The 288,358-nt window shown below is 48.1% G+C and overlaps 2 protein-coding genes, 1 long non-coding RNA gene and 1 pseudogene across 15 annotated transcripts; 3 read left to right on the top strand and 1 right to left on the bottom strand.

Annotated features, from left to right (window-relative positions):
* The first annotated feature begins 491 nt into the window (after nt 1-491).
* On the top strand, nt 492-66,018 carry LOC140384746 (glutamine-dependent NAD(+) synthetase-like). Of its 10 annotated transcripts, none has more exons than XM_072466726.1 (22): nt 4,171-4,225; nt 5,635-5,751; nt 6,318-6,456; nt 8,565-8,618; nt 9,394-9,698; nt 12,162-12,251; nt 14,232-14,283; nt 16,804-16,892; nt 22,449-22,566; nt 24,409-24,540; nt 24,719-24,793; nt 26,766-26,890; nt 27,912-27,960; nt 31,341-31,443; nt 32,828-32,996; nt 35,596-35,731; nt 37,296-37,402; nt 39,459-39,590; nt 39,722-39,791; nt 57,592-57,720; nt 58,313-58,489; nt 60,724-66,018. In XM_072466726.1, exons 5-22 carry the CDS (start codon nt 9,589-9,591, stop codon nt 60,784-60,786), a joined length of 1,926 nt encoding a protein of 641 aa, XP_072322827.1. In that variant the 5' UTR covers nt 4,171-4,225; nt 5,635-5,751; nt 6,318-6,456; nt 8,565-8,618; nt 9,394-9,588; the 3' UTR covers nt 60,787-66,018. The 10 variants fall into 10 exon arrangements, 9 of the variants coding, with proteins under 9 accessions (XP_072322824.1, XP_072322826.1, XP_072322825.1 ...); XM_072466728.1 differs by having other exon boundaries at nt 6,318-6,377; XM_072466723.1 differs by lacking the exons at nt 6,318-6,456; nt 9,394-9,698 and adding an exon at nt 496-786 and having other exon boundaries at nt 4,165-4,225.
* Nucleotides 66,019-70,325: 4,307 nt separating this feature from the next.
* On the top strand, nt 70,326-123,270 carry tpcn2 (two pore segment channel 2). Of its 3 annotated transcripts, none has more exons than XM_072466732.1 (25): nt 70,326-70,741; nt 71,152-71,201; nt 74,481-74,557; nt 76,721-76,898; nt 78,379-78,495; nt 80,431-80,537; nt 81,109-81,181; nt 87,160-87,259; nt 98,301-98,366; nt 99,144-99,208; nt 102,617-102,720; nt 103,371-103,455; nt 104,249-104,335; nt 104,981-105,100; nt 106,297-106,356; nt 106,477-106,605; nt 107,667-107,716; nt 109,345-109,444; nt 110,145-110,216; nt 112,882-112,964; nt 114,376-114,469; nt 115,118-115,200; nt 119,143-119,224; nt 119,742-119,830; nt 122,524-123,270. In XM_072466732.1, the coding sequence occupies exons 1-25, from the start codon at nt 70,603-70,605 to the stop codon at nt 122,609-122,611; spliced, it is 2,298 nt and encodes a 765-aa protein (XP_072322833.1). In that variant the 5' UTR covers nt 70,326-70,602; the 3' UTR covers nt 122,612-123,270. The 3 variants fall into 3 exon arrangements, with proteins under 3 accessions (XP_072322833.1, XP_072322835.1, XP_072322836.1); XM_072466734.1 differs by having other exon boundaries at nt 103,374-103,455; XM_072466735.1 differs by lacking the exon at nt 119,742-119,830.
* LOC140384749 (uncharacterized) lies at nt 113,554-128,281 on the bottom strand. 2 transcript variants are annotated; one of them, XR_011933133.1, is made up of 3 exons: nt 127,949-128,281; nt 123,349-123,520; nt 113,554-114,087 (listed from the first exon to the last, which is right to left on the bottom strand). It is a non-coding gene; the product is annotated as an uncharacterized lncRNA (long non-coding RNA). The 2 variants fall into 2 exon arrangements; XR_011933134.1 differs by lacking the exon at nt 113,554-114,087 and adding an exon at nt 118,216-118,444.
* Nucleotides 128,282-278,610: 150,329 nt separating this feature from the next.
* On the top strand, nt 278,611-278,717 carry LOC140385002 (U2 spliceosomal RNA; annotated as a pseudogene).
* Nucleotides 278,718-288,358: the final 9,641 nt, after the last annotated feature.

Raw genomic sequence — 288,358 nt, forward strand, 5'->3', positions numbered from 1 at the left:
CACTGCCCGAGAGGGCGGCAACCCTCGCCATTGAAGAAGCATTTGGACCAGCACTGGAAACGCCATGGCACACAAGGCTGCCGACCAAGCACTGGAAAATGGGATTGGAAAAGTCTTTGTCGCGGGGCTGGTTTCCCCCTACCTACCAATGTTCCGAGCGGAGAATGCAGCCGGGGGGAGCCGGGCTCCCGGCGCCTTGCCACCTCCCGCCCGGGAGGGTGACGGTTGGGGAGGCCAGGGCACGCGGCGGGCCACATCCGGGCCTCCGGACTGGCGCGCGGGAAGGAGGGAGAGGCCGCCCGACAACCGGCGCCATGGCCGCCCGAGGGCTGGGGGTGGGGACAAAGCGGTGGCAATCTGTGTTTCCGCGCGTCAATGAACTTCCTGGGAGATAAAACACACCATCCGCAAAAAGATAACATCAAACCCCCCCCCCCCCCTCCTCCGTAAAACCCTGAGACGGGCGCCATCTTCCGGCCCTGCCGACGGGGATGCGCGGCAAGCCGCCATCGAGGCCGGGCTTCGGCAGCAGGTTGTCCGCTCCCGCCCTGCTGCAGCAGAGAGAGTGACCCGGAAGGGGAGCGGTGGTGTCGGCTCTGCGGCAGCCGGGAGAGCTCACGGTGTCCGCCCTCCATCTCCCTGTCTTGTCTGAGTGAGACCAGCGCACAGCCGCCCTCCTCCTGCTCTCCGCACCCATGCTGGCCGCCCGCAAAGTCACCCTGGCCGCCTGCGCTCTCAATCAATGGGCGCTGGATTTTGAGGGCAACCTCCAGAGAATCCTGAAAAGTAAGTCTGGACCCACGGGTGAACGAATTAAAACCCCTTGTAGCCAGCCTGTCGTTAGCTAGCACACACAGTAAACCAGGAGCATCCTTGTCACTATCCTTGGAAATCATTTAGTTTCTGTTTTTGGCTAAAGGTTTTAATTCTGCCCCCCCCCCCCCCCCCAGGAGTGTGCATTTTGCCCAATTCCAGCAATGCCCGATCTCGCAGGATTGGTTAAATTTCTCTTCAAGTTGGTTCTGTCACACAGCAAGTTCCAGTGGCACCTCATAAGTGACTTGGGGGGTATTTGGACCTTCAGCAGCAACCCCCCCCCCCCCCCCTGTTCCAATCCCCCACACAGCAATTTGTACTTGAGCAATTTTTTATTTTAATCCTGTTTTAATTTCTCTGCAGCCATTTCCCTGGACGATCCTAAACTGCACTCAATTGTTTTAAAAATTCATTCTTGGGGATGAGAGCATTGTGTCCGATCCCAATATCCTGCCCACGATTGCCCCTTTGAGAAGGTGGTGGTGAGCCTCGATCTTGGACCGCTGCAGCCCCTAGTGTTGTTCAGGAGGGAGTTCCAGGATTTTGGCCCAAAGATGAAAGTGATGAGAACAGGCAGGGCATTTGCCATACCAGACTTCTGCACAGAGGTGTGTTATTCAGTGTCTTGCTGATCACCCACTGCATTTTCGGTCCTGGTAGCAGCCTACGTTGGTGATTTTCCTGTCTGTGCCTTTTTTCCACATTCTTACAGCTAACTATCATTCTTGGAATTATCCATGTTTCATAGATTTTATTTCATAGATTTTACAGTGCAGAAGGAGGCCATTCGGCCCATCGAGTCTGCACCAGCTCTTGGAAAGAGCACCCTACCCAAGGTCCACACCTCCACCCTATCCCCAGTAACCCCACCCAACACTAAGGGCAATTTTGGACACTAAGGGCAATTTATCATGGCCAATCCACCGAACTTGCACATCTTTGGACTGCAGTTTGGCACGCAGTCGTCCACACATTTGCTGATGAAGTCTGTGACGGTGGTGGCATACTCATTTAAGTTGGTCGCTGAGTTCTTAAATATGGACCAGTCCACTGTCTCTAAGCAGTCACGTACGTAAGAGCTCTTCTGTCTCCTCGGACCAGCACTGCACAACCTTCTTAGCTGGATTCTCCCGCTTGAGTTTCTGCTTGTATGCTGGGAGAAGGAGCGTCTACCGTTCCATCCCCCGACCACACTTTGGGAAATCAGACCATAAGACGGTGCTCCTTATCATTATCTCCTGCACATTATCTTAGGTTGTGGGGGTGAGACTCACGCAGACACAGGGAGAATGTGTAAACTCCACACGGAAAGTGACCCGGAGCCGGGATCAAGAATGAGAACCCAAATTTGTTATGGGATTCCGGATGAGAACCCAACTTTTTACTTTGGAAAATTATGAGGAAATGTTACTGCGCCACAGGAGTGATTACACTGACCAGCGGACAGAGCGATAACACTGACCAGCAGACAGAGCGTTGACACTGACCAGCACACCTCTTTTATGGGTAAAAAGAACTTTAAACACATTGGCAACAAGGAAATAGCTTACATTTAACAGTTATAACATCTTACTTGCTTTCTAACCCTGCCTCTTATATAGAAATACCAGTCATGGATAAAAACAGCAACATGGGTTTCAACTTGCTTATATTGGTACAAAGCCTTTTAGAGAGAAAGTCCTTTCAGCGAAAACTGAACCCTGTCTGCCCTGCTTGGTATTCCAGAAGCAACTGACCAACCTGGCCCCTCCCATTAACTATGCCACCTGCAAGCCAAAATCCCACCGAATGTGTTAAGAGCTGTTTAGACTAAAGGGTTAAGTATTTGACTAGTGAAACCCTAGTTATATTTGCAAAAGATGACCGTAGACCTTTAGTTATGGGAAAGAAAATGTGCATCCACGTGCTTGATCTTGGACTGAAAACTTAATAAAGTGGCATATTTGCAGCATTGCAAAATCATACACTTGGCTAGTGATTGGCATGTCTGAGGAAAAGAGGTAGGAATAACATAATACAAGTGTAGTTTTTGTGGCACTGACTGAGGCCTGGCAAGACAGTGATAGGTTTTAAGACAGTTCTGTTTATTTGAGTGACATCTTTGAAAATGACCATGCTTTAGTCACCTGGATTGGTCAGACCACCTGAAAGTGGGATTGTAGCTAAGGTTAAAAAAGTCAAATATTGCCCACCTGGAAGAGAAGAAAGGAAGACTAGAAATACAAACAGAAAATGCTGGAAAAACTCAGCAGGTATCACAGCATCTCTGGAGAGAGGAACAGAGTGAAGAAGAGTCTTATTGGACTCAAACTGTTAACTGTGTTTCTCTCCCCACAGATGCTTCCAGACCTGCTGAGTTTATCCAGCGTTTTCTGCTTTTTTCAGATTTCCAGCTGCCGCAGTATTTTGCTTTGAGTATATTTATATTGTGCTGTTCATATCCTCAACCACTCGAAAGCACATAAAGCCAATTAATAATTCAGAAGTGCAATCATTATTGTAATATTGTGAAAAGCAGACAATTTGTACATTGCAAGATCCCACAAATAGGAATGAGACCGAACAGGAATGACCATATGATCTGTTATCATGATGTTGGTTGAAGGATAAACATTGTCCAAGGCATTGGGGATAATTCCTTTCTCTTCCTAGGAATAGTGCTGCAGGATCTCTTGTGCTGCACTGCGCTAATGCATTTGAAATCTTGCTTGCTAATCAATACATATTTTAGGTAGGGCAATGCAGGAGAGTTGAAAGTACGCTAATTTAAGCATCGTATGTGAAACTCTAAACTTAAAAGATAATTCCCAATCTAACTTTCTGATACTTGGTTCATGACCGTGCTTAAGCTCTCCACTCCCCCTTCAGCAGGGGAGGCTGAAGAAATGACTTTGACAATCAGATCATTACCAAGGATAAATTTGTTAATTGGTACAGGGAGGGGTAACTGCCTGTGTTTCCGAGAAATCGGAGGAAGTATGAAACGATTGAAAAAAAAGTTGATTAGCTTCCAGAATCATGCAATATTTTAAATTATAGCTGTTAATCTGTGTGATTTTAATTGTCCAATTCTCTTTCTGGATTCTGTGTTGCGCTTTGAACTGATGATGTGGTCAAGACTGCAGGATTGTGAAGGTCAACTCAAGGTTCATAGCCTTGTGGCAAAGCCAGAGTTCACCATTGCTGTGTTACATAGTCAAATTATTCGGTGCTGTTTTCTCAAAAGTCCATCTCTGTCATCTCTCTTTCGCATCATGGTTGTGATTGGTAAAAAGTCAAAGGTTTAATCAAGCTATGAACATGTTCTTCATGTATTCTTTTGTTTTAAATGTTTTTCAAAATATACAGGTATTGAAATAGCAAAATCAAAAGGGGCAAGATACAGACTTGGACCTGAACTGGAAATCTGGTAAGTAAAGTATAGAAAAATTATTTTTATTCAAAAGAAAAAGTTTAAATAGCTCCTTTCACAACTTCAGGTGATCCCAAAGTATTTTTACAACCAATGATGAACTTTTGCCGTAAAAACAGAAGGTGCTGGAAAACCTCAGCAGGCTTGACAGCATCTGAGGAGAGAGAAACAGAGTTAACATTTTGAGTTTAATACAACTTTTCTTCAGAACCTTTTGGCACCCAAAAGTAGCACTTTTAAAAGTGTGGTCACTGGTGTGATTTAGAAAAGTCACAGCAAAGTCCCCAAAAACAGCAATGTGACAATGACTCTGGAGTTATATACGGAGGGGTGGCTAGTTTGATGAACAAAGATATTAATAGGAATAAAATCATTTTGATTTGCTTGTTTTGCTACAAGTTCAATATGGAAATTCAAAAATTATATTTTGAAAAGTACTTGTTCAGGTAGTATGTGAATCACTCTGCCTGCTTGAACAGCAAGCCACGTCAGCTGGTGATCCTTTAATTGGCTCTGTCTCCCACAGCAGAAACTTAATTTGAAATACTTTGGAGATTCCAGGTGGCTCAGTAGTTAAAGACACAGTGGAGCTGAGCCTGGCTAGAAAGTGTCCGTCCATGTTCAATCGCCTGATTGCTGTGCTACTGGAACTGTGACAAGATCGCAGAGAAGAAAAGGAAGACAGGATTCCAACCTCTGGCTACTATCCGTAAACCCCTGAACATGCTAGATAGGCTGTCATCAAGAATTACTGCAGTCCATGTCCAGTGTCTTTGACAAGGGGCTTATCGTTTTCTTCTTGACAATGTTCGCTCATAGTCTTTGGTGATGAGTTGTGAAAAAGGCTCAAACCTGAAAGGAGCAAAAATTAATTCAACAGATTTAAGGGGATGTAGTCTTTTGTTTGCTTCACGCTTTGTTTCAACACACCTCATTGCATTCATGCACGTGATGGGCGGTGCAGTGTTTGGCACTGCTGCCTCACAGTGCCAGGGACCTAGGTTCAATTCCGGGTGACTGAAGTTTGAACCTTCTCCTTGCGTCTGCGTTGGTTTCCTCCGGGTGCTCTGGTTTCCTCCCACAGTCCAAAGATGCGTAGGTTAGATGGATTGGCCATGATTAATGCATGGGATTTTGGGGATGGGGAGGGGGGGGGTAGGTCGGTGCTCTTTCGGGAGTCGGTGCAGACTCGATGGGCTGAATGGTCTCCTTCTGCACTGTAGGGATCCTATGGATGATGGCATTACAGGGGAATAATAACTATAACTGTTACAATTCTTCTCTCCTCAGTGCTGAAAATTTTGAGTCATAGATCGACTTTCAAGAGAACTATTTGATGTATCCATTTGACAATTCTTGTATTTCCCTTTCAGAAAAGTTATTTTGTGCCCTTTTTTCCCCCTCAGTGGGTATGGCTGTGGTGATCACTATTTGGAATCTGATACCATTCTTCACTCGTTTCAAATGCTGGCAGAACTCTTGGTCTCTCCGGTCACTGAAGACATAATGTGTGATGTAGGAATGTGAGTGCATTTGAGTCGAAATGTTGATTAAGCAATCAAATTAAAATTGTCTCATTACCATTAAAACTGGGATTTTAGATTTATGAGGGGTGAAATAATCTGCATTTTAATGTTTAATGGCGCTCAGTAATACTGTTTATATTCTAACACAGTCACTGACCTATTTAAAAGTTAATGCATGAATTAAAGAAAAGGCAGAGTGGAATATTGTATTGAGAAGCATATTGTGTTCATATCAGAATAGTGCCAGTAGCCAGAGTTAGTGGGGAAAAGATTACAGAGGAGTTGGACAAGGGAATGATCATGATTGACATAATCGAGGAATCTTGGATGACTTCAGAAACTAGCTTGCTGCAATTAATTATTTTCAATACATCTGAATGCTCTCTCCATGGTAAAATTACTTAAGCCCCGATGATTGTAGAGCAACAAAAGAATTACGCCAGTGATTATAAGGTGGCAACCTGATTGCTAGGTGCAAGTAATATCATGCACTGAGAAGTGATGTTGATGCTGTTTGAATTATTGTTTTGGTTCCTCTTGTCTGCAGCATCTTGCATCTGTAGGACCGTCAACTTATAAAAGGCCCATGGATGCTTTTCAAAGTGGGATGAAGAGATTATAGAGTGAGTGGCAATGCTGAGTTTATGGTCGTGACTGAAGCTTTAGTCCCAGAGATCGGTTTTCAAGAGGCTGTCAATAATGGTAAGGGCCATTGATAGACAGAAAGAATAGTGGGAGAATGGAAGGGTATGGATTAGAACATGGGACTGGAGGGGTTTATAATGGTAGATATGGATGGCTTAATAATCAATGGGTTGAAGCACAGGGTGAAAATGGGTGAGACTTGAGGTAATGGGCGATGAGTGCTGGCAAAGTTGAGCCTGATGGTAGCAAAAAAGTGTGAATGAAAGTAGTGTAAGTTTCAGCCGTAGTTCCCGTACCAACCTCCCAGAACAGGCGCCGAAATGTGGCGACTAGGGACTTTTCACAGTAACTTCATTGAAGCCTACTTGTGACAATAAGCAATTATTATTATGAGGTGGGTAGATGAAAGCAGGTATGTGTGGTAATGCAGACTTAGAACTTGAATTCAGCAGTGAACAGGACACCTGAGATTGCAGAGTGTGAAATAACTGGTCTTAGCAGTGTTCAGTCATAGAGCCATACAGCATGGAAACAGGCCCTTCGGCATATTCCACGAAAAAGAACAATTGCTCACTATGCCGAGCGCTGACAGTGAGATGAGATGTTGGTGTGCTACTCAACACTGGGAGAAATATGGGTTTCTGTAGGGATGGGGTAACCCTTTCGTAGCTAGTGCAGAGAGCCAGTTGGTCAATAAGGTGGATAATTAGTCAGTTAAATTGAAGACTCGCACTCCAGAATTGTTATCCTCAGGGTTTGGAGTTAAGCAGTCTAATCTGCCTCTATTATCATAGAATTTACAGTGCAGAAGGAGGCCATTCGGCCCATCGAGTCTGCACCGGCTCTTGGAAAGAGCACCCTACCCAAGGTCAACACCGGCACCCTATCCCCACAACCCAGTAACCCCACCCAACACTAAGGGCAATTTTGGACACTAAGGGCAATTTATCATGGCCAATCCACTTAACCTGCACATCTTTGAACTGTGGGAGGAAACCGGAGCACCCGGAGGAAACCCACGCACACACGGGGAGGATGTGCAGACTCCGCACAGACAGTGACCCAAGCTGGAATCAAACCTGGGACCCTGGAGCTGTGAAGCAATTGTGCTATCCACAATGCTACCGTGCTGCCCCCTATTAGTACCATACCTGTAAAGTAAACCTTCAATGGTTTATGTAAAAATTGATTTTTGTTTTCCTACTCCGAATTTGTAGACTGCTAAATTTACTTTTCTAATTCTGTTTTAGTAGTGATAATAAATAGTTAAATGATTTCATTCATTATTTTACTGAAAACAATATTACAGCTAATAGAGTATCAGTGGTATGACGTTAAAGACAAGCTTCTGGATTGGGGAATCTGGGTGGAATCTTCCGATATTGTTGGTTTCAATAGAAAGCTGGCATGTAGCTCCCCAGCTGCACAGCCAAGTTTTCTGTCTAGGTTCCCTTGCACCCTGAGCAGAGTGAATCATGGTTTACGCTGTCATGCTGGTGGGGCGGGACCTGTTGGAGCTGGCAACGGCAGGTTAACAGAGACTGGGGCACCAGCAACGCCAGATCCACAGAGGCCAGGGGGCCATCTCAAAAGGGTGCCCCGATCTGCATTTAAAAGAAACGCCAAACCCCACCGAACCCCTCCACGGACACGGGGGAACCCCTGACCAGCACCGCACAATCTCTGGGCATGTCCTTCTGAGAACGAGGCCGCGCCGCCGAGATTCTGGTTCCTGCGGCCCCGTCGGGTTTTCTGCTGGCGTTGCCACTTCCACCTGTGACGAACACTGGCTGTAAACCCCCACCTCCATCTTTTGTTAGCAAATTATTATTTAAAAAAAATAAATACATTTAGAGTCCCCAATTATTTTTTCCAATTAAGGGCAATTTAGCGTGACCAATCCGCCTATCCTACACATCTCTGGGTTGTGGGGGTGAAACTCACGCAGACACGGGGAGAACGTGCAAACTCCACACGGACAGTGACCCAGGGCCGGGATTTGAACCCAGGTCCTCAGCGCCCTAGGCAGCAATGCTAATCACTGTGCCACCGTGCTGCCCTTTGTTCGCAAATTATATAAGATTGAGAAGTAATTGGAGACTAGTTGAATAAACTCAGATTCGTTGTAATTGGTTTTAATCCTCCGTCTTTTTCATACAATGCAGTCCAGTTATACACAAAAATGCCCTCTACAACTGTCGGGTGATTTTCCTCAACAAGTAAGTTTTTTTCTTTTCTGTGCTTTCCAAATCAGGCACTACTGTTAATCTATTAATGTTTTTGATGAGAATTTTACTTAAGTTCTGTTTTCAAGTAAAAATATTGTAGCAATTTATACTTTTCAAAAAAAAAATCTTGTTGCACTTTTCTGTGTTTGCATGATATCATACACTTTAAAGTTATTCATGAAGACTCGCCTTCTCAACCTGAGGTGTGGTGATCCTCAGGTTAAATCACCACCAATCAGCTCTCCCCCTAAAAGGGAAAGCAGCCTGTGATCATCTGGGACTATGGCGACTTTACTGTACCTTAATAGTTTAAGGCCATGTCACAATTGGGGGTGACTGATCAAGGTATCGTGATAAATTGCTGGACGAGTAATCCAGAGGCCCATGCTCATGCTCCCAGAATATAGGTTCAAATACCACCCACTACTCTCTGTGTAACGGTGGAATATAAATTAATAATGAAATCAATTAATTAGTAAATCTGGAATTGAAAGCTAGTCCCAGTAATGGTGGGCATAAAACTATCACTGATTATTGAAAGAACCCATCTGGTTTCCTAATGTCCTTTAGGGAAATACCTGGTTTGGCCTACATGTGTCTCCAGATCTACAGCATGTGGTTGACTCTCTTGCTCTCTGTTACGGCCCAACAAGCCACTCCGTTCAAGAGTGATTTGGGATGGACTACAAATGCTGATCTTAAAACGACAACACATCTCATGAAAGACTAAAGAAGTGACACTAATGTTAGTATTCGTCTTTCATAGAATCCCTACAGTGCAGAAGGAGGCCATTCGGCCCGTCGACTCTGCAAAAACCCTCTGAAAGGGCACCATAGACAGGCCCAATCCCCCACCCTATCCCCGTAATCCCACTGAGGGAAATTTAGCTTAGCCAATCCGCCTAATCTGACATCTTTGGACTGAGAGGAAACTGGAGCACCCGGAGAAACCCACGCAGACATGGGAAGAATGTGCAAACTTCACACAGGCAGTCACCCAAAGTTGGAATCGAACCCAGGTCCCTGGTGCTGTGAGGCAGCAGTGCTAACCATCATCAAAGGAACTTTGTTGTGAGTAGCATGTGCAACAATATATACATTTAATAATTATTTAGGATAACAAGAAAAGTATTTTTTTAGCAGGCCAGAAAACTGGTCATAGTAATTAAAGGCGCCATAAACCCAGATGACCATTGGCTACTTTTTACTTTTGAGGGGGAGAGCTGACTGGTGGTGATTTAACCCTGAGGGGGAGAGCTGCCTGGTGGTGATTTAACCAGAGGATCACCATACCTCAGGCGAGGGGCAAGATTGAGAAGGCGGGGATAATCCTGGATAACCTTGGCCATTACTGGCAAGGAGCTCATACTGTTGGCCTCGCTCTGCATCACGAACCAGCTGCCCAGCCAACTCTGCTAAAGGGCCCCCAAAGCTGGTCATGTGTGCATCAACATTTTATGTTTTTATCTGGGACGACTGTGCTAGAAAACAAATGTAATCACAACCACATGAAGTTTGTTTGAATTTAGGATTTGTTTTGTGCTGTAAACCCTAGAGATGCAATGACACTGTCCAAACTGTTTGTACTTTATAAACACATCAGAGAAATCTGAGAGGGGCTGACTCGTGTCACTGCCGTATGATTGTGGCAAAGAAGGCAGCCATTTGTCCCATCAAGTCAGGAGAATGGTTCCAGGGATGAGGAACTTCAATTATGAAGATGGATTTGAAAAGTTGTGACTATTTTCCGTGAAGCGAAGGCTGAAGGGAGATATGATAAGAGGTGTTCAAAATCATGAGGGCTCTGGACAGACTGGATCGGGCAAAACTGTTCCCAGTCATGAAAGGATTGAGAATCAGAGGGCACAGATTTGAAGTGATTGGAAAAAGAGGTTTAAAGAACAAGCCTGCGCCGACAATGCTGCCCTTCGAAACTACAATCTTCTACATTTCCGGAATCCATATCCCTCTATTCCCATCCTCATGTATTTGTCAAGATGCCCCTTAAACGTCACTATCGTCCCTGCTTCCACCACCTCCTCCAGCAGCGCGTTCGAGGCACCCACTACTCTCTGTGTAAAATACTTGCCTCGTACATCTCCTCCAAACCTTGCCCCTTGCACCTTAAACCTATGCCCCTTAGTAATTGACCCGTCTCCCCTGGGAAAAAGTCTCTGACTATCCACTCTGTCTATGCCCCTCATAATTTTGTAGACCTCTATCAGGTCGCCCCTTAACCTCCTTCGTTCCAGAGAGAACAAACCAAGTTTATTCAACCTCTCCTCGTAGCTAATGCCCTCCATACCAGGCAACATCCTGGTAAATCTCTTCTGCACCCACTCTAAAGCCTCCACATCCTTCTGGTAGTGTGGCGACCAGAATTGAACACTATACTCCAAGTGTGGCCTAACTTGCGTTCTATACAGCTGCAACATGACTTGCCAGTTTTTATACTCTTTGCCCGATCAATGAAGGCAAGCATGCCGTATGTGTTCTTGACTACCTTCTCCACCTGTGTTGCCCCTTTCAGTGACCTGTGGACCTGTACACCTAGATCTCTCTGACTGTCTTTAGGGTTCTACCATTCACTGTATATTCCCTACCTGTATTAGACCTTCCAAAATGCATTACCTCACATTTGTCCGGATTAAACTCCATCTGCCACCTCTCCGCCCAAGTCTCCAAACGATCCAAATCCTGCTGTATCCTCTGACAGTCCTCATCGCTATCCGCAATTCCACTAACATTTGTGTCGTCCGCAAACTTACTAATCAGGAAAGCAAGTGGCTGGGGCCTGAAGTGTGCTGCCTGAGTGGGTGATAGAGGCAGGTTCAATCGGGGCTTTCTAAAGAGAATTAGACTGTTATCTGAAAAGGAGGAATGTGCAGGGTCATGGGGAGAAGGCAGGGGAATGGAACTTGGTGAATTGCTCATTTCAAGAGCCGGTGCAGACACAATGGGCTGAATGGCATCTTTCTGTGCAGCAACCTGCTTGTAATTCTGTGGGTGCATGCCGGCTCTCTGTAGTGAGTCCCATTCTCCCGCTCTATCCCTGAGCCCCAGAAATCTATTTCCTTCAAATACCCATCCAGTTTTCTTTCGAAATCACTCATTCCTCTCAGCGTCCTCCACCCTCAAAGGCAGCGATTTCCAGGTCATTACTATACACTACATAAAATAGTTTGTCCTCACATCACCATGCTATCTCCCAAATAAACAAAACTGTGTCCCCTCGTCCGTGTACCATCAGCTAATGGAAAAGAGTCTTTCTTTGTTTACTATGTATAAACCTGTCAAAATCATGTACACTTCTATTAAATGTCCTCTCCTTCAGTCTTACTGTTCTTGTCTTTCATGGTGAATCAAAATGTCATCTATATATTGAGTATAATACGAAACAAAATATTTCAGATATTCAACTGCATTGAGCACTAATGACTATTACCCATATCTCCTTAGTTTTTCTTTGTGTTTTTATTTCTGAAAGAAGATTGAGAATAATTCTGTGCACTTATCTAAAAAATTCTGTTTCAGGAAGATTTTGTTAATTCGACCAAAGATTTCCATGGCCAATAGTGGCAACTACAGAGAATTACGCTGGTTCATGCCATGGGATAAACTGAGGTAAGTCAACAGTTTTACTTGCATACTCTTGGTATTTGTGCCTGCAGATTAAACATTCACTTGGTTCTGAACGTCGGTAGCGTGTGAGCTCACCTTTAATTTTTTCTGTACATTTGTCTGGGCTGAGAGCTCGTACCCTACTAGATGCCTGGGCTCTCAGCCAAGAATACATAATGAAGGTTGGCCAAGAGCCCAGAAATCTATTAGCCTATTGAAACACTTGAGCAGGGAAAACATTGCTTGATTGACAGCTCTGGGATCTTGTAGAAGCCAGGTATTTTGAATACAACTAGTATAGGTAAAAGATAGCTGTTTAAGCATAAATGTTGAGCCCCAGTTTTAAATACCCATTTATACAGCATAATTCACTTTTACTGAAGTCCGTTGTTCTGGCAAATGCATATTTTCAGAGACAGTGTGACATCAAAACAGCACAGTTGCAAGATAATTTGACACTGCTTGTGCTAATTGTCAAGGCCAAGGGCTGAATCACCATTGTTCAGAATGCAGATAACAGCTAGGTCAGAAAAGCTGATGTTGCACATTGAAGATGGACGGCTTGCTAACAAATCAAATGTGTTTGAGTCTAACCCAAACCAATTAGGATTATATTGGGGTGTGATTAAATGACTTAAGACAGATATGAAAGTGTATAATTGAAAAGTTTCCGCCCGCCATTTTAGTGTTGTCTTTGGGGATGTTGTGCTGTGTTGTCTTTTGGTGTTGTCTGTCCTTAATTTCTGTCTTAATTTGTGTTTTTGCCTTTGATTATAGTCTCCATTTTAGAGATGTCTTTTGGGGGTTCTGTCAGTCTAACAGTCTGTGTCAGTGATGTTAGTCCACTTTTGACTTTGAGTTTGAGTTTAGCTGAAGATTAGCTTTCTCTCTCTCTTCATGTTTCATTGCCAGACTTTGACCTTTTAAAAGTTACTTTCGAGCTGTCTGCCTAAGCAAAGAAAGATAATGTCTGTAATTCTCTGAAAGCTTCGAATTGTCTACGAATTGCCTTTTAAATGACTTTCAAATTGTAATCAAGCGACTACAAATAAAACAATTATTTTTTGCCACCCGAGAAGTTTATACTGCAAATTTCTGCTGAGTTCCAGTATTCGCAAAGTGCTACTGATAACCGAATAGCAGAGATGATATAAATTCCTTCAACTATACACAGTTGAATAATACAAGGAATCGAACAACTTGGCAAAGTCTACAAATAGTACAAATCTTACAACTTGTCGTATTGCACCAGGACTTGATTCATCAACTAAGCTTCCCCCAAACTTGGCGTAGTTCGACAGGTTAAGATCCCATAAATTATAGATTCCTTCAGATCTCTGATCTATGTTGTCAATTGCACAATGTTTATTTATACAAGATTAAGAGATTTTAAATACTGTCGTTTCAGCTATTGATGTTTTTATTGGCCTGTGGTAAAAATGAGACTTTTGTGTAGAAAGTAGAATGTTATTGATTACTTTTTAAAAACTTTTTTTTTTACACATTCTATTGATTCAAATTTGTAACTTTAAAAGGACAGCCACTTTTAAAAAAATTTAAGGTATCCAATTCTTATTTTTTCGAATTGAGGGGCAATTGTAGCATGGCTAATCCACCTACCCTGCACATCTTTGGGTTCTGGGGGTGAGGCCCACGCAGACATGGGGAGAATGTGCAAACTCCACACGGACAGTGACCTGGGGCCGGGATTGAACCGGGCTCCTCGGCACCATGAGACAGCAGTGCTAACCACTGCGCCTCCGTGCTGCCAACAACCACTTTTGCCTCAGAATAATGTATTTTTGTCTGGCACAATGTTCCCATCCCACTTAACCAGCACATTGACAATCAGGAGCAGTGGCTTAGGAGATTCCCTAGTGTTAATAATCTTTCGAATGGTTAAGAGTTTCTCATAGTCATGTATATCTCTGTTTATAATAATTTAAGTAAATCACAATTGTTTTGTGTTTTCACTTTGCCTAGGATAGTAGAAGAGTATTCCCTCCCAGATATAATACAAAGGGTGACTGGACAGGTGAGCTGAGTAACCATGTGTTTCCACTGCTGCTACTTTTTCAGGAATCAACAATGGGCTGAATTGTGTTCCAAATTCCAATGAATTTGTGATTTTCATTAATGACTTGGATGAGGGAGTTGAAGGGTGGGTCAGTAAATTTGCAGACGATACGAAGATTGGTGGAGTTGTGGATAGTAAGGAGGGCTGTTGTCGGCTGCAAAGAGACATAGATAGGATGCCGAGCTGGGCTGAGAAGTGGCAGGTGGAGTTTAACCCTGAAAAGTGTGAGGTTGTCCATTTTGGAAGGACAAATATGAATGCGGAATACAGGGTTAACGGTAGAGTTCTTGGCAATGTGGAGGAGCAGAGAGATCTTGGGGTCTATGTTCATACATCTTTGAAAGTTGCCACTCACGTGGATAGAGCTGTGAAGAAGGCCTATGGTGTGCTCGCGTTCATTAACAGAGGGATTGAATTTAAGAGCCGTAAGGTGATGATGCAGCTGTACAAAACTTTGGTAAGGCCACATTTGGAGTACTGTGTACAGTTCTGGTCGCCTCATTTTAGGAAGGATGTGGAAGCTTTGGAAAAGGTGCAAAGGAGATTTACCAGGATGTTGCCTGGAATGGAGAGTAGGTCTTACGAGGAAAGGTTGAGGGTGCTAGGCCTTTTCTCATTAGAACGGAGAAGGATGAGGGGCGACTTGATAGAGGTTTATAAGATGATCAGGGGAATAGATAGAGTAGACAGTCAGAGACTTTTTCCCCGGGTGGAACAAACCATTACAAGGGGACATAAATTTAAGGTGAAAGGTGGAAGATATAGGAGGGATATCAGAGGTAGGTTCTTTACCCAGAGAGTAGTGGGGGCATGGAATGCACTGCCTGTGGAAGTAGTTGAGTCGGAAACATTAGGGACCTTCAAGCAGCTATTGGATAGGTACATGGATTACAGTAAAATGATATAGTGTACATTTATTTGTTCTCAAGGGCAGCACGGTAGCATTGTGGATAGCACAATTGCTTCACAGCTCCAGGGTCCCAGGTTCGATTCCGGCTTGGGTCACTGTCTGTGCGGAGTCTGCACGTCCTCCCCGTGTCTGCGTGGGTTTCCTCCGGGTGCTCCGGTTTCCTCCCACAGTCCAAAGATGTGCGGGTTAGGTGAATTGGCCAATGATAAATTGCCCTTAATGTCCAAATTGCCCTTGGTGTTGGGTGGAGGTGTGGACTTTGGGTAGGGTGCTCTTTCCAAGAGCCGGTGCAGACTCAAAGGGCCGAATGGCCTCCTTCTGCACTGTAAATTCAATGATAATCTATGATTAATCTAGGACAAAGGTTCGGCACAACATCGTGGGCCGAAGGGCCTGTTCTGTGCTGTATTTTCTATGTTCTATGCCAGCCGTTTGTTACACTTTGTTAAACTTTCTCTGAGTTTTTGAACCGGAAATTGCCATCAGCCATTTATAGAAAAGGTGCAGTTTCCTGTGCAAAGCATCTAAGATTTATTTAAGCAGTCAAGAAACTGAATGCCAATAACCAATCAGTTTAAAGAATTGACAGCAATCAGTGCTGAGTCTGAGCTGGGAAATATCGTTACAATAGCAATTTCTAGATTTTTAAGTGTAACTGCGCCTGTGCATGCACCAAAATCCAGGCAGCGATTTTGGGTCTGTCTTAATATGTTTTTCTTCATTTGTTCCTGGGTTGTGGGCGGTGCTGGCTGCACCAGCATTTATTATCTCATCCCTGAGGGCATTTAAGAATCAACCATATTACTGAGGGTCTGGTGTCACATGTAGGCCAGACCAGGTAAAAACGACAGATTTCCTTCCCTAAAGGACATTAGTGAATCAGATGGGTTTTTACGACAATCGACAATAATTTCATGGTCACCTTTTAGAATTTTAATTCCAGATTTTCTTTTTATTGAATTCAAATTTCACAATCTGTTATGGTGGGATTCAAACCCGTGTCCCCAGAGGATGGCTCTTGGTCTTCGGATTATTAGTCGAGTGACAAGACTACTACATTACTGTCTCTCCTTTGGGAAGGAATTTGAAGTTTGTTAATCCGGGGGCCAGCCAGCATTAAGCAGAGTCGCCGTTTTAACTGAATCTTTTTTATTTGCAGCTGCAGGAAATTGAAGGCTTCTGTTTAGAATTTGCTGCTGTTTCTATTTGCTTTGTTTGCTTAAAAGTAAGTTAATAATCGATGCATCAGTGCAGTCCTCCCTCAGCATTGTGCTATCAAAATGTACAACAACACCATAAATTATGGATGCGTACAATTGCTTCATGAAATGTATGGCCAGGAGTCTCCTGTGAGCTTCCCCTAGCTGGCCATAGTAATTTGGCAGGAAGTGTGTGTCAAACTGATACAAAACAGGGTGCCGGTGAATGCCCTGTAACAGAGCAGGGGCAGCTCCGTGGAATTCTCACCCATAAAAGAATGTACTACTTTTTAACAATTCAATGAAAGAAAACCATAAAAAGAAAATGCAAGTGGAAGAGAATAATGCAGTGCATGGTTTTTCTTTCAGGACACTGTCCCATTTGGTGAAGCTCTCATAGAAACGAAAGACACCTGTCTTGGAAGTGAAATCTGTGAGGAACTCTGGGTTCCTAACTGGTACAAACTTTAATCATATTTCTTTCAGCAGCTCCAGGGATTCTGTATTATTTGGGCTGTTAACGATATCAAATATAATTTGAAATGACACATTGAAAGCATTATTTCCATTTTATCTGGTCTTGTTCCTATCCTCATTCTGTTATGTTTTATATTTTATCTCTGCAATATCATCAGTATGATCTCTCTTTCCTGGTTATTAAATATTCTCTCTTTTGTAGCCTCTCTGAACTGTTGTCTGCATTCACCAGATTTGCTTGCTTTCTTATCTCTCCACCAAGCTGGTTTCCATGTTGAGTGCATTGCTCGAAATCCACCTGTGTTTGACTGCAGCATGTTTTGAAATCTGATTGCTCAACGGTGCAGAGATGGATGAATAAAAGTTCCATCTGTTTGGCTCATTGTTTTGATCACCTAAACTTGTTCATTTGTTATAGTAGCTGACTTGAAGTGAAAAGAAGAAGATTACAGTGGCCTATTTAAGAGCGTAACAAATAGGACCAAGGGTAGATCATAAAGTATGTTGAGGCTGCTCTGACATTTAATGCAATTGTGGTTGATCTTCGGCATAACTCTGCTTTTCTGCCTGTACCCATAACCCTTGATTCGCCGGTAAACCAAAATCTGCCTATCTCAGCCTTCAGTATATTCAATGATGGAGCATGCACAACCCTCTGGGGTGGAACGGTAGCACAATGGTTAGCACTGTTGCTTCACAGCGGCAGGGTCCCAGGTTCGAATCCCGGCTTGGGCCACTGTCTGTGCGGAATCTGCACATTCTCCCTGTGTCTGCGTGGGTTTCCTCCGGGTGCTCCGGTTTCCTCACACAAGTCCCGAAAGACGTGCTGTTAGGTGAATTGGACATTCTGAATTCTCCCTCCATGTACCCAAAAGGGCGCTGGAATGTGGCGACTAGGGGCATTTCACAGTAACTTCATTGCAGTGTTAATGTAAGCCTACTTGTGACACTAATAAAGATTATTATTATTAGAGAATTCCAAAGATTCTCAACCCTTTGAGTGAAGAGATTTCTCCTCATCTCAGTCCTAAAATAGTGGTCCATTATCATGAGACTTTGCTCCGGTGTTCTAGATTCTCTAGTCTGGCCATATTGCTTCCTGGTGCATATTGCTGAAAAGAGAGACCTGTTGAACAAAGCTTTTTGCCTTGCACTCATCTGGACAAATGCAAGAATGTCAAATTTCAAACAATCACTACAATTTATATTATAGGAGAAAAGGGTGCTGATTGGTTGGCAAGTCGACCCTGATTGGCTGAAGTATTGCCATGGAGAAAGCAACAGGGAACTCTAAGCTTCCAATTCCAGGGTAATTCAAAAAAGCACAAGATTTGGACATGCTCCTTTCTGTTTGCAGAGAATGGATCCCCAACTATAAATGTATGCCACTTCCAGGAAGGGTAAATGTTATGAACTTGACTGATTGTCTCAAGTTGGTTGTTGATGTAGGTATTAAGATTTGGTCAAAGAAGTAGCTTTTAAGTAGTGGCTTTGAGGAAGAGAGAGAGGTGAAGAGGTCTGAGGCCGAGGCAGCTGAAATTGGCAATGCACAAGAGACCAGAATTAGGTGGAGTATAGATACGTTGAGGATTGTGGGGCTAGAAGTGATTATAAGAGATAATGATGGCGAGGTTATAGAGCGATTTGAAAACAAGACGTTGCTTACCTGGGAGCCAGTGTAGGTCAGTAGGTACAGGAGTAACGGGTAAGTGGGAGTTGGTGTGAGTAATATTACAGCAGCAGAGTTTTGGATGACCTCAAGCTTATGGCAAGTAGAATGTGGGAGGTCATCCAGAAGTACATTAGGATAGTCAAGCCTGGAGGTAACAAAGGCATGAATGAGCATTTCAGTGGCAGAAGAGCCGAGACAGAGCGAAGCTGGATGATGTTACGGAGGAGGAAAAAAAATAGCATTGAAATAGTTAAACAATAATAACAGAGGCCATTACCCATTGTGCTGAAATGAATGACCTTCAGGGTTCAAGGATATTCAGTTGTATACTGATAAACATTCTGGTTTAACATAATATCTAATCTGACATTTTTTTTGCAGTGTATCTCCATTGTAACTATTTCTAAAATATCAGCGGGTTGTAAAAATTCAGATTAATTTAATAACATTTTATAACCATTTTTTAAAGTATGTTATGTAAACAGTAAATTCTGATGACATTGTAGGAAACTTGCTTAGAGGAGGTCTACATCCTACCCCAAATCTTCTGGTCTCTGGATTGTTGGAGACCGGATATCTGACTGGAGATGCGCTCCAGGTTCCTGTGAAAGTCCTGATGCGCAACTATGTGGGAATTGTCAAGGAACATTCAAGCGCTGATGGACAATTCCCCTGCTCCCTGAGACCCTCGGTAAAAGTGGTGGCACTTTCTGCCTCACTGTGCCAGGGACCCAGCTTTGATTCTGGCCTTGAGTGACTGTCTGTGTGGAGTTTATACGTTCACCCCGTGTCTGCGTCAGTTTTCTCTAGGTGCTCTGGTTTTCTCCCACAGTCACAAAGATGTGCAAGGGTAGTGGGCCTAGGTAGGGTGCTCTTTCGGGGGGTCGGTGCAGACTCGATCGGCTAAATGGTCTCCTTCGCACTGCAGGGTTTCTATGAATAGTAAGTCTCTTACTTCTGAGTTAGAGTTCGAGACTTGGGAGAGTTGCGATATTCTTACCAGAATAGTTGCCTGGGAAATGTTGGACAGAAAAAAATCTAGCCTAACTCCAAAACTGACACTCCAACCATTCACTCAACTACCCCCTGACCACATCACCATCATCCTACCTTCTGGCCTCACTCACTTACACATTTACCCACCTACCCATTCACCCATCAATCCACTTATCCTTCACTAACATTCAAACTAGACATTTGAACTTGCCATCCGGCAGCTCATGTCATATAAAGAGTGCATGTGATTTCTTCTCCTGGACTCTGCTGCGCTTCGATGGCGTTCCTCGATGGATGCTGTGCTCTGCATTTCTGGTAAAGCCGTGTTCGGAAGACCTGTCAAGGAATGCGGATCAGCAATTTTAACCAATTGCTTGTTATTTGGCTGGAGATGGGATTCCACTCCTCAGGGATAGGATGTCCTGCCTCTGAGAGCTACTGGTTAATCAGATGTTGGCACCCCTCCAGCACTTTGGATGTGCGACGCTGTGTCATTTAGGGATGTTTGGGAGTTTCACCAGATATCAAGCCCCGATGAGGAGAGTTAGAGGGAAGGCTATGAGAGGCCATGGAGGGAGGGTAAGCTGTGGAAGGGGTAAAACCTGGAGTGGGTGGTGCCCTCCCAATAAACCCAGGGGGACTTCCCCAACAATTACTGGCCTGTGCCAGGAAACCTGCCAGGCTGGACACTTGGCATGGACCATTCCCACCTCCTGTTAAATCCCAGCAGGATAAGACCCTCTGTCTACTTGACCTTTAACTTCTGCATTTATCCCTGACCCAATTCTAGAGCCAGCCCATTGTCTGGGGTGTGGTGTAGGTGGATACAGAGTTTGGAGTAGATCCAAAAGGAAACAAAACAGCTACTGACGCTGAATTAGTTTGACTGTTTTGAGATTTTTAAATGGGCTCTTGATGGTAAGTCTCCGCCCATAAAAATTGTTTCTTTGTCTAATTTTATTTATGTTATTATTTGAAATATTGTCAACCCAATAACATTTTTTTTTTCTTTTGCATTTTAGACATTTCATTTTTATTCTCTTTAAATCACTGAAGGGTGCTTGGCATTTACAGGTCTATAGGGTCAGGTGCTGCGAGAAAACCCTTCTCTCTGCTTTATCCTTCACTCCCTGATTTGACCAGGGACCTTTAGCATCAAGACTTGGGCTCATAAGACAAGGCAGTAATAATTCCAAAAGTAGTTCAGGAAGAACCTCTTTACTCAGGGAATGATTGGAATGTGGATTTGGCAGCCCCATGGACCATAAGACCATAAGACATAGGAGCAGAATTAGGCCACTCGGCCCATCGAGTCTGCTCCGCCATTCAATCATGGCTGATATTTTCTCATCCCCATTCTCTTTGCCTTCTCCCCATAACCCCATATCCCCTTATTAATCAAGAACCTATCTATCTCTTTCTTAAAGACATTCAGTGATTTGGAGAAGCTGAGGCAAATAACATGGATGTATTTAATGGAAGGAAATCAGATTAAGTACTTGAAGGTGAATGGAATAGAAAGTTTTGCTGATGGGGTTAGATGAAGTAGGGAGGGAGGCGGCTTGGGTGAAACATGGACACCAGTATAGGTTATTTGGGTTGAATGGCCTGTTTCTGTGCTGTAAATCCTGTGCGACAAGTATTGTGATGCCGTGGGTAGTGTCCCTGCCTCTGAACCAGAAGCTCTGGGTTCGAGACTGCAACATGGCATGCAAAGTGCATGATGCCACAGCAACTCTGAATCCTTGGGGAGCTTGGGCAGCCGGTGTAGATCAGGTTGATGACAGCAGCATGGGGTTCGATCCCCATTCTGGCGGGTGTGGATTTGGGACCTGTCTCCTTGCCCTACCCATGGTGAAGATAACAGCATTGTGGGTGGGACCTGTCTTTGGGCAGTGAACTGAAAGAGAAGAAATTCTGTGCAATCCTACGTAAAGACCCATTGAGTAACATGTAAGTGCTAACTGAGAATTCCTCACCTTGATTTCTCTGGAACAAGATGCCTTTTATGGACTCAGTGATTATCTTTGATTATTGTTTTGATGTCAGTAATATGTATATCATCAACTTTACCAAAGCTGAGGTGATGGTAATATATATCAATATAGGGTATTAGTAGGTTGAGGTAGAAATGTGTTTGACTAGTTATTACTGGTTCAATATCAAATGAAGCATCTTTCAATACTGGCATGACAGTGGCACAGTGGTATTGTCACTGAACTAGTAATACAGTGATAACAATATAATTTTCTGGGGACCTAGGTTCAAATTCCAGCATGGCAGATGGTGAAATTTGAAATCTATAAAACTCTGCAATTAAAAGTCTTAAGAAGTGGGCGACACAGTGGTTAGCACTGCTGCCTCACGGTGCCGGGGACCCGGGATCGATTCCGGCCCCGGGTCACTGTCCGTGTGGAGTTTCTACATTCTCCCCGTGTCTGCGTGGGTCTCGCCCTCACAACCTAAAGATGTGCATGGTTGGTGGACTGGCCACGTTAAATTGCCTCTTAATTAGAATTTGTTTTTTCATTCTTATCAATTGTCCTAAGAACAAAATCCATCTGGTTCATTAATGTCCTTTTGGGAAGAAATGGTCTGGCCTACGTGTAACTCCTGATCCACAACAATGCGGTTGTCTCTTAAATGGCCAAGCAAGCCAATTAGTGATGGGCAATAAACACTGGCTTAACCAACGATGCCCACATACAATGAATAAAACAAAAAGTACTGATAAGGTGAACCCTTTACTAAATCCTGGGAGTAGAATATGTGTGAGTAATAATATTTGCCATCTGAGAGTGTGGGCGGCTCAGCAATGAACTTGGTTAATATATGTTCCAAAAGACTTCTCTTGTTCCTTCCTTCTCAGTCCCCACATTGCCATGGCGATGGAAGGGGTGGAGATATTTACTAATTCGTCGGCGAGCCACCATGTTCTTCGGAAAAATTACTTCAGGGTTGATCTTATAAAGGCAGCGACTGCAAAGGTACGTTGTGTTTAACTGGCAGGGTCTCCAAATCAAAGTGAATTGCGAGGCTTGCCTCACCAACCGAGGAAGGAAATGTTTGAAAGAATGAACTTGGTTTGCTGTTCACTTTGATTCTTCGATTGTAAACTTGCTTCTTCAGTTGCTGGCCAGATAGCTCGTCAGGGGGTCATCAGGATAGCTGGATTGGCCACACTAAATTGCTCTTTAATAGGGGAAAAAAGAATTCTATGGGCTGGCAATGGAGTTCTCAGCCGAATTCTCTTGTACGCCTGGAGGTGGTGATAGAGATGATGGGAAAGGTTATATAACAAAACAGACATACTGCCATCTGCTGCAAGATTGATGTCAGCCAGTGGCATTGTTGAAGCTTAATGGCTACAAAACTCATTCATCGGCTAGCACCATGGACTGCTTCCCTCCAAGTGTTGCAGCTCCATCAGTTGCACTTTTTTTCCTTGGGTTTTAAGGAAGCCCTTTTCCACATTTATAATTAGCCACTCTGATGTGAGCCTGATATCTGTATGAGACACTGTGACAGCACAACTGTTGTGTTGAGAGTTGTGGTGCAGGCTCACACTTCCAGTTCCCCATAAAGCCAGCATCTTATTGCATCTATTTGGAGAGCAGGAGCCAAGCACATCCCTGCATAGTGAGGAAAACTGTCTGTGGAGTCATCGTGGGCTTCCCTTGGTGCACTTGTTGTTCACTATCTGTGTACCTTAGCCCCTGAATGTTGATTTCTTGGTGTTCTAGTCATAGTAAGAAGACAACACTGGCAACTGAAATAAGAATTGTGCATTCTCGAAGGGCGAAGACTTGAAAAGTGGTTTCAGTTGCTAATCTTGCAATGCTTTTAAAAGAAAAACAGTAAAACATTGCAGATTATGGGCACAAACAGTGGACAAAAACAGTCCCTCGTTTGATGCATTGAGCAGAATGTTACTCGGCTACTGCAGAGCTTCGAAAGATCACGCTGTGCAATGGCATTTTGCTGTTTTTCCTGCTGAGGCCGCACCTACAACATTTCCAGCACTGATGAGCTCAGTTCGCCAATCCAGGAAGAGTGCTTGAGGATTAGGGCCAGATTTTAAAGGCCCCCCCCACCCTCAGCTACCTCACCATGGCCTCCGGATCCCCCACACTGCATCCAACTTACCTCCTAAGCTCCCCTCTCCCTACCTCTTCTGAGCAGGGTACTCTGGACTTAACCCCTGGCATGGGCACCCTGGCAGTGCCCATGCCAGCCTGGCAGTGAGGCTGGCAGGGCCTGAGTGCCAATGGGAGTGCTGGGGCGACCCCAACCAGAGGTTGAACACCCAGGGTCTTTAGTGGCCTGGGAGAACCCCCAGGTGCCATGTGGCCCAGTCCATATTTGTGTGGACCAGTGCCACACGGGGCTCTGGCAAGGCTGTTGGGTCTCGGACTCTGGGAGAATCCAGCGCAGACATATTTAAATGAGCCCAATGGCGAAGGGGAGATCCAGATCGTGACGTCTCGCGGGATTCCGTTGAATCTCACGAGACGTTTTGAGCATCGCGAATCTCGCGTGAGGCCTCTCGCGGGATTCAACAGCCTCGTCCCGCCACCAGGTCGGGTGCGACGATGCCCGTAAATCGCACCCTATAAATACATGTAAATTATCACCGGAAATTTATCGAAGCTCACAAAATAATTCCAAGATCTGTATTTAAGAGTTTTTATGCTTTTGTATGCCCTGTGCTGAGGCAAAAAGTAACTAACCTTTTCCCACCAGGCCCATCCTTCAAAGTGTGTTATTATGCAAAGCTTTAGCTCGGTCATTGGCTGTCTCTTCAATTTTTTTTTCTTTCACCTCCCCAGAATGGTGGTATTTATCTCCTTGCCAACCAGAAGGGCTGTGATGGTGACCGCCTGTATTATGATGGCTGCGCTATGATTGCTGTCAATGGACACCTTGTGGCACAAGGATCCCAGTTTTCATTGGACGATGTGGTAGGACATGAATAATGTCGGACCTTCTGAGATGGGCTCACTTTGCTTGTTGTCTGCAGACTGTTGCACATTTTTTAAGTTTAAAAAAAGATATAAGTTGCCCTGTGCAGAGATGCTCAAAACTTTTGAAGGGATAGCTGGGATCCATCCTTGATTTTTTTTCCCCCCTTTTTTTTAGGAAGTCATAACTACCACTCAGGATTTAGAAGATGTAAGAAGCTACAGCTCAAACAGGATATCTGCAAGATTAATGGTTTGTTCATGAGCTTTCCCATACATTGAAATTGCAGTTTCTTTGTCATTATCCATTAAAGAACATGGTCACTCGTGTTTCTACTTTAGTGTAAGGCATGAACTATATTTGTTCCAATGGTTTATACACAAGCCATTGAAGTAATGACCATCTTTAACTCAAATTTTAACTATTTTGTTATGCTGATAAAGCTGAGGGATATTCTTGCTTAATGAATAGAACACTCTTCCATTATTAACAAATCTATCAGAAACAAACAATCACAGGTCATATAAAATAGTCAGATGCAGATTAATGTTTTGATGGAAACGGGATACTGTAGCAAGGCTGCACACCTGAATTATTACCCTGTCTTTTATTTTTTCATTTAAGGTAATTGACAATAGTTTTATAATAATCTTTATTATTGCCACAAGTAGGCTTACATTAACACTGTAATGAAGTTACTGTGAAAAGCCCCTAGGCGCCACACTCCGGCGCCTGCTCGGGTACACTGAGGGAGAATTCAAAATGTCCAATTCACCTATCAAGCATGTCTTTCGGGACTTGTGGGAGGAAACCAGAGCATCTGGAGGAAACCCAGGGATACACGGTGAGAACGTGCATCTGCACAGGCAGTGACCTAAGCGGGAATCGAACCTGAGACCCTGGCGCTGTGAAGCAAAAGTGCTAACCACTATGCTACCGTGCCGCCCATAATTTAAGGTACTTGCCAAACAGAAGGGAGGCGAGAACTTTATTTATGCCAATGGATTGTTGTGAGCTGGAAGCACTACCCTATCTGAAAGGGTGGTGGAAGCAGAGCCAGTGATAACTTTCAAAAAGGACTTGGATTAAAACTTGAAAAGGAACAAGTTGCAAGTCTACAAGGAAAGAGCAGGACGTGGGTCTAAATAGAGAGCTCTCTCAAAAAAGCCCATGATGGACAGAACAACCCCCTTTCTGCACTGTATGATTCCATCATCACCTTTACACACGCCGACTAACCTGCTGAGCACGTCCATCTGCATCTGTTTAATTCGAGGCTTCTAATACTTGCAGTTTGTTCTTTACTCTGCAAATAAAGTTTTCTCCACTCTGTTCCAGCAATATAACTTATCCCCAAACTCCCCAGGCCATTCCTTGCTCAGCTAGTTTGTATTTTTCCCCCTCACACCTAGGAGCTCTGGCTGAGATTCTCAGTTTGGTTTCAAATGCATATCAAATTTCCTGCTGCGGGTCTGAACTACCCAACCTCAATCCGCATCACATCTGCTGAGCTGCTGGTTTGGAGGATCCAAATCCAGGATACGGAAGTGAAAGGGAAGGCTGGAGACCTGCTGCACTATTCAGCAACAATAACTTGCATTTGTATGTAGCAAAACATCCCAAAGCATTTCACAAGGGAATTGTAAAGTAAAATATGACACTAAGCTACAAAAGGAGGTATTCAAGCAGATGTTCAAAGAGGTAGGCCACAAGGAACATCTTAAAGCAGGAGAGCGAAGTAGAAATGTGGATGTATTTAGACAGAAATTCCAGAGTTTGGGGCCGAGGCAACCAATTTAAATTAACAGCTTGCATTTTAGAACCCAGAAGAGATTCAAACAATAGTATTTCAAAATTACTTTTCAAAAAATTTCGAAAAAGTATTCCTATAATAACATTATTCCATTTCTGATTGCAACCCTGTGAACTTCTTTCAAGCAATTCATATCAAGGAAAGCTGATGAAGCTCCTAAACCCATCGAACTGAACAAGTTCATTGTGAATGTTCCTCATCAGTCTTGCTACATTATTCTCTTTCTGGGAAGGGTGAAAACTTGTTGTTTTTTTTTGGTTGAAAGTTTTTCTTGGTAAGCTAATTACCAACTCTGATCACATGACTCACTGACTCTTCCAAAAAAGTGCCATGATTGTCATTTGCTTGTTCACTTGTTCGTGCTTTCAAATGTCAGGATTAAATCTGTTCTGCAAATGATGTCCCAAACAGCCACATGAAGCAGAGCCGTATCATCGGGTGAAAGTCGACTTTGCACTTTGTTCAGTTGATGATATATATCTGCCCTCTATCGAACCCATTCAGATCCGATGCCATACACCAGAGGAAGAAATCAGGTAGGTTAGAACCTTCAAACCGTTGGATAGTTCACCCACAGATGGCATTTTAACCAGTTTAAGCCAGCGCACCTAATGTGTTCCTCAGTAAAAGCATCCTGGGTTCAGCTATGGAGAAAAGAGCAGAGGACCAGGACCAATTGGATAGCTCTTTCGAATAGCCGGCCGAGGTAGACGGGCTGAATGGCCTTTTTATGTGCTGTAGGAATCCAGGGCACAATTTTCCCCTCCGACATTGGCGCGCCGATGTCCAGTTCAAATGTGTGTCAGACCCTGAATCGGGGCGGGGGGGGGGGAATATTCACCTGGGTGTGATTCAGCTGCAGGTGCTGAGAAACACCCAACTAAACACGCCCAAAATTAAATTTTTCCCATTAAATTGCACACATAATATAACAATATTCTACAACACTCACCAAACGGAGTAACTTCTGCATTTACTCTCAAATCCTTTTATCATGATAAACATTTCCATTAGATCACCACTTGCACGTTCTAAATCAAAGGAATGAAACCCAAGTTTGCAAAACCTATCCTTCCAATTTAATCTTTTAAGCTCTGGTATAATTCTGGTGAACCGTGCTATACACCCTTCTGTGGGCAATATATCCTTCATAAGGCTTAGAGTCCAAAGTGAATATTATTTCAGATGGAGTTTGATTAAGTCTGTTACTGTAATTTTTGTTTTGTTAGCTCCATGTTCTTATGATGCTGTATTATAAAATGCAACATAAGGTCAATTTGTTAGATCCACTGTTGGTTGAGGACCATATAATTCAGCATCTCTCTGCTTTTAAACATCATCATATAGGCTGACTTCTCCAGTCTGGGCCTGTCTGATTTTTCATTGATTATTCATGAGTAAGTATGTAGATAAGGAGACCAGAATCTCACACAGTATCCCAGAAAGATCAAAACCAGTCGGCAGAACCGCATTTTAAGCCGATATGGAAGATAATGTATTGCTGGGAAATTGTCTGAGCTGCTATTGCTCATTGTCTCCTCTTCATGTTTTATTTAGCCTCGGACCTGCTTGTTGGTTGTGGGATTATCTGCGACGTAGTTCCCAGGTAAGTCAGTGAGGTGTACCGTCACATGAACAGAAGCAAACAATGATTTATTCTTTCCATACATAATTTACAGGGCGTTTTCTTCAAATGTCGGTTCTGTCAAGTGGAACGTTTTCATTTACTGAAGTCCCTTGAGTCATTCCCTTGTCACATCCCGTGCGTCAAGGCATGATAACTTATTGTTATCTAATGCATGAACTGGGAGACAGCTCATGAGGATAACAAATTCAACTGGTAATTTAATTCGACAGCCCGATACGGCGTACATGCACGCAATGCGCTGTGTCTGCAGTTATCCACATGACAAGTCTCATCACGTCACTCTGATTTTTTAATGGGGGGGGAGGAGAGAAAATAATTATTTGAGCTGATGCAAGAAACTACTTTGCTGAGTAGATGCACAACTGTAATATTCAAACTTGTGCTGACATTTATCACCTAGCAGCATTTTTAATACTTTCCTTTGAAGGCACTTATTTAAAAAAAAAAGAAGAAATGTTGCACCCTCTATTCCCAAAGGCCTACAAGACATCCCAAAGTACTTTTCAGCCAATTAAGTACATTTTGACCTTTAGTCACAATTACTGTGTCAGAAACGTGGCAGTCATTTTGTACCTAGCAAACTTCCACATGCAGCCCTTGGTAAAGACCAGTAAATCTGTGTTAGTGATATTGGTTGAGAGACAATCATTGGCCAGGACTCCCCTCTTCTTCAGTGTCATTTAATGGGATCTTCTGCATTCACCTAAGAGGGCAGACAGGACCTTGGTTTAAAGTTTCATCAGAAAGACAGCAGCTCCAACAATGCAGCACTCCCTCTGTGTTGTACCGGAGTACCTTCCTAGATTATATACTCAAGTCCCTTGAATGGGGCCTGAATCCATAGCTTTCTCGCTCGAGGTGAGAAGGCTATCTGTGGATTCACGGCTGCCAGTGTAGGTATATTAGTTTCATGTGTATTAAAGAAATGGTCTGCTGTCGTAAACCAATGGTCATTTGTCATTTGCAAAAGGTTTTGCTTTTTAACTTTAAACGGAGGAATATATAGGTGGTCCTGTGAAGGCTGGGGGACATGTTAATTTTGATTGCTGTTTTTAAAAAATTTCTTCCTCCTATAACCAATTACTCCTTGTGGATTCAGACGGGCCATTTCCCTCTGGGCCTGAACTGTTGTTTCTACTAAGCTGACAACTAGGAGATGTGCAGGAGCGACCTAGCATGATTCAACCTTCCATAGATCCCTGATGTTTCAGCTGAGACAGGGGGATGAAGAATTTGAGCTAATGTCCTTTTACCCTGTGTTACTGTGTGATAGAATACCAATTTGTGGTGCCACAGCACCACCTGTAGTGAGGTATGTTTCACTGTACCCAATTGTTTTTATTTAGTTCTCGGAAATGTCTTTGTATGCATGTGTGGGTGTGTAATATATTGCCATGAATGCATTTCAGTCTTTTTGTTATTGCCTTCCATTGGTGAATAGCGTAGAACGGAAGAAAGGATTTGCAGGTTGATTGACAACCTGACGTAAATGCTGTTCCCATGGCCCTAGACATTTTTATACCAGTCTTCTAGGATTAGAGGATTTTATGGACCCTTACGTCTTGACTGACAGTTGGGAGGATATCACCCACCATTTAATATCCCACTTGGGGTCAACTCTGAATCCAAACTGGACCTCCGGTCTCCACCAACCCTACACCTTGTATCTAAGACGGGATTTCTACAACCAAGCTAACCAAATTTTGGCCTGACTCTGCCAATGCTGGGAGCAATGCAGATAAAGGATTTTGAGGCAGCTTGTTCAATCTTGTTTTAATTGACCCGCAATAGGTCTGCCAGTGGGGATGAACTGTTGATATCAGGTGGTCATGTTGGCTTGTTTGTCCTTTTTTCCTATTCCATGGGTGTGCCGCTGTGCCAAGGGAGGAGGCACCGTGTGCCGAGGGAGTTTGTGAGCGCACATTCCAAGCTGCTTCACGTATCTCCAGATTCAGGTTGATGCTGAACGCAATCACATATGTCCCAAATGTGCTTGAACAACCCTTAGTCGCTCCATTAAGGCTTGATCATTGCAGCACATCTCCAGTTTACCAGAGTTTTGGGTCAAACTAGAAAGTTCTGAAATTGTCTGGACAATCATGGTCCTTTTGGTCTCGCAGACAGTGGCCAGAATGGCTGAATGCAAGGACACATGTCCTTCTGGCCATCGCTTCTCAACAGTCAGCTGGGATGGAAGGATCAAAGTTATGGAGCTTGTGTTGGGTGCTTTATCATAGATTATCATAGAATTTACAGTAGAGAAGGAGGCCATTCGGCCCATCGAGTCTGCATGAGCTCTTGGAAAGAGCACCCTATCCAAGGTCAACACCTCCACCCTATCCCCATAACCCAGCAACCCCGCCCAACACTCAGGGCAATTTTGGACACTAGGGGCAATTGATCATGGCCAATCCACCTAACCTGCACATCTTTGGACTGTGGGAGGAAACCGGAGCACCCGGAGGAAACCCACGCACACACGGGGAGGATGTGCAGACTCCGCACAGACAGTGACCCAAGCCGGAATCGAACCTGGGACCCTGGAGCTGTGAACCAATTGTGCTATCCACAATGCCACCGTGCTGCCCATGTCACGTATGATCTTTGTTGGTCTCAGGTGGGTTTTGTTGCAGATGATGGTGTTGAGATCCTTATCTCTGTGCCTTCCCCCATTCTTCCCCTCTTTATTCAGTCGGGTGGTTCATCAAGAATCCATATGTAACAGTTAATAGGACACACCTAAAAATTGTTCTGCTACAGTCATCCACCAGTTTGGGCACAGCAGCCAAGACATTCTGGGGTTAATCTGTAACTTGTTTTTCCTGCTTTCTGCATAATGCAGACACCGAAAGAAGAGATCTGTGCCACCCATCTCATAGCTGAGATGACCCTGGTCTCCAGTAGGATTCAGTCATCCGATGTGAAAATATACAACTGAGATCCTTGCCTTTTCTCCACATTGTCTATTCAATTGCATTTTCGGAACAAAAATCACATCTTCCCCCTTTTGGTTGGATTTAGCAGGGGGCCGTTTCTGCGTGCTGTTGCTGATGGTCTGGCTGGAAATCGAGAACCTTGTTTTGCTAAAGGTTGCAAGAGTTTGACAAACAGCCAGTTCCAACAGAGTCAGAAACGTCTGACCAGGTGACCCTTCATAATCCAAACTAATTTATCACAATAGAATCAGTTCCCTTTTTTATCTTTACACTTTGTGGTTATTTAGGAGTGAAGTGCAATGTGTGGGAGTGAAGGGCATGTGTTATTTTACCTTCCGAGTTGAACAGGTTCTCGCTTTTTCCTTCCTGTTCTGTAATCCATTGTTTATTTTGTGTCTGTAGGTTGGTTTTCTTCTTCCTCTAAGTGGAGGCATTGATAGCTCAGCCACAGCCTGTATTGTCTATTCCATGTGTCGGCTGGTGTGTCTTGCAGCAAGTAATGGAAGTAAGTAGTTATACAGTTCTATTTCTTCCTATACCTGATCACCCCACCTCACTGTTTAGTGAGTATAAGCTTTCACATTGAATGAGCCACTGTAATGATTGGCATGGAAGTGGTGCTGTGATATGGCACATTATATTGAAGTATGGCATGTTGCATTGTGGAGTGGCAGGATGGTAGTTCAGTGTATTTCTGAGCAGTGGGTTTCATGCCAAGTTAATTCCCGTTAATGCCAACTTCACACTGATATCAAGTAAACGTAACATGGCTCCTTGCACAGAGAGAGGAGGAAATTTCCCTTGAGTTGCCTAAGCTGTTCTCAACACCTCTGGCTAGCTGGGCACAGATTAGTATTGACAGAGGCTTACTACGTAACGCAGGGTTGCGGAATAGTGTGTGAAATGAGATATTAAATAATCGGAGACCATGGGCGGGATTCTCCACTCACGCGCCGAAGTGGCCGCGCCGTCGTGAACATCGTCGAGGTTCACGACGACGCGAAGCGGTCCCGACCCCGACCGATTCAGGCCCTGACAATGGGCCAGGATCGAGGCCGCGTCACCTACACGCGCCAGGCCTTGTCGCCCGCGTAAAAGCGGCGCCGCATAGATGACGCGGCCGGCGCCACATAATGGGCGTCATCCACGCATGCGCAGGTTGGCCGGCGCCAAACCGCGCATGCGTGGTTGCCGTCCTCTCTAAGTCCGCCCCGCAAGAAGATGTCTGACGGATCTTGCAGGGCCGCGGAAGGAAGGAGGTCCTCCTTCAGAGAGGACGGCCCGCCGATCGGTGGGCACCGATCGCGGGCCACCCCACATCTGAGGTACCCCCGGTGCAGGATCCCCCTCGCCCACCCGCAGGCCGCCCCCCCGAGTGTTCACGCACCGCTCAAGACTGCAGCGACCAGGTGTGGACGGCGCCGGGGTAACCCTGCCCTTTTGGCCTGGCCGCTCGGCCCATCCGGGCCTCAGAATAGCGGGGGTGCCGGAGAATCGCCACTTTCGGTGTCACCGGCGATTCTCCGGCCTGCGGCCCGCAAAACTCGACCGGGCCGTTGCCGCCGATTGGGAGAATCGCGGGAGGGCGTCGGACCGGCGTCCCGGGAAATTTTGGCGGCCCAGGCGATTCTCCCAACCGGCGTGAGAGTGGAGAATCGTGCCCCAATGTTCTTTTTAAAAAAAATCTTCACGTCTATGTCCAATACATTACATTTACCAAAAAGTAGACAAGTTAGATTCTTGCACTCTAAAGTTTGTCTTAAGTTAGTTGTAAGTTAATTAGAAAATTTTCAACCCTTTTGAAAATATTTCAACAGTTTCCTGAAATTGCAAACTACTAACCGTCTTCCGTGTTGAATTTTTGCTAAATATCCATTACGTCTGTTCAGATCAGCAGGTGATAGAAGATGCCCAGAGGATAGTGAGTGATCCTCATTACATTCCCAAAGATCCACGGGAATTTTGTCGACGCATCTTTATCACTTGCTACATGGCTAGTGAGAACTCCTCAAGAGACACTTGCAATCGTGCCAAAGAACTGGCGGAACAAATAGGAAGGTGAGAATTTAGTGGGAGCAGAGAATACGTAGGTTTAATGTGTTTTAAGCATTGGTTCAGCCGTCTCTCCAGAACTTTAAAATTTATACAGTGATTTCCAAGACTATAAAGCAAATCAGTATTCACCTTGAAGCAGTAGATACTGAGATCATCTCATAGTTCATGCAATTAAAGATTTGTTTTGAAGAGAAAATATCAATTCCATTTTAATTCGTACAACTCTTTTCCCATTAGCTGTTCAAAAGTTTCTTCATATGTGATTTTCTAGACACATTGCCCCGATCGTTGAATTATTAAATAGCATTCTTTTGAAAAGAAGTACTGTGGCTCAAGATTGCTTACGTCTTGTATTTTTAAAAAATAAATTTAGAGTACCCAATTATTTTTTTTAAATAAAGGGGCAGTTTAACGTGACCAGTCCACCTACCCTGCACATCTTTGGGTTGTGGGGGTGAGACCCATGCAAACACTGAGGGAATGTGCAAACTCCACACGAACGGTGACCCAGGGCCTGGATCAAACCCGGGTCCTCAGCGCCATGAGGCAGCAGTGCTAACCACGGCGCCATCGTGCCACCCCTGCTTGCGTCTTGTAATCAGTACATTGACTATTTTTCCTCATGTCAAGTCGCAGTTGGGTTAACAGGAAGTATAATCCAACAGGAAGTTATTACTTTCATTATAGTCTATTTTTCCCAATTAATTGCTGTGGATCCTTCTTTGCCTATTTAGTTTCATTTATTTTGAGTTGACCATATGTTTTTAATGTAGAACCCTGAGTACATCCTGGACGTAACTCTGTTCTCATCTATAACAAGCTGCCATGTTTCCAGAAGAGCTTTTTCATCCTCAGCGTTTTGGGTAAATTATAGATTTTGTTTTTTTAGCAACACAACACTCCTGCTCCTCACGGCGCCAAGGGCTCGGGTTCGATCCTGGCCCCAGGTCACTGTCCGTGTGGAGTTTGCACATTCTCCCCATGTATGCGTGGGTTTCGCCCCCACAACCCAAAGATGTGCAGGGTAAGTGGATTGGCCATGCTAAATTGCCTCGCTTATGCACACTGACCCCTGGCCACCCCTAGACCCCAGACCCTTGCTGGGAACATTAGGAAGACCGTTCTCAGGTAGCCCATGTTGCCTCCCATGCTGTCATTGAGTGCTGCATTGGACAGCTGAAAATGAGGTTCCGATGCCTGGACCGCTCTTGTGGTGCAGTGCAGTTCACACACACCCTCCAGAGGGACTCCTGCTTTGTGGTGGTCTGCTGTGCCCTCCATAACCTGGCATACCAGCGGGGTGACGTGCTGGAGGAGGACGCGGGACATGCAGGCCTCGTTGGAGGAGGTGGACCAGGAGCGAATGGTGGAAGAGCCTGGAGGGGAGCTGCAGGAGGAGTCGGAGGATAGAGGACAGGTGGCCCTCATCCACAGGCATGCCCGGAGGACCATGGAGGCCTTCATCCTCGCCCACTTCTCATAGGACAAGGCTTTGTCAGCTTACCCCCCCGTTCCAACCTCCAAGGGTCTGTGTAACATCACCCCAGGGTGATGGACCTATCGGCACTGTCAGTGGTCAATATACAAGGCAGTAGAGTGATGATCACTCACTGCGAGGTAATCTCTAGTGTTCCTCAGTTTATGCCAAAGTCTGACTCCTGCCTTTCTACTGACAGCACACTCACACCCTCGAAACATGGTCTGCATCGGGTGGGGGGTTAAACTTGGAGCACTGTGCCTGGGTGTGGGGGAAGCGGCGGGCAATAGGGGATGGCTGTGCTAGCAGGCCCGCTGTGAAGATTTACACGACAGAGGCATCACATGTATCAAGTGTAACATGATTTAATAGTGCACATTTGACATTTCACTTGCCCCCCCGTGCCCACTCTGTGATCCTCAATCTTCTTGATTTTTCGTGGTCTACTGTGAAGTCTAGGTGTGATCCCAGGATGCACATCAGACGTGGAGGCAGCCTGCTGCATTCCGTGGCTTGTGGCCTTTGAGGCCCTCGGCGGAGGTCCTCCGGAGGACCTGGAGCCGGAAGGCCCGGGCTGACTTACCGGTGTCACTGGCTTTGCCGTGCCACCCTGTTCTGCCCGCTGCCGTTGTTAGGAGGGGGAATTGGAGGAACTGGAGACCCTGGTGACAAGCAGCGGGTTGGCCCCCAGTGTTTTCTCCTTCCTGACGGTTTCTGTGGGGCGCTGGGGGTCTCCATGGGATGGTGAGGCAGCTGGAGTGAGCTCAAGGGGCCTCTGTGTTATCTGGCCCCACCGGTCCACAGGGTGCCCAAATAGAACCCAGCCCATGCCTGATGGCTCACTCCTGAGTAGGTAGGGGTGGCTATTTGTTCCTGTGTCGTGTTAGCTTTGCAGAACGCAAGTGGCACTCACACCAGAAAATCATCGCGGGGAGAAAGTATGACATGGCCTAGGTAAGTGAGCACAAACTGTTCTGACCATTGGATTAAAAAATATCAAGGAAAAAGTTATTTACAACTTGTTAAAAGTGACTGAAATTGATACAATTTTGAGAGAGACTACTGTAGATTACTGATGAGCGTTGTGTTACAGGCACCCTCAATGTTTTTCCTTTTTTTTCTCAGTTACCACATAAACTTGAACATTGATGCGGCAGTGAAGGCTGTGATTGGAATTTTCAGTTTGGTAACTGGCAAGTCTCCACAGTTCTCTGTGCATGGAGGCTGCAGAAGAGAGAACCTGGCTTTACAAAATGTCCAGGTACAAAACCTGCATGCTTCATGTTGAAATTTGCATGAGATCTGAAGGAGAGTCATTTGGACTCCACAGATGCTGCCGGACCTGCTGGGCTTTCCAGCATTTTCTGTTCTTATTTCTGATGGCAGGCCATTGACCTGAAATGTTAACTCTTTTATTTTCCCCCACACATGTTGCTGAGCATTTACAACCTTTTCTGTTTTTATTTCATTTTTCCAGTAACTGCATCCTTTTGCTTTATAATATGTGGGATTATGGAAATATGGTTTAAATAGAAGTTGCGTCCCTCCCCAAATATTGTTTGACTTGCACTGCATGTGTACACAATTGAAATGTCCAGCTCGTGAACCACCTGAGTTAATGAATACCCAGCACTGTTAATTCAGCTCTTGTAATGCTGGCCTCACTAATCTCCCCAAGCTCATTCCCAGATGCGGACGTCACACTCAAAATTCAAATCGGCCTATTTTGGAAATTGGCAATAGGTGGAATGGAGGACATCCAAATTATCATGGGATACTTCCCAGGCAATACTGGCAGAAACTGTGGGCTTCAGTGACATCACTAACATGACTATAGTTCACGGCAACTAATACCACACTTGCCACATTGTGGTGTGGTTTTGGAGCAGATGGTTGAATTTAATTTGTTTCATTATTTCCCTTTTTTGATGCCAGTATGTATAAGCTCTCAGACTGTCAAACTCGATGGGTGGGATTCTCCAGCCTCCCAGTCGCGGGTTTCTCAGCGGCGGGTGGTGACACGCCGTCCGCTGGCAGCGAGATTCTCTGCTCCCGCCGGTGTCCATGGTAAACCCACGGGCGGGGATAGGCTGTTGGCAGGACAGGAAAGCTCTGGCCTAGATTGCGGAGTGCTCACATGAAAGTTTACTTGCTGATCAGTCAGCTGTTAAGAGCTATTTACTCACTGGCGTGGCTGGTGTACTTTGCTGGCATAGTGTATTGCATGACTGACTGGCAAATCAATGTGTTTGACAGTTCTATAGGTTTGAGGGTGTTCACTACAATCTCAAGAAGGGAGCTGTATTGTTGCTAAGCTGTTTGCTGCCTTGTAATTGAGAGAAGTTGGGCTTTATATTAAATCACACACAGGATTGTTACGGTGCAGAAGGAGGCCATTCGGCCCAACGGTTCTGCACTGACTCCCCAAATGAGCATGAAAATCGCTTATTGTCACAAAGAGGCTTCAAATGAAGTTACTGTGAAAAGCCCCTAGTCGCCACATTCTGGCGCCTGTTCGGGGAGGCTGGTACGGGAAATGAACCGTGCTGTTGGCCTGCCTTGGTCTGCTTTAAAAGCCAGCGATTTAGCCCAGTGTGCTAAACCAGCCCCTAAATCATGACTTAGTGCCATTCTCCTTCCTTTCCCCGTACTCCTGCACATTGTTTCTATTCAAACAATCATCTTGAATGCCTCAGTTGAACAAAATGGTGCTCCTTGTTCCTAAATGTGGGCTTAGTTTTAAGAGCTGTGCTCTTTGGTAAGAATGTTTTGTGAATGATGCTCCAGATGCTGCAATTGTCCGCTCTCATGTTTGTCTTCCCAAGGCAAGAATCCGCATGGTCGTTGCTTATCTCTTTGCTCAGTTGTGTTTATGGACTTCTGGAAAACCTGGTGGGTCATTGGTTCTTGGATCAGCCAATGTAGATGAGAGGTGAGCATAATTTGTCCATTTGGGAAAGTCCTATTTTTAATTGCAATCTTTGATTCCGTTGATGGAGCTGACTTTCTTGGGATTCATACTTTTTAAAAAGACCAGTTCCACACTATTTCTTATTGAAATTACATGTGAAATTAGACAATTTCTTGATCAAGACTTGCATTTATATAGCGCCCATAACACTGTAAAACACATGTAAGCATATCACAGAAGCATTATCAAATTAAGTTTGACACCAAGCCACATAAGGAGGTATCGGGAAGATGACCAGAAGCTTTGTTAAAGAGGTGGGTTTTAAGGAGCATCTCAAACAGGTGGGAAGTGAGGCAGAGAACGTGATGGGGGTGATTGCAGAACTTGTAGTCTGAAGTGGCTGAAGGCATGGATGGCTGCCAGTGGTGAGTGGCTAAAGTCAGGGATGCGTGAGGGGTCTGAATTAAAGGGACCTGAGGTCGCTGTAGGCCTGGAAGATGCTAGAGATCTAAAGAGGCCATGGAAGCCATGTGAATCAGTGACCACAAGGGTGAAGGGTGAATGTGATATGGTATGAGTTAGGATAGGAGCAGCAGAGTTCTGAACCACCCTGATTCAGAGAGGGGGGGGTGCTCATCAGTCAGGAGATGCGCTGTGTGCATCGGGACCACAGCACCCACTACTGAGTTCTGGGACTGCTGGAGCTCCTGGCCAATTAGATTGGCTGGCAGTTCTCAAGGGTGGTCCTTGTGCAGTCTCTGTGCCACCTCTGTGAAATTCAGCCCTGAATTGCAGAGCTCTTGGTGACCAGGGAGAAGGATGGAAGTGATGGTCAGATAGAAAGGACAGCCAGAACAGGGAGAAAAACAAGGGAGAGCTACCAGCTGTTCTCCACACAGTAACTGGGTACAAACAAAACTGAGTCCTGTCGGATCTAAATCCAAGGTGCTTCCCCTGACTTCACGATGACACGCCAGCATTCTCTGCCGTCTTTAGCAATCTGTGATCTTTTAGATTTTTGACCTTCACCTTTTGACATTTTGAAAGTTACCTTCAGACAAACAAAATAATTTAAACCGAGGTCATTTCTGGCAAATCGGAACCTGAGAAATAGGAACAGGAGCAGGCCATTCGGCCCCTCATACTTGCTCCACTGGGCTGATTTTCTACCCAACCTCATTTTTCCACACTATCCTTGATGCCAACAATATCTAGAAATCTATTTATCTCTGCTTTCAACATACTCAATGACTGGGCCTCCACAATTCTCTCTGGGGTAGAGAATTCCCAAGATTCATCATTCTTTTGAATCCCTGGTCACAGTGAGGATCACCCAGTCTGCAATCCCGGCATCTCCGTCTCAAACAGCCCACCTCTTATTGTGCGAGCGTGCCCCCTAGTTCTAGAATCCCCAGCCAGAGGAGACGTCCTTCCTCCATCTCCCCTGCAGAGTCCTGGAAGAGTTGTGTTTCATTGAGATCACCCCACGTTCTTCTAAACTCTAAACAGCAGATGTGAACAAAAGTAGTTACTTAAACACTGGGATGATTAATAAAAACAAATTGAACGTTAGGAAATGAAAAGTGACAGATTACTCAGCTCATTATTTTTGTGTTTAGAAGTCAAGATAACTGCAGCAGCGTAATATGTATTGGAGAATTGTATTGGGATAATTTATGGGACAGATGTTAATGCACATTTGTGGTCATGGGTGTGTGTGCCAAAGCTGTTGGAATTAATTGCTGCATCAGCTCTGCGTGCAACAGATTTCCTTCGCTGTCAGACCACATGCTGATGAACCTTCCTTCCTGCAACAAAACATTTCCTCTCTGCATTTGGAGAAAGAGTGTTTGGCTTTCTGGGCCACTGTGGAAACAAGCTTTTGTGTGATGAGTGTTCAACTAAAACAGGCATGGAAATTGAGAACTTTTTGGCTCAGAAACTTTCCTCTCAGTTCACAAAAGGGTGTGTGGTGGGTCAGAGCCCTTAAGCAATTCAAATGGCCGATGAAGAAATCACCCTGACCTTGGCATTGGCTTGGAGACAGATCTAACCCAAGAAACCTGATTTGTTTCAGCCTTCGAGGATACATGACCAAATATGATTGCTCTAGCGCAGATATCAATCCAATCGGTGGCATCAGTAAGACCGATTTGAGGAACTTTATACAGTACTGTATTGAAAACTTCCAGCTCACGGCACTCCGGAGGTAAGTTTGTATTGCAAGAGTATTGTTTCACTTACATTCAGAATTTAGTTTAGGGCCGCCTCAGGCCCAAGATGGTGAAAAAATACTTTGATTCTTACACTGTCAATTAATATTGTGTTGCTCTGTTGTAGCATTATGTCTGCTCCACCTACTGCTGAGCTGGAGCCGCTTTTAGAAGGACAGATTTCTCAAACTGATGAGGTACTTGATGCTAATTTTTATTGGATAACTTCTAACTTGTTGAATAATTTGCTGTTGATTTGATAATTGCTGGAGAAATGAAAGGGAACATGAATGTCCAGACCAGAAGAGTGTAAATGGTTCAGGAACTATGGGATTGCGGAATAATGTATCATCGCAGGAAGGCACTTGGCCCATTGCACCATTCTGGCTATCTAATTAGTTCCATTTCCACCTCTTTCCCCATTGTAGTCCTCCAGGAGACACAAAGATGAAGGTTTAAACAGTTATTTTAAACGCAAAACTAATGCCACACAATATAAATGTCCCAACGGCGCACGAAGAGGAAGAGTTCACCCTCCCTAGGGCATCTGCCCACGTCACCTCCTCGATCTCCTCCCCCAACTCCTCCTCCCACTTACCTTTCAGCTCCTCCACCGAGGCCTCCTCTTCCTCCTGCATCACCTGGTATGTTGTCGAGATCATCCCCTCTCCAACCCACACCCCCGGGAGCACCCTGTCCTGTACCGTGCATGGCGGCAGCAGCGGGAATTCCACCACCTGCCGCCTGGTAAACGCCCTTACCTGTAGATACCTAAAGGCGTTTCCCAGGGGGAGCCCGTACTTCTCCTCCAGCTCACCCAGGCTCGCGAACTTCCCATCCACAAACAGGTCTTATCCCTGCACTGTGCCACCCGAAAACCCTCCATCTATTCTCCCTGGGACAAACCGGTGGTTCTCCCATATCGGGGTCCACACCGAGGCCCCCACTTCCCCCCTGTGCCGCCTCCATTGACCCCAAATTTTGAGGCCCCCACTTCCCCCCTGTGCCAGCGCCTCCAGACTCGTACCCTCACAAGACGTCGTCTCCAGCCTCGTCCATGCCGCCCCCTCCCCCTCCATCACCCACTTGCGCACCATCGCCACATTGGCGGCTCAGTAGTAGCCGCAGAGGTTGGGCAGCGCAAGCCCCCCCCCCCATTCCTACTCCGCTCCAGGAACACTCTTCTCACCCTCGGAGTCCCTCCCGCCCACACAAACCCCGTTATGCTCCAGTTGACCCGCCTAAAGAAGGCCTTCGGGATAAGAATGGGGAGGCACTGGAACAGGAACAAAAACCTTGAGAGCACCGTCATCTTGACTGACTGCACCCTACCCGCCAGGGACTGTAGCAACGCGTCCCACTCTTGAACTCCTCCTCCATTTGCTCCACGAGCCTCGTGAAATTAAGTCTATGCAGGGCCCCCCAGCTCCTGGCCACCTGGACCCCCAAATACCTGAAGCTCCTCTCCGCCCTTTTTAGTGGGAGCTCGCCAATCCCCCTCTCCTGGTCCCCTGGGTGAACCACAACCAACTCGCTCTTCCCCATATTGAGCTTGTACCCTGAGAAATCCAGAACTCCCTGAGGATCCTCATTCCCTCCGGCATTCCCCCACCGGGTCAGCCACATATAGCAGCAAGTCGTCCGCATAGAGCGACACCCAATGCTCCTCCCCACCCCACACCAGCACCCTCCAGTTTCTCGACTCCTTCAGTGACATAGCCAGGGGTTCAATCGCCAGTGCGAAGAGCAGGGAGGACAGGGGACACCCCTGCCTCGTCCCTCGGTGCAACCGAAAGTACTCAAACCTCCTCTTGTTCGTGGTCACACTCGCCATCGGGACTTCGTACACCAACCTAACCCACCTGACGAACCCCTCCCCAAACCCGAACCTCTTCAGCACCTCCCACAAGTACCCCCACTCTACCCTATCGGAGGCCTTCTCAGCGTCCACTATCTCCGCCTCCCCCTCCCTCGCCGGCATCATAATAACATTCAGGAGCCTCCGCACATTCGCGTTCAACTGCCTCCCCTTCACGAACCCCGTCTGGTCACCGTGGATGACCTGCGGCACCCAATCCTCAATTCTTGTGGCTAAGACCTTCGCCAGTACCTTGAACATAGAACATGACTTCCGGTTGCGGCGATGTCCAGCTAAGCCGCACGTTTCGACGGCTCCAGCTCAAACGGACCTTCGGGCTCTTTTAAGAGCCCCAACGGGGAATTTTTTCAGGACGAAACCCGGTGTGGGGTGAGTTAGCAGGGAGTCCCCCCCCAACGCAAGAGAAAAATATCGGCGGCGGTGGCTACATCGCGAAGAATCCTCGAGGAAAGGGACAGGAGGAAAAAAGAAGCAAGATGGCGGCGGAGAAAGCCCAGGTGACATGGGGGCCCGATGAAGACGAATTTTTAAGACGGTGTGTGGAGCTACTTAAGAAGGAGGTGCTGACCCCGATGCTACAGGCAATTGAGGGGCTTAAGGAGGCACAAAAGACCCAGGAGACGGAGCTCCGCGTGGTGGAGCAGAAGGTGACGGATAATGAAGACGAGATCCTGGGCCTGGCGGTCAAAACACAGACGCACGAGGCGCTCCACAAAAAGTGCATTGAAAGGATTGAGGCCCTAGAAAATAGAGCACGAAGGAAGAACCTTCGGATCCTGGGTCTCCCCGAGGGTGTGGAAGGAGTGGACTGCGGGGCTTACGTGAGCACGATGCTAAGCTCGCTGATGGGAGCTGAGGCCCCTTCGGGCCCCTTGGAAGTGGAAGGGGCTCACTGGGTCCCTGCGAGGAGACCAAAGGCGGGAGAACCACCTAGGGCGACAATCGTGCGATTTCATCGCTTCAATGATAGAGAAGTGGTTCTGAGATGGGCCAAAAAGGTACGGAGTAGTAGATGGGAGAATGCGGTGGTACGGGTGTACCAGGATTGGAGTGCGGAGGTGGCGAGAAGGAGGGCGAGTTTTAATCGAGCCAAGGAGGTGCTACACAAGAAGAAGGTGAAGTTCGGGCTGCTGCAGCCGGCGCAACTATGGGTCACGTACCAGGAGAGACATCACTACTTCGAAACGGCGGAAGAAGCATGGACCTTTATTAAAGACGAGAAACTGGATCGGAACTGAGGGACTGATCTTAGAGGGGAAATGACACTGTCGATGTATATAGGGATGTAAATTGGGAAGGGGGGGACACTATGAAATGTGGGTGTCGGTGAGGGGAAAGAAGAGACATAGGCGGGGGATGAGGAATGGGAGTGGGGCGGTAGAGGGAGCTGCGCCACAAGGGGCGGGACAACTACAGAGAATATGGGGCCTACTGTCTAATTCCCGCGCCAGAAAGGTGATGGCGGGAAGATAGGCGCAAGGTGGATGGGAGTTCCCCACACGGGGGGGTCAAGGGGTGAGCGGGAGAAGCCGGGGTCAGTTGAAGTCAGCTGACTTTCGGAAGTAATATGGGGGGAGCAATCACGCTAGATGGGGATCTAGCCGGTGGGGGGGGGGGGGGGGGGGGGGGGATAACTGGGTTGCTGCTGCAGAAATCAAAGAGGAACTGGTTAAAGAAAGGGTGGTCGGGGCTGGAATGTGCCACCTGGGGAACGGGTGGGAGCGCGGAACCGGGATGTGGGACTGGCCTAGAGAGGGTGATGGCTAGTCGACAGGGGAAGGGGGCAGGTAGCCCCCCAGTGCGGCTGATCACGTGGAACGTGAGAGGCCTAAATGGACCGATTAAAAGGGCCCGAGTGTTCACGCACTTGAAAGGACTGAGGGCAGACGTGGCTATGCTTCAGGAGACGCACCTGAAGGTGGCGGACCAAATTAGGTTAAGGAAAGGATGGGTGGGACAGGTGTTCCATTCAGGGCTGGATGCAAAGAATAGAGGGGTCGCCATACTGGTGGGGAAACGGGTATCATTCGAAGCTAGGAGCATTGTAGCAGATAGTGGAGGCAGATATGTGATGGTGAGTGGCAGATTGGAGGGAACGGAGGTCGCGTTGGTTAACGTATATGCCCCGAATTGGGATGACGCAGGATTCATGAAGCGGATGCTGGGACGTATTCCGGACCTGGAGGTAGGAAACTTGATAATGGGGGGAGACTTCAACACCGTGCTGGACCCAGGGTTAGATAGATCTAGATCTAGGACCGGAAGAAGGCCGGCAGCGGCCAACGTGCTCAAGGGGTTTATGGACCAAATGGGGGGAGTGGATCCATGGCGATTTGTTAGACCGAAGACCAAGGAGTTCTCCTTCTTCTCCCATGTTCACAAGGTGTTCTCCCGGATAGATTTTTTTGTTTTGGGAAGGTCGTTGATCTCGAGGGTGGGAGAAACTGAGTACTCAGCCATAGCTGTCTCAGATCTTGCCCCACATTGGGTGGACCTGGAACTAGGAGAGGAGAGGGAGCAGCGTGCACTCTGGCGATTAGATGTGGGATTGTTGGCGGATGAGGGAGTCTGTGGAAGGGTGCGGGGATGTATCGAGAAATACCTGGAGGCCAATGACGACGGGGAGGTCCGAGTGGGAGTAGTATGGGAAGCACTAAAGGCGGTGGTCAGAGGAGAGCTGATCTCCATCAGGGCCCACAAAGGGAAAACAGAGGCCAAGGAAAGGGAAAGATTACTGGGGGAGATTTTAAGGGTGGATAAAGAATATGCGGAGGCCCCGGAGGAGGGACTATACAGGGAGAAACGACGACTCCTGACGGAGTTCGACCTTCTGACCACTAGGAGGGCGGAGGTGCAGTGGAGGAAGGCGCAGGGGATGAGATATGAATATGGGGAAAAGGCTAGTCGCCTGTTGGCCCATCAGCTGCGAAAGAGGACAGCAGCGAGGGAGATAGGGGGAATTAGAGATGAAAAGGGAGCTACGGTGCGGAGGGCAGGGAAGATAAACGAGGTGTTTAAGACCTTTTACGAAAGACTTTATAGGTCCCAACCCCCGGAGGGAAAAAAGGAGATGCGGCAGTTTTTGGACCAATTAAGGTTCCCGAGGGTGGAGGAGCAGGAGGTGGAAGGCCTGGGGGCACCAATTGGGGTGGACGAGGTTACCAAGGGGCTGGGGAACATGCAGGCAGGGAAGGCCCCGGGACCGGATGGGTTCCCGGTGGAATTTTATAGAAAATATGTGGACTTGCTGGCCCCGCTGTTGGTGGGGACTTTTAACGAGGCCAGGGAAGGGGGGACTCTACCCCCGACAATGTCGGAGGCGACGATATCGCTAATTTTGAAGCGGGATAAAGATCCGCTGCAGTGCGGGTCCTATCGGCCTATTTCACTATTAAATGTGGACGCCAAATTGCTAGCAAAGGTGCTGGCAACGAGGATAGAGGACTGTGTCCCGGGGGTGGTGCACGAGGACCAGACAGGATTCGTAAAGGGGAGACAACTAAATGTCAACGTGCGACGGCTGTTAGGGGTGATAATGATGCCCCCAGCAGAGGGGGAGGCAGAGATAGTGGCGGCAATGGATGCAGAGAAGGCATTTGATAGGGTGGAGTGGGAGTATCTATGGGAGGTGCTGAGGAGGTTCGGGGACGGATTTGTTAGCTGGGTCAAATTCCTCTATGGGGCCCCAACGGCAAGTGTGATCACGGGCCGGCAAAGATCGGAGTATTTCCGACTATATAGGGGAACAAGACAGGGATGCCCGCTATCTCCATTACTGTTCGCGTTGGCAATTAAACCACTGGCCATGGCGCTGAGAGACTCCAGAAAATGGAGAGGGGTGATTAGAGGGGGAGAGGAACACCGAGTGTCACTCTACGCGGATGACCTACTGCTGTATGTGACGGACCCAGTGGGGGGGATGACAGAGGTCATGCAGATATTGAGGGAGTTCGGAGATTTCTCGGGACATAAGCTCAATATGGGAAAGAATGAACCTTTTGTGATACACCCTGGGGACCAGAGTAGAGGGATAGATGGCCTGCCTTTAAGGAGAGTGGAAAGAAACTTTCGATACCTGGGGATTCAAATAGCCAGGAGCTGGGGAACCTTGCATTGACTTAATCTGACACGACTGGTGGAACAAATGGAAGAGGACTTCAAGAGGTGGGACATGCAGCCGCTGTCACTGGCGGGCAGAGTGCAGGCAATTAAGATGATGGTCCTCCCGAGGTTCCTATTTGTGTTCCAGTGTCTCCCTATACTGAACACTAAGGCCTTCTTTAAAAAAATAGACCGGAGCATCACGAGCTTCGTGTGGGCAGGGAAAGCTCCGAGGGTAAGGAGGGGGTTCTCACAATGTAGTAGAGACAGAGGGGGACTGGCGCTACCGAATTTGGGCGACTACTACTGGGCCGCCAATGTGGCGATGATCCGTAAATGGATACAGTACGAAGTCTTACAACACCAGGTTAAAGTCCAACAGGTTTGTTTCGATGTCACTAGCTTTCGGAGCGCTGCTCCTTCCTCAGGTGAATGTAGAGGTCTGTTCCAGAAACACATATATAGACAAATTCAAAGATGCCAAACAATGCTAGGAATGTGAGCATTAGCAGGTGATTAAATCTTTACAGATCCAGAGATGGGGTCACCCCAGGTTAAAGAGGTGTGAATTGTATCAAGCCAGGACAGTTGGTAGGATTTCGCAGGCCGGATGGTGGGGGATGAATGTAATGCGACATGAATCCCAGGTCCCGGTTGAGGCCGCACTCATGTGTGCGGAACTTGGCTATAAGTTTCTGCTCGGCGATTCTGCATTGTCGCGGGTCCTGAAGGCCGCCTTGGAGAACGCTTACCCGGAGATCAGAGGCTGAATGCCCTTGACTGCTGAAGTGTTCCCCGACTGGAAGGGAACATTCCTGCCTGGTGATTGTTGCGCGATGTCCGTTCATTCGTTGTCGCAGCGTCTGCATGGTCTCGCCAATGTACCACGCTTCGGGACATCCTTTCCTGCAGCGTATGAGGTAGACAACGTTGGCCGAGTCGCACGAGTATGTACCGTGTACCTGGTGGGTGGTGTTCTCACGTGTAATAGTGGTATCCATGTCGATGATCTGGCATGTCTTGCAGAGATTGCCATGACAGGGTTGTGTGGTGTCGTGGTCACTGTTCTGAAGACTGGGTAGTTTGCTGCAAACAATGGTTCGTTTGAGGTTGCGCGGTTGTTTGAAGGCAAGTAGTGGGGGGGGAAAGTTTCATTTTATGTTATTTGGTTAGTTTACCATGTTAGTTAGTTACTCATTATTAGATTGTAGTTATCATGTTACTTGTACTGTTAACTTTTCTTTTTGTTTGATGTGTAAGGGGAAAAAACTGTGTATGAAAAACTTTAATAAAATATATATTTTTTAAAAAGAACATAGAACATACAAAATACAGCACAGAACAGGCCCTTCGGCCCACGATGTTGTGCCGAACCTTTGTCCTAGATTAATCATAGATTATCATTGAATTTACTTGGCATCTACATTTAACAACGTAATCGGCCTGTGAGACATACACTGCAGGGGATCCTTGTCCCGCTTCAGGATCAAGGAGATCAGTGCCCGGGACCTCCCTTGCCTCATTGAAGGTCCTAACCAGCAACGGGCCCAACAGGTCCACATATCTCTTGTAAAATTCGACCGGGAAACCGTCCGGCCCCGGTGCCTTCCCCGCCTGCATGCTCCCTATTCCTTTGGCCAGTTCCTCTAGCCCAATCGGGGCCCCTAATCCCGCCACCAGTCCCTCCTCCACCTCAGTTGGTCCAGAAAGCGGCCCATCACTCCCTCCTCCAGTGGGGGCTCGGACCGATACCGTTCCTCATAAAAGTCCCTGAAGACCCCATTGATGCCAACCCACTCCGCACCACACTCCCTCCCCTATCCTTAACTCCCCCGATCTCTCTAGCTGCGTCCTGCTTCCGAAGCTGATGCGCCAGCATCCGGCTTGCCTTTTCCCCATATTCATAAACCGCCCCTGGGCCTTCCTCCACAGCACCTCTGCCTTCCTGGTGGTCAACAGGTCGAATTCGGCCTGGAGGCTACGCCTCTCCCTCAACAGTCCATCCTCCGGCACTTCCGCATACCTCCTGTCTACCCTCACCATCTCCCCCACCAGCCTCTCCCTCTGCTCTCTCTCCTCTCCTTGTGGGCCCTAATGGAGATCAGCTCTCCCCGAACCACCGCCTTTAGCGCCTCCCACACCATCCCCACTCGGACCTCCCCGTTATCGTTGGCCTCCAGGTATCTCTCTATGTTTCCTCGGACCCGCTCACTCACCTCCTCATCCGCCAACAGCCCCACCTCCAGGCGCCACAACGGGCGCTGGTCCCTCTCCTCCCCCAGCTCTAGGTCTACCCAATGCGGGGCGTGATCCGAAATGGCTATCGCCGAGTACTCGGTATCCTCTACTCTCGCTATCAGCGCCCTGCTCATAACAAAAAAGTCGATCCGGGAATAGGCCTTATGAACGTGCGAGAAGAATGAAAGTTCCCTAGCCTCCGACCTTGCAAATCTCCAAGGGTCCACCCCTCCCATCTGGTCCATAAACCCCCTCAACACTTTAGCCGGCGACAGCCTCCTACCCGTCCTAGACCTGGAGCGATCCAGTGCCGGATCCAACACCGTGTTAAAGTGTCCCCCCCCCCCCCCCCCCCATTATCAGGCCCCGCCACTTCCAAGTCCGGGATCCGACCCAACATGCGCCGCATAAAACCTGCATCGTCCCAGTTCGGGGTGTACACGTTGACCAGCACCACCCTCACCCCTTGCAGCTTACCACTTACCATTACATACCTGCCGCCATTGTCTGTCACAATGCTCGACGCCTCGAACGACACCCTCTTTCCCACCAAGATCGCCACCCCCCCGATTTTTGGCGTCCAGCCCCGAATGAAACACCTGGCCTACCCACCCCTTCCTCAATCGTACCTGGTCTGCTACCTTCAGGTGTGTCTCCTGGAGCATGGCCACATCCGCCTGCAGCCCCTTCAGGTGCGCGAACACCCGGGCCCGCTTAACCGGCCCGTTCAGTCGCCTTGCGTTCCAGGTTATCAGCCGGACCGTTCCCCACGGCGGCAGACCCCCCGCCCCAACCCCCTCTACTCGCTTCAGCTCCCCCTTGACCATACCAGCAGCAACCCGGTCTCTCTCTTCCCCCCCCCGGGCTAGGACCCCTCCTAGCTGCATTGCTCCCCCCATTGCACTCCCGCAAGTTAGCTGACTCCTGCTGACCCCGGCCACTCCCGCCCCTCCTTTGAATCCTCCCATTGTGGGACTTCCCCTCCCCCTCCATTACCCACCCGCATATTCTCCGCCTCCCCCTTCCATGCCAAGCGCGGGAAAAAAACCCGCGCTTCCCCGCCCCCTCCAGTCTTCAGCATGGGAAAAACCCGCGCTTCCCCGCCCCGGCCCCACCTCCTCCAGCCTTCAGCGCGGGAAAAAGCCCGCGCTATCCACCTGCCGGCCCGCCTCCTCTGACGCAGCTCCTTTTACACGCCCAGTCCCCTCACCCCCGACTCGGGCCTCCCCCTCCCCCGCGGGGCCCCATCCCCCCCCTCCCGGCCATCCACTCCCTACTCTGTTTCCTTGCCCCCCCCTCTAAGAGCCCACCCGACAGACCCAACCAAAACAGTGCCCAACCCACCCTAACCACCCACACTGAATCAAAAATAAACAAGAACAAAGAACCCCCCCTCAAAATGTAACACAACAACAACAATCCCCGACCATCCCCACACCCGACCCCCCCCCCCCCCCCCGACCTTCAGTTTGTGTCCAGCTTCTTGGCCTGAACAAAGGCCCACGCCTCCTCTGGGGACTCAAAATAATAGTGCTGGTCCTTGTAGGTAACCCACAGATGCGCCGGCTGCAGCATGCCAAACTTCACCCCTCTTCTTGTGCAGCACCGCCTTCGCCTGGTTGTACCCAGCCCTCCTTCGCCACCTCCACGCTCCAGTCCTGATATATTTGAACCTCCGCGTTCTCCAGCCTGCTGCTTCTCTCTTTCTTGGCCCACCTGAGTACGCACTCCCGATCAGCGAACCAATGAAACCGCATCAGCACCGCCCGCGGCGGCTCGTTAGCCTTGGGCCTCCTCGCCACAACTCTATGGGCACCTTCCAGCTCTAGGGACACCTGGAAGGACCCCGCTCCCATCAGCGAGTTTAACATGGTGACCACATAGGCCCCCACGTCCGACCCCTCCGGGAGGCCCAGGATCTGCAGATTCTTCCGCCTCGACCGATTCTCCATCTCCTCGAACCGTTCCTGCCATTTCTTGTGGAGCGCCTCGTGCGCCTCCACCTTTACCGCTAGGCCCAAGATCTCGTCCTCGTTATCTGTGATATTTTGTTGGACCTCGCGGATCGCAACCCCCTGGGCCGTCTGGGTCTCCAGCAGCTTATCAATAGAAGCCTTCATTGGCTCCAGCAGGTCCGCTTTGAGCTCCCTGAAGCAACGCTGGATAACCTCCTGCTGCTCCTGCGCCACTGCATCCACGCTGCCTGGTCCCCGCCCGCCGCCATCTCGCTCTTCTTCCCTCGCACTTTCTTTGGCTTCACCACCACTTTTGTAGTCACCCCCGCTCCTGGTCCAAGCCATACACTGTCAGGGGAATGTTGCAGTCTTCCCACACCGGGAAATGTCGAAAAAATACCGTTTGGGGGCCATGAAAAGAGCCCAAAAGTCCGTTCCAAGCGGGAGCTGCCGAACGTGCAGCTTAGCTCCGCATAGCCGCAACCGGAAGTCCCGGGAGACTTTGTTGACAGTTAATTTATACTTTCCGTAACGGCGGAACGACTTGTCGGGCTTTAATACCAGAATTACTGGCACAACCCATTCCGTAAATTGTACCAGGCTAATAGTGCAAAGGCTAATAATGCCAGCCGCCCAAGTTCGGCATCTACCTTGGTGAGCAAGGCATCGGGGGACTGGTCGAGCTCTGAAGTACTTGGGTAGGGCCTCCAGATCCACTTGGATTTTTTGCCCTTGCTCCTTTGATTTAGCTGAGGCATCCCTGAAATACCGCAGGATATTTCCTGATGACTTTGTATCTGCCATGGGTTCACATTTTGAAAATTTTCTGCCAGTCAAATTGGATTTTTTGCCAGTCTCTGCCCAGAATATTGGATCCTGGTCCTTGTATGATTATTAGGGGGAGTCTGACCATTTGTTGCCCATGGGTGACTGGGTCATGATGATTCGTAGAGGCTCCCTCTTGCACGTCGTCAGCACATGAAGGTCTGTTCTCGAGACTGCAGCTCCTGTGCCCACTTCCATTTCCATGGGATGGCCGTTTACCTGGAGTTTAACTTTGATTGGAGCAACTTTGGGTGATGCAGTTCAGCTGCATCAGTTTGTGCTCTTTGGGCTGGTGGCTTTCCAAGGCCTGGGCCTGAGGTGGCTTTGGCATCCGACCTGAGCAGCATGCGCACTAACAGTCTTGTCTTGGTGTGTACTTCGGCCGCAGATACAGTACTCTTGCGACTGTTCCCCAAAGTTCTCTGGGGAAGCTTCCCTTACATTTCTGGGGTTTCGCGGCCATCGACACATATCCTTGCATGCCTTGGCTGAGTGGTGGACAGGTGGTGGGTGGTCTGCCCAGGTGCTTTCTATGGGGAGCCCGGTTTTCCTATATGGGGGTCATCCAATGTTGAGCACACTGCAGTCCATTGAAGTTCCTAGGTCCTTTTCTCGGCATTTTCCAGGGATAGCACCAGTTCTATGGTTCTCTTACGGTCCAGGGTGTAGGTTCTACAGCAGTTTTCTCTGTGTCGCAACATTGTTTGTGCCGCACAACAGTCGGCCCCGTAGCCTTTTCGGCAGGGGTGACCCATATTCAGTGTTTTGCCAGTTTCCTGAGTCTGGTCAGGAATTCCATTATGAAAATGAAAATCGCTTATTGTCACAAGTAGGCTTCAAATGAAGTTACTGTGAAAAAACCCCTAGTCGCCACATTCCGGCGCCTGTTCGGGGAGGCTGGTACGAGAATTGAACCGTGCTGCTGGCCTGCCTTGGTCTGCTTTAAAAGCCAGCTATTTAGCCCTGTGCTAAACCAGCCCCTTATGGGTTAGAACGTCTGATCCCCGTATGTGGGGACCAGTGCTGAACGGTGCTCACCTGAGGTCTCCAAATTACCCGTTCTTCAGGAATTCAATCGGTTGTATTAAACCTTGAGCACTGTAGAATTACCGATGGTCTTGGGTCGTAGTGCTTGCCAGTAATTCTACCAGTTCATTAAAGGTTTTTGAGTTCGGAGCTGCCGGGTAAGTCAAATCCTTAATGGTGCTGGACATCGGGGATCCACAAGCAGTCAAAAGGATTACCTTCTGTCAGTCGTCATCCTCTATGCCATTCACACAAAAGAAATAGCGCATCCTTTCGGTATACTGGGGCCAATCCCTCCTCACCCGCATCATATGACTCGGGTTTCCCAAATAGTGGCATTTCCAGGTTCTTTTCATACTTTTTTGTAGGCACAGCTGTCCAGAATCCCGTTCTCGCTCCTCGTCGCCAGGGTAGTAATCCAGGATACACGGAGATGAAGGTTTAAACAGATTTATTCTAAACTCCAAAGTAAAGCCACACCCTCGGTGCACTACAGCAAGTGTCCCCACCCAGAGCTAACAGAATTCCCGGAATGGCACTTAAAGGGTTTGGTCTCCGCCCATTACCATGGGAACCCGTACTCCCCAAGGAGATCGCTGAGTGATTCCTCATGGTCCTGCTGAGGGTTATCACACCCAGAACCCTCCAAATCGTTCCCTTTCACAAAATTGCCTAATTCCCTTTCAGAAGTCACAATTGAGTCCACTTCCACCAGCCTTTCAGTCAGTGCATTCCTTGCTGCGGAATCTTTTTTTCATGATTTTGAGTCCGATTATTTTGCCAATTCCTTAAATCTGTCATGGTTACAGGCCCTTCCTTCACTGGACACAGCTTTCCCTTATTTACTCGACCAAAACACTTCATGTGCACATTTCTATCCCTTAACCTTCTCTACTGGAAAGGGAACCATCCCAGTTTCTCTAGTCTCAACACACGGTTGTGCCATTCTGGTAAATCTCTGCACCCTCTCCAAGGCCTTGGCATTCCTCCCAAAGTATGGTTGCCAGAATTGGATTCCAAACTCCAGCTGGGGAAGCCAGAGTTTTACAAAGGTTCAGCATAACTTCTTTGTTATTGTACTCTGCATTTATTTATATAGCCAAGAATCTTGTAGAGCTATTTAACAGTTTTCTCATCTTGTCATACCACATTCAAAGGGCATGTGTGTATACCCTAGATTTTAAATTAGTCAACAATGTTACTGTGTACCTGAGAGACGGAATAAAATGCCTATTGTAGTTCTCAGCAGCAGGTGGTTGTATCCATTGCAGTTGTCATTTATTTATCTGTCTGTCTGTCTCTCTCTTCCCTTCGCTCTCTCTCTCTCTCTCCCCCCCCTCTCTCTCTTCCACTCTCCCACTCTTCCCCCCCCCTCTCTCCCTCTCTCTGTCTTACCCTCTCAACCTCTCTCTCTCTCTCTCTCTTCCCCTCCCTCTCTCTCTCTCTCTCTCTCTCTCTCTCTTCCCCTCTCTCCCTCTCCCTCCCTCCCCCTCTTCCCCCCTCTCTCTCTCTCTCCTCCCCTCTCTCTCTTTCTCTCTTCCCCTCTCTCTTTTCCCCTCTCTCCCTCTCCCTCCCTCCCTCTCTATTCCCCTCTCTCTTCCCCTCTTCTCTCTCTCTTCCCCCCTCTCTCTCCCCCCTCTCTCTTCCCCCTCTCTCTTCCCCCTCTCTCTTCCCCCTCTCTCTTCCCCCTCTCTCTTCCCCCTCTCTCTTCCCCCTCTCTCTTCCCCCCTCTCTCTTCCCCCCTCTCTCTTCCCCCCTCTCTCTTCCCCCCTCTCTCTTCCCCCCTCTCTCTTCCCCCCCTCTCTCTTCCCCCTCTCTTTCCCCCTCTCACTTCCCCTCCCTCTTTCTTCCCCTCCCTCACTCTTCCCCTCCCTCACTCTTCCCCTCCCTCACTCTTCCCCTCCCTCACTCTTCCCCTCCCTCACTCTTCCCCTCCCTCGCTCTTCCCCTCCCTCGCTCTCTCTCTCTTTCCCTCCCCCCTCTCTCCTCCCCTCTCTCTCTTCCCCTCTCTTTCTCTTCCCCTCTCCCACTCTTCCCCCCTCTCTCTCTTTCTCTTCCCCTCTCCCCCTCTCCCCCTCTCTCTCTTCCCCTCTCTCCCCCTCTCTCTCTTCCCCTCTCTCCCTCTCTCTCTTTCCCTCCCCTCTCTCTTCCTCTCTCTCTTCCCCTCCCTCTCTCTCTCTTCCCATCTCCCTCTCTTCCCCACCCTCTCCCTCTCTCTCACTCTCTTCCCTCTCTCGCTTCCCCTCTCTCTTCCCCCCTTTCTCTCTTCCCCTCTCTCTCTTCCCCTCTCTCTCTTCCCCTCTCTCTCTTCCCCTCTCTCTCTTCCCTCTCTCTCTTCCCCCTCTCTCTCCTCCCCTTTCTCTCTTCCCCCTCTCTTCCCCTCCCTCTCTCTCTCTCTCTTCCCCCCTCTTCCCCCCTCTCTCTCTTCCCCTCCCTCTTCTCCTCTCTCTCTTCGCCTCTCTCTCCCCTCCCTCGCTCGTCCCCTCCCTCGCTCTTCCCCTCCCTCGCTCTTCCCCTCCCTCGCTCTTCCCCTCCCTCGCTCTTCCCCTCCCTCGCTCTTCCCCTCCCTCGCTCTTCCCCTCCCTCGCTCTTCCCCTCCCTCGCTCTTCCCCTCCCTCGCTCTTCCCCTCCCTCGCTCTTCCCCTCCCTCGCTCTTCCCCTCCCTCGCTCTTCCCCTCCCTCGCTCTTCCCCTCCCTCGCTCTTCCCCTCCCTCGCTCTTCCCCTCCCTCGCTCTTCCCCTCCCTCGCTCTTCCCCCCCCTCGCTCTTCCCCCTCCCTCGCTCTTCCCCCTCCCTCGCTCTTCTCCCTCCCTCGCTCTTCTCCCTCCCTCGCTCTTTCCCTCCCTCGCTCTTTCCCTCCCTCGCTCTTTCCCTCCCTCGCTCTTTCCCTCCCTCGCTCTTTCCCTCCCTCGCTCTTTCCCTCCCTCGCTCTTTCCCTCCCTCGCTCTTTCCCTCCCTCGCTCTTTCCCTCCCTCGCTCTTTCCCTCCCTCGCTCTTCCCCTCCCTCGCTCTTCCCCTCCCTCGCTCTTCCCCTCCCTCGCTCTTCCCCTCCCTCGCTCTTCCCCCTCCCTCGCTCTTTCCCTCCCTCGCTCTTTCCCTCCCTCGCTCTTTCCCTCCCTCGCTCTTTCCCTCCCTCGCTCTTTCCCTCCCTCGCTCTTTCCCTCCCTCGCTCTTTCCCTCCCTCGCTCTTTCCCTCCCTCGCTCTTTCCCTCCCTCGCTCTTTCCCTCCCTCGCTCTTTCCCTCCCTCGCTCTTTCCCTCCCTCGCCCTTTCCCTCCCTCGCCCTTCCCCTCCCTCGCCCTTCCCCTCCCTCGCCCTTCCCCTCCCTCGCCCTTCCCCTCCCTCGCCCTTCCCCTCCCTCGCCCTTCCCCTCCCTCGCCCTTCCCCTCCCTCGCCCTTCCCCTCCCTCGCCCTTCCCCTCCCTCGCCCTTCCCCTCCCTCGCCCTTCCCCTCCCTCGCCCTTCCCCTCCCTCGCCCTTCCCCTCCCTCGCCCTTCCCCTCCCTCGCCCTTCCCCTCCCTCGCCCTTCCCCTCCCTCGCCCTTCCCCTCCCTCGCCCTTCCCCTCCCTCGCCCTTCCCCTCCCTCGCCCTTCCCCTCCCTCGCCCTTCCCCTCCCTCGCCCTTCCCCTCCCTCGCCCTTCCCCTCCCTCGCCCTTCCCTTCCCCTCCCTCGCCCTTCCCTTCCCCTCCCTCGCCCTTCCCTTCCCCTCCCTCGCCCTTCCCTTCCCCTCCCTCGCCCTTCCCTTCCCCTCCCTCGCCCTTCCCTTCCCCTCCCTCGCCCTTCCCTTCCCCTCCCTCGCCCTTCCCTTCCCCTCCCTCGCCCTTCCCCTCCCTCGCCCTTCCCCTCCCTCGCCCTTCCCCTCCCTCGCCCTTCCCTCGCTCTTCCTCTCTCTCTCTCCCCCTCTCTCTCCTCCGCTCTCCCTCTCCCCCCCTCTCTCTCTTCCCCCTCTCTCTCTCTTCCCCTCTCTCTCTTCCCACTCTCTCTTCCCCGATCTCTCTTACCCTTCTCTGTCTCCCCCCTCTCTCTCTCTCTTCCCATCTCCCTCTCTTCCCCACCCTCTCCCTCTCTCTCACTCTCTTCCTCCCTCTCTCTTCCCCTCTCTCTCTTCCCCTCTCTCTCTTCGCCTCTCTCTCTCCCCCCTCGCTCTTCCCCTCCCTCGCTCTTCCCCTCCCTCGCTCTTCCCCTCCCTCGCTCTTCCCCTCCCTCGCTCGTCCCCTCCCTCGCTCGTCCCCTCCCTCGCTCTTCCCCTCCCTCGCTCTTCCCCTCCCTCGCTCTTCCCCTCCCTCGCTCTTCCCCTCCCTCGCTCTTCCCCTCCCTCGCTCTTCCCCTCCCTCGCTCGTCCCCCTCCCTCGCTCTTCCCCTCCCTCGCTCTTCCCCTCCCTCGCTCTTCCCCTCCCTCCCTCTTCCCCTCCCTCCCTCTTCCCCTCCCTCCCTCCCTCTTCCCCTCCCTCCCTCTCTCTTCCCCTCCCTCCCTCTTCCCCTCCCTCGCTCTTCCCCGCCCTCCCCTCTTCCCCTCCCTCCCTCTTCCCCTCCCTCCCTCTCTTCGGCTCTGTCTCTTCTCCCTCTCTCTCTCTTCCCCCCTCACTCTCTTCCCCCCTCTCTCTCTCTCTTCCCCTCTCTCTGTCTCGCTCTCTCCCTCCCCCTCTCTCTCCCCCTCCCCCTCTCTCCCCCTCCCCTCTCTCTCCCCCTCCCCTCTCTCTCCCCCTCCCCCTCTCTCCCCCTCCCCTCTCCCTCTTCCCCCCCTCCCTCTTCCCCCCCCCTCCCTCTTCCCTCCCCCCCTCCCTCTTCCCCCAATCTCTCTCTTTCCCCCCTCTCTCTCTTCCCCCCCCTCTCTCTCTCTTCCCACTCTCTCTCTTCCGACTCTCTCTGCCCCTCTCTCTCTCTTCCCCTCTCTCTCTCTTCCCCTCTCCCTCTCTTCCCATCTCCCTCTCTTCCCCTCCCTCTCTCTCTCTTGCTCTCTCCCCTCTCTCTCCCCCTCTCCCTCTCTCTCCTCCCCTCTCTCTCTTCTCCCCTCTCTCTCTCCCTGCCCCCTCTCTCTTCCCCCTCTCTTTCTCTATATATATCTATATACATATTTTCATTACCAAACGGTCTGAAGCACATAGACACAATATTAAAAACAAGAACATCTGACAATACATACATAGGAATCTCGTGGTTTCTAACCAGTCTAAAAGCACTTTCAGCATTCACAACAAATCAGGAATAGCATTCCAAGTATCAAGAATTCTATGGGGAAAATGTATTTTTATGAATGTCAACATGCAAACCAAATTTCTGTGGTTTATACTGATGACCACGCAAAATACTGTAATTGCAAGAAAATAACTTTTCGACCTTGGATGTACTCTGGTCATGTATCAATTTATAAACTTCAACTAAATCAAAAATCAATCTTCTTTAAGGATTGTAATCCAAGAATTCTTAAACCCTCCTCATAAGGTATTCCCTTCCATTTTCCTGGCAATACGTCTTTGCACTGTCTCTGTAAGCTGTACATCTCTCTGAAGGTGTGGATTCCACACTGGAAGCATCCTCCAGTTGTGAGCATACCAGCTGGTTGTAGAGTTCAAGATAAACACTAAAACTGTGAATCAAAAAGTATGCCTTCCATGCTTGTAAAGCACTTTAAAAGTCATGCAAGACTTTACAATCTGAATTTACAATCCTTGACCAGTTGGATTCCACTTCTACATAATGCAAATGCTTCATTGCAATTTTTAGGGGCGGCACGGTGGCACAGTGGTTAGCACTGCTGCCTCATGGCACCGAGGACCCGGGGTCAATCCTGGCCCTGGGTCACTGTCCATGTGGAGCTTGCATATTCTCCATGTGTCTTCATGGGTCTCATGCCCACGACCCAAAGATGTGCAGGGTTGGTGGATTGAGCATGCTAAATTTCCCCTTAATTGGAAAAAACAAATTGGGTACATTAAATTTAATATCAAATTAATTGCAACTTTTATTTCTGCGCAGGCCGACATGGGGATGACCTACTCGGAACTGTCTGTCTATGGGAAACTCAGGAAGATTGCAAAGTGTGGCCCTTACAGCATGTTCTGCAAACTAATCTACATGTGGAAAAGTATCTGTACTCCCAGGCAGGTAATATAACAGCAGCTGTGCAAGCATTTTGTTACAAGTAGTAGGCACTCAGAAAATGTGTTAAAACATGAAGTGTTTTCGATTTAGATCGAACTGGAGTGTGCGTGTCTATTCATTTTCAGTCTAACCTGTATAAGTGAAAAGCTGTGTATTTTATTTCAAATATATATATGGGTGGGAATTCTCTGGCCATTGCGATTCTCTTTTCCCGCGGCATGGGGAGGGTTCAATGGGAAATCCCATTGACAAGCGGTAGGAAGACTGAATCCCGCTGCCTGCGAATGGCACTGCCGAGAACCACGCGGCTGGGGGACCGGAGTATCCAGCACCATGATATATAGAATTAAATTGGAATCTTCATATCTAGGATTTTGCTTAAATTGGCTTGCTTTGGACTACTACATAATTAAAACAAATCTGTATTGTTTATATCCAAAGTGGTTCAGCCAGCACAGGGTTTAATAGAACATGAGAAAATGTAAAACGGTTTCTCGTAGAGTAGGAATCTGTCCTCAACACATTATTGAACTAAACTGAAACTTGAAAGGGCATTTAAGAGCGTGGTGAGCTTGCATTTCTGATTTGTTTCAAGGTGGCTGAGAAAGTAAAGTATTTCTTCCGGATGTATTCGATTAACCGGCACAAGATGACTACGTTGACTCCTGCCTACCATGCAGAAAACTACAGTCCTGACGACAATCGGTTTGATCTTCGACCATTCCTGTATAATACTGCATGGTCTTGGCAGTTCAAGTGTATCGATAACCAGGTAAGGCTTTGGGACCCAGTAGGCCGGCACACCCCTTGGATAATTCAACTTATTTGCTTCAGCCCTTGAACTATTAGACATTGGCGCTGGATAATTCCTCTATAACGTGTGTGAAGATTTGCTCTTTGAGTGTTACCAGCTAGGATTCTTGCAGAGATAATCTTCGAAAAGTAAGTTTCAAAGTAATGTATAGCAGCATTGAAAATGCATTGAGAAGAATCCCCTCGTTTAGAATACCAGTAAGGGATTCTGTCCTTAGATGTTGGTGAAGAAAGACTGGGAACAATGAACATAATTGTTGGGGGTAGCACATGCATATGAATCAGACCTTTATTCCTCTTTTTCTTCATGGGATAGGGATGCACGGTTTACCAGGAATGGGGACTCATAGTGAGAGGTTTGCTGCTGCAATTTTGCAATAATTGTAGGCTTGTGTGCTGGTGGCCATATGCACTCAGTGAACCAACACCGGTTAACTCTTCCATTTTTATTCTCCTCTTTCTGGCAATATTTAAGGTCTTATTTTTGAGCCAGGGTTAGGGTATTCAACAAACTGGGAAGCCCAGGACCAAGTCAAAAAATTAGACCTTTCAGGAGGGAAATTAGGGAACAATTCTACACACAATGGTTGACAGAAGCTTGGAACTCTCTTCAGCAAATGGTAATTGATGCTGGATCAATTATAAATGTTGCACCCGAGACTGATTGATCAGGTTTTTGTTCATCAAAAATATTGAGGGATATGGGGCAAGGGCGAGTACGTGGAGTTAGATCCAGGTCAGCTATGATCTCGATTGAATAGCAGAACACACTCAAGGAGCTGAATGACCTGTTCTGGTGTCTATGTCCCTTTTTTCCGACATAACATGTTCTCAGCTTTACCTTGTTACAAAATGAAATGCCATAAAAACAGCACTGTAGGCAAAAGTAGCGAGAAAAAAAAGTTATAAATTAGCTAATGAAAGAATTCTGTATAGGAAAAGCTCAGTGAATTGATGGAGCTTAGATTACTCGGTGTTCGTAGGATGCCATTACAGAACCTCAGGGTGCTGAGGTCCAGATTTTGCTTCTAACATACATGATATCCCGATCCTGTCTGTGTGGCAAGGGGAGATAGCACATTGCAGGCCACAGTGGTGTAAGAAATTGGTGTTTTGTCACCTTGGCCCACAGCTCACCTTTAATGCTGAAAGCATACTCCTTCAAATTTCAAAACATTGTTCTGTACAAGTTTCACCCCAAATCTTGCCATCCAAGTGTAACCGTTGCATTATTATTGTCTCAGTATACGTTTTTAAATAAAAATATTTCTTTATTCGCCTCCTTTTTCGCATTTTCTCCCAAATTTACACCCACCAACAATAAACAATAATCAGTAACAAATTATGTCAATCCCCATATCGATAACAACGATCCCATCCTCCCACCAAACCCAAAACATTTGCCCACATGTTCATATAAACAACTGACAAAAAGGAATCAGGAATCACCCATGGCCACCATTAACACCCATCGCCCCAACCCTCCCACCCACCCGCCCCAACTAATGTTTGATGTTATCCAGTTCTTGAAAGTGCATAATGAATAATGCCCATGAATTGTAGAACCCCTCCATCCTTCCCCTCAGTTCAAACGTAACCTTCTCAAGAGTCAAGAATTCCAACAGGTCCCCCGCCACACCAGGGCACAGGGTGGAGAGGCTGCCCTCCAACCCATCAGGGTCCGCCTTCGGGTGATCAACGAGGCGAAGGCTACGACATCTGCCTCCCCACCCGTCTCAGTGTACATTATCCACAATAGAAATATGACCATGAATATTTATTGCTGATCTTTGGATGACCTTTGCAATGCAACTATGTTTTCATATTTTCTTTTGCCTTTGTTATAGCACTGATTTAGTATTTACGTCTGGCAGATTATCTGATCCTCAAGCCTCACCACAAACCATTTATTCAAGTGTTAACCACTTGCATCCCAAGTATAATAGGCATGCTAACCACTTGTTCAAAAGGTGGCTAGATGTATCTCTGGTGTACTGCTTAATAATTCCTAAAGAAAATTCTTCTGTCCTGTCACCTTGCTTCCCCATATGCTGTGGTTCATTACAAATGTGCAATCTTGCCAGCTGACATGTCTCTTGAGCATTTCAAGCTATATTTTTATAAATGTAAAGTGCCTTTACCTATCAGTTATGAAAGTTCTTCACATCTCATTTCAATTTTCCCCCCTTCAAGGTCTCAAAGCTCGAAAGCAGCCAAGAAAATCGTGTTGATGGTGTTTGCAACGAGCTTGATTGAATGCCACTACCTCAGTGTTGAGCAGAGCTGCCAGCAATGAATATACACCATTATGTGCCGACAGATTTGAACTATATTAACTTGTCATTGAAACTGTACAGCAACAAAAACCGGATGGTCTGTTGAAAATCAGTTTCTTTACTGTGCAGCAATAATCATTTTCAAAGACAGTTACTGCAACAACTGTAACATATATAAACAGCACCTTAAACCCAGTAAAACCTGCCGAGGTGTTTTACAGGAGTGTTTGAAACAGAAATTCACACTAAACTAAAAAAGGAGGCAATAGGACAGGCCAACAAATGTCTGGTTTAAGAGATGGGTTTTAAGCAGAGATTAAAAGGAGAGATAGAAAGGCGAAGACTTATCTTCACAGCTATTCAGCAAATGAGAGTTGTCCAAGGTTAAATCTAAAAACACTATAAAGAATGTAAATCCAGTGATATCATCAATGGGGTAGGATTGTTGCCAAATACAATTTAATTTGTGTTCAGTGCTGTGACGAGTACAGTAGAATAATGTTGCTTTTCAAGTTATTGGTTTCATTGCCATCAGACTTCACAATCTATATTGCCTTACCCAAGAACTCTACCGTCATTCTCAATTTATATACAGACTTTCTGAAGGGTCCATGCACAAATAACATCAGAGGTGAGGGTAAAATGGCATACAATCAAGTGCATGTGACACTCGTAGTCATCAATGTTGGCCTGGGACTCCTCAGGGACCAATGGCTGTTGATGTCACCTTTTTCCATGCTCGTACTGAATCAATGTTCCTCCATGTTGAATTGCATGTTGAAGAAGCACTGAGGGTAAGAAGGGGACAGAATACACTCTGGGTGCATCAGTGCATCAATGTCCATCAGTTGCCCAATGAAGAGTGTGGAAGGCATGTCATGAGCAGCATTAAGCATATCTAAAAATGAGGAGTCGACCTGGTGAAGCTACAGCACAGGGCTAGTTGTGTGCCGACCAACATAAGCAGCAGGTGACAAAGCTAAGTGATTTTACAACCAACAGATGAGATTTCAGCTCTTTAGTCCTCCTTCAGTCCAGTCCAGTCGTGAATGGTGATGGACAGTTAACCAACTCACTGGAGCAGAAGGCTTCACAAATACCTCCATTCCTCAATGATAGAGGAACCCAGCACATCTTCAACAATCTTCAGCCAACAGTGCCAAGTGGATGATCCATCTCGCCGGCCTCCTCTGGAGTTCTCAGCATCACAGATGCCAGTCTTCAACCAATTTGATTCACAAGAAATGGCTGAAGGCACGGGATACTGCAACGGCTGTGGGCCCTGACAGTATTCCGGCAATAGTGCTGAAGACTTGTGCTCCAGAACTAGCCGTGCCCCTAGCCAAACTGTTTAGTACAGCTACAACACTGGCATCTACCCAGCAATGTGGAAAATTGTCCAGGTGCGTTCTGTACACAAAAAGCAGGGCAGATCCAACCTAGTGCAAATCCAAACCAGCCAATCAGTCTACTCTCAAATCATCAGTAAAGTGATGGAAGGGGTCATCAACAGTGCTATCAAGTGTCACTTGCTTAAGCAATAACCTGCTCATGGATTTGGGTTTGGCTCCTGATCTCAATAGAGACAAAAGAGCTGAATTCCAGAGGTGAGGTGAGAGTAACCGCCTTGACACCAAGGCAGCATTGGTTGATTTGATTTATTGTCATGTGTACTGAGGTACAATGAAAAGTATTGTTCTGCGTACAGTCCAGATCATTCCATACATGACAAAACATTGGACATATAAATAGAGGATCTGTGGGAGAGAGCTCGCAGAGGGTCGCCACGCTCTGGTGCCCTGTTGAGTCTATTTTGTTTGCATTTGACCGATGGTGGCATCAAGGAGCCCCAGCAAATAGTCAATGGAAATCAGGGGAAATTTCTGGTGGTTGGAGTTATACCTGGCATAAAGGAAGATGGTTGTGGTTGTTGGAGTCAATCATTTCAGCTCCAAGGCATCACTGCATGTGTTACTCAGGGTTTCCATATGCCCAACCTTCATCAATGGGGATATTTGCTAATTTCACAATGTTCAGCATCATTTGCGACTCCTCAAATACTGAAGCAGTCCATGTCCAAATGCAACAACACCTGAACAATATCCAGGCTTGGCCTGACAAGTGGCAAGTAACATTTGCTCCACACAAGTTCTAGGCAATTACCATCTCCAACAAGGGAGAATCTAACCATCGCCCCATGACATTTGCATTACCATCGCTGAATCCCCCACTATCAACATCCTGGTTGTTGCCATTGACCAGAAACTGAACTGTACAACATACTGCGGCTAGTTGAGCAGTTCAGAGGCTAACAATATTGGGTCTATTAAAGCAGGTCAGAGGCTAGGAATCCTGTGGCTAGCATCTCATCTCCAGAGTCCCCAAAACCTGACAACCACTACAAGGTACAAATCCGGACTGTGATTGAATATTTTCCACTTGCCTGGATGAGTGCAACTCCAATGACACTCAAGAAACATGATGTCATCCAGGACAAAGTAGCCGCTTGATTGGCATCCTATCCACAAACATTCAATCCGTTCACCGCCACCCCCCAATGATAGCGGTGTGTGCCATCTACAAGATGCAGGGCAGGAATTTACCAAGGTTTCTTAGCACCTTCCAAACTCATGACCGCTACGATCTAGAAGGACGAGCAGAAGAGAATGGGAATACCACAACCTGGAAGTTCTCCAAGCCACTCACCATCCTCACTTTGGAAGTATCTCTATTCCAGTGGCACAGTCAAAATCCTGAAGCTCCCAGCCCTATCAGCACGGTGGGTGTACCTACACCATGTGATTGCAGCGGTTCAAGAAGTTAGCTCACCACCACCTTCTCCAAGGCAATTGGGGAATAGGTAATAAATGCTAGCAAACCCAGATATTATGAATGTATCATAGTCAAGAATAGTGAAGAAATGTCAAGAGAAGTTTAGTTATATCACAACTGACTGAACTGGCTAAGTCTTGAGGGTCATAGTTGCTAGACTGGCCTTGTGGCAGTTTAGAGAATCAACATGGTGGATTATCCTACTTATAATAATAATATAATAATAATTGCTTATTGTCACAAGTAGGCTTCAATGAAGTTACTGTGAAAAGCCCCTAGTCGCCACATTCTGGTGCCTGTTCGGGGAGGCCGGTACGGGAATTAAACCCGCGCTGCTGGCCTTGTTCTGCATTATAAGCCAGCTGTTTAGCCCTCGTTCTCTGCTATCTCACAGTTGCAGATGCACCTGTCTGTGTTATTAGGATTGACCTTGTACAAGCAAGTCCCATTCTTGCACTGAAGCTTCCCTTCATGGTGTCATGTGGCCCAAGCACCATGATACAAGCAGTAGATTAAATGGCAGCTCAAAACTGGGCATCCGTGAGGTGCTGGGAATAATGGGCAGTGGCAGAAATGCATCCAACCACAATCTGTAACTTTCAGACTGGATGGATCTCTCACTCCTCCATTGTCTTTGAGCCAGATGACAAACCTTAATTCAGGCAAGAGTGTAGAAGAGCTGTTAATGCTGAAAACTTGTGTTCTAGAATTAATACCGCCTTGTTCCAAGTGTTTCAATGGAGCTACAACACCTGGCATGTACCCAGCAACAATTTTCACCCGTCGGTGCCCTGATTATGTTGAATCTTTGCTGGAATTTAGTTCAGATTTAGATGCTCAGACCTTCCTCACAACCTCCCAGCCATTAGTTGTTGTTTGTGTTGCAAGTCTAAATACTAAATGCAGACTGCTGGTGGAGCAGATTGGACCCCGATCAACATTCACACAAGGGAATGCTTGTGCCATCTCTCTGAAAGATCTGCCAGTAAGCCCCAATGCCCATCTCTTTCCCGGTAACCCCGTTAACATTTAGATAGAGTTCCACTTGTAAAGTTTGCTATGAACAATAAAACTTTGGCTGTCGGATGGGTTAAACATTGGCCTTGTATTGACCTTTTCTGACCTCTGGACAACCCTGGTAATTTATAGTCCGTGCTGTACATTTGCAATGTAGTCACTTTTGTAAAGTAAGAAAAGTAACAGTTAATAAGCTCTCATAAATGGGAATGTGATAATGACCAGCTGTTGGTTGAGAAATAAAGATGGTCCAATATACAAGGAAACCCTCCCATGCTCTTCATCCAAATAGAGTCATGGAATATTTTAGGTTGATCTGAAAGGGCAGCTGGGGCCTAACGTGGTGTATTAAATGGCCTCCTCCAATGACAAAACGCTTCCTCAATAATGTACTAAATCATTTGGGATTTTGTGCTCCCAATCCCTGGAGTGGGATTTGAACCCAAATCTTTTAATTCAGAGAGGAGAGTACTACCATCTGAAATTGATAACACATTAAACTAGGCACAAGGAGATCAATTATGGCACCAGTACACCTAGTATCATAAGACTGTTTCAAAGAAGAGCAGGAAGCTTCTGTTGTCGTTGCTAGGTAGGGCTCAATCCGTCATCCAACATCATTTAATGCAGATCACCTGGTCATCACCACGTTGTTATTTGTGGAATCTTGCTGTATTCAAAATAGCATGTCATGGATTGAACCTGGGAAGATGCAAAACTCACTCTGAGTCACGAGATTGTGGTGGTGAATTTTAATCGGCGTGTGAAGGACTTTGTTTTGTTATTTACAAGAAACATCATTATGCCATAATTTGAATCTCCATTGGCTGGAAATCACAGCAGTATTTCCATGTAGCAGAAATTGTTAATTTGTTTATTTACAGGCTCCAAAAAGTGTTTTTCTTCATTTGAAACTTTACAAGTGTACCTCTAGTTGAAGGTGAAGTGTTTACAGAGCTATAGGGAAAGATCAAGGTACTGGGGCTAATTGGTAGCTCTTTCTAATGGCGGAATGGCCTCCATCTGTGCTGTATGACTCTGTGATTCAGTCTTTAATACAAATAGGAAGATGTGCCCTATGTTCTATGTTTGAAGGACCAAACAATAAACAAGCAATCTTCACTGTGAAAATCAGATGTAATATTTCAGTTGAAAATTGTGTAAAAGGGAAACTGATTAACGCCTCAGCTACTCACTCAGGATGGGAAACCCAAAGATAATTATGTTTAAATTCAGCAGTATTGCTTAGATTCACCGCTGTGTAAGTGTTCCATTCCTATACAGAATGTCATCTGAGGCACACTGCAATGTAAACTGTTTAAGCAGCAGCAATAAATTGAGTTTTGGTGGTGAAATCATTAAATCTGATTTTGTTAAATTGAATACTCATCTCACACGTTTAGGTGCAATAACACAACTTCTCATTCAGAAGAATAAACACATCTCCAATAATTAAGAGGAGTTTGCTTTTCGTTTGAACCGATCTGCTTCATTCCCCCCCCCCCCCCCCCCCCCCCGAGTACATTGTGAAAATAAAGGTTTAGCGTGTCTTACACTAATGAAAAAAAGGTTGAATGCGACAAAAGCAATTTTGAGCACCCCACTTAAGCCCAAGCCTCCACCCTATCCCTGGAACCCAGTAACCCCACCCAACCTTTTTTGGACACTTAAGGGCAATTTATCATGGCCAATCCACCTAACATACACATCTTTGGACTGCGAGGAAACCGGAGCACCCGGAGGAAACCCATGCAGACACGGGGAGAACGTGCGGACTCTGCACAGTGACCCAAGCCGAGAATCAAACCTGGGACCCTAGCGCTGTGAAGCACCCCATTTGGTAATACACTTGATACCCATTTGGTAATACAAGTAATACACTTGTTCCAAAAGAGGGAGGGGGAGAGAGAGCCCAGTTTTCAGTTTGTTTCCTCTGCTGAGAAACGGCCGAGCAATCTCACGACAGTGGGTGTAGCCTGGCCTGTGTTATCTCACTAGTTGAGTATTTCCAAGGGGTTATGGGTGGGTCTGTCCAGCAGCTACTGTTTCAATATCCAGCACTTTGCATTTTAATGTCTCTTCCTTAGACGGTGAGTTTCGATGGATCTCTGAATAATAGAAAATGTCTTTCTCTTCACACTCTCTTGGGGGTGACATGTTCATTTTCACCTTTACCTTAGAAGATGGCCTTGCATTTTTAGGTTGTTTGTTCTGTCTCCTTTCAAATTGCAGCCTTTCCAGTCAGTTGAAAATTTAAATTATATTTTCAAAAATAAACGGGCATAGCCTCGTGACAGATGTAAGCAGGCACTTGCATAAATGAGAGTCTTTCATCAACAACAAAAGTATTACTTAAAAGGCAAGAAGATATGGAACTGTTGGAAATACACAATTGCCCTGAGCAATCTTCAAGAGAAAAAATATTAGCAGTCCACTTTGGGTTCAGGTCCCTTCTCATACCCAACACAATGACCTGGATTCACCCTTTAATAATAATAATCTTTATTAGTGTCACAAGTAGGCTTACATTACATTGCAATGAAGTTACTGTGAAAAGCCCCTCGTCGTCTCATTCCGGAGCCTTTTCGGGTACACTGAGGGATAATCCATAATGCCCAAATTTCCTAACAACACGTCTTTCAGGACTTGTGGGACGAAACTGGAGCACCCGGAGGAAATCCACGTTGACACAGGGAGAACGTGAAGACTCCGCACAGGCAGTGACCTAAGCCGGGAATCGAACCTGGGACCCTGGCGCTGTGAAGCAACAGTGCTAACCACTGTGCTATCGTGCCGCCCTCTTACAAGTACTGATGGCTGTCCTGGGCAGTTTCAGGATATTTCATTTTTAATTTAGCTTTCCAACGTTTGGTGTTTCTTTTTCTTTATGGGAACAGGTCTTAAAATCTTAGTTTGGAAAACAAGAACTCCCCTGACTCCCAACTCTGACTTATTTTTGAGCCCAAGGTTTTTTGTACTGGAATGACAACCTGGGATAGTGCGCATCAATTCCAGCCCCACTTGAACCTGGAGTTGCAACACAGGCAAAATGAGATTTTATTTAAAATACCCGAGGTCCTTGGTTGATCCCAATAAACTGCAGACACCAGGTTTGTAAGTTAATCACAAGTAACCTTTTATAATGTGTAGTATTGTAATTAGACAGAAAATGTAACTGACTATAATACCTCTTTCCCAACACTCCCTTCCTAACTCCCCCCATTCTCTCTACACAGACAGTCAACACCGAGGAAAAAGGTGAAGAAAATATTAATAAAACAAAAAGGATAAAGATCTTTGCACCGGGATGATTTCCGATTAGTGTCTTTCTGAAGTTCCCCTTTAATTTTAATACTTCTTCCCTCTAGGCTTGAGATGGTTTCCTCCGGCAAGGTTGTCTCGTTTCACTGCAGACTCAGCAATTTCACATTCTCAGCAAAGGATGTGCCAAACACTCACTGCTTTCAGAATAATAAAACAATTCCTTCAGTTCAGCAAACAGGAGAGAGCATTCCTTTCACTTCCAAGATCGAAACACTTGGGCCCAGTTCTCTCAGCACCCCGCAGGAACCAATCACTGACCGTGGTCAAGCAGAACACTCCTTGGCCAACCCACCGGTTGCCATCAGCCAATCGAACCAACGCCTTCCAATCATGGGTCCTAAGATCCTCTCGGTGCTGAAGAGTCTGGCTATCAACCAAACCTAGGAACACGTCCTGACAAGCCGGCTGCTTCAACCGTGAATCTTCTGCTTAAAGGCACATCCTGATTATGAGTCCACAGACCAAAATAATAAAATCACAGAAGAAACAGGAACAAGGAAATAAACAGGAAGAACTCTTCCAGTTCCCAACATGATGACCTGGATTTACAAAAATTGATGGCTGTCCTATGCAGTTTCAGGACATTCAATTTTTAATTTAACTTTCTAGTGTTTGGAGCTTCTTTTTCTTTGTGAGAACAGATGTTAAATCTCATGGTTTGGGAGAAAAGAGCAGCAATTTAATGGGGAAAAAGTCCCCTCTTTGGCACGTTTAATGGGGTGTTTGGGTGCCAAGACGACCCTGCTATCAAACAGGACTTTTATTTTGGGCTTCTGCGATGAACGCCCGGCCGAGACCTCACTTCTTGTCATTTCCTGCACTGATGAGCGCAGCCATTTTTAAATGGCGCCCAAATCTCTCAACACCCCAGTGTGGCCTCTGGACCCTTCCCCCCAAAATGCCCCAACTTACTTGTTCGGGGGTCCTCGGGACCCCCCCACCTCATAAGAACTAGGCACCCTGGTCCCGATCATTGAATGGACACCCTGGCAATGTAGGGTGACTGTGTCAAGGTCCAGACTGGCAATGCCTGGGTGACAGTGAGAGTGCCAGGGTATCACCCTGACCAGAGCCCTCCGATGGCCTGGGAGCCCCTCCAGGTGCCGTTGTACCTGGTCCACGTTTGTGTAGAGCACTGCTAAACGGCACCATGGTGAAGTCTCCCAGGCATGGGTGTTCAATCCCAGGCCTTGGCGGAGTCCGGTGTAGACCTATTAGCACAGTGGACAGGGGCTGGTTTAGCACAGTGGACTGAACAGCTGGCTTGTAATGCAGAACAAAGCCAGCAGCGCAGGTTCAATTCCCATACCAGCCTCCCTGAACAGGCGCCGGAATGTGACGACTAGGGCTTTTCACAGTAACTTCATTTGAAGCCTACTTGTGACAATAAACGATGATTATTATCATTATTATTTAAGTGAGGCTAACTGATTACTTAAATATGCAAATCTGGATCCTGCCCAGTAAGGGTGGGATGTCTCACGGCGTCTTGCGAGATCTCATTTAGACCCTGCAAGGCGTCCCAAGCATCACAAATCTCACGAGAGACCTCATGAGATTTAATGACCTTGCCACGTCCTGAGTCAGGCGCGACAAGGCCGTTTGATCGGGTCCAAGAGCTCTCCTGACTGCAACTATGAATTATTTTTAAGCCCAAATTTCATCCAAGGTGTCACCAAATGGCTCTCTTGACAATGCCTAAAACAAGAACAGGTTTTAAAAGACGTACAGTCTCAAAGTGAAATGCTACCAGACCCGCTGAGTTTTTCTAGCATTTCCTGCTATTTAAAAATGTGCAAGTTAGGTGGATTGGCCATGACCAATGTGCGGGGGTTACGGTGATAGGGCGGGGTGTGAGTAAGCCCAAGTAGAGTGTTGTTTCGGAAGGTCAGCACAGACTCGATAGGCTGAATGGCCTCCTTCTGCACTGTTGTGATCCAATGGCTGAGTTTGGCTGGCCAACAAATGGGACGTTAAACTGGATTCGGAGATCTCTGCTGATCAGTAATTAAGACACTGGGTTTGATTTGCTAAAGTTTCCTTTGTAAATTCTGGGATGTAATTGTTGTGACCCCTTTAAAAGAGGCGGACAGGTCTGGCTGACCGGGTGTGGGGGCTGCTGGCAATGTCCTGCTAATTAACATTTCCCAGGTGAGCACTTACCTGCAGCCAGATGAGGGAGGTTGCACCTGCCCTGGGCCGCCGCTTGGGGGCGCACGGGCCCGCTGGGAGTTGTAGTCCAGCCGCGCGGAGCGGCCCCTAGTGGAGCCAGGGCGGCACCTCAGCAAATAACTACAACTCCCGGCGTGCCCGCGGCCCACACGCATGCGCTCTGGCGCCGGGGTTAAAGCGCTGGCAGCTGAGAAGTTTGGCGTTAACTTTTCTCGAGTCTTAGTGCCGGAAATTGGAGGGAAGCGCAGGAGGGAGAGATTGTTGGGGAAAAGTTAGCCAGCTTGTTTTCCTTTTGTAAACTCGGAGCCAGGGGGAAAGTGCAATTAGTTTCTGAATGAAGGAAAGTTTGTTGTGAGTTGAGTTGAATTGAGTTTGAGTTGAGTGACTGAACTCCTCCCGGCAGTGTCTCTCCCCCCCCCCCCCCCCCCCCAACAGGACTGACGGAGCTGCCATGGAGACTGAGCCGCTCCTCGGGCGCCGCAGCTCCTCCTGGCAGAAGCTGGCAGCGGAGGAGAGTCGCAGGTCGGATTCATCGGGGCCCCGGAGCAGCAGCAGCCGCAACAGCAGCAGCAGCAGTAGCAGCCAGCTAGGTACAGGGAGGAAAGGGTTAACACCCAGCAACTGGCAGGGAGGGACCGAGGGGAGGGGGATTGGAGGGAGTGAGGGGGGAGATAAGGTTTTTGGGAGGGAAGGGAATGAGGGGGGACTAGTTATTTGGGATTGAATAAATGAATGGAGGGAGGGAAGGGGAGGGGAGGCAAGGTATTTGGTTGGGAGGGGAGGGGAGGGTTGGGAGAGGGGGGGGGGGGGGGTGCAAGGTATTTGGTTGGGTGGGGAGGGGGAAGTGAGGGGACCAGGTATTTGGGTGCAGTCATTCATTCGTTCATTTTTCAAAATTGTTTACCAGATTTCTGCAACTCAGAAAAGTTAATATTAGTAATGTGAAATGCAGATCAATTTCCAGTCTGGCAAGTGAGCTTATATGTTTTTAAATTGACAGATGACTTGTACATTCAGCAAGCTGCTGTGTTTATTGAAGATGCGATCAAGGTATGTTTTCACTTCTTAAAAGAAGCACTAGTGATAATTTATCAAAATTCACTAGACTCTGGGGTGGTCCCAGAGGATTGGAAAGTAGCAAATGTGGCACCACTGTTTAAAAAAGGAGGTCGGCAGAAAGCGGGTAATTATAGGCCGGTAAGCTTAACTTCGGTTGTAGGGAAAATGCTGGAATCTATCATTAAGGAGGAAATAGCGGGGCACCTGGAGGGAAATTGTCCCATTGGGCAGATGCAGCATGGGTTCACAAAGGGTAGGTCGTGTCTGACTAATTTGGTAGAATTTTTTGAGGATGTTACCAGTGCAGTAGATAACAGTGAGCCAATGGATGTGGTATATCTGGATTTCGAGAAAGCTTTTGACAAGGTGCCACACAAGGTTGCTGCATAAAGTAAAGATGCATGGCATTGAGGGTAAAGTGGTAGCATAGGTAGAGGATTGGTTAACTAACAGAAAGCAGAGAGTGGGGATAAATGGGTGTTTCACTGGTTGGCAACCTGTAACTAGTGGGGTCCCTCAAGGATCAGTGTTGGGCCTGCAGTTGTTCACAATTTACATAGACGATTTGGAGTTGGGGACCAAGTGCAATGTGTCAAAGTTTGCAGACGACACTAAGATGAGTGGTAAAGCAAAAAGTGCAGAGGATACCGGAAGTCTGCAGAAGGATTTGGATATGTTAGGTGAATGGGCTAGGGTCTGGCAGATGGAATTCAATGTTGCCAAGTGTGAGGCTATCCATTTTGGGAGGAATAACAGCAGAATGGATTATTATTTAAACGGTAAGATGTTAAAACATGCTGCTGTGCAGAGGGACCTGGGTGTGCTGGTGCACAAGTCGCAAAAAGTTGGTGTGCAGGTGCAACAGGTGATTAAGAAGGCTAATCGAATTTTGTCTTTCATTGCTAGAGGGATGGAGTTCAAGACTAGGGAGGTTATGCTGCAATTGTATAAGGTGTTGGTGAGGCCACATCTGGAGTATTGTGTTCAGTTTTGGTCTCCTTACCTGAGAAAGGACATATTGGCACTGGAGGGAGTGCAGAGGAGATTCACTAGGTTGATCCCAGAGTTGAGGGGGTTGGATTACAAGGAGAGGTTGAGTAGACTGGGACTGTACTCATTGGAGTTTAGAAGGATGCGGGGGGATCTTATTGAAACATATAAAATTATGAAGGGAATAGATAGGATAGATGCGGGCAGGTTGTTTTCACTGGTCGGGGAAAGCGGAACTAGGGGGCATAGCCTCAAAATAAGGGGAAGTAGATTTAGGACTGAGTGTAGGAGGAACCTCTTCACCCAAAGGGTTGTGAATCTCTGGAATTCCTTGCCTAGTGAAGCAGTTGAGGCTCCTTCTTAAAACGTTTTTAAGAAAAAGATAGATGCCTTTCTAAAGAATAAAGGGATTCGGGGATATGGTGTACGGGCCGGAGAGTGGAGCTGAGTCCACAAAGATCGGCCACAATCTCATTAAATGGCGGAGCAGGCTCGAGGGGCCAGATGGCCTACTCCTGTTCCTAGTTCTTATGTTCTTATGTTCTAAATAATTGCATGTTTCACACTGCAAATTAATAGTTTGACAAAAAAGCCCTTCTGGCTTTTCTTAACCATTTATGAAATTGTCAGAGGCAAATTAAAAGAAAGTTGAATGGTTATTTAGTTAAAATAGGTACTGACTGCATTTTGCCTATAATCATGCTTGTGCCAACCCTGTCATTGACTTAAAGTTAAATCCTCTTGTTGCAGTTTCAGGATGTTGTCATTTGTTGACCACAAATGTTTATTCAAGTAATTAATCATTTACTGGGTATGTTTTTTATCAAAAGGAAAATATGGAGTCCAATGATGTGCAGGTTAGGTGGATTGGCCATGATAAATTGCCCTTTGTGTCCAAAAAGGTTAGGTGGGGTTAATGGGTTATAGGGAAAGAGTGGCGGCGTGGGCTTAAGTAGGGTGCTCTTTCCTCGGGCTGGTGCAGACTCGATGGGCCGAATGGCTTCCTTCTGCACTGTAGATTCTATGATTCAATCCACCTACCCTGCACATCTTTGGGTTGTGTGTTGGGTTGGGTTGCTGGAATCTGTGCGTCACATGTTGGAGCAAATGGCTTTTGTGCTGTAATCTCAGCACTATTATTTATGGTAGCTTAAATCTGTAATCCTGTTTCTTACTGCTGCCTATTATAATCTTTATTAGTGTCACAAGTAGGCTTACATTAACACTGCAATGAGGTTACTGTGAAACGTCCCTAGTCGCCACACTCTGGTACCTGTTCGGGTACACAGAGGGAGAATTCTGAATGTCCAATTCACCAAACAACACGTCTTTTGCGATATGTGGGAGGAAACCGGAGCACCCGGAGGAATCCCATGCAGGCATGGGGAGAACGTGCAGACCACGCACAGACAGTGACCCAAGCCGGGAATCGAACCTGGGACCTGATGCGAACATCAATTCACTCGAGACAAGAGTAGATGTAAACCGTGGCTTTAATCAACTTCGAACAGTGCCTGCCTGCGACTGATCCAATACCGAGAACCGCCTACAGATCGAGTGCTCTTTATAACTCCCTTCAAGGGGCGGAGCCCATACAGGCCCCAACATGTTCCCTTATGGATAATGCCATACAATGGCCCATAGGAGGAGCCCACAAGGGCAACAGCGTAGCACAGATACAGATACAAGGGCAACAGCACAGATACAAATACAATGGTGGATTATTGGCATAATACATTCACCACAGGACCCTGGCGCTGTGAAGCAACAGTGCTAACCACTGTGCTACCATGCTGCCCATTTTGCACCCATTCTAACTCCTTGGCTGCTTTTTGCCTCTGTCCTGCCCACCTTAAGTGCCTAGTGTGAACCTGTTTAGTGCACTTGTGGTAGCAACTTACAACACAGATATTTAAGCTGATTTCCAAATAAGGAGTGGTGCTGATTGCTGATCATGCATCGTAACACTGCAATAGGCACTTTTGCATAACCTCCGCCTTTACCGCCCTAAACATTTAGTCATTTGTTTTGTGACCTCCTTCCCATGTGATTACATTGGTATTCTTCTGTCCCATTAGTTTTGAGATATGAATTCTTCCATTCTGACTAACATTTCTCAACCTTTTTTTTAAAATGAATGAATTGTTTTTTTAAAAATGACATGACGTGAATTATTCAAGTACCTCTTGATTTGTTTCAATAAGCCAACCTGAATTCTGCAGCCGCAGTCACTGAATTTGTTCTCTGTCTGACCTGGCCTTTTTTTCATCTCACTTGCAGTATCGTACCATAAATCATAGAGTAGATTCCCGGTCCCTACGACTTTATCGATGGTACTACTCCGCGGCTTGTCAATGGTAAGACCAGTATTGTAGAGATTTTTTTTCTCCCAACACTTTGACAAGACCGGATGCTTTTTGTATAGCGAACTTGATGTGGTTTTATCTTTGTGATGACCTGTTGGATAGGACAGATTGTGTCTTAGTTTTTAACTTTTTAAGGTGTCTGCCTTGGATAGATGAAGAGAATAGAACATAGAACAGTACAGCACAGAACAGGCCCTTTGGCCCTCGATGTTGTGCTGAGCCTTGCCTCTTTGGAGTGGAGGAGGATGAGAGGCGACTTTATGGGTTTATAAGATAATGAGGGGGATAGATAGTGGACGTTCAGAGACTATTTCCTCGGGTGGATGTAGCTGTTACAAGGGGGCATAACTATAAGATTCAGGGTGGGAGATATAGGAGGGATGTCCGAGGTAGGTTCTTTACTCCGAGAGTGGTTAGGGTGTGGAATGGACTGCCTGCTGTGATGGTGGAGTCGGACACTTTAGGAACTTTCAAGCGGTTATTGGATCGGCACATGGAGCACAGCAGAATGACAGGGAGTGGGATAGCTAGATCTTGGTTTCGGACAATGCTCATGATGCAGCTTTGATAGTCAGAAGGTGTTTGCTAAGGTGCCTGCCTTCATGGGTACAAAGGGAAATAGAGCTGCATGAGGCAATAAGTTATTTGGACAAATAAGCAAATAGTTGGGACAAATGTGTCGCACGCATTGGAGGAAAAAAGTTAGAAGGGATGGATTTCAGGGAACAATGCTGGGCCCACTTCTGCAGTACAAATAGGTCATTTAGCACAATCTGATTCTGGGCTAGTATATAAATGCAAAAAGTAATTTGGAAAGCTAATAGAATGCTATTGTTTATCGTGAGGGGAATGGATTACAAGAGTACAGAGGTTATGCTCAGTTGTGCAGGTAATTGGTGAGACCACCTCTGGAGTATTGTGTAGTATTGGTCTCCTTATTTAAAGAAATCTGTAAATGCTTTAACTGCCACACAGAAGGTTTACTAGACATACCAGGAGTGGGCAAGTTGGCTTATGAGGAGAGGTTGGGTTTGTATTCGCTAGACATTAGAAGGGTAAGAGGTGACTTGATTAAAACCTTGAGGGGTACTGACCGGGTGAATGTGGAGTGGGTGGAGAATCTAGACTGCGGAGGGGGAGGTCACTGTTTAAAAATTAAGGGTCACTAAGACGGAGATGAGGAGAAGGTTTTTGAGTATCGTGGATCTCTAGAACTCTCTTCCTCAAAAGGCAGTGGAAGCTGAATCTTTGAATATTTTTAAGGCGGAGCTGGATAAATTCTTGATTAACGAGAGGGTGAAAGGATATGTGGGATATGCAGGAATGTGGGGTTGAGGTTAGCCAGATTAACCATGACTTTATTGAATGGGGGAGCAGACTTGTGGGGGCGAGTGGCCTGCTCTTGCTCCTAATTCGTATGTTTGTATCTCTGACTGCTGGTAACATAAAAGTAATCGTTTAGCAGGTAAAGACCTTTGAAGATGCAGAGATTATTGGAAGTGGGCCAAGGTTGTCGAGGGTGTGTCGATGGGTTTTTCCCATTGCTCTTCATGAGCACGTTGCAACAGGTTAAATTGCTGCTGTGTCTCCCTATGGATTTTTACTTTTGCGCCATTGTTCAATTCTGGTCGCCACACTACCAGAAGGATGTGGAGGCTTTAGAGAGGGTGCAGAAGAGATTTACCAGAATGTGCCTGGTATGGAGGGCATTAGCTATGAGGAGAGGTTGAATAAACTCTGTTTGTTCTCACTGGAACGACGGAGGTTGAGGGGCGACCTGATAGAGGTCTACAAAATTATGAGGGGCATAGATAGAGTGGATAGTCAGAGGCTTTTCCCCAGGGTAGAGGGGTCAATTATTAGAGGGCATAGGTTTAAGGTGTGAGGGGCAAGGTTTAGAGTAGATGTATGAGGCACAGAGGGTAGTGGGTGCCTGGAACTCGCTGCAGGAGGAGGTGGTGGAAGCAGGGACCATAGTGACGTTTCAGGGGCATCTTGACAAATACATAAATAGGATGGGAATAGAGGGATCCGGATCCCGGAAGTGAAGAAGATTGTAGTTTAGTCGGGCAGCATGGTCGGCACGGGCTTGGAGGGCCGAAGGGCCTGTTCCTGTGCTGTACTTTTCTTCTTTGTTCTTGTTTGTTTTCTCAGGGTTTTGAACACTGCTATTTTGGTGATTTTGGCCTTGGCCTTTTTTGAGAAACCTTCATCTTTGAGTGTTACATCTGACCTCCGATTCCGCCAAGTACTTTGGGAGCCTCCCTGTGGACTGACTGAAGGCATTGAAGCAATTTGTCTTCTCTTATTCATTGTAGATGTAGTGGTAAAGGTAAGTGTTTTTAAAATTAACCATTGCCCAAAGTTTCTTACTGAATTTGGAAATATCACAGTCTATAGGTTCTGTTCTCTTGATTTTTTTTTTAGTTAAATATTCAAATTTTAAAAATTCTAGATTGGATTTAAATTTGAACTTTATTTTTCTTGAACTGGAAGGATGCTGTTGGTATTTGGTGCTTCTAACCAATATCTAAATATGCACAGTGGTTAGCACTGCCGCCTCGCAGTGCCAGGGACCCGAGTTCAATTCTGGTCTTGGGGTGACTGTGTGCAGTTTGCACATTCTCCCCCTGTCTGCGTGTGTTTCCTCCGGGTGCTCCCACAGTCCAAAGATGTGTAAACTAGGTGAATTTTCCATGATCAATGTGTGGGGTTACGGGGGCAGGGGAGTGGGCCAAGGTAGAGTGCTCTTTTGGGATGGGGGTGGGTCATTGTAGACCCAATGGGCTGAATGGCTTCCTTCTGCACCATCTAGATTCTATGGAACTTTGACAGATAACACAGGACTTGTGATTGAAGCTTCGACTCAGTCGTGGCAACGAGCATTGTATTCTTAACCTAAAACATTTTTAGTGGTGAATGTTGCAGTCTTTTCTGCGCACGAGGGCTGTAACGGCATCTGAAGTTCTGGGAGACCGTTTGCACCCTCCCTTAAAATTTCCAATTTTCCTGTTTCAGGGACACATTCTCTCCACATCCACCCTGTCAAGACCCCTTAAAATTTTCAAGGTTTCAATCAAGTCGCCTCTTGCACTCCACTCCAGTGGATACAAGCTGAGCCAGTCCAACACTTGAGGTACTTTTTGAAAAGACTTTAGGATCTATGCCTCCACCACCAACTCGGGCAGCGAATTCCTGACTCTCACTACCCTCTGCATAAAAAGGTTCTTCCTCATGTCCCCTCTACACTGTCTGCCTCTTATTTTGAATCCATATCCCCTGGTTCTAGAATTCTCCACCAAGGGAAACAATTTTAATCCAGTGATAATGTCCATTGTTCGTACTTGTGTTGATTTTTCACTTGGCATCAGATCCAATGTTATGCTACACGTATTTGGCACCAAATAGGCTTGTTGGCAGTAACTTGGTTGTGGATGTTTTTGAGTTTGTCACTTTAACTGCTTCATCTGAAGCTCTACGATAACAAACATGGTGGGAAAATCCAATATTGCTGAAAAGAGACGCATGTCTGCCAATCTCGACAAATTGACCATCACCCTCTTTCCCCTGGAGCGTATATTGTGATGGTTTAAATTTGGGATTTTGCATTTGTTCTGATGAGTGCAAGACAAAAACTTCAACACGCCTGGCTTTTTTCCCCAGCAATTTTGCAAGTGTGAAAATTCTTGTTCTATAACTTAATTATTTTTTGTGGTTCTCTGGAATACTCTCGTGCGGATATGTTGACTAGCTCTTCTTACTTTGAAGTGAGCTGATTGTTATTTTTGATTCCTCAACTCTATTTTATACAGAGCTATTTATTAGGATGGGAAGAATTCCAAAAGTCAAAATGGCTGATTGCCTACACTCTTGTACTTGCTGCTTCCACTGTGGATTGGATTGTGTCTCTATCCTTATTTTGTGAGGAGGTAAGACATGCCTTGAAAGAAATCGGTTACTTTTTTTTATAGCTCAAACAGCTTGGTAAGGCTCGTACCTGATGGTGCAGATACTGTTCCAGCTGCCGAATCTGAATCCTCGTTGTTTATGTCCGTATATTTCAACAATACAGTAAAATCATTGCAATGTCACATTATTGCAGACTTTGACTGTTCTTGCAGTTTTGGGAGTGGGTTTTGTGATGCACTGGAGTTGTTGCGCTTGATGCAACTACCATCAGATAAGCAAATGTTGGAAGATTGTGTTGTAAGATATTGCGTGTTGCTCAGTGCCTTATGAAGCGGTTCTGTGTCTAGTTTAACATTAGTCTTTATTAACTAAACATCATATAAGGTCTAAGCTTGGAACTGTCGCCATGCTTGACTCTGCACACGTCTCTGTCTGGTACATACTACCATCTAGACTCTGGTCGTTTACATCACATTGTGGGCAGTACTGTCCCCAATCCCACATTAACTCTTTCTATGGCAGACCCTTATACTACAGATAGCACTCTTTAACTGAACCTGTGACAAACTCTACATTCTTTTTGTAATAGGCTTCCTGAGCTGATTGTTCTTCACTTCCCATCTCACGGTCAGTTTGCTGTACTGCCCCACTGACTTAATGTCCAGTCGCTACGGAAGCATGGGATTCAGGGAGATTTAGCAGTTTGGATCAGAAATCGGCTAGCTGGAAAAAGACAAAGGGTGGTGGTTGATGGGAAATGTTCAGCCTGGAGTCCAGTTACTAGTGGTGTACCACAAGGATCTGTTTTGGGGCCACTGCTGTTTGTCATTTTTATAAATGACCTGGAGGAGGGCGTAGAAGGATGGGTGAGTAAATTTGCAGATGACACTAAAGTCGGTGGAGTTGTGGACAGTGCGGAAGGATGTTACAAGTTACAGAGGGACATAGATAAGCTGCAGCGCTGGGCTGAGAGGTGGCAAATGGAGTTTAATGCAGAAAAGTGAGAGGTGATTCATTTTGGAAGGAATAACAGGAAGACAGAGTACTGGGCTAATGGTAAGATTCTTGGCAGTGTGGATGAGCAGAGAGATCTCGATGTCCATGTACATAGATCCCTGAAAGTTGCCACTCAGGTTGAGAGGGTTGTTAAGAAGGCGTACGGTGTGTTAGCTTTTATTGGTAGAGGGATTGAGTTTCGGAGCCATGAGGTCATGTTGCATCTGTACAAGGCTCTGGTGCGGCCGCATTTGGAGTATCGCGTGCAATTCTGGTCGCTGCATTATAGGAAGGATGTGGAAGCATTGGAAAGGGTGCAGAGGAGATTTACCAGAATGTTGCCTGGTATGGAGGGAAGATCTTATGAGGGAAGGCTGAGGGACTTGAGGCTGTTTTCGTTAGAGAGAAGAAGGTTAAGAGGTGACTTAATTGAGGCATACAAGATGATCAGAGGATTGGATAGGGTGGACAGTGAGAGCCTTTTTCCTCGGATGGTGATGTCTAGCACGAGGGGACGTAGCTTTAAATTGAGGGGAGATAGATATAGGACAGATGTCAGAGGTAGGTTCTTTACTCAGAGAGTAGTAAGGGTGTGGAATGCCCTGCCTGCAACAGTAGTGGACTCACCAACACTAAGGGTATTCAAATGGCCATTGGATAGACATATGGACGATAAGGGAATAGTGTAAATGGGCTTTAGTGGTTTCACAGGTCGGCGCAACATCGAGGGCTGAAGGGCCTGTACTGCACTGTAATGTTCTATGCTCTATATCTTCTTTCCCCCCCCCCCCGCAATTGATTTCAGCTGGGTTTGCGTCTTAAATAATTTTATTTGAGATGTACTTCTGTAGCTCTTCGAGACCCATTTGTAACCTGTTAGGCAGCATACAGTCGTGTCTATTATCAAGATATAAAGTCGACTCCGGTGTGCTGATTATATTTCTTCCGTTTTATTGAAGAGAATACGTGTTAGAAGAATTCTGCGCCCGTTCTTCCTACTCCAAAACTCCTCACTGATGAAAAAGGCATTTAAATGCCTCCGACAAACAATACCACAAATCACAAGGTAAAACCTTGAGCAACTTGCAAGCATTTCCTTGCGATTCCAATAACAAAAATGAAAGATTATGCACTTGAAACATTTTGTACTCCAGTAAAAGTTTCTGTAATGATGCTCATCTCTGCAAACTTGGCAAAATGTCACTTCTTTTTTTTTTTTTAGATGATAGTTGGTTTGCAGTGTTCGTTATAGACAATCACTTCTCATGCTATGAAAGGTTATTATTGCAGTTTCAGGATTGTATTGAATTATCTGCTGTCCGTTCCTGAACTTGTACTAAAGTGTGAAACTAAGCACTTAAAATATTTTTTCGCGGACAGTGCCGAAAATGCAGGATTTTTGGGCGAGCGATCAGTGACTAATGTTTGTGTCATTTGCAGTTGAAAGCATTTGTGTTACTACTACACAAATATATCGAACATTTGCCCTGGGAAATGCATAACAGTCCGTAAAAACTACCAGGGTTGGTTAGAAAATGGACGCATTGCGGAATATGATTGCCATAATTTTATGCTGTTCTATTGGGGGGATAAAGATTAAAACTACATTGCATTTTTTTGCTTTCTTTTTAAAATAGTGTTATGCTGCTTTTAGCCTTGCACCTGTTGTTGTTCACTATGATCGCCATGTTGCTGTTCACTCGAGTCCAGGTAGGCTACTTTCATGATGAAGTTACTGTGATTTATTGTGTGCCAAAGATTAGAAAAACTTTTAAAAATTGATGCGAGTAAGGATTTTTTTCTTTCAGTTCTCAAGATTCCGCTTCACGAGCCATTTTATCACATGCCTCATTGTAACTTTGAATTTTATGGGGTGCCTACTGTACTCCACCTTTTTAGTTTTCCTCTTATTCTTGGTCCTCCAACTACATCAACTTACTCGACTAAAACTAGTGTGCTCTACCCTTGGGTCCTGGCCCATTCAGCCTCTTGCAGCCGAAGTTTTCGTCTTGTCCCAACACTTAAATCATTTTTATTTTCTGCCTCCTGTTCCCAGGTAGCGCAAGTCTTTCTTCAGTAATTATACCACATTTAAGTACTGGAGAACAGCATTTATAAAAAAAAAAAAAAAACGAATTAATTGATGGAATGCGGGTGTTGCTGGGCTGGGCCAGTGTTTATTGTCCCATCGCTAATCGCCCTTGCTCGGCTATTTCGGAGGGCGTTTAAGAGTCGCTGACATTGCTGTGGACCTAGTGTTTAAAAAAGGAAGGCCAGAACAAGCAAGGATGGCAGATTTCCTTCCTTGAAGACATTAGTGAATCCAGATGTGTTTTTACGACGATTGACAATGGTTCTGTGGTCAGGGTGCAGATTTTTATTGAATTCTAATTTCACCATCTTGCTACCAGCTTGGTGAGCTACAAATCGAGGTCCCTGGGGCATTAGAGTGGATCTCTGGATTGGTCGGCCAGTGCCAATACCAATAAGATGCGAAGACATGAAAGGGCGAAAGCTATAATCAGAGAATTATAGAATTTACAGTGCAGTAGGAGGCCATTCGGCCCATCGGGTCTGCACCGACCCTTTGGAAAGAGCACCCTACATAAGCCCACCCCTCCACCCTATCCTCGTAACCCTAACCCAGTGGAAGGAACCGGAGCACCCGGAGGAAACCCACGCAGACACGGGGAGAATGTGCAGACTACACACAGTGGCCCAAACCGGGAATCGAACCTGGGACCCTGGAGCTGTGAAGCAACAGTGCCGCCCACGACCAGAGTTTTGTACCTTCAAATTATTGGGTGGGGCTGTGGCATTTGGTGCACTTGTCTCCAACCTCCACTCCATTCAGAATACTCGAGAGGGGAAATCATTTCTGTGGATAATAAGACCATAAGACATAGGAGCGGAAGTAAGGCCATTCGGCCCATCGAGTCCACTCCACCATTCAATCATGGCTGATTTCAACTCCATTTACCTGCTCTCTCTCCATAGCCCTTAATTCCTTGAGAAATCAAGAATTTATCAACTTCTGTCTTAAAGACACTCAACGTCCCGGCCTCCACCGCCCTCTGTGCCAATGAATTCCACAGACCCACCACTCTCTGGCTGAAGAAAGTTCTCCTCATCTCTGTTCTAAAGTGACTCCCTTTTGTTCTAAGGCTGTGCCCCTGGGTCCTAGTCTCCCCTGCTAATGGAAACAACTTCCCTACGTCCACCCTATCTAAGCCATTCATTATCTTGTAAGTTTCTATTAGATCTCCCCTCAACCTCCTAAATTCCAATGAATATAATCCCAGGATCCTCAAACGTTCATCGTATGTTAGTCCTACCATTCCTGGGATCATCCGTGTGAATCTCCGCTGGACCCGCTCCAGAGCCAGTATGTCCTTCCTGAAGTGTGGGGCCCAAAATTGCTCACAGTATTCTAAATGGGGCCTAACTAATGCTTTATAAAGCTTCAGAAGTACATCCCTGCTTTTATATTCCAAGCCTCTTGAGATGAATGACAACATTGCATTTGCTTTCTTAATTACGGACTCAATCTGCAAGTTTACCTTTAGAGAATCCTGGACTAGGACTCCCAAGTCCCTTTGCACTTCAGCATTATGAATTTTGTCACCGTTTAGAAAATAGTCCATGCCTCTATTCTTTTTTCCAAAGTGCAAGACCTCGCACTTGCCCACGTTGAATTTCATCAGCCATTTCTTGGACCACTCTCCTAAACTGTCTAAATCTTTCTGCAGCCTCCCCACCTCCTCCATACTACCTGCCCCTCCACCTATCTTTGTATCATCGGCAAACTTAGCCAGAATGCCCCCAGTCCCGTCATCTAGATCGTTAATATATAAAGAGAACAGCTGTGGCCCCAACACTGAACCCTGCGGGACACCACTCGTCACCGGTTGCCATTCCGAAAAAGAACCTTTTTTATCCCAACTCCTCTGCCTTCTGCCTGACAGCCAATCGTCAATCCATGTTAGTACCTTGCCTCGAATACCATGGGCCCTTATTTTACTCAGCAGTCTCCTGTGAGGCACCTTATCAAAGGCCTTTTGGAAGTCAAGATAGATAACATCCATTGGCTTTCCTTGGTCTAACCTATTTGTTATCTCTTCAAACAACTCTAACAGGTTTGTGAGGCACGACCGCCCCTTACTAAATCCATGCTGACTTGTCCTAATCCGACCCTGCACTTCCAAGAATTTAGAAATCTCATCCTTAACAATGGATTCTAGAATCTTGCCAACAACCGAGGTTAGGCTAATTGGCCTATAATTTTCCATCTTTTTCCTTGTTCCCTTCTTGAACATGGGGGTTACAACAGCGATTTTCCAATCCTCTGGGACTTTCCCTGACTCCAGTGACTTTTGAAAGATCATAACTAACGCCTCCACTATTTCTTCACTATTTCTTCAGCTATCTCCTTTTAGAACTGTAGGATGTAGCCCATCTGGGCCCGGAGATTTATCAATTTTTAGACCTCTTAGTTTCTCTAGCACTTTCTCCTTTGTGATGGCTACCATATTCAACTCTGCCCCATGACTCTCCGGAATTGTTGGGATATTACTCATGTCTTCTACTGTGAAGACTGACAAAGTACTTATTCAGTTCCTCAGCTATTTCCTTGTCTCCCATCACAAAATTACCATTTTGGAGCGGCCCAATGTTAACTTTTGCCTCCCGTTTGTTTTTCATGTATTTAAAGAAACTTTTACTATCATTCCTAATGTTACTGGCTAGCCTACCTTCATATTTGATTCTCTCTTTCCTTATTTCTCTCTTTGTTATCCTCTGTTTGTTTTTGTAGCCTTCCCAATCTTCTGACTTCCCACTACTCTTTGCCACATTATAGGCTTTCTCTTTTGCTTTGATGCATTCCCTAACTTCCTTTGTCAGCCATGGCTGCCTAATCCCCCCTCTGATAACCTTTCTTTTCTTTGGGATGAACCTCTGTACTGTGTCCTCAATTACTCCCAGAAACTCCTGCCATTGCTGTTCTACTGTCTTTCCCACTATGCTCTGCTCCCAGTCGATTTTCGTCAGTTCCTCCCTCATGCCCCTGTAGTTACCTTTATTTAACTGTAACACCTTTACATCTGATTCTACCTTCTTTCTTTCAAATTGGAGATTGAATTCTACCATATGATCACTGCCTCCTAAGTGCTCCCTTACTTTAAGATCTTTAATCAAGCCTGGCTCATTACATAACACTAAGTCCAGAATGGCCTGTTCACTCGTGGGCTCCATCACAAGCTGTTCCAAAAAGCCCTCCTGTAAACATTCAATGAATTCCCTTTCCTTGGGTCCACTGGCAGCATTATTTACCCAGTCCACCTGCATATTGAAGTCCCCCATGATCACTGTGACCTTGCCTTTCTGACATGCACTTTCTATTTCGTGGTGCATTTTGTGCCCCCGGTCCTGACCACTGTTAGGAGGCCTGTACATAACTCCCATTATGATTTTTTTGCCTTTGTGGTTCCTCAACTCTACCCACACAGACTCCACATCATCTGACCCTATGTCGTTTAGTGCTATTGATTTAATTTCATTCCTAATTAACAAGGCAACACCGCCCCCTCTGCCCACCTCTGTCTTTTCGATAGGTTGTGAATCCGTGGATGTTTAAATGCCAGTCCTGAACCCCCTGCAACCATGTCTCTGTGATGCCTACCACATCATACCTGCCAGTCACAATCTGGGCCACAAGCTCATCTACCTTGTTCCGTACACTGCGCGCATTTAAATATAGCACCTTTAATTCTCTATTGACCGTCCCTTTTTGTTTTCAAGTGTGGTGGACCTTGGTTTACTGAGCCTTTCCATACACTGTCATATTTTGTGGGATGGGGACTATCGTAACCTCTCCTGAGTTTTGTCTTTTAGTGCTTTTTTGTATTCCTAAGCAGCTACGCTTCCCACTGATTACTTCACCTCTTGGTTCCCTGACTCTCCCTCCCCCCCCCCCCCCACCCCCCCCCCCCCCCCACCCCCCCCCCCCCCCACCCCCCCCCAAATCTCTAGTTTAAAGTCCTATTGACCACCCTATTTACTCTTTTCGTCAGAACACTGGTCCCAGCTCAGTTCAGGTGGAGACCATCCCAACCGTCCCAAAACTGATGCCAGTGTCCCATGAAAAGTAACCCCTCTTTCCCACACCACTCTTTCAGCCACGTGTTAACTTCCCTTATTCTTGCCTCCCTATGCCAATTTGCACGTGGCTCGGGTAATCCGGAGATTATGACCCTTGAGGACCTGTTTTTTAATTTGAATCCTAGCTCTTTATAATCTCTAAACAGGTCCTCTTTCCTAGACTTGCCTATGTTGTTGATACCGACATGGACCACAACAACTGGATCCTCCCCCTCCCTCTCCAGTATCCTTTCAAGCTGGTCAGAGATGTCCCGCACCCTAGCACCAGGCAGGCAACAAACCATGCGGGACTCTTTATCCTGCTCACAAAGGATACTATCTATCTCCCTGATAATAGAATCCCCTACAACTACAACTTGCCTATTTACTCCCTCCCCTTGAATGGCCTGCTGAACCATGGTGCCTTGGTCAGCTGGCTCATCCTTTCTGCAGCCCTATTCGCCATCCACACAGGGAGCAAGTGCCTCATACCTGTTGGACAGAGTCAAGGGCTGAGGCTCCTGAGTTCCTGACTGCTGGTTCCCTTTACCTGCCTGACTTGCAGTCACACCCTGCTGTCCCTGGCCACTGGCAGGATTTAAACTACTTACTCTGACAGGTGTGACTGCCTCCTGAAACACAGTGTCCAGGTAAGTCTCCCCCTCCCGGATGTGCCTCAGTGTTAGAAACTCAGACTCCAGCTCATCAACTCTGAGCCGGAGCTATTCGAGCAGCCAACACTTACTGCAGATGTGGTTGCTGCAGCTCGCAATGGGATCTGCCAGCTTCCACATCAAGCAGCTCAAGCACATCACCTGACCAGCCATTACTAATTAATTAGTTTAATTTAAGTTTACAAGTTTAGCTGTGTTTTTAAATTTGGGGCAGATTTGCTATTAACCAATCAGATCACAGCTTCCCTCTGACGTCACTTTTGGGAAAGAAACTGGAAAACAGTAAGTTACCATTAGGTTTTTATACTCACAGATAATGTTCCTCCTCCTCCGAACGGCTCCCGAAATTAGGCCCGAAGAAAGAGAGAGAACAAAACAGTAGGGAAAAAGCACCTTCTCCCACTCTTCACCGAATTACCTCACTGCACCAAATTACCAAATTCTCATTCTGTCTGTGTCTGATATTGTGGCCTTCAACCTTTTTATAAGGTCTCTGACGGAGAAGAGAATTCGGTGGAAAAGGGAGTGGAAGGAAGGTGGTGGTGCAAGAAGATGGGAACGCAGCTGTCCACGGCAAGGAGCGGTTTTTCTGGAGAGTGCCAAGAAAACTATTGCAGACAGAATATATCCAATTCAGAGGGTCAAAGATCAACAGAGAATTAATTACCTTAGTGAGACAAATTAGTTTGATAACGTGAGACTTTTACCCCTGAAAGGTACTGTGTACAACCATCTCGTATTTATTATGCATACCAGTTTGCTTTACATTTAGCATCTTGTGGTTTTGAGCTATTGTGATCCTCAGTCATGTTCAATAGGAAGGTACTAAGCGTAGTTTCTAACATTGATGGGTATTTCTCTTTTTTTTTCCTCAAGACTAATGAAGACGATAAAGAATGGAAGACATATTTTCGGAATTTGTCGGAGTCTTTGACCTCCTTACTAGTGCTGCTAACAACCGCCAACAACCCTGATGGCAAGTCTTGGAATCCTCCCACTCGCTGAGTAATATGTTTCTGCACCATCCGCCTGTGTTTGGATGATTAAATTCAAGGGAAATATGTTTTTTGTTTTTTAAAAAAATATATATATTTTATTAAAGTTTTTCGATCAAACAAAAACAAAAATTTCCCATTTTACAACTTTGTAATAATATATACGTTGATTGTTTTTTAAATAATAATATGCTAACTAACGGCAACTGCCAACAGCAAAATAAGGAACAACAGAAATAGTAACTTCGTAAAATCTAATATCAATAACTAATGTATAAACACACACAAAACCTCTGAGGACCCAAATGAGCCCCCCCCCCCCGGGTTGCTGCTGCTAACTTTCCTATTTTCCCTTATCGCTCTGCGAGATAGTCGAGGAACGATTGCCACCGCCTGGTGAACCCTTGAGCCGAAACTCTGAGTGCGTACTTTATCCGCTCCAATTTTATGAACCCTGCCATGTCGTTTATCCAGGCCTCCACGCCCGGGGGTTTATCTACTTTCCACATAAGTCGAATCCTTCGCTGGGCTACTAGGGACGCAAAGGCCAAAACATCGGCCTCTCTCGCCTCCTGCACTCCCGGCTCATCTGCAACCCCAAATATAGCCAACCCCCAGCCTGGTTCGACCCGGACCCCAACCACCGTTGAAATCACTTTTGCCACACCCACCTAGAACCCATGCAATACCGGACATGACCATAACATGTGGGTGTGGTTTGCCGGGCTTCCTGCGCATCTCCCGCAACAATCCTCCACTCCAAAAAATCTACTCGGCCTTGCTCCAGTCATATGCGCCCTGTGTAGAACCTTGAATTGTATCAGGCTGAGCCTGGCACACGAGGACGAAGAGTTTACCCTACTTGGGGCATCTGCCCACAGCCCCTCTTCAATCTCTTCCCCCATCTCCTCCTCCCATTTTCCCTTCAGCTCCTCCACCATTGTCTCCCCCTCGTCTCTCATTTCCCTATATATATCGGACACCCTGCCATCACCCACCCATGCCCCCAAAATCACTGTCCTGGATCTCTTGCGCCGGGAGCTGCGGAAGTTCCCTCATCTGTTGCCTCACAAATGCCCTCACTTGCATATAGCGAAATGCATTCCCAGGTGGCAGCCCATATTTTTCTGTCAGTGCTCCCAGACTCGCGAACGTCCCGTCTAAGAACAAGTCCTTCAATTTCGCAATTCCTGCTCTCTGCCAAGATTTAAATCCCCCATCTATCCTTCCCGGGACGAACCTATGATTGTTCCTTATCGGGGACCACACTGAGGCACCCATCACTCCCTTATGTCGTCTCCACTGCCCCCAAATTTTCAGAGTTGCCACCACCACTGGGTTTGTGGTGTATTTTTTCGGGGAGAATGGCAACGGTGCCGTCGCCAGTGCTTTTAGGCTAGTTCCCCTACAGGACGCCATCTCCAGCCTTTTCCACGCTGCTCCTTCCCCTTCCCTCATCCACTTGCATATCATTGACACGTTGGCGGCCCAATAATAATCACTTAGACTCGGCAGTGCCAGTCCCCCTCTGTCCCTACTGCGCTGCAGGAACCCCCTCTTTACTCTTGGGGTCTTTCCAGCCCACACAAAGCTCATAATACTCTTGTCCACCTTTTTAAAAAAGGCCTTTGTAATCAGTACAGGGAGGCACTGGAACACAAAAAGAAACCTCGGAAGAACCACCATTTTAACCGCCTGCGCCCTGCCCGCCAATGACAGGGCGCCATGTCCCACCTCCTAAAGTCCTCTTCCATCTGCTCTACCAGTCGTGCCAAGTTAAGCTTATGCAAGGTTCCCCAGTTCCTGGCCACCTGGATCCCCAAATTCCGGAAATCCCTTGTTACCCTCCTCAACGGTAAATCGTCTATTCCCCTGCCCTGTTCCCTGGGGTGCATCACAAACAGTTCACTCTTCCCCATATTCAATTTATATCCTGAAAATTCTCCAAACTCCCTGAGTGTCTGCATTATCTCAGGCATCCCCTCCACTGGGTCCGTGACATACAACAACAAATCATCCGCGTATAATGACACCCGATGCTCTTCTCCTCCTCTAAGTACCCCCCTCCACTTCCTGGAGCCCCTCAGCACTATGGCCAGTGGCTCAATTGCCAACGCAAACAGTAACGGGGACAGGGGACATCCCTGTCTTGTACCCCTATATAGTCGGAAGTGGTCAGATCATTGCCTATTTGTAATCACACTTGCCACTGGGGCCCTGTACAGGAGCTGAACCCATCTAATGAACCCCTCTCCAAATCCAAATCTCCTCAGTACTTCCCACAGGTAGTCCCACTCCACTCTATCAAATGCTTTCTCTGCATCCATCGCCACCACTATCTCCGCCTCTCCCTCCGGTGGGGGCATCATCATCACCCCCAGCAGCCTCCGAATATCAGCATTCAATTGCCTCCCTTTAACAAACCCCGTTTGATCATCATACACCACCCCAGGGACACCGTCCTCTATCCTCGTCGCCAAAAGCTTGGCATCTGCGTTCAAGAGGGAAATAGGCCTGTATGACCCGCACTGCAGCGGGTCTTTGTCTCTTTTCAGGATCAACGATATCGTCGCCTCCGACATCGTCAGGGGTAGTGTCCCCCTTTCCCTAGCCTCATTAAAGGTTCTCGTCAGAAGTGGGGCCAGCAGGTCCACGTATTTCCTATAGAACTCCACCGGGAACCCATCCGGTCCCGGGGCCTTCCCTACCTGCATGCTCCCGATTCCTTTTACCACCTCCTCCACCTCAATCTGCGCTCCCAGTCCTGTCATCTCCTGTTCCTCAACCTTTGGGAACTCCAGCTGGTCTAGGAAACGCATCATTTCCTCTTTCTCTTCCGGGGGTTGAGCCTTATATAGCCTCTCGTAAAATACCTTAAACACCCCGTTCACCCTCTCTGCTCCCCGTTCCATCTTTCCCTCCTCGTCTCTAACCCCTCCGATCTCTCTCGCCGCCCCCCTCTTCCTAAGTTGTTGGGCCAGCAGCCGGCTCGCCTTCTCTCCATATTCATAGTGCACTCCCTGTGCCTTCCTCCATTGTGCCTCCTCCGCCTTACCCGTGGTCAACAAGTCAAAGTCCGTGTGCAATCTCCGTCTTTCCCTGTATAGCCCTTCATCTGGAGCCTCCGCATATTGCCTATCCACCCTCAATCTCCCTCAACAATCTCTCCCTTTCTTTACCCTCTTGTTTCCCCTTATGGGCCCTTATGGAGATCAGCTCCCCTCTAACCACCGCCTTCAGCGCCTCCCAGACCACTCCCACCTGGACCTCTCCGTCATCATTAATCTCTAGGTACCTTTCAATACATCCCCTCACCCTTACACATGCCCCCTTGTCCGCCAACAGTCCCATATCTAATCTCCAGAGTGGGCGCTGTTCCTTTTCCTCTCCTCTTTCTCTCCCCCCCCCCCCCCCCCCCCCCCCCCCCCCCAATTGCCAACTTTCCCATCTCCAGGTCCGGGATGCGCCCCAACATACGCTTCATAAAGTTCGCGTCATCCCAGTTCGGGGCATATACATTCACCACCGCCTCACCTTGCAGTCTGCCACTCACCCCATCACGTATCTACCCCCACTGTCCGCTACTATGTTCTTCGCCTCAAACAATACCCTTTTCCCCACCAGTATTGCCACCCCTCTATTTTTCGCCTCCAAGCCCGAGTGGAATACCTGTCCCACCCATCCTTTTCTTAATCTGACCTGATCTGCCAGTTTCAGGTGCGTCTCCTGAAGCATGACCACGTCTGCCTTTAGCTTCTTTAGGTGCGCAAGTACCCTTGCCCTCTTAATCGGCCCGTTCAACCCTCTCACGTTCCACGTGATCAACCGGGTTGGGGGGCTCTTTACCCCTCCCCTCGTCAACTAGCCATCCCCTTTTTTAGACCAGCTCCTCACCCGGTTCCCACGCACCCGCTTTTCCCCCCGATGGCGCCCTCCTGTCCCGACCATCCCATCCCGTAACAGCTCCCCCTTCCCCTTAGCAGCAGCAGCAGCAACCCAGTTAACGCGCCCCCCCCCCCCCCCCCCCCCCCAGCTAGATCCCTCTCTAGCTTAGTTGCTCCCCCCATATTGCTTCCAGAAGTCAGCAAACTCTGGCTGACCTCGGCTTCCCCCGTTTATCCTTAGCCTCCCATCATGTGAGGTCCCCTCCTTCCTGCGCCCCCTTTTCCCGACACAATTTCCATAGCGCGGGGACAAAGCCCGCGCTTCCCTCTCGGCCCTGCCCCTGATAGCGCAGCTCCCTCTCTCCTTCCCCCTCCCCTTCCCCACCGGCGCCCACATTTCTTCGTGTTTCTCCCCCCCCCCCCCCCCCCCCCCCAATCTGATTCACAGTCCCTTGCCACTACCTCACTACTTCGTTTCAAACACTCTTTCTCCAATCTAGTCCAACTTCTCCTCTTCGATAAATTTCCACGCCTCTTCTGCCGTCTCGAAGTAGTGGTGTTTACCCTGGTGTGTAACCCACAGTCTTGCCGGCTGCAACATTCCGAACTTCACTTTCCTCTTGTGGAGCACCGCCTTGGCCCGATTGAAACTCGCCTTCCTTCTCGCCACCTCCGCACTCCAATCCTGATACACGTGGATCACCGCGTTCTCCCACCTGCTGCTCCGTGTCTTTTTCGCCCATCTCAGGACCATCTCCCTGTCCTTGTAGAGGTGGAACCTCACCGCTATTGCTCGAGGTATTTCTCCTGCCTTTGGTCTTCTCACGAGGACTCTATATGCTCCCTCCACTTCCAGGGGGCCCGTCGGGGCCTCAGCTCCCATTAAGGTATGGAGCATCGTGCTCCCTCTGCCCCTTCGGGAATACCCAAGATTCTTAAGTTCTTCCTCCTTGAGCTATTTTCCAGGGCTTCCAGTCTCTCCATACACCTCTTATGCAGTGCCTCGTGCGTCTCCGTCTTCACCACCAAGCCCAGTATAGAATCATAGAATCATAGAAGTTTACAGCATGGAAACAGGCCCTTCGGCCCAACCAGTCCATGCCGCCCAGTTTTTTACCATTAAGCTAGTCCCAGTTGCCCGCACTTGGCCCATAACCCTCTATACCCATCTTACCCATGTAACCATCTAAATGCTTTTTGAAAGACACAATTGTACCCGCTTCTACTACTACCTCTGGCAGCCCATTCCAGACACTCACTACCCTCTGAGTGAAGAAATTGCCCCTCTGGGCCCTTCTGAATCTCTCCCCTCTCACCTTAAACCTATGCCCTCTAGTTTTAGACTCCCCTACCTTTGGGAAAAGATGTTGACTATCTACCTTATCTATGCCCCTCATTATTTTATAGACCTCTATAAGATCACCCCTAAGCCTCCTACGCTCCAGGGAAAAAAGTCCCAGTCTATCCAGCCTCTCCTTATAACTCAAACCATCAAGTCCCGGCAACATCCTAGTAAATCTTTTCTGCACTCTTTCTAGTTTAATAATATCCTTTCTATAATAGGGTGACCAGAACTGCACACAGTATTCCAAGTGTGGCCGTACCAATGTCTTGTACAACTTCAACAAGACGTCCCAACTCCTATATTCAATGTTCTGACCAATGAAACCAAGCATGCCGAATGCCTTCTTCACCACCCTGTCCACCTGCGACTCCACCTTCAAGGAGCTATGAACCTGTACTCCTAGATCTCTTTGTTCTATAACTCTCCCCAACGCCATACCATTAACTGAGTAGGTCCTGGCCTGATTCGATCTGCCAAAATGCATCACCTCACATTTATCTAAATTAAACTCCATCTGCCATTCGTCGGCCCACTGGCCTAATTGATCAAGATCCCGTTGCAATCCTAGATAACCTTCTTCACTATCCACTATGCCACCAATCTTGGTGTCATCTGCAAACTTACTAACCATGCCTCCTAAATTCTCATCCAAATCATTAATATAAATCACAAATAACAGTGGACCCAGCACCGATCCCTGAGGCACACCACTGGTCACAGGCCTCCAGTTTGAAAAACAACCCTCTACAACCACCCTCTGCCTTCTGTCGTCCAGCCAATTTTGAATCCAATTGGCAACCTCACCCTGGATCCCGTGAGCTTTAACCTTCTGCAACAACCTACCATGCGGTACCTTGTCAAAGGCTTTGCTAAAGTCCATGTAGACAACGTCTACTGCACTACCCTCATCTACCTTGGTCACTCCCTCAAAAAACTCAATCAAATTTGTGAGACATGATTTTCCACGCACAAAGCCATGCTGACTGCCCCGAATCAGTCCTTGCCTCTCTAAATGCTTGTAGATCCTGTCTCTCAGAATACCTTCTAGCAACTTACCTACTACAGACGTTAGGCTCACCGGTCTGTAGTTCCCAGGCTTTTCCCTGCTGCCCTTCTTAAACAAGGGCACAACATTCGCCACTCTCCAATCTTCAGGCACCTCACCTGTGGCTGCTGATGATTCAAATATCTCGGTTAGGGGACCCGCAATTTCCTCCCTAGCCTCCCACAACATCCTGGGATACATTTCATCAGGTCCCGGGGATTTATCTACCTTGATGCGCTTTAAGACTTCCAGCACCTCCTCCTCTGTAATATGCACACTTCTCAAGACATCACTATTTATTTCCCTTAGTTTCCTAACATCCATGCCTTTCTCCACCGTGAATACCGATGAGAAATATTCATTCAGGATCTCACCCAACTCTTGTGGCTCTGCACATAAATGCCCTTGTTGATCCTTAAGAGGCCCTACTCTGTCCCTAGTTACTCTTTTCCCCTTTATGTATCTGTAGAATCTCTTTGGATTCTCCCTTGCATTATTTGCCAAAGCAATTTCATGTCCCCTTTTTGCCCTCCTGATTTCCCTCTTAACTCTATTTCGACAATCTCTATACTCTTCAAGGGATCTACTTGATCCCAGTTGCTTATGTACGTCATATGCCTCCTTCTTCTTTTTGACCAGAGTCTCAATATCTCGAGTCATCCAGGGTTCCCTACTTCTACCAGCCTTGCCCTTCACTCTAAAGGGAATGTGCTTACCCTGCACCCTGGTTAACACATTTTTAAAAGCCTCCCATTTACCAGCCGTCCCTTTGTCTGCCAATAGTCTCCCCCAATCTACCTCTGCAAGTTCCTGTCTGATACCATCAAAATTGGCCTTGCCCCAATTAAGAATTTTAACTCTTGGGCCAGACCTATCATTCTCCATAGCTATCTTAAAACTAATGGAATTATGGTCACTTATCCCAAAGTGATCCCTCACTAGCACTTCTATCACTTGCCCTTCCTTATTTCCCAAGACGAGGTCAAGTTTTGCCCCCTCTCTAGTCGGTCCATCCACATACTGAATGAGAAATTCCTCCTGAATACACAACAAATTTCCCTCCATCCAAGCCCCTAATGCTATGACTGTCCCAGTCAATGTTGGGAAAGTTAAAGTCCCCTACTACTACCACCCTATTATTCTTGCAGCTATCTGTAATCTCCTTACATATTTGCTCCTCAATTTCCCGCTGACTATTTGGGGGCCTGTAGTACAGTCCTACCAAGGTGATCTCTCCCTTCTTATTTTTCAGTTCCACCCATATAGACTCAGTGGGCGAACCCTCGGATATATCCCCTCTAAGTACTGCCGTGATGTTCTCCCTAATCAAAAACGCCACTCCCCCTCCTCTCTTACCTCCTGTTCTATCCTTTCTATAGCATCTGTAGCCCGGAACATTGAGCTGCCAGTCCTGCCCCTCCCTTAGCCATGTTTCAGTCATAGCTATAATATCCCAGTCCCATGTGCCCGTCCATGCCCTGAGTTCATCCGCTTTGCCCGTCAGGCCCCTTGCATTGAAATAAATGCAGTTTAATGTAGACCTTCCTTGCTCTCTGCCCTGCTTTCTCTGGTCATGCTTTACACACTCTCCCTTCCTGCCTTTTGTTTCTGTCCCCACTGACTTCCTACATCGGTTCCCATCCCCCTGGCACATTAGTTTAAACCCTCCCCAACTGCACTAGCAAACACCCCCCCGAGAACATTGGTTCCGGTCCCACCCAGATGCAGACCGTCCGATTTGTACAGGTCCCACCTCCCCCAGAATCGGTCCCAATGTCCCAGGAATTTGAAACCCTCCCTCTTGCACCATCTCTCAAGCCACGTATTCATCCTAGCTATCCTGTCATTCCTACTCTGACTATCACGTGGCACTGGTAGCAATCCTGAGATTACTACCTTTGAGGTCCTACTTTTTAGTTTAACTCCTAACTCCCTAAATTCAGCTTGTAGGACCTCATCCCGTTTTTTACCTATATCGTTGGTGCCTATATGCACCACGACAGCTGGCTGTTCACCCTCCCCCTCCAGAATGCCCTGCAGCCGCTCCGAGACATCCTTGACCCTTGCACCAGGGAGGCAACATACCAACCTGGATTCTCGTTTGCGTCCGCAGAAACGCCTGTCTATTCCCCTTACGATTTAATCCCCTATCACTATAGCTCTGCCACTCTTTTTCCCGCCCTTCTGTGCAGCAGAGCCAGCCACGGTGCCATGAACCTGGCTGCTGCCACCTTCCCCTGGTGAGCCATCTCCCCCAACAGTTTCCAAAACGGTAAATCTGTTTTGGAGGGAGATGACCGCAGGGGATCCCTGCACTGCCTTCCTACTCTTCCTCTGTCTGTTGGTCACCCTTTCCCTATCTGCCTCAGTAATTTTAATCTGCGGTGTGACCAACTCACTGAATGTGCTTTCCACAACTTCCTCAGCATCGCGGATGCTCCAAAGTGAGTCCATCCGCAGCTCCAGAGCCGTCAAGCGGTCTAACAGGAGCTGCAGTTGGACACACTTCTTGCAGATGAAGGAGTCAGGGACACCAGAAGGGCCCCTGACTTGCCACATCTCACAAGAGGAGCATGACACGGGTCTGAGCTCACCTGCCATGACTTAAACCTGAAGTTAAATTTGAACTACACTACACAGCTAGGAGAAAGTCAAAGAGAGAGAAATCACTTACCAGTTACAAGCCAAACACTGGCTGTGATGTAGTTGCTCCAGAGACTCCCTCACAGGTCTGCTTCTCTGCACCTCCTTCAGGTGAGCACCAAATTCCCTTAACTAGTTAATTACTTTACTTAATTAACTTGATTTTTTTTTTTTTTTTTTTTTTTTGTCACTCCCCTCTTACCCGAACTCAGCCTTACCCAAACTCAGATACACTCTGTTTGCCTTCAGCACTCTGTTTCTAAAGGCACTTCAGCCACACCCTTTGTATCCTTCCTGATTTACAGTCAGCCAATAGGCCTGCTCCCAAAACTGATCTCTCTCCCGAACAGCTGACCTGCAAGGTAAGGAAGTGGTTATGCAGTACTTACCTCACCCACAGCGCGCCCTTTTAAACTGTCCCCTCTGCCTCGCAGCTCCCGCGCTTTTTGAAACTCCCGCGCTGTTTCCAAGGTCCTGGCTCCCTCTCTCTCCCGAACAGCTGACCTGCAAGGTAAGGAAGTGGTTATGCAGTGAAATGAGTATCTCGTCCTCATTTTCGGCAGCTTTTGCCTTCACTCCACGGAGCTCCATCTCTTGGGTCTTCTGCGCCTCCTTTAACCCCTCAATCGGCTGCAGCATCGGCGCCAGCACCACCTCCTTGAGCTCCTCCCCACATCGCCGGAGGAACTCCTGCTGTTCTAGGCCCCATACCAACTGGCCTCCCTCCGCCACCATCTTGCTTCTCACTTCCCTTCTTTGCCACTGCTCCAGAGGATCCTCCGCAATCTGGCCACTATTATCTCTCCTGTCCATTCACATCCGGGGGGACTCCCTTCTATGTCGCCTCACAGTGGGTTTAGCCATTGAAAATTGCTGTTGGGGCTCCCGATAAGAGCCCAAAAGTCCGTTAAAACAGGAGGTGCCGAAACGTGCGACTTAGCTGGTCATCGCTGCACCCGGAAGTTAGGGAAATATGTTTTAATATCCTGTCTGATAAATTTGTGCAGATTAATCACAACCAGGAAATCTCTTTCAAAACTAGCTTTCCTTCGTGAACTAAGCATTTTTGTTTTTCTGTTGGGGTAATCCAATAAATAAAATAAGACTTTGATTATCAGCAGCCATAGCAATCTGTAGTTAAAGCAATTAATGTAGGAACAGGACTAGGCCTTTAGTTCAATTGAACCATGGTCAATTTTGGTGACCAAGGCCATCTATATCTTCGTTGAACAAAGTCCTGTAACAATCCTTGATTTCAAAGCTTTTTCTAGGCTCTGGATTATATGAAAATAAAGTTTGAGTGACCATCCTTTGAACCTGGACACAGAGCGTCAGCATAGTATGTGGCTTGGTTAATAATAATAATAATAATCATCTTTATTGTCACAAGTAGGCTTGCATTAACACTGCAATGAAGTTACTGTGAAAAGCCCCAAGTCGCCACATTCCGGCGCTTGTTCGAGTACACAGAGGGAGAATTCAGAATGCCCAATTCACCTAACCAGCATGTCTTTCGGGACTTGTGGGAGGAAACCCACGCAGACACGGGGCGAAGATGCAGACTCCGCACAGACAGTGGCCCAATCCGGGAATCTAACCTGGGATCCTGGTGCTGTGAAACCATAGTGCTAACCACTATGCTACCATGCTGCCCTGCAAGGAGGGATGGATATCTTTTTTTACTCTGCCCACCGTTGGGCAATCACCTCAGCTGGATGTGAATTGTGAAATCGAGGGCGTGAAACCAGCTTCTGTTCACCTCTCTTCCCCTGGATTGCTCTTCGAGTCATTGGTCTTCGGGGCTCGGGACTGTACGCCGCACACGTGGACTCACACGTGGACTCTGTCAGTAAAGCAGCTGGAATTGTGTGGAGTTACAAACTGGAAGGAGGTGTTTTCTTGGGAGGTGTACTGTTGCTGACTCATGTTTTTTTTAAACTGATTTTCTTGGATTAAATAGCATGAGGGTGTTTGATCCAATACATTTGACTTAAAATAGCATTCTGGCTTTGTGTACCGGATACTGTTTAACAGGTCAGCAGCCTTGGATATTAATTTCCTTTCCTTAATTTGCTGCTTATCTTGCCTTTTTCTTTCTCAAATAGTGATGATTCCAGCCTATTCAAGACGTCGAGCCTATTCTTTGTTCTTCATTGCCTTTAGTCTTATTGGTAAGTGTTTTTTAAAAAAAAAAAAAAAAAAAAAAATGGTGTTTAAATACAGCACAGGTTCCGGCCAAAAGTGTGAATCAAAGCAGAATTGGACAAGTACAGAAAGAGACTCCGTTGGCCTGCAAACGCACCTGAATGAAGTAGCCTCTTTCTCTTATTGCCTGGTTCAGTCCTGCCCCCTTTCCCACTGCCTTTGCTCCTCTGTTTGTTTGTTGGCAGAACAGTGAAAGTCTTGCTCCTGCCCTCTGGAACTTCTCCCCTGCCCCAAACCACCTTTCCTCTTATTTAAAAAAAAAACTTTGCACTTTGTTCTCTTTATACCCAGGCCCTTGTTTAAACCCGCCTCTCTTTAGCCAAGGTATTTCCGTGAAGCACTTTAGGTTAATGTGTTAAAAGAAGCTGTATAATTACAAATTGTTGGAGTTGATTCAGTAAGATAATTCCAGCACAACTTCACTTCCTGCATTTGAAGCGCGAGCTCAGATATTTGAACTTTAGTGTTTGATTCTTTTTTTTGGTCACCGCTGCGGTCGACTGTTGTTTTCCAAGGGCCTGGAACAGTGGCCAGATAAATTGATCATTGTGATAACTGCGTGATTGGGCAATTAATGCCTGTGAATTGTACAATGTTTGATTGTGACATCACCCTGTCATACTAAATATGTAAACCTGTTTAAAAAACCGAACTGCTGATGTGAGATTGTTCACTCCAGTTGAAAGTTGATTCTAAATCTAGCCTTCCGTATAACTGAATAGCTTAATTTTTGTTCCCCTCAGGGACATACTTGTTAATGAATTTACTGACTGCTATTATATACAACCAATTTCGTGGCTATTTACTGGTAAGTAATCCTTTTGTGTGACACTCTTTTAAACAACGGTGATGAGTTTGAATTTTCAAGGACCTCCTCCATATTTTTGTTGACTTGTTGCATTTCTACAATGAGGCACCTGCGCCCACTCGCCAATCACACGTTTCAACATTCCAAATCCCAGCAATGGGAACAAAAGCTGTGTATGGTAAGTGGTCCTTCTCCTCTTGGGATTTGTCAGTGGAAGTGGAGGAAGAAGAGTTGATTAGATATTCTTGTCATCATTATTAGCATCAAGGCGGGTAAAGTGGCGCGAATGACTTCACTGATGCTTGGAGTTGATTCCATGTTTTCCACATTTTTGATTGACTGTTTCTGGAAAGTAAAACGATGGAGTTTTTCCTCCTATGGGGGAGGAAACCTGAAGAGCGGGTTGGCCTGAACTGCATCCATGTGTGCCCCACTTCTGCTTTGTGTTGTGAATTTGAAGGCAGATCTTGTTGGATTATTGTTTTTGGAAGTTGAGGTTTGTCTAATGCTGATGCAGATTTATTGGTATATAGCTCGTAGGTGTTCCATTACATGATCACCCACCTTATCTTTGGGCAAAATTTATATTTTACACATCTACGTAGGGCATTCTCTGATGAGAGATTTTGTGGTTTCAGTCACAGTATGGTACTGTGATGTTGAAGGGCTGATGGGGTGACTTAGCTTGAAGAAATTGTTTGTAACCATTTAACAAAAAAAAGGACGATGGGAACTGGTGGCGAGAACTGCATGCGCTATTGTGAAATTGCTTTTTGAAGCGCTACCTGGAGAATTCAATTTGTTTTGATAAACTGTCACATGAAAGATTACTACACAATGTGAGCGCATTGTTTAGGTCATAACATATTAGCATGGGTAACATTGGTTAGTCAATAGCAAGTACAGGAATAAATTGATCTTTCTCGGGTTGGTAAGCTGCACCTAGTGGAATGCCACAGGAATCTGCTGGGGCCTCTATTAACAATATCCATAGAATCGCGAGAGGACTCCCATGTGTTCCTCCTGCAGAAGGAGGCCATTTGGCCCATCGAGTTTGTACTGACCCTCTGAAAGAGCACCCTACCGAGGCCCCCTATCCCTGTAACCCCACCTAACCTGCACGTCTTTAGACTGTGGGAGGAAACCCCACGCAGATATGGAGAGAACGTACAAACTCCACACGTCACCCGAGGTTGGAATCGAACCGGGGTCCCTGGTGGTATGAGGCAGCATTGCTAACCACTGTGCCGCCGGTGCCATCAGTGATTTGGGTGAAGGGACTGAATGTATGGAGCTAAATTTGCTGAAGGTGCAAAGATAGGTTGTCAAAGTTGTCATGAGGATGTAGATCTGCAAAGAGATATAGATGAGTTAAGTGAGTGGGTAAAAGTTTGACAATGAAGTAAGTGCAATGTAAACTTGTCTATTTTGGCATGAAGAATAGAAAAACAGTATACTGTTTAAATAGAGCAGTTGTAAAAGTCACTGGTACAGAGGGATCTGGCTGTCCTGGTACATGATTTCCAAAGAGTTCGTATGGAGGTACAGCAGATGTTTCAGAAGGAAAGGGAATCTAGTACAAAGGTACAACAGGCCCTTGGTGAGACCACATTTGGAATACTGTGTACCGGTGGTCTCATTTGAAAAAGAATACGATTGGGTTAGAAGCAATTCCGAGAAGGCTCACCTGACTAAGCCTGGGATGGAGGACTTCGTTTATGAAGACCTGTTGGTTCTGTACCCTATAGGATTGTAAACGAATGAGGGGTGATCTTGTTGAAACATAAAATCCGAGGAGGGCTTGGTAGGGTGGTTAGCAGGAGGATGTTCTCTCTCTTCTGGAGGATACGATTACGAGGGGACACAGTTTAAGAATAAGAGGTTTGCGATGCGAATTTTCTCCCTCTAGGGTCGTTAATCTGGAGTTCTAGAACTTAGAACAGCACAGTGCAGGCCCTTCGGCCCACGATGTTGTGCTGACCATTTATCCTGATCAAAGACCAACCTAACCTACACCCCTTCAATTTACTGCTGTCCATGTGCCTGTCCAAGAGTCGCTTAAATGTCGCTAATGACTCTGACTCCACCACCTCTGCTGGCAGTGCATTCCACACACCCACCACTCTCTGTGTAAAGAACCTACCTCTGACATCTCCCCTATACCCTCCTCCAATTACCTTAAAATTATGTCCCCTCGTGACAGCCATTTCCACCCTGGGGAAAAGTCTCTGGCTATCCACTCTATCCATGCCTCTCATCACCTTGTACACCTCTATCAAGTCACCTCTCTGCCTTCTTTGCTCCAGTGAGAAAAGCCCTAGCTCCCTCAACCTTTCTTCATAAGATATGCCCTCCAGTCCAGGCAGCATCCTGGTAAATCTCCTCTGTACCCTCTCCAAAGCATCCACATCCTTCCTATAAATGAGGCGACCAGAACTGGACACAATATTCCAAATGTGGCCGAACCAGGATTTTATAAAGCTGCAGCAAAACCTCGCGGCTCTTAAACTCAATCTACCTGTTCATGAAAGCTAACACACCATACACTGCCTTAAACCCTATCAACCTGGGTGGCAACTTTGAGGGATATATGTATGTGGACCCCAAGATCTCTCTCTCCCTCCACACTTCCAAGAATCCTGCCTTTAACCCTGTATTCAGCATTGAAATTTGACTTTCCAAAATTAATCACTTCACATTTATCAAGGTTGAACTCCATCTGCCACTTCTCAGCCCAGCTCTGCATCCTGTCAATGTCCTGTTGTAACCTACAACAGCCCTCAACACTATCTACAACTCCACCAACCTTTGTGTTATCGGCAAACTTACTAACCCACCCTTCCACTTCCTCATCCAAGTCATTTATAAAAGCCACAAAGAGCAGAGGTCCCAGAACAGATCCCTGCGGGACACCACTGGTCACCGACCTCCAGGCGGAATATTTTCCATCCACTACCACTCGCTGTCTTCTTTTGGCCAGTCAATTCTGTATCCAGACAACCAAATTTCTCTGTATCCCATGCCCCCTAACTTTCTGAATGAGCCTAACATGGGGAACCTTATCAAATGCCTTACTGAAATCCATATACACCACATCCACTGCGTGCCTCTCACAAAGCCATGCTGACTATCTTTAATCAAACTATGAAACTTCTCTTCCCAAGAAAGCAGAGGCTGGGTCATTGAATTTATTCAAGGTCGAGTTAGATTCTTGACGGACAAAGGAGTTGAACTCCAAAGAAGTCAGGCATATGGACTCGACGTTAACAGTTTCTCTCTCTCCGCGGATGCTTCTGCTGTTTTTGTGTGTTTCAGATTTCCAGAATTTGTAGTATTTAAGGAAAGAGTATACTTGATTCTTCCTTGGTACATTTATGTAAAAAGAGCAGTAATTTCTTTCTTTCTCAGAGTTCAATTCAAACATCAATCATCCGAAGGTGCTTAGGAATTCGAGGGGCATTCGAGGTGCTTTGCTGTGAACGATCAAACAAAACTGGAAGAAGTGGTTCTCTGTAAGATTTTAGAAATGCTGCACTTTGGTTTTTAAGAGATTTTGCATTTGTATTTGCTGCATTTGAAACTTACCCCCGTGATAGTTTTTCTGAAATGTCATTCACTGTTTCATGACATGGATGCTTACTGAAGATTATTACCAGCATATTACATTTTTAGATGCATCGAATCGAGAAATCGGGGTTGTTGTATGTCTGGTCTTAGTTTCTGGAAGGGCATTAGGGTGGAGAACATTAGTCACGGAGAGAGTTGAATCCATGAAAGGGTTTAAACAAAGATTGAAGACCGTGGGAGTTTTTTGGTGAACCAGGAAGCCAAGAAGGTGCGAGGTATTGGGCGAGGGGGCCTTTATGCCGGGTAGTATGTGGACAGCAGCGATTTGAACCAAGATATTTTGAGTGAAGGCTGGATGGACACCAACAATGTATTGCAATGGTTGAGTCTGGAAGTCCTGGCAGACAACGATGGGCCGTGAGGGTCAGGACCAAAGATGGGGCTGTTTTTTTCAAAGAAAGTGGAAGTAGGTGATCTTTGTGATGGAAGGAATAGTGGGTTCGAGACTCTGCATTAAAATGCTACTGCAGGAATGGAAGCAAGAATGTTGACGGGTGCAATGAAGTGGTTTTGAAATGATCTCTTTTTAAATCAGTAGAGTGACTGTAAGTACCAACACAGTGCTGCAAGTCCTGCAGAAAGTAAAAATGTCTTCAGCTCACAAGCAGGAAATTATTAAGGTGAATAAATTTGTGTGTCTGTGTGTCTGTGTGTCTGTGTGTCTGTGTGTCTGTGTGTCTGTGTGTCTGTGTGTCTGTGTGTCTGTGTGTCTGTGTGTCTGTGTGTCTGTGTGTCTGTGTGTCTGTGTGTCTGTGTGTCTGTGTGTCTGTGTGTCTGTGTGTCTGTGTGTCTGTGTGTCTGTGTGTCTGTGTGTCTGTGTGTCTGTGTGTCTGTGTGTCTGTGTGTCTGTGTGTCTGTGTGTCTGTGTGTCTGTGTGTCTGTGTGTCTGTGTGTCTGTGTGTCTGTGTGTCTGTGTGTCTGTGTGTCTGTGTGTCTGTGTGTCTGTGTGTCTGTGTGTCTGTGTGTCTGTGTGTCTGTGTGTCTGTGTGTCTGTGTGTCTGTGTGTCTGTGTGTCTCTCTGTGGGACATTAGACAAGATGACTCGTTCGGTGGTGGCCTCTAACGGGTCCCCTGCCACGTGGGTCCTGCCCAACGTGGGCCCCTTTTCCAGGACCAGGTGGACCAATCGCTAGGCCCAGAGGAACAATAATAATAATGACTTAACGTGGTGGTTAAATTGCACCCTTAATGTCTGCTTGAGTATTGATTAGATTAAATATCGAAGACGACGTGGCGCACTGGCAGTTGCCTTGTGACCGTGCGACACGTTTAGCTGCAAGTGTTTAAAAGTTTCAAAATTCTGCTTTTTAAAATCTCTCCTGAAACACATTTCAATTGACAATCCCAAGTTTACAAACAAATACTTGCGTTCATTTTAAAACAAAAATTAATCTGTCCTTTTGCTTTGTGCAGCAAGCAAAGGCCTTTACTCATGACTGTGTTACGGCCGAGCAATTCCGAGCCCTCTTTGATGAATTGCACAAGGAGACGGTGAAAGAGGTATGAAGGGGGGTCAATGGAGTTTAGCTAATTTTGATGCACATTTAGGTAAAGACTTGTTTTTGTGCCTGGGCTAGAAATCCCAATCTAATTTGTTGTCTGTGTATGAATCTGTTCAATGTCATCTTTCCCGATGGTGACCAAGATATGTTGCTGCATTGGCAGCACTTGGGTGTTGTGGTAAAGTGCCTTTGAATTTTTGAAGCAGTCTATTTTTCTATTTTCTGTGCTGCCATTTTAAATGTAGCTGATGGTCACCATCCACAGTATTGATGGCTTTGAGACATTCTGCAGGGGCTTCTGCAATGTACTGTACATGCCAGACATAGTCTCGCTCTGCCTCACGTGCTCTTCTCTTTTCTCCCCCATCCCCAATGACTTCCAGCAAGTCATCGGGTCCTTGCCTATCCTGGTCTGTGACTCCAGTGCCGCAGCGATACGATTTGGGTATTAAGATTGCACCAATTGAAGATGCCAGCAATACACTTACCCTGACAGTGGATTTTCTTTCTTAAAGCGCTTTTATTTTTGAGATTAAAGATTTTTATATTCGGGATTATGAATTGAATTGAAAGATTATTTAACTCTTCATGACGTAGTCGAAACAAAGAACCAGGAAATATGTAAAAATGTGTTTCCTTTCAGTACCCACCAAAACCAGCATACCACTTGTTATTCTTGCAAAAGCTCCAGACTGTGTTCAGCCATCGCTTCGTAGAATATGTTGGGAACCTAATGGTTGCAGTGCACTTGGTTTGCATTTTTGTAAGTAGCCACCTTTTTATTGACGTGAGAAACTAGTGTGATGCGCAATCAATTGCACAAAGACGCAGATTGGGTACAGCTGTGGCTTTATTGCAGTCAGATGCGTGGCCTCCTGCTGCAGCTGGCGAAATGGCAGGGAACTGGAGGTCACGCATATTTATACAGATCTTAGTGGGCGGAGCCAGCCGGCAAGGGCTACCGGCGAACCTGTAGTGCAGGTCCTACCTTGCATCCCATAATACAATGGTTCACCACACTCTGTTGTCGGGTATCTGCAACAAACAGTGGGTGCTCTAAACAAATCAAAATTACCACCACGCAGTGTGTCTGCAGCTGTTTGCTGTACCTCACTCACCATGCTGGTTTAAAAGAGGTTGTGGAAAACAGAAATGGTCATGCTGAAATCTGTGTCTGAAATTAGAATGTTTTAACCAATTTGAGCGAAGGAAGTCCATGTAAAACGTGGGGCACTTGTATCAAAGCTAGGATGGAAAATTGGCCCTCGATGTGTTTGGCCCATACATTGTTCAATATTCAACCATCAGCGTAAATTATTGACCTTAAAGAAAAGTAATTCCTAACAGCTTAAAAAGTCCAATGCTAAGTTTTTCAATCTCTTGCGGGTGTTGCATGTGGACAATGAAGACCAACTGAAGTAGATGAGAGGGCAATGGTGGGAATTATTGAACAAGTCATGCAAAAGGTAATTCAGTCCTTTTCTGTTAATCATGCAATTCAGTCTTTTCTCTTGCATTTATATTAGAAAATAATGTGCTTTAGTTATATTGGATCTGTCATGCTGTAATCTTGCCTTCTGCTGTTATTTACTCCCAGTGGGTGATGGATGGAATAATGTGACTGAGTTTTGCATCATGGGTTCTCAACCAGGGGTCGGTCATAAGTGTTTTTTTAAAACAACAAATCTGATTTTAAAAAGGAAGCCCCATAAAGTAAAAATGGGCAGAAACTGACCGATCTGGGCCCCAACTCTGACATTTGTGTGTCCCCACTTGAATGGTTTGTGTGAACAGGAAGAGGAACAGACAGAAACTTTGGGCAAGTATTTGAATTGACCCTGACTGCCAACCAGACGGAAGCAGACAAGTTGAGAACCCTCGTTGTCTGAAATGTGGCTTCAGGAATGGCACTGCAAGATTTTCATGTTGATGTGATTGACTCTTTTTTTTGAAAAACAGGTTGCTTTGGTACACGATGCTGAGACGCCCATTTCTCAACGCGATGGATTTTTTTCTGGGGTGAGTCTAGCTTTTGCTTTTGAGAGGCATCTGCTATCTTTTGGAACACGAGTTCTTTATTTCACTTGTTTTAATGATGGGGAACTGTTTTTTTTTTCATCTTTCCATTGGGTTTTGCAGGTTGTGAATGGATCCTTTGTCCTGTACTATCTATTGGAAATGGCATTGAAAATCTTTGCTTTCGGCATTAAAGGTTATTGTTCATACAAAAGCAACCTATTTGACGGGCTTCTAACTATAATACTAATGGTAAGTACACTGATATTTCAACGTCTCCCTGTTGTCGTCAATGTGGTCACAGCCCTGTTCCTTGTCTGGCTGTGGATGGGTTTAAATCTTAAACTTGTGGCTTATCTTCCATTTAATAATGAGTGGATGGGAAACCTGTCCTTGCTCACAAATGTGAGTATATTTTATGCTGAGAAAAGTCGATGGTTGGTTGGATTTTCTCCTAAGTACACGAGTAATTTGAGTTGTCATAACAGCTTGCTGTACATAATGAAGGGCAAGTTCAAAACACTGCATCTGCTAATGATGCAGCGATGGGTCACTTGCAATTTAGACATAGATTTTCCAGTGTAGAAGGAGAGCATTTGGCTCATTGAGTCCACATCAGAAAGACCAACCCACCTAAGCGCTCGCCTCCATCCTATCCCCACAACCCGGTAACCCCACCTATCCTTTTTATGAACACTATGGGCAAATTAGTATGGCCAATCCACCCAGAGAAAACCCACCCAATGGGACATTGATTGTTGATTTAGTTAAATGCTACTTTGCGATGCTTAATGCTGGATCAATTTTGTTGATTATAGGTCACTGGTTTTTCATGTCTTCCCCATTCCCAGAATATTCTTTCACTGGCTGAGCTAATTGATTAAAACTGTTTGAAGGTGTGCTGCTGGGTTTACCGTTCAGAACGCCACAAAATGGGCCTGGTGTGACAAACAACGGTAACACAACGGTTAGCTTCACAGCGCCAGGGTCCCAGGTTCGATTCCGGCTTGGGTCACTGTCTGTGCGGAGTCTGCATGTTCTCCCCGTTTCTGCGTGGGTTTCCTCCGGGCGCTCCGGTTTCCTCCCACACGTCCCAAAAGACGTGCTGTTGGGTGAATTGAACATTCTGAATTTACCCGAACAGGTGACGGAGTGTGGTGACTAGGGGATTTCCACAGTAGCTTCATTGCAGTGTTAATGTGAGCCTACATGTGACAATAATAACTATTATTATTATTATTCTGGGAGTACAATTTCTCAATGAGTACCTTGATTTCTTTTTCTGTAAAACCGATTTAATGATTTTTTTTCAGATTCTGCAGCTATCATCTCTTGTACAGTATGGCTTGCCTCGTCGAGGATGGTATGTTGTTGACCCTGATCCTTACACCTACTTATAAATTCATAACATCCTTTCCAAATAGACAAAATAAAGTGACCGTATTTTAGAAAATGTACATAACCTAAAATCTCCATGTTCAGTTTCCTGGGCATTTAAGTGCCTGTATAGCAGACTGAATGTAATTTTAGAAAAGGGGGCTATTGATGGTTTCGGTGCACTTGTCAAATTTGGAGAACGGATTTTTATTGACGGCTTGGGTCACTGTGCGGAGTCTGCACGTTCTCCCCGTGTCTGCGTGGGTTTCCTCCCACAGTCCAAAGATGTGCAGGTTAGGTGGATTGGATTACCTTGGATCAAGGTAGGAGCATAGAGCTTAGCAGTCTTCTAGAATACTGAAAGAAGATAATGTTGCTAAAAGAATTAAATTGCCCTTGGTGTCCAAAAAGGTTATGTGGGGTTACGGGGATAGGGTGGATGCGTGGGCTTGGGTGGGGTGCTTTTTCCAGGGGCCGGTGCAGACTCAATGGGCCGAGTGGCCTCCTTCTGCACTGTAGATTCTATGGACTCTGCCAAAGTGCCAGGTCTGCAGTCCCAAAGGTGCCCAGGTGGCATCTTGCCCATGCCGGGGATCGGGTCAAAGGGTGCCTGCCCTTATCAGGTAGGGTGTGGGGGGCTCGATGATCCCCTAATTGGTGAGTTTGGTGAGGGTTCCAGAGGTCATGGTGGGGGTCTTGACATCGGGGTGCCATCTTCCCGCCATGGCGTTCCTCGCGTGAGGCCCAGAAATGAAGCAGAGTCCTGTTTGACAGGGGGGTCGTTCTCGACGCTGCCAGTTAAACGTACCCGATGTGGGACTTGTTTCATTTCCGTTTAATTGCACCCTTAGTCTTTAATTTTTTTAAATGTTGCTTTTATAAGGTTAACAGTCTTCTCCAAAATGTAATGTATCATCAAGGTAGGAGCATAGAGCTTAGCAGTCTTCTAGAATACTGAAAGAAGATAATGTTGCCAAAAGAATTAAATTGGCAACTTGAATGACATAGACAGATTGATAGCTAGGATTGTTAACATGTGAAGCCTGGGCTCGTTTCCATTGTGTTCCTTACTTTGTTCACTCGATCCTGTGAGGAACAAGTCTCAATTATCTTGGACTGATCGGTGTTGGAGTGTCGATATTGGCATTTTGATGTAACTCTTTCATGGCGATCTTTGTATTGGCACTCGCCTTATTGCAAGATTGTAAAGGGAACATTCACAATTTTGATTATTATTTTAATTGTTTTATCACCTGTGCTGTCTATTCTTGAGACAGCAGGAAAGCAAAATTGCTCTGTTTCTAATTTGGTTACTGTATGAGATTTGGAAAGATTTTGGGAGCAGTGTGGTTGAAATTGTTGACATTCCCTAAACGAAACCATTCTGATCGTAACTGGGATGAAACCCCAGCTACAGAAAGGTGCCTTGGATGCGATGGCATTTTCGGATCATCAATTTCAAAGGAAGTTTTATATGTTCCATCACAGGAATCATTGGGTAAATGTGCTAAATGGGTGAGTCTGTCACAAACCGCAAAGCAAAACCAACAGCAATGTTTGTCGGAAGTAACTTCAATCTGTTTTGAAATATTTTTCTTTAACCTTTCCCGACAGGAATCCAGAATTACATGGATTGCTCTCCCTTTGGGAAACTGTTCGGCTGGCAAATATGCTCATTGTTTTCCGATTCCTTCGCATAATTCCTAATATTAAGGTGATTTGGATCAAAATATTGACTGTTATTGACTGTTGTGAATTCTAAATGGGGACTTAAAGCTCCCAGTTCATCTTGAAACGTCAATCAGTTTTGCAAACTCTTAAGATTACAGCAAGTGATCTCATCCATGACCTGTTGGGGAGGAAGGGGTGCGGCGGGGGGGGGGGGGGGGGGGGGAGGGAGGGGAGGAGAGGAGGAAAGAAAAGAGAAAGAGGTGAAATCCTCTGACCTTTTTGAATTTGGTTTTAAACCCCCACCACTTCGTGAACAGCTCCTGCCTCTCCTTACTGACGAAGATTATATTGATGCAAATAAATTCTGGTGACATGACATCAGTTGGTAATGTCTAAGGCCCAGTGTTGCTCACTGCGTTCCCAAGGCTTCTTGACATATATAATGGCACCTGGATATATTCAGACTCCCAAATCTTTTTTGGGAATTGTGTTGAAGATGCATACCAAATGGGTTGGGGGTGGGGGTAGGTATAGGGATATGGATAGGAAGTAGAACCCATATTGTCACGGGCATGCTGCCATCTTCATGGATTGTAAAATAGTAGTTCTGCAACTTTAGAATTTGCAGGAAGTTAATATGAATAAGATTGGTTCCTGCAACAATTGTCGACCTGGGTTGCAGTACTGACTATTGATTTGCAATGTATTCTATATTTCATGTCTTTTCTGTTTGCATTTTTCAGTTGATGGCCTTAGTTGCTACTAGTCTATTTGATCTGATCAAAAATTTGCGAGCTTTTGCTGGAATTCTTGTGGTAAGTGGAAAATGAGTTTTTAAAAAAAAAAACTAATGTTGCTATTCTGTCTGATAGAAAATCGCAGTAGAAAAGGCACTAATCAGGAGTCAGATTATGGAGTACATTTTTCACCTCTAATCTCTTCTGTTGAGTTTGAATCCTGATCCAAGTCTAGCTGGATGTTGTCGCATGAATCAAGTTTAGGTTCTGCAGATGCAGGATGATTTGACTACATCCGGGGATGTTGTGGAGTAGAGGTGAATCGGCTCTGCATCTCCAGTTTTCCAAAATTCCATTCCTTTTTTCGTTTTTTGAAAATGCTGTTCATCGGTGTCATTCGCAATGCCCTCTTTAATATACCTTTTTGTACATTTCTTGACTGACCACTTCATTTACAAAGAATTAAGAAATGTACAGCACAGGAACAGGCCCTTCGGCCCTCCAAGCCTGCGCTGACCTTGCTGCCCGTCTAAATTACAATCTTCTACACTTCCTGGGTCCGTATCCCTCTATTCCCATCCTATTCATGTATTTGTCAAGATGCCCCTTAAACGTCACTATCATCCCTGCTTCCTCCACCACCTCCGGTAGCAAGTTCCAGGCACCCACTACCCTCTGCGTAAAAAACTTGCCTCGTACATCTACTCTAAACCTTGCCCCTCTCACCTTAAACCTATGCCCCTTAGTAATTGACCCCTCTACCCTGGGGAAAAGCCTCTGACTATCCACTCTGTCTATGCCCCTCATAATTTTGTATACCTCTATCAGGTCTCCCCTCAACCTCCTTCGTTCCAGTGAGAACAAACCGAGTTTATTCAACCGCTCCTCATAGCTAATGCCCTCCATACCAGGCAACATTCTGGTAAATCTCTTCTGCACCCTCTCTAAAGCCTCCACATCCTTCTGGTAGTGTGGCGACCAGAATTGAACACTATACTCCAAGTGTGGCCTAACTAAGGTTCTATACAGCTGCAACATGACTTGCCAATTCTTATACTTGTGATTCATCTTGGGGGTGGGGGTTGGGGAGTTTGTGCTGCTTCTTAATTGACTACATTGGGCAGCACGGTAGCGCAGTGGTTAGTGATGTGTTGGGTGTTCTGGATCACAAACAGGTCACCAACACTTGAAGTGGTGCAACTCTATTTTATTACAAGGTTAACTATTTAAACATACTTGAACTGTGGGCAAATATGACACCAGCTTTAACTATAGACCTTTGCAGGGCAGCACGGTGGCGCAATGGGTTCGCACTGCTGCCTCACGGCGCTGAGGTCCCAGGTTCGATCCCGGCTCTGGGTCACTGTCTATGTGGAGTTTGCACATTCTCCCCGTGACTGCGTGGGTTTCACCCCCACAACCCAAAGATGTGCAGGCTAGGTGGATTGGCCACGCTAAATTGCCCCTTAACTGGAAAAAATGAATTGGGTACTCGAAATTTAAAAAAAAAAAAAAAAAAACACTATAGACCTTTGCCTAGTCGTAACCAGGTGATGTACTCAGCACATAGTGAATGTCTGTGTTGCAGGTTGCGAGCTCTGAGCTGGTTGCACTGTAAATTCTATGCTACTCGAATGAGCGGGAACTCTGATGTCCCCGACTTTATAGTGCGTGTGTTCTCACTGGTGATTGGCTGCGGTGTCGTGTATGTTGATTGGTCCCACTGTGTGTCCATCAGTGTGTGTCTGCACCATGATATACTGGTGTATATTATGACAGTTAGCACTGTTGGTTCACAGCGCCAGGGTCCCAGGTTTGATTCCCGGCTTGGGTCACTGTCTGTGCCAGAGTCTGCACGTTCTCCCCGTGCGTGCGTGGGTTTCTTACCACAAGTTCCGAAAGACGTGCTTGTTAGGAGAATTGGACATTCTGAATTCTCCCTCCGTGTACCTGAACAGGTGCCGGTGGCGACTAGGGGCTTCTCACAGTAACTTCATTGCAGTATTAATGTAAGCCGACTTGTGACAATTAAGTTTATTTTATTAATATTCTTATCCAGGCACATGAGACTAAATAGTGTCCTCAACTGGATGAGCTGTTTTGCTTTTGTGGGTTGTGAATCTTTGCAATTCGGTCATTGAATATATTAGAGATTGGTATTTCGAGATTGCTCAGTGAAATGGGGACAGTGTGGGATGGGAAAGGAATTGAAGTGGATGATCAGCTGTTAATGTCTGAATTTGTTTTGATGGGCTGAAGGCCTACTCTTTTGTTCCTATATGCTGTTGGACCTGTTGAATGGCTGAAGTTCTCTTTTAGTCTCGAGTCAGCTTGGTTCAAGTCTATATCTTGCCCTTTTGAAGCAGAAGGTTGTGGGTTCAAACTGAGCTCCAGCATTTCACTAGGTTAAAAAGTTTCTAGCTGAAAGATACAGATCTTCACTCATCCATTCTCACTGCACCTATTTACTTAAAGGTGATTGTATTTCCCAGCGAGTGGTAATTTTTCTATTTCCATGACTCCTGAAGGAAATTCTGAAGTTGTTCCATCCTCCATTTTGGAGTCTTGTCATGTGTTGGGTAGGACTGGAGGCTTATACTTCCGTTGTTGAGATAAATGTCTTCATGTAACCAAAAAAATGTAACTATAATTAACTTTTGTTCTTAGAAACTGACTGTATACTATATTCTGCTGCTGATGTAATTCTGCTGAAGATGTAATCTTTTCCCCCCCTCTGTTCCAGGTGGCATACTATGTATTTGCAATTGTTGGTGTTGTATTGTTTAAAGACAAAATCCCACCTCCCCAGAACTCGACAAATGCAAGGCAAGTTTAATTTGGAGCAGATATGGCCACTTCTTGTGGTTGTTATTGATCTGCTCTGGAGTTTTGTTGTACAAATTTACCTTTTTTCCTCCCTCCGCTCCATTTCTCTGGAAACCACTGTGCGTCCGGGCACTGTGCGTGCGACTAGCTTGACTGACCTAGCTTCATCTACTCGTCACCCAATATTCATCAAGAATGGGAACCCCCAATATTCGTCAAGAATGGAAACCCTTCCCATTTTCATTCTGTGATCCAGAATAATATAATCATCGCTTATCGTCACGAGTAGGCTTCAATGAAGTTGCTGTGAAAAGCCCCTAGTCGCCACATTCTGGCACCTGTTCGGGGAGGCCGGTATGGGAATTGGACCCGTGTTGCTGGCCTGGTTCTGCATTACAAGCCAGCTGTTTAGCCCACTGTGCTAAACCAGAATGCTGGTTAGAATCATAGAATTTACAGTGCAGGAGGAGGCCACCCGGCCCATCGGGGCCACACCAGACCCTGGAAAGAACACCCTACTCAAGTCCACACCTCCAACCTGTCCTGTAACCCAGCAACTGTTATACGTTTTAGTTACCGTTGTATGAAGAGTCAGAAGTCCTGTACATTGTCACCAAACACCATTTATTTCACTTCTACAGCCTCTGCACAAAACTCCAACAACACACCGCCTGACACAAGGGCCACCTGAAGCCCCTTTACATATCCGTGTCAATCATTGGATACTTAACATAAATGAGACAACTAATTGCAATGTCTCTTAATGCATCACTTAACTTTTAACCCATTACTTAACAGTAACCTCCCCTCACTTAACCTTTTTGGACACCAAATGCAATTTTAGCATGGCCAATCCACCTAACCTGCACATCTTTGTACTGTGGGAGGAAACCGGAGCACCTGGAGGAAACCCCCACACACACTGGGAGAACGTGCAGACTCTGCACAGACAGTGACCCAGCGGGGAATCGAACCTGGGACCCTGGAGCTGGGTGCTAACCACTGTGCTGCCGTGCCGCCGCCTTCCGGCTTGTAAACTTTTTGAGCCGCGGAGTAAGCATGCTCTCTCCACGTGGTTGAATCTTGGAACTGATTTTTGTGTTTCAGAAAGGAAGGAAACTGGCTGTAATTTAAAAAAATATTAGTTTAAAGAAAATGTCAGTTTTATCAGATTCTATTTAGATTCTTGACTGAAATTTATGTATACCTGCATACCCATGTGACCTACAAAAAAGATTATTGTAAAATACTACTTGCTCTCATTCTCTGCATCATCTGCTTCAGTGATGCTTTGGTTGGCTAATCCTCCGGAAGGGTGGCGGCACATTGTGTAGCAGTGAAATTTATCGTGATAGATTATACTGTGTTTTTAAAAGTTGAAGAAGACCGTGTTATGTGTTTGCTTTTACAGTCTGACCGCCAACATTTCACCGGCGAATCTCACACTTCAATGCGGTACCTATGAACAGCTGGGTTATTGGCCCAACAACTTTAATGACTTTGCTGTAAGTTGTCATTCTTTCCTAGCCGCATTGATCCGGGAATTAATGCGACATGCTTTCACAATAGCAGTTGAGTGACTAGTCTTGAGACATTGTAACATTTTTGGATTCGGGGGGCCGCAGGTAGTCGACAGAAGCAACAGCTTAGATACAATGCATTAATTCATTAGACAAAAGGACAGAGTGGTTAATGAACCCCAGGGTACAAACGGATGATTGGCACAGCGTGTGTTGATTTCAGTAGCTTGTTATGGTGTCATTCTGCTCGCTAGTCAAAGGAACTCTGCCATCTTCCTTCTCTGGTCCATCTGAAGAGGTGGCAGCTTGACCTCCCCCAGGTAGATACTATCCTACCAACTTGGGAACGCCAAAAATGCAATCCTGAACTCCGTGACCCTGACGTTTTTGTTTAGATATTGTCTTTCGAGCGAGAAAGCAAGGGAACCGACACTGTTAGCTAATCTTATATAGAGTTCTATACAATGCAGCAAGTACCAGTTTATTAAAGAACCAAATTTCTTACAACATTGATATGGGGAAAAATTAAACAAAACCTGTATTTTTTGATACAGCCACGTCTCTTACAATATTGATACTTGGGAGGTCGGTTATAATAGCTTAAATGGTTAATCATTTTGTTTCGTTTGATAGGCTGCTTTGGTCACCCTTTGGGATCTAATGGTGGTAAACAACTGGCAGGTTTTCCTGGATGTATATTCAAGATATGCAAGTCCGTGAGTAGACGTTTAAAATGGTGTTTGAGGAGGAGTTTTTTTTTTTTTTTTTTTTTTTTCAATCGTTCTGCTGATTGGAATTTCAACCATCTCTGGCGTCCTACCTCGCCAGAAATCTTGGTTCATGCTGATTTGTAATTGGGCTCAAGCGAACTAGTTTCCCCCCTTTGTTAAATCCCCACCAGTTTTCCTACCCTGTTCTTGTCTCTGATTTGAAGAGATCAGCACTGGCGCTACATGAATGTAGATGTGGGGCCACACTGTGAGGCTGTGTTACTCCAGACTCGATTTGCTCATTTTGCTCCAGATCCCTTTATTGTCTAGAAAAATGACCAATTTTGGTCTGCGGAAGCTTCAAATTTTCTCTACCTTTTTAGGGAGAGAACATTCCAGAGTTCTATCGCCTTCTTTGAGAATGTTGGTCTCCGTTTTCACTCCTAAATGACCTGGCTGTAACTTTTTTAAGATCATGTCCACTTTTTTTTTTGCTTCTGCATTTTCCCCATAGCAGGGAATGATTTCAATCACCTAGCTGTTCATCAGATCAACCTTCAATCTCTTCTAGTTTAGGAAATACAAGCTAAGTGTTTATGCAATCTGCTGTTCTAATTTAACCCCTTTTAAAATTTGTGTTATTTGCATGGTTGAGAAAGTAATTTAAGTTCATTGTCGAAGATGAGCGGCTTCAATTGTTGTAGTTTGAATGGTTGTGATGCCTCCAGGATGGATCACTCTGGGCAGGGTTTCAGTATGTGGGGGTGGTCTTTTTTTTTTTTATGGCAGCAATTTTTCCTCCTGTTCCACCCGAGTAGCAAGCGACCATGTCTTCCCTGGCCCCTCCCAAATGATTGAGGGTTCTCCAGATGTTTCTGAGGAAGGCTGAAACCTGGGCCTTCACCACGCTGGTCGTTCTCGGGTTGCTGTTGGTGAGGTTTGCAATCGGCATGAAGTGCACCGATGAGAGGTGGGGCTGTTGTGAATTTGTACGACAAACTGGAAACAAGAGTAGGCCATTCGGCACCCTCCAAGCTATCCTGCCGTTTGATAACATCACTGCTGATCTGATGTGGCCTTAACTCTACCAGAATTCTTAACTCAAAAATCTTGAAGACAACCTGCCATCCACTGCTTTCTGGAATAGAGAATTCCAGGGACCATTAATCGCTGGAGAGGGAAAAAAATGCCTTTTATCTCCATCTGAGGACATTAGGAGCTTCAATATGTGCTAGCTGTATTGGTCTTAACTTTCCAGATGTCATCCTCGAGGTGGATATCTGCCTGGTGTGTGGTGGCTTCTGAGCTGGGTTGAGCAACAATATTATTTTGGGTAAAGCAAGGGCAAGTGAAGCAATGCCCAGTGTTTTGCCTCTGCTGTTCCAGGTGGTACATGCCAGTCTGCATCCAAGATCACTTTCACATGGATCTTGACTCCTCTATTCTGGAGATGTTGCTATTTATGTTGATCTACAGTCAACGGTGATGCCAAGGTATTTCGGCATTGTACAGTGGGTGAGTGCTCAGCCACCCAACAGATCATGGAAGTTCCTCCCTGGCCTTGAGTTGACTCTGTTTGTTGAAGTTAGACCTCCCGAGAAATCTGCCTTCGGCGAATATATTTTTTCGATAACCTGAAGCCAGGGTCATGTTGTCAGCATATGCAAGGAACTGTGACTGGGAGAGAACGAGCGATTTGAGGGAGGTCAGTGACGTGTACATTTGAGAGCTGGTGTAAGGACTGATTCCTCTGGAACTCCGTTGTTGGTTGTGAGAGAGCAGCTGATTTCATCTCCAAGGTCTGCACTGAAACAGTTGGTTGCTGATCTTGGATTTGATTAGTTGTAGAGTTTTTATGGGTTGTGGGCTTTGCTGGCTAGGCCAGCATTAATTGCCCTCGCGAGGGTGGTGATGAGCTGTCGTCTTCAACCGCTGCTGTCGCTGGGGTGTAGATACACCCACCGAGCTATTCGAGAGAGAGAGTCCCAGGATTTTGACCCAGTATTTATCTGGCCCGTTCAGTTTCTGTTCAATAGTAACCCCCAAGATGTTGACCGTGGGGGATTCAATGATGGTAATGCCATTGAATGTCACACAGCAGATTATTCTTGGGAAGTTTCAACAGCATGCCTGTGCACCCCAGTGTCATCGGTGCAGGATAAGTCAACAAAGATGGTTTCTGTCTTTGGGCCTTTTCTGGAGATCAGCCTTGCTATAAATGATGTCCGGTCCTGCTCTAAGCTATTGTGGAAATCTGCCTATTGGGGGCCATCGCCACTTCCTGGAGGGGGAGTTTGTCTGTTTAGCAGGAGATGATCCAGGACCTCATTCATATATTGGAGAGCAGAGAGATCGGGCGGTAACTGTGGGTTGCCGAGTGGCTTTCCTGGCTTGGCAATAGCCACTATCTTGGATTGCCAACAGATGTTTGGAATGGTGTGTGTGGTGTGGATTTACCCCCTTTTGAAGCTGGTGTCATATGGTTCCTGGGTGGGATGCAGTGGTTTTAATTGAGATTCCTTTTGAATGAGCCCCAATCAGATTAACTAGACGTTTAGAAATTATGGGTTTGAAGTGCAATATTTGAAACCAAGGGAAATGGTGCACTGAGACTGTATCATTACCATGAGTTGCGTGTATATTTTTCTGAAAGTCACCATCATTTATAACATGACCAGCTGATGATAATGTGGGTTTATAAACCCTGTTCTTTCAACAAAATCTTTTTTTTGGCTTTAAATGTTTTGCCATCAAAACTAATGGGCAATAATCGGCAATAATCGGCAATAATCGGCAGGGATTGTTGTTGCTTCCTTTTGTCAGGTTGGAGTGTTGCACAATCCAAAACTACTGTCAATTGACCTTGCTTTTCCCTTTTTTTTTTCCTCTCACTGGACTTGTGTAGAATGTTACAAATCAGGAAGCACCACCTTGTGACAAAATTGAGAACTGAAAGCAAACTGAATGATCATGGCATTGTTACTCCATGCCATGATCAGTTCCATTAAACGCCTTCTGGTGAAACTATAAAACTGTGCAAGAGTAGGTGGACAGGGGAAGTTGGATTTTAGTTCTGATTTAAGCTGCGATGGAAAAATTGTGCTGAAGTCTTTTAACTTCACAATGCATTTGGAGAAGGCCACGCATGAAGTGAGTGTTGGTTTGTCTGATTGTTCCTGAGCAGCTGCTAGAAGTGCATTGTTTTCATTGCAGCTTAAAACGCTGGAAATACTCGGCCAGTTTACTGCCCCTGTGGAAAGAGATATAGTCAATGCTTCAAGTCGCATATGCCTCCTCTTCAAAGCTGCTTAATGCTGCACCTCCTGCGCAATATTTACTCGCATCAATTGGCTTTCTTGCAACAACCATGCAGTCATTTTTATAATCTTGGAGGTTCGATAACAAAAATAACCCTTGTGAATTGATGACCAGCGATGGAACTTCAGATTAGGCGGGATCGAAACTAGGAAGGGTTTTCTGTTTTTGAGCCTGGGAGGAGTTATTGGGTTGTGTAATCTCTATACCACAAGCGGCTGTGTAGCTAAGTCGATTGTGATATCTCGGAGGGAGCTGCATTTTAAAGCCAGATGAATATTTTAAAAGGGCCTGGGAAAAATGTAGGGGAATGGGACTTTCCAGTGGTGAAGTAGCATCGGCATGAATCAAACGGCCTTCGTTTACCAACGTCTTGTGGAATTCCATGTATTTCATGACCTTTTTTCCTTCTCTACTCTTTCCACCCCCCTTCCCCCACCAACTCATTGCCAAGAGGACATTGCTGCGGAGAAATCTAATTTACCAGTTTCTGTTTCAAATTTTAACGTGAATGTTTTCTTTGTTTCTGTACAAATTGTTGCCTTTTAAGATTTAAAATTTTTTTTGCAAGCCACGTTTTATAATGGATGGCGCCTTGTTTTAATTTCTAAAGTGAGTCTTTTGATCTCGTAGGTGGTCCAAACTCTATTTTGTAGCCTGGTGGCTGGTGTCCTCTGTCATTTGGGTTAACCTCTTTGTGGCATTGATTCTTGAGGTAAGTATTGGAGGGGTTGGGCTTTCGCAATTCCTAAGTAAACATGAAAAAGCTGCTTAATGCATAAACTTTTATTTGTTCACAAAGGTTCCTCTTGAAGCAGATCTGTTTTAGCTCCAGATTTACAATTTAAAGCTAATTCTGTAATTCTGTCCTTCAGTGTGCATTTGTTGGGATAAAAGGACTATCTTCACAATTGTTCTTTTATGCGCTGAAATATCTCTGGGTACAACAAAGTTGGTTTCTTATTTTTTTCCTCCATCGCTCTTCCCCTTTTTGTGCACTTTCCCCACAAACTCTGATGGATCGAGGCATTTGGTTAATTCAGTTTATGAGCTTGTTGCCAGGAGGAAGAATTGTTGTCGCTGATGGCTTCTCTTTCCTGGTAGCCAGGAGCTCTGAAATGAGCCGATTTGTGGCTCCACTCCCATGTTGTACCCCTTAATGTGTTCTGATGTGGGGGTGTAGAAATTGCAATATGCTTTTTGATTTTTAAAATTTTTAAAAATAATTGCAGAACTTTATTCACAAATGGGATCGGAGCTACCATCCATCCTTCTCCGATCAGGAGTCGGAATATCAGATGAGTGTGCAGGACATGTTCAGGTGAGTGGAGATACCCATCAGTACAAGTACTCTTTCATATTGGTAGTAATATTAAAAGTAAAACTAGAAGCCTTCTACTTATCCTTGGTAGACTGATCAGCATTTAAAATTGTCACCTTGCCCTTTTCTATTAAAACCGCCTTATTTTTTTGCAAACTGCACTGAATGAGTGATTTTAATATGAAAATACTAAACCATTTTTGGACTCCTTGATCTCATTCCTAATAACTTTAATCTGACATTAGATCTACATGGCCAGTTCAGAAGTGGGGATGTTCGCTGACCTGTTCACCGTTCACAATGACTCTAATAATGAAGCAGTCCATGTCCAAATGCAGCAAGATCTGGTGCCACACAAAAGGTTGCTGCATAAACTAAAGATGCATGGCATAGAGGGTAAAGTGGCAGCATGGGTAGAGGATTGGTTAACTAACAGAAAGCAGAGAGTGGGGATAAATGGGTGTTTCACTGGTTGGCAACCTGTAACTAGTGGGGTCCCTCAAGGATCCGTGTTGGGCCCGCAGTTGTTCACAATTTACATAGACGATTTGGAGTTGGGGACCAAGTGCAATGTGGCAAAGTTTGCAGGCGACACTAAGATGAGTGGTAAAGCAAAAAGTGCAGAGGATACCGGAAGTCTGCAGAAGGATTTGGATAGGTTAGGTGAATGGGCTAGGCTCTGGCAGATGGAATTCAATGTTGCCAAGTGTGAGGCTATCCATTTTGGGAGGAAGCAGAATGGATTATTATTTAAACGGTAAGATGTTAAAACATGCCGCTGTGCAGAGGGACCTGGGTGTGCTGGTGCACAAGTCGCAAAAAGTTGGTGTGCAGGTGCAACAGGTGATTAAGAAGGCTAATCGAGTTTTGTCTTTCATTGCTAGAGGGATGGAATTCAAGACTAGGGAGGTTATGCTGCAATTGTATAAGGTGTTGGTGAGGCCATATCTGGAGTATTGTGTTCAGTTTTGGTCTCCTTACCTGAGAAAGGACGTACTGGCACTGGAGGGAGTGCAGAGGAGATTCACTAGGTTGTTCCCAGAGTTGAGGAGATTAGATTATGACGAGAGGTTGAGTAGACTGGGACTGTACTCATTGGAGTTTAGAAGGATGCGGGGGGATCTTATTGAAACATAAAAATTATGAAGGGAATTGATAGGATAGATGCGGGCAGGTTGTTTCCACTGGTCGGGGAAAGCAGAACTAGGGGGCATAGCCTCAAAATGAGGGGAAGTAAATTTAGGACCGAGTTTAGGAGGAACTTCTTCACCCAAAGGGTTGTGAATCTATGGAATTCCTTGCCTAGTGAAGCAGTTTTAAGAAAAAGATAGATACCTTTTCTAAAGAATAAAGGGATTTGGGGATATGGTGTACGGGCCGGAGAGTGGAGCTGAGTGCACAAAAGATCAGCCATGATCTCATTGAATGGCGGAGCAGGCTCGAGGGGCCAGATGGCCGACTCCTGTTCCTAGTTCTTATGACAATATCCAGGCTTGGGGCTGATACGTGGGGAGCGACATTCACGCCACACACATGCCAGGCAATGACCATCTGCACCAAAAACATCCAACCATCGCCCCTGGACACTCTATGGCATTACCACCACAATCCCCTATCAATATCCTGGGGGTTGCCATTGACCCGAAACTGAATGGACTATAGCCATATAAATCCTGTGGCTCCAAGAGCAGGTCAGAGGCTAGAAAGCCTGCGGTGAGTAACTAACCCTCGACTCCCCAAAGTCAATTGTTCATCTACAAAGCACAAATCAGGAGTGCGATGGAATACACTTCACTTGCTTTGGTGATTGCAGCTCCAACAACATTGAAGAAGTGGCACAGTGACATTGTCACTGGACGAGTAATCCAGAGGCCAGGATAATGCTCTGGGGTTCCGGGTTCGAATCTCGCCATGGTAGATGGTGAAATTTGAATTCAATAAAAATCGGGAGAGTCTAATGATGACCATGAAATTGTCATAAAAACCCCATCCGGTTCTCCAGGGAAGGAAATCTGCCGTCCTTACCTGGTCTGGCTTACATGTGACTCCAGACCCACAGCAATGCAGTTGACTCTTAAATGCCCTCTGAAGTGGCCCAGCAAGCCCCTCAGTTCCAAGGGCAATTGACCTGCTGGCATTTTGTAAATGCTTGAACGGACTTGGATATTTCATTGAATGGAGAAAGAGTGGGACCTGGCAATGATGACTTTCCTACATATCCTTCATTGACATTAAGCTGAGAGCCACCCAGTAGCTGTGGAAAGCTTTATATAAATGGCAGTTCCAGTGACGTTGCCCTCTTGGCACTTAATTATCTAATCCAGGTGATGGGAAATTTCCCCAGACTTCAGGCCAGTTTATCCAAATGTTTTTACTTGGCTCTCTCTCTCTCTCTCTCTCGAGCTGTTTTAGGGTTGGGATATTGTAAATGGTGCCATTCACTCCTTCAATGGGTGTCACCATGAACTGTGATACCATTTTGTCTTTTTCATGTGTTTTAGCTTCTCCGTTTTGAGACTTGTATAATTGGGTTTTATTTGGTGTTTCTATTTGTGTTTTACGATCCTCCCTGGAAATTGCCTAATTTGTTGTTTCACTCGCCGTCTTCGGGAAAATGTCACTTTGTCAACTGCAGCCTTAAATTGTCAACTGAATAATGCCTTTGGGCTAATTCTAGTTTTAAAATTTAACAGGGATGATCTAGAGGAACCAACTGAAGAAGATTTGTTGGAGCGACTGCGACAGCATCCACACCTTCATCTGCCCAGGGGGCCCGTTTAGTCACATCTGTTTGGAATGCCAAATGTTTTGGTGACGGGTGACTCGCGCCCCCAGGTCTGGCAACGTGACGGAGCGTCATAGAGATTTTGAGCATCCTTTAAGCCGGAGAATCATTGACCTTTTGTCTCTATGTGCAGGAACATGGAACAAATCGGAGTTGCCAATAAGCACTTAGTTATGGACAAGAAATTTATTTGCCATTTGCCTCTTGCTTTGAGTGTGTACATATAAGATATAAATATATAAACAACTGGGATTTATTTTAAATTTGACTGTCTTCCACTTCCAACTTTTAATACTGACATTGCCTTTACAGATGCTTTGGAAGAGTATTAAATCTTTGTTCAAAGATGGGGGAAATTGTAGCACGCACTTGCATGCAACATTCACGTACAACATTGAATTAAAACTGTCCACATTTTATTACGTGTACTTCACTTTTATCGATCTTGTTTTTGTTTTTTGGATTCTCACTAGTTAAGATGCAAGCTACTATTTAAAATATTCTGCACTATCCCAGAAATTGTTCGTTAGCTTCTAGATAATCTTGTATGAAAGTGTAATATTTGAAGTTACTCAGTTATTTTTTAAGCTTGGTCAGTGGAAGAATAAATTAATTATTTTGTATGATGTGAATTAAAGGTGACTTTTTTTATAAATACAGTTGTAAAGTTGTTTGATTATGGTTCTGAAACAGTGACAATTATTTACATGGAGAATTATATATGCATACTTACATATTCCTTGAGCTGGAGAAAGTAATGGTGCCTGTTTAGAAAGCTGCACAAGAGTCCTTGAGCTATGGCTTGATTTTTGTAGCTTGTCAAAATTGTTCTTTTTATCGCTCCCTTTACTCAGGCCTTGGAAAATATATGCAAATTTCTTCCATTTGCCGTTTCGACCAAATAGCTGTAAAGTGAAACCGCTCAACCCTTTTAAAGACTGTCTTAATTTTTAACTCCTTCACAGGCCTTGACTGACTTGGCAGAAGCTCCCACATGAGGGGCTGGAGGGGTGGCAGAGGGATTAGCACTGCTGCTCTCATCGCCAGGGACCTGAGTTCAATTCTGCTTTGAGTTATTGTCTGTTTGGGTTTCCTCTGGGTGCTCTGGTTTCTGCCCATGGTCTGAAGATGTGCAGGTTAGCTGGGGTTACGAGGATAGGGGGCGGGTGTGGGCCTAAGTGGGGTGCTTTTTCAGAGTCAGTGCAGACTTGATGGGCTGAATGGCCTCCTTCTGCACTGCAGGGATTCTGTGATTCTACGTGTCCATTCAAATGGTCAGGAACCAGTATTTGAGGGGAAAAAACTGTTGACAATTGGAGGCTTTATTTAACATACATTGTAATATTGACTAATTGGACAGGATGTCAGTGCTGCACTAAATCTCTCCTCTGCTCAACTTAAAGGATTCTCCCTTTCTGCAGTTGGTCAGGCCAGACATGATGGGGCCTATGCGATGCTTGGCTTTATTAATGGGAAAATAGAGTACAAAGACTGTCAAGCTGGTTGACTGTTTGTTCAATTCAGGACATGAAGAGTGCGGAGGGAAGGGTGCCGAGGGAATGGGGAAACTGCAGTAGTTCTCCTTGGATTGGAGAAGGTTGAAGGGAGAATTGATTGAGACATTCCAAACTGAATGGTATTGGTAGAGTGAATAAGGAGAAACTGTTTCCCATTGAGCCTACCGAGGCCCACTCCCCTGCCCTTTCCCTATAGCCTCACCTAACCTGTACATCATTGGACACTGAGGGGCAATTTAGCATGGACAATCCACCTAACCTGCACATCTTTGGACTGTGGGAGGAAACCGGAGCACCCACGCAGACACTGGGAGGGTGTGCAAACACCACACATAGTGAATCCCTGGCGCTGTGAGGAAGCAACCTTGTACCAAGACCAGCTTTCAATTACAGATTTTATTATTTTAAAAATAACTTTAGAGTACCCAATTCATTTTTTTCCAATTAAGGGGCAATTTGGTGTGGCCAATCCACCTAGCCTGCACATCTTTGGGTTCATAGAGTTTAAGGTGCAGCAGGAGGCCATTCACCCCATCGAGTCTGCACCGGCCCTTGTATAGAGAACCCTACTCAAGTCCATGCCTCCAACCTATCCCCGTAAACCAGTTGTGGGGTGAAACCCACGCAAACACGGGGCGAATGCACAAACTCCACACGGGCAGTGACCCAGAGCCGGGATCGAACCTGGGACCTTGGTGGCGTGAGGCAACTGTGCTAACCACTATGCCCCTGTGCTGTCTCAGATTTTATGAATTGGGTTTTTTAAATTCCATCCGCCATTGTGGTGCGATTTGAACCCATGTCCGCAGCATAGACCTGAATTACTGGTCCAGGGACATCAGTGCTACATCCATCCCTCATAATCTATGTGGTGTTAGAAGAACCAGGGGAAAACAAGTTTATTTTCTGGACTGTCTGATGGCATGGTAGAATCCAATTCAATGATGACGTTCAGAGGAGAGTTGTTTAAATAGTTTGGGCTACGGTATATAGTATCTGTTAACATCCACTGCCCTCGTCAATCATCTTCGTCACTTTCTCGAAAATCGCAATCAAGTTAGTGAGACATGACCTCCCCTTCACAAAACCATGCTGCCTCTCACTAATACCTCCACTTGCTTCCAAATTGGAGTAAATCCTTTCTCGAAGAATCCTCATCAATAATTTCCCTACCACTGACATGAGGCTCACCGGCCTGTAATTTTGTGGATTATCCTTGCTACTCTTCTTAAACAAAGGAACAACATTGGCTGTTCTCCAGTCCTCCGGGACATCACTTGAAGACAGTGAGGATCCAAAGATTTCTGTCAAGAGCCGAGCAATTTCCTCCCTTGCTGCCTTCAGTATTCTGGTGTAGGCCCCATCAGGCCCTGGAGACTTATCTACCTTAATGTTTTTCAAGACGCCCAACACCTCGTCTTTGATCTGAATGTGACCCAGGCTATCTACACACCCTTCCCCAGACTCATCATCCACCAAATCCTTCTCTTTGGTGAATATTGATGCAAAGTACTAATTTAGTACCTCACCCATTTCCTCGTAGATTCCCTCCCCTGTACTTGAGTGGGCCAACCCTTCCCTGTCCTTGAGTGGGCCAACCCTCTCCCTGGTTACCCTCTTGCGCTTTATATACGTATATAAAGCCTTGGGATTTTCCTTATTCCTGTGTGCCAATGACTTTTCGTGATCCCATTTTGCCCTCCTGACGCCTTGCTTAAGTTGCTTCCTACTTTCCTTATATTCCACACATGCTTTGTCTGTCCCCAGCCTTCTAGCCCTGACAAATGCTGCTTTTTTTTTTTTAGACTCTGCCTACAATATCTCTCTTTATCGAAAGTTCCTGAAACTCGCCAGATTTATCTTTCTTCCTCACGGGAACATGCCGGTCCTGAATTCCTATCAACTGATATTTGAAAGCCTCCCACATGTCAGATGTTGATTTGCCCTCAAACATCCGCCCCCAATCTAGATTCTTCAATTCCTATCTGATATTGTTGTAATTAGCCTTCTCTTCTCTCTCTTTCCACCCCCCCCCCCCCCCCCCCCCCACCCACCCAATTTAGAACCTTCACCAAGGATTACTCTTATCTTTATCCAACAGTACCTTAAAACTTACTGAATTATGGTCACTGTTCCCAAAATGCTCCCCTACTGAAACTTTGACCACCTGGCCAGGCACATTGCCAATACTAGGTCCAGTATGGCCTCTTGACTAATTGGACTATCTACATATTGTTTCAAGAATTCCTCCTGAATGCTCCTTACAAACACCGCCGCATCCAAGCCCCTGGCACTAAGTGAGTCACAGTCCATATAGAGGAAATTAGAATCACCCACCACAACAACCCCCGTTGCTTTTACTTTCCAAAATCTGGCTACATATCTGCTCCTCTATCTCCCACTGGCTGGTGGGAGGCCTGTAATAAACCCCCAAGATTGTGTCTGCACCCTTCCTATTCCTGATCTCTACCCATAAAGCCTCACTGTCCTCTGAGGTGTCCTCCCTCAGTACAGCTGTGATATTCTCCTTAACCAGTAGTGCAACTCCTCCAATCCCTTTTTACACTCACCTCTATCCCACCTGAACCATACAAATCCTGGAATGTTTAGCTGCCAATCCTGCCCCTCCCTCAACCAAGTCTCTGTAATGGCAACAATATCATAGTTCCGAGTGCTAATCCAAGCTAAGTCCATCTGCCTTACCTGTTATACTTTTCGCATTGAAACAAATGCAGTTCAGACCACCAGCCCTGCTGTGTTCAGTAACATCTCCCTGTCTGGTCCTCCTATGAGTCTTACTGGCCCTTTGTCTATTTTCTCCCTCAGTTATTTCATCTTCTGACCTAGTCCTCTGGTTCCCACTCTCTGCCACACTGGTTTAAACCCTTCTCTGTGACACTAGCAAACCTCCCAGGATGTTTATGCCTCTCCAGTTTACGTGCAACCTGTCCTTGCACAGGTCACACCTGCCCTGCAAGAGATCCCAATGGTCTAGATATCTGAAACCCTCCCTCTTACACCAGCTATTTAACCACGTGTTTAGCTGCACTATCCTCCTATTTCTAGCCTTACTGGCACGTGGCACAGGGAGTAATCATGAGATTACAACCCTCGAGGTCCTGTCTTTTAACTTCTACCTAACGTCCTGAACTCCTGCTGCAAGACCTCGTCACACTTCCTGCCTATGTTGTTAGTACCTATGTATACCATGACCTCTGGCTGTTGACCCTCCCCCTTCAGAATGCCCCCTGCCCCTTCAGAGACATTTGGATCCTGGCACCAGGGAGGCAATGTACCACCCTGGAGTCTCTTTCACGTCCACGGAAGCTGTCAGAAGTGTCCTTTTGTTTCCACTGTGATTCCTTCCCGGAATTCCTGACCAGTCACTGGATTCTGATGCCTTTCCGTCTGTTATTGAACTCCAGGGTGCTCAGTTGCAAGTTGTGCACCCAAGCTGCATTTTAGGTGAAGGCAACCTAGTTCCTTCAGCTTACAATGGAATGTCACATTTGCTGTGGAGTTTCAGTTATTAATGTAATCTATACGGCCCATGGCCGAGCAAATGCCTGCCAATCATCCATAGTTGAAATAAACATCTTGGGTTTTGGGGGAAAACGATTGTGTAATTTGGCTGCACAGCTGCTGCCAGATGTTGTCACTGTTAGCGGGTCAGCCAATGCAAGCTGGTCGCTGTGCTGCTCTTTTGCATTCCTGATTTTCATCATGCCAGAATTGGCAATCATGTCTTCAGCTGCTGAGGCCTGAAGCTCTGGAATCCCCCCTCTAAATCTGCGTGTCCCCTCATTTTGAACCTACCTCTTTAACTCGGCTTTGTTATCGGCCCTAACAGACCCCTCCTGTAGCTCGGTATCAAACATTTCTTTTGCATTCTTGTGACGTCTCACGGAGTGCTTTCCCATGTTAGGCACTGTATAATTGCATGCTGCTGCTGTTCTACTGAACAGCTTTATATTCTTTTTCCCAGGCCTCCTGTACGAGCATTCTGTTTAACGTTACTTCAATATGGCTGTCCTGGTATAAGCACACAGCAAAACGCTGTTCGGGGATCCTCCCACAAATTAGTGTTGAGCTTTGGGATAGCTGGGGAGGCCCCATTCCCACATGAGTGCGTCTCTCTGTAATCCAGTATGCCTACATATGTGGTCTATGTCAAAAACAACAGATTAAATGCTAAACGAAAGCACTAAAGCAATAAATGGGTGGGGAAAAAGCCTTTATTCAATTTGTTCAACCTTACATGGGTGGCATGGTAGCACAGTGGTTAGCACTGTGGCTTCACAGTGCCAGGGTCCCTGGTTCGATTCCCTGCTTGGGTGACTGTGCAGAGTCTGCACGTTCTCCCCCGTGTCTGCGTGGGATTCCTCCGGGTGCTCCGGTTTCCTCCCACAAGTCCCGAAAGACGTGCTGTTAGGTAATTTGGACATTCTGAATTCTCCCTCTGTGTACCCAAACAGGCGCCGGAATGTGGCGACTAGGGGATTTTCACAGTAATTTCATTGCAGTGTTAATGTAAGCCCACTTGTGACACGAATAAAGATTATTATTAGTAGTATTACAATGAGCTGACCTTTATTAAAAAGCTGGAGCTTTGCATTGCAAACTATAGGGAGTTGGCTCTGGGAAATCTCTGCTCCTCCGAGTGGCAGGGCATTGATCAAGTTCTTCAGTTGAAGAGTGGACTGCATCTACGTTTGCATCTGTCACTTTCATCGTGTCATGTCCGGCATCGTCCACCTCCCGTTTCCATGGTTGGCTCTGCTGGAGTTTCCACGGCGACCTCTGGAAGGCAAGCAAAAAGTATCTCATCGTTGGATTGGTTGGCTCCCCACTCCCAGCGTCTTTGTGTCGTCGCTACCTGTTTCCGCCTGATCTCCGACTTTCCCACAGGTTTAGCCCCACTCACTTTGCACGCCCTTTCACGGGGAGATCCCTGTCAAATGATGGTTTTCCCCAGCGCTCCAAGATTTTGTGCTTCTGTGTGGTCTCCGCTCCAGTCGGCACAGTCATATAATGATCTTGGACAAGTTCAGCTAATCCAGTTACTCATGTGGAATTTCAGTTTATCGCAGGCACCGTTTTCTGGGTTAGCCAATCTGCCAGTGGAAACGGTTGACGTCTTTGACATAACACAAGTTATCAGGGTTTGATTTTACTCTACTTGGTATAAAGTAACTTTGGACAAAGTTTGCTTAAATTTCAAGATTTTTGTTTTTAATGATCTAATTTCTAAAGTACTGACTTGAGAGGGTGACATTGCTACATCGGTGAGCCTGGAACATGAGTGTGACAGGCTATTCCCATCTGGGAGCATCCACACACACACACACACACACAAGCCAGGAGGCTGTAGTCACCCAATGCCCATGCTTGCACGCTCCATCAGGTTTCACATGGCATGGGATTGGGGAAAATCAGCTGTCCCAGGGAGCCAAGATCAGTTAAAGGCCCTTCCTGATCCAGCACAAATCAGTTACTGATCCAAAAAAATTATTGTTCTGGAATAAGTGAATCATAGTGTGGGTTCTGGTACAGGAAATCCTTCAAATGAAAATAGTCAAGAACTGACCTTTGGTGCTGCCTTCCGTTTTGCATTTCCATATTTCTTCAAAGTTAGCTTTAATAGTCTGTAAACTGCACGCTTGTAGATTCCATAATGTCATTGAGCTTTTCTTTTTGCACCAACTGAACCTTTTGGTGTGAAATAATAAGACGCAATGTCCAGTTTGTACTTCTTTGAATTGAATTGGCTTGTATTAAAGTCTTGGATTAAAGTCTTCCACCTTCTCCTGAAGTTATCTATTTTCTACCTCTTCCAAACAGAACATTGATGTAGATCCTCCTCTTTCAGGCACTGTGCCCCAAGAAGGTGTTGGGCACCATGGACCTCTATTGCGTTGGCCCATGGATTATGCTTGTCAAAATACTGCAGTGGTTGCTTTCTGCAATATTGCTGACCTTAAAACACACCCGCTCTTTACTACCTGCCATTAGGTATGTTGGATGGATTTACAGGCTAATAGTCAACCTATTTTTCCACATTACGCACACACCATCCACAGCCAGTCAGTCTTGAACCTGGACCTTCTGGCCCAGCATGGATTTACGAAAGGGAAATCGCAGCGTTGGCGAAGGTGCTTCTGCTGGCCGCAGAAGTAACATCGGGGACCCCCGGGGTACGCGGATTGGCGTGTGGTGCAGGCGTATTGGCTGGGTAAAGCCCTGGCTGGGGCGGCTTTTTGTGGGGTCGACGGGGGATAGGAGGGGTGGGCCGCGCGGCCGGAGGGGTAGGCCTGAGCATTACGCGAGGCGACCGTCATGGAGAGTGCTAGCTTCTTAGTCCCCGCTCGGTCGAGCGTGGCCCCTTCAAGCAGCCTTTGGCGAATGAGGTCCGACCCAATCCCCGTTACAAAAGCATCGTGCATAAGAAGGTTAGAATGTTCGGTGGCCTTAACGGCCTGACAGTCACAGTCCCGGACTAGTGGGATTAGGGCCCGCCAGAAGTCTTCTATGGACTCACCAGGGAGTTGAGGGCGAGTACGTGCCTGGCGAAGAGCGTGTTCGCTTTCTGTGCGTAGTTTTCTTTGAGGAGCGCCATGGTGTCCGCGTAGCTCGGGGTGTCCTGGATCAGCGGAAACACGCTGGAGCTCAACCTTGAGTACAGGATCTGTATCTTCTGAGCCTCCGTCAGAGGTGTGGTCGCTGAGTTGATATCGGCCTCGAAGCAGGCTAGCCAGTGATTAAAGTCCTTTCTGGCGTCGCTCAATTGCGGATCCAGCTGCAGGCGATCTGGTTTGATTCGGAGGTCCATCTTCTAGAAAATCTTATTGCAATAAATTGATGCACGATCAATTGTACAAAGACTCAGGTTGGATACAACTGTGGCTTTATTGCAGTAAGATGTGTGGCCTCCCACAGCAGCTGGCGAAATGGCTGCTGAATAGAGGACACGCATATTTATACTCCTCCTACTGGGCAGGCAGGGGCTACCGGCGAACCTGTAGTACAGGTCCGACCTTACATCACCTAATACAGGTGTAACAGTGGTTTACCACAAGAAACCTACTGGAATGCTTTAAAGATGCAACTAACAGAGTTGACCAGGGCGAACCGGTGGATGCGGTTTACTCAGACTTTCAGAAGGCTTTCGACAAGGTCTCACAAAGCAGATTAATATGTGAAGTTAAAGCACATGGGGTTGTGGGTAGTATCATGAGCTGGGTAGAAAGCTGGTTAACAGATAGGAAGCAAAAGGTTGGAATAAATGGGTTTTTTTCTGATTGGCAGGCAGTGACTAGTGGGGTACCACAAGGATCTGAGCTAGAACCCCAACTGTTCACATTATATATTAATGATTTGGACGAGGCAACATAATGTATTATCTCCAAATTTGCAGATGATACAAAGTTGGGTGGGAGGGTGAGCTGTGAGGAGGATGCAGAGATGCTTCAGCGGGATTGGACAGGCTGAGTGAGTGGACACCTGCATGGCGGATGCAGTATAATGTGGATAAATGTGAGGTTATCCACTTAGGTAACAAAAATAGGAAGGCAGATTATTATTTGAATGGGTGTAAATTGAGAGAGGCGGATACTCAGCGAGACCTTGGTGGCCTTGTGCATCAGTCGCTGAAAGTAAGCGCGCAGGTACAGCAGGCAGTAAAGACGGCAAATGGTATGTTGGCCTTCACAGCGAGAGGATTTGAGTATAGGAATAGGGATGTTTTACTGCTAACAGGGAGGGGACTTTTCAGTTGGTGGAGAAGGAGAATGGATGGTGGTAGCTGCCTGGGGGCGGGCTGGGTGAGGTGCGGGGCATGGTCCAAGGACTGGCCTCGGAGAGATCTAGGCCTGTCACGTGGAATGTTCACGGGCTCATTGCGCCGGTCAAAAGGACCCGTGAGTTTGCACATTTGAAGCAACTGAAGGCGGACGTGGCCATGTTGCAGGAGACACACTTGGGGGATCAGCTTAGGTTGAGGAAGGGATGGGCCAGACAGGCGTTCCATTCGGATTCGACTTTAAAACGAGGGGGGTGGCAATCCTGGTTAATAAAAAGATGGCATTCGAGGTGGGGAAGATAGAGGCAGACCCTGGGGTAGATTCATCATGGTTAGTGGGAAGCTGGAGGGAATGGCCGTGGTACTGGTGAATATAAAACTGGGATGATGTCGAGTTCGTTAGGAGGGTGCGAGCGAAGATCCCGGACCTGGATTCACATTGATTGGTTATGGGGGGTGACTTTAACACGGTCCTGGATCCGACACTGGACCGGTCGAGTCCCAGGTCTGGAAAGGTGTCAGCTATGGCAAAAGAGCTACGGGGGTTTATGGAGCACATGGGAGGGGTGGACCCGTGGAGATTTGGGAGGCCAAGGAGTAAGGAGTTTTCACTCTACTCCCATGTGCATAAGGTGTACTCCCGGTAGATTTCTTTGTGTTGGACAAAACGCGGCTGGCTGAGTTGGTGGATACTGAATATTCAGCAATTGTGGTGTCAGACCCACAGTGGGTAGACCTGCAAGTTAGCAAAGGAAAAGCCCAGCGGCCACAATGGAGGTTAGATGTAGGGCTGCTAGCGGAGGATGAGGTGTGCGAGCGGGTGAGGGAGGCCATTCGGGGATACATAAGGATCAATGATACGGGTAGGATCTCGGCAGGGGTGGTGTGGGAGGCACTGAAGGCGGATATCAGGGGGGAACTCATTTTGATTCGGGCCCGTAAGGAGAAGGCTGAGCGGGCGGAGTTGGACAGACTGGTAGGCGAACATTTACAGGTGGAGAGGAGATACGCGGAGTCTCCGGATGACGGGCTTCTGACGGGCTGCAGCTGGAATTTGGGCTCCTGTCCGCAGGTAAGAACATAAGAACTAGGAGCAGGAGTAGGCCATCTGGCCCCTCGAGCCTGCTCCGCCATTCAGTGAGATCATGGCCGAGCTTTTGTGGACTCAGCTCCACTTTCCGGCCCGAACACCATAACCCTTAATCCCTTTATTCTTCAAAAAACTATCTATCTTTATCTTAAAAACATTTAATGAAGGAGCCTCAACTGCTTCACTGGGCAAGGAATTCCATAGATTCACAACCCTTTGGATGAAGAAGTTCCCCCTAAACTCAGTCCTAAATCTACTTCCCCTTATTTTGAGGCTATGCCCCCTAGTTCTGCTTTCACCCGCCAGTGGAAACAACCTGCCCGCATCTATCCTATCTATTCCCTTCATAATTTTATATGTTTCTATAAGATCCCCCGCATCCTTCTAAATTCCAACGAGCACAGTCCCAGTCTACTCAACCTCTCCTCGTAATCCAACCCCTTCAGCACTGGGATTAACCTAATGAATCTTCTCTGCACACCCTCCAGTGCCAGTGCGTCCTTTCTCAAGTAAGGAGACCAAAACTGAACACAATACTCCAGGTGTGGCCTCACTAACACCTTATACAATTGCAGCATAACCTCCCTAGTCTTAAACTCCATCCCTCTAGCAATGAAGGACAAAATTCCATTTGCCTTCTTAATCACCTGTTGCACCTGTAAACCAACTTTTTGCGACTCATGCACTAGCACACCCAGGTCTCTCTGCACAGCATCATGTTTTAATATTTTATCATTTAAATAATAATCCCTTTTGCTGTTAATCCCCACTCTTTGCTTTCTATTAATTAACCAATCCTCTACTACTACTTTCCCCTTAATTCCATGCATCTTTATCTTATGCAGCAACCTTTTGTGTGGCACCTTGTCAAAGACTTTCTGGAAATCCAGATATACCACATCCATTGGCTCCCCGTTATCTACCGCACAGTTAATGTCCTCAAAAAATTCTACAAAATTAGTTAGGCACGACCTGCCCTTTATGAACCCATGCTGCGTCTGCCCAATGGGACAATTTCCATCCAGATGTCTCGCTATTTCTTCCTTGATGATAGATTCCAGCATCTTCCCTACTACCGAAGTTAAGCTAACTGACCTATAATTACCCACTTTCTGCCTACCTCCTTTTTTAAACAGTGGTGTCACGTTTGCTAATTTCCAATCCGCCGGGACCACCCCAGAGTCTAGTGAATAGGTAAGGTGGAGGGGCAGCTGAGGAGGGTAAAAGGGGCGGTGTATGAATACGGGGAAAAAGCCAGCAGGATGTTGGCACATCAGCTGAGGCGGCGAGAGAAATTGGGAAAGTAAAGGAGAGAGGGGGAAGGTGGTTATGGCGGGGGTGAATGATGTGTTTTGGGAATTTTATAGTAGACGATACGAATCGGAACCCCCAGCCGTGGAGGAGGGTATGAAGTGATTTTTTGGGGGGACTAGAGTTCCCGAGGATAGATGAGGAGCTCGTGGAAGGCTTGGGAGGCCCAATCGGGCTTGGGGAGGTGATAGACGGATTGGGGGGGCGATGCAATCGGCTAAGGCTCCGGGATCTGATGGATTCCCGGTCGAGCTCTACAAAAAGCTTTCCGGGTTGCTGGGACCCCTCCTGGCTGGGAGTATTCCCCCAACGTTAACGCAGGCATCAATTTTCCTTATTCTGAAGTGGGATAAGGATCCAGAGAACTGCGGATTGTATTCCTGTACCAGCCTCCCCGAACAGGCGCCGGAATGTGGCGACTAGGGGCTTTTCACAGTAACTTCATTGAAGCCTACGCGTGACAATAAGCAATTTTCACATAGGCCGATCTCTCTTTTGAATGTAGATGGCTAAAACAGAGGTTCGGGAGGGGAGAGTCTCGGGAATATATAAGGAATTGATGGAGTGGGAAGGGGTCCCAATCGGGGAGATGAAGTGGGAGGAAGAGTTGGGAGGGGAGTTGGAAGTCGGGCTATGGGAGAAGGCTCCGAGGAGAGTCAATGCATCCTCGTCGTGTGCCAGGCTTAGCCTGATCCAGTTCAAGGTGGTCCACACGGCTCGTATGACTGTGACCCGGATGAGAAGGATTTTGGGGAGGTGGACGACAGGTGTGGGCGGTGAGGGGGGAGTCTGGCGAACCATATACACATGTTTTGGGCGTGTCCAAAGCTGAGGGGATTCTGGCAGGGATTCGCGGACGTCATGTCAGAGGTCCTGGAAGGGACTCTGAGTCCAGAGGTGGCAATATTTGGAGTGTTGGAAGATCTGGGAGCCCAGGAGGGGAGAGAGGCCGACATTTTGGCCTTTGCCTCCCTGGTGGCCCGGAGACGGATTTTGCTGGGATGGAGGGACTCGGAGCCTCCGAAGTCAGGAGTGTGGGTCAGCGACATGGTGGGGTTTCTCAGGCTGGAGAAAATTAAGTTCGCTTTAAGAGGTTCAATTCAGGGGTTCGCTTGGAGGTGGCAACCGTTCATCGACTTCTTTAAGACAACTGACCGTCAGCAGAAGGGGGGGGGGAGTGGGGGGGGGGGAAGGGAGGCATGTCATTGTCGAATAAGGGTAGGGAATCTAATATACGAGCAGTCAGGAGGTAGGGCGGGTGGGGGGGGGGGGGGGTAAGTTGGGTATGTTATTGTGATGTTGATTGTGTCGTGCCGCTCTGTCGTTTAGAATGTTTAAATGTTAAAATTATAACTGCTTCAATAAAATGTTCTCTTAAAAAAAGAGAAAGTTATAAAATTCTAACAGGATGAGACAGGGCAGATTCAGAACGAAAGGCAGGATTCTCCAGTCAGCGACGCCAAAATCGCGTTTGGCGATTGGCCGGAGAATTAAAGTTCCCAACCAATCGGGGGTGGCACCGCTTTCGCGATGTTCTGCCACCTTCAAAGCAGCGTACTCGGAGAGTACGGCGCGCACGTATCGACGGCCTCAGGACATTGCCTGAGACCCCCCCCCGATGGTCCTCCCCCGACCGGCCGAATTGCCGACAGCGTCGGTCACGTGTGGTCTCATCCGTCGGGAACTCGGTGTGGTGGCTGCCGTCGGGGGAGGGCCGATCCGCAGGCAGGGGCGGGCTTCATCAGGGGCTGGGAACACGGCGGGGGTTGGTCCTGGGCGTGCGAGCCGGCAAAAGGTGTGGCACTATTTCGCCGGCTGGGCCTGCAAGGGACCTCCGCCATGCAGCGCAGCACGGATGCTGCTACAGGCTGCCGCCGTGCGCATGTGCGGCCATGGAAATGGCAATTCTCCGGGCCGTATTGGCAGCTAGAGCCGGATGCTCAGCGCTGCCGGCATGCTCGGCCCTTGCCAAACGGAAGGATCGGTGGCCGTTTTACGCTATTTGTTTTGGGGTAAAACAACAGCGTTCCCACTCTGGCGTGGAGACATAGCCTCAGAATCAGAGAATCCAGTCCATGTTCCCGATGGTGGGGGGAGTCCAGAACTAGGGGTCATAGTCTGAGGATAAGGGGTAAACGGTTTAGGATTGAGGTGAGAAGTTTCTTCACCCAGAGGGTGGTGAATCTGTGGAATTCACTACCACAGAAAGTAGTTGAGGCCAAAACGTTGGGTAATTTCAAGAAGGACTTGATGTTCAGCCATGATCATAATGAATGGCGGAGCAGGCTCGAAGGGCCGAATGGCCTCCTCCTGCTTCTATTTTCTATGTATAGTTCTATGTTGGTACGGAAGCGGCCACTGTGCCACAAAACCTTCTATGTAGATTAAAAATGTGGAATTTCAGAGCACCAACTCTTACAGCTGGAATCTCCGCTGCTGTGGAATGGTCTTATATCTGTACTTGCACCTGATTGCCACCAGATGGGAGTGTTCCTCTCCATTGTTGAACATGGGTAAAGACTTGATGCAGAATTATGCAGGGTTATAATGTGTATTTATTTATTTAGAGTACCCAATTCATTTTTTTTCCAATTAAGGGGCAATTCAGCGTGGCCAATCCACCTACCCTGCACATCTTTGGGTTGTGGGGGTGAGACCCATGGGGACACGGGGCGAATGTGCAAACTCTACACGGACAGTGACCCGGGGCCGGGATCGAACCCTGGTCCGTGAGGCAGCAGTGCTAACCATTGCGCCACCCTGCCGCTCTTAATGTGTATTTATTTCAAGAAGTCATGCTTGAAGATATACTGGAGAAAAACCATGGAACAATACTTACTCTTGATTCCTGCTGGTACTTCTAAGGGTGTCATTTCGGTAAACATCAAGCACAATGGTCTGATGAATGATTACAGTGATCATCAAGTATGCACTGTGGTAACCAGCTAGATCAGAATGGCAGTGGTTTTGTAGCTTTGGGTTTAAATATTTGTGTTTGAGGGTGGTTTTGATTTATGAACATCTGTCTCGTTCCTGGGAGCTTTATTTGCAATAGTTTATTTTTCTGTTGGTACAGCTTTCGTTTCCACGTTTTCCTTTTCAGTAGTGGTCAGCACAATCACATTGTTTTACATATGGGATACAGAGTAGGCATTGGCGAATGAGGGAGAGGGAGGAGGCTTTTTTCCATGGCCACGCTAGACGATCTGCAGCCTGTCACAAATTGTGGACAGGTAGAAAACCCGCTCAACTCGGCAGAGACACAGCAAGCATGAAGGAATACGGTTGTTGGAGGTCACCAATCCGGGCCCCCAGGATCTCTCTGCAGGAGTTCCTCAGAGCAGGGTCCCAGACCCAACAATATTGAGCTGCTTCATCAATATTCTCTCCTCCTTCGTCAATCGGACGTGGGAGTGTCCGTTGATGCTAAGTATTCAACTCCATTCGCAATCCCTTTGATAATGAAGGAGTTCCTGGCCATATAACCACCACAGCCTTTAAGTAGCGCATTCAGAGCTGGCAATGACGTGAATCGAATGTTTCAGCCTTGTTGGTCGGAGAGGGGGGTGAATTTGGGTAATGTTGCAGAGATTGAAATAGGCAGTATTAATGATGGACAGAACTTCATTAACACTACACCCTGTATGCTTCATCCGATGCCAGTGCTTATGTAGTTACATTGTGTATGTTGTGTTGCCCTATTATGTATTTTCTTTTATTCCCTTTTCTTCTCATGTACTTAATGATCTGTTGAGCTGCTCGCAGAAAAATACTTTTCACTGTACCTCGGTACACGTGACAATAAACAAATCCAATCCAATCCAATCCAATCCAACATGGGGTTTGTGATGATAGGTAGACTATAATCTGTATTTAATCTCAGTAGATCATCATCACCTGTATGTATATTATAAGTTATACTGTTGTACTTCTAGCATCCGACCAGTATGTGGTGCGAGTATGCAGGCATGTGACCCGGATGCACCAGGTGTTCTGGAACAAGATGTTAGTAAGGAGTTGATAGCAGCCACATATTTGAGTAGCTCCGTGGTATCTGAGTGCAAGTTAGTGTTAGACCATTATTTCCAACTGTATTAATCTTAGACATTATAGTAATCCTTTAGAGTAGTGTTAGTAGTAAATAGTTTTGTTGTAAAATAAAGTCTAATGTTCTTTGTTAACAAGACCACATCAAGATTCAACATCAGCATAGTCAAAGAACATTACAGGGGTGTGGCGTTTGATAGGAATTCAAGACAGGGGCTTCCCTTTGCCCAATGTTTAGCTGGAGGAGTTTGAGTTAAGATGGCTGAACAATCTGACAGCAATTAAGGCAGTAGGATAGGCTGAGAGGTGGCGTTGTCAGTCCACTTGTGGAAGTCAACTCTGTGTATGTGGATGTTATTGCCGAGGCTCTGCTTGGTAGCACAGCGAGCTAAATTACTGGCTTGTAAAGTAGACCAAGGCAGGCCAGCAGCACGGGTTCAATTCCCATACCAGGGGCCGGAATGTGGTGACTAGGGGCTTTTCACAGTGACTTCATTTGAAACCTACTTGTGACAAGAAGCTATTTTCATTTCATTTCATTTCATTGCAGGAATGTCTCAGAAAAGTGAATGAGGTTCTTAAGGGGCTTTGCTCAGCACACTCTCAGTTTGACAGTGGCTACCTGTCAGTGTAGTATTTTCCCCGGGGTGCACCTCTGCAGGAATTGAGCACATCGCATCGTGTTTCCTCAATCTACTTTCTGACTTCAATAATTCAGTGTCATTCACGGAATACTCGTGGTGTATTAAAAAAAATATATATGCCGTAATCTAAATGCTTTATTATTAAATTTTAACTGACATTGCTTACTTTACTGACCCAACTAATTTCAATAGCCCCTGGCCTGTCGCCTCAGATTTACCTAGTTGGCGTCCTCTAATGAATTCATCCAGTTTGCACTGAGCTTCGGAATTCATTAGTGAAAACAAACAAAGGCTCCCTCGCCAATCCGCACCCGTTTATCCCATCATCCTGATCGGACTTGTCTGATAACTACCTGTCGCTTCCTACTCTTCAGCTAATTGCTTATTCCATTCCTATATTTTGTCTGAAATTCCTGCTTAAGGGCATTTCACGTTGCCAAATGTTTTTTTTCCAAAGTTGAGTTTCATCATGTGGCGCAGTTTTCCATGTTCTGCTTGGGGGCACTGCATCCTGACAGTCAGGGCAGTTTGTGATGCCAAATCCTCCATTGCTTTCATTAAGGGATGGCTGAATGCCATCTCCAGAAGGGAAGTGTATGATGTGACCCAGTCTCAGTTGTCTCCGCATCTTTGGGGGCCGAGCCCCAACATTGAGGGGCTAGGTCGGCGCCGGACGGATTTCCGCCCCGCCAGCTGGCGGAAAAGGCCTTTGTTGCCCCGCCAGCTGGCGCGGAAATGACATCTCCGGGCGGCGCATGCGTGGGAGCGTCAGCGGCCGCTGACAGTTTCCCGTGCATGCGCAGTGGGGAGAGTCTCTTCCGCCTCCGCCATGGTGGAGACCGTGGTGGAGGCGGAAGGGAAAGAGTGCCCCCACGGCACAGGCCCGCCCGCGGATCGGTGGGCCCCGATCGTGGGCCAGGCCACCGTGGGGGCACCCCCCGGGGCCAGATTGCCCCGCGCCCCCCCCCCCCAGGACCCCGGAGCCCGTCCACGCCGCCTTGTCCCGCTGGTAAGGTAGGTGGTTTAATTTACGCCGGCGGGACAGGCATTTTAGCGGCAGGACTTCGGCCCATCCGGGCCGGAGAATCGAGCGGGGGGGCCCGCGGGGTGGGATTCACGTCAGCCCCCGGCGATTCTCCGACCCGGCGGGGGGTCGGAGAATTTCGCCCCAGATGTTAGTGCTGAAAATTGCCAAGTATATACATACTGTATTGCAGTGGAAGGACTTTAGTGTTTGGATGGTTCAAATTACATACCTGCAAGGGCACAATGCCATGTTTTAATTTGCAACAAAGAAAATGGTTGTCTCCCGTTTGGCCACTGTTATCACTGAAATGAAAAAAAAATGAAAATCGCTTATTGTCACAAGTAGGCTTCAAATGAAGTTACTGTGAAAAGCCCCTAGTCACCACATTCCAGCACCTGTTCAGGGAGGCTGGTACAGGAATTGAAGCGTGCTGCTGGCCTGCTTTCAAAGCTGGCTCTTTAGCCCTGTGCTAAACAGCCCTTTTCAAAATTGTTGCTGTTATTTTCGAAGTTAAGTGATTTCACAAGCTGTACATTGTTTCAAAATGCTTTGGAATCCCTTCCGGCACAAGCACATATTTTTATTAACACAGAATTGCAATGTGACGCCTATGTTGCTGTTTCATTCTCTGTGAACAGGGATCCCATCTGCCTACACTGCTATTGCAACTTTTTATTTATTCCTCACTACCCGCCCAGTCGTCTCTCTGATTGCCTTTACCTGTTGTCTGCTTCAGTCACTAACTCTGATGTGTTCTACAACCTGCTGTCAGCGTTGGTGCCAAAGATGTGAATTGGCCAAGATGCTAAACAAGTCTTCGTGTGCAGTGGCAATGCAAGAGGACTCTCAGGAAACCGAATATCCGACGTTTCAAAACTGCATCTGTGGCAAACGCCTCTGGAATCTTTGCTGGGAAGTGGGTAACTGCACTGCTGGAAGGTCCATCCTTTGGATCAGACATTAACGAGAAGCTGTGTTTCCCCCCGCGGGTGTATGTGAACGATTGCATGATGTTGTTTCAAAGAAGACCAAGGGGCATTCTCCTTGGTGTCCTGGCCAATGTCTACCCCTCAACCAATAGGGGATCAACATGTTTACTGTTGTCGGGAGCTCGCTATGCTTGGAATTGGCTGCTGCATTCCCTGTATTACAGCAGTGACTACTTCAAAAAGTAACTCGTTTGTTGTAAAGTGATCTGTGAGACCTTGGAGGATCTTGCCTTTGTTATCTTTAGATTTGATTATTCCAATCCACTCCTGGCCAGCTGTCCATCCGCCACCTTCAGTAAATTTGAGCTCATCCACCTCTCTGATGCTGCTGTCCTGACTTCTGTTACAATTAGGGGATTTATACGATTATGATTTGGAACTGTGTCTGTGTTTTACTTTAAATTAGAGGTGGGGGGGGGCGGGTGGTGTCCTATGACCTGTTCTGAATTCTTTTTGCCAACAAGCCCGGGGGGGGGGGGGGGGGGAGTTAAAGATCAAAAGGAAGCTTAGGTTATGTTAACTGGGGGAACGGTATCAAGTTGTTCATTGTCGGAAATAATGGCACCATCACTGAGTTCCCAATGTGAGTCTTCCAAAGTCCCAGAAAGGTGTTGTTGGAATCTGCTGGTTGTAATCAGCTGTGCTTGCAAACTGTCCATTTGCTTCTAAGATGAAAGAGAGTTCGAGTCAAGAATATATTACGGACAGGAGGGGGATGAATTTTAACAGCCCTGATTTCTCCTCTGTAAACAGAAAGGTGCTTTTGATGTTTTATTTCCCACTTTATAACTGGTGATGTATTTTCCCCAAACCTTCAGTTTGAGGGATCAGATCCTATACTAATGATCCCACAGCAACCTCCAGATAAAGTTAAAATAAGGGGTTGATTTATTCTACGCACACATAAACCGCTGGTAGGGGGTTCACAATATTTGTCCCCAAAGAGGGAGAAGGGGAAGAAAGGGGTACACGATAAAAATAAGGGTTCAAGTGAGCCCAGAGTCCAGAATTAAAAGTCCAATGGTGTATTCTTTCTGAACTCACAGGCTGAAACTGCTGCAGAGTGATCCATCTTCGCAGAAGCGAGGATTCGGCGATGGATGATGGCTCACAGAGATGAATTGGTCGTATAGGCACCAATACAGGAGTTTGGATGTTTCCACTGGTACATAGTTGATGAGGGCCAGGCAATTTACCTGGTCAGACCTCTTTCTGCTTCTACCTGCTTGAAGTTAAATTTTTGACTGCCTAGTTCCAGTTCCACGTGGCAATATTACAGGTTCTAGCAGCTTGAAGGAGTCAGGATCCAATTAGTCCTTGCAGATCTGTCACCATGGCCAGATCTCTGCCTTCGAGAGGTAAAGGATGTTGGTGCATTTTTTTGTAATTTGATTTTCGGTAGCCACAGGGCGTATTAGAACATCTTTAAGGGTACCGAGATCCCTGAAGGTTAGAAGTTCTTCTGGTATAAGTCATGGCCAGTCAGCCATGGCAGGGTAAAGCTTTGCCCATTTTAAAAACAAAATAGTTTGCTAAAGTCGCCAAATTGGCATAGATATACACGTTTTCCTTCCTGTCTTCTGGATGGGACAAATGGCTAATCAGCATTTCTACATTTGACGTTAGCAAGGCTAATGTATTTCATGTTGTTGGGGGAATAGTGTAGAGGAAGGCATTTTTGAGATCAGGTTACAACTTTTCCCACAAATGAACGAATATTACAGACAGAAAGCAGTTATTTGCAGTCAGAAGAGGGAAGTGGCTGTTTGGCGTTTGTGAGTTACTGCAGCCAGATGCGGGGAGGAGACAGGTCTCTCATCGAAGGGATGCATAGCCAGAGGGCAAGGATCACTGGGACAAGCTTTTGTCATGATATTTAGATCAGCATATCATGGTGCAATCACACACACACTGATGGACATGCAGTAGGGTCAACCAACACACACACAACATCGCAGTCAATCACCAGTGAGAGCACACGCACTATAAACACAGGGGACACTACAGTTCCCGCCCATTCCAGCAGCAGCCAGCTCAGAGCACCGAGCTCAGAGCCTGCCTCTCAGACATTCACCATGTGCTGAGTACCTCACCCAGATAGTAAGAGAACAGGGTCCACAGATTAGCTGGTAAAGCACGTACCCAAGTTAGCAGTGTGCTGTTATAGTTAAGTAGTAAATAAAATTGAGTTACACCATCTCCAGCCGTGTTGGATCATTTGTACACCAGAACACCCAACACAACAGCTTTACTGCTAGTAGTGGATTTAAAAGACACTCAAAAAACTAAGGAAGTGCCTGGAGGCTGACGCAAAGTTACTACTCAACAAAGCAGGTATATGTAAACCCATTGGAAGCTGGGCGGAGCTCTTGACTGTTTGCTATAAGGGCTGTAATTCTATGGAGAGTACGGTGTGGGTGATGAGTAAAAAGGGGAACAATCCTTTTCATGATTTATAGTTGCCGATAAAAAGAAAATATGTTTAGTCAATAGTGTTTTAGTAATTTGTTACAGTAAAGGTTTGAAAATGTGAAATCTTGCCGTATCAGCTATTAAATGGAAGTTTAATTTTTTTAAAAGTCATCAGCCTTGACGGAGATCATAATACCCACACCAACTCCTATTTACCCAACGCCCCTGTTCTCACCAAATTCCATTGGCTCCAGGTTCAGCACTGCCACTGTTCAATCTTCCTCATCTTTCTTTGCAAATCTCAACATAGTCCTCAACAGTGTGCAGTCCATCTCCCGCGCCACTACCCTCACCCCCTCCCCTCCCTCCTAGAACAGGGATAGAGTACCCCTCATTCTCACATTTCACCCCAGCAGCCTCCGTATGCAAAGCATAATCCTCCGCCATTTTCGCCAACTCCAGCGTGATGCCACCACCAAACACATCTTCCCTTCACTCCCTCGGTCAGCATTCCGCAGAGACCGTTTTCTCTGAGATAATCTAGTCCACTCCTCCACCATACCCAGTACCTCTCCCATCACCCATGGCACCTTCCCATGCAATTGCAGAAGGTGTAACACCTGCCCCTTTACCTCATCCCAGACCCAAAACACTCATTCCAGGTTAAGCAGCATTTCACTCGCACCTCGTCCAATTTGGTCTATTGCATTTGCTGCTCCCAATGTGGTCTCCTCTATATCGGAGAGACCAAACGCAGACTGGGTGATCGCTTTGCTGAGCACCTTCGGTCTGTGCGCATTCAGGACCCTGACCTTCCTGTTGCTTGCCATTTTAACACAAGACCCTGCTCCCATGCCCACATGTCCATCATTGGCCTGCTGCAGTGTTCCAGTGAAACTCAACGCAAACTTGAGGAACAACATTCCGGTTAGGCCTTCCGGTCTCAACATCAAATTCAACAACTTCAGATGATCAGCTCTACCCCACCTCGACACATTTGTTTTCATCCCATTTCATTTTAACTGTTTTTTTTAAACCATTTCTTTCCCTCTTGTCTTTCTTTATATATATTCACCCCCTCCCCCCCCCAACTTATCAAACTTTCGTTAGCCTTTCTCCCCTTTGCTTCCCCCTTCCCCTCCCCCCACCTCTACATCTGTCACAGTTTACCCTCTGATGTTAGATTCTCTGCTTCTCTCTGGGGACTGCCATTAACACTCTTTACCCTTGGTTTCTGTGGCCATTAGCACCCGGTTTCCCTGGGTTTCTGTGGCTATGACTCGTCTTTCATTCTCACTCCACAGTATAAATATTTCCCACTTTCTTGGTCTTTAGCTTTGACAAAGGGTCACATGGACTCGAAACGTTCGCTTTTTTCTCTCCCTACAGGGGCTGCCAGAGATTTTCCAGCATTTTCTGTTTGGTTTTATCATAGGTTTCCCTCCCAACCCTTGTATTCCAGCCCTAATTCTCCCAAACCTTTAAGCTTCTCGAATTCTGGCCTCCCCCTTCAATTTCCATAGCTTCCACTTTGTGCCCTCGGCTATCGAGGCCCCACGCTCTGGAATTCACTCCTCCTTACCGCTCACTTCTCCTTTAAGACACTTTTAAAAACCTACTTCTGTGACCAAACGACTGGTCTTGGGGCTAGTTTAGCACTGGGCTAAATCGCTGGCTTTTAAAGCAGACCAAGGCAGGCTAGCAGCACGGTTCAATTCCAGTACCAGCCTCCCTGAACAGGTGCCGGAATGTGGCAACCAGGGGCTTTTCACAGTAACTTCATTTGAAGCCTACTTGTGACAATAAGCGATTTTCATTTTCATTTCATTTTCACCTGTCCTAATATCTCATTATGTGGCTTAGTGTTGAATTGCGATTGCTGCTTTACTCTGAGTAAGCCTTCACCTTGAGATCTTTCACTACATTAAGGGTGACACAGAGGTTAGCACTGTTGCTTCACAGCGCCAGGGTCCCAGGATCGATTCCCGGCTTGGGTCCCTGTCAGTGCGGAGTCTGCACGTTCTCCGCGGGTCTGCGCGGGTTTCCTCCGGGCGCTCTGGTTTCCTCCCACAAGTCCCCAAAGACGTTCAGTTAGGTGAATTGGACATTCTGAATTCTCCCTCCGTGCACCCGAACAGGCGCCGGAATGTGGCGACTGGGGGCTTTTCACAGTAACTTCATTGCAGTGTTAATGTAAGCCTACTTGTGACAACAATAAAGATTATCATTATTATCATGCAGTTGCAAGTTGTTGTTGCGAAAGGTGCTGTAGAAATACAAGTTATTTTCCGGTGCTATGACGATCACACCAGATATTGAACCTGGTGACCTGCCTGCTTACAGGCGCATTTCACATGCCGCTCTGCTCCATTCATTAATCAATGTGGGATAACCTTTGTAGAGGACATTAGAAGGAAGTTTCATGACCCAAAACTCTTACCAGTTGGCGCTGACACGCAATTAGCATACCTAAATCGCTACAGTCATTGAAGATATCCACATCAATCTGAATTTTTTAATCACAGGGAGGACTGGGGGTTTATGTCTTCCATGTTCCTGATTGTTGACGAGATGATATTTCCGTTTCTTTTTTTACGTTGGTGGGAACATTCAGTTTAAGAGGGGCACTGTGGTTGCCCTCTTGAACTCTCTGCAGGCCTTCATTAACTAGGCATCCCAGAATGTTCTAGGTGAGTCGCTTTTACTTCAGAGTTAACATTTTGCTGACCCATAAAATTATTAGTTTTTTTTGCAATATTAACTATTTATGGGGCAAGATAACACGGTTAACCTTTTATTGTGGAGTCTGTTTAGATTTTACTCAGGCCATTTCCAGTGCCCAAGATGGCCTCCGAGCTGAGGCACCCAACTAACCCTCCCAGAGAGGGAGCTAAACGTTTGCTACATCCAGCTTGTTATTTGAGCGCACTGTTAATTTATAACTTGGCGAATAGTTAAAGGTGAGTAGTTAAGGTGAAACTAATGTGTTTTGAAACAAACCGTGTTTTTCTAAAAGTGTAAGTTTGCTTAAAAATGGTATATTCAGCAGTTGGAGTTAATAGAGCATTAAAGAATTTACAACTTTTAATGCAGTGCGCGAAAGGTAACCTTTTGAAGGTTTAGCACCGGTGTAAACAGAAACATTTCCTAAAATAGCAGAGCGGACTTTATGGCTGGAGCTGTTGGCCTATCTTGTCACCTGCAGTCACCGCTGGGCCTGTCTAAAACCGCAGCTGTGCACACGCCAGCTCACTCTACTTAGAACCTTGGGCAGATGATTAAAAAAAACACCGCTGCCCAATTTTATCAAACCCATAGCAAACAATGTATAACCCACCTTTTTTTCATTTTTTTATGCAAAGAACATTTTTCAAAATACATACACGTTTGTGATCGCATGCCGTGCAGTTGATCGGCGCCTGGGACTGAAGGAAAGGCGCAGCACATCGTTTATAATGAAAGTTAAAATTCTGTCTGGCTGTAAGACGGCAGAAACTAAACATGAAATGCTTAACTAGTAATTGAAGATCATATGGACTCTGTAAATCCTTTGAGCATTACAAAGGGCTAGCTATGAATTTGATAAGTGAATGAATTCAATTTACAGGTCAACAGAAGTTGGTTTCTTATGGGAGAAATAAAGTGAGCATTTGAACATGATTTGCTCTGCAGTCTGGTTAATTGGCACCCTTGGATTGTGAAGTTCGTATCAAAAATCATTCGAAACCACCTCCCTTTCTGCTCAGCTGAGAGAGGTTTTAAGCTCATTTGAGCATAGGTGCTGATCACAAACAATGAAAGTTGGATCATCGTGACTAGCAGAAGGTTATATATACATAAAAAAAAGGTTGAGTTGTCCTTTAGGCGGAACCACCTTGTGGAGGAAACGATCTTGCCCTGCTCTCCTCACGTTTCACTTAATGAGACCTCCCTTTGTCATCTAAAGTTCACTCAGTGCTCCTGGTTTGTTTAGGAAGAAAGCACCTGCCCCACTGTTGGCTTGTGCAGCCTGTCTGATAACAGCTGTTAATCCATAACTTGGGTCACACTGGCTTCAGTGCACCTGCTATCCAGGTGTGTTTATATCTCCACCGGAGGAGTCCGTGCTTTTCGCTGAATTAAGCTGAATCCTTCCCAGGAATAAACTGTTGTTCTTTTTTTTTCTTTTGCTCATTCATGGCATGTGGGCGTCGCTGGTTAAGCCAGCATTTATTGCCCATCCCTAATTGCCCATAAGAAGGCGATGGCCCCCACCTTCCTGACCCAGTGAAGCCCATGTGACGTAGCTACACTCACACTTCTATTTGGGTGGGAGTACCAGGATTGTGACCCAGTGACAGTGAAGGGACATATTTCTAAGCCTGGATGGTGTGCGGTTCGAAGGGGGGCTTGCAAGAAGTGACTGTGTTCCCGTGCACATGCTGCCCTTGTTCTTCTTGAGGGTAATGGTTGCGGTTTGGAAGGCACTGTTGAAAGAACTTAGTGAGTTGCCGCAGTGTGCCTTGTCGAGGCTACAAACTCTTACCGTTGTGTGCTTGTGGTGGAGAGTGAGGTGCTGATCAAGTGGGCTATTTTGTCCTGGATTGTGTCAAGCGTCCTGGGCATAGTTAGAGCTGCACGCACCCAGACTTATGAAGAGTATTACATCGCACTCGTGACGTGTGCCTTGTTTCTGGTGGATAGGTTTTAACATGTCAGGAGGTGGGTTATTTGTTGCAAAATCCCCGGCCTCTGACCTGCTTTTGTAACCAAAGCATTTATATGGCTGGTCCAGTTCGGTTTCTGGTCATTGGTAACCCCCATGTTGATGGTGAGGGGCTCAGTGATGATAATGCAAGTCAGTGTGAAGGGGAGATGGTTAGGTTCTCTCTTGTTTAAAGATGGTTGTTGCCTGACACTTGTGTGTTGGGATTGTTGTCCAGGTCTTACTGCTTGTAAACATAGAGTGCTTAATTATCTGAGGAGTAAAGAATGGATCTGAACACTGCAATCATCAGTGAATGAGTCCACTCCTGATCTTATAACAAAGTGATGGTCATTGAAAAAGCAGCTGATAATACACTGAGGAACATTATCATTATCATAGAATTTACAGTGCAGAAGGAGGCCATTCGGCCCATCGAGTCTGCACCGGCTCTTGGAAAGAGCACCCTACCCAAGGTCAACACCTCCACCCTATCCCCATAACCCAGTAACACCACCCAACACTAAGAATAATTTTGGACACTAAGGGCAATTTAGCATGGCCAAACCACCTAACCTGCACATCTTTGGACTGTGGGAGGAAACCGGAGCACCCGGAGGAAACCCACGCACACACGGGGAGGATGTGCAGACTCCGCACAGACAGTGACCCAGCGGGGAATTGAACCTGGGACCCTGGAGCTGTGAAGCAATTGTGCTAACCACTATGCTACCGTGCTGCCCCAAAAATTTACATGGCAGAAGGAGGCCATTCGGCCCATCGAGTCTGCACCAGCCCTTGGAAAGAGCACCCTGCACAAGCCCACACCTCCACCCTACCTCCAGTAAACCCACCTAACCTAAGGGCAATTTATCATAGAGAACTGTTGTTCATGCCGTTTTACTGATGACATGATACTACAGAATCACCTCACGGTCAATCCACCTAACCTGCACGTCTTTGGACTGTGGGAGGAAAACGGAGCACCCGGAGGAAACCCACGCACACACGGGGAGGACGTGCAGACTCCGCACCGACAGTGACCCAAGCCGGGAATCGAACCTGGGACCCTGGAGCTGTGAAGCAGCTTTGCTAACCACTGTGCCGCCGTGCTGCCCCAGAACATACATAGAAATATATCTGCCCATCTGTGGGTTGTGGAGGTGAAACCCACGCAAACACGGGGAGAATGTGCAAACTCTGCACGGACAGTGACCCAGAGCCGGGATTGAACCTGGGACCTCGGCACCGTGAGGCAGCAGTGCTAACAACTGTGCCACAATGCTACCCTGATTCATTATGATCATGGCTGGTTATCTAACTCCGTAACCTGTTCCCACTTTTCCCCATATCCTTTGATCACTTTATTCCCCAAGCGCTATATCTAACTCCTTCATGAAAACATACAGGGCACGATTCACCATCCCCGGCACCGATATCGTAATGGAGAATCCCCTCCGATGTCGAATTCGATGGCGGCGCTGGTTTGACGTTGGTTTTCTATACTCCGCCCCCTCCGAAATAGCGTCATCGCGTCGCTTGCGCCGCACGCCGTTGGAACGACGTTAGCGCGTCACCTGAAGGCCCTCCCCCGGTGCTCCGCCCCCGATGGGCCGAGTTCCTGCTGCAGGTGGCTATGTCCTCAGGACTCACCAAGGTCAGTCCTGGAGCTGCACATTGAAATCAACCACCCTTTATAACTTCAGCAGCTCACTGGTGTAGGAAATATTGATGCATGTGTTTGAAATGCCTCAGCTAAGATGGTATTACCTGGGTCAGAAGAGCATTGAAACAGGGACCACTGAAATCTGCTCCGTTGCTCAATGACTGACTGTGACTTAATTTCACCTTCGTCGAATGTCCCTTCTGTTTAATGAAATCGTAGATTTAAAATTGAGAATTGATCGAGCATCAATTGCCATTTGTCAAAGAGAATTCCAAATTCTAGTCTTTTTAAAACATTATTTCTATAAACAATGATATTTCCAAATTCAATACAGATTTCTTTGTGATCGTCTGTTGTGTCATGTGAGAGTACCTTTAACAAATGGGGGTTTACTACTGCAGGGATGTCATTGAGTGGGTGGAGCTGGGCTGTCTGTCAGCTTTTTGCTTTCATTTTAGGCTGTTTGCTGCGGGGTGTGTTTTAGTTTTGTTTTCAGTGTTGGAGCTGATGCCAGACAGAGCAGGTGTACTGTTGATCTCTCTGCCATGAAAAGACTGTCTCTTGATCATTTGGTGAATTCAGAATTATAAATGTTCTCAGTAGTGAATGTAAATCTGATGTGCTTCTGTTTAAAGGTTTAAAAAAAAAAGTATTCTGGGTGTTAAAAGGTCAGTTTACGGATTACTTAGTGTTGTGGTCTTTGGGGGTTGTATTTGAGTTGATGGGTGCTAAGATGTTCACTGTTTGTTTCAAAAACGTTAACTTGAGTTCATAGAATAAACATTGTTTTGCTTTAAAACATACTTTTCCATTTCTGCTGTACCACACCTGTAGAGTGGGCCGTGTGCTCCCCATACCACAATCTATTAAAAGTTGTGGGTCAGGTGAACTCCATGATACACTTTGGGGTTCTCTAAACCCTGGCCCATAACACTTGCAATTTAATACAATCATAGCTGAACTGTTGGAAGGGAAAATAAAGAATCTGCATTTACACAGCACCTTTCACAACCTCAGCAATTTACAGGCAATGATGTGTTTTTGAAGTGCAGTCACTGTTGTAGAAGAAACAATGGCCACGATTCTCCGGAAAGATTGCTAAGTGGTGTAGCGAGCCCACCCATGGGGATCCAATTGGGTTGTCTGAAGTACTCACTGAACCAAGATTGCCAATTCCCTGTTAGCGAGCCAGAGGCCTCAGCAGTCGGTGGGGGTTTTGGGTGGTCGGTGGGGCAGATGGGCATGAACAAGGGATGCCCCCGGAACGGGTGCACACGATCCGGGATGTTGGCATGGTGGTGCCGCGAGTGGTTGCCACCCAGTCATCCTCCCTAGCACCCCCCCCCCACTCCTATGGCGGCCCACCCCTGCGGAGGGTCCCCCACACTCAGCCGAGGGTCCCCCACTGAGCACTGGGATGGCAGGTCCGGCACCCCCGGGCTCTTTGCCTGTGAGCAAAGATGGCTACTCATCTCCTCAGCGCCACACAGAAGACCTTCCGCAAGGTTCACTTGTTTCTAAAGGAGTACTAATCGGCGCCAGTGTGACCACTTGCTGGGTGGGCCATTGAATGACGGAAGTCTGTTAGGGTGGCTCTTGTTAATTATATGGAAATAGGGCTTAAGTGGTGATAATTGGTTTCTCGCCACGCTACCGCGAGATCCCAAGTCCGTCTACGGGACCGCGCTGGTTGCATCGCAAACTTTTTGGTGCCTGGCATTGTTCTCGTTTGCTGCCTCTCTCGTCATTCACCCGCCTCGTTTTGCTTGCGCGAGTGTGCAACGAGGCTGGAGAATCGCGCCCATAGAAAATAGGAGCAGGAGGCGGCCATTCGGCCCTTCGAGCCTGCTCCACCATCCATTATGATCATGGCTGATCACCCAACTCAGTTATCTGTTCCCGCTTTCCCCCCATATCCTTTGATCCCCTTCGTCCGAAGTGCTATATCTAACTCCTTTTTGAAAACATACAATATTTTGGACTCAACTACTTTCTGTGGTCGCGAATTCGACAGGCTCACCACCTCTGGGGGAAGAAATGTTCCTCCTCATCTTAGTTCTAAATGGTTTAACCCGTACCCTTGGACTCCCATGGTTCTGGACACACCCACCATCGGGAACATCCTTCCTGCATCTCCCCTGTCTCGTCCTGTTGGAAAAAATGGCAGAAAATTCCCACAAATAGTAATATGATAATGGTGTTGGTTGAGGAATAATATTGGCCAAGACACCAGGAAGAGCTCCTCTATCTTCATGCTTGTAAATGTTTGCAGGTCTGATTTAGTGGGAGTTTTATGAAATAAAACAGCTGATGAAGCCCACACTCTGTGCACCAGTCAACATGTGTGAAAAAACAGATCTGCTTCAGGTGTACATCCAGCAGATCGGTGATGGGCAACCTCGGCTAGTGAGTGGACCACACAAGTGGCTCTCCTTCATCACAGGTCCGCAAGATTGAAGTCGGGTTTGTTCACTAACCATCACCCCATGAGTACAATTAAATATATTTGATATACGCCAAATATTTCAGAACAAGTTACAGAAAATGCTTTGTAAGTTCAAATAGTAAAAACAAAGGAAATATTTAACCTTGGAGGCAGAGGGAGCGCTCGGCTCCCACAGTCCATGTTGGGAGCCATCACCTCACCGCACTTGTCCTTGCAAAAAACTACGCAGACGGAAATCAGCGGAATGTGACAACGCTGCGCCTCGGCAACGGTCAACACGATGTCCCACGGGCCGCACTCGGACCCCAGGTTGCCCACCACCGCAGTGCATTATCCTCCCATCAAATTCCGTATTCCACAATGCTCATTAAATTTATTATTCCACAAAAATGATTGTTGGTGGGGAGAATCTGTTCAATTCACGAAACGATCTTTGTGGGTGGATAGAGTTGCTGGATGGCGATGCCCTTACTTAGCGTCGGTGCACCAGCAAGCAAGCAGAAACTTCCCTTGACATCCGTCCACTTCAAGTTAACTTCCCCCAAAAATTCAACACCCAGGGCACAGCAGGTTGGTTCTCAGCGTGCACCCTCGTGTAGCAGGCGATGCATCCTAAAATATGGAAATCGGAAAAGTTTCAGACATAGTCTTCTGCGGGCAAACTGCTACTCGACCACAAAACTTATAGTAACCAAAGGGTCATTCATGCCAGGAGCTGCAATGTAATTGTGTTTAAACTGATTGCTCATAATAGCTGAAAGATATACTAGAAAAAACTTACTTACCCTGAGTGCTAACTTTCAGCTTTTTATGAAGAAACTACCTGTGTTCAACCTGTTAACAGCTGATTACCAGTGATAAACTCTTCTTTTAAAAGAAACCCGTCAAACATTTATATTTTAAAGGATTGCATTTGGTGTCTGGTATGATTGGTCTGTATCTGAATAATAATAATCTTTAGTAGTGTCACAAGTGGGTTTACATTAACACTGCACTGAAGTTACTGTGAAAAGCCCCTAGTCGCCACATTCCGGCGCCTGTTCGGGTACACAGAGGGAGAATTCAGAATGTCCAATTCACCTAACAAGCACATCTTTCGGTATTTGTGGGAGGAATCCGGAGCACCCAGAGGAAACCCATGCGGACACGGGGAGAAGGTTCAGACTCCGGACAAATAGTGACCCAAGCCGGGAATCGAACCGAGGTCCCTGGCGCTGTGAAGCAACAGTGCTAACCACTGTGCTGCTGTGCCGTCCATCTTTGTACATTCCATGCAATTTACTTTTTAAAAGCATTGCAATGACTTTGAAATACTGCTTTCTGGGTGAATAATTGGAATAGTTAATGTTGTTTAACATGACGTTCATGTCCTTGAAGTGCACAATTCCTGCTTGAGCACTCTATCATAGAACTGTTTTAAAATTGACTTGGCTGTGTTTTAAAAAAATTTGTTTTAAATAAATTCTGAGTACCCAATTCATTTTTTCCAATTAAGGGGCAATTTATCGTGGCCAATCTACCTACCCTGCACATCTTTGGGTTGTGGGGGGCGAGAACCACGCAAACACGGGGAAAATGTGCAACCTCCACACGGATAGTGACCCAGAGCCGGGATCGAACCTGGGACCTCGACGGCATGAGGCAGCAGTGCTAAGCCACTGCCCCACCGTGCTGCCCCTGGCTGTGCTTTTTGTGACTTCTAAAAATGTATTCCATTGGAAAGTTACTAAAAATATTGCACATAGAAAAATTGCAAGCCTTGCTAAACGTATTCTATGTTTTCAGCTTATCATTTGATTTTCTCATCTCCCTTAACTCCCCACTTGAAGAGGTGATAACGTCATGAGGACAAGAAAAGATTATTTAATTTCACTGATCTGTGATTTCCACCACCTGGATGGACATCATAGAATCATAGAATTTACAGTGCAGAAGGAGGACATTTGGCCCATCGATCCTGGGAAAGAACAGTCTACATAAGCCCACGCCTCCACCCTATCCCCATAACTCAGTAACCCCACGTAATCTTTAAAAAAATATTCTAATAATCTATATTGTCACAAGTAAGCTTACATTAACACTGCAATGAAGTTACTGTGAAATGCCCCTAGTCGCCACACTCCGGCGCCTGTTCGGGTACACAGAGGGAGAATTCAGAATGTCCAATTCACCTAACAGCATGTCTTTCGGGACTTGTGGGAAGAAACCGGAGCACACGGACGAAACGCACACAGACACAGTGGCTACCGTGCCGCTGGTATATATACAAACAACAGATGAATAATAGCATGCAAATGCACAAGCCACCATCTCTCTCTCAGCTCCCTAGCCGGTCTGAGGTCACCTAACTCTAACATTCACTTATATACTAATGAGACTCCTAGTGGTCAGTGGGTGAATTACAACACAACCATGATATCATTACATCCCCTTTCCTTTGAAGGAATAAATTAATTCATTATACATGTATATTTACATGTGATATCATTCGCCTGTGAGTCGAACAATATAAATGTTTTTCTTTAAAATTATTGAAACTGATTGAACAAATATATATATATACAAGAACAGCAAGCATAGTATGTCCAAATAGTCCAAATCTACAAACTGAGTCGATCAGGTTTTCTTCTGATTCTGGCTGATCTTCTCAAAGTTTGTCCTTGCTGCTCAGAACTTGTAGGTTCAATGTTCTCCATGACATTCTCATGCTCAGGAACTGCTGAGCTGTCTGACACTGCAGCTTGCGTTGATTCCGACGTAGATTCGTCGTGCATCATGTTGTTGTGAAATTCTTCTCTGGTTTTCAAGAGCGTGCAACGATTTCTTCTGAAAACCAATCCTTCCTCTGCCTGTACATTGTAGGAATCAGGTGCTACTTCCTGTAGGTGCGGAGTCTGCACGCTCCCCCCGTGTCTGTGTGGGTTTCCTCCGGGTGCTCCGGTTTCCTCCCACAAGTCCTGAAAGACGTGCTGTCAGGTAATTTGGACATTCTGAATTCTCCCTCTGTGTACCCGAACAGGCGCCAGAATGTGGCGACTAGCGGCTTTTCACAGTAACTTCATTGCAGTGTTAATGTAAGCCTACTTGTGACAATAAAGATTCCTATTATTATCAAGTATAATGGCTTTTCTCGACCAATTGCCTGAATCTTTTAGTCTCACAATGTCATCACTACTCAGAGGTGGGAAGGTTCTGGACACTCTATCATAGCACTGCTTTTGTTTTGCATTGCCTGCAGTACCACTGCATTCTCCTCCTTCTTTGGCAAGTATGGAAGTGTGGTACGCAACCTTCTAATCATGAGTAACTCTGCCGCAGAGCGACCATGTGACAATGGTGGTGCTCTGCAACTCAATCGTGCGAGATATGGATCAGATTGGCTGCCCATTGCCTTTTTCAACAATTGCGTGACAATATGTACTCCTATTTCGGCTTTTCTATTGGCTTGTGGGCACCACGGACTTGACGTGATGTGGTAGAAATCATACGTGACTGCGAAGTGTTGCCACTCCTTACGGCTAAACCAAGGACCGTTGTCATTCGCGCCGACTTGTGGAATTCCGTGTCTCGCAAAAATTGACTTGGTATGCAGTATGACACTGCTTGCTGTTATGCTTGACAGTAGAACCAATTCAGGATAGTTTGAAAAATAGTCTATGGTAATTAAATAATCTTTCCCTCGTAGGTGAAAGAAATCCATGGCTACTTTCTGCCATGGTGCTGTAGGAAAATCAGATATTTGTATAGGCTCTCTTGTTTGCTTGCAACGATACATCTGGCATGTGTCACAACAACTGACCATCCTGTCAATATCCTGGTTTGTACCTGGCTAGTAGGCAGAGTCACGAGATGGGCATTTACATTTCTCAATCCTGAGATGTCCTTCATGTATCCTCTTTCGTACATCCTTGTGAAGAGATTGGAATGGATTGGATTTGTTTATTGTCACGTGTACCGAGGTACAGTGAAAAGTATTTTTCTGCGAGCAGCTCAACAGATCATTAAGTACATGAGAAGAAAAGGGAATAAAAGAAAATACATAATAGGGCAACACAACATACACAATGTAACTACATAAGCACTGGCATCGGGTGAAGCATACAGGGTGTAGTGTTAATGAAGTCAGTCCATAAGAGGGTCATTTAGGAGTCTGGTAACAGTGGGGAAGAAGCTGTTTTTGAGTCTGTTCGTGCGTGTTCTCGGACTTCTGTATCTCCTGCAAGAAGTTGGAAGAGTGAGTAAGCCGGGTGGGAGGGATCTTTGATTATGCTGCCCGCTTTCCCCTGGCAGCGGGAGGTGTAGATGGAGTCAATGGATGGGAGGCAGGTTTGTGTGATGGACTGGGCGGTGTTCACGACTCTCTGAAGTTTCTTGCGGTCCTGGGCCGAGCAGTTGCCATACCAGGCTGTCATGCAGCCTGATTGAGGTATAAATGTTGAAATGAAGTACCACTCCATTAACTATACTGAGTTCAGATCTTATATTGTAGAACTCCATTCATTGACCTCTGGGCCAGTGTGAGTTGATCTTCCTCTTCACCGCTTGAAGACTTTGATACTTCCTGGTCTCTCCTTGGACCTCACGTAGTTTTGTATCTGATACTAGTAGTGTGGAAATAAGATTGACACGCAGATCTACATCTTCAGCAATTTCACTGCAATACTTTATATTGGAGCTCTCGATAATGCATCTGCCAAGAACAAATATTTGCCTGGCGTGTAGATGAGATTAAAGGCATAGCGTTGTAACTTCATCATCAACCTGTGAATGCGCGGAGACATTTGGTTGAGGTTCTTCTTGATGGTGTTAACCAAAGGACGATGATCTGTCTCAACTGTGAAACTTGGAAGTCCATACACGTAGCCGTGGAATCAAATCAAATCAAATCAATTGGGTCTTTTTCCGATTGGCAGGCAGTGACCAGTGGGGTACCGCAGAGATCTGTGCTAAGACTCAAAATAGGAAGGCAGATTCTTCTTTGAATGGGTGTAAATTGAGAGAGGTGGATACTCAGCGAGACCTTGGTGTCCTCGTGCATCAGTCGCTGAAAGTAAGTGCGCAGGTACAGCAGGCAGTAAAGAAGGCAAATGGTATGTTGGCCTTCACAGCGAGAGGATTTGAGTATAGGAACAGGGATGTTTGCTGCAGTTGTATAGAGCATTGGTGAGGTCACACCTGGAGTATTGTGTGCTGTTTTGGTGTCCTTATCTGAGGAAGGATGTTCTTGCGCTGGAGGGAGTGCAGCGAAGGTTTACCAGGCTGATTCCTGGGATAGCAGAACTGTCATACGAGGAGAGACTAAATCGGTTAGGATTATATTCATTGGAGTTTAGAAGCTGAGAAGGGATCTCATCGAAAAGTATACAATTCTAACAGGATTAGACAGGGTTGATTCAGAAAGAATGTTCCCGATGGCGGGGGGAGTCCAGAACAAGGGGTCATAGTTTAGGACTGAGCCGCCCATATATTTGACATAAAAGCTCAAACCGTCTGAGCTCAAAAGCTCAGATGCAAATTTTGTGGTGCTTCACAATGGCCTTTGGATCAAGGGTTAAAATGAATCGACGTTTTGAAGATGCTTCTGATTTCTTTTATCTTTATTGTTTATGGGAGGTGGCCATCATTGGCAAAGCCAGTATTTGTTGTCCATCCCTAATTGCCCTTGAACTAAAGGGCTTGCTAGGCCGATTCAGAGGACCATTAACAGCCAACCGCTTTACTGTGGGTCTGGAGTCACATATAGACCAGGCCAGGTAATGGTGGCAAATGTCCTTCCGTCTAGGACATAAGTGAACCAGATGGGTTTTTACAACAATCGCTGATAGTTTCATGGTCGCCACATTTTAGGAAGGATGTGGAAGCTTTGGAAAAGATGCAAAGGAGATTTACCAGGATGTTGCCTGGAATGGAGAGTAGGTCTTACGAGGAAAGGTTGAGGGTGCCAGGCCCTTTCTCATTAGAACGGAGAAGGATGAGGGGCGACTTGATAGAGGTTTATAAGATGATCAGGGGAATAGATAGAGTAGACAGTCAGAGACTTTTTCCACGGGTGGAACAAACCATTACAAGGGGACATAAATTTAAGGTGAATAGTGGAAGATATAGGGGGGATGTCAGAGGTAGGTTCTTTACCCAGAGAGTAGTGGGGGCATGGAATGCACTGCCTGTGGAAGTAGTTGAGTCGGAAACATTAGGGACCTTCAAGCAGCTATTGGATAGGTACATGGATTACGGTAGAACACTATAGTGTAGATTAATTTGTTCTTAAGGGCAGCACGGTAACATTGTGGCTAGCACAATTGCTTCACAGCTCCAGGGTCCCAGGTTCGATTCCGGCTTGGGTCACTGTCTGTGCGGAGTCTGCACATCCTCCCCTTGTGTGCGTGGGTTTCCTCCGGGTGCTCCGGTTTCCTCCCACAGTCCAAAGATGTGCAGGTTAGGTGGATTGGCTATGATAAATTGCCCTTAGTGTCCAAAATTGCCCTTAGTGTTGGGTGGGGTTACTGGGATAGGGTGAAGGTGTTGACCTTGGGTAGGGTGCTCTTTCCAAGAGCCGGTGCAGACTCGATGGGCCGAATGGCCTCCTGCACTGTAAATTCTATGATAATCTATGATTAATCTAGGACAAAGGTTCAGCACAACATCGTGGGCCGAAGGGCCTGTTCTGTGCTGTATTTTCTATGTTCTATGTTCTATGTTCTATGACTGAGACCAGCAGAGGGCTTTTGTGAGGCGACAGGTGAGGGAATTCCCGTTGCTCCCGGCACAAGATGTTCAAGATAGGGTGATCTCGGGTGTATGGGTCGGGGAGGGCAAGGTGTCGGAAATACACCAGGAGTTGAAAGAAGAGGGGGAAGCGCTGGTAGAAGAGTTGAAGGGTAAATGGGAGGAGGAGCTGGGGGAGGAGATCGAGGAAGGTCTGTGGGCTGATGCCCTAGGTAGGGTTAATTCCTCCTCCTCGTGTGCCAGGCTCAGCCTGATACAATTTAAGGTGGTCCACAGAGTGCACTTGACGGGGGCAAGGTTGAGTAGGTTCTTTGGGGTGGAGGACAGATGTGGAAGGTGCTCAGGGAGCCCGGCGAACCATGTCCATATGTTTTGGTCATGCCCGGCACTGGAGGGGTTCTGGAGAGGAGTGGTGGGAGCAATATCTCAGGTGATGAAAGTCCGGGTCAAGCCAAGCTGGGGGCTAGCAATATTTGGAGTAGTAGACGAACCAGGAGTGCAGGAGGCGAAAGAGGCCGGCATTCTGGCCTTTGCGTCCCTAGTAGCCTGGCGAAGGATCTTGCTAATGTGGAAGGAGGCGAAGCCCCCCAGCCTGGAGGCCAGGATAAATGATATGGCTGGGTTCATAAAGTTGGAGAGGATTAAGTTTGCCTTGGGAGGGTCTGCGCAGGGGTTCTACAGGCGGTGGCAACCGTTCCTAGACTATCTCGCGGAGCGTTAGAGGAAGGTCGGTCAGCAGCAGCAACTTTGGGGGGGGGGACGTCCTGGGAAGGGGGGGGGGGAAAGGGGGGACTGCCTGGGAGGGTGGATGAGCAAGAGATAACATGAAGGGTTGGGGAAACTGGCACGTATGGGTGAGGGCCAGTGTACAAAGCTGTGTAAATATATCATTTTGCCATGTATATATCTTGCTCTGCGCGATTTCTCGTTTTTTTTTGTTACGGTGGGGGTGGGGGGTGGGGTTATTGTTTGTAAGGGAGAAAAATTGTGTTAAAAAACTTTAATAAATATATATTTTTTAAAAAAATGACTGAGACCAGCTTCAATTCCACATTTCTTAATTGAACTCAGACTTCACCACCTGCCTCGGTGAACCCATGTCCCGAGAACATTAAACCGGGGGATCTGGATTGCTAGTCCAGTGACATTACCACTGTACTGCTGTCTCCCCACCTGGCAACACTGTCACTAATCAATGGTAGTATTATCATTAAAGAAAGGATCCAGGCAGCAAGGAAGGGTAATCATCCCAGTAATCGTACAGAGGGGGCCACATTGTCTCAACCCTTCACAAGAAGGTCCAGCCATTCCCAACCAAGCCTTTGCACCTTAGTTGAAGTTGCGTCCATCAGTCCAAGGCAAGCGTGGAAAGAATTTGGAACTCGCCACCGGAGGGAGTGACAAGTGAGTCGGGATGAAGGAGGTGGGAGGACGGCCCTGTGACATCAAAGCACCAGCAAAGGGCACTTGGGCTGAATGGTTCCCTGCACAGTAAAATTCTGGGTAATTCTCTTCACTCGGTGGCCATTTTGCTCTCATCATCTCACACAATTCAAATGCGCCTTTTGAAATGTGCGGCGGGTTTGACCACACGGCACATTTCCCGCACCCACCGTAACCTCCATCATCCGACTTGAGGCGCGCTACCTTTTGAGATAGTTTTCAATTCTGCTCCTGCGTTGCCGTGTCCACCCCTCCTTCTGGGGGTTATCACGTGCATTGTTCTTGAACATTACAATCCATGCGCCGTGTGCTGTTGTGGGGTTGGCCAGTTTGACACAGCAGTTGGCAGTTCATCTACGGTTCGACTCACCGATCCAGTTCCCACCCTCCCCGACGAATGAATCTCAATCTTCAGATTGTGCAGGGGAACGTTACCACAGGTGACTGAATACTCGGCCTAATGGACCTTTCCTGTTAATGTGTCCCCCGCCCCCCCCACTCCTGCTACAAAGCAAGCCTCCAATTCCCTTCCAGAACTGGAGAGAAAGATTCCTTTCGCAGAGCTGGGTTTGAAGATTTCAAGTAAAAATTAACCCAGAGCAGGTACAATAAGTGTTTTGTTACCGGAATAATGATAAGGTGACTGCAATCCCTTACCCAGCTTGGCAGGCAGATAAAAGCAATCGCGGCTGTATTTGCACTCAGGTGAACTGAGTGCGGTGTGCAGCAGAGTTCAGGTCACTTGCAGGCATGCCAAGCAGCCGCTACAGCTCACGGTATCTTGCAACCCACCTGATGAATGAGACACACAGTCAGTCCTTGCCCAAAAGGCAACACAAGGGGAACCTGCAGCCCTGACCGCCGCCACTGGGTGGCAGCAGAAACATGCTGCAAAGACCGTGGTGCACAACCGTCCCCCCCTCAGAATTCAGATGACCAGAGGGGCGAGGAAGTACCCGGGTAACATTATTATTCATTACATAATGCCACAATTCAGCAATCTTGCGAATAAAAGTAAGTGCCAATCTCGCCAAGTGTGGATGGTAATGAGCTGCTGTATTCCTTACCCTTGGCTTTTTGCAAACCTCAATTAAAATGTATGACAAGTATACTGGTCCTTTTGAAGTTTTATTGCAGTAATCTATGCGTTAGAGCTCATGTTTCTCAATGAACACAAGCACACAGAGGCCATTTCTGAGGAGCCGCGCATAAAACAGCAGTTACTTGAGTTGGATAGTTATCAAGTTCAGCTTTCATTTTACTTCGCTCCCCCCTGCACCCCCCATCCACCCTCTGCATTCTTAACATGATACACATCATCATTTGGTGCAGCTCCCAGCTGGCACCCTTGTCCTGTTCCACTGCCAATGCCCACCCCTGTGACTGTGCGCAGCGTTCTGACAAGGTGTTCAACCTGAAACATTAATCCCACTTTTATCTTCTCCGACACAGGCTGGGCGATTGGTGTTCGCCCTTCCTTCCGAGCTTCCAACATCTCCAGATTTGCATTCCCTTTTCGCCCGGTTGCCGGCTGGCAGGAGCAGGTGGCACAGTTTCTTTCACTCTCTGCTTCTTCCTCACCACTTTTTTCACGGAAAAGTAAGCGTATTTAAAACAAAAATCTTTATCAGTGTCACAAGTGGGCTTACGTTAACACTGCAATGAAGTTCCTGTGAAAATCCCCTAGTCACCACACTCCGGTGCCTGTTCGGGTACACAGAGGGAGAATTCAGAATGTCCAATTCACCTAATACACGTCTTTCGGGACTTGTGGGAGGAAACCGGAGCACCCTGAGGAAACCCACGCAGATACGGGGAGAACGTGCAGACTCCGCACAGACCGTGACCCAAGCCAGGAATCGAACCCGGGTCCCTGGCGCTGTGAAGCCACAGTGCTAACCACTGTGATACCGTGCCACCACATTTGTCACCTTGAACCACACGGAATTGTGAAGTTATCCATATTTGGAATCGTGGCTACAAAGCGCCCCCCCGGTCTTAACTCAAAACATTGGCCTGTTGATTGTGCTGGGGGCGATCGAGTTCAAGCGAGCATTTTTGACCGCAGGAGCAGGAGTGACCAATTTGGTCCATTGAACCCACTCCATCATTCAATACAACCGTGGCTGACCTGAAAGTGGTCTTAACCCCACTTTCCCGCCACCCTCCCATCCCCGCTCCATGACCTTTCACTCCCTTGTGGTCCAAAAGTCTGTCTAACTGAACCTTGTCTATATTCAAAGACCCAGACTCCACTCACCTCTGTGGCAGAGAACCCTGAGCGAAGAAATTCCTTCTCATCTCCCTTTTACACGGGAGACCCCCTATCTTTACACTTGCCTCCTAGCTTTAGACTCCCCGAGAGGGACCTTTCAAACCTTCCACCCTTTTGAGAACTGCATTTCCAGTCGCAACAACTGCGTTAAAAAAGTTTTGCTTCATTTCCACTCCCCAGCCCCTCGATTATCCGAAACCTTTGTTCTCTGGTTAACCACTCTCCTGCCAGTGGAAGTAGTTTCTCTGACCTACAAAAAAAAACCCAGAATAAGACTATTTTGTTGAACCAAATTAATTCATTGCTGGTGACAATTGAATTGTGGGCCAATACAGTGAATGTTTTGTTTTAATGTGGTGCTACGAGTCATTGCAAACCGTGGCAGTGATTAGAAATCTAGGATGTGAGAGTTTTTGAGCGGTACTTTACTGAGCGATAAGACTTCTCATTGTTTTCAAGAGGTTGAAAACAGACTGTGCGCATTCTAATTAGTGGCCAAGTCCTGTTTTGGACAGTGTGAATTATTTCATGCTATATAGTGTTGTGTCTGTCCACCTTGGCCCAATTCCATCTCTGCATAGTACAGACAGCTTATTGTTTAAGAGGAGTGGGACACTTTGCTAATTACACGATTATCATTTGGAACGCACAATTGATTGCTGTCTCTGCTGCTCTGACCCCAGTATTTTTACTGCTTTAGTTTCACTTTCTATATTATAGCCCGATCTCAGCTACAAAGTGAGAAGCATTTGAGTATTTACTGTTCTGAGGTATAATCTTCTCAATGATTTCTCCCCCTTTCCCTCCAGCCCAATGCAAGAATGCTGAACATGCTTAAAGTGCAGGAGAGAATGGAAAGAACACCCTCTCACAATGAAGCCAAATCTCCAAGCCTTGAAGTTTTTCTGCAAATCAAAGTTAGCAATTTATTGTCAACTTATTAGGTGGCACGGTAGCACAGTGGTTAGCACTATTGCTTCACAGTGTCAGGGTCCCAGGTTCGAATCCCAGCTTGGGTCACTGTCTGTGCGGAGTCTGCACGCTCTCCCCGTGTCTGCGCTGGTTTCCTCTGGGTGCTCCGGTTTCCTCCCACAAATCCCGAAAGAAGTGCTGTTAGGTAATTTGGACATTCTGAATTCTCCCTCTGTGTACCCGAACAGGCACCGGAATGTGACGACCATGGGCTTTGCAGAGTAATTTCATTGCAGTGTTAATATAAGCCTACTTGTGACAATAATAAAGATTATATTATACAGCTTTTTTTGAGTAGATACGTAAGTGATTGAAAAATCTATCCTGGGAGTGGATTTGTTTTGGAAGCTGACTTTTAGACTTGGCAACGTGGATTCCTTTTGGATGTGCAAGCATTGAAAAGTTTAATAGATTCTTCTTCTCCAGGAAAAGAAAGATTAGCAATCAGAATAATGATTTATGACAACTTGTGTGCTGTATCCTGCAATTGTGATGTTCCTTGAAACAAATTATATTCCCACTCTTCAGGTCCAATGATGTAATCCGTTCTGTTCCTGCTGTGTTTCTTGGCCAACACTGTAAATGACACAATTAACACAGAGAAATGTCCCCAATTCTGATTCTTTGAGACAGCAGCAACAATAACTGAAGGTAGAAAACTTGTTTCTGTGCGGCATTTAGAGACGTTTATTTGTACAACTTTTCACAACTTTCTTCAAAATATTTTTAGCTACGTTATAAGAGTTTACAACAGGCCCTTCAAACCTATCGGGCATTGAATGCATTAAAATGACATTTCACCTGTAACATTGGAAGCTTGTGTTCTATAATGAGCCGTGCCCTCAGCCAAGCTGTCCCAGTACAACTACAATACTGGAACCTACCTGACAATGTGGAAAATTGCATAGGTCTGTCCTGTCCTGTCCAGTAAGAAGTCTTACAACACCAGATTAAAGTCCAACGGGTTTATTTTGAATCACGAGCTTTCAGAGTGTAGCTCCTTCATCAGGTGAGTGAAGAGGTAGGTTACACAAACACAGCATATATAGTCAAAGCCAATGATGCAAGATGATACTTTGAATGCAGGTAATTAAGTCTTTACAGGTCCAAACGGTGCGACTGGAGCGAAGGACAATCACAGGTTAAAGAGGTGTGAATTGGCTCAAGCCAGGACAGTTGGTAGAATTTTGTAGGCCCGGGCCAAATAGTGGGGGGTTAAATGTAGTGAGATATGAATCCCAGGTCCCGGTTGAGGCCGTACTCATGTGTGCGGATCTTGGCTATCAGTTTCTGCTCAATGATTCTGCATTGTCGTGCATCCTGAAGGCCGCCTTGGAGAACGCTTACCCGAAGATGAGAGGCTGAATGCCCTTGACTCAAGTGTGTTTTCAACAGCGCTATCAAGCGGCACTTACTCAGCAAAAACCTGCTCACGGATGCTCAGTTTGGGTTCCGCCAGGGCCACTCATCTCCTGACCCCATTACAACCTTGGTCCAAAGATGGCCTTGACAGAAATCTTTGGATCCTCACTGTCGTCAGGTGATGTCCCGGAGGACTGGAGAATAGCCAATGTTGTTCCTCTGTTTAAGAAGGGTAGCAAGGATAATCCAGGGAACTACAGGCCGGTGAGCCTTACTTCAGTGGTAGGGAAATTACTGGAGAGAATTCTTCGAGACAGGATCTAGTCCCACTTGGAAGCAAATGGACGTATTAGTGAGAGGCAGCATGGTTTTGTGAAGGGGAGGTCGTGTCTCGCTAACTTGATAGAGTTTTTCGGGGAGGTCGCTAAGATGATTGATGCAGGTAGGGCAGTGGATGTTGTCTATATGGACTTCAGTAAGGCCTTTGACAAGGTCCCCCATGGTAGACTAGTACAAAAGGTGAAGTCACACGGGATCAGGGGTGAGCTGGCAAGGTGGATACAGAACTGGCTAGGTCATAGAAGGCAGAGAGTAGCAATGGAAGGATGCTTTTCTAATTGGAGGGCTGTGACCAGTGGTGTTCCACAAGGATCAGTGCTGGGACCTTTGCTGTTTGTAGTATATATAAATGATTTGGAGGAAAATGTAACTAGTCTGATTAGTAAGTTTGCAGACGACACAAAGGTTGGTGGAATTGCGGATAGCGATGAGGATTGTCAGAGGATACAGCAGGATTTAGATTGTTTGAAGACTTGGGCGGAGAGATGGCAGATGGAGTTTAATCTGGACAAATGTGAGGTAATGCATTTTGGAAGGTCTAATGCAGGTAGGGAGTATACAGTGAATGGTAGAACCCTCAAGAGTATTGAAAGTCAAAGAGATCTAGGAGTACAGGTCCACAGGTCACTGAAAGGGGCAACACAGGTGGAGAATGTAGTCAAGAAGGCATACGGCATGCTTGCCTTCATTGGCCGGGGCATTGAGTATAAGAATTGGCAAGTCATGTTGCAGTTGTATAGAACCTTAGTTAGGCCACACTTGGAGTATAGTGTTCAATTCTGGTCGCCACACTACCAGAAGGATGTGGAGGCTTTAGAGAGGGTGCAGAAGAGATTTACCAGAATGTTGCCTGGTATGGAGGGCATTAGCTATGAGGAGCGGTTGAATAAACTCGGTTTGTTCTCACTGGAACGAAGGAGGTTGAGGGGCGACCTGATAGAGGTCTACAAAATTATGAGGGGCATAGACAGAGTGGATAGTCAGAGGCTTTTCCCCGGGGTAGAAGGGTCAATTACTAGGGGGCATAGGTTTAAGGTGAGAGGGGCAAGGTTTAGAGTAGATGTACGAGGCATGTTTTTTACGCAGAGGGTAGTGGGTGCCTGGAACTCGCTACCGGAGGAGGTGGTGGAAGCAGGGACAATAGTGACATTTAAGGGGCATCTTGACAGATACATGAATAGGATGGGAATAGAGGGATACGGACCCAGGAAGTGTAGAAGATTGTAGTTTAGTCGGGCAGCATGGTCGTCACAGGCTTGGAGGGCCGAAGGGCCTGTTCCTGTGCTGTACATTTCTTTGTTCTTTGTTCTTTGTTCTATGGACAAAAGAATTGAATTCCAAAGAACAAAGAAACAAAGAACAAAGAAAAATTACAGCACAGGAACAGGCCCTTCGACCCTCCAAGCCTACGCCTATCAAGATCCTCTATCTAAAACTGTCGCCTATTTTCTCAGGATCTGTATCCCTCTGCTCCCTGCCCATTCATGTATCTGTCTCGATACCTCTTAAATGACGCTATCGTGCCCGCCTCTACCATCTCCGCCGGAAATGCGTTCCAGGCACCCATCACCCTCTGCGTAAAGAATTTTCACGCATATCTCCCTTAAACCTTTCCCCTCTCACCTTGAACTTGTGACCCCTAGTAATTGAGTCCCCCACTCTGGGAAAAATAAAAGAGATCGGTCCCAGAGAAGACCCAACCCTACTGCGCCAACGTCTATTTTCTAATTCCCACCGTCGCCATCTTTTGAGTGAAAAACTTTAGTGCTGGGTATGGGACAATTTATTATGGTGGATTTAAGTCTTCCTTGTTCCATTTCGTATGTGTGAATTTCATCTATTGGTTTTAGTTGAAATGCAATCCATGACCAAGAGTTGTAAGGGGAATAGGGGAGGTTTTCTGATCAGACACTTCTGGCCAAGAACCATATTCTCCAGAGGCACATGTTGTGGAAACACTGCACTCCCAGTCTATGATTTTCCATCCATCACTGCATTGTTATCAGATTATTCTTAATTATCCACCCCCTTTTGTTACTTGCTCGGGGAACTAAACCAAACTATAACTTATTTTCCGTTTCTCATTTGCTTGTCGATTTGATGTAATATTTTTAATTACACCTCTTTATTCCCACAACAAGTCCTTCTTTATGCTTGGGGGTGATCTGTCACCCTGTCTCATTCACTGTGCCAAATTGCGAGACAACTGGAGAGGGCTATCATCCCACTGCATTCCTGAGTACCTACATGTTTAATCTTCACCTTTCAAGACTCTGCCTTTGAAAAGGAAGATGTTTGTCTGTCTTTTCTGTAATAGCTACTTGAACAGGAAAGGGCATGTTTGAAAAGATCACTGTGTGTTGAAATTATATTGCTGCTGGTGATTTCAACATCCTCCTTAACCAAAAATGAAAGCCCTTATATCCAGCCCTTATCTGGCTTAACGGGTGGTGTTTTTGCCTCTATGTTCAAAGGCTGTGCATTCAAGGCCCACAGTAGAGATTTGAGCTGCATGCTTTAGGCTGGAAGATCCCATGACCCAGTTTCAAAGAAGATTTGGGGCTTTGATTCTGTACACACAACCAGCAGTGTGTATCTGTACTGCACTGTACAACCCTTACATTAATGGAGTCCCAAGCAGTGCAACAACTGGCATTAAGGGCAGCACGGTAGCACAAGTGGATAGCACTGTGGCTTCACAGCACCAGGGTCCCAGGTTCGATTCCCTGCTGGGTCACTGTCTGTGCGGAGTCTGCAACTTCTCCCCATATCTGCGTGGATTTCCTCCGGGTGCTCCGGTTTCCTCCCACAGTCCAAAGACGTGCAGGTTAGGTGGATTGGCCGTGATAAATTGCCCTTAGTGACCAAAAAGGTTAGGAGGGGGTTATTGGGTTACGGGGATAGGGTGGAAGTGAGGGCTTCAGTGGGTCGGTGCAGACTCGATGGGCCGAATGGCCTCCTTCTGCACTGTATGTTCTATGTTCTATGTATATAGACTCCCAAGTCTCTATAGGGGAGGGGGCGGGGGGGAGTGAGATCATAGCTTTTACATACAAGCAAAGGAATTCTCTGTTGGCGGATTCCTCCGCTTCGCCGGCAGCGCACTCACATCTGCGGGTTTCCCGACGGAGTCAAGGTGACCACAATGGGAAACCCCATTGGCCGGCTGTGGGAATGGAGAATCCCGCTGCCCGCGGGAGCTGCGCCGTGCCGGAAAACGTGGTTGGTGGGTCGGAGAAACCCACCCAAGAACTTTGAATTCCGTGGACTTGAGGACCTTCTGCCGCGGCGATTGCTCGTAACGAACACGGGAATTCAGGACAGATTTTTCGTGTTTGGACACACACCAGCTCACATCTCCCTCAACTCCGCTAACATCAGAGGCACGAGTGACTCACCACAACCTCCTCCCCTCAGACACCAGACCCGTCTGTATCCCTCCAGGAACCAATCATGGATTCTTCATAACAGAAAAGGAAAAATACAAAGAAAATACGCGAGAACCCAGTTCTGAAAGGATGTTACACATGTATCACACTGCACACCAAACGCTATTCTCAGACACAGTACAGAATGATCATCATTTCACATATGCATACAGAGAGGACCAGCAGTTATAGATTCGGATTATGGTCAGTGCTGTCAGCCACTCCCAACAACCTAACCAAAATAAGGTAACCATCGAGGAGTTAAGTGCTTTCACTTCCTCTTTATCTCAGCAGAAAGCACTAAACTGCTTTTGATGTGGTGATGACCCCATCATAGCTAGATGTTTATAAACGTTGCAGTTAAGTTCAAAACAGGTTAATTGAGATGCATTTAAGCCTGAAGGGAAATGAAAATAAACAATCCAGACATCTCACTGTCTGAAGCTGTCAACTACAGGCTGTTTTGAAGTGAATAGGAGCCTTGCAGATCAAAGAATGTTTTCTAAGCATCAGTCTGAGGCAGCAGGTGTAAGGCACAGATCAGGGAAAAGGCAGTGGTTTCTTTCACTGCTTCAGCCTGGACTGCTCTTTAGCTTCAAGGCAGGGGTGACTGATTGGGGGGGGGGGGTTCTCTGTTTCGGGGGAATTCCCTGATATTGGGGGATTCCCTGTTATGGGGTTCTCTGAATTGGAGGGTGTCTGATAATGAGTTCTTTTCTGATATGGGGGGGTCTTTGGTAGGGAATTAGTGGGGGGATCGAGTGACCCTCATGCGTGCGTTCTGTGTGTGTATGGGGGGGTGGGGTGGTGACCCAGAAATTCCCGTGGTGGTGGGGGGGGGGGAGGGGAGGGGGGGGGGAAGATACCTCTACTTGTCAGCAGTGGGGAGGCAGAGTCGGGTCCAGCTGTCGGACCTTGTTATCAGGCCGCTGCTCAGAATGACGGCCCGATAGGGTGATTTGCGATGGAATCCCTTAATAATAATAATAATAATAATAATCACTTATTGTCACGAGTAGGCTTCAATGAAGTTACTGTGAAAAGCGCCTAGTCGCCACATTCCGGCGCCTGTTCAGGGAGGCCGTTCCAGGAATTGAACCCACGCTGCTGGCATTCTTCTGCATTACAAGCCAGCTGTTTAGCCCACTGAGCTAAGGGCATGGTTGGGTAGTGCGGATCGCTTCTGGGCGCCTATCCCGGAGCCAATGTGAAACAGAAGGGATTTAGCTCCGGCGGGAGAACATAGCCTTTCCGAGCGGAGAATCCAGCCCAACATTCCGAAAATTGATTCAACGCATGTTAAATATAAACAACAGCAAACAGAACAATCAGCTCCTTGGGCGTTGAGGGAAGGGATGAAATGATTTGGGATCACAATGAAAGCACAGGCACCGATTTTAGGAAATCAATGTGGTGGCGTGGTACTCCTGTCGGAAATGCTTTGATCAATTTGCAAAGTAACATAGATCCACAGGGCGGTTTGTGTGTGGGGGTGGTGCAGGGGTGGGGGGGGAGGGGGGGGTGGTGGTTACGGGGAGGAGGGGACCATACGTTTTGATGTAAACCAGTCAGGGTTGATTTGATATGGATAATAATGCTTAGAACCCTTCCAGCTGTCAAGGGAAAGACTTTGAACATCGACACGTACCTATGGGGAAACACATCACATTTCCAGCCACTCACCTATAATGTTTCCTTTCTTTAATATCTACAAGCTTAGAAATTAATCCTCCGTAAAAGTGAACCATATCAGCATAGCCCATTGATGGATCATAAAGATCCATTGTTCTGACAGGTGTGCTTTTATTTTTCTGTATTATTTTCTCAATGAGCAGTTTCGTTTCCAGTCACTAACCGAGAGGCAAGACGGAATACCAAGGGTTGGGGTTTTTGAAAAAAAAGGGCTGTGTCCTCTTGTCTTAAAGCCTAGCTTTCAACACATAACCCTAAGCTGTACACATGCCCGGCCACTGGTGTGAAGGAAGGATGGAGGTTAAGATATTTGCGTTGCAGTATCAGTAAGAATAATGGACCGTGAGATATTGCACTTTATTCATAATCTTGTGCCAAATATTTTCCCACAGTTTACGGTATCGGCAGACAATACTGCCACTATCTGCAAGGCTTCGGCTGCACCCGTGTTTGACATGAGAATATCTGTGCTCCTTTCATCTGTCTGCTAGAGCTTCTGGCTGGGGTCCAACACACCTTGGTGACTAGTTGTTATGGATAGTTATCTACAACAATCAATCACGTTGACACTTCCTGGATTTAATCAGGTACTGAGCAGTTTCTGTTTCTTCATCTGTCTGAAGTTACTTCTTAATTTTCCCCCCAAAATTTGAAGTCATAACTTCAGCACGTTTGTTCCTTAAAAAAAAGCAATCAAAAGCGCCCACGCTGGTTTGTCAATCTGTGAACAGAATTGAACAGGCTGCGTTCACAAAGTGCTTGGCGACAGTCAGCTTCCACATTTCCCATCCCTTCAGTTTGCCATCCTTCATAAGACATCCAGGTGGCATTCAGCAAGGGCAATAGTCCAAAGGGTTTGAAAGAGCTCAGATGATTGACAGGTTATACGCAAGATTCAGGTTAAACCACAAGACCAGTTGCCTGACATGTGGGGGCTGCCAAATATCCCGGGGGTGTAACTTTAGGCAGTCACTCACACCGCCACGCTAATCGTCCAAAAGAGCTCTCCCACCGTGTTCTTCAATTTCTGTTGCGTGGCAGTAATGCAAAGCCCCTTCTAATTGTCCTCTCTCCATGTGGTACAAGTTACTGAGTAGCTGCATCTCAGAAACAAAAATGATGCCAAGATGGGAGGCTTTTCTATCGCTTGTGGAGGTGTCAGCAGTGTTTCAGTGATTGGCACCACTTGCCTCGAAGTCAGAGGTCTGCGCGTTCCAGTCCCGTTACAGAGACTCCAGCACAAACTCTAGACTGACAGGACAGGTGTGATTACTGAAGGAGTGCTGCACTGTTAGAGGCACTGTCTATGGGCTATCTATCAGGATGTAAATGAGGCGCTATTTCAGAGAAGGGCAGAGGTGACCCTCCACAGTGTTCTGGCCAACACTTCCTCCTCAACCAATAACACAAAAACAGTTTATTGGTTTCATTATCGCAATACCGGCTGTGGGACGTGACTGCATGCAATTTGGTTGCTGCGTTTCCTACATTACAAATAGAGCTACAATTTTAAAAATGCACCTTATTGGTTGTCATGTCCCTTGGGGACATCCTGACATTTTGAAAGGCAGCATATAAATGGTGATCTTCTTTGTCTTGATGTCGGACTCTGATCAGGGCTCTGATTATAGGAGACAGATTGTCAGTTTCGTGTAGATTGACAGGGTCCTCCTAAACTGGCAACACAGCAAACTGGAGAAAAAAATATTGGAGCACTATAATCAACTTTTATCAATTAACAAAGTACGTGGATTCTGCCGACCTCAAATTCAAATGCCTGCATTTGCGTAGCACCTTTTCAACTTGAGAATGTGCTGAGATGCTTCAAAGAAAATGTGCGCCAAATATCATGGGAGTCAAGGGAGCTGGTCCAAAAAGATGGCTAAAACAATGTGTCACGAGGAGGCTTTTGCAGGTGGGAAAGGAAGCACGTTGGAGGAGATGAAGCTGAAAGTTTGAGATGGTTCCACTGAGATGACGCCAGGCGCCACCCTCGATAGAAGAGTGAGGGGGAATGTGCAAAGTCATAGATAAGAGTTTGCCAATCCTTTTTATTATTATCCAGGTGTTTCACATGCATTAAATTCATCACCCTGCTTAATGTTCTCCTAACCAAGCGACTGAGAAATCCAGATGGGCAGCGTTTCTAGGCTGTTTTTTTCATAATGAGCGGGTCGCTTGCCCTGCAGGTACATGTGACAAAACGCAACCATTTTTTGTTCAGGATGTGTTGAAGGATTTGGTGTTCTTTCTTAGTGTCAGGATTCAAGCAGACTTCAAAACCAGGTTCACACATACAGGAAATGGCCTAGCATGTTTTGATATGCAAGAGAGCCAGAATATAAAGGCTTTGTCTGGGCAGGTATCTGAAGGAGGCTAACGCATTCAAATCAATTATAGGCATCTTGTGAGTTCTTTGTATGTGCACTTGATTGGCCCCCTTAATTGTGTTTGTGGTACATATTTGAATTGGTTTTTTTTCTTTATCCTCTCGTCATTCATTTTTTGAAAAGTATTTCTGAATGAAAGTTCAATGGAATGTTTATTCTACTTCTGTCTGAATTTTGAGATTACAAGGGCGTGTGATATTACCACGAAGCCAAATATCAGTGACAAAGGTCTTTTTTGTTGGATGGGTTTGCCTACAGGAGCGACCTGAGAAGCTGAATCTGAGCAATATCATTGAGTAAGGAACTAAAAAGGTCAGAAACACGCCCCTTTGCCTGAATCCATAGGGTTTAGGACAATGTCCCAAGTGTGTGACCTCCATCAGCTAGAAGGACAAGGGTTGAAGGCGCATTGGAACAACACTACGAGTCACATACTATCTTGACATGGACACATAGGGAAGGATTCTCTGTTTGGGAGACTATGTTTGCCTGCTGGAGATGAATCTGATGTGCTCACACTGGGAGCGCAAATCCAGAAGCGATTCACAATTCTTTGCCGTGCAGATTTATGGGCATGGCTGGGATTGGGATGGATTTCCTCGCAAATACCACTTTCGGGCTGACATTTTGAGTGGGTGGCCTGATAAAGCTGTCCGACGGCTGGGCCCTACTCTCTTCGCAACGCAATTCTTCTCCCCCCAGCACCGAAGGGGTTTCTGGGTTGCGTGCCGCCCCACATATATTACAGACACGACTACCAGAGATCCCCCATGGGAGAGAGGGACCCTCGTGGAGACCCCCAGATTACCAAGACCCCCAACCAGAGACTCCCCATGAGAGAGATGCCCACTAGAGACCCCCAATTACAGACACCATTACGAGAGATTCCCCCAATTTCAGAGGACCCCAATAACAGCGGCCCCCAATTACAGAGACCCTCACCAGAGACCCCGATCAGAATCTCCCCCATAAGAAGCTAGAGAGCAGTCTAGACAGAAACAGCAAAAAAAAAATCACTGCTTTAAAACTCACCTGGGCAATGCACCTGCTGGCTTGGGCAGAGGAAGAAGCACCTGTCAATTCCTGGGAAGACAAAACTAGTCAACTGGGATTAAACCCCCTCAGATCTTTTAAAAAAAAATTTTGAGTACCCAATTCATTTTTTCCAATTAAGGGGCAATTTAGCGTGGTTAATCCAACCTACTCTGCACATCTTTGGGTTGTGGGGGCGAAACCCATGCAAACACGGGGAGAATGTGCCATCTCCACACGGACAGTGACCCAGAGCCAGGATCGAACCTGGGACCTCGGCGCTGCAAGGCAGCAGTGCTAACCACTGTGCCACCGTGCCACCCTACCCCCTCAGATCTTTGATCTGCAAACCATTCATTCATATCTATGTGAAATTGCTTTAACAGCGCAGCGAGGTAGCATTGTGGATAGCACAATTGCTTCACAGCTCCAGGGTCCAAGGTTCGATTCCGGCTTGGGTCACTGTCTGTGCGGAGTCTGCACATCCTCCCCGTGTGTGCGTGGGTTTCCTCCAGGTGCTCCGGTTTCCTCCCACAGTCCAAAGATGTGCAGTTTAGGTGGATTGGCGATGATAAATTGCCCTTAGTGTCCAAAATTGCCCTTAGTGTTGGGTGGGGTTACTTGGTTATGGGGATAGGGTGGAGGTGTTGACCTTCGGTAGGGTGCTCTTTCCAAGAGCTGGTACAGACTCGATGGGCCGAATGGCCTCCTTCTGCACTGTAAATTCTATGATAAAAAAAAACTTGGCTTTGATTGACAGCTTCCACACACCTAACTATTTTGATTGTTTAGTTCATCTCCCTTCATGCTTGAGTGGATTTCAAGTGGTCAGCTGTGAAACTAAGTGCAACGTTTACAAACATCTGGCTATGATTGACAGCTCCTGGACCACATCAAAGACAGTTAAGTGCTTTCACATCCTCTTTTCCTCTGCATTCTCTCGCTGGCACGAGTCACGAATCTTGTTGCCGCCGCCATTGGGGTACTGGGTGTTGATCCCGTTATTTTGCTGTTGTTGGATTCTCTATTGCATCGGGAACCCGGCTACCAGTGGCGGGCGGCAGAGAATCCAGCCCATAATTATAGTTGCTCCTTCATCGTCACTGGGTAAAAATCCTGGAACTGCCCAACTATTGGAATTATAGGAAACCCTTCATCAGTGTTTGAGAAGAATGCCTAAAGCCAGTGGAAAATCAAGATAATAAATCCTGTGCCAGTGCTGCCTATAGCCTGAGGCTATGTTACAATCCAGGAGCACGATCAAAGGTTTGCAGGTCCCTGAAATGTCTGCCGAGCACTGCTAGAGTTCAATCAGCAATAATCTTGCAGCTTTCCTGCTGCTTGCTCAGTTAGGACCGGACCGCTCTTTAACGCAATGAGCTGCAGAGTTTACCTGGTGTCAAGGGAGATGAATCACCATGGTAGCTGAAGGAGATCTTGCAAAATGGACCATTGCAGGATGGATGCATCATGATTGCTGCCAGTATAGTTAGCATTTACCAGAACAATGTGCTGGACACAGCAATAGCACGCGAGTGAGTCATAGCCTTTGCAACCTTCGGAGAACTTCCCCTACGTGTACAGAGATCGCAGCGTTGGTTGTAAAACTCATCTGTTGTAGAGTCATAGAGTCATTGAGATTTACAGCATGAAAACAGGCCCTTCGGCCCAACTTGTCCATACTGCCCAGTTTTTACCACTAAGCTAGTTGCCCGCATTTGGCCCATGTCCCTCTATACCCAGGTTTCCCACCTAACTCTCTAAATGCTCACCTGACCTGACCTGTTCTGGTTAAGCAAGGACTTGATTTTAAATTTCTCATCCTTGGTTTCAAATTTTTTTCATGGCCTCCCCCTCCCCCCAGGCCGTGCTCTGGGTCTCTGAGCATTAGACCAATGGCAACACCACGGCCTTCCCTTCAGCTGCTGTGGTGGGATTTGAACCCACGTCCCCATGAGCATGAGCCTCTGGACCACCAGCCCAATGACAGTGCCACTGCACCACCACATCTTCACTCTGCTTTGAGGCTGCAGGCTCTGGCTGGAATTCTTCGCCCTTTGGGATTCTCTTTTCCCGCTGGCAGCACGCCGGACGCGGGTTTCCTGGTGGCGTGGGGCAGCTTCAATGGGAAATCCCATTGACAAGCAGCGGGACTTTCTCCTCCCATCACCAGCGAGCGACACGCCACCAGGACACATGCTGCTGGGCACCAGAGAGTCCTGCCTGAGTCAAGATGTGTCACAGTTCTGTCACCACCCCTTTGTTGGTTTGCTCTTGGGAAAGAGGTCACAGAAATACCCTGAGCTCGACCCTCAGCGAGTAACGCCTCCTGCTGAGAGTCCGTCTCCTGCTATGCTGCCTCTGCTCCATTTCTCACTAATGCTACAGAATGAGGGGGTTTGCTACTAAAGCCCTAAGAACCAGGTGTTGGGGACAATCCCAGAGACCTTGCATTCGCAGCCAGTGCCCTCCATTAGCAGCACCACCCCCTGCAGATTTTACCAACTGTTATAAACTCCTCAGAGCCAGAAGGGGTAAGCAACTAACCTCTTGATGAAGTTTTAAAAATCTTTGGTTTGGTGTCCCTCATGGTGCTGAATGCATGTTCAGGTGTGTGCGTTTATGAGATGACACTAAATAGAGTGGGAATGTTGAAAATGGCAGATGTGTCATCTGATCACCATTAGATACTGCCTGACCTCATAATCTGCCTATCCTGCATACATCTAGCGCTTGCACATAATAACTGCGCAGAATAAATATATTTTCAAAAAGAATAACTGCGCTAATGCCCTCGTCAACTGGATTTTTGGCAAGAGTCATGTTCGAAGTGAGTAGAAGTTGCATCTTCCGACAAAAGAGATGCCACGGAACCAAATTCTGCAACTTTGGTAAGTTGAGATCCGCTCAAATTCCCCAAACAATCCAAACAAATTCCATCAAATGAGAATTAAAGAGTGGACAAAGATTTGTTATAACTTCAAAGTCTGAGGTTGACCACTCTGTGTCCTTTCCTGATGAGATTGCGATACAAACCTTTAAAAGCCTCCTGACCGCCTGCATTCGGAACGAACAAAGGGGTACTCCAAATAGCCACTCCCGCAAATTGTGTGGTTTGAGAGTGGCTTCTCTCATGGTACCTACTGCGTTTGATTGACCAAACTGAATTTGTATTGGAGAACAGAATATTAAATGTATAACTTCATGGTTCTGTACAGTCTGTTGGTGATTTATAAGAGTCTCTCCTTTATATCAATGTAAAAAATCTGGGCACAATTATTTTTGTTCGGTTTAGTTTGCACTGCAAATATGCCTCACAATCCAAGTGATACGGCAAAATGTATTTTGAAACATGAACATGATAGATGTGGTCAGTGTCAACGAATGTATTTCCAATAAGAATGTTGTGGTCTGTTAAACAGGTGTTTGCTATAAGTAAATTTACAACCTTCCCCCTTCTGCTATGTTGCTGCAGGATCTGTCATTGTTCAGCGGCAATTGATACAAAAGTCTTTCAGATACCTTTCCCTGTTTACATTTAGTTGACTTTTCAATGGAAGAAGAAAGGGATTCATGTGGCTTCTTGCTTATTGAGGGAATGAGCTAAAACCTAAGTGCGCAAATTTGGGATTGTTTGTGCCTGACCTTCAGGAACATGGGAGTGCTTTTACATTTCCATGTCGCATCCACGAGGAGCACACAGGTTCTGGGGCAGGCCTGACAAGGCATATTGGTGAGTGTGTCAGCACACACGCATTGAACTGCGGCTGGGACTGTGCACCGCAGGCTAATCATGCCGTCAGTCAGAATGCAATGCTGATTGGATGCCAGCACCGCCATTCTGGAAACCAGTCTTCCATGTATTGCCCTCTGCCCCCCTCGCTTGGCTCAACGCGCATTCAGGGGCAGGAACACCCGCCAGTGATATTCCATGGGATTGTCAATTTACTGGGCAGTTGTTTGTTGATTTTCTTCTGGCTGTTTCTTTGATTTTGCAAGTGTTTGGTGCTTTCCCAAGTTCTGTCCGGTTGTCAAGCCCTATAGGAAGTGGTGTGGTAGGTGCTGAAAGAGGTTTTTTTTGCCAACGGAAGTCTTTGGCAAGAGCCAGTTGCTTCCACACATGGGTGCAAAGTCACCATTCCCATTGGAATAAGGCATGTCAAGGGGAATGAATAGAGGTTACACAGAACAGGACAAGAGGGTGGAAGTGGGAAGAGGAGCGAGGCAGGGTGGGGGGGAGGGAGGGAGGGGGTGGTGGTGGGGGGGGGGGGGGGGGGGGAACGAGCTCTCAGCATCTGCCAATTCCTCATTCATCACTAGCTATCGCAATGTTCACTTGACCACAGTGAAAAAAATAAAAGTCACCCCAAAATGATTCAAAACCAAATTTATGAATTAAACAATACTCATACTGCATAAACGTTGAACTAACCACCCATGTGAACTAACCCCCTGTGTGCATTCCCTTGGTGCTTGTCTCAGTATTTTGATGCTCCTTGCACATTGCTACCTCAGTGGCTGCGGGTTGGTAGGTGACAGGCTGCTAATGTACAGTGGGGCGGGGCGACAGTACATCGATGTGCCTTCAGCAGCTCTGGGCCTAGAATGCCAGGTGGTCAATTGCACCATCTCGTCAAGAGCAGCAGCAGGGTGGGCTGGCTGACTGATTGGCAATGGCGGGGGTGGGAGATTGAATGCAATCTTCTTGAGAGGGGACAGCAGATTGGCAGTCCATGGAGCCATTGTCACGTCCCCCACTTCAGCAATGGTCGTAATCTATGGGAGGACAGATTGCTCGCCTGCTGTGATGCCCCTTTGAGCACTGTGAACACTGGTATCACGAGTGCTGTGCCCCTCAGATGGTCAAAGACACTTCTCCCTGCTGGGGGGTGGGGATGGGGCGGGGTGGGGGGGGGGGGGGTGCACAAGGGCCGACCAGATCCCCAGCTCGGTGTTCTTCCCCCAAAATTGACACGTCCTGCTGGAGGCCCCGCTACACTTGTGACCAGAGGGTGCCTCACACACACTCAGAAACAAGTGGGGCACTCGTGATGGCAGCAGCTTGAGCTTGCTCGGCAGTACGCTGACCTTGCCTGACTCCGGTCTGAGCTGCCTTTGCGATGCCAGATTTCTGATGGAAGCTGTTTGCTTTGAAATGAAAACTGAGACGTCAGCCACTGTCTGCTGCCTCATGGTTAGACCCACAGCTGTCCTGGTAGAGTTGGCCACTATTTCAACGCCTCCATATTCCTGGGCATTGACAGGCCAAGAAATTCCAAGCAGTTTTCCTGTAGCTGCTGTGTCAAGGTGTTCGGCTGGGTCCCCTGCAGCAGATCTTGTGGGGTGACCTTACCCTCTGGTGAGCTGGAATATCTACCACCAATTCCTCTGCCCTGGCTGTGCCCTACCCAAGCCTCAATCCGCCTCCTTGCTTTCCTCGTGGGGTCTCAGTATCTGAGCTAGTGGCTGTGAACATGAAGCCAAGTGACGGCGTTTCTTCATCATTATTGTCTTCGTTATTGTCTCTCTTCCACTACCTGATCAGATTACATATTTGAAAGGAGAGAGGCTCAAGGATAAGGTTGTGTCATGGGGCAGTCTAGGTGCATGTGTACATCATCTGCAGCTTGGAAATCAGGAGGAATTATGGGATGTTGTGGAGGTGGGATGTTCGAAGAACGGTGACCATCAACTCTGATTGTTTCAACTCCTCTGCTGCGTCATGGCCTCAGCGATGGGCATGTCAGTATTGGCCAACACCTTCTTCTCAGTGAGATTAGGACATTCAGGTGGCCGTCTCCGTCTGGTTCGCTTCCGCATCCTCAGGGTTTGCACTACCTTGACTTACAAAAGAAAGTGAAATGCGGCAGCAACTGTTATCCATCCTGGTATTGTGGTATTTGGGTATTGTGGCTGTCACGGTTGAATAGTATGTACAATGTGTGAGATGTGCATGTGTGGTTTGCAGCAGTGTTAAATGTGTGAGGGCGGTGGAGAATTTGAATGTCAGATGATGTGTTGGGTGTTCTGGATCACAAACAGGTCACCAACACTGGAAGTGGTGTAACTCTATTTTATTATAAGGTGAACTATATTAACATACTTGAACTGTGGGTAAATGCAATACCAGCTTTAACTGTTGACCCTTGCCTAGTCCTAACCAGTCGATGCACTCAGCACATGGTGAATGTCTGTGTTGCAGGCTGTGAGCTCTGTACTCCGAGCTGGCTGCTACTAGAATGAGCGGGAACTCTCCTGTCCCCTGTCTTTATAGTGCGTGTGCTCTCACTGGTGATTGGTTGCGGTGTTGCGTATGCTGATTGGTCCCACTGCATGTCCATCAGTGTGTGTCTGCACCATGATATACTGGTGTATATTATGACATCAGATATGAACCCTGACCGATAAAGCTTGTTGGCAGGTGACTGATGGGGGTGTGGTGCAATGGGCAGGCTATGCAGATGCATTTACTGCCATTAACCACTCTTGTGAGGTCATGAACTTTTTGTGGCAGGTCCTTGCTGCTTGATGTTTGGCATTGACCTGCAATGCTCTCTGCTCCACTGCCTTCTGAGCACATGTGTACCACCCTGTGGTCACAGATGTAGTGGGACCTCTGGCAGCAGGTGATGATGTTAGTGCAGACATGCTCCCACAAAGAAGAGTGGTGGTGCTGTCAAATCTAGAGCCCCTGGTTATCCAAAAGCACAGAGGCCATGATAAAGCAGAAAAAGAAAGTTTATGACAGTCATTGTAGAAAGCACAGAGGAGGATGAAGTAAAAATGGAAATTAGTAAAGAAAAGAGAGAATATGAAAAAATATTGGCAGGTTAAGAAATTTTACCAATACGTTAAGAACAAGAAAATAACTAAGGAAAAGTTTGGGCCTATCAGAGATATATATGGTAACTTGTGGGTTAATTCAGAAGATGTGGGCAGCATTTTTAATGAGTACTTTGTCTCTAAAGGTGAGGATTAGATCAAAAATTGGCTCAGTGATAAGAAACAAAGGTAATGGTTGATGGATGTTTTAGTCAATGGAAAACGGTTTGAAGTGTTGTTCCACAGGGCTCAGTGTTGGGGCTCTTGCTGTTTGTTGTATATATTAGACTCAAATGTGGGTGGTATGTTTGGGAAATTTGCAGATGACAAAAAAAGTGACAATATATTGATAGTGAAGAGAATAGTTTTCGACTCCGAGTATCAATGGTTTGGTTGAGAGGGCAGAGAAGTGGCAAATGCAATTAAATCCAGAAAAGTGCGAGACAGTGTTTGGGGAGGGCAAAGCAAAGAAAATAAATATTCAACAAACAGGAAGATATTGAGATGGATTGAGGAAATGAGAGTCCTTGGAATGCATGTCCACAGGTTCCTGATGTTGGGAGGACATGTGGCCAACTTGGTCAAGGAAGCATATAGAATGTTTTCCTTTATTGGGCGAGGTATTGAATACTAAAAGGAGGGGTGTAATGATGGAACTGTATAAAACACTGGTGAGGCCACAGCTGGAATGTTGTGTCCATTTATGGTCATCACATTACAGGAAGGACATGATGCTCTGGAGAGAGTGCAGAGGAGATTTACAAGAATGTTGTTGGGGCTCGAAAATTGCAGCTATAGACTTCCGGTGACGGCCATGGTGTGAGTGGTCGCATACAGGGCAGCTCCTGCTTGAAGGCGTAGAAAAGAGCTATTTTTACCTGAAATTGGGTGCCACTTTGTCAGAAAAGTGCAGCTGAAGGTCGGCGGAGAAGTTCCCCCGGGAGTGGTACGTCTGCTGGTTACCAAACCCGACAGATGAAGGTGAAGGGCCTGGCCAAGGAGTTGGAAGAGACCCGAGGCGCAGCAGCCAGTGGAAGGATGGTGGAGGGTGAAGGACCCAGATGGATCAGTTGATGGCCTTCATCAAGGAAGAGTTCCGCCAGCAGAGGAAGGAGATGCAGGAGGATTGCTCGAAGGCCATTGAAGGGGCTGTGGCGTCCGTGAAGTGCTCGATGGATAGGGTGGAGAAATGTTTGGAAAATTTGGATTTGGATTTTTGTTTATTGTCACGTGTACCGAGGTACAGTGAAAAGTATGTTTCTGAGCGCAGCTCAAACAGATCACTTAGTACAAGAAAAGAAAATACATAATAGGGCAACACAAGGTAGTGTTAGTGTTAGAATTAACACTAATTCTAACACTTGCATGGTGGCGCAGTGGTTAGCACTGCTGCCTCACGGCGCCGAGGTCCCAGGTTCGATCCCGGCTCTGGGTCACTGTCCGTGTGGAGTTTGCACATTCTCCCCGTGTTTGCGTGGGTTTCGCCCCCACAACACAAAGATGAGCAGGCTAGGTGGATTGCCCCTTAATTGGAAAAAAAATGAATTGGGTATTCTAAATTTATAAAAAACAAAGATTTTCGGACATTAGTACGGTTATCGGAGATCGAAGAGGATCTGTGTGAGAGAGCTCGCAGAGAGCCGCCACGCTCTGGCGCCATCTTGTTTTACTTCTTGTTTGTTGCAGGTATGAGGAGATAGGCTTGTGTTGTTTTCCTTAGAACTGAGGAGGACAAGAGGTGATCTGATTGAGGTGTATAAAATTGTGAGTGTTGTCGACAAGGTAGACAGGAAAATTCTGTTTCCCCCTAGCTGAGGGAGCCAATTAGCAGGGGGGATATATTTAAGGTGATTGGTAGAAGGATTAGAGGCGACCTGAGGAATATCCTTTTCACCCAGAGGGGGTCTGGAATTTACTGCCAAAGTTGTGGTTGAGGCTGAAACGCTCAACTCAGTTAAACACGCTTGAATCTGTGGGGCTGTCTCCCCGGCATCGCGCGCTCTGTGAAAATCGTGCTGGGGCTGTGTGAGGCTGGAGAATCACCGTGGAGGGGCGATAGCATATTTACCCCATTTGGGATCCCCCACCCTGTAATCTGGTTCACGCTCAGCGAGCGATTCTCCTTTCTCTGCCGCTAAGATCAGGAATTTTGATCAGGTGGAGAATCCAGTGGCGGGGCCAAATCAGTACTCGCGCCGGGTGGCAAACCAGTTGCGAGTTTCTGTGCCCGCCCCACCGACCATAGCAGGTCTCCCGATGGCCTCATTAGAGCATATTATTGCCAGGCAGGACGGACCATTCACAGGCCTTGTGGGATTATCCGGCCGAAGGAGGTCATGAAAGTTGTCAAGGGGAAGGCTTTGGAAATTGACCGAGAGAGGTCATGAAAGTTTTAACCAAGACACTCTTTGGAAAAGGGTTATGAATGAATGTCCCGAACATAAGAAAAAGTGCTTCAGAAATGCAAGTACATAAGAACAGAAGAACTAGGAGCAGGAGTAGGCCATCTGGCCCCTCGAGCCTGCTCCACCATTCAATGAGATCATGGCTGATCTTTTGTGGACTCAGCTCCACTTTCCGGCCCGAACACCATAACCCTTAATCCCTTTATTCTTCAAAAAACTATCTACCTTTATCTTAAAAACATTTAATGAAGGAGCCTCTACTGCTTCACTGGGCAAGGAATTCCATAGATTCACAACCCTTTGGGTGAAGAAGTTCCTCCTAAACTCAGTCCTAAATCTACTTCCCCTTATTTTGAGGCTATGCCCCCTAGTTCTGCTTTCACCCGCCAGTGGAAACAACCTGCCCGCATCTATCCTATCTATTCCCTTCATAATCTTATATGTTTCTATAAGATCCCCCCTCATTCTTCTAAATTCCAACGAGTACAGTCCCAGTCTACTCAACCTCTCCTCGTAATCCAACCCCTTCAGCTCTGGGATTAACCTAGTGAATCTCCTCTGCACACCCTCCAGTGCCAGTACGTCCTTTCTCAAGTAAGGAGACCAAAACTGAACACAATACTCCAGGTGTGGCCTCACTAACACCTTATACAATTGCAGCATAACCTCCCTAGTCTTAAACTCCATCCCTCTAGCAATGAAGGACAACATTCCATTTGCCTTCTTAATCACCTGTTGCACCTGAAAACCAACTTTCTGCGACTCATGCACTAGCACACCCAGGTCTCTCTGCACAGCAGCATGTTTTAATATTTTATCATTTAAATAATAATCCCTTTTGCCGTTATTCTTACCAAAATGGATAACCTCACATTTGTCAACATTGTATTCCATCTGCCAGACCCTAGCCCATTCACTTAGCCTGTCCAAATCCCGCTGCAGACTTCCAGTATCCTCTGCACTTTTTGCTTTACCACTTATCTTAGTGTCGTCTGCAAACTTGGCCACATTGCCCTTGGTCCCCAACTCCAAATCATCTATGTAAATTGTGAACAGTTGTGGGCCCAACACTGATCCCTGAGGGACACCACTAGCTACTGATTGCCAACCAGAGAAACACCCATTAATCCCCACTCTTTGCTTTCTATTAATTAACCAATCCTCTATCCATGCTCCTACTTTCCCCTTAATGCCATGCATCTTTATCTTATGCAACAACCTTTTGTGTGGCACCTTGTCAAAGGCTTTCTGGAAATCCAGATATACCACATCCATTGGCTCCCCGTTATCTACCGCACTGTTAATGTCCTCAAAAAATTCCACCAAATTAGTTAGGAACGACCTGCCCTTTATGAACCCATGCTGCGTCTGTCCAGTGGGACAATTTCCATCCAGATGCCTTGCTATTTCTTCCTTGATGATAGATTCCAGCATCTTCCCTACTACCGAAGTTAAGCTCACTGGCCTATAATTACCCACTTTCTGCCTACCTCCTTTTTTAAACAGTGGTGTCACGTTTGCTAATTTCCAATCCGCCGGGACCACCCCAGAGTCTAGTGAATTTTGGTAAATTATCACTAGTGCATTTGCAATTTCCCTAGCCATCTCTTTTAGCACTCTGGGATGCATTCCATCAGGGCCAGGAGACTTGTCTACCTTTAGCCCCATTAGCTTGCACATCACTACCTCCTTGGTGATATCAATCCTCTCAAGGTCCTCACCTGTCATAGCCTCATTTCCATCAGTCACTGGCATGTTATTTGTGTCTTCCACTGTGAAGACCGACCCAAAAAACCTGTTCAGTTCCTCCGCCATTTCCTCATCTCCCATTATTAAATCTCCCTTCTCATCCTCTAAAGGACCAATATTTACCTTAGCCACTCTTTTTTGTTTTATGTATTTGTAGAAACGTTTACTATCTGTTTTTATATTCTGAGCAAGTTTACTCTCATAATCTATCTTACTCTTCTTTATAGCTTTTTTAGTAGCTTTCTGTTGCCCCCTAAAGATTTCCCAGTCCTCTAGTCTCCCACTGATCTTTGCTACTTTGTATGTTTTTTCCTTCAATTTGATACTCTCCCTTATTTCCTTAGATATCCACGGTCGATTTTCCCTCTTTTAACCGTCCTTCCTTTTTGTTGGTATAAACCTTTGCTGGGCACTGTGAAAAATCACTTGGAAGGTTCTCCACTGTTCCTCAACTGTTTCACCATAAAGTCTTTGCTCCCAGTCTACCTTAGCTAGTTCTTCTCTCATCCCATTGTAATCTCCTTTGTTTAAGCACAAAACACTAGTGCTTGATTTTACCTTCTCACCCTCCATCTGTATTTTAAATTCCACCAGATTGTGATCGCTCCTTCCGAGAGGATCCCTAACTATGAGATCCTGAATCAATCCTGTCTCATTACACAGGACCAGATCGAGGACCGCTTGTTCCCTCGTAGGTTCCATTACATACTGTTCGAGGAAACTATCGCGGATACATTCTATAAACTCCTCCTCAAGGCTGCCTTGACCGACCTGGTTAAACCAATCAACATGTAGATTAAAATCCCCCATGATAACTGCTGTACCATTTCTACATGCATCTGTTATTTCTTTGTTTATTGCCTGCCCCACCATAATGTTACTATTTGGTGGCCTATAGATTACTCCTATCAGTGACTTTTCCGCCTTACTATTCCTGATTTCCACCCAAATGGATTCAACCTTATCCTCCATAGCACCGATGTCATCCCTTACTGTTGCCCGGATGTCATCCTTAAATAACAGAGCTACACCACCTCCCTTACCATCCACTCTGTCCTTCCGAAAAGTTTGATACCCTCGGATATTTAACTCCCAGTCGTGACCATCCTTTAACCATGTTTCAGTAATGGCCACTAAATCATAGTCAATCACGATGATTTGCGCCATCAACTCATTTACCTTATTCCGAATACTACGAGCATTCAGGTAAAGTACACTTATGTTGGCTTTTTTACCTCTGTTCTTAATCTTAACACCTCGATCAGTAACCTCTCCTAAGTTATATTTCCTCTTAACCTTTCTCCTAATTTTCCTTGTCGTCGAACCCACATCTTCCTGTATCAACCTGCCGCATCGCTTACCATTAATGTTTTCACTTCCCGATTTATTTCTTTTAGTATTTCTGGTCCTATTCACTGAGCTCCCCTCAGTCACTGTACCTTGTACTGTCGCCCTTTTTGATTTTTGACTCTGGCTTCTCTGACTTACACTTTCCCCCTTACTGTCTTTTATTTCTGTCCCTGTTTTACTACCTTCCAACTTCCTGCGTCGGTTCCCATCCCCCTGCCACATTAGTTTAAACTCTCCCCAACAGCTCTAGCAAACACCCCCCCTAGGACATCGGTTCCAGTCCTGCCCAGGTGCAGACCGTCCGGTTTGTACTGGTCCCACCTCCCCCAGAATCGGTTCCAATGTCCCAGGAATTTGAATCCCTCCCTCTTGCACCATCTCTCGAGCCACGTATTCATCCTCTCTATCCTGACATTCCTACTCTGACTAGCTCGTGGCGCTGGTAGCAATCCTGAGATTACTACCTTTGAGGTCCTACTTTTTAGTTTAACTCCTAGCTCCCTAAATTCAGCTTGTAGGACCTCGTCCCGTTTTTTACCTATATCGTTGGTGCCTATGTGCACCACAACAGCTGGCTGTTCACCACCCCCCCCCCAGAATGTCCTGCAGCCGCTCCGAGACATCCTTGACCCTTGCACCAGGGAGGCAACATACCATCCTGGAGTCTCGATTTCGTCCGCAGAACCGCCTGTCTATTCCCCTTACAATTGAGTCCCCTATCACTATAGCCCTGCCATTCTTCTTCCTTCCCAGCTGCGCAGCAGAGCCAGCCACGGTGCCATGAACCTGGCTGCTGCCGCCTTCCCCTGGTGAGCCATCTCCCTCAACAGTATCCAAAGCGGTATATCTGTTTTGCAGGGAGATGACCGCAGAGGACACCTGCACTGCCTTCCTACTCTTGCTCTGTCTTTTGGTCACCCATTTACTATCTCCCTCAGTACCTTTAACCTGCGGTGTGACCAACTCGCTAAACGTGCTATCCACGACGTCCTCAGCATCGCGGACGCTCCAAAGTGAGTTCATCCGCAGCTCCAGAGCCGTCAAGCGGTCTAACAGGAGCTGCAACTGGACACACTTCATGCACATGAAGGAGCCAGGGACAGTGGACGTGTCCCTGAGCTCCCACATCGCACACGAGGAGCATGACACGGGTCTGAGATCTCCTGCCATGTCTTAAACCTTCGGTTAACTCCAACAATTTCAATTTCCCCCCCCAAAAATTTAAATAAACAATGAAGAAAAAAATAAATAAATATACCAATGAAAAGAAACAAAAAAACAGAAACACTACTTACCAGTCACAAAAAGCACTTCCTCCCCACCCAGCTTCGAATTCCCACCTCGATTCAAATTCCCAAACTCACCCTTTGCTGTCTCACTCCTGGCTCTGTCTTCTCTGTCTCACTGGGAGAACTCACTGGGAGTGAGTTTACAAGTGGCTCTTTTTAAACTGTCCTGAGTTGACTCCCCTCCCCCACCTGCTTTCAGATCAAAGTAGATTGAAGTGACTGACACTTAACTGCCAACCAGTTATGTGAGTGGGTGGGGCAGCCCTTGTTAACCTACACTGCCCAATACTAGCTTAATATAAATTAATTTAAACTCCTGAAATTTAAAAGGAGCTGCCTTACTGATTCAATTTAATTCAATTCAATTCCCACCTCGATTCAAATTCCCAAACTCACTCTTTGCTGTCTCACTCCTGGCTCTGTCTTCTCTGGCTCACTGGGAGAACTCACTATTGCCTTTACCTTCCTGTGTAAGTGGGACAAGAGCTGTAATTTTTTAAAAAGTGTTGTTTAATGGGAACTAGTGTGTTAAGATTAAGAAATGATATTGTTAATGTTGAAGTTTAAAAGTTTACATATTGTTTTCTTTTCTTTTGTTTTAATAAAGTTTGTTTATAAAATAACCAAGCCAAATTTTTTATATTATCACTCCTGGAGCGAATCCATTTTTCCCACCGCATTAAAACTTAAAAACGTTATGGTCCTGATTCAGTCTCTCAGCCTCTGTTGAGAGCTGACTAGGCGTCTGTAACAAGACCCCTCCCGTAGAACCCATGCATCTCAACTTATTCTTTATGTGTCCCCTCGGACAAGGTGGCCCACAATAAGAGAGAGAGGGAGAAGACCGGAGAGGACATCCCAGACCTGCAGGTGCAGACCCCCTCGGAGCAGAGGGTGATGGAGCTAGCGGGCGAGGCAGACAAGAGGGCAGTCTCGGAAGCGAAGGTCGGCATGCAGCAACCAAGTGAAAGTCTGAAGCAAAATGATATCCCGATAGTAAGTGAGTCACCCCTCTCCCCCAGACCACTCCTTCCTAAGATCTCACCATGTCCCTTTTCTTTTGTCTTACAGGATCACCGTCAGACAAGGCTGGGTGATCTGGGGTTACATCCTCCGTACATGTCAGAGCACCACTCCAGGGAAGACAGTGATGTTGCGACACTGCTGTCACCTGCACCCTCCATCATCGCAGAGACTATCACCTCGGAGGGGCATTTTAGTAAAGAGGCCCCAGGGTCACCTCCTGGTGCACATCCCACACATGGTGCAGCACATCAGATGGAGGTAGGAACTCCCATAGGAGTGTGTGGTCGGAGGGCTGTCCGGTCCCCGATAACAGCTGTAGTCCGGACAGGTGTCGCACTTCTGGAATATCTGATCCTATCACTGGTAGCAATGCAGGCCCAGAGCCAGGATTTACAGGAGGGGATATCAGCATCTATCCAGTACCTGCAGGTGCAGCTGGGGGAGGTCAACCATCTTCAGGCGCAGGAGGTTTAGCTGATAATATGTGATATCCAGACCAACATTGAACAGGTGACATCTGCAGTGGAAGCCTTGGGGAAAGGAGTCAGAGCCATGGATCAAAACATCAAGGCTTGGGGAAATCTGTGTGGTCAATGGCTCAGGTGTAGGATGGGGGAGCCCAGTCATAGGCAGACACGTACCGGGCCCACATGGACTTTGCTGCGGTGCTCCCGAGCTTGGCCCAGTCACAAAGGGCCATGGCTGAGGGCATCAAGAGCATTGACCGGGTACTGATCAACCTGGGCCAGTCACAGAGAGACATGTCAGAGGGTCAGAGAGACATTGCACAGTGCTAGACGGACATGGCCAAGGCAGTGAGGAACATGTCTCACCCACTGAGGGACGTGTCTCAGTCTCGGTGCTCTGTGGGTGAGAGGATCGAGACTGTGGATCGGAGGACAGCGGGCCTCCAGGACTGGCAGCACCAGGTGATGGTGGAGCCTCTGGAGCTCACTCTGGCCTCACCTCCATGCTAGATGCTTTTCTAATTGGAGGGCTGTGACCAGTGGTGTTCCACAGGGATCAGTGCTGGGACCTTTGCTGTTTGTAGTATATATAAATGATTTGGAGGAAAATGTAACTGGTCTGATTAGTAAGTTTGCAGACGACACAAAAGTTGGTGGAATTGCGGATAGCGATGAGGACTGTCAGAGGATACAGCAGGATTTAGATTGTTTGGAGACCTGGGCGGAGAGATGGCAGATGGAGTTTAATCTGGACAAATGTGAGGTAATGCATTTTGGAAGGTCTAATGCAGGTATGGAATATACAGTGAATGGTAGAACCCTCAAGAGTATTGAAAGTCAAAGAGATCTAGGAATACAGGTCCACAGGTCACTGAAAGGGGCAACACAGGTGGAGAAGGTAGTCAAGAAGGCATATGGCATGCTTGCCTTCATTGGCCGGGGCATTGAGTATAAGAATTGGCAAGTCATGTTGCAGCTGTATAGAACCTTAGTTAGGCCACACTTGGAGTATAGTGTTCAATTCTGGTCGCCACACTACCAGAAGGATGTGGAGGCTTTAGAGAAGGTGCAGAAGAGATTTACCAGAATGTTGCCTGGTATGGAGGGCATTAGCTATGAGGTGCAGTTGAATAAACTCGGTTTGTTCTCACTGGAACAAAGGAGGTTGAGGGGCGACCTGATAGAGGTCTACAAAATTATGAGGGGCATAGACAGAGTGGATAGTCAGAGGCTTTTCCCCGGGGTAGAGGGTTCAATTCCTAGTGGGCATAGGTTTAAGGTGAGAGGGGCAAGGTTTAGAGTAGATGTACGAGGCAAGTTTTTTACGCAGAGGGTAGTGGGTGCCTGGAACTCGGTACCGGAGGAGGTGGTGGAAGCAGGGACGATAGTGACGTTTAAGGGGCATCTTGACAAATACATGAATAGGATGGGAATAGAGGGATATGGACCCAGGAAGTGTAGAAGATTGTAGTTTAGTCGGGCAGCATGGTCGACACGGGCTTGGAGGGCCGAAGGGCCTGTTCCTGTGCTGTACATTTCTTTGTTCTTTGTTCTTTGTCCATTCCATGGAGTATTCTGGGGGCCATCGAGTATCCTGAGGGAGGAGGTGATGGGACCCCTGCCGGTGCCTCCTGCAGGGAAGATGCTCGAACACTTTAGTGCTCCCGAATCCCCCCACCTGACACTGGCACATCTGATGGGCAGCGGGCGGAACAGAATGGTACGCTTTCACATGTGACATCTGGAGGTCGGTCAGACCCATCCAGGTCCAGGTCCTCTGGAGGACAGCTGCCAAAGGTACCTCATTTCAGGGGGTGAGATACACACCAGGCCGCCTCCACGTCTGATGTGCTGTCTGGGGGTCACACCTAGAAGGAGTGTTAGAGCACAAAAAATTAGAAAGTTAGACACCACTTACGTTGGTACGGGTGTTAGCACATAGGTGAGAGTTAGGGGTCAGGGCGCAACCGTGTGTATAGTCACCAGTAAACACTCTTTCACCAACACTCCAACCTGTCCTCTGAAGGATATTAGGGGTGGGCTGGGGTTGGGTGTAGAGGAGTGCCGGGTGGGGGTGTGAGAAGGTGGGGGGGAGAGTTTTGAGTGTTGTAGGAGCTGTATTCATCCACGTGGAGAGAATTCCATCACAATCCTGACTTGTGTCTTGTCGATGGTTCAGTCTCTGGGGAGTCAGGAGCTGAGTTAATCCCTCCGGAATTCCCAGATTTCCAGATTTCAAATTCATTAATTGAAGTTAAATTCCACCAGCTACTGTGGTGGGATTTGAACCCATGCACCCAGAGAATTAAATTAGGATTTGATTTACTGTCACGTGTACCGAGGTACAGTGGAGAGTATTGTTCTGTGTACAGTCCAGACAGATCATTCCGTACATGAAAAACAATACGTACGATAGATACACAATGTAAATACATTTAACATAAACAAATGACAAAAAGGAATCAGGAATCACCCATAGTCACCATTAACACATACAGTCCCCCTCCCCCCCAACCCTCACAGCCCCCAACACCCCTAATGTTCGATGTGATCCAATTCTCGAAAGTGCATAATGAATAACGCCCATGAATTGTAGAACCCCTCCATCCTTCCCCTCAGTCCAAATTTGCCCTTGTCAAGCTTGATCTCCACCCTAACAGGATCCGCCTTTAGGCGATCAACGAGGCGAAGGCTACAACAACTGCCTCCGCACCCGTTTCCAACCCTAGCTGGTCCGACACCCCGAATATGGCCTAGATAGGATGCTTTCTATGGTTCATCTGCAAAGGTTGGTAAGGTTAATGTGGACATGCTGAATTTCCTTAGTTTCCTGAGAAAGTATAGGTGTTGTTGTGCTTCCTTGGTTTGCGTTGACGTGCGTGGACCAGGACAGATTGTTGGTGATGCGCACACATCGGAATTTGAAGCTGTCAACCATCTCCACCTTGATCCAGACAGGGATGTGGACAATACTTTGCTTTCTGAAGTCAATGATCAGCTCCTTAGTTTTGCTGATGTTGAGGGAGAGATTGTTGATACACCATTCCACTAGATTATCTATCTCCCTCCTGTACTTCTGATTAGCCTGGATCTCTGGATTACTAGTCTGGTGACACTCTGACTATTACCACTGACTTCCCCACAACTGGTTCACTAATTGTCTTTAGGAAAGAAAATCTGCTATCCTCATTTGCTCTGTGACTCCAGATCCACAGCAATCTGGTTGACTCTTCACTACCCTCTCAAATGGCTGAGTAAGTTTGCGCAGTTGTGCAGTAAAGTCAAAGAGGAATAAAACCGTCAGACGACCAGACGTCCACTTCGGCACCGGAAACAAGAAGAGCATACCTAGACCTGCCGACCATGCAAAGTCCTCATTATTGGGTGTGCCAGGAACGGGAGAGCTGTCCCACAGACTAGCCACACTCACTGAATTGTTCCTCAAGGCCAGGTTATTCCATTCCTGGGTACGCCCTGTCTCCCAACGGAGGTGGTGCCGCAGTGGTACACAATTGGGAGGGAGTCCTCAGTATTGATTCCGGATCCCATGATGGTTCATGGCATCAAGCTAAACATGGGCAAAGAAACGTCCTGCTGATCGCCACCTACCAACAGAGCAGCTCCCCCCCCACCCCCACGCCCGCCCCATTCTCCCACTCAATTGATGAATCAGTACGCCACCATGTTGAACATCACAGAGGGGAAGCAGTGGGCATGGTCCCAGAATGGACTCTGGTGAGGGACTTCAGTGTCCATCATCAAGAGTGGCTTCCATGTGACCGTCAACAGCAGCAGAATTGTAATCAACCACAATCTGTAACTTCACGGCCTGGCATACTTCATATTCTACCATCACCACCGAGCCAGTGGAGTAACCTTGACTCAATGAAGAGTGGAGGAGGGTATACATAAAAACATACACAGAAAAAAGAAGTGGGAGCAGGACATTCGGCTCGTCGAGTCTGCTCCGCCATTCATTATGATCAAGTTCAATACCCTGATCCCGCTTTCTCCCCAAACCCCATGATCCCTTTAGCTCCAAGAGCTGTATCTAATTCCTTCTTGAAATCACACAAAGTTTTGGCTTCAACTACTTTCTGTGGTAGCGAGTTCCACAGATTCACCGCTCTCTGGGTGAAGAGATTTCTCCTCACCTCAGTCCTAAAAGGTTCAACTCTTATCCTCAAACTATGATGGTGTGCCAGTGTGCTGGGAGCAACACCAGGCGTACCCAAATAGGAGGTTTCAACCTGGTGAAGCTACAACACTTGCGTGTCAAGTAGAAGCAGCAAGTGATAAGACAGAACTATGCGATCCCACAGCCAACAGATCAGGGGCAGTGTTTTCCGTTTGGGAGACGATGGTTATGGAGATGAATCGCCTCTGATTCCACGAGTGCCGGGAGCACGAATCCAGAAGCGATTCACTATCTCTTGCCATGCACATTTATGCATGGTGGAAATTGCAAGGGGTAGCTCATTCAACCCCTCGAGTCTGTTCTGACATTAGGTAAGTTCATGGCTGTTTTGACTGTGGACTTAACTCCACATTTCTGTCTATCCCTAATAACCCTTGACTCTCTTGTCAATCAAAAATCTGTCAAGTTCGGCCTTGAATATATCTAATGGCCCAGCTTCCACTGCTTTCTGAGGAAGAGAATTCCCAAGGCTAACGATCCTCTGACAAATTCCTCCTCACCTCCACCAATTGCCTCTCATTCTCCTAAACCAGGCCTGAGCTGCGCAAACTTTCCTCGCCCCAGGAATCAGAGAGGTTTTCTCAACTGCTTCCGATGCAAGTATCCCTCCTTCAGTAGGCCAAAACCCCCCACAATACTCCCGGCGTGTTCTCACCACTGCCCTGTATGATTATAGCGGGACATCCATATTTTGGTTTGGAAGAGTGAGAAGCAATTGATGGAGGTGAGGAGGGGGTTCTCAGAGGATCGTTAGCCTTGGGAATTCTTACTTAATAATACTTATAATCAGCACTTTAAAGGGAAACTGCAGAATTACACAGTGCAAAAGAGGCCCTTCGGCCCATCGAGTTTGCATCACCGACACATGAAAAACACCTGACCTGCCGACCTAATCCCATTGGCCAGCTCTTGGACCATAGCCTTGAATGTTCAGACGTGCCAAGTCCTCATCCAGGTACTTTTTAAAGGATGTAAGGCAACCCGCCTCTCCCACCCTCCCAGGTGGTGCGTTCCAGACCCGCCTCTCCCACCCTCCCAGACAGTGCGTTCCAGACCCTCACCACCCCTGGGTAAAAAGCTTTCTTCAAATCTCCCCTGAACCTCCTGCCCCTCACCTTGAACTTGTGTCCTTTCGTGACTGACTAATGGGAACAGTTGCTCCTTATCCACCCTGTCCATGCCCCTCATAATCTTGTCCACCTCGACCAGGTCGCCCCTCAGTCTTCTCTGCTCCAGCAAAAACAACCCCAGCCTATCCAACCTCTCTTCATAATTTAAATGTTCCATCCCAGGCAACGTCTCGGTGAATCTCCTCTGCACCCCCTCCAGTGCAATCACATCCTTCCTATAATGTGGTGACCAGAATTGCACACAGTGCTCCAGCTGTGGCCTCACCAAAATTTTATATAACTCCAACATGGCCTTGCTACTTTTGTAATCTCTGCCTCGATTGATAAAGACAAGTGTCTCATATGCCTTTTTCACCACCCTATTAACCTGTCCTTCTGCCTTCAAAGATCTCTGGACAAACACGGTAAGGTCTCTTTGTTCCTCAGAACTTCCTATTGTCATGTCGTTCATTGAGCACTTCTTGGGCGTCATTCTCCGACCCCCCAGCGGGTCGGAGAATGGCCGTTGGCCGCCGTGAATCCCGCCCCCGCTGGTTGCCGAAGTCTCCGGTACCGGATATTCGGCGGGGGCGGGAATCGGGCCGCGCCGGTTGGCGGGCCCCCCTGCAGGATTCTCCGGGCCGGATGGGCCGAAGTCCCGCCGATAAATTGCCTGTCCCACCGGCGTAAATTAGAGTACCTATTTACCGGCGGGACAAGGCAGCGTGGGTGGGCTCCGGGGTCCTGGGGGGGGGGGGGCGATCTGACCCCGGGGGGTGCCCCCATGGTGGCCTGGCCCGCGATCGGTGCCCACCGATCCGCGGGCGGGCCTGTGCCGTGGGGGCACTCTTTCCCTTCCGCCTCCGCAACGGTCTCCACCATGGCGGAGGCGGAAGAGACTCTCCCCACTGCGCATGCGCGGGAAACTGTCAGCGGCCACTGATGCTCCCGCGCATGCGCCGCCCCGACATGTCATTTCCACGCCAGCTGGCGGGGCAACAAAGGCCGTTTCCGCCAGCTGGCTGGGCGGAAATCCCTCCGGCGCCGGCCTAGCCCCTCAATGTTGTGGCTCGGCCCCCAAAGATGCGGAGCATTCCGCACCTTTGGGGCGGCGCGATGCCCGTCTGATTGGCGCCGTTTTGGGCGCCAGTCGGCGGACATCGTGCCGTTTGGGGAGAATTTCGCCCCTTGTCATGTTAGTCCTTCCAAAGTGCATCACCTCTCACTTTTCAGGGTTAAATTCCATCTGTCACTTTTCTGCCCATTTGACAATCCCGTCCACGTCTTCCTGTAACCCAAGAATCTCAGCCTCACTGTTAACCACCCGGCCAATCTTTGTGTCATCGCAACTTACTGATCTTACCCCCACATCATCACCTGTGTCATTTATATAAATGATGAATAATAGGGGACCCAGCACAGACCCTGTGGGGTGCCACTGGACACTCGTTCCAGTCCCTAAAGCAGCCGTCTGTCATCACCCTCTGTCTCCCACAACGAAGCCAATTTTGAATCCACCTTATCAAATTATCCTGTATCCCATGTGCCTTCTTTATAAATTCCTGTGGGACCTTGTCAAAGTCTTTGCTGAAATCCATATAAATGACATCAACTCACTACCTTCATCCACACACCTGGTCACATGGTCAAAAAATTCAATCAAATTTGTTAGACATGACCTGCCTCTGACAAATCCGTGCTGACTATCTCTGATCAAACCTTGTCTCTCCAAGTGGAAATAGACTCTCTCCTTCAGAATTTTTTCCATTGGTTTTTCCATTGGTTTCCACTGTGTGTGACTCGCGGGTCTGTAGTTTCCTTGCTTATCTCTACAACCGTTCTTAAATAATGGAACCACATTAGCTGTTCTCCAGTCCCTCTGGCATCCCCTGTGGCCAGAGAGGAATAAAAAATTCAAGTCAGAGCCCCGGCAATCTCCTCCCTCGCCCCCCCACAGCATCATGGGGCACAATTCATCCGTCCCTGGAGATTTGTCCATTTTTAAGCCTGCAACACCTCCAATGCCTTGTCACTCCCTATGTCAATGTGCTCAAGAACCTCCCAGTCTCTCTCCCTGAGTTCCATATGACCCTTTGACAGCTTTGTTGACGAGTCATACAGACTCAAAATGTTAACTCTGTTTCGCTCTTCACAGATGCTGCCAGACCTGCTGAGTTCAATCAGCATTTTCTGTATTTATTCTGTTTTTAAAAATTGGCTGAGGTACCTACTTTGCTGAATCCTGGGACAACTAGAGAGGTACAACAAATGTGGTCCTTATATACGACGTCTGCAAGCCAAGGTTGAGTAATTAAAAAAAAGAGAGTGAAATCTTCTGATGAGAACCACCAACGAACCGTCTAAGCAACAGATGTGAGACCCAGGAAGCTACTATGCCCTTGCATTTGAGGATTGAAAAGCTGTGTTTCCGCAATTCCAGAACCTTCTCTGTGGGACAGTCCGCCATTCTTCACGGCACCAAGCATAATTCTCAGACTAACCACACAACTCACTTTCTTGGGTATTTGGTTTGACTTTGCGCACATGTAGGAGCATCGGCACACAATATTTCACCAGATTTAAGATACAAATCCGAGACCTTACAGGCATCAAATAAACCACTTGACTTCTTCCCATCGGCCAGTGTCAACCAGGCAAGCTTTATAGTGGGTATTTCAACCGAGCCTTTTGCGAATTTCAAGAATGTTATCAGCGTCAAAATGAAGGAGATAGGAAAAAGCTGGTGCCGGTCTTCTACTCTTTGAACTTTGATGGAGTCTCTGGCACATGCAAACCAAGTTTCCAGCAATAAATGTTGACACATCAGGAACATTGATGCTATTCGTAATGGCAACTGGTGTGTTCGAGTGAGGTTGGTTACTTACGCATGCCCATTTTTAAATTCTGGCTTCCAGAGCCTTTTCCGTGGGAATTTCATTGTACATTTGAGCACTGCTGCTGAGGAGGCAAAAAGGTTTTATTCAGGAGAGACAACACAGCATTTGCTATCCTGTACAAACACTCCAGCTCCTCCCTCCATACCTCAGCCCTTGACGGGAACCTGTCTGCAGGATAACATCGTTTTTCCACACTGGAGATATTCCAAATGCCACTCACTCCATTCTCATTTTCAGTCACACAAGGTGGGCTTAAGGACTTGCGTAGTGTTGCTAACTTTTGGTTGGTTCAATTGGCTCTGTTTTATAAACTTTGCTCTCGAGTCGCCAGGTATCTTTATGATACCGCCACGAGGTTCAAGTCCAAGTAATGATCAATGACTCAATACACCGATTAGTAAGATTCAAATCAAAGCACATTTACTATACACAGTAATCGCTACTCATGCACAAATTGTACGTCTAAGCTACTTCTACAACTAACAGGCCTATACTTAACTTTGGACTGGCCCACCAGGTCAGGGGAACAAATGGCCTATCGTTCGGGTTCTGAGTCTGCGGGATTCGAAGTTGGTACGGATTGGTGGCTAGGAGCGCCTATCTCGTAGGCGAGCGTTGACTTAAGACTTATGGTCTCTCGGCGGCAACTGCACCGGTCGCGATCAAGGTTGGTTCGCGTTGCTGTGTGACCCGGTCAAGAAGAACGATTTGAACTTGGGGCTTACCTTTATAGTCCCCAGGGGCTTCCCGCCTTTCGGGACGGACCCTGTACCTGGTTCTAGGTGATTGGACTTCGTTCCAATCGCTTGGTTCGATTTCTCCAATACTGGAGCGGTTCCCTGATTGATGGGCGGTCTTGAGGTGTCCGTTAACCTCTTTTGTGTTGGCTCCTGCTGGCGGCGGGAGTCTGGCTTAGCTTTGTTTGTCCCAAATGTTGCGATTGTTCCCGGGGATTGTTTATTAGTATGTAGATGGCTGCTACATTATTATGCTGATGGTCGCTGGTATCGATGCTGTCTGGGCTTTTGCAGAGTTAAATACACAGCAAACCTGCACCTGCTGGTTTCTGCCTGTGTTGGCTGAATCTCCCTTCAGCCTTTGCTGTTCTCCATTTTATATCGGGAGTTGGCCAACTTAGGTGGCTACAGTAGGGTGAAGAGAGACCTGAGAGCATCTCAGGTAGCAATTGTTGAACACAAACTTTGTTTTGCTGAATGGTCCCTCAAATGGGAGGTGGGAAGAGCATTCCATGAGCAACCACCTGGTCGACTCCGAGAAGTCAAGCAACCAGGAAATCTGGGCCCAAAGCCCTTGTTTTCATTAACAATGGAGGAACAAAAAGTAGATGTGTCAAAAGCGACACTCAGACTTTGAGGCGGCTGAATTAATGAACTTTCTTGCCTGTGTTCACTGCAGGGAATACTAAATATTCCCTTTACTATGTCATTCCCATGTCTACCTTTTCATTAAATTAGCGAAGAGAGGTAATTCTGTCGTGCATTAAAATCACGTCATTAAATTGAGGTCTTCAGTGTTCTACACTCCTTGGCTGCGCTGCATTAATTCTTGGTTTAACATCAAATATTAATGCACCGTATTATCCTACCCGCTGAATGCCCCTTTATTCCCTCGTGTTTTCTCTTATTATTCTTGCTGTTATTCCAGGGGCAGGTCTATCATTAGTTCTCACAGAGGATGGGGGAGCGTTGCGTTTGATGCCTGTGAAGTTGAGAATGGAAGAGAGGAGAGGGAAAAGTGTGAGTGTGTGCGGATGGTGGTGGTAGTGGGGGTGGGGGGGGGGGGGGGGGGGGGCGGGGAGAAATGTTTGCTTGGGTTTCCCTTTGTGGGCGACCATCATTCTTACCTACACTCTGGTCCCGCTTTTGGCATGATCCTCACCAGCACAGCAGGAGGTTAGCATCTGAATTCGCAGAGAAATGATAGACAAGCTCTTTTGGCACTGGATTGGGTTCGAGCCATTGTCTGTTGCATACAACCCCTGAAGGCAGGCAGGCACACTGATGGCTTGCAGCTGGACTGCCCTGCTGGGTGTCAGTGTGTCCTGCATATCTGAACCTCCTTGCTTATCCTCGTCCTCTGCTTATCCTATCCTGAGCAGTGCTTTTCTCCTCCAAAAATCATTCCCTATTCTATCACCTCTTTTAAGGCAAGTAAGTAATGATATAATTGAACCCACCAGGTCACGTAGTTGTGTGTCATATTTTTTTTTCTCTCTGAGTAAACCCTTTTATGTTTGTTTTCTGTGCTGCCCCAGTGATATTATGCCCCGACCAGCCGGTAGTTTGTAATATTTTACATGCATCGCTGTCATATTGCATTATAGATGTACTCCTGACAGCTACCCTTTATGTTGAGAGAATGACATTGATTGCAAAAAAAGGAACAGTTTCTCAGGGAGGAATGGGACCTTTGACCATCTGAAGCAGCTATTATCTACCATAACCTTCTCCCTGACTGAATGGAGCTAGTGTTTGTTTATTATATAGAAATGTCTATGAAGAATACATTTCCTAACAGATAAAATCAAGCATACCTTCATGACTGGCAAAAAGTCACCATATATTCACTGATAATTTCTCTAAATGTGGGCATTACTGTTTAATCTCCTTATTTCCGCAGTGAAAACTTCTATCTTGAAAAAATATTTAATTACTCCCCACCTAATACTAGGTATTGCAAATAATTTCTTAATTCCTTTTTGTAATCTTTATTGATTCCTATGCCCCTTTTAAAAGGTTACATGCCTAAACATCCTCCATTGCCTGAGAAATATTTCTGTGACTCTTGTATATAATAAACTGCAATGATAAACATCCTATATTTACAGTATTTTGAGAAGCAAATAGTGTCTTAGGTCTTATTGCTGCATAACCCCACCGATTATTAATTATTGATGTTTCTATGTTGCCTATTTCCAGTTAAAAACATTTTAAAAATAAACCTTGCGAGAGTGTGAGTCAAGCTAGTTTATCAACAATCACTTCAAAGAAGTCCTTTGAAGGATATCGTGGCTTGGAAAAAAAAATAGTGGCGTCTCTCCGCACTGATATTCCTTTTTGTATAGATATCCTATTTGCAGTTGTTCCTGTGTGAAAAAGTTCATTCATAACCCATCTCATGCTAAACGGCCCATTCCCCCCTCCCCACATTCAAAACCTCACACAGTTGCCATCGCTAACAACAACCTGTCAACCATTTTTTTCTGCACTGTGTTATGTGGCCTTTGTTTCCCCACCCAGCAAGCCTTGCAGCTGTCATCAGGCTGAAGAATAACCACTGCACTAACAGCCTGTGATCACTCAGCTAGAAAATTCACACCAAGAACTTTGTATTCACAGCAATAATCAGGCCAGTAGAGAGTTTCCTCCTCACTTGCAGTAAATCTTTATCAGTTGTGTTCTGCTCATCAACCACTGGCGCCAACTCTTTGGGTCACATTGAGTCCTTGTTTCATTTCCCATACTCATACGCATTGTACATTATAAAAGCTGGTTTTGTTCAGGGTTTAGTGTAGAAAGGGATTCATTAACTCTTTTTTTTTATTGAGGTGGTGTGTGTGTGTGTGTGTGTGGGGAGGGGGGGGGGGGCAGGCCGCGGGGTAGGGGTGGGTGATGGTGCTAATTTAGAAAATTGCGGCCCCGAACGCAATTAATCACTTGCCACAACACTTAAGTGCAACCTACAGCTGGCCTTTAATATTATGTCAGATAGGACACATGCCCATTTGAAGGGCTACGAACCGACACATGCCTGGCACGAATCGACTCATATCATATTTGGCAATATTTTGAATGCAAAAGAGAGAAAGAAAACGTGGGCTTCAGTCGCAATGTGGCCCGACTTTGGGCGGGGGGGGAGAGAGATAGGGGAGACAGACTCACTCTATCTCTCGGACAGGCTGCCTCATGTCGCCAGCTAGCTCCTTTGCCCTCGTCCATCTATCTCCCCATTCAAAAATTCCCCTTCACAAGGGGTGCAAACTCTGCTTTTCTCCACAATGTGCTGCTTTCGAAGCACCGCATTGCAAAATAATATATTTCCTGCATTGTAAATACTAACTGCCCAATCATTTTATTAGAAAATTGTGCTCTATTAAGGTTGAATCTTAAAGCAAAATTCTTATTCTCTTTGAAGGATACTTTTGTGAGAAACGTATTTCCTAAAGTAAGATTGTTCCTCCTCTGGACCATTTACACATATACGTAAGAGATAGCCCACTGTAAATTATAATAATAATAATCTTTATTGTCACAAGTAGGCTTACATTAACACTGCAGTGAAGTTACTGTGAAAATCCCCTAGTCGCCACATTCCGGTGCCTGTTCGGGTACTCAGAGGGAGAATTCAGAATTCACCTAACAGCACGTCTTTCGGGACTTGTGGGAGGAAACCGGAGCGCCCGGAGGAAACCCACGCAGACACAGGGAGAACGTGCAGACTCCGCACAGACAGTGACCCAAGCTGGAAATCCAACCCGGGACCCTGGCGCTGTGCTACCATGCCGCCAAGTTAGGAGGCAGGTATAAATAATTAACCCTGACCAAATCACCTGGGGCGGGATTATCCGGTCGGCGACGCTGAAATTGCGTTTGGCCGGAGAATCCCCGTTTGCATCGAAATCAGGGTCGGCGATGATGTGCTCCCTCAAAAACGCCGTACTCGTTTAGAACATTTGTAACTGCCCCCTTGTATGACCCGGCAATTCTCCGGCCGTTTACGCAGGTAAAAAAAGGCCGTATACGTGAGCTTTACGCTGCGTGGCTGCTAGCCTCCCCAACGGAGGGAGGATCGGTGCGGGGGTGGCGCCGTTCATTCTGGCGTAAAACGCCACTGTTCCCACGCCGGTGTCAGCACTTAGTCTGGGAATCGGAGAATCCAGCTCCTTCTCTTTGATAAAGTTGGATTTAAAATTTTGTATTTTTATTGTATAATCTGTAAAGTAACTGCTGTCATGTGCTGTGTTCTGCTGAACTTTATTTTGGGAAACTTTATTTGACTAAACTTGCCTGTTTTCACTGCCTATGTCGACAGCAAAATATCTTTAATAGTTCAGGAGTGTCATGAAACATATTGGTTTAAATTATATATATTTTGTATATCTAAAACCTGTAAATCCATGGTGTAAAGTATAAAGGAAGGCTTGAGAAGAATATTATTTCCTTTTGAATGCTGAAAATTGTTGGCCTTCAACTCAAAATTGTCGATATTTTTGAATTGCCCTCCTCGTGCCATTAGGTGGTGCATTATCCTCAGTCCTCTGTGTGTAGTCTCTCCCGTCCCCTCCAGCTGCAACCCTGCCCTATTCGTAGATCAAGTCCATTGCCCTCGGTCAGCCCCTGTTTTAATGCTGACCTTGCCTTATTTCCTTTCCCTTAAAGGTTCCTGGTTCTAGTTTTTTTGGGGGAGTCCCACAGATTTAATTCGCATCTTTGCCTGCCCCAAGCTATCAGCCTGCCTCATTACGTTGCGCTCACTCGGACAGGTTTGTTGAATTTACCTTCTTTTCTGTGAGTTTGTTTATTTTTTTTGTCTGCCCTCCTCACTGTCACAAACGTCCTGGCTTATTTTTAAGTTAAATCTGTCCTCGGTAACCGTTTCAGTTTCTCTGCCTTTGATGACTGAGCAGTCCACTGGTTAGAACGTTTATAACTGCTCCCTTGTATGATCTCAGCTTGATTTCGAATTCCACATCTGTCCTTCCCTATCACTTACAATGTGTGGAATACCACTGCTGAGCCTTTCCTAATCGTTTCCTTATTTCCTTCATTCCGAATAGTTGGGAGCAGAGCAACACGAAACCATGAACTCTGCTTCGAAATGAAAACAGAATTCCTGAGTCACTGCAGCAGTCGTTCCCCACCACATCTTGGATTCTTTGCAATAGTCTTTGGGACCGTTTTCTGATAGATTAATCAATCGAATTGTAATTGGAAACCCAGGTTTGGTGGAAACCATTTATAATAGAAAACTGACCCGATGCACGCTTTTAGTTAACACATGACTGTCTCTGGGAATATCTTTGGAGGGAGCCCAATCACAGATTTTGATGGTGTGATATTAAGTAATGCATTCTGCAACACAGTTGGTACTGGGGTTTCTTATTCTATTCTTTGCCAAGATATTAGCACCATGAAACTTAGCGTTACTCGTTTGGGAATGACGATCTTGGGACTGAGGTCTCCTCCCCCAATCCTATTTAGCTCTTCATTCATAAATGTTTGTTCTTCACAGAGAAGAGGAGGCTGGATAAGTTGCATTATTAATCGTGCACCTTTCTGATATTCACTGCTGGCCACAATCCGGGGAGAGACATCATTTGCATTTATAAAACACAACCTCAGAACATCCCAAAGAGCTTTGCAGCCAATGAAATACTTTTCAAGTGAAGTCACTATTGGAAACAATGGCAGCCAATTTGTTCTCGGCCATCTCCCATAAACATGACGTACTAACCAAATTATCTGCTGAGGGAATTGGTGGGGGGGGGGTTAATTGTGGGCATCACAGGCTGTGCCAACATTTATTGCCCATCCCTAATTGCCCTTGAGGCGGCATTTAAGAGTCAATCACATTGTTGTGGGTCAGGAGTCACATGTCGGCCAGACCGGGTAAAGACGGCAGATTTCCTTCCCTAAAGGATATTAGTGGTTTCACAAATAGACTTTTAATTCCAGATTATTATTGAATTCAAATTTCACCATCTGCAGTGGGGGGGATTTGAACTTGCGACCCCAGAGCATTACCCTAGGTCTCTGGTTTGCCAGTCCAGTGACAATACCACTATGCCACCACCCCTTCCCTGGTGGTGCGGGGGAGGGGGGCTCATTTCTTTGCACCTGTACCCACAACCTTCTCACTCTGAGGTGCGGAGGCTACCCACTGAATCTGGAGGCCAAAGTAGCCCGTGTTCTTTGCGTATATTCTCTCTCTTCGAATTGAAATTCTTTTGGTGCTCCATCAATGGACAACAGCTCTTTAAAATTAACAAAGCAGACAAATACGGTGAGGTGAGTTGGGGTGGGCATTGAAGTAAAATATTCTGACTCGGAATGGAGCTCTCTCAACAAGTTATTTCAAATTTTGCGGACTATACGGAGTAGGTTCTTCATCATATATTCGATGAATTGCAGTTGTGAACTTCCATTTACCGTTGTATTAGCGCACAAAAGGTTAAGGTTATGGAAGTTCACCCTATACAGGGCCAGTTTCCTTCAGAACAATATTTTGACCCTCGACCCCAAGTTAGCAACAAGTAAATAGTAATATTTTCACTTCACTTATCGCGAATAGGGGAGGAAGATAGAACCCGATCCATTTCATTCAGACCCCTAGGTAGGTCACAATAAAGGTTTAAAAACACATTTTTTTTCCCTGTGGATTGCTTTTCCAATCCACGTGTATTTACTTCTTAATAAAGAGTTCTCTGAGTTAAAGAAAGAGTTGGTTTATTGGTTACTAGACCCGAGAAAAAATAATAAAAGATTCAATGGCGCGCACACATACACACTCAGATCTCAGAAGTCGGAAAAGTTAGAATCCAAAGAAAAATTGTAAGAATATACAATTAATTCTTTTGCTTTTTCTTGAAATGAAATGAAATGAAAATTGCTTATTGTCACAAGTAGGCTTCAAATGAAGTTACTGTGAAAAGCCCCTAGTCGCCACATTCCGGCACCTGTTCGGGGAGGCTGGTCAGGGAATTGAACCGTGCTGTTGGCCTGCCTTGGTCTGCTTTCAAAGCAGCGGTTTAGCCCTGTGCTAACCCAGCTCTTGAGGTGTAGATTGTTGAATGTTGCAGATATCTGACGGTATCTCTTTTTTTATAAGACCACGGAGTTGAATAGAAGTTCAGGTGCCTGCACTTTGTTGGAGACAATCCTAGCTTCAGAGAGAGAGAGAGTGAGAGGGAGATTCCTTACTGCTTCCTTCAATAATGCTTCCAGATGACTTATTTTTCTTTCCCTGTTGTGGCTTGGCAAAAAACTAAACCTCCTGTCTGTACATTCCAAGAAGGAATTTATTTAACATGTCTTACACTCATTGCTGTAGGACAATTAATCATATGGCCTTTCAACTCCGAAACGTTTTACTACAAGATAGTAGACACCAACGAGAGATGGGATTACTTTGCCCCCACAGGGGGCTTTGAGTATCCATTGGGTGTCTGGCTGGTTAACAGTTCCCACTGTCTTGATGGAAGTACAGCAGGTTAAAGTCCAGCAGTTTGCATTTTAATACCTTTTGTCATAATATACACCAGTATATCATGGTGCAGCCACACACACTGATGGACACACAGTGAGACCAATCAACACACACAACACCGCAGCCAATCACCAGTTAGAGCACACGCACTATAAAGACAGGGGGCATCAGAGTTCCCGCTCATTCGAGCTGCAGCTTCCTAGTAGGACAGAGCTCACAGCCTGCAGCACAGACATTCATCATGTGCTGAGTGCATCGACTGGTTAGGCCAAGGCATAGGTCTTTAGTTCAATCTAATATTGTGTTAACCCACAGTGAAAGTATGTTAAACAGTTTCTGACTTAATAGAGTAGTATTGCACTATTTCAAGTGTTGGTGACCTGTATGTGTCCACGGATCCAGAGCGCCCAACACAACACCTTTCTAGAGTCCCATTTTGCGGTGGACCTTGACAGACCCCCACATTCCATGCAACATGTCAAGGTACGTCTGCAATCCATTTCTGACAAGATCCTGCAAAATTCCTGACAAGATCAACTTCCAGACATCAGGGCCAGGATTCTCTGTTCTGGAGTCTAAGTGCCCCCACCAGTGGAGAATTGGGACTGGTCTGCACTGGCGCTGAGAGCGAGGCTCAGATGCGAGTCTCTTTAACTATGCAAATATGAACATGGTGGAGAGCTCACAGGATTGCATCGGTATTGGGCCGCCATTCTTTGAAAACCAGGTACACTTCAAAGGGCTTCAAATCCGCTGACAGCCGATGGTTTCTGCTGTGAAAAATCGGAAGAGAAACCACTTAGCTGCTTTTGATGTGGTGAGGATCTGTCAATCATTACAAGCAGGGCAATAAAGATGCATTCTAGCATGAAGGGAAATATAAATAAACAATCCACTCACCACCTGTGTCTGGACCAATAAAACTGTCAATCATTGGCGATTAAAATGTATTGCTTTGTGAAATTGAATGAAGGATTTGCATTTCAAAGGCTTTTCAACTGTACTTGGCTTTTGCTGAAGCCTCTGACACTTGTAGTAGCAGCTGCTTTAAAGATTTTGACTGAGGCAGCATTTGTTAGGGAAGGGCAAGAGAGAATGCAACAATTTTTCACTGAACTATTGGACTGCTCTTCAGCTTTCAGGCAGGGGGGTCTAGAATTTACAGTGCAGAAGGAGGCCATTCGGCCCATCGAGTCTGCAGCGGCTCTTGGAAAGAGCACCCTACCCCAGGTCAACACCTCCACCCTATCCCCGTAACCCAGTAACCCCACCCAACACTAAGGGCAATTTTGGACACTAAGGGCAATTTATCATGGCCAATCCACCTAACCTGCACATCTTTGGACTGTGGGAGGAAACCGGAGCACCTGGAGGAAACCCACGCAGACACGGGGAGGATGTACAGACTCCGCACAGACAGTGACCAAAGCCGGAATCGAACCTGGGACCCTGGAGCTGTAAAGCAATTGTGCTATCCACAATGCTACCGTGCTGCCTGGTCTGATGGGGTTCTGATGGGGATCTGATGGGGGGGGTCTGATGGGGGGTCTGACGGGGGTCTGATGGGGGGGGTCTGATGGGGGGTCTGATGGAGGTCTGATGGGGTTCTGATGGGGGTCTGATGGGGGTCTGATGGGGGGTCTGATAGGGTGTCTGATGGGGGGGTCTGACGGGGGTCAGATGGGGGGGTCTGATGGGGGTCTTATGGGGGTCTGATGGGGGGGGGTATGATGGGGGTCCGATGGGGTTCTGATGGGGGTCTGATGGGGGGGTCTGATGGGGGATCTGATGGGGGGGTCTGATGGGGGGTCTGATGGGGTTCTGATGGGGGGTCTGATGGGGGTCTTATGGGGGGTCTGATGGGGGTCTGATGGGGTTCTGATGGGGGGTCTGATGGTCTGATGGGGGTCTGATGGGGGGGTCTGATGGGGGATCTGTTGGGGGGGTCTGATGGGGGTCTGATGGGGTTCTGATGGGGGGTCTGATGGGGGGTCTGATGGGGGTCTGATGGGGGGGTCTGATGGGGGTCTGATGGGGTTCTGATTGGGGGTCTGATGGGGTGGTCTGATGGGGCAGTCTGATGGGGGATCTGATGGGGCGGTCTGATGGGGGTCTCTGATGGGGGGGTCTGATGGGGGGATCTGATGGGGGTCTGATGGGGGGATCTGATGGGGGGGTCTTATGGGGAGTCTGATGGGGAGTCTGATGGGGAATCTGATGGGGGTCACAGGGGGGTCTTTGATGGTGGGGTTCTGATGGGGGTCTCTGATGGGGGGGTCTGATGGGGGTCTTTGATGGGGGCGTTTGATGGGGAGTCTGATGGGGGGTCTGATGGGGGTTCTGCTGGGGGTCTCTGATGGTGGGCTCTGATGGGGGTCTTTGATGGGGGGTCTGATGGGGGTCTTGATGGGGGGTCTGATGGGGAGTCTGATGGGGGGGTCTGATAGGGCGCCTGATAGGGGTTCTGATGGGGGTCTCTGATGGGGGGTCTGATGGGAGGGTCTGATCAGGCCTCTGATGGGGGGGTCTGATGGGGGTCTTTGATGGGGGTCTCTGATGGGGGGTCTGATGGGGGGTCTGATGGAGGGGCCTGATGGGGAGTCTGCTGCGGGGTCTGATGGGGTCTCTGATGGGGGGTCTTGTGGGGGGTCTGATGGGGGTCTGATGGGGGTCTGATGGGAGTCTGATAGGAGGGTCTGAAAGGGGTCTGATGGGGGTCTGATGGGTTTCTGATGGGGGTCCGATGGGGGGGGTCTGATGGGGGGGGTCTGATGGGGTTCTGATGGGGGTCTGATGGGGGGTCTGATGGGTGGTCTGATGGGGGTCTGATGGGAGTCTGATGGGGGGTCTGAAAGGGGTCTGATGGGGGTCCGATGGGGGGTCTGATGGGGGGGGTCTGATGGGGGTTGTGATGGGGCCGCTGGGGGGGATCTGTGGGGGAGCAGCATCAGGTCACCCTCATGTGTGCGAGCTGTAAGGGGGTTGAGGGTCATCCAACAGCCAGGACCCTTAGGGGACACCCCCTGCCACCTGCCAGTGGCAGAAGGGCACTTTTCCGGTGCCCTGATCTCCTTGACCGCCCTCGGGCTCTATTGCGCCGGGTTGTACTTGGCAGATCCCCCCATCAGACTATGGGGGTCACCTCAGATATGCCCTGACATCACAGTCAGCCAATGCTGCTAATCTTGAAGAGCACGGTGTTGCTCGATAAACCATCAGCAGAGGCATTGTTTATGCATTCTCCTTTCCCCTCTCAGTAAAAGGGGCTGGATTTTCCGATTGCTGACACCGAAATTGTATTGCTTTGTGAAATTGAATGAAGGATTTGCATTTCAAAGGCTTTTCAACTGTACTTGGCTTTTGCTGAAGCCTCTGACACTTGTAGTAGCAGCTGCTTTAAAGGTTTTGACTGAGGCAGCATTTGTTAGGGAAGGGCAAGAGAGAATGCCACAATTTTTCACTGAACTATTGGACTGCTCTTCAGCTTTCAGGCAGGGGGGTCTAGAATTTACAGTGCAGAAGGAGGCCATTCGGCCCATCGAGTCTGCAGCGGCTCTTGGAAAGAGCACCCTACCCAAGGTCAACACCTCCACCCTATCCCCGTAACCCAGTAACCCCACCCAACACTAAGGGCAATTTTGGACACTAAGGGCAATTTATCATGGCCAATCCACCTAACCTGCACATCTTTGGACTGTGGGAGGAAACCGGAGCACCCGGAGGAAACCCACGCAGACACGGGGAGGATGTACAGACTCCGCACAGACAGTGACCAAAGCCGGAATCGAACCTGGGACCCTGGAGCTGTGAAGCAATTGTGCTATCCACAATGCTACCGTTCTGCCTGGTCTGATGGGGGTCTGATGGGGTTCTGATGGGGATCTGATGGGGGTCTGATGGGGGGTCTGATAGGGTGTCTGATGGGGGGGGTCTGACGGGGGTCAGATGGGGGGGTCTGATGGGGGTCTTATGGGGGTCTGATGGGGGGGTATGATGGGGGTCCGATGGGGTTCTGAAGGGGGTTTGATGGGGGGGTCTGATGGGGGATCTGATGGGGGGGTCTGATGGGGGGTCTGATGGGGGATCTGTTGTGGGGGTCTGATGGGGGTCTGATGGGGTTCTGATGGGGGGTCTGATGGGGGGTCTGATGGGGGTCTGATGGGGGGTCTGATGGGGTGGTCTGATGGGGCAGTCTGATGGGGGATCTGATGGGGCGGTCTGATGGGGGTCTCTGATGGGGGGGTCTGATGGGGGGATCTAATGGGGGTCTGATGGGGGGGTCTGATGGGGGGGTCTGATGGGGAGTCTGATGGGGAGTCTGATGGGGAATCTGATGGGGGTCACAGGGGGGTCTTTGATGGTGGGGTCTGATGGGGAGTCTGATGGGGGAGTCTGAAGGGAGGGTCTGATGGGGTTCTGATGGGGGTCTCTGATGGGGGGGTCTGATGGGGGTCTTTGATGGGGGCGTTTGATGGGGAGTCTGATGGGGGGTCTGATGGGGGTTCTGATGGGGGTCTCTGATGGTGGGCTCTGATGGGGAGTCTGATGGGGGAGTCTGAAGGGAGGGTCTGATGGGGTTCTGATGGGGGTCTCTGATGGGGGGGTCTGATGGGGGTCTTTGATGGGGGCGTTTGATGGGGAGTCTGATGGGGGGTCTGATGGGGGTTCTGATGGGGGTCTCTGATGGTGGGCTCTGATGGGGGTCTTTGATGGGGAGTCTGATGGGGGGGTCTGATGGGGGGCCTGATAGGGGTTCTGATGGGGGTCTCTGATGGGGGGTCTGATGGGGGTCTTTGATGGGGGGTCTGATGGGAGGGTCTGATCAGGTCTCTGATGGGGGGGTCTGAAGGGGGTCTTTGATGGGGGGTCTGATGGGGGGTCTGATGGGGTCTCTGATGGAGGGTCATATGGGGCGGTCTGATGGGGTCTCTGATGGGGGGTCTTGTGGGGGGGTCTGATGGGGGTCTGATGGGGGGTCTGATGGGGGTCTCTGATGGGGGGTCTGATGGGGGGTCTGAGGGGGAGTCTGATGGGGGGTCTGATGGGGGGGTCTGATGGGATCTCTGATTGGGGTGCCTAATGGGGGGGGACTCATGGGGGTCTGATGGGGGTCTCTGATGGGTTGTCTGATGGGGGTCTTTGATGGGGGGGGGTCTGATGGGGTTTCTGATGGGGGTCTCTGATGGGTTGTCTGATGGGGGTCTTTGATGGGGGGTCTGATGGGAGGGTCTGATCAGGTCTCTGATGGGGGGGTCTGATGGGGGTCTTTGATGGGGGTCTCTGATGGGGGATCTAATGGGGGGTCTGATGGAGGGGCCTGATGGGGAGTCTGCTGCGGGGTCTGATGGGGTCTCTGATGGAGGGTCATATGGGGCGGTCTGATGGGGTCTCTGATGGGGGGTCTTGTGGGGGGGTCTGATGGGGGGTCTGATGGGGGGTCTGATGGGGGCCTCTGATGGGGGGGCCTGATGGGGGGTCTGATGGGGGGTCTGATGGGGGGGTCTGATGGGGGTTCTGATGGGGGTCTCTGATGGGTTGTCTGATGGGGGTCTGATGGGGGTCTGATGGCGGGTCTGATAGGGTGTCTGATGGGGGGGTCTGATGGCGTTCTGATGGGGGTCCGATGGGGGGGTCTGATGGCGGGTCTGATAGGGTGTCTGATGGGGGGGTCTGATGGCGTTCTGATGGGGGTCCGATGGGGGGGTCTGATGGGGGGGTCTGATGGGGTTCTGATGGGGTTCTGATGGGGGGGTCTGAAAGGGGTCTGATGGGGGTCTGATGGGTGTCCGATGGGGGGTCTGATGGGGGGGTCTGATGGGGTTCTGATGGGGGTCTAATGGGGGGGTCTGATGGGTGGTCTGATGGGGGTCTGATGGGAGTCTGATTGGGGGTCTGAAAGGGGTCTGATGGGGGTCTGATGGGGTTCTGATGGGGGTCCGATGGGGGGGTCTGATGGGGGGGTCTGATGGGGTTCTGATGGGGGTCTGATGGGGGGGTCTGATGGGGGCCTGATGGGAGTCTGATGGGGGGTCTGAAAGGGGTCTGATGGGGGTCCGATGGGGGGGTCTGATGGGGGAGTCTGATGGGGGTTGTGATGGGGCCGCTGGGGGGGATCTGTGGGGGAGCAGCATCAGGTCACCCTCATGTGTGCGAGCTGTAAGGGGGTTGAGGGTCATCCAACAGCCAGGACCCTTAGGGGACCCCCCCCTGCCACCTGCCAGTGGCAGAAGGGCACTTTTCCGGTGCCCTGATCTCCTTGACCGCCCTCGGGCTCTATTGCGCCGGGTTGTACTTGGCAGATCCCCCCATCAGACTATGGGGGTCACCTCAGATATGCCCTGACATCACAGTCAGCCAATGCTGCTAATCTTGAAGAGCACGGTGTTGCTCGATAAACCATCAGCAGAGGCATTGTTTATGCATTCTCCTTTCCCCTCTCAGTAAAAGGGCTGGATTTTCCGATTGCTGACACCGAAATTGCATTCGCCGATTGGCCGGCTCATCCATTTTGACGTCAAAATTGGGGGTGGCGGCGTTTTTCGGATGCTCCGCCCCCTCAAAAACGGCAGTATCGCTGGGTTCGCCGTTGGGGCGGCCTCAGTACGCCACCTGAGGCCCTCCTCTGACTCTCCGCCACCGATGGGCTGACTTCCTGATGGCGTGGGGCGCGTGTGCTCGTAGTTTTCGGGGACCTTACGTGGCAGCTGTGGACTGTGTCCCGCGGCGCCGCAGTCATTGGGGGGGGGAGCCGTTCCGCTGGCCGGGGAGGCTTCGGTGGTGCTGGGGGGACTGGTGGGGGGTGGTCCGGGGGGTGGCGAGGCAGGTTATAAGGGGGTACTATCAGGCCAGGTCTGCGTGCGGCCGGAGCCATATTTTACGCCGTGACTGCTGCAGGTCGCCGCCGTGTGCGTGCGTGGCCACGGACCCGGCAATTGTCCACCGTATCTGCAGGTAAAGCCAGGAGCTTTACGTGGCGCGGCTGCTAGCCTCCCACCGGGCTGAGCATCGGTGCGGGGGTGCCGCCGACTTCTTGGTTGTAAGACTAGACACATGCTCCGGACATAGCCTCAAAATCCGGCCCAAGATCTATCAAACTGAGCCCAGTTCCCAAGCTCATGTCAGGACCAGGATTTTTATTTAGCTCAAACTGTTCCAGTGTACTCGATTATTGCCACAGCTATTTTAAAACTTTGACAGAGAACTGCATCTGGTGCAAAAACTGATTGAGCAAAGATTTCCGTCCGTTCCTGCCAGTGGGGTCTTGCAATGGCGTACAACAGAAAGACCCGCTGACAGCGACGGAACCGCAAGATCTCGCCACTGACCAATGTCCGGCTGCCTCAGCCGCAGCAAAACACACCACTGACCGTTCCTAAAGAAACAAGATTGAAATCGAATCCTTTGGGGGTCCTCTGAGAACTTGATAAGGAAGTTATTCCTTTCCCATGATCTCAAACATTGATGAGAATACAATCTCCAAGTATGTAGCTGTGAGATATTCGTCGCTTTGAAAGTTAATGCAGGCCTCGCTTCAACAATCTTTGTCAAAGTGTCAAAACTGAGCCAAGTTTCCGCATCACTGATTCCTACATGGCACCTTTCCAGATATCTCCATCTGAGATTGGGAAGTGATTACTTGGAAAATCTCAGCATGTGGAGCTAATTTTAATCTGAGCCATTCACAGAAAACTTGCGGAATTGGGTCAATTGCTCGATGTACTTGCCAGAATTTACTTTCTATTAACCATGATATTATGAGGGGAGTGAAATCAGAGCGAGACCCGATCCCATTAATTTACCACCATTTGGGTTGAGTTACGTTAATCCACATGTGTGTGCGTCCGACTGTGTGCATGTGTGTGCGTGCGTGTGTGTATATAGTTACAGCAATGGGTCACTTCAGGCATACATTCTTAATTGATATTTGCTACTGTTCTGTTATCTAAGGTCAATGAGAATAAGATGAGGGGTTACAAGAGAAACTTGTCTCTAACACTCAGGGAGGGAGATTAGTTAGATTCAGGCTAGAACTGACCGTACCATGGGCGTCATTCTCCGACACCTTAGAACCAAAGACATATTTTCTACTCCACATAAAATGTTGTACAAAAGTTTTGAAATTGTGGCCAATGTTTTGCAACTTTCATATACCCAACCTGACCATTGTGCAGTGCCACCTTTCTTTCTCAGACTCCATCAGCTGGGATGGTACATGATTGGCAGGTGGGCTTCCTGCAGTCTCTGTGGACGCGCTGGTCCATATTCAACCAGCAACATGAAACACAGAAACACAGACCACAACCTCCAATAAAAGCAAATCACTGCGGATGCTGGAATCTGAAACGAAAGAGAAAATGCTGGAAAATCTCAGCAGGTCTGGCAGCATCTGTAGGGAGAGAAAAGAGCGAACGTTTCGAGTCTGAGTGACCCTTTGTCAAAGCTAAAAGACTGAGAAAGTGGGAAATATTTATACTGTGGAGCGAGAATGAAAGATGAGTCATAGCCACAGAAACCCAGGGAAACCGGGTGCTAATGGCCACAGAAACCCAGGGGAAAGAGTGTTAATGGCAGTCCCCAGAGAGAAGCAGAGAAACTAACATCAGAGGGTAAACTGTGACAGATGTAGAGGTGGGGGAGGGGAAGGGGGAAGCAAAGGGGAGAAAAGGAAAGGAAAGGGGGATAAGATAGGGGGAGAATATGTATATAAAGAAAGACAAGAAAGAAAGAAATGGTAAAAGACAGTTAAAATGAAATGGGATGAAAACAAATGGGTCGAGGTGGGGGAGAGCTGATCATCTGAAGTTGTTGAATTCAATGTTGAGACCGGAAGGTTGTAGCGTGCCTAACCGGAAGATGAGATGTTGTTCCTCCAGTTTGCGTTGAGCTTCACTGGAACATTGCAGCAGGCCAAGGATGGACATGTGGGCATGGGAGCAGGGTCTTGTGTTCAAATGGTAAGCAACAGGAAGGTCAGGGTCCTGAATGCCCACAGCCCGAAGGTGCTCAGCAAAGCACTCGCCCAGTCTGCGTTTGGTCTCTCCGATATAGAGGAGACCACATTGGGAGCAGCGAATGCAGTAGACCAAATTGAAAGAGGTGCAAGTGAAATGTTGCTTAACCTGGAATGAGTGTTTTGGGCCTTATCAACCTTTCCTTCCCTTTTCTCCCCTTTGCTTCCCCCTTCTCCTCCCCCCACCTCTACATCTGTCACAGTTTACCCTCTGATGTTAGTTTCTCTGCTGTTTCACACCTTTTGTTCTCTCTGGGGGCTGCCATTCGCACTCTTTCCCCTTGCTTTCTGTGGCTATTCACACACTGTTCCCTTGATTTCTGTGGCTATGACTCAACTTTCATTCTCACTCCACAGTATAAATATTTCTCGCTTTCTGTCCCTTAGCTTTGACAAAGGGTCATCTGGACTCGAAACATGAACTCTTTTCTCTCCCTACAGGTGCTGCCAGACCTGCTGAGACTTTCCTGCATCTTCTCTTTCGTTCCACAACCTCCGATGCCACATTTAAAAAGACAGAGGGAACTGTGAGGAGGGGAGCTTGTGTTTAGTGGGGTGACTGGAGGTGAATGGGCACCCTACCCAAGGTCAACACCTCCACCCAACACTAAGGGCAATTTTGGTCACTAAGGGCAATTTATCATGGCCAATCCACCTAACCTGCACATCTTTGGACTGTGGGAGGAAACCGGAGCACCCGGAGGAAACCCACGCACACACGGGGAGAACGTGCAGACTCCACACAGACAGTGACCCAAGCCGGAATCGAACCTGGGACCCTGGAGCTGTGAAGCAATTGTGCTATCCACAATGCTACCGTGCTGTCCACCATCTACAAGACCCAAGTCAGGAGTGTGATGGAATATTCCCCACTTGCCTGGATGAGTGTAGCTCCAACAACACTCAAGAAACTCAACACCATCCAGGACAAAAGACTGTCACCCCATCCATAATGTTCAACATTCACTCTCTCCATCACTGATGCACAATAGGAACAGTGTGTACTGTCTAAAAGATGCACATCAGCAACTCACCAAGGCTCTTTCGACAGCATCTTCCAAACTCGCAAACTCTACCACCTAGGACGGCAAGTGCTGCAGCCACATGGAACCTATCCTCCAAGTCATACACCATCCTGGCTTGGAAACATATTGCCATTCCTTCACTGTCATTGGGTCAGAATTCTGGAACTCCCTCCCTAACAGATCTGTGGGTGAACTTCCACCACATGGACTGACATAGACATAGCCAAAGAATTTACAGTGCAGAAGGAGGACATTCAGCCCCTCGAGTCCCCTGGAAAGAGCACCCCACTTAAGCCCACATCCCTGGAAAGAGCACCCCACTTAAACCCACACCTAAGCCCGTAATCCAATTTGGACACTCAGGGCAATTTGGCACTGCCAATCCACCTAACTTGCACATCTTTGGACCCTGGGAGGAATGCGAAGCACCCGGAGGAAACCCACACAGACACGGGGAAAATGTGCGGACTCCGCACAGACAGTGACCCAAGCCGGGAATCGAACCTGGGACCCTGGAGCTGTGAAGCAACAGTGCTAACCATTGTGCTACCGTGCCGCCATCAGCTGCATTGGTTTAAGAAGGCAGCTCACCCCCATCTTCTCAAGGGCAACTGGAGATGGGCAATAAATGCTGGGCTAGCCACGTCTTGTGAAATAAGTTTTTAAAATGGGGGTGGGGTGGGGGGGGGGGGGGTGCAAGGGGTGGCTCCTGTGATGACCAACCTGACAGCCAATGGTATTGTGTGTCCATCTGGCCTACTGAGAAGATGGCCTTGTTCCAGGAAGCTGAAGCTTTTGATAGAAACTCGCTGCAAACATCTGGGGCGAAATTGTCTCCCAACGGCGCGATGTCCGCCGACTGACACCCAAAACGGCGCCAATCAGACGGGCATCGCGTCGGCCCAAAGGTGCGGAATGCTCCGCATCTTTGGGGGCCGAGCCCCAACATTGAGGGGCTAGGCCGGCGCCGGAGGGATTTCCGCCCCGCCAGCTGGCGGAAATGGCGTTTGTTGCCCCGCCATCTGGCGCGGAAATGCGGCGCATGCACGGGAGCGTCAGCGGCCGCCGACAGTCTCCCGCGCATGTGCAGTGGGGAGAGTCTCTTCCGCCTCCGCCATGGTGGAGGCCGTGGCGGAGGCGGAAGGGAAAGAGTGCCCCCACGGCACAGGCCCGCCCGCGGATCGGTGGGCCCCGATCGCGGGCCAGGCCACCGTGGGGGCACCCCCCGGGGTCAGATCGCCCCGCGCCCTCCCTCCAGGACCCCGGAGCCCGCCCACGCCACCTGGTCCCGCCGGTAAATACCAGCTTTGATTTACGCCGGCGGGACAGGCAATTTCTGGGCAGGACTTCGGCCCATTCGGGCCGGAAAATTGAGCGGGGGGTCCCGCCAACCGGCACGGCCCGATTCCCGCCGCCGCCCAATCTCCGGTACCGGAGACTTCGGCGGGGGCGGGGGCGGGATTCACGGCGGCCAACGGCCATTCTCCGACCCGCTGGGGAGTCGGAGAATGACGCCCCCGGTTCTTCAGAGGCCCTGCTCACACATCTTGAGAGAGCTGATCCTTTGCCTGTGGACACTGGTGGACTCTTGTCTCATCCAAGTAGGATCTCTGTGGTAAATCCCTCTGTCCAATGGTAAACGCAGCTGGCGCTGATGCTGATGTTGTGTTTGGTGTTGTGTTGCTTATCTTGTCCCATTTGTCCGTCATCAGAAGGGCAAGGTGCTCCCAAGCACCACTGAAGGACGGCAGGGGGGAAGATCAGGTCAAGGTGCAAGATAGGCTGAGCTGCCGTCGAAAAGGTTGGAAGGTGCCAAGCAGTGAGAGCACAATCTCAGCGGACAAGCACCAGTCTCTCAGCGAGGTAGGGCTGCAGTTATTTAGTTTCTCTGTTTGCAGGTTTCTCAACCTGTCAGTTTCACTGAAGAAGCATCCTCTCCCCACCCCACCCCAGCCCCCGAACCTGGGGAGTTTCACACAGCTTAGGAAACCCTTGCGCTGGATGTTAAAGCCAGAATGCTGGGTTAAACCCTCAGTTAATTGACTCTCCAAATAGTTTAATTCTTCGCCCGGAACTGGCAGCTTCACAGATTGACCACCGATATGTGGGCTGGATCATTGCGATTCATGTCCTGACACCACCTTCGAGGGCTTTAACCTCCGCATCCCCTGTGTAGCCACCTAAATTGGCCAACTCCCGATTTAAAATGGCGAACGGCAAAGGCTGATGGGAAAGTCAGCCAACATAGACAGAAACTAGCAGCTGCAGGTTTGCTGTGTATTTACCTCTGCAAAGGCCAGACAACATCGATACCAGCGACCATCAGCATAACAAAGTAGCAGCCATCTGCATACTGATGAGCAATCCCCGGGAACAATAAGTAACATTTTGGACACACAAAGCAAAGCCAGACTCCTCGGCGCCAGCAGGAGCCAACACAAAGGAGGTGAACGAGCACCTCAAGACCGCCCATCGATCAGGGAACCGCTCTAGTATTGGAGAAATCGAACCAAGCGATTGGGGCAAAGTCCAATCACTTGGGACCAGGTACAGGGTCCGCCCCGAAAGGCGGGAAGCCCCTGAGGACTATAAGAGTTAAGCCCCAAGTTCAAATCGCTCTCTTCGGCGACTCCGCCAGGACCTGATCTAGAAGTGGCATAACCACTCCGGGAGAACCCAAGAATTTGAATTCGAGATCCAATTAGGAATAGAAAACCACAAGCGTTCAAGCAGTTCTGATCAATACTCATAATTCGGAAGTGTGTGTATGAATGCGTAACGAACAGGGCGATAAGGTAAAACTGATAGATTTTTTTGTTGCGACAAAACTGTCGGGAGTTTGTATATCGGAAAGTAGCGAAAGCCGTACCCGTATTTACAGCACCGCCTTAATACCCCTATTCCAAATTTGAAGAACAGCATTCGGATAGGAAAGATGGCAATGCAGGCAATGCAACGCCTCATGAACCCAGAGGAATTTGCGGTCGCAGCGACCAGCAGCAGTAGAGTGGGACAGTGTCCCATTTGGGAGGAAGAAATCAGGAAATATCTCAAAGGGAAAGGATGGCCCCTTTGGAATGAATTCTGTGACAACGAGGAATCAGGTCCCGGGAGTATAGGACATACTTGGTGGGAGAACCTGAGCGAGATCCACAAAAAGAGCTTAGGGAAAGCTCGCAAGCTGATGGCAACCGTGTCCTGCTTGGCACAATTGCGAGGCACAGAGGAGGTCGATAGGACGCTCCGGAAAGAAGTAGAGGGCATACATCAAATGAGTAAGGTCGATGTAAGCGAGGTAGAGCGAGAGAATTTTGAATTGAAGAGGAAATTGGCAGCAAAAGATGGAGAGGTGGAGGATGCCAAAAGGGCACACCAGTCTTGTCTGGCGCACTTAAGCAGCTTCTAGTCTCAATATGAAAAGGCCTATCAGGACATGCAACGTGTAGTCCTGGTACATGAAGAAACAGAAAAGCAGGTAGAAGCATTGCAGAGACAGGGCAGCGACCTAAAGGCAGCGTTAAGAGCACTCCATGCTGCCACCACAGAGCAAAGACAAAGCACGCTAGATCACGCAAAGTGCCGGAAGCAGATTGCAGAGCTGCAATCGCTGCTTTCTGTTCAGAAAGGATTCCAGGAAACCTTTGAAGCAAAATTAGATCAGGAAGACGGCCCTGTTTGGGAAGAATTAAATGAGACAACGCAGAGATATGTTCAGGGAACATGTGAGCAGGGAAAGCCACAAAAGAGGAAAGCGCCCCACCCCCCCACAGAGCAGATAGTTCAAGCTCCAATGAACCCAGTCACCACCCACCGCACAGCCACATCGGGCGATGCGGAATTTCTACACTCCACCCCCTTAACAGTGACCCAATTACGGGACGCGTGCGAGAAAATCACACCGTTCCTCCCTACCTCAGACCCCCACCATTTCTTTGCCACAGAAAAGCATCAGGCGACCATGTACGGCCTGGATGAGCGAGAGCATGTAAAGCTCACCATTTTAAGTTTAGACCCGTCAGTAGCAGCAGCCCTTCCCGACCCACAGAATGTAGGAGGAGACACCCTTGCAGAAATGCATACCGCGGTCCTGGATGCGATCGGGTATAACCGGGGTGACCCCGTAGATGGCCTCAACAAATGCAGGCAAAAGAAAGCCGAGCACCCCACAGCGTTTGCTGGACGCCTGTGGATTCACTTTGCAGCAGTCTTTGGAGACTTAGACCGTGCCCATTTGTCCCCAGACAACATGGCCAAATGGACCCGCACCCTTATCTCCCATGCCACAGAAACAGGACAGAAAGCGTGCGCAAATTATGATCCCTCAGAGGAGGCTCATAGCGAGAAGTGGGTAGTGAAAAGATTGGGAGCAATCTATACAAAGCAAGCCCGCAGTTAAAATTCCCGCAGAAAAGCAGGCCGACGCAGATATACAGGCAGTTACAACACACCAGAACCCCGCATGGGTGAATGAAGGAAAGAACAGCCCCTCACCCAAGTCACAGGAGTGCTACAACTGTGGACAGTTGGGACACTTTGCAAGAGAGTGCAATGCCCCTAGAAAGCCACAGAGAGCCCAGCAGACAGGCACTCTGAGTAAGAAGAAGACAGAGTCCATTCATAGTGTTAGCGCCCGTTCAGATCAGACGGACCTGACCGGAACGGATTGACGGTGTACGGGCTCTCCCAGTTGGATCTGAGACACCCTTTGGGATAGGTCCGGACGACCGGTAGTTGCAGCGAAAATTCGGGGACAGCCTATCGAGTTTCTCTGGGACACAGGAGGGTCCCGCACCACAATAAATTCCTCCACCCTGTTTCAAAAAGACAGGTGGCCCAGTACAGCCCCCATCACCCTCAGCGGCTTTACAGGCCACTCACAACAGGGACACATCACAGCCCCTGTACCCATTCAAATCGGCACCATCACCACCAAGCACCCCGTAGTCTTAGTCGATCTGCCCCACACAGCAGAACACATTCTGGGAATCGACTTCATGAATTCCCACAATCTTTCATTTGATCCAGTCAACCAGTGTGTCTGGAAAATGGCGAAGTCTGCAAGAGCCCCCGCAACGCTCAACATAGGAGAGTACGCAAACAAAATTAGCGCAGTAGGGGAATTTTGGTTCAACCCGACCACACTTAGCACGGACAAACAGGTTAGGGCAGTTCTGCAAAAGAACAGGGCAGCATTCGCGACCCACAAGCACGACTGTGGACGGATGACTGGCTCCGTACAAATAACAGGACCTGACCCTAGACCCCAAAAACAATATGGATTTCCCCAAGAGGCAGAGGGAGAAATCTCCAAGGTAATAGAAAGCTTATTATAGCAGGGCATACTTAGATCAGTAGCCTCCACTAATAATGCCCCGATTTGGCCAGTGAGAAAGCCCGATGGATCATGGCGACTGACCATCGATTACCGGGAACTCAACAAAATCATCCCCGCAGCAGCCCCCACAGTAGCAACAAGTCCCGAGACCATGCTCAAGCAGGGACTCAATTCCCGATACTTTACGGTTTTGGACGTCAGTAATGGATTCTGGTCCATTCCATTGGCAAAGGCGAGCCAGTACAAATTTGCCTTCATCTTTAAAGCACAGCAGTACACGTGGATATGCCTGCCACAAGGATTCCACAACTCCCCCTCCATTTTCCACCGACAGCTGGCAAATGGTTTAGCCAAATCCTCTTGCCCCGAATGTCTGGTCCAGTACGTAGGCGACCTACTACTGCAGACAGACACCAAGGAAGAGCACATTTAGCTTCTGTCCGAACTCCTGGAACTCTTACACTCAATCAGTTGTAAAGTCAACCCCAAAAAGGCCCAGATTTTGGAAGATAAGGTGATATATTTGGGAACAATTATCACACATGGTAAACGCGAGATTGAGCATAAAAGGATTGACTCGATCGCTAAATTGCCCCTTCCCCAGAACGCTTCAGCCCTCCGGTCGTTTTTAGGACTGGTTGGCTACTGCCGAAACCACATTGACGGTTTCGCCAGCAAGACAGCACCCCTCTCAGACCTCCTAAAGAAAGGAGCCCCCTGGGAATGGCTTCCGCAGCATACGGATGCTGTGGACTCTTTAAAACAGGCACTCATAGCAGCCACTCATAGCAGCCCCCGCACTACAAGTTCCAGACCCGCTTTCCCCTTACGCTATAGAGGTAGCGACCACAGACCGCACCCTTCGGCCGTGCTCCTCCAGGAATGGCACGACCAGTTAAGACCCATAGCTTATGCCTCCAGAATTTTAGATGCTGTGGAGCAGGGATTCTCAGCCTGTGAGAGGCACCTGCTCGCAGTATTCTGGGCAGTTCAGTATTTTTTATTCATTACCGGACTGAACCCCATCACAATTCTCACCGAAAACACACCCCCACCCAACTTTTACTGGACGGATGACTCAAGGACGGTACAGTCAGCCAGATTAGAGCAGCTAGATGGACCCTTCTCTTGCAGGGACGGGACATCACTGTTAAACGGACAAAGACGCACACCTTTTTAGCCAACAACTTACAGTACCCCGGAACCCCCGATGAATGTGAAATGATCTCTCCACAGCACAACACAGGCCCCTTTATTCCTAAAACACCCACCAGAAAGATAGGTAGTTCAACCCAGAGCCCCCAGCACACAGACACGTGTGAGCCCATTAAGATATATGTGGATGGATCTTCCACAGTATTAGATGGGTAGCGCATAACAGGTTGCGGTATTTATGTTGAGGACGCGCAGGGACACGCCCTAGAAGAAATGGCAATAAAACTGCCAGGCCACTTAGGTGCGCAGGCAGCAGAACGTGCAGCCATCGCATACATAGTGGAACACCCAGATTCCTTCCCCAGCCCAGCAGACATATACTCGGACAGCCTCTATGTCTGCAACAGCCTCACGGAATTCCTGCCCCTGTGGGAAGCAAGAGGATTTATTTCCGCAGACGGAAAACCCCTCCCTTCAGCCCCATTGCTCCGTCACATTTTAGAGAGAGCACAGAACAGGACTTTTGGGATAGTCAAAGTTCGAAGTCACCATCGTTCCTCCCCCCCTGGAAATGTAAAAGCCGACGCACTGGCTAAAGCAGGTTCCAGGCATGGATACCTTTGGACACCCCCCGAAAGTGCACCAGTGAATGCAGTTCAGGTCTCACAGACAAAGATCGAGGATCTAGTGGAGGCCCAGAAGCAGGGCAGCAATCTCAGGGAGATTTTAAAAGGAAAATATCCAGCACCCTACGAGAGATTTAAAAATGCACTGACCACACATGACGGTGTGGTGTTAAAAGACACCCTTTATGTGGTTCCTGAACAGGACAGGAATCAACTGATTTGTTTGTTCCATGACGGTCATGGACATCAGGGAATCGATCCCACTACAGCCCACCTCAAGCAGCTTTGTTGGTGGCCGAATTTAAAGGAGGATGTAAACCATTAAATCAAGAATTGTCTTATCTGTGCCCAGAATAATCCGGACAGATACGCCAAAAAGGCTGAGCTCAGTCACACCCGACCCGTTAATGGCCCCTGGACTAACCTCCAGATTGATTTTATAGGACCATTGCCCCCTTGCAGGAATGGTTATAAATATGTACTCGTGGTGATAGACACATTTACAAAATGGGTGGAAGCATTCCCATCCAGAACAAACACGGCAAAGACCACAGCCAAGATTTTGACCCACCACATCTTTACAAGATGGGGACTCCCCCGCAGCATTGAATCAGACCAAGGCTCCCATTTTACGGGACGTGTCATGCAGAACGTCCTCACGATATTTGGCATCACCCAAAAATTCCACAGAGCATACCACCCACAGTCGAGTGGTATCATGTTGCGCATGAATCGGACCCTAAAATCCACCCTCAGAAAAATGGTCCAGCAAAACAACACCACTTGGGTCTCAGTCCTCCCTTTTGCGCTGATGTTTTTGCGTAACACAATTTCAACTTCTACAGGTTACACCCCACACACCCTTATGACCGGACGCCCCATGAAAGGCACAGAATTTTTATTAGGTTTAGACTTGACCAGCCCCAAGGTGACGGCCCTCACACACGAGAAAGCAGTAGAACAATTAATGAATAATGTTACAACGGCTCAGCTAGCAGCCGCAGTGAAATTGGGCACCAGGAAGAAACAGAGCAAGGCCTGTTTCGATAAGACAGTGCATGCGACTGAGTACAGTGGAGGACAGCAAGTCATGCTCTCCGTATACAATCCCAGCACATTCCTGTCACCAAAGTACTCGGGTCCGTACTCCATTGCGGACAAAGTAAGCCCTTCCGTATACAAGATAAAGTATCCCCACGGAAAGACTGCGTGGTTCCATATCAACCAGCTGAAGGCATATGGAACACAGTCTAACCACGCACACCACGTCATGCTCGGCGCAGCACACCACACCCCGCCCACAGCCAATGTAGCCCTACCATCCCCCAACACGTCCAGCCCAGCCATGGACTCGACCTCAACTCCACCCCCGAAATATAGACTCCGCCCCGGAACGCCCGCAGACTGCAGCAGCAGAGACAGCGACTGTGACTCGGACGATAGCCACAGCACGCCTCCCTACTATCCCCATGTAACAGGACCCACACCCAGCGATTCCGACTATGATCCAAGTGATCCCTTCATGATCACTTTCCTGAACAAACCCCACCACCGACCACCGACCTACCATGACGACCCCGATTCCGTCCCCACACAACTAGACACCACCTATTGGCACAGAGACAACTCATACAGACTCGTCCAAAACGACAGGAGCGACCCCAAATCACACCATGCAGCCCTATCAACCTTAATACATTCAAGAGTTTGGCACCCGGGAGAAGATGACGACCTTGAGTCTGACTCCCAAACCGAGAACCCCGTTGCAACCCTGTTCGCAACCGATAATTGAGGTGTCCAGATGATGTTTTAAAAGGAACCGCTTGGGAGAAATGGTGTCCTTTCTGATGGAACCTGCAGCATGTTTTATGTTGTTTGTAAGTTTGTTAAATGTTGTTTGTCAGACTGCAAAATCTTTTTTTTCCACGGCCCCACGCCTTTTCGGCCGAAACCTCTGAGGACTTGCCCACAGAGACTTGTAAAGGTCCCAGACGCCAGTTCAGCGGAACTCGTCTGTCGACAGATACCACAGACCCCGTTCATAACTGCTCTTCTGGTTCAAGGAAGGAACCAATACGGCAGCCGCCCACGATGACTACATTTCTTGCCCGTTCTTGTCGGTTGCTCAGGCAGTGGAGAAACCGCTTGGGACCCGCCCTGCCTGGGAACCCCCCCTCTGGTCACCTACGCGCGGGTAGGGGAGACACGGCATTGGTAGCCGTCCTACCCGGGGACACCATCCAACTCTTACCCGTCGCGACCCATACACACCTCATTTTGGAAATTTTAGTTCAAAAAGTTTTGTTTTGTTTCAGGTAACCCTTAGGTTGCCAACCACATGCTATTTACATCCTGAAACATTTGGATGGTAGATCGCACAGCCTGCGAGACGGCTCGCACTGGTTCAGTATTTGTAACTGTGTCTTGTCCTAAAATTCGGTTTTTGATAAAAAATGAGGGAGTCATCATGGTGACCAATTATAAAGGGAGTAATTGGCACTAAAGGACAGACAGGCTATCATACGAGATGTTAAACCAAGATAGTTACAGGCACTATGCTTGTTTCCCCAGAACTCCAGGAGCTCCAGGACCGGAGATGAGAAAGGAAGAGAAGAGACGTGAAAGAAGACGCAGCATGAGGACAGCCTCCGCGTGGTTCATCATTATAATGGACATTTGGTTGCACGTGAATGCGAACCCCATGACCTCAAGCCCCCCAGCCGTTAATGATTCACTTCCCCACAGTACCCAGAGCCCAGTCACAAGCGACACCACACCATCTTGGTGTGACAGGTTTATAACCTGGTACTCCCTGTCCTATGTGATAGAATCCCTATAGGTATTGGCGATACTCTGCTGCATAGTGCAGACTATGCATCTAAGAAAATGGAGAAGGAGAGTCTACCATGCTCGCACCCAGGTATATAGGATCAGATCCCCTATTTTCGGATACGACCAGACCCCCGGCCCCCGCGACCTCTAATAACGAGCATTCATTTGCGTTTTTGTTGTAAATAAAGAAATGTTCAGAATGTTCATGAGCAATTGTATGATCCTGAGCCTGACTGCCAAGTCAGGAAAAATGTGTAGAAACTGCTATGATTTTGTTTGTATGGTTGAGGAAGGTAGAATGATGAAATGTTTAAGTGAGTGTAGTGTATTAAGGATAGTTAGAGGTTCCCATTTTTATTGCTTTGTAATGCATGCCCCTGTTTGACATAGCGCCCCTTAGAATTATTAGTTAAAAATTTTTGCATAGTTATGGTCAGTGTAGAGGCCATGAAAGAAGTGCTCCCCAGGTCAGGGAATGGAAAGCAACGTAGTTATGTGATCCTTCATGCTTCACGTTAGGATCACAAGGAGGATGTGTAGCCACCTAAATTGGCCAACTCCCAATTTAAAATGGCGAACGGCAAAGGCTGATGGGAAAGTCAGCCAACATAGACAGAAACCAGCAGCTGCAGGTTTGCTGTGTATTTACCTCTGCAAAGGCCAGACAACATCGATACCAGCGACCATCAGCATAACAAAGTAGCAGCCATCTGCATACTGATGAGCAATCCCCGGGAACAATAAGTAACATTTTGGACACACAAAGCAAAGCCAGACTCCTCGGCGCCAGCAGGAGCCAACACAAAGGAGGTGAACGAGCACCTCAAGACCGCCCATCGATCAGGGAACCGCTCCAGTATTGGAGAAAATTCGAACCAAGAGATTGGGACAAAGTCCAATCACTTGGGACCAGGTACAGGGTCCGCCCCGAAAGGCGGGAAGCCGCTGGGGTCTATAAGAGTTAAGCCCCAAGTTCAAATCGCTCTCTTCACCTCTGCGTCCTGCCCGGGTCACCCAGCAACACGAACCAACATTGACCGTGAACCGGAGCAGTGACCCCCGAACAAAGTAAGTCTTAATTCAACGCTCGCTACGAGATAGGCGCTCCTAGCTACCAATCCGTACCAACTTCGAATCCCGCAGACTCAGAACCCGAACGAAAGGCCATTTGTTCCCCTGACGTGGTGGGCCAGTCCAAAGTTAAGTATAGGCCTGTTAGTTGTAGAAGTAGCTTAGACGTAGAATTTGTGCATGAGTAGCGATTACTGTGTATAATAAATGTGCTTTGATTTGAATCTTACTAATCGGTGTATTGGGTGATTGATCATTACTCGGACTTGAACCTCGTGGCGGTATCATAAAGATACCTGGCGACTCAAGAGCAATGGTAATAAAACAGAGCAATTGAACCAAAGGAGAAAGTTAGCAACACCACCTGAACCTGCCGCTCAGCCAGTTAGAATACTGCCCATAATGTCTTGGTGTAGACATGGAGAATAGCCACATGCGCACGGTGAACGGGATTGTCAATGGCTGACACTCAGCAAGGTTTCTAGCAATGTCGGGAAAGAATTAGACCAGTTGGCTCCTTGAGCCTGAGCCATCATTCGTTTCCATAATGCTGATCCATATTTTGACTCCATTTACTCACCAGGGGCCCTTAACCCTTAATGTTGAAACCATCAACCTGCAGTGATTTTGCCCTGTCCTGCATTGCTGCTGTTTTGCATTCAGGGAAATCTAGTGATGCGCTAACATTATTTTGCGCTAAATACTGTAACATATCTGGGTGGCAACTCATTTAAACACTAATCATCTAATAGACCTATTCTGTCCATTATCAACAATTTCCAGAGCTCTTCAGGGAGGAATTCCACTTCCATCCAAAATGGGCGAGTTGGGAAAACAATTAGGAATACAGGAACAGCAGTAGACCATTCAACTCCTCGAGATCCGTCGTTCAGTTAGATCATGGCTCATGGCTCCACGTACCCCATCCTGGCTTCATATCCTTTAATACTACCCAGCCTGACAGAAATCTAGCAACCTCGGTTTTGGAATTTTCAATTGGTCCCCAAGCTCAGCAGCTTTTTGGGCAAAAGAGTTCCCGGTTTCTACCCAACTTCGGTGTGCAGGCGTGCACCCTGGCATCATTCTCCGACGGCCGAGCTCTACTTTCAGGGTTATGACCCTTTGTTCTGGACTTTCCCACCTCAGTAAATAGCTTCTCCCGCTCCACCTTCCCAAACCCTTTAATCGTTTTAAACACTTCAATTAAATCATGCCTTAAACCTCTACCCCTAGGGGGTCAGTCACCCTCAGGGAGGAGAGATGAAAAGGAGAGAAAAGCAAATGGCTGACTGTTCAATCGTTAATTTTTGTCAGCCTCATTTCGACATGTGGGAAGATCGCCGACATTAGGAGAGAGTAGGATCATCAAGGCCGTGTCCTGAGTGGATGTGTGGAACGCAGCCATTTCTCACTCAAAGCTTTCAAAATGAAAGGTGCTTTAAAACAGGAGCCCATTTGTTGCCTTGCTGTTAGAAATTTGATGAATGCTAAGTCAATTGATACAATTGCAAATTGGGCATTAAAGAAAAACTTGCATTTATATAGCGCCTTTCATGGTCGCAGAATGACCCAGGGAGTTTAGTGTCAATGAAACATTTTTGAAATGCTTAGCCACTGTTGCAATGTAGGATGTGCGCCACCCAAGAGGGCAAAATGGGCCTTGGATGTTAGCACCTCATCTGAAAGAGTGTACCTCTGACAGTTCATTAATTAAAAGTAAAATTAGGTTGGAAGCTAATAGCTCTCAAAAGCTGCGCTGGGCAATCATAACTTTAATCTTGCAGGCAGCCAGGGGAAGCTCTATCCAGAAACATGTAGCTGTTCCTAAATAAAAGGAATTCCGAAAATAATTGCCTAATCACGACATGAAATGCGACTTGAGAAGTTGTCGTGACGTCCTCTTTATCTTATGTCTGTGTTACTCCCTATTGTAGGAAGTAAATCGTTTGACCTTTTACTGTGTTTGTTTTAATTGCTTAACGTTTACCCCCCAGAGCCGTTTCCTCTGATCTGGCTGACTGACTTTCTCAGGTCATTGGCTCGTTCAGGAGAGTTCTTGTTCTGTTTATTTGCCCTGAATCCCTTGAATTTTGGCTCCTGTGAATTATAGCCCATCCCTTCCTCAGAGCCCGCTCGGAGAATGCCGCACATTTTCTCTGCTCAGGTTACCCAGCCAAAACAATGAAACAGCAAACACACACCAGGAGGCTCCCAGGGCCAGCAGAGGTTTGCTAAGATGAATTCTGCCTATATATAGTGGTGGCTCCTACAGCACATTTTAAATAGTAGTATTACATTTCATCAAAGAATTCTGCGTCAAGTTGGAGTACGGCATCTATATTGAAGGCCAGGTCCACACCTTTTAAGAGGAGTCAGTTAAACCAGGAGCTGAGAGCTTAAGAAAATAAGGATTTGGAGCAGGCAGTTTTCCTCCTGTGATGTATACACTCCCCCCCCCCCCCCCCCCCCCCCCACCCCTCACCATTTCACCTCTCCTATGTTTTATACCTTCTGTAATTCTAACTCCTTTGTGTCTTTATTCTGTATTATCTGAGCTTGGGCTGGAAAACATTTTGTCCCTCATGTAAACCAGGGTACTCGTCAAACTTGTTTTTGATATGCAGACCAATTGCGAATTCCTTTCATTTTGTTTTCAGCATGTGGCTGATTTTGGTAAGATGCGTTGATCTCTGTAAGGATACAGCTTGCATTCATATAGCGCCTTTCACAATGCCAGGACAACCCAAAGTGCTGCGCAACCAAAGAAGCGCTTTTTGAACCGTCGTCATGGTTGTTACTGCGGGAAACACAGCAGACGAGATATGCGCAGTGATGTCACCGAAACAGCAATGTGACAATGTTCAGCTAATCTGTTTCCGTGATGTTGGTTGAAGGATAAATATTGGTCAAGGATTGTCCTGTTCCCCTTTGAATTTGGCGGCACGGTAGCTCAGTGGTTAGCACTGTTGCATCACAGCATCAGGGTCCCAGGTTCGATTCCAGCTTGGGTCACTGTCTGTGCGGAGTCTGCACGTTCTCCCCGTGTCTGCGTGGTTTCCTCCGGGTGCTCCGGTTTCCTCCCACAAGTCCCAAAAGAGGACTTAGGTAACAGGCGCCGGAATGTGGAGACTAGGGGATTTTTACAATAACTTCATTGCAATGTTAATGTAAGCTTAGTTGTGATACTAATAAAGATTATTATTATTGAGCAGCACCATGGGGTCTCACATGTCCTCCTGGGGTGACATAAGGAGAGGGGGTCCGACCCCAGCTTATGTCGCATCCTAAAGGCAATGGTTAATGTCTCTACTGCAGGTATACGAAAGAAAGGTTGATCCTGCAGGAGGGGGAAATTACAAAATGTAACAATTAGACACCTCAAACGTATATAGAAATCTGTGTTTACCTGAGTGTTACGCTACCTGTAGAAAAAGGTAAACGAGCAGAAGCTGAATGCAACAATTAAGTAAAGTTCGGCACCGCAACGGAAAGAAGACCATTTCAGATAATTGGCAAAAGAGCAGGAGGACTGGAACTAATTGGAAAGTTCTTTTCACGAGCACACACAGGCGTGAGGGACCAAATAGCCTTTTCTCATGCTGTAACATTCAATGAATCTGAGATGGCTCTCAGAGATCGAGGTCCAAATGAGGTAGATGAGCCGGAATAAAGGACGAAGACAAAGCAGCAAATATGCTGAGTAACACTTTCCTCCACACATTCGCAACAACTTGTATTTCTAAGTTGCCTTTAACACAGAAAATATCCCAAGGTACTTCATATGTTCAGAATAAAATTGATAATGGGTCAAAGAAAGCGATTTTAGGAGGGGCTCGGTCAAAGAGATGGGGCGGGATTCTGTGATCCTGAGGCTAAGTGTTGAGGCCGTCGGAAACTCCGTCGCGTTTCTCGACGGCGTCAACACGGCCTCAGGAGCAGCGATTCTGGCCCCTACAGAGGGCCAGCACGGCACTGGAGCGGTACACGCTGCTCCAGCTGTTGATCCTAGCGTGAACTGGGCGCCGCGGGATCCGCGCAAGTGCAGTGGCACCAGCGCCAATGCGCACATGCGCAGTGGCTTCCTTCAACGCGCCGGCTCCGACGCAACGTGGCGCAGGACTACAGGGGCCGGCGCAGAAGAAAGGAGGCCGCCAGCCAGAGAGGCCGGCCCGCCGATCGGTGGGCCCCGATTGCGGGCCAGGCCACATCGGAGGCCCCCCCCTGGGGTCGGACACCCTCTCCTCCCCCCCCCCCCCACAGACCGCCCCCCGACCTTTCCACGGCGAGTTCCTGCCGGGTGAGAGCAGGCGTGGACGGCGCCGGCGGGGCTCGGCGTTTTTACGACGGCCGCTCGGCCAATCCCGGGCCGAGAATTGGCGAGCCGGCCACGTAGAACGGCCCCCAACCGGCGCCGTTCTAACCACGCCGGCGCCAACGGCGCCGATTCGGAGAATCGCGTGCCGGCGTCGGGCACGATTCGCGCTGGTCGCGGGGTTTCTCCGGCCTGCCGCCGGGCTGAGAGAATCCCGCCCATGGATTTGTAGAGAGTTTAGAACGAGGAGGAGAAGCTGGTTTTTAGGGAGGGAATTCCAGAGCTTAGATCGGAAGATACAGCCACCCCAATTCTGGGTCAGGAGGAGTGACAAATGGAGAAGAAGTCACACATGGAGAACGGCAGAGTTTTCGGAGAGGAGCAAGGCTGGAGAAAGTTAAAGATAAAGTGAGGGGCGAGGAGATGTAAAGGTTGGAACAGAGGGTTGAGATTTTAAAATTTAAGCTGTTAAGCGACCAGGAGCCAATATAAGTAAGTGAGCACAGGGGTGAGTGGGACCTCCCACGGGGCAGGATAAAGGTAGCAGTGGTGTCTGATGAGCTGATGTTCCTGGAAGTTGGAGGTTGGGGAATGGGATGCTCGCTGGAAGACCAATGGAATCGTTTAGTCTGGAGGTAAGACAGGTATTGTTGAGTGTCTTGACAATGAATAGGCAAAACAAGGCCAGGGAGGGGTGGTGTTTCAAAAGAAACATGAATGACAAGACCTCTCCAGGTATAGTCAATGAGGGGGAAATTGCTGAGGAGGTTCTGAGGCCTGGTTTTGTCAAAAGAAAACTGGAACAGATGGTGCATGTACCCGTCTCTCGTCATTCATCTGAAAAGAAGAAATTACATTCAGATCTACGCCCTGATTCAATAATGGTTCAGTGTGAGAGCAACCAATGTTTGATGGGAAAATACAACACAACTTATTCAGAGTGCTGATTGAAGAGACTGAGTACATTTGTTTTCTTTGTAAGACCTAATCATCTTCACTATTGACTTCCTGGATGTGATTTTGTTTCTTTTGAATCTCAGTTCCACTCCTATCAGCTGATCATCCAGATTACTTACCTCAAATACTGTATACTTGGTCCAAACAATACCATCCCACAGGGTACATTTTTTAATAATAATAATCTTTATTGTCACAAGTAGGCTTACATTAACACTGCAATGAAGTTACTGTGAAAATCCCCTAGTCGCCACACTCCGGCGCCTGTTCGGGTACACAGAGGGAGAATTCAGAATGTCCAATTCACCCACCAGCACGTCTTTCGGGACTTGTGGGAGGAAATCGGAGTACACGGACGACATAGGGAGAAGGTGCAGACTCCGCACAGACAGTGACCAAATCTGGGAATCGAACTTGGGACCCTGGCTCTTTGAAGCAACAGTGCTACCCACTGTGCTACCGTGACATGTCTTAAAATATCTTCAGCATATATTTGATTTTGTACAGTCTAGACTATATTGGTGCAATAAGTGAAATTCTAACTCCTGCCGGGCCCAACAATGCTCGCTGTAAAAATTCTCATCCTTGTTTTTGAACCCTCACATAGCCTTGTCCGCTCCTTAAGGCTGTAAATGTCTCCAGCCCTGTTACCTTTCCTGAGCCACTTATTCGAGCCTCTTCGGCATCATCGTTCCGCCATTAATGCCCTGCCTCGGCCCCAATCTCAGGAATTCCCTCCCAGAACCCTTGAAATTTCCACTTCTCTCTGCTCCTTCAGGGATATCCCTTTAAACCTATCTCTCTGACCAGACTTTTGTTCACTTGTTCTAATATCGGTTTCAATGTCAAATTTTGTTTGAAGTGCTTTTGCGCATTTTACTGCATTAAAAGTGTGCTATAACTGCACGCGTTTTGTTTCTTGTTCAGATCACCTTGACAAGTTTTGTGGCTTATTCAAAGGTGCTCATCTGTGACACAGTATTATACAACCATGTCCTGCCTGCAATGCGGTGCTCTGTAAGTTTGTCCCTCTACATTGCAGCTACTGATTGGTCTTAGACCCTCTCTCTGACAGAAGACGACTTGGAAGTGAGAGTAACAATGTCGAAGTCTTCTGAATGCTTAAACACCGCTCTTAAAATGTGTTTAGGAGGCCCGATGGCTGAACTGAACACTTCCAATACTAGCTTCAACATTGTTACACTCCATAGAGAGTGTGGGTTTGACCCCACTCCAGAAACTCGGGGCTCTATTCCTGACTTTGCAAGGCCGACTCGGGAGAAAGTGCCCCAGATGTTCCGATTTTCGCCCTGGTGGTGGTGGTGGTGGTGGTGGTGGGGTGGGGGGCCCGGGGGTGGTGGTGGTGGTGGGCCCGGGGGTTGTGGTGGGGGGGGGGGGGGGGCGAGCGTGGCTAATGACAGTTAGGCACATCTACTCCAGAGGTAGCTGCTAGATGGATGCGGACCCAGCAAGGCTTTGGCGACGGGGTCTTGGGTGAATCCCAGGCCAGTAAAGGAGGCATGAAGTGTATGGAGGTGAAGGTTTCGCTTGGAGGAGCAATCAGGTATCTGTAATAGTTGTCCAACTGGTTGCTGACACTGGAACAGATGGCCCATCATGGCCTTTCCACAGAAAAATGCAGCCACTGCTGCTGCCTATTGTATCGTAACTAAGGAGTGTACACAACCAATCAGAGGCTGGAGAAGAATGACAAGCCACAGCCATGGAGATGACAACATTTTGCTTCACCAGCTGCTGACGAGATGCTGCAGCGACTCGGGTTACCGTTTGCCTCAGGGGACGATTGATACACACCACATTCGCTATGATCCTTTGCCCTTCCACCTATCCTGTTTCCACCCATCTCTCAGGGGCCGCCATTCAATTGACCCTTGACCAAGACTCTCACAGTTGCACAATGTCACGGCACAACAGTGTCCAAGGGAGCAGGCTCGAATGCTAGCTAGTGACCGGGAGTACGGCATGCATCTGGGAGTGACAGGGACAAAATCCAGGCTTCGCTGCATTTGTCAACGCCCATTTCTAACTACACCAACCCCCAAACCTCCCCACTTTAGGCATTGATGAGTTTTGGTTTAAAAAAAAAATTTTTTTTTTTGAGGTTTTCACAAAATATCAACAACAAAATGAAAAAGGAACCCAATAGAATTAAATACAGAACAAAATACAACAACCCCCATGCCCCCCTCCCCTCATACATAAATAATAAATTAACACCCCGAATTAACACATAACAAACATAGCAAATATATACAACCCCTCAGATCCCCAGTGTAAACAAACAAAAGTAAAATAGACCCCCCCCCCCCCGCCCCCCCCCCCCCCCCCCCCCCCCCCCCGGGTTGCTGCTGCTGCTGACCATTGTCTACCGTTCTGCCAGGAAGTCCAAGAACGGTTGCCACCGCCTGAAAAACCCTTGCACCGATTCCCTGAAGGCAACTTACACCCTCTCCAACTGCATTCAACTGCCTCCCCTTCTCGAACCCTGTCTGGTCTTTGTGGATCACCTGCGGCACACAATCCTCAATTCTCGTGGCTAAGACCTTCGCCAGCACCTTGGCATCTACGTTTAACAACAAAATCGGCCTATAAGACCCACACTGCAGGGGATCCTTGTCCCGCTTCAGGATCAAAGAGATCAGTGTCCGGGACATCGTCGGGGGCAAAGCCCCCCCCCTCCCTTGGCTCATTGAAGGCCCTGACTAGCAACGGGCCCAACAGGTCCACATATTTTTTGTAGAATTCGGCCGGGAAAGCGTCCGGCCCCGGTGCCTTCCCCGCCTGCATGCTCCCTATCCCTTTGGCCAGCTCCTCTAGCCCAATCGAGGCCCCTAATCCCGCCACCCCGCCCCACCTCCACCTTCGGGAACCTCAATTGGGCCAGAAAGTGGCCCATCCCTCCCTCCTCCAGTGGGGGCTCGGACCAATATAGTTCCTCATAAAAGTCCCCGAAGACCCCATTGATGCCAACCCACTCCGCACCACACTCCCTCCCCTATCCTTAACTCCCCCGATCTCCCTAGCTGCGTCCCGCTTCCGAAGCTGATGCGCCAGCCTTTTCCCCATATTCATAAACCGCCCCCTGGGCCTTCCTCCACTGCGCCTCCGTCTTCCTGGTGGTCACCAGGTCGAATTCGGCCTGGAGGCTACGTCTCTCCCTCAACAGTCCCTCCTCCGACCTCTGCGTACCTCTGTCTGCCCTCACCATCTCCCCCACCAGCCTCTCCCTCTGCTCTCTCCTCTCCTTGTGGGCCCTAATGGAGATCAGCTCTCCCCTAACCACCGCCTTCAGTGCCTCCCAGACCATCCCCACTCGGACCTCCCCGTTATCATTGGCCTCCAGGTATCTCTCTATGTTTCCTCGGACCCACTCACTCACCTCCTCGTCCGCCAACAGCCCCACCTCCAAGCGCCACAACGGGCGCTGGTCCCTCTCCTCCCCCCAGCTCTAGGTCTACCCAATGCGGGGCGTGATCCGAAATGGCTATCGCCGAGTACTCGGTATCCTCTACTCGCGCTATCAGCGCCCTGCTCATAACAAAAAAGTCGATCCGGGAATAAGCGTACACGTTGACCAGCACCACCCTCTCCCCTTGCAGCTTACCACTTACCATTACGTACCTGCCGCCATTGTCTGTCACAATGCTCGACGCCTCGAACGACACCCTCTTTCCCACCAAGATCGCCACCCCTCGATTTTTGGCATCCAGCCCCGAGTGAAACACCTGACCTACCCACCCCTTCCTCAATCTTACCTGGTCTGCCACCTTCAGATATGTCTCCTGGAGCATGACCACATCCGCCTTCAGCCCCTTCATGTGCGCGAACACCCGGGCCCGCTTAACCGGCCCGTTCAGTCCCCTTACATTCCAGGTTATCAGCCGGATCAGGGGGCTACCCGCCCCCCTCCCCCGCTGACTAGCCATAACCCCTCCTTGGCCAGCCACGCGCCCGCACCCCACGCCCGGCCCGTTCCCCACGGCGGCAGACCCCCGTCCCAACCCCCTCTACTCGCTCCAGCTCCCCCTTGACCAAACCAGCAGCAACCCGGTGTCCCTCCCCCCCTCCCCCCAGAGCTAGGACCCCTCCTCGCTGCTCTGCTCCCCCCATTGCACTCCCGCAAGTCAGCTGGCTCCTGCTGACCCCGGCCACTCCCGTCTCTCCTTCGACTCCTCCCATTGTGGGACTTCCCCTCCCCCTCCATTACCCACCAGCAGGCTCTCCGCCTCCCCCTTCCATCCCAAGCACGGGAAAAAACCCTCGCTTCCCCGCCCCGACCCCACCCACTCCAGCCTTCAGCGTGGGAAAAAGCCCGCGCATTCCACCTGCCCAGCCCCGCCTCCTCTGACGCAGCTCCTTTTACAGGCCCAGTCCCCTCACCCCCTACTCGGGCCTCCCCCTCCCCCACGGGGCCCCATCCCCCCTACCGGCCATCCACCCCTACTCCATTTACTTACCCCCCCCTCCAAGAGCCCACCTGACAGACCCAACCAAAACAGTGCCCAACCCACCCTAATCACCCACACTGAACCAAAAAGAAACAAGAGCAAAGACCCCCCCCTCAAAATGTAACACAACAACAACAATCCCCGACCATCCCCATGCCCGACCCCCCGTCCCGACCCTCAATTTGTGTCCAGCTTCTCGGCCTGAACAAAGGCCCACACCTCCTCCGGGGACTCAAAATAATGGTGCCGGTCCTTGTAGGTGACCGACAGTCGCGCCGGCTGCAGCATGCCAAACTTCACCTCCTTCCTGTGCAGCACCGCCTTCGCCCGGTTGTATCTGGCCCTCTTCTTCGCCACCTCCGCGCTACAGTCCTGGTATATTCATACCTCCGCGTTCTCCCACCTGCTGCTCCTCTCTTTCTTGGCCCACCTGAGCACACACTCCCGATCAGCGAACCAATGAAACTGCAACAGCACCGCCCGCGGCGGCTCGTTAGCCTTGGGCCTCCTCGCCAGCACTCTATGGGCTCCTTCCAGCTCCAGGGGTCCCTGGAAGGACCCCGCTCCCATCAGCGAGTTTAACATGGTGACAACATAGACCCCCATGTCCGACCCCTCCAGCTCCTCCGGGAGGCCCAGGATCCGCAGATTCTTCCGCCTCGACTGATTCTCCATCTCCTCGAACCGTTCCTGCCATTTCTTGTGGAGCGCCTCCTGCGTCTCCACCTTTACCGCTAGGCCCAAGATCTCGTCCTCGTTATCTGAGATCTTTTGTCGTACCTTGCGCATCGCCACCTCCTGGGCCGTCTGGGTCTCCAGCAGCTTGTCGATAGAAGCCTTCATCGGCTCCAGCAGGTCCGCTTTGAGCTCCCTGAAGCAGCGCTGGATAACCTCCTGCTGCTCCTGTGCCCACTGCATCCACACTGCCTGGTCCCCGCCCGCCGCCATCTTGCTCTTCTTCCCTCGCACTTTCTTTGGGTTCACCACCACTTTTTTAGTCGCCCCGCTCCTGGTCCAAGCCATACACTGTCGGGGGAATGTTGCAGTCTTCTTCCCACACCGGGAAATGTCGAAACAATGCTGTTGGGGGTCCTGAAAAGAGCCCAAAAGTCCGTTCCAAGCGGGAGCTGCCGAACGTGCGACTTAGCTCTGCATAGTCGCAACCGGAAGTCGGCATTGATGAGTTAGAGGCCATGTTTTGTGAATGGAAATGGGCAAATGTCTGCAAAACCATTCAAAGCCTTTTTCCTTACATTTCTTATGCCACATTGGCTGACTGAAGAGGGAGTGGGGAAGAAAAGGGAGGGTCTGTGCCTCGCTACAGTTACCAGGACAACCAGATTTTCATGGCGGAGGCCCAGACGTAGAACGCAATATCTACTTGGTTGCTAGAGCTTGACCATGGCAACCAAGAGGGCAGATCAAGAAATAGCCATAAGCAGAGCAGGCGACCATTGGAGAACGTGGTCCAATGTAGGAAGAGGTTCCTACAAGCTGGGTTGTCGGCACAAGCAGATAGAGGCCCAGGTGATGGTTCACAGCTGAAAGCTGCACCTATGGTGGGAGACCTGGCACATACATCACCTGGCACATATATCACCTCACACATATATCACCTCGCACATATATCACCTCGCACATACATCACCTGGCACATACATCACCTGGCACATACATCACCTGGCACATACATCACCTGGCACATACATCACCTGGCACAGACATCACTTGGCACATACATCACCTGGCACATACATCACCTGGCACATACATCACCTGGCACATACATCACCTCGCACATACATCACTTGGCACATACATCACCTCGCACATACATCACCTGGCACATACATCACCTGGCACATACATCACCTCGCACATACATCACTTGGCACATACATCACCTGGCACATACATCACCTGGCACATACATCACCTGGCACATACATCACCTGGCACATACACCACCTCGCACATACACCACCTCGCACATACATCACCTGGCACATACATCACCTGGCACATACATCACCTGGCACATACATCACCTGGCACATACACCACCTCGCACATACACCACCTCGCACATACATCACCTGGCACATACATCACCTGGCACATACATCACCTGGCACATATATCACCTGGCACATACATCACCTTGCACATGCACCACCTCGCACATACACCACCTCGCACATACATCACCTCGCACATGCATCACTTCGCACATGCATCACCTGGCACATACATCACCTGGCACATACATCACCTGGCACATACATCACCTGGCACATACATCACCTGGCACATACACCACCTCGCACATACACCACCTCGCACATACATCACCTGGCACATACATCACCTGGCACATACATCACCTGGCACATACATCACCTTGCACATGCACCACCTCGCACATACACCACCTCGCACATACACCACCTCGCACATACATCACCTCACACATGCATCACCTGGCACATACATCACCTGGCACATACATCACCTCGCACATACATCGCCTCGCACATACATCGCCTCGCACATACATCACCTCGCACATACATCACCTCGCACATACATCACCTCGCACATACATCACCTCGCACATACATCACCTGGCACATAAAACTGCTCCTGTAGGTGCACACAGTGGAAATGTGATGCACTGACACATGCAAGAGGTTTCTGCCTGGCATTGCTATATTATGCTGTACTTGCAGGACTAGAGGGCCCATAATGCCAGGGATGGGCCATGCAGTTGCGGGTGACTTGGAAGGTGGAGGAGGCAGCAATGGAGGGTGGCTGCCCGGGAATGGAGAATTTCCCATGGCAGCTGCTCAAGCCAGTTTGAAACATGATGGTAATAGTGGAGGCGATACCTCACAGTGCCAGGTACCAGGTTCGATTCCGGCCTTGGGTAACTGTCTCTGTAAAGTTTCACATTCTCCCCGTGTCTGCCTTGGTTTCCTCCGGGTGCTCCGGTTTCCTCCCAGTCAAAAGATGTGTAGGTGGTGGAATGGCCGTGCTAAATTGCCCCTCACTGTACAAGGTGTGCCGGTTAGGTGAGTTGAGGGGATAGGGCAGGGGATTGGGCCGAGGTAGAATCCTCTTTCAATGTGTCAGTGCAGACTTGACATCCCAATGGCCTCCTTTCGTACTTTAGGTATTCTATAGTTCACTGAGCAGAAGGGGATGTTGGAATGAGAGCGAGTGAGCAAGTTACATGATAGGGGAAACAAAATAATAATAATAATAACAATAATCTTTATTAGTGTCACCCCGATGAAGTTACTCTGAAAATCTCCTAGTCGCCACACCCCGGCACCTGTTCGGGTACACTGAGGGAGAATTCAGAATGTCCAATCCACCTAACCAGCACGTCTTTCGGGGCTTGTGGGAGGAAACCGGAGCACCCGGAGGAAACCCACGCAGACACGGGGAGAACGTGCAGACTCCGCACAGACAGTGACCCAAGCCAGGAATCGAACCTGGGACCCTGGCGTTGTGAAGCGACGGCGCTAACCACTGTCCTACCGTGACTTCCAAAGTCGGACCCACATTCAATTAGATCGTGACTGATCTGTACCTCAACTCCTGGGTTTTGTAAACTTTCTTATCCTTGTCGAACAAAATCAAATAACTTATATTTTGCAATTTTCAGTTGCTCCTTATCCTCAAAAGCTTTCAGGAGCTGGGAGAGTGCTCCAGATTTCCTTTAATGCCAACAGAAAATTCGGGAAAAGCTCGGCATTTCTGGCAGCACCTGTAGAGAGAGGACCAGAGTTTCCAAGTTTGCTTTGTGTGACCATGTGTTCCCTGGCACCCAATGGCCCATCTCAGGTTTCAACACAAGTTCCTCCTTGGAATCACAGAATGGAGTTGGCCATTCGGCCCATCAAGTCTACACCGGCCCTCTGAAAGAGCGCCCTACCCAGACCCACTCCTCCGCCCTATCCCCATAACCTAACACGCACATCTTTCGGGCCTTGTGGGAGGAAACCGGAGCACCCAGAGGAAATCCACGCAGACACGGGGAGAACTTGCAGATTCCGGACAGACAGCGATCCAAGCCGGGAATCAAACCCAGATCCCTGGTGCTGTGAAGCAACAGTGCTAAGCACTGTGCTACCGTGCCACCTTAAGCTTTAAGGCAATGGTATGTACCAGTGTGTGCTCTCACAATATAAAGAGCTATACAGGTCAAGAATCTTTTATCTTTTTGGTTTCTGGACACCATATATAAAATTACATTAAAATAACCTAAGCCTAGACGAGCTATAGTTTCAAGTAAAATGGCAAGAAAAGTAAGATGAATAATAAATACATGGTACCTGTATTTAGTTTCTTTTTGAAATGTGTTATGGCCAGAGCGGATATTAGTTATGAACTCTGTTGGGTTCCTTTTTCATTTTGTCATTGATATTTTATGAAAAACCTTAATAAAAATTATTTAAAAATAAATAAATTATGAAGTAAGGCAAATCTCAGAGGGTAGTTTGGCTTATGGGATACACCCTTATTATTTGTATTCTGAAAACAGGAAAGAAAAATACTGATCTCAGCAGCAAGAAGTCCATTGAAGAGTCATTAACAAGAAGAAAAGAAAACTTAAGCACACAAGATTCTAGTTACACAGTAAAAGTAGTCTTACAACACATTCCCCTCAAAAGAGTTCCTACTTGATCAGACCCACAATAAACACCTTCCAGGCTGTGGTGAATGTATTATGCCAATAATCCACCATTGTATTTGTATCTGTGCTGTTGCCCTTGTATTTGTATCTGTGCTATGCTGTTGCCCTTGTGGGCTCCTCCTATAGGCCATTGTATGGCATTATCCATAGGGGAACATGTTGGGGCCTGTATGGGCTCTGCCCATGGCTCCTCCCCTTGAAGGGAGGTATAAAGAGCAGTCGACCTATCTGTGGTTCTCAGTATTGGATCAGTCGCAGGAAGACACTGTTCTAAGTTGATTAAAGCCACAGTTTACTTCTACTCCCGTCTCGAGTGAATTGATGGTTTGATCAATTTAATCAACTTAAACGCAACTATGGAATCGGACCTCAAACCTGACCGACTGGAACTCGATCCGTAGGCTGCGGAGGGGAAAGAATTTCTTTTGCACTGGCTCCACTGCTTCAAGGCCTATCTCGCAGCCTCCCCCACACCTTCCGTCACCGACGAACAGAAGCTGAGCCTCCTCCACGCATGAGTGAGCCATCGAATCTCTGTTCAACTCGACGAGGCCTCCTCCTATGCAGACGCCCTTGCGATGCTCGAACGCCTCTATGTACGGCCCATGAATGAGGTCTACGCGCGACACATCCTCACCACTCACCGCCAGCGCCCCGGGGAATCGCTAGACTACCTACGCGACCTCAAAGCCCTCGCACGCAGCTGCAACTACCAGGCTGCCACGGCCACTCAACATATGGAACTCGCCGTCCAAGCTGCCTACATGGCGGGAGTCTGGTCCAACTACGTGAGACAGCGCCTACTCGAAAAGGGGGCCCTGGACCTGGGTGAGGCGGTAAAGTTAGCCTCCTCTCTGGAAGTAGCGTTCCAGAGCCTTAACGTGTTCCCGGCTGACCACGCGACCCCCTCGTGGACCCCCGACCAAAGACTACCCAAGGCTTCTGCTGCGCGGCCACCCGCCCACCATGGGGGGCTACCCTGTTATTTCTGCCACCAGTCCCAACACCCCCGACAGCACTGCCCGGCCCGTAACGTGAACTGCAGTAATTGCGGGAGAAAAGGACATTTCATAAAAGTTTGCCTGGCCAGGTCCAAGAACTCTAACTCACAGGTCCGATCCTCAGACTCACAGGCCCGCAGACCCCGCAATGTGGCAGCCTGTCTGCCGACTCTGTCCCTGTAGACGCGTCATCAGCCTCGTGCTATCCGTGGGGGCAGCCATCTTCCAGCCCTCACAGCACGTGCGACCCCCCTCGATGGGGGCCGCCATCTTGGCCATCCTCCCCCATGCAGCCGGCCACGTGCGATCCATGGGGGCCGCCATCTTGGATGCCATCTTCCTCACCGCCTGCCATGCTCGACCAACGGAGGCCGCCATCTTGGCCGCCATCTGCTACGCCGCTCGACGCGTACGATCAACAAGGGCAGCCATCGCGGAGCCGCCCCAGCACCTCCGACCACGCCGACTACCCGCAACTCAGCTCAGTCACCCTGGACCAGTCGCGACCCAAGCACCTGCGGAGCTCCATGATGACCGTCACGGGTAAACGGGCACGAGACGCCTTGCCTTTTCGACTCCGGGAGCACAAAGAGCTTCATTCACCCGGACATGGTAAGACGCTGCTCGCTCCCAATTTTCCCTGTGCACCAAACCATCTCCCTCGCCTCTGGGTCGCACTCGGTGCAAGTCCAAGGATGCACTACCGCAACCCAGCAATACAGGGCGCCGAGTATGCCAATTTTAAATTATATGTGCTCCCAGACCTCTGAGCTCCTCTCCTATTGGGACTGGATTTCCAATGCAACCTCAGGAGCCTAACCCTGAAGTTCGGGGGGCCCCTACCCCCACTCACCATATGCAGCCTCGCGACCCTAAAAGTCGACCCTCCCCCACTCTTCGCAAACCTCACCGCCGACTGCAAACCAGTCGCCACCAGAAGTAAGCAGTATAGCATACAGGACAGGACTTTTATCAGTTCCGAGGTCCAGCGACTCTTGCGGGAGGGAGTCATCGAGGCCAGCAATAGCCCCTGGAGAGCTCAGGTGGTGGTCGTCGAGACTAGGGTAAAGAACCGGATGGTTGGAGATTACAGCCAAACCATAAACCGGTACACGCAACTCGATGCGTATCCCCTTCCCCGGATTGCAGACATGGTAAACCAGATCGCACACTATCGGGTGTTCTCCACGGTGGATCTGAAGTCTGCATACCACCAGCTCCCAATCTGCCCGGAGGACCGCCACTACACGGCTTTTGAGGCAGACGGCCGCCTTTTCCACTTCCACCGGGTCCACTTTGGCGTCACGAACGGGGTTTCGGTGTTCCAAAGAACAATGGACAACAGGGAGGTAACCACACCCAAGGTACAGGACAAGAATAGCTGGGTTACAGTCAGGGGGAAAAAAACAAACAGGCAGACAGTGCAGGGATCCCTCGTGGCCGTTCCCCTTCAAAACAAGTATACCGTTTTGGATGCTGTTGGGGGGGATGACCTACCGGGGGAAGGCCCTAGCGGCCAGGTCTCTGGCACTGAGTCTGGCTCTGGGGCTCAGAAGGGAAGGGGGGAGAATAGAAAAGCAATAGTTGTAGGAGATTCAATGGTTAGGGGAATAGATAGGAGATTCTGTGGTCGCGAGCGAGACTCCCGGAAGGTATGTTGCCTCCCGGGTGCCAGGGCCAGGGATGTCTCGGATCGTGTCTTCAGGATCCTTAAGGGGGAGGGGGAGCAGCCAGAAGTCGTGGTGCACATTGGTACCAACGACATAGGTAGGAAAAGGGGTGTGGAGGTAATAAACAAGTTTAGGGAGTTAGGCTGGAAGTTGAAAGCCAGGACAGACAGAGTTGTCATCTCTGGTTTGTTGCCGGTGCCACGTGATAGCGAGGCTAGGAATAGGGAGAGAGTGCAGTTGACCACGTGGCTGCAGGAATGGTGTAGGAGGGAGGGCTTCAGGTATTTGGATAATTGGAGCGCATTCTGGGGAAGGTGGGACCTGTACAAGCAGGACGGGTTGCATCTGAACCAGAGGGGCACCAATATCCTGGGAGGGAGGTTTGCTAGTACTCTTCGGGAGGGTTTAAACTAATTTGGCAGGGGAATGGGAACCGGATTTGTAGTCCAGCAACTAAGGTAGCCGATATTCAGGACGCCAAAGCATGTAATGAGGCAGTGGGGAAGGGAACACTGACAAAGGAGAGTATTTGCAGGCACGGAGATGGGTTGAAGTGTGTATACTTCAACGCAAGAAGCATCAGGAATAAGGTGGGTGAACTTAAGGCATGGATCGGTACTTGGGACTACGATGTGGTGGCCATCACGGAAACTTGGATAGAAGAGGGGCAGAAATGGTTGTTGGAGGTCCCTGGTTATAGATGTTTCAATAAGATTAGGGAGGGTGGTAAAAGAGGTGGGGGGGGTGGCATTATTAATTAGAGATAGTATAACAGCTGCAGAAAGGCAGTTCGAGGAGTATCAGCCTATTGAGGTAGTATGGGTTGAAGTCAGAAATAGGAAAGGAGCAGTCACCTTGTTAGGAGTTTTCTATAGGCCCCCCAATAGTAGCAGAGATGTGGAGGAACAGATTGGGAAACAGATTTTGGAAAGGTGCAGAAGTCATAGGGTAGTAGTCATGGGCGACTTTAACTTCCCAAATATTGAGTGGAAACTCTTTAGATCAAATAGTTTGGATGGGGTGGTGTTTGTGCAGTGTGTCCAGGAAGCTTTTCTAACACAGTATGTAGATTGTCCAACCAGAGGAGGGGCAATATTGGATTTAGTACTGGGTAATGAACCAGGGCAAGTGATAGGTTTGTTAGTGGGGGAGCATTTTGGAGATAGTGACCACAATTCTGTGACTTTCACTTTAGTAATGGAGAGGGATAGGTACGTGCAACAGGGCAAGGTTTACAATTGGGGGAAGGGTAAATACGATGTTGTCAGACAAGAATTGAAGTGCATAAGTTGGGAACATAGGCTGGCAGGGAAGGACACAAGTGAAATGTGGAACTTGTTCAAGGAACAGGTGCTACGTGTCCTTGATATGTATGTCCCTGTCAGGCAGGGAAGAGATGGTCGAGTGAGGGAACCATGGTTGACAAGAGAGGTTGAATGTCTTGTTAAGAGGAAAAAGGTGACTTATGTAAGGCTGAGGAAACAAGGTTCAGACAGGGCATTGGAGGGATACAAGATAGCCAGGAGGGAACTGAAGAAAGGGATTAGGAGAGCTAAGGGAGGGCATGAACAATCTTTGGCGGGTAGGATCAAGGAAAACCCCAAGGCCTTTTACACATATGTGAGAAATATGAGAATGACTAGAGCGAGGGTAGGTCCGATCAAGGACAGTAGCGGGAGATTGTGTATTGAGTCTGAAGAGATAGGCGAGGTCTTGAATGAGTACTTTTCTTCTGTATTTACAAATGAGAGGGGCGATATTGTTGGAGAGGACAGTGTGAAACAGATTGGTAAGCTCGAGGAAATACTTGTTAGGAAGGAAGATGTGTTGGGCATTTTGAAAAACTTGAGGATAGACAAGTCCCCCGGGCCTGACGGGATATATCCAAGGATTCTATGGGAAGCAAGAGATGAAATTGCAGAGCCGTTGGCAATTATCTTTTCGTCCTCACTGTCAACAGGGGTGGTACCAGGGGATTGGAGAGTGGCGAATGTCGTGCCTCTGTTCAAAAAAGGAACTAGGGATAACCCTGGGAATTACAGGCCAGTTAGTCTTACTTCGGTGGTAGGCAAAGTAATGGAAAGGGTACTGAAGGATAGGATTTCTGAGCATCTGGAAAGACACTGCTTGATTAGGGATAGTCAGCACGGATTTGTGAGGGGTAGGTCTTGCCTTACAAATCTTATTGAATTCTTTGAGGAGGTGACCAAGCATGTGGATGAAGGTAAAGCAGTGGATGTAGTGTACATGGATTTTAGTAAGGCATTTGATAAAGTTCCCCATGGTAGGCTTCTGCACAAAGTAAGGAGGCATGGGATAGTGGGAAATTTGGCCAGTTGGATAACGAACTGGCTAACCGATAGAAGTCAGAGAGTGGTGGTGGATGGCAAATATTCAGCCTGGATCCCAGTTACCAGTGGTGTACCGCAGGGATCAGTTCTGGGTCCTCTGCTGTTTGTGATTTTCATTAATGACTTGGATGAGGGAGTTGAAGGGTGGGTCAGTAAATTTGCAGACGATACGAAGATTGGTGGAGTTGTGGATAGTAAGGAGGGCTGTTGTCGGCTGCAAAGAGACATAGATAGGATGCAGAGCTGGGCTGAGAAGTGGCAGATGGAGTTTAACCCTGAAAAGTGTGAGGTTGTCCATTTTGGAAGGACAAATATGAATGCGGAATACAGGGTTAACGGTAGAGTTCTTGGCATTGTGGAGGAGCAGAGAGACCTTGGGGTCTATGTTCATACATCTTTGAAAGTTGCCACTCAAGTGGATAGAGCTGTGAAGAAGGCCTATGGTGTGCTCGCGTTCATTAACAGAGGGATTGAATTTAAGAGCCGTGAGGTGATGATGCAGCTGTACAAAACTTTGGTAAGGCCACATTTGGAGTACTGTGTACAGTTCTGGTCGCCTCATTTTAGGAAGGATGTGGAAGCTCTGGAAAAGGTGCAAAGAAGATTTACCAGGATGTTGCCTGGAATGGAGAGTAGGTCTTACGAGGAAAGGTTGAGGGTGCTAGGCCTTTTCTCATTAGAGCGGAGAAGGATGAGGGGCAACTTGATAGAGGTTTATAAGATGATCAGGGGAATAGATAGAGTAGACAGTCAGAGACTTTTTCCCCAGGTGGAACACACCATTACAAGGGGACATAAATTTAAGGTGAAAGGTGGAAGATATAGGAGGGATATCAGAGGTAGGTTCTTTACCCAGAGAGTAGTGGGGGCATGGAATGCACTGCCTGTGGAAGTAGTTGAGTCGGAAACATTAGTGACCTTCAAGCAGCTGTTGGATAGGTACATGGATTACGGGAAAATGATATAGTGTAGATTTATTTGTTCTTAAGGGCAGCACGGTAGCATTGTGGATAGCACAATTGCTTCACAGATCCATGGTCCCAGGTTCGATTTCGGCCTGGGTCATTGTCTGTGCGGAGTCTGCACGTTCTCCCCGTGTCTGCGTGGGTTTCCTCCGGGTGCTCCGGTTTCCTCCCACAGTCCAAAGATGTGCGGGTTAGGTGAATTGGCCAATGATAAATTGCCCTTAATGTCCAAATTGCCCTTGGTGTTGGGTGGAGGTGTTGAGTTTGGGTAGGGTGCTCTTTCCAAGAGCTGGTGCAGACTCAGGGGGCCGAATGGCCTCCTTCTGCACTGTAGATTCAATGATAATCTATGATTAATCTAGGACAAAGGTTCGGCACAACATCGTGGGCCGAAGGGCCTGTTCTGTGCTGTATTTTCTATGTTCTATGTTCTATGGACCGAATGGTGGACCAGTACAGGCTGCGGGCCACATTTCCGTACTTGGACAATGTCACCATCTAGGCCATGATCAGCAAGACCACGACGCCAACCTCCACAGATTTCTCCAAACCGCCCAAACCCTAAACCTCACCTACAACAAGGAGAAATGTGTTTTCCGCACAACCAGACTAGCCACCCTCGGCTACGTCGTGGTAAACAGGGTTCTAGGACCTGACCCTGACCGTATGCGCCCCCTCCTGCAACTCCCCCTCCCTCACTGCCCCAAGGCCCTGAGGATGTGCCTCGGGTTCTTTTCATATTATGCCCAGTGAGTCCCCAACTATGCGGACAAAGCCCACTAATCAAGGCCACCATCTTCCCACTGGCGGCTGAGGCCCGCCAGGCCTTCAGCTGCATCAAGGGGGACATCGCCAAAGCCGCGATGTGCGTGGTGGACGAGTCCATCCCCTTCCATGTGGAGAGCGGCGCATTAGAGGTCGCTCTCGCTGCTACCCTCAATCAGGCAGGTAGACCGGTCGCGTTTTTTTTGCGCACACTCACCACCTCTGAAATTCAGCACTCCTTAGTCGAAAAAGAGTACCAAGCCATCGTGGAAGCCATACGGCACTGGAGGCACTACCTCGCTGGTAAGAGGTTTACCCTCGTCACCGACCAACGATCGGGAGCCTTCATGTTCAATAATACGCAGCGGGGCAAAATCAAGAACGATAAGATCTTGAGGTGGAGGATCGAACTCTCCACCTATAATTACGATATAGTATATCGTCCTCGGAAGCTCAACGAGCCCCCAGATGCCCTGTCCGCGGCACATGCGCCAGCGCACAAGGTGACCGACTACAGGCTGTCCACGATGACCTCTGCCACCCAGGGGTCACCCGGCCTATCCACTATATCAAGGCCCGCAACCTGCCCTACACCACCGAGGAGGTCAGAGCCAAGACCAGGGACTGCCAGATCTGTGTGGAGTGTAAACCGCACTTCTATCGACCAGATAAGGCCCACCTGGTAAAGGCATCCCGACCGCTTGAGCGCCTCAGTATCGATTTCAAAGGGCCCCTCCCCTCCAATAACCGCAATACATATTTCCTCAACGTTATTGATGGGTTCTCCCGCTTCCCGTTTGCAATCCCTCGCCCCGACATGACCACGTCCACCGTCATTAAAGCCCTACATAGTGTCTTCACCGTTTGGTTTCCCCAATTGTGTCCACAGTGACCGGGGCTCGTCGTTCATGAGCGATGAACTGCGTCAGTACCTGCTCAGTAAGGGCATCGCCTCGAGCAGAACTACCAGTTATAACCCCAGGGGAAACGGGCAGGTGGAGAGGGAGAACGCGACGGTCTGGAAGACCGTCCTACTGACCCTGCGGTCCAGGAATCTCCCAGTTTCTCACTGGCAGGAGGTCCTCCCCGATGCGCTCCACTCTATTAGGTCCCTACTTTGCATGGCCACAAACGAGACTCTTCATGACCGCCTATTTGTTTTCCCTAGGAGATCCACCTCAGGGGCCTCTCTTCCATCCTGGCTGAAGACACCGGGGCCCGTCCTACTCAGAAAACACGTCAGGAGCCATAAGTCCGATCCTCTGGTAGAGAGGGTCCAGCCCCTACAGTCCAACCCCCAGTACGCTTATATCGAACACCCCGATGGCTGACAGGATACGGTCTCCCCCCGGGACCTGGCGCCCGCCGGTTCCACCACCACCACCGCCCGCCCACCATATCCTGCCCAACCTACCATGACAAGCGCCCCCGCCCCTATATGGCTCCCGTGCTCCCTCCCGCCCACCATCCTCCCTTCACCGATCCACAGGAATGAAGCTCCGGAAGAGATGCTCCCGGAGTCCACGTCTGTACCTGCACCGGCGCCCTCACTACCGATGCCAGCACGGACGAGCTCAACACCCAGGCCAGCAACAACGCCAGAGCTTCGGCAATCCCAGCGCACAATCCGGACTGGCTGAACTTATGAACTCGTCACCCCCGCCGGACTTCATTTTTTTAACAGGGGGTGAATGTGGTGAATGTATTATGCCAATAATCCACCATTGTATTTGCATCTATGCTGTTGCCCTTGTATTTGTATCTGTGCTATGCTGTTGTCCTTGTGGGCTCCTCCTATGGGCCATTGTATGGCATTATCCATAGGGGAACATGTTGGGGCCTTTATGGGCTCTGCCCATGGCTCCTCTCCTTGAAGGGAGGTATAAAGAGCAGTCGATCTGTAGGTGGTTCTCAGTATTGGATCAGTCGCAGGCAGGCACTGTTCTAAGTTGATTAAAGCCACAGTTTACTTCTACTCCCGTCTCAAGTGAATTGATGGTCGCATCACAGGCAACGCTCCCTTCTAGATTTTTAACTCTAAAAATCCAATAATATTACCCAAGTCAAAACTGCTGTCACTTTAATAAAGGTATACCAAACGACTTCTTAAACTCTGTTCCACTCTGCTGTGGAAATCCAAGAAACCTTCAGATCAAGACTGCATTTTGTAACCCAAGACGTTTCCGGCATGACTGGATGGTTGATTCAAAGTTCAACTTCTCCCAGGCCAGAGCTGTATTCTGGAAGTCTTCCCCCCACAGCCAACATCAAATCAGCTGAATATCTCTCTTTATATATCCTTTCTTGCCCTTTCATCTTCGATTCCATTGCCCTCAGCACTTCTTCGAATTTCACATTCCCATAATATAAAAGTCTTCCATGTCTTTTCCATGTCTCTTCTATTGTCTACTCTTTCAGGCTTAAAATAAAATGGAATAACTTTTGCTTGTTTACTTATGATTCTATGATTCAGGCGTGGCATGGTAGCACAGTGGTTAGCACTGTTGCTTCACAGCTCCAGTTTCCTAGGTTCGATTTTCGGCTTGGGTTACTGTCTGTGCGGAGCCTGCACGTTCTCCCCGTGTCTGCGTGGGTTTCCTCCGGGTGCTCCAGTTTCCTCCCACAGTCCAAAGATGTGCCGGTTAGGAGGATTGGCCACGCTAAATTGCCGCTTAGCATCCAAAAGGTTAGGTGGGGCTACTGGGTTACGGGGGATAGGGCGGAGGTGTGGGGTTTAGTAGGATTCTCTTTCCAAGGGCTGGTGCTGACTCGAATGGCCTCCTTCTGCACTGTAAATTCTATGATTCTATAGGTCTATGATTATGAAACCTTTACAAGCTGTAAAAGACTTTTAAAATTTACAGGTGAAAATCTCAGTAAACTGGAGCAGTCCGTTTTGAGTATGAGTGCTGATATCCATGGAATAGAGTGAGGAGTTTCATTCCCTTAACAGGACAGATTACTTTTGGCAATGCTGAAGTCACAGAGTAAATGTACCTGGGGTCTCGGCAGAGGCTCTTCAATGGGGTTGCGATAAAATATTTACAGCACAGGGTAAAGCCTCTGACCGTTCCCTCAAAACATAGTGTAGCCATCTGGGATGGCCACTTCCAGAATACAAAATGGACATTTGCAAAGATTACAGGGATAATTGGACAATGTGAAGAAAGCAGGCAGGCACAGAGCCTGTCTGCATATTGGAGAAACAGCTCCCAGACGAGACTGAAACTGTAGGCCCATTAGCATATGGATGGCCCATCTCCGGGAACAAAGGAAGATACTTGAGTAACCGATCTGGCCCCAGACCTCACGGCGCCAGTTCCCCAAACCGAAAGCAGGAAACAAAGCAGGCCAACGGCCACCTAGGACACGCCCAGCCATCAGGGCACCCACCCCTTGGTCAGTAATCGGGTTTGAACCTTGTGGCGATATCGAAAGGTACCTGGCAACTCTAAAGCAACGTAATTAGAATGAAGGAAGGCGACCATAGTGACCGCCATATTTAGAAACAACCAAAGAGAGCAACAATAGCCCCTTACACACACTGTCTCCACCACTCCCCCACTTAGCGAGTGTGTAACACCTGTGAGTCTCTCTCATGTTGATAGTAATGAACTGTGTTTTACAACTGGATTACCAAGGGATAGTCAATACTAATAGCACCGTGTTAATACTCTTAACATTTTAAATAATTGTAGTCTTATTGTGTTTTAGTCATGATGTGGAGATTCTGGCGTTGGACTGGGGTGGGCTCGGTAAGAAGTAGTGCAACACCAGGTTAAAGTCCAACAGGTTTATTTGGAATCACTAGCTTTCGGAGCGTAGCTCCTTCATCAGGTCACCTTGTTCAATTCCGGGGTCACTGTCTTTGCGGAGTCTGCACGTTCTCCCCATGTCTGTGTGGGTTCCTCCGGGTGCTCTGTCTTCCTCCCACAGTCCAAAGATGATGTGGAGATGCCGGCGTTGGACTGGGGTGAGCACAGTACGAAGTCTTACAACACCAGGTTAAAGTCCAACAGGTTTGTTTCGATGTCACTAGCTTTCGGAGCGCTGCTCCTTCCTCAGGTGAACAAAGAGGTCTGTTCCAGAAACACATATATAGACAAATTCAAAGATGCCAAACAATGCTAGGAATGCGAGTATTAGCAGGTGATTAAATCTTTACAGATCCAGAGATGGGGTAACCCCAGGTTAAAGAGGTGTGAATTGTCTCAAGCCAGGACAGTTGGTAGGATTTCGCAGGCCAGATGGTGGGGGATGAATGTAATGTGACATGAATCCCAGGTCCCGGTTGAGGCCGCACTCATGTGTGCGGAACTTGGCTATAAGTTTCTGCTCGGCGATTCTGCGTTGTCGCGGGCCCTGAAGGCCGCCTTGGAGAACGCTTACCCGGGTAAGACAACTCACACCTCTTTAACCTGGGGTTACCCCATCTCTGGATCTGTAAAGATTTAATCACCTGCTAATGCTCGCATTCCTAGCATTGTTTGGCATCTTTGAATTTGTCTATATATGTGTTTCTGGAACAGACCTCTTCATTCACCTGAGGAAGGAGCAGCGCTCCGAAAGCTAGTGACATCGAAACAAACCTGTTGGACTTTAACCTGGTGTTGTAAGACTTCGTACAGTCCAAAGATGTGCAGCTTAGATGGTGATGCACGATCAATGACCACTAAAGCGAGGTTGTAGTCCAACTGAAGGCTTTAATAAGCTAGATGTTTCCCCCAGCAGCTCAGGTACAGAAAGAAGGCTGCTGGGGCAGCTCGGGCTCTTATACCCCGCCTTGCAGGGCGGAGCTACCATACAGCTTAACCAATAGGGAACATACAATATCTACCAATGGTGTTACAGCATTACCAGGTACCGTAATGCCTCTACACAGACTACCACATTCACCCCCTGTTAAAAAAGTGTCCGGCGGGGGTGGTGGCTTGATATTACAACATGGTAACGTGGTAGAAATTATCGTTATGGAGGTACCTTAATACCTCCGTACAGCTTTTGGTAACTATTTACAGATTCACAATTAACTATACACTTGAAAATGAAGCAATCAGTCAATCGGGGGCCCTGGACGTCCTCTGTGATCGTCGAAGCTTCGGTGGTGACTCCGGTGGAGGCTCCGGCGTCTGTGACTCCGGGGGCGTGGCCTCGATCTCTGTGGCAACTTCAACACCCCTAGACGGCGCTGGTGGGGAAAACGGTTGACCTGGGAAGGGAGCGTCTGCGAGGTGCGTCGGTGGGTGGGGGGGCCTAGACGGGGCCGGTGGAAGGACCGATCCTCCTGTAAGGTGCACCGGTGGGAGGGAAGGTGGGACTGGTGGCTGGGGTGTGCGTGGGGATCCAGCGGGCGCCAGGTCTCGTAGGGAGACCGTATCTTGTCGGCCGTCGGGGTACGCCACATAGGCGTACTGGGGGTTAGCGTGGAGCAGATGGACCCTCTCGACCAACGGGTCCGACTTGTGCGCCCGCATATGTTTTCGGAGCAGGATGTGTCCGGGAGCTGCCTGCCAGGTCGGGAGCGAGGTCCCAGAGGACGACTTCCTGGGGAAGACAAGGAGACGTTTGTAAGGTGTTTGGTTGGTCGTGGTACAAAGCAGTGACCGGATAGAGTGGAGGGCATCCGGGAGGATTTCCTGCCAGCGGGAGACGGGGAGATTCCTGGACCGTAGGGCCAGTAAGACGGTCTTCCAGACCATTCCGTTCTCCCTCTCTACCTGTCCGTTACCTCGGGGGTTGTAACTGGTCGTCCTGCTCGAGGCGATGCCCTTGCTGAGCAGGAATTGACGCAGTTCGTCGCTCATAAAGGAGGACCCCCTATCACTGTGGATGTAAGTGGGGAACCCGAACAGTGCAAAGATGCTATGGAGGGCTTTGATGACGGTGGTTGCGGTCATGTTGGGGTAGGGGATGGCGAATGGGAACCGGGAGTACTCGTCAATCACGTTCAGGAAGTACGTGTTGCGGTCGGTGGAGGGGAGGGGGCCTTTGAAGTCCATGCTGAGGCGTTCAAAGGGACGGGAAGCCTTTATCAGGTGCGCTTTCTCTGGCCTGTAGAAGTGCGGTTTGCACTCCGCACAGATTTGGCAGTCCCTGGTGGCTGTCCTGACCTCCTCGATGGAGTAAGGCAGGTTGCGGGTCTTGATTAAGTGGAAAAAGCGTGTGACCCCCGGGTGGCAGAGGTCCTCGTGGAGAGCTCAGAGGTGGTCCACTTGTGCGTTGGCACATGTGCCGTGGGACAGGGCGTCGGGAGGCTTGTTCAGCTTCCCGGGACGATACAAGATCTCGTAGTTGTAGGTGGAGATTTCGATCCTCCACCGCAAGATCTTATCGTTTTTTATCTTGCCCCGCTGTGCATTATCGAACATGAAAGCCACCGCCCATTGGTCAGTGAGGAGAGTGAATCTCCTGCCGGCCAGGTATTGCCTCCAATGTCGCACAGCTTCTACTATGGCCTGGGCCTCCTTTTCGACTGAGGTGTGGCGGATTTTGGAAGCATGGAGGGTGCGTGAGACGAAGGCCAAGGGTCTGCCCGCTTGGTTGAGGGTGGCCGCCAGAGCTACGTCAGACGCGTCGCTCTCGACCTGTAAGTGGTGGGACTCGTCGATGGCGTGTATCGTGGCCTTTGCAATGTCTGCTTTGATGCGGCTGAAGGCCTGGCGGGCCACTATCGACAGGGGAAAAACTGTGGATTGGATCAGGGGACGGGCCTTGTGCGCATCGTTGGGGACCCACAGGCCATAGTAAGAGAAAAACCCTAGGCAGCACTTCAGGGACTTGGAGCAGTGAGGGAGGGGGATCTCCATAAGGGGGCGCATGCGTTCAGGGTCGGGGCCTAGAACTCCATTTCGCACTACGTAGCCGAGGATGGCTAGGCGGTCAGTGCTAAACACGTATTTATCCTTGTTATACGTAAGGTTAAGGATCTTTGCGGTCTGGAGGAATTTTCGGAGGTTGGTCCTGCTGGTCGTGGCCGCAGATGGTGACATTATCGAGATACGGGAATGTTGCCCGTAAACCGTACCGGTCAACCATTCGGTCCATCTCTCGCTGGAAGACCGAGACCCTGTTGGTGACACCGAAGGGAACTCTTAAGAAGTGGTAGAGCCGCCCATCTGCCTCGAAGGCAGTGTACCTGCGGTCACTAGTGCGAATGGGGAGCTGGTGGTAGGCGGACTTAAGATCCACCGTGGAGAAGACCTTGTAATGCGCGATCCTGTTTACCAGGTCGGATATGCGGGGGAGAGGGTACGCGTCCAGCTGCGTAAACCTGTTGATGGTCTGACTGTAGTCGATGACCATCCTATGTTTCTCCCTGATCTTTACCACCACTATGTGAGCTCTCCAGGGACTGTTGCTAGCTTCAATGATTCCTTCCCTCAGTAGCCTTTGGACCTCTGACCTAATAAAGATCCAATCCTGGGCACTGTACCGTCTGCTCCTGGTGGCGACGGGTTTGCAATTCGGGGTGAGGTTTGCAAACAGGGAAGGCGGATCGACCTTGAGGGTCGCGAGGCCGCAGACAGTGAGGGAGGGTATAGGGCCGCCGAATGTGAAAGTTAGACTTTGGAGATTGCACTGGAAGTCTAACCCTAGGAGTGTGGCCGCGCAGAGGTGGGGAAGGACGTAGAGACGGTAATTTTTAAACTCCCTTCCCTGGACTGTGAGGTTTGCTACTCAAAACCCCTTTATCTCCACTGAGTGGGAACCGGAGGCCAGGGAGATTTTTTGATTAACGGGGTGGACGAGGAGAGAACAGCGCCTTACCGTGTCGGGGTAGCTCTCCGTGCTTCCAGAGTCGATTAAGCAGGATGTCTCGTGCCCGTTGATTAGTACCGTTGTTGTAGCCGTTGAGAGTGTTCGAGGCCGGGACTGGTCCAGGGTCACCGATCGCAGCAGTTGAGTGTTCACTCCGGGCAGTGTGCGGTCAGCCGAGCTGGGGTCCTGGGAGACCATCCAAGATGGCAGCTCCCATTAGTTGCACATGGCTGGGTGTGCACAAAATGACGGCGCCCATCTATCGAACGTGCCGTCTGTGGCCCTGGAGGAGGAAGATGGCGCCGCCCGCTGGCCACACGGGGACCGTGGAGAGGTTTGTGGTGGCGGTCTGCATTTGCCACCGGAGACCACGGCGACCGCACGGGCCTGGCATACCACCACAAAGTGACCCTTTTTATCGCACCCCTTGCAGGTGGATGCGGGGGCCGGGCAGCGCTGCCGGGGGTGCTTGGCCTGCCCGCAAAGGCCGCCTTGCCGCACAAGCTTGTGGGGGGATGAGAAATGTCTTGGGGTCGGCTGCAGAGGGGCTCCACGCTGCCCAGGGGGCTGCCGCGCGGTCGGGAACGTAAACGCGGGTGTTTCGGGAGGCCACATCCAGGGAGCCTACAAGGCCCCCTGCCTCCTTGAGGCGTAGGGTGTCTTTTTCCAGCAATCGCTGGCGGATTTGGGAGGACAGCATACCTGCCACGAAAGTGTCCCGGATCAAGAGTTCTGTGTGGTCGCTCGCCGAAACTTGCGAGCAGCTGCAGTTTCTCCCCAACACCAAGAGCGCACGGTAGAATTCTTCCAGCGATTCCCCAGTGATTTGTCGCCTCGTTGCTAGCAGATGTCGGGCGTAGACCTGGTTTACCGGGTGAATATAATGTCCTTTTAGCAGCTCCATTGCTGCATCAAAGTCGTCCGCGTCCTCGATGAGGGTGTAAATTTCCGGGCTCACCCTCGAGTGCAGGACTTGCAATTTCTGTTCTCCCGTGGGTGTGTTTTCGGCCGTTCCGAGATATCCTTTAAAACACGCCAGCCAGGGCTTGAAGGTTGTGGCTGAGTTGGCCGCATGGGGGCTGAGTTGCAGACACTCCGGCTTGATTCGGAGCTCAATCCTTTTAAATCTAGCTTATTAAATTGATGCACGATCAATGACCACTAAAGCGAGGTTGTAGTCCAACTGAAGGCTTTAATAAGCTAGATGTTTCCCCCAGCAGCTCAGGTACAGAAAGAAGGCTGCTGGGGCGGCTCAGGCTCTCATACCCCGCCTTGCAGGGCGGGGCTACCATATAGCTTGACCAATGGGAAACATAGAATATCTACCAATGGTGTTCCAGCATTACCAGGTACCGTAATACCTCTACACAGACTACCACAGGGGGATTGACCATGCTAAATTTCCCTTAGTGTCCAAAAAGGCTAGATGGGATTACGGGTGTGGGCTTAAGTGGGGTGCTCTTTCCAAGGGCTGGTGCAGACTGGATGGGCCGAATGGCCTCCTCCTGCACTGTAAAATTCTATGATTCAGAATTAAATCTGTAGATTTGGTGGATGCCAATACACTTGGCTCAGCATTTGCAGGAGGTCAATAAACCATCGCTGGCGTGATTTATAAATTAAACATACTGAGGTAGTATTTGGCCTCTGTGAGGCTGCTTATTGTTTCAAGTGTAAGGATCAGCTGGCAGTCTCTTACCCTTTTTGAAAGTACTCTGTGCACAAGATAACATGACAATGTGGGAAATAAAAATCAAGCAACTGTCGAGAAGCTGGACAGAATAAAAAGGCAGAGAGTTCTAAATCTCCCGTGCTGCCTTACGTTAATGAGGACTTGAATGGGTGGTCAAAATCATACTTGACATCACATGCAGGTATTGGGTACTGCTGTGGGTTAGCGTGCTGCCCTTTCACCCCTGGAGTTGGGGGGTCACGCTGATGAGATAATAGTTTCCTGTCTTTTTCTTAGCTGCACGGAGCAGCAGGAAATTAATTTGGACAGCAACAACCTTTTTGCAGGCAGTGAGGGTTTCCACAGCAAACTGTCCAAAATATGGCGAAGAAAAAAAAAAGACCTCAGATTTCAATCTCAAACTGACCACCGGGGTCGCTGGTGCGAGAGAAATGGGTCTTTAAAGATTGCTAACACTAGGTGAGGGACACATCCACCCCACTCCTCATTCATGTCAGAATCCCTCATTTGTCAAGGGGACAAATTCACGATCATCGGAAGATCCAGCTGCACACTTGAGGGAGTTTTTGCATTTTAATAGGTTGACTCCTGGCGTGAAAACAAATGTTTTCTTCGGACTGGGAAGTCTTCAGGTTCCTCTTACGGGGCATCCTGCAAGTTGTAGCCAGCGGACTGCAGAGGTTCCACCACCTTGGGCATTGCTGCTATTTTATTCCACAGGAAGTCTAGTGATGAGCTCACTTCACTTTGTGCCACCAACTGCAACGTATCTGGGTGGCAGATCTCGATCAAACACTGATCATCCGATAGACCCATGCCCTACGATGCCAGCAGATTCCAGATTCCTTAGTGGGTGGGAAATTCCTCTTACACCTAAAGTGGCTGAAGTGGGGGAGCAATTAGAAACGGGGCAACCCCTTACGTTTAGCCCTTCACGTTTAGCCCTTCAAGCTCTGGAAGTGGAGATGATCAGTTATTTTGAAAGGAAACTGGATGGCCACTGAGAGAAATGAATTTGAAGAACGCCAGGGCTAGAGCTGTAGAATGAGGGCTACAAGTGGGCTTAATTAATTACCACTGCAGTGAAGTTACTGTGAAAAGCCCCGAGTCACCACATTCCAGCACCCGTTCGGGAACACGGGGGGAGAATTCAGAATGTCCAATTCACCTAACTAGCACATCTTTCGGGACTTGTGAGAGGAAACCGGACACCCGGAGGAAACCCACGTAGACACGGGGCGAACGTGCAGACTCAGCACAGACAGTGTCCCAAACCAGGGGCGAAATTCTCCGGAAACGGCACGATGACCACCGACTGGCGCCCAAAACGGCGCAAATCAGTCGGGCATCGTGCAGCCCCAAAGGTGCGGAATCCTCCGCATCTTTGGGGGCCGAGCCCCAACCTTAAGGGGCTAGGCCCGCGCCGGACGAATTTCCGTCCCGCCAGCTGGCGGAAAAGGCCTTTGGTGCCCCGCCAGCTGGGGTGGAAATGACATCTCCGGGTGGCGCATGCGCGGGAGCGTTAGCGGCCGCTGACGGCATTCCCGCGCATGCGCAGTGGAGGGAGTCTCTTCTGCCTCCGCCATGGTGGAGACTGTGGCGGAGGCAGAAGGGAAAGAGTGCCCCCACGGCACAGGCCCGCCCGCGGATCGGTGGGCCCTGAATTTAGGCACCGTTGGGGCACCCCCCGGGGCCAGATCGCCCCGCGCGCCCCTCAGGACCCCGGAGCCTGCCCGCGCCGCCTTGTCCTGCCGGTAAGAGAGGTGGTTTAATCTACGCCGGCGGACCAGGCATTTTAGCAGCGGGACTTCAGCCCATCCGGGCCGGAGAATCGCGGGGGGGGGGGGGGCCGCCAACCGCGCGGCGCGATTCCCGCCCCCGCCGAATATCCGGTGGTGGAGAATTCGGCAACCGGCAGGGGCGGGATTCACGCCAGCCCCCGGCGATTCTCCGACCCGGCGGGGGGGGTCGGAGAATCTCGCCCCAGGAGTCGAACCTGGGACCCTGGCGCTGTGAAGCGACGGTGCTAACCACTGTGCTACTGTGACTTCCAAAGTCGGACCCACATTCAATTAGATCGTGACTGATCTGTACCTCAACTCCTGGGTTCTGTAAGCTTTCTTATCCTTGTCGAACAAAATCAAATAACTTACATTTTGCAAATTTCAGTTGCCACTTATCCTCAAAAGTTTTCTGGAGCTGGGAGAGTGCTCCAGATTTCCTTTAACGCCAACAGAAAACTCGGGAAAAGCTCGGCAGTTCTGGCAGCACCTGTAGAGAGAGGACCAGAGTTTCCAAGTTTGCTTTGTGTGACCATGTGTTCCCTGGCACCCAATGGCCCTGCTCAGATTTCAACACAAGTTCCTCCTTGGAATCACAGAATACCGACAGGAGTTGGCTATTTGGCCCATCGATTCTAGACTGACCCTCTGAAAGAGCGCCCTATCCAGACCCACTCCCCCGCCCTATCCCCATAACCCCACCTAACCTTTGGACACTAAGGGGAAATTTATCATGGCTAATCCACCTAACCTGCCCATCTTTGGACTGTGGGAGGAAACCGGAGCACCCGGAGGAAACCCACGCAGACACAGACTTTGCGAACTCCACAGTCACCCAAAGTCAGAATCGAACCCGGGTCTCTGGCGCTGAGAGGCAGTAGTGCTAAGCACTGTGCCATTGCGCCTCCCTTGTATTGAACTCTCCCGCCAAAACAGATGGTTTCTCCCCACCTTTGCGCTCAAATCCTTTAAACCTCGGAAACAAATAAACTTGATAACCCCTTGAATTGTTTTTATGCCTTGTGTATTCAACTTAGAACCACAGAAAAGTTACAGCACAAAAAGAGGTCATTCCGCCCATCACGTCTGTACAGGCCGCAAAATAAAAATAAATAACTTTCCCTCATAATTTAATCCATCGAAAATGATTTGGGTGCTAGTACACTCTCTCGCTCTACAATCAATTTAGCATCTGTCTTTGCACCGAACAAAACAGCTGTATATCTGACTCAGGCAGGCGAGTTGCTACCTGTGCCCAGTTCCACCTGAATATGACATCGCGGGGCTGTCGGAGTCCCCACCCCCCAACCCCTGATTTTGAACTCCTGGCTGCCCACTTTTCATGCATAGAATGGTCAACTATGGGGCAGCACGGTGGCGCAGTGGTTAGCACTGGGACTACAGCGCTGAGGACCCGGGTTTGAATCCTGGCCCTGGGTCACTGTCCGTGTGGAGTTTGCCCATTGTCCCCGTGTCTACGTGGGTCTCACCCCCACAACCCAAAGATGTGCAGGAGAGGCGGATTGACCACACTAAATGGCCCCTTAATTGGAAAAATAATAATAATTGGGTACTCTAAATTAAAAAAAAAAGAATGGTCAACTATGGTTTCATTTCTTCCCTCATGTCTCCTTGGGCCCATACATTTGTGTTCACTTTGAATTTGAAGGAACCCAGTTCTCACCAGCAGCATCTTCCGGTCCCGCCGATGGTTGGTTTCTTGGGGGGGGGGGGGGGGTGGTAGATTTACTGGGAAATCCCATTGACAGTGTCGGGAGCAGAAGATCCTGCTGCTGACCAATGGCTGGCTGTGTCCTGCTGCCGGGAAACGTGCCACCAGGGACACAGAAAATTCCCCTCCCACTCCCTCCACACTTACTCAAGACAAACAAACACAGAGGGGATGAGAGGGGTGAAAATAATAGGGATGAATATAAAAAGATGAGTCTTTGTTTGAGATGGCACCTGTCTTCTCTTCAAACCTTGCTTTCAGTTTGAGGTTTTCACTGTAGATTAATTCAGGTCTCCGAATTTTCAGAAATACAGCAGCTTTCTCTGGAGAGAAGAGAAAGTGAGAGAGAGCAGGTGCTTCCCTTTTAGGATCCAGGATTCAAGCTCTGCTTTTCTTAGGTCTCTGGAATCTTCCCACTCAGGCAGGATCCAATCACCAGCTGTTACCGGGCAGAATACGGCCTTTTGGTCAATTCATTGGCCACCAGTCAACCCATCGAACCGAGTTCCTCCCCATCTCTCGGGTGCCAGGAAGTCTGAGTTTTGGTGTCCAAAGCTGGTAGAGTGGTCTCTTTTGCAGCTTTCAGATTCTTCATTTCCTTTGCTCAACTTAAAGATATATATCCATGGATCAAAATGGTAAAGCAAAAATCTAAAGAAAGGTGAAAAAAGGAATTAAGAGGAAGAACCTCCCTCCCTAAAGAATAAAACGTCAGGACATGGACATTTCATTATGAGGTACAGGTGACAAAGCACCAACAATTACATTCTCCTTTCCAATTTTAACCTTGAGTTGTTGTAACGATAAACTCCAATGGAATAATCTTACGTACCGTGTTATAAACTTCTCTACAAACACAAGCAGATTATGGTCTGCATAAACTAAGCATTGTTTATTGCCATGCCGGACATATACTTCAAATTGCTGAAGGGCTAGTAGCACTGCCCCTACCCCCAGGCCACTTCAAATTGCTGAAGGGCTAGTAGCACTGCCCCTACCCCCAGGCCACTTCAAATTGCTGAAGGGCTAGTAGCACTGCCCCTACCCCCAGGCCACTGGCACCTGTGGCCATTTGAATGGTCTGCAAAAGTCTGGGACAGCCAGCTCCGGTTTGCCCACTAACCAGGGGCGGGATTCTCCGACCCCCCGCTGGGTCGGAGAATCGGCGGGGGCTGGCATGAATCCCGCCCCCGCCGGTTGCTGAATTCTCCGGCACCGGATATTCGGCGGGATGGGGGAATCGCACCACGCCGGTTTTCGGGCCCCCCCCGGCGATTCTCCGGCCCGCGATGGCCCGAAGTCCCGCTGCTGGAATGCCTGTCCCGCTGACGAGAATCGAACCACCTCTCTTACCGGCGGGACAAGGCGGCGCGGGCGGGCTCCGGCGTCCCGGGGGGGGCGCGCGGGGCGATCTGGCCCCGGGGGGTGCCCCCACGGCGGCCTGGCCCGCGATCGGGGCCCACCGATCCGCGGGCGGGCCTGTGCCGTGGGGGCACTCTTTTCCTTCCGCCTTCGCCACGGTCTCCACTATGGCGGTGGCGGAAGAGACCCCTTCCACTGCGCATGCACGGGGATGCCGTGAGCGGCCGCTGACGCTCCCACGCATGCGCCGCACGGCAAAGTCATTTCCGTGCCAGCTGGCGGGGCACCAAAGGCCTTTCCCGCCAGCTGGCGGGGCGGAAATCAGTCCGCCGCGGGCCTAGCCCCTCAAGGTGAGGGCTCGGCCCCTCAAGATGCGGAGAATTCCGCACCTTTGGGGCGGCGCGCCGTTTTTGGCGCCGGTCGGCGTTCATCGCACCGATTGCGGAGAATCCCGCCCCTGGTCTTCACTCTCCCAAACTCTACTTGATATTCGTGGGCTACAGCGTTTTTGCTTGTTTCGGAACACATTCAACATGCACCGTATGTCAGTCTCTATCCGAGCCAGTCTCTGTGGTTTTAGTCGAGACGGACTTTATTGGTTCAAGTTTTTAATGTCTACATTATGATTAGTTAACCGATTGGGGCAGCACGGTAGCACAAGTGGATAACACTGAGGCTTCGCAGAGCCAGGGACCCGGGTTCGATTCCCCGCTGGGTCACTGTCTGTGCGGAGTCTGCATGTTCTCCCCGAGTCTGTGTGGGTTTCCTCTGGGTGCTCCGGTTTCCTCCCACAGTCCAAAGACGTGCAGGTTAGGTGGATTGGCCGTGATAAATTGCCCTTAGTGTCCAAAAAGGTGAGGAGGGGTTTTTGGGTTACGGGGATAGGGTGGAAGTGAGGGATTAAGTGGGTCGGTGCAGACTAAATGGGCTGAATGGCCTCCTTCTGCACTGTATGTTTTATGTATGTCTTTCCTCACTGTCCAATGACTGGTTATCCAAATTTTGAGGACCTTCTGTGTCCAAACTGCCAGCTGTATTGTCAGTGCTGAGGAAAATGTTAATTTATAAGCAATCTTCAACCCCTCCAGCTTTACATTCTCTCTCTTCCTTTACATGGTTACTGTCAGTGACAAGTAAAGTGGAGGGCTCAATCGTTGCAGAGTTGGTTGGCTTTGTATGCACCATTCTTTGTTTACAGCTTTTACCCCTTCATCGGAGTCTTTGCAATTACAGCTTTTATCTCCGTTTAGTAATGCAGAGTGATACAATTAGTGCTTTCCAGATTTCAACTTTTCTTCCTTACTTTCCGATGTACGAAGGTGAAACCTGTGGCTCGGGGTGTCCGTGATGGGTGAGTTCAATTGAATAGACAGCGTTCCTTTAAATGGTGACCGATTGGCGAGGCAGCTGAAGGCAGGTCTATGTGGAGTGCCTGCTTTGATGGTCAGTGGGCTAGCTGATTGGCCAGGTGGCCTTTACCGTTTAGCTGCAACCTGCCATCACTGAAAAACACTATCAACTGGCCGTCTATCTCATTCTTGTTTGTGGGAGCTTGTGGCGAGCAGCTTGGCTGTCGCCTTTGCTACATTACAGCAGCGACAGCACTTCCAAAATAATTCACTGGCTGTAAAGTGCTTTGGGTAGCTCGAAAGACACGACCGACACTATGTAATTAGAAATTCTTTCTTGTCCTTCTTTAAACCAAAATCTAACTCATTGAAGCCGTGTCATCATTGGGGTCTGACATTTGTGGATTCATGTTCTGTTCGGGGGTGACAACTGCACGTTCCTTTTACTTAGTGTTCATCTTGTCCTGTGTTTCGTGAGTGTAAATATCTTACTCCTAGGTGCTAATATGTAGACTCCATAACATTCACTTGAGAGAAAGAACACATTGGAGATGAAGTTGCAACCATGCCAGCTTTGTGGAGCAGGTTCACCATGAACTGGCAGCCGTGATGTCTCTCTTTCCCGTTGACTCGGAAAGAAATTGCCAATTTAATTCCAATCCAAGGGCAGTGAGATGAGGAAATGAGGAGTTTGAACCACTGCTCTGCGAACTGCAGTGGAAAGATGATTGGATGCCATTCATTACCAGCCTGGTTTGCTGGTATAGATCAATTTCATTCCCTTGATCGATATTTCGAACGGTTGCTCAGTTAAGGCGATTACAGTCGGCGCAGCAGATTCAGGCTAATTTCCAACCACTCCAAGTGGCCAGAGTCAACTTGTGTCAAATTGCATCTTTAAAACTCAGCCACTGGCCTGAAATCGCTTTCGCTGTTGCTGGCAAGTTTCTGGATGAGGCTGCAGAACATAAAACTGTTTGCACTGAGTGCTGAATTTGGTGCTTTTTGAGTGCGATAGTGAGAGTTTGGTGACTGAGGGAGTGCTGAATTTGGTGCTTTTTGAGTGCGATAGTGAGAGTTTGGTGACTGAGGGAGTTAGGTGAGGAGGGAGTAAGGTGCTCCTTTCATTTTGTTTCCGACATTTCCGCAAAGAGTGCGAAGAGAGCCAGGAGTTTACAGGAAGTGTAGCTGACTTGGAGCAGAGTCGGAGGGCGGAGATCTAGTTAGTCCACACAGCAGCTATATTCTGTAAGGTAAGAGGGGATGGAGGCTAGGCCAGTTACATGCTCCTCCTGTAGGATGTGGGTGGTGAGGGATACCACCGGTGTCCCCACTGACTATACCTGCGGGAAGTGCACCCAACTTCAGCTCCTCAAAGACCGTGTTAGGGAACTGGAGCTGAAGCTGGATGAACTTCGGATCATCCGGGAGGCAGAGGGGGTGATTGAGAAGAGTTACAGGGAGGTAACCACACCCAAGGTACAGGACAAGAATAGCTGGGTTACAGTCAGGGGGAAAAAAACAAACAGGCAGACAGTGCAGGGATCCCTCGTGGCCGTTCCCCTTCAAAACAAGTATACCGTTTTGGATGCTGTTGGGGGGGATGACCTACCGGGGGAAGGCCCTAGCGGCCAGGTCTCTGGCACTGAGTCTGGCTCTGGGGCTCAGAAGGGAAGGGGGAGAATAGAAAAGCAATAGTTGTAGGAGATTCAATGGTTAGGGGAATAGATAGGAGATTCTGTGGTCGCGAGCGAGACTCCCGGAAGGTATGTTGCCTCCCGGGTGCCAGGGCCAGGGATGTCTCGGATCGTGTCTTCAGGATCCTTAAGGGGGAGGGGGAGCAGCCAGAAGTCGTGGTGCACATTGGTACCAACGACATAGGTAGGAAAAGGGGTGTGGAGGTAATAAACAAGTTTAGGGAGTTAGGCTGGAAGTTGAAAGCCAGGACAGACAGAGTTGTCATCTCTGGTTTGTTGCCGGTGCCACGTGATAGCGAGGCTAGGAATAGGGAGAGAGTGCAGTTGAACACGTGGCTGCAGGAATGGTGTAGGAGGGAGGGCTTCAGGTATTTGGATAATTGGAGCGCATTCTGGGGAAGGTGGGACCTGTACAAGCAGGACGGGTTGCATCTGAACCAGAGGGGCACCAATATCCTGGGAGGGAGGTTTGCTAGTACTCTTCGGGAGGGTTTAAACTAATTTGGCAGGGGAATGGGAACCGGATTTGTAGTCCAGCAACTAAGGTAGCCGATATTCAGGACGCCAAAGCATGTAGTGAGGCAGTGGGGAAGGGAACACTGACAAAGGAGAGTATTTGCAGGCACGGAGATGGGTTGAAGTGTGTATACTTCAACGCAAGAAGCATCAGGAATAAGTTGGGTGAACTTAAGGCATGGATCGGTACTTGGGACTACGATGTGGTGGCCATCACGGAAACTTGGATAGAAGAGGGGCAGAAATGGTTGTTGGAGGTCCCTGGTTATAGATGTTTCAATAAGATTAGGGAGGGTGGTAAAAGAGGTGGGGGGGTGGCATTATTAATTAGAGATAGTATAACAGCTGCAGAAAGGCAGTTCGAGGAGTATCACCCTATTGAGGTAGTATGGGTTGAAGTCAGAAATAGGAAAGGAGCAGTCACCTTGTTAGGAGTTTTCTATAGGCCCCCCAATAGTAGCAGAGATGTGGAGGAACAGATTGGGAAACAGATTTTGGAAAGGTGCAGAAGTCATAGGGTAGTAGTCATGGGCGACTTTAACTTCCCAAATATTGAGTGGAAACTCTTTAGATCAAATAGTTTGGATGGGGTGGTGTTTGTGCAGTGTGTCCAGGAAGCTTTTCTAACACAGTATGTAGATTGTCCAACCAGAGGAGGGGCAATATTGGATTTAGTACTGGGTAATGAACCAGGGCAAGTAATAGATTTGTTAGTGGGGGAGCATTTTGGAGATAGTGACCACAATTCTGTGACTTACACTTTAGTAATGGAGAGGGATAGGTACGTGCAACAGGGCAAGGTTTACAATTGGGGGAAGGGTAAATACGATGTTGTCAGACAAGAATTGAAGTGCATAAGTTGGGAACATAGGCTGGCAGGGAAGGACACAAGTGAAATGTGGAACTTGTTCAAGGAACAGGTGCTACGTGTCCTTGATATGTATGTCCCTGTCAGGCAGGGAAGAGATGGTCGAGTGAGGGAACCATGGTTGACAAGAGAGGTTGAATGTCTTGTTAAGAGGAAAAAGGTGACTTATGTAAGGCTGAGGAAACAAGGTTCAGACAGGGCATTGGAGGGATACAAGATAGCCAGGAGGGAACTGAAGAAAGGGATTAGGAGAGCTAAGAGAGGGCATGAACAATCTTTGGCGGGTAGGATCAAGGAAAACCCCAAGGCCTTTTACACATATGTGAGAAATATGAGAATGACTAGAGCGAGGGTCGGTCCGATCAAGGACAGTAGCGGGAGATTGTGTATTGAGTCTGAAGAGATAGGCGAGGTCTTGAATGAGTACTTTTCTTCTGTATTTACAAATGAGAGGGGCGATATTGTTGGAGAGGACAGTGTGAAACAGATTGGTAAGCTCGAGGAAATACTTGTTAGGAAGGAAGATGTGTTGGGCATTTTGAAAAACTTGAGGATAGACAAGTCCCCCGGGCCTGACGGGATATATCCAAGGATTCTATGGGAAGCAAGAGATGAAATTGCAGAGCCGTTGGCAATTATCTTTTCGTCCTCACTGTCAACAGGGGTGGTACCAGGGGATTGGAGAGTGGCGAACGTCGTGCCCCTGTTCAAAAAAGGAACTAGGGATAACCCTGGGAATTACAGGCCAGTTAGTCTTACTTCGGTGGTAGGCAAAGTAATGGAAAGGGTACTGAAGGATAGGATTTCTGAGCATCTGGAAAGACACTGCTTGATTAGGGATAGTCAGCACGGATTTGTGAGGGGTAGGTCTTGCCTTACAAATCTTATTGAATTCTTTGAGGAGGTGACCAAGCATGTGGATGAAGGTAAAGCAGTGGATGTAGTGTACATGGATTTTAGTAAGGCATTTGATAAAGTTCCCCATGGTAGGCTTCTGCACAAAGTAAGGAGGCATGGGATAGTGGGAAATTTGGCCAGTTGGATAACGAACTGGCTAACCGATAGAAGTCAGAGAGTGGTGGTGGATGGCAAATATTCAGCCTGGATCCCAGTTACCAGTGGTGTACCGCAGGGATCAGTTCTGGGTCCTCTGCTGTTTGTGATTTTCATTAATGACTTGGATGAGGGAGTTGAAGGGTGGGTCAGTAAATTTGCAGATGATACGAAGATTGGTGGAGTTGTGGATAGTAAGGAGGGCTGTTGTCGGCTGCAAAGAGACATAGATAGGATGCAGAGCTGGGCTGAGAAGTGGCAGATGGAGTTTAACCCTGAAAAGTGTGAGGTTGTCCATTTTGGAAGGACAAATATGAATGCAGAATACAGGGTTAACGGTAGAGTTCTTGGCATTGTGGAGGAGCAGAGAGACCTTGGGGTCTATGTTCATACATCTTTGAAAGTTGCCACTCAAGTGGATAGAGCTGTGAAGAAGGCCTATGGTGTGCTCGCGTTCATTAACAGAGGGATTGAATTTAAGAGCCGTGAGGTGATGATGCAGCTGTACAAAACTTTGGTAAGGCCACATTTGGAGTACTGTGTACAGTTCTGGTCGCCTCATTTTAGGAAGGATGTGGAAGCTCTGGAAAAGGTGCAAAGAAGATTTACCAGGATGTTGCCTGGAATGGAGAGTAGGTCTTACGAGGAAAGGTTGAGGGTGCTAGGCCTTTTCTCATTAGAGCGGAGAAGGATGAGGGGCGACTTGATAGAGGTTTATAAGATGATCAGGGGAATAGATAGAGTAGACAGTCAGAGACTTTTTCCCCAGGTGGAATACACCATTACAAGGGGACATAAATTTAAGGTGAAAGGTGGAAGATATAGGAGGGATATCAGAGGTAGGTTCTTTACCCAGAGAGTAGTGGGGGCATGGAATGCACTGCCTGTGGAAGTAGTTGAGTCGGAAACATTAGGGACCTTCAAGCAGCTGTTGGATAGGTACATGGATTACGGGAAAATGATATAGTGTAGATTTATTTGTTCTTAAGGGCAGCACGGTAGCATTGTGGATAGCACAATTGCTTCACAGATCCATGGTCCCAGGTTCGATTCCGGCTTGGGTCATTGTCTGTGCGGAGTCTGCACGTCCTCCTCGTGTCTGCGTGGGTTTCCTCCGGGTGCTCCGGTTTCCTCCCACAGTCCAAAGATGTGCGGGTTAGGTGAATTGGCCAATGATAAATTGCCCTTAATGTCCAAATTGCCCTTGGTGTTGGGTGGAGGTGTTGAGTTTGGGTAGGGTGCTCTTTCCAAGAGCTGGTGCAGACTCAGGGGGCCGAATGGCCTCCTTCTGCACTGTAGATTCAATGATAATCTATGATTAATCTAGGACAAAGGTTCGGCACAACATCGTGGGCCGAAGGGCCTGTTCTGTGCTGTATTTTCTATGTTCTATGTTCTATGTTGTTCCCACAGCTTCAGATATACAATCAGACTGCAGGTAACACAAGGCATTCAGTTGATCTGCTGATCTCTCTTTTTCAATTGGCCTAGATCCTCCAGTTCTGCCTCTCGCGGAAATCATCGTGGGCGGGACAATAAATATGACGGACAAGTCTTTGGCTCATTGACCTCAGACTGGAATTTCCAGTTCCGGGACGGACAGGATTTTCCGGTCATTCCCGCTGAAGGGTTTTTCCAGCCGCACCGACTGCTGTTGGTGGTGGTTTTACGATGTACTCAGGGGGCGAGATTCTCCGACCCCCCGGCCGGGTGGGAGAATCGCCGGGGGTCGGCGTGAATCCCACCCCGGCCGTCCTCCTAATTCTCCAGCCCCCCCCCAGAAAGCGGCCCGGCGTGAGTCGTGCCGCCCGCCTCGGAGAATGGCGGGGTCCGGCGCGACATAATGGGCGCCGGGGCTGCCCGAAATCTCCGGCCTGTGATGGGCCGAACTCCCGCCCGTCCGGTGCCGGTCCCGCCGGCGTAAATTGGAGTAGGTCCCTGTGGTAGTATGTATTGGGGGTCATGTGGGACTGGAAGCCCTAATGTCATTGGCTGACAGATCCCGGGTCCTGGTTGGCCGTTGACCTCTAGCTCCGCCCTGAAGGCGGAGTATAAGAAGCCGGAGTCTTCCCCCACAGGCCAGTTTACTATCGAGCTGCGGGGGAACAGACACGCTTAATAAAGCCTCATCGACTTCACTCTATTCGTCTCACGGAGTCTTTGTGCGCTACAATTTATTAAGCGTGCCTAAAAAGGACTATGGAGCTCAGGATCATTCCGGAATGCCTGAGGATCAGCCCCCACGCAGTGAACACGGCAGCAGCCTTCAAGCACTGGCAGACTTGCTTCGAGGCCTACCTCAGAATGACCACCGGCCGGGTCTCAGAAGACCAAAAACTGCAGGTCCTGCACTCGAGGGTGAGCACGGAGATTTTCTCCCTCATCGAAGACGCGGAGGATTTCCAGACGGCATTCGCAGCACTGAAAAGTCTCTATGTCCGCCCAGTTAACCAAATCTACGCTCGCTACCAGCTCGCGACGAGACGGCAAGCTCCCCGAGAATCGATGGACGAGTTCTACGCCGCGCTGCTGATTTTGGGACGAGCCTGCAGCTGCCCGTCGGTGAACGCAAACGAACACACGGACATGTTAATGCGCGATGCTTTTGTGGCAGGTATGCAATCCTCCCAAATCCGCCAAAGACTTCTAGAAAAAGAGTCGCTAGGACTCTCAGAGGCACGGGCCCTAGCAGCCTCCCTAGATGTGGCCGCGCGTAATACCCGCACCTACGGCCCCGACCGCGCGGCAGCCCATTGGGCCCCGTACGTACCCGTCGCGGCAAACCCCCTACCCCCCCCCGGACACCCCACAGGCTTGCGCGGTCCAAACGCCGAGTCGCACCGGGGGCGCCCGCTGTTATTTCTGCGGCCAGGCGAAACACCCCCGACAGCGCTGCCCGGCCCGCGCAGCTATCTGCAAAAGCTGCGGGAAAAAGGGCCATTATGCGGTTGTGTGCCGGTCCCGCGAGGTCGCCGCTGTCCCGGGAGAACAGGGAGCCCTGCAAGCCGTTTACGCACCCCAACCCCCCCAGCACGCCATGTACGACCCGCAGGCGCAGCCGCTCTGGGTCCCGACCACCGCGGTCCCGGGAGAACAGGGAGCCCTGCACGCCACTTACGCTCCCCAACCCCCCTCCCCGCAGCCCATGTATGACCCGCCGCCGGCGCTACCGCTTTGGGTCCTGGCCAACACTCTCCACGGAGAGGAGGGAGTTTTGCGCGTCCCTAACGCCACCCTAACCCCCACCCCGCGCCCCACACCTGACCCGCTGGCGCCACCTACTTGGGCCCCGACCACCGCTGTCCCCGGTGAGGGAGCTCCGCGCGGTCCTAGCGCCCGTGGTCCTAGCGCTCGCGGTCCTAGCGCTCCCCAGCCCCCCCAGCGCACCATGTGCGACCCACAGACGCCGCCATTTTGGATCCCGGCCACCACGAGGGGAGGAGGGGCGCCGCCATCTTGGACCGCCCCAGACCTGTACGACACGTGGGGGCGGCCATTTTGTCCACCCCCGCAGCCATCTTGTGACCCCCCCAGCCACGTGCGATGTATGGGGGCGGCCATTTTGTCCAACCCCGACGCCATCTTGGACGGCAACAACGGACCCCACTCCACTACTACAACCACGTCTCGCTTCAATTACGCTCGATCAAGCTTGGCCCCGGACACTCCAGACGACGACGACAACGCTGCTAATAAACGGCCACGAGACGCCATGCCTAGTCGACTCTGGGAGCACGGAGAGCTTTATACACCCCGACACGGTAAGACACTGTTCCTTGACCACCTATCCCAGCGCACAAAAGATTTCCCTAGCTGCAGGATCCCACTCCGTACAGATCCAGGGATTCTGCATAGTTACCCTAACGGTGCAGGGGAGGGAGTTCAAAAACTACAAACTAAATGTCCTTCCCCAACTCTGTGCCCCCACCTTGCTGGGATTAGATTTCCAATGCAATCTACAGAGCCTTACGTTCAAATTCGGCGGCCCAATACCCCCACTCACTATCTGCGGCCTCGCAACCCTCAAGGTGCAACCCCCGTCCTTGTTTGTGAACCTCACCCCGGATTGCAAACCCGTCGCCACTAGGAGCAGACGGTACAGCGCCCAGGACCGGACCTTCATTCGGTCCGAAGTCCAGCGGCTACTAAAGGAGGGCATAATCCAGGCCAGCAATAGTCCCTGGAGAGCGCAGGTGGTAGTAGTGAAGACAGGGGCGAAACAAAGGATGGTCATTGACTATAGCCAGACCATCAACAGGTACACACAACTAGACGCGTACCCTCTCCCCCGCATATCCGACATGGTCAACCGGATTGCCCAATATAAAGTCTTCTCCACCGTGGGCCTCAAGTCCGCCTACCATCAGCTCCCCATCCGCCCAAGTGACCGCAAGTACACAGCCTTCGAGGCAGACGGGCGATTATACCATTTCCTACGGGTCCCTTTTGGCGTCACAAACGGGGTCTCGGTCTTCCAACGGGAGATGGACCGAATGGTTGATCAACATGGGTTGCGGGCCACGTTCCCGTATCTCGACAATGTAACCATCTGCGGCCACGATCAGCAGGACCACGACGCCAACCTCCAAAAATTCCTCCAGTCCGCCAAAGCCTTGAACCTCACGTACAACGAGGACAAGTGCGTTTTTAGCACCGATCGGCTAGCCATTCTGGGCTACGTAGTGCGCAATGGGATAATAGGCCCCGACCCCGAACGTATGCGCGCACTCATGGAATTTCCCCTCCCGCACTGCCCAAAAGCCCTGAAACGCTGCCTGGGGTTCTTTTCATACTACGCCCAGTGGGTCCCCCAGTACGCAGACAAGGCCCGCCCCCTAATACAGACCACGACCTTTCCCCTGTCGACAGAGGCTTGCCAGGCATTCAGCCGCATCAAAGCGGATATCGCAAAGGCCACGATGCGCGCCATCGACGAGTCCCTCCCCTTCCAGGTCGAGAGCGACGCCTCCGACGTAGCTCTAGCGGCCACCCTTCACCAAGCGGGCAGACCCGTGGCCTTTTTCTCCCGGACCCTCCACGCCTCAGAAATCCGCCACTCTTCAGTAGAAAAGGAAGCCCAAGCCATAGTGGAAGCTGTGCGACATTGGAGGCATTACCTGGCCGGCAGGAGATTCACTCTCCTCACTGACCAACGCTCGGTAGCCTTCATGTTCGATAATGCACAGCGGGGCAAAATCAAAAACGACAAGATCTTAAGGTGGAGGATCGAGCTCTCCACCTTCAACTATGAGATTTTGTATCGTCCCGGAAAGCTGAACGAGCCGTCCGATGCCCTATCCCGCGGCACATGTGCCAATGCACAAATTAACCGCCTCCAAACCCTCCACGAGGACCTCTGCCACCCGGGGGTCACTCGGTTTTACCACTTCATCAAGTCCCGCAATCTCCCATACTCTTTAGAGGAGGTCCGTACAGTCACAAGGGACTGCCACATCTGCGCGGAATGCAAGCCGCATTTTTTCAGGCCGGATGGAGCGCACCTGATTAAGGCTTCCCGCCCCTTTGAACGCCTCAGTCTCGATTTCAAAGGGCCCCTCCCCTCCACCGACCGCAACGCATATTTTCTTAATGTGCTGGACGAATACTCCCGCTTCCCTTTTGCCATTCCCTGTTCTGACATGACCGCGGCCACAGTCATTAAAGCCCTGAACAGCATCTTCACACTGTTCGGTTACCCCGCATACGTCCACAGCGACAGGGGGTCCTCTTTCATGAGTGACGAGCTGCGCCAGTTCCTGCTCAGCAAGGGCATAGCCTCAAGCAGGACGACCAGCTACAACCCCCGGGGGAACGGGCAAGTAGAGAGGGAGAATGGCACGGTCTGGAAGGCCGTCCTACTGGCCCTACGGTCCAGGGACCTCCCAGTTTCACGGTGGCAGGAGGTCCTCCCGGATGCTCTCCACTCCATCCGGTCGTTATTATGTATGAGCACTAATCAAATGCCTCATGAGCGTCTCCTTGTTTTCCCTAGGAGCTCCTCCTCTGGAACGTCGCTGCCGACCTGGCTGGCGGCCCCAGGACCCATCCTGCCCCGAAAGCATGTGCGGGCACATAAGGCGGACCCGTTGGTCGAAAGGGTTCACCTCCTCCATGCGAACCCCCAGTACGCCTACGTGGAGTACCCCGACGGCCGACAGGACACGGTCTCCCTGCGGGATCTGCCGCCCGCCGGCAACACGCACACCCCCCCGACACCATCAACCCAACCCCCCCCCTTCCTGCCACCGCCGCACCCCGCGACCGGCCCCTTCCCAGGAGGATCGGTTCCCCTCCCCTCAGCACCGACCAAGAATAAAGCCCAAGCTAAAACCGTAAGGCTCCTGGAGGCGACAACACCGGTACAAGCACCACCACCACCGGGGCCGAGGCGATCGACACGGACGACCAGACCACCCGACCGACTCGTGGCGTCGATCTAAAACTAAATATGGACTTTTCACAAGAACATTTTGCTTTTCTTCCTATACCCTCTGTAAATAGTTGCAACAGGACAAAATTGTACAATACTGTATTGCCATGTGAATGTTTTTTTTTCCTCCCAGGACCAGCCCTGTAAACCCTTACCACCATACGAAGCATCACCCCGCCGGGTTCATTTTTGACAAGGGGTGAATGTGGTAGTATGTATTGGGGGTCATGTGGGACTGGAAGCCCTAATGTCATTGGCTGACAGATCCCGGGTCCTGGTTGGCCGTTGACCTCTAGCTCCGCCCTGAAGGCGGAGTTTAAGAAGCCGGAGTCTTCCCCCGCAGGCCAGTTTACTATCGAGCTGCGGGGGAACAGACACGCTTAATAAAGCCTCATCGACTTCACTCTATTCGTCTCATGGAGTCTTTGTGCGCTACAGTCCCTTACCGGAGGATTCCGCACCTTTGGGGCGGCCCGACGCCAGAGTGGTTCTCGCCACTCCGTCCCGCCGAGACCCCCCGCCCCGCTGGGTAGGGGTGAATCCTTCCCAGGGAGCCCGGGTTCGCTGTGGCAACCTGCACGTTCACATGAATGTCGTAATCTGAAGCTCTGGATAATAATGGTAAAAGCTCCAATGTTCTTTCCGTCATACGGCAGACCAGGACTCTCTCCCACTCTAACCAAGAATCAAGATAGATGGGTGACGGTGAGAGGGGCTGGGAGGAAGCAGTCAGTGCAGGGATCCTCTGTGGTCGTTCCCCTCAGTAACAAGTATACTGCTTTGGATACTGTTGAGGGGGACGACCTACCAGGGGTAGGCCATGGTGCACGGATCTCCAGCACTGAGTCCATCCCTGTGGCTCAGAAGGGAAGGTGGGAGAGCAGGAGGCAATAGTTATTGGGGGCTCGATAGTTAGAGGGACAGATAGACGGCTCTGTGGCAACGAAAGAGACTCACGGATGGTATGTTGCCTCCTGGGTGCCAGGGTCCGTGACGTCTCAGACCGTGTTTTTAGAATCCTTAAAGTGGAGGGGGAACAGTCACAAGTCATGATACACATCGGTACCAACGACATAGGTAAGAGAAGGGATGGGGATTTAAAACAGGAATTTAGGGAGCTGGGGTGGAAGCTGAGAGCCAGGACAAACCATGTTGTCATCTCTGGTTTGTTGCTGGTGCCACGTGCTAGCGAGGTGAGGAACAGGGAGAGAGTGCAGATAAACACGTGGCTGCAGGGATGGTGTAGGAGGGAGGGTTTCAGCTACGTGGATAATTGGAGCACATTCTGGGGAAGGTGGGACCTGTACAGACAGGACGGTTTGCACCTGAACCAGAGGGGCACCAATATCCTGGGAGGGAAATTTGCTACGGCTCTTCGGGGGGGTTTAATCTAATTTGTCCGGGGGCTGGGAAAACGAGCTGGAGTCCAGAAGCCAGTGTTGAGAGTAGTGAGGTACTGAGGAAGGTATCAAGGTCGCAGGAGTGTACCGGCAGACAGAAAGGTGGGTTGAAGTGTGTCGACTTCAATGCAAGGAGCATCCGGAATAAGGTAGGTGAACTTGGAGAGTGGATTGGTACTTGGGACTACGATGTTGTGATACTACGGAGACATGGTTAGAACAGGGACAGGAATGGTTGTTGGAAGTTCCGGGGTATAGATGTTTCAGTAAGAGTAGGGAAGGTGGTAAAAGAGGTGGAGGAGTAGCATTGTTAATCAAGGATAGTTTAATGGCTGCAGATAGGCAGTTTGAAGGGGATCTGCCTATTGAGGTAATATGGGCCGAAGTTAGAAATAGGAAAGGAGCGGTCACGTTGTTAGGAGTTTTCTATAGACCCCCAAATAGTAATAGAGATGTGAAGGAAGAAATTGCAAAACATATTATGGATCTGTGTGGAGGTCTCAGGGTAGTTGTCATGGGTGACTTTAACTTTCCAAATATTGATTGGAACCTCTATAGGTCGAACAGTTCGGATGGGGCAGTTTTTGTACAGTGTGTGCAGGAGGGTTTCCTGACACAATATGTGGATAGGCCGACAAGAGGCGGGGCCACATTGGATTTGGTACTGGGTAATGAACCGGGCCAAGTGTTAGATTTGTTTGTGGGAGAGCACTTTGGAGATAGTGACCACAATTCAGTGTCTTTCACTATTGCAATGGAGAGGGATAGGGCCATACGGCAGGGCAATGTTTATAATGGGGGAGGGGTAATTATGATGCGATTAGGCAAGAATTAGGGAGCATAAGATGGGAACAGAAACTGTCAGGGAAAGGCACAAATGAAAAGTGGACCTTGTTCAAGGAACAAATACTGTGTGTCCTTGATAGGCATGTCCCTGTCAAGCAGGGAGGAAATGGCCATGTGAGGGAACCATGGTTCACAAAAGAGGTTGAATGTCTTGTCAAGAGGAAAAAGGAAGATTATGTAAGGATGAGAAAACAAGGTTCAGTTGGGTTGCTTGTAGGTTACAAGGTAGCAAGGAATGAGCTAAAAAAAAGGGCTTAGGAGAGCTAGGAGGGGGCATGAGAAGTCCTTGGCGGGTCGGATCAAAGAAAACACCAAGGCGTTTTACTCTTATGTGAGAAATAAAAGAATGACCAGGGTGAGGGTAGGGCCGGTCAAGGACAGTAGTGGGAACTTGTGCATGGAGTCAGAAGAAATAGGAGAGGCGTTGAATGAATACTTTTCATCAGTGTTCACCAAGGAGAGGGGCCATGTTTTTGAGGATGAGAGTGTGATAAAGGTGGGTAGGTTGGAGGAGGTAGATGTTTTGAGGAAGGACGTATTAGCAATTTTGAAAAACCTTAGGGTCGACAAGCCCCCTGGGCCAGATGGGATATATCCAAGGATTCTTTGGGAGGCAAGGGATGAGATTGCAGAGCCTTTGGCTTTGATCTTTGGGTCCTCACTGTCCACGGGGATAGTGCCAGAGGACTGGAGAGTGGCGAATGTTGTTCCTCTGTTCAAGAAAGGGAATAGGAATGACCCTGTGGGATAGAGGGAAGTTTGGCCAATTGGATAAGTAACTGGCTATCACATCGAAGACAGAGAGTGGTGGTGGATGGAAAATTTTCAGACTGGAGACCAGTTACCAGCCGTGTACCACAGGGATCAGTGCTGGGTCCTCTGCTATTTGTGATTTTTATCAATGACTTGGAGGAGGAGGCTGAAGAGTGGGTCAGTAAATTTGCTGATGACACCAAGATTGGTGGAATAGTGGATGAGGTGGAGGGCTGTTGTAGGCTGCAAAGAGACATTGATAGGATGCAGAGCTGGGCTGAAAAATGGCAGATGGCGTTTAACCCTGATAAATGAGAGGTGATTCATTTTGGTAGAAAAAATTTGAATTACAGGGTCAACAGCAGGGTTCTGAGGAATGTGGAGAAACAGAGAGATCTTAAGGTTCATGTCCACAGATCTCTGAAGGTTGCCACTCAAGTGGATAGGGCCGTGAAGAAGGCCTATAGTGTGTTTGTGTTTATTAACAGGGGGCTTGAGTTTAAGAGCCGCAGGGTTATGCTGCAACTGTACATGACCCTGATGAGACCACATTTGGAGTATTGTGTGCAGTTCTGGTCACCTCACTATAGGAAGGATGTGGAACCTTTGGAAAGGGTGCAAAGTAGATTTACCAGGATGCTGCCTGGATTGGAGGGTAGGTCTTATGAGGAAAGGTTGAGGGAGCTAGGGCTTTTCTCTTTGGAGCGGAGGAGGATGAGAGGTGACTTAATAGAGATTTATAAGATGATGAGGGGGATAGATAGAGTGGACGTTCAGAGACTATTTCCTTGGATGGATGTAGCTGTTACAAGGGGGCAGCACGGTAGCATTGTGGATAGCACAATTGCTTCACAGCTCCAGGGTCCCAGGTTCAATTCCGGCTTGGGTCACTGGCTGTGCGGAGTCTGCACATCCTCCCCGTGTGTGCGTGGGTTTCCTCCGGGTGCTCCGGTTTCCTCCCGCAGTCCAAAGATGTGCAGGTTAGGTGGATTGGCCATGATAAATTGCCCTTAGTGTCCAAAATTGCCCTTAGTGTTGGGTGGGGTTACTGGGTTATGGGGATAGGGTGGAGTGTTGACCTTGGGTAGGGCGCTCTTTCCAAGAGCCGGTGCAGACTCGATGGGCTGAATGGCCTCCTTCTGCACTGTAAATTCTATGATAACTATAAGGTTCAGGGTGGGAGGTATAGGAGGGATGTCCGAGGTAAGTTCTTTACTCAGAGAGTGGTTAGGGTGTGGAATGGGCTGCCTGCTGTGATAGTGGAGTCGGACACTTTAGAACTTTCAAGCGGTTATTGGATAGGCACATGGAGCACACCAGAATGACAGGGGGTATGATATCTTGATCTTTGTTTTGGACAATGCTAGGCACAACATTGAGGGCCGAAGGGCCTGTTCTGTGCTGTACTGTTCTATGTTCTATGTTCTAACTGCCCACCAATCAGAGGGATTTGCTGATTAATGCTCAATCTGCTGGGGCACATTACAAATTCACCTTCCTTGCCCACCAGGTCCTGGGGTGGGACTTGAACCTGTAGCTTTGGGCTCAGAGGCAGGGGCACAAGACTTCTCAATATTTACTTATTGCAACTAAATTGTTGCTGTGTGACTTGCTTTGTATTCCCTGAGAAATGAGTAACCATCCTCCTTGTCGTTGGAGCAAAAACAGCATCTTGTACACCTTGTCTCTTCTCAGCTTTTTGGCTCAGATCAAGTGTAGTAACTGTCCTTATCGTTTGGCGGCACGGTAGCACAGTGGTTAGTGTCATGATATGCAGACATGCACATAATGAGATACAGACAGGCAGCTAATGAACACAGTGAACAGGACATAACCAGTCAGCAGGCAGAAAACTCAGGGATGGTTTCCCACTATAAAAGGCACGAGGCACTCACACTCCGTCTCTTTCCACTGGGGACATCTACAGAGTGAGTCCAGTGTATATATCACATAACACCTCCAGCACGTGGCTAAGAGCTAGTCTGGTTCAGTCAGACAGAGCGATCACACTTAGGTTAGCAGAGAGTCGAACTCACAGAGAACTGTGCTAACTGTGTGACAGGTTCAATAAATCAAATTGAACTAAGTTCAAGGTCTGGAGCCCATTTCAGTTATAGCTGCATCCAGTTGCAGCCTGTGTTATCTCAGTGTGCTTAACATGACAGTTAGCACTGCTGATTCACAGCGCCAGGGTCCCAGGTTCGATTCAGGGCTTGGATCACTGTCTGTGTGAAGTCTGCGCGTTCTCCCCATGTCTGCGTCGGTTTCCTCCCACAAGTCCCAAAAGACGTGCTGTTAGGTGAATTGGACATTCTGAATTCTCCCTCTGTGTACCCGAACAGGCGCCGGAGTGTGGCGACTGGGGGCTTTTCACAGTAACTTCATTGTTACTGTAATGTAATGTAAGCCTATTTGTGACACTAATAAAGATGACGAAAGGGACAATCCTTTAAAACAGAGATAAGGAGGAATTTCTTCAGCCAGCGTCTGAATCTGTGGAACTCTTTGCCGCAGAAGGCTGTGGAGGCCAATTCACTGAGTGTCTTAAAGACAGAGATAGATAGGTTCTTGATCAATGAGGGGATCAGGGGTTATGGGCAGAAGGCAGGAGAATGGGGATGAGAAAATATCAGCCATGATTGAATGGCGGAGCAGACTCGATGGGCCGAGTGGCCTAATTCTGCTCCTATGTCTTATGGTCTATGGTCTTATTATTATTATTTTGATTAATTCACTGCCACACAACCATGGATAAAAATGAAAAATATGTAAAATGTTGTGAGGACGGAAGAGGCTTCTTTCAAACGCTGCAAAGTTGACCTTGTATCATTAGTTTTTCTGAATCAGGTGGAACTATTTTAATTGTTGAAGATAAGAAATCTCGCTGCTTTTTACTGCAGTCCATTAATACTTTTTTGTGTCCCATTGTAGTCCAATGTCACGGCAAAGACAATGAGATAAACTGCTACCAACCTCTCTGCTGTGAAAATCTGAGATAAGATCCAGTTGGCCCAACACAATACTTTGACTGGTCCGGGCGAAAGATATTTCACCAGACTCACGGCGGAACTCATTGGAGCCGGTTCAGCAACGAAGAGGTGTAAGTACCCAAGACTGTTGACAAATGTGAGGTAATCCATTTTGGTAGGAATAACAGCAAAAGGGATTATTATTTAAATGATAAAATATTAAAACATGCTGCTGTGCAGGGAGACCTGGGTGTGCTAGTGCATGAGTCGCAGAAAGTTGGTTTACATGTGCAACAGGTGATTAAGAGGGCAAATGTAATTTTGTCCTTCATTGCTAGAGGGATGGAGTTTAAGACTAGGGAGGTTATGCTGCAATTGTATAAGGTGTTAGTGAGGCCACACCTGGAGTATTGTGTTCAGTTTTGGTCTCCTTACTTGAGAAAGGACGTACTGGCACTGGAGGGTGTGCAGAGGAGATTCACTAGGCTAATCCCAGAGTTGAGGGGGTTGGATTACGAGGAGAGGTTGAGTAGACTGGGACTGTACTCGTTGGAATTTAGAAGGATGAGGGGGGATCTTATAGAAACATATAAAATTGCGAAGGGAATAGACAGGATAGATGCGGGCAGGTTGTTTCCACTGGCGGGTGAAAGCAGAACTAGGGGGCATAGCCTCAAAATAAGGGGAAGTAGATTTAGGACTGAGTTTAGGAGGAACTTCTTCACCCAAAGGGTTGTGAATCTATGGAATTCCTTGCCCAGTGAAGCAGTAGAGGCTCCTTCATTAAATGTTTTTAAGATAAAGATATTTGAAGAATAAAGGGATTAAGGGTTATGGTGTTCGGGCCGGAAAGTGGAGCTGAGTCCACAAAAGATCAGCCATGATCTCATTGAATGGTGGAGCAGGCTCGAGGGGCCAGATGGCCTACTCCTGCTCCTAGTTCTTATGTTCTTATGACTGTGCATCAGATGTTTCCTAATGCTTTTTTCCCCCAATGATTCATCAGTAGCAAAATGAAACCATTGTGCTGCATGTAAAACTAACAGTGTAGCAGTTGGGTTTCTGGATGGAATTTTAAATGAGGCTGGAAGCTAAGAGGAAAGAGCAAGAGAATTGCTAATCTACATTTTCCTTCCAGGGGAGAAGTAATACTAGACTTTCCACAGTATAATGAGAATGGAATGACTTTCTTTTTAATCCTATCAATGGACAATCAGCCAAAGTCATAATTGACACCCCCCCACCCCCCACCCACCCACTGCCTCCTTGATTTTCAGATGATATGTTCCTGGTAAGAAGTCTTACAACACCAGGTTAAAGTCCAACAGGTTTGTTTAGAATCACTAGCTTTCGGAGCACAGCTCCTTCCTCGGGTGAATCCTTCAGGTGAAGGAGCTGTGCTCCGAAAGCTAGTGATTCAAAACAAACCTGTTGGACTTTAACCTGGTGTTGGAAGACCTCTGACTGTGCCCAGTCCTACGCCGGCATCTCCACATCAAGGTTATATTCCTGTTGATTGATCGTTTCTAAAGGAATCTTCCAATCAGAGCTGCAAGTTCCTTCGACTGCAGGAGATCTTCCATATGACAAGTGGAGACATCCAGTGTTGAAGGTCCTGATGCCTTTCCAGAAGGTGCTGTGTACACCGCCTGCATCGTTTCACTCGGATGTAAAGTTCAGCGGGTTGATATAATGTTCAACAAAAGTAAGGCTGTTGGGGAATGTCTGAATCTCCCCTTTGGCTCCTGGCTGCACCGTACACATTTTGAATGTTGCGAGGCAGTGACATGACCAAGGCCACAGAATACTGTTTTTCCCTCTGAAGAAAATGGAGGGAATGTTCTCATTTATCCAGCCTATGGTACTATCCAGAGGTTTTACCAAGCCTTTCCGACAAAGTGTTGGGGAAAAGACATTTGTTTTCAAAGGAATGATGCAATTATGTAAATTGCCTCACAGTGCATCATGTGTGAAACACTCAGGGAAAGGCCAGGACACAGATATCTCCTTTGCTTCTCCGAGCAAACAACTTTTTTGTTAAACATTTCATTATGAAGCAAGAGTTCCTGAATCAATGTCTTGTGATTGCATTGATCCTTCAATCTCCTATCGCCAGTCTGTATCAATTTTGCAGATCCATAGTGCGGTGAGCCACGTATGGCTATGTAAGGCTGTTGTATATATGTTCTACTGTTCTAATAGTATAGTTATCTCCACCGTTGTATATATTTATTGTTATTGCTGTTCTGTTTTGGTTGTTGCTGTATTCTGTTGGAATGTTATTATTGGTGCTGCTGTTGGCTCCGCCTGTGGCTCCGCCCCTCTGAGGAGGTATAAAGCCTGTTGACCAGGGTCAGCCCTGCAGTGCGGGAGGAGCTACAGGTCGGCACATATTTACCTTATTAAAGCATCGGTTCACTGCTTCTCAGCGTCTCGTCTGAATTGATGTCGATCACATGTCAACTTTGAGAGCAGAGTATAAGTTATTTCTGGATAATTTTTAACCCTACTTTACTTCTCTCAATTTTAATAAAGTTGTTTTTGTTAATTTAATGGTGATTGTGAAGGGTCTAATGAAATACATGTTAACCAACTGGAAATCATTTCACAATAAACTTGTATGTGGCGTTAATATCACTGCTCATCACAAAGTAGAGCACAATCTGTTAGTGTTGGGATGGACAGTTACTCTCACCACACCACGGAACCAAAAGCAGTAGAACTAGCCGACAAGTTAAATGTACATGGAATAAAAATGGAGACAGTCAAGATTGTATCGTGCTGCTGCTCTGGGAGCCTTTGTATAAATTGGCCCCTGTTCGATTTTTCTGACAGTATGCTCCTCAAAATTGATGATTCCCCCGAACTTCCTCAAAGCTTCCTCTGATTTCCTGCTGGAACTCTGGCAGGGGATCAACAGTGCCCGCCCACCCCATGCCTGGTTCGCTCTGCCCCAGGAAAAGAGTGTGAATGGCCACTTTCCATTGCTCACCACACTGGTGCTTTGAGGTTTTGGCCGATTGTCCTCCAAAGTCACAGCAGGAGATCAAGATGACCCTGGTTGTACAGGTTTTACATAATCTCCGCACCACCCCTACTCTTGGTGCACAGATTTCGCCCCATTTGACATCATGACTGATGTGGAAGCATTGTGGTTCTGTCAACAATTGCTAACTTTTTGTTTGGAAAAGTATATTTTATTCGTAAAATATCTGAAAGAATATTACAAACATTTCAAAACGGCCGTCCCAGAAAGTGCAATGATATTTAGGTTTTCTGCATCGATCAGGTTGCACTCTGAGATGCTTCAATACGATTGTGATACATGTAAGATTCACCGCATACAATCAATCTGTTCACAGTTGCTAATACAGCTATGTCCCCTCATGGTGCAGAAAGCATAATGTGCTGTGATGATCATGTATCCTCCAGACCAGCGATTTCTCAATCACATTGTAGGCCATTCAGCTGTATATCACCGGAGCTGAAGTCAGTTATCTGGATGTTCGGTTTTGGGTCTGATCCTCCCCTTGGAAGGAATTGCAGATTGAAACATAGGAAATAGCAGCAGGGTTAGGACATTCAGCCTTTCGAGCCTGTCCACCATTCTTTTATTTGTTCATGGGGACGTGGGTGTCTCAACATTTGTGGCCCATCCCGGAGGGCATTTAAGAGTCAACCACATTGCTGTGGGTCTGGAGTCACATGTAGACCAGGCCAGGTAAAGACGGCAGATTTCCTCCCCTAAAGGACATTAGTGAACCAGATGGGTTTTCACGACAATCGACAATGGTTTCATGCTCACCTTCAGACTTTTAACCCCAGATGTTTTTTTATTGAATTCAAATTTCACCATCTGCCCGCTGGGATTGGAACCCGGGTCCCCAGAGCGTTACCCTGGGTCTCTGAATTACTAGTCCAATGACAAAACCACTACACCAACGCCTCCCCGCTTGTGATCATGGCAGATCTTCGATCGCAAAGCCATATCCTCACTTTAATGCCATTAAAATCTCAACGAACCTAAACCAGCAAATGCTGATACCAGCACCGAGAGGGCAGTTTTCGAAGAGGGTCTATTGAGGGAGTTCTGTCTCACTAAAGATATCAGGTGAAATTTCAAGGCTGGAGAAGAAATAGGAGCTCGGTGACACTGAGAGATCAGGAGCCGCACAGTCATTGGTGGGATCTACTGATCCAGGCAGGAGAAAGGGGACCTCAAGATGGAGGCAACCTCTGGTGAGCTTTTACAAATCAAAAGGACTGCAGCTGCGAGGCTGTGACGGTGGCAGGGCAGTCGCTCCTCTGGCTAGCCACTGGGCGCAGTCATGGGCCTGTGGTTATGGTGGGGGGTGTTGCAGGGTGTGAGATTCCACCGCTGGAATGCTGCTCCCACCGAACCACCCATCCCTGGGCCGCTGCTGGGGCTGTCTCTGTCTCTCAGCCGTATTTCATCCTCAGCAGAGACTTGCATGCCTGGAAATTGTGTGCAGACTGGATTTAGGGACGTTAAGAGGCTTAATTGACTACCTGCTGCTTGTGGGCATACAGCTATCGTCCTGCGATCCTGGATCCGTGAAACGTGTCTGGAGGTGCGACCATGGCGGGGAGGGGGGGGGGGGGGCGGGGGGGGGGAACCAGCGCACTAGCTATTGGCATCCAATCCGTTTCGTTCTCACTTCTGCAGCTGAATGAAAGCTCAGCCCAATGTTTCCATTAATCTCTCAGAAGATGCAGACGCAAGTTGATGCTGATGTTCTAGTTCAAGATCAAACAGCCACCAGAAGTCCTTTGCAGAGCTCCTGGCCAACAAAATTCAAGCCAGCAAATAAAAACTATTTTAGCACAAATAGAAATGAATTGTCTGGCCATCAAGGGATAGTTTGCATGGCGTTTGGGCCGAATGTGATCCAAGGGTTTTAGGTTGGACACCCTTGCTCTCTAATGGCAATGCACTGCCATGTTATTTCCCCAGAGAAACAACAATATGCATTTGCATAGCAACTTTCACTTCGCAAAATGTCCAAAGGTGGTTCACAGAATGAGAAATTAGTGCAGGTTTGGTCAAAGCAGCATCTTCTGAGATCTGGGGAGGCGGAGGGGCTTACAGAGGCTTTCCAGAGCTTAGGTATCTGGTGGTATGGTTACTAACAGCAGGGGAAAAGAAGTCCAGAATGTAGAAGTGTTCAAAATTGGAAGAATGCAGGGTTCCTGGAAGATTAATAGGCTGTGGGAGGTAATAGATATGGGGAGAAAGAGACAACTAATCTTGCCTCCAGCATGTGCAACTGTGCAGTGACCTTAAAGTACCTCACAGGACAGAATTCATAGAATTTACAGTGCAGAAGGAGGCCATTCGGCCCATCGAGTCTGCACCGGCTCTTGGATTGAGCACCTCACCCAAGCCCACGCCTCCACCCTATCCCTGTAACTAAGTAACCACACCTCACCTTTGTTTTTTTTTTCGACACTAAGGGCACTTTAGCATGGCCAATCCACCTAACCTGCACGTCTTTGGACTGTGGGAGGAAACCGGAGCACCCGGAGGAAACCCACGCACACATGGGGAGAACGTGCAGACTCCGCACAGACAGTGACCCAAGCCGCGAATTGAACCTGGGTCCCTGGCGCTGTGAAGCAACTGTGCTAACCACTGTGCTACCGTGCTGCCCTGTTGTACTCACAAGTTGTCTCATTTAAGATTCAAATCATACGCGGCAATGCAAAAATGCTTAAAGATGCCAAGCATTCAAATAAACAGGCCGCTCACAATGAATAACATTTAGAAAGATCATTGAAACTCATGGGGGGCGGCTTCAACACAAGAATGAGAATTTAAAATTTTAGGCATTGCTGGATTCCGAGTTAGCGAGTGCAGGATTAATGATGATTGGGAGTTGGAGTGAATTGGGATACAAACTTTAAACCATTGTGTCTTGTAGCTAACTCAGTCCGCTATCTGCACACTGGTCCTGCATCTCCCTCAGACGCATGGCAACAGAACATGGGTGGAGGATGCGGAATAAATATATAAAGGTGGTCCCTGACCCTGAGCTATTCTGGACAGCAGCGACCCGTCATTCCCGCCTCTGTGGCACTAATTTTGAGACTCATGAATCTGCAGCATCCCAGAGTTGCTGCAGATTTTATTGGAGAAATGTTTTGCTCGCTTTAACTTGATGATGACCTCTGACTCTCCTGTTAGTGATAACGACCCAGGGTAGAACAGGGGTCGGGAAAACCTGATATAGCCACTGCTGTCAACGTAGGTGGTACAGGGAAATGGCAACTCTCCATTTATTTTACATATGCAGACGTCCTTAGATCTTGAAAAATGTTTTACGATTATTGAGCAGTGGGGCAGTGCTGCATTAAGTAATTTTTTGTTTGTTGTTTTTGATTTGCTGCCAGTCTAGACGTGTTTTAATGTCGGCCTGGAGTGGAAACTTTGACTGCAAGGAGCTGAGACTTAGACCGAGAGGGCTAGGGACAGGAGCCGATAGAAATGTAGATGTTAAGGAATAGGAAAGAGTGAGCGGCTGCCAGTCCTTCAGCAACTCCCGCTGCTGTTGGCCACCTCCAAGCCTGTCATTCTGGGCGGTGACTTCAACTGCATCATCAACCTAGGCAGCACGGTAGCATGGTGGATAGCACAATTGCTTCACAGCTCCAGGGTCCCAGGTTCGATTCCTGGCTTGGGTCACTGTCTGTGCGGAGTCTGCACATCCTCCCCGTGTGTGCGTGGGTTTCCTCCGGGTGCTCCGGCTTCCTCCCACAGTCCAAAGATGTGCAGGTTAGGTGGAGTGGCCATGATAAATTGCCCTTAGTGTCCAAAATTGCCCTTAGTGTTGGGTGGGGTTACTGGGTTATGGGGATAGGGTGGAGGTGTTGACCTTGGGTAGGGTGCTCTTTCCAAGAGCCGGTGCTGGATCATCGATCCAGCAGAGCCAACAGCAAACTAGACGTTACGTCCAGGCTCCTCATGGAAACGGTAAAAGACGCCAAGCTGCTCGACGTCTTCAGCAACCCTGCAGACGGAGCGCAGCATAAATACACATGGTCACGGCCAGATGGGTCCATCCGCTCCAGGAAAGACTTCTTCTTTGTGTCCTGTGCTTTCACAGTCAGGTCCACCGTCGGTAAGCCGGTGTTCTTCTTTGACCACTGCATCCTACTGGCCCACTGCCACCTGCAGGAAAACCAGGGGGCGGGCAGGGGGACATGGAAGCTGAATGTAAAACTGTTGACTCCGTGGGCGAAATTCTCCGGTATCGGCGCGATGTCCGCCTACTGGCGCCCAAAACGGTGCAAATCAGTCGGGCATCGCGCCGCCCCAAAGGTGCGGAATGCTCCGCATCTTGGGGGGCCGAGCCTCAACCTCAAGGGGCTAGGTCGGCGCCGGACGTATTTCCGCCCCGCCAGCTGGCGGAAAAGGCCTTTGGTGCCCCGCTAATGCTCCCGCGCATGCGCCGCCCGGAGATGTCATTTCCGCGCCAGCTGGCGGAAAAGGCCTTTGGTGCCCCGCCAGCTGGCGCGAAAATGACATCTCCGGGCAGCGCATGCGCGGGAGGGTTGCAGCCGCTGACGGCATTCCCGTGCATGCGCAGTGGAGGGAGTCTCTTCCGCCTCCGCCATGGTGGAGACCGTGGAGAAGGCGGAAGGAAAAGAGTGCCCCCACGGCACAGGCCCGCCCGCGGATTGGTGGGCCCCGATCGCGGGCCAGGCCACCGTGGGGGCACTCCCCGGGGTCAGATCACCCCGCGCCCCCCCCCCCCCAGGACCCCGGAGCCCACCCGCACGCCGTGTCCTGCCGGTAAAATAGGTGGTTTAATCTACGCCGGCGGGACAGGCATTTTAGCAGCGGGACTTCGGCCCATCCGGGCCGGAGAATCGCGGGTAGGGGCCCGCCAACCGGCGCGGCGCAATTCCCGCCCCCGCCGAATATCCGGTGCCGGAGAATTTGGCAACCGGCGGGGGCGGGATTCACGCCAGCCCCCGGCGATCCTTCGACCTGGCGGGGGGTCGGAGAATCTCGCCCCAGAGAACCTTGAGGAACTTCAAAGGGATTACAAAGGTTGGAGAACCGTGAAACCCCTCTTTGAGTCTCCACATCTCTGGTGGGAAGCAATCAAGGGGGACATCAAAAGGTTTTTCATCCTCAAAGACATTCAAAAGCTGAGAGAGAGAGAGAGACGAGGGGTCATGTCCAGGCTCCAGAAATGTATGCAAAATTTGCTCCAGCTGCAGTCGATGGGGGTTGATGTCAAGGAGGATCTCCAAGAGGTGAAGAGCCAGCAAGCTTCGCTCTACACCTCGGAGGCCTCCAAAGTTATCTTCCGTTCCAGAGTCCGCTTCGTGGAGCAGGATGAAAAGTGCTCACGCTTCTATTTCCAAAAGTTGCACAGAGAGACCTCTGTGACCAGCAGCCTGAAGGAAGAAGACGGCTCTGTAAAGTCATCGCA

Source organism: Scyliorhinus torazame, chromosome 10, assembly GCF_047496885.1.
Source record: "Scyliorhinus torazame isolate Kashiwa2021f chromosome 10, sScyTor2.1, whole genome shotgun sequence".
Taxonomy (NCBI): domain Eukaryota; kingdom Metazoa; phylum Chordata; class Chondrichthyes; order Carcharhiniformes; family Scyliorhinidae; genus Scyliorhinus; species Scyliorhinus torazame.

Excerpts from the sequence above, each read along its gene's own strand:
- tpcn2 (XM_072466732.1), top strand. The coding sequence starts at position 70,603 with ATGGAGACTGAGCCGCTCCTCGGGCGCCGCAGCTCCTCCTGGCAGAAG. Across the intron at positions 109,445-110,144 it reads GCATAATTCCTAATATTAAG|TTGATGGCCTTAGTTGCTAC; the intron begins GTGATTTGGATC and ends TGCATTTTTCAG. Across the intron at positions 112,965-114,375 it reads CAGAACTCGACAAATGCAAG|TCTGACCGCCAACATTTCAC; the intron begins GCAAGTTTAATT and ends TTGCTTTTACAG.
- LOC140384746 (XM_072466723.1), top strand. The coding sequence starts at position 696 with ATGCTGGCCGCCCGCAAAGTCACCCTGGCCGCCTGCGCTCTCAATCAA. Across the intron at positions 14,284-16,803 it reads TACAAAGGGTGACTGGACAG|GACACTGTCCCATTTGGTGA; the intron begins GTGAGCTGAGTA and ends TTTTTCTTTCAG. Across the intron at positions 22,567-24,408 it reads TAAAGGCAGCGACTGCAAAG|AATGGTGGTATTTATCTCCT; the intron begins GTACGTTGTGTT and ends TCACCTCCCCAG.